At 37.3% G+C, this 227,493-nt stretch overlaps 3 protein-coding genes across 4 annotated transcripts; 2 read left to right on the forward strand and 1 right to left on the reverse strand.

Annotated features, from left to right (window-relative positions):
- Window positions 1–66,550: 66,550 nt before the first annotated feature.
- METTL4 (methyltransferase 4, N6-adenosine) lies at window positions 66,551–88,284 on the reverse strand. The gene is made up of 8 exons (XM_070942358.1): window positions 87,710–88,284; window positions 85,704–85,766; window positions 83,605–83,965; window positions 82,974–83,043; window positions 78,985–79,159; window positions 76,535–76,641; window positions 75,126–75,220; window positions 66,551–67,270 (listed from the first exon to the last, which is right to left on the reverse strand). Exons 1-8 carry the CDS (start codon window positions 88,094–88,096, stop codon window positions 67,110–67,112), a joined length of 1,419 nt encoding a protein of 472 aa, XP_070798459.1. The 5' UTR covers window positions 88,097–88,284; the 3' UTR covers window positions 66,551–67,109.
- Window positions 88,285–89,316: 1,032 nt separating this feature from the next.
- NDC80 (NDC80 kinetochore complex component) lies at window positions 89,317–109,546 on the forward strand. Of its 2 annotated transcripts, none has more exons than XM_070942360.1 (17): window positions 89,317–89,371; window positions 90,288–90,402; window positions 90,778–90,867; window positions 92,464–92,590; window positions 92,987–93,159; window positions 94,821–94,923; window positions 95,452–95,538; window positions 96,335–96,428; window positions 97,231–97,337; window positions 97,430–97,574; window positions 97,881–98,086; window positions 98,947–99,099; window positions 103,326–103,415; window positions 103,845–103,937; window positions 104,347–104,477; window positions 105,323–105,425; window positions 108,886–109,546. In XM_070942360.1, the coding sequence occupies exons 2-17, from the start codon at window positions 90,302–90,304 to the stop codon at window positions 109,021–109,023; spliced, it is 1,941 nt and encodes a 646-aa protein (XP_070798461.1). In that variant the 5' UTR covers window positions 89,317–89,371; window positions 90,288–90,301; the 3' UTR covers window positions 109,024–109,546. The 2 variants fall into 2 exon arrangements, with proteins under 2 accessions (XP_070798461.1, XP_070798460.1); XM_070942359.1 differs by lacking the exon at window positions 89,317–89,371 and adding an exon at window positions 89,412–89,473.
- A 4,154-nt stretch (window positions 109,547–113,700) lies between these two features.
- SMCHD1 (structural maintenance of chromosomes flexible hinge domain containing 1) lies at window positions 113,701–218,659 on the forward strand. Its single transcript, XM_070940990.1, is given in 48 exon segments — window positions 113,701–113,919; window positions 117,177–117,252; window positions 118,545–118,706; window positions 124,207–124,289; window positions 124,375–124,502; window positions 128,614–128,737; window positions 129,169–129,288; window positions 129,487–129,653; window positions 130,000–130,090; window positions 131,573–131,774; window positions 133,085–133,235; window positions 133,317–133,500; window positions 134,499–134,693; window positions 135,681–135,794; window positions 137,153–137,259; window positions 137,992–138,074; window positions 138,218–138,343; window positions 140,814–140,891; window positions 140,985–141,101; window positions 145,183–145,327; window positions 150,076–150,172; window positions 150,684–150,756; window positions 152,955–153,094; window positions 153,351–153,485; window positions 155,840–156,067; window positions 165,266–165,414; window positions 166,208–166,296; window positions 166,801–166,919; window positions 167,845–168,012; window positions 168,264–168,389; window positions 168,722–168,801; window positions 173,336–173,493; window positions 174,778–174,878; window positions 186,904–186,959; window positions 187,531–187,618; window positions 189,748–189,879; window positions 192,948–193,100; window positions 193,888–194,011; window positions 194,865–194,984; window positions 197,071–197,156; window positions 203,157–203,279; window positions 204,555–204,745; window positions 205,831–205,940; window positions 209,590–209,660; window positions 212,721–212,892; window positions 215,335–215,493; window positions 217,993–218,104; window positions 218,572–218,659. Coding segments are annotated over 48 exon segments (6,045 nt in total). The 5' UTR covers window positions 113,701–113,775.
- Window positions 218,660–227,493: the final 8,834 nt, after the last annotated feature.

Consider the following 227,493-nt stretch of genomic DNA (forward strand, 5'->3'; position numbering starts at 1 on the left):
AGCCTGCTCAATACAGTCACACCTCGGCACTCAATTGCTTCAAAACTTGTTGAATTTGGTGTTCAATGTGTTTTGAAGCAGAAATCTTGTCCTGTTGCTCATATTTCTCCCAGTAGTTGATGTGTAACAAAGAATTTGCTGATACCGGCTACCTCATGACTCACTATTTCTTCCAGCTGAAATAGCGAGTCATGTGGTAAGTCACATGGTACTTATCAGTTTTAGTATTCATTGTGTCTTCCAGAACGAATTACCGACAAGCATCAAGATACCACTGTACTATATTTATTCTGTCCTTAGCTGAGACATTAATGAGGCGGGGGTTGCATAACCAGAACTGTTTATTTACCTCAAACAGCAACGATACGAACAGACAGAACAGAACAGCAACTTCAACACTGAAAACTCTTTTTATACCCAAGCTGTCAAATGAACTAACCAATCAGAACACAGTAACTCTCCCGCACGAGTTAACCACACCCCTCTAGCCAATCCACCGGCAGTTGCCGGGCTGCCGTGATCACAACACTCCTTCATCCCTGGCTATAACATACATAGTCTTTTAGATACTCCGGGTGCCTGCGCGCTCGAGCCGAACGTCTTAGCTCCGGCACCGGCTCTAGGTGAACTGGTTCAGCTTCCGGAGATGATGCTGCGGATGGCCCCTCCTGCTCGCCGGCTGGGATGACAACTACTGGTATGTTCCGTTTCGACTCATGATGTTCAGGTGCCGGTGATGGCAGGTTGATCGCTTGTGACGGCAGGAGGGTAGATTCTGCTTGGGGAGCCATGCGAGGGGTCACCGTGTCATACGTGCTCGGGATCGTTGCCAGTCGCTTCCTTAGTTGGTCCACGTGTCGATGCCACATTCGGCCGTCATTCAAAAGTATCCTGTAAGAGCAGGGGCCGGTTATAGCACTTACTAGTCCTGGTAGCCAGCGAGGCTCCCCCCCGAAATTCTGAGCAAAAACCGTATCTCCTTCCACAAAAACCCGCAAACCCTTATCCAAACACTGGGACCCCACCGGGGCATAATCGGGATGTATACGGTCTCGGACTGTCCGTAGACACCATCCCATCAAAATCTCGGCGGGACTTCTGTGCGTAGTTGGGCAAGGGGTCGTATGCTGGGCCATCAGGTAGGCGGCCACCTTTTCTTGCCAGTTTGTCGGAGATAGTCGGGCGAGGGCCTCTTTGGCCGATCGCACGGCCCGTTCAACCAAACCATTTCCCGCCGGATGGTAAGGGGAAACTGGGGCGTGGCAAATGCCCAAACTGGCAAGGTAGCATTGGAACGTGGCAGACGTGAACTGTGGTCCATTATCCGTTACTATCATGTCAGGAACGCCATGGGTGGCAAAAAGGCGGCGCAGGACCTGGATGGTCGCCTCGGAGGTTGTGAAATTCATTATCTCCAATTCGACCCATTTGGACAGGGCATCTACAGCAATCAAGAAAGTCCGGCCCATGTAAGGGCCGGCAAAATCTAGATGAAGTCTGGACCAGGGGTCCCTAGGGGTTTCCCATTCCCATGGAAGTGAGGAGGGTGGAGCCGGCCTAGATCCTGGACAGGCAGGACAGTTCGACACCCAGTCCGCAACTTCCTTATCTAAAGCAGGCCACCATACATAACTACAGCTCAACTCTTTCATGCGGACGATGCCGGGGTGGCCAGCATGTAAATATTCCAGTACCTTAACCCTTAAGTCGGGTGGTACGACCACCCTATTTCCCCAAAGGAGGCACCCCAGTTGTACAGAAAGTTTGTGCCGACGGGCACGGTATGGGTCGAATTGACTGGGCACTTGCCCTAACGGCCAGCCCCTGATCACCCACTCAAGAACCTGGGACAGGATCCTATCCCGGCGGGAGTGGGCGGCGATGTCGGTGGCGGTCACCAGCAAAGCGACCTCACTCACTAACAGCACAGGTAGGGTAGGTGCAGGGTCAGACACCGGCGCCGGTAAGGGGCAACGACTCAGGGCATCCGCATGGGGAATCAATTTTCCGGGGCGGTGAATCAAGGTATAATTGTATGCGGCCAAAAAAGCAGCCCACCGGGCCATACGGGGTGATAAAACTTGGAGAGTCTGGCGATGACCAGCTAAAAGCCCCAGTAGGGGCTTATGGTCGGTTACTAACTCAAAGGATCTGCCATACAGGTACTCGTGAAATCTTTTCACTGAAGCTACCACTGCTAAAGCTTCCCAGTCGAGCTGGTTATACCTCCATTCAGTGGCGGACAATGTCCTGGAATAAAACGCTACGGGTGCCTCTAACCCGTTTGGGAGGCGATGGCTCAATACAGCGCCAATCCCGTAAGGGGAGGCGTCGGCAGTTAGTGACAGAGGCAGGGCAGAACTGTACTGTACTAAGACCGCAGAGGAGGAGAGCAGGTCTTTCACATTCCTAAATGCACGGTTGTGTTCGCGGCCCCAGGACCAAGGGATGTCTTTGGCCAGTAACCTATGAAGAGGCTCGGCCACTGAGGCCTTGTGGGGCAGGAACATGTTATAAAAATTTAATAGCCCCAGGAAGGATTGCAACTCTGCACGGCAAGTGGGCATGGCGGCGTGTTTGATTGCCACCACTTTGGAAGGGGTAGGATGGATTCCCCTAGCATCAATCAAATAGCCCAGAAATTCAATTTTGGGAACCCTGATGACACATTTGGACTTTTTTAATTTGAGGCCACAGGACCTAAAACGGAGAAGAACAGCCCTAACTCTTTCAATGAGCTCATCTCGGCAAGACGCCGAGATGAGCACATCATCAAAATAGGGCACTACTCCTGACAGACCATGGAGCAGCCGCTCCATGAGATTTTGAAAAAGACCAGGAGCAACACAGATACCAAATTGTAGGTGCCGGCATTTGAAAGCTCCCCGGTGGGTGACGATGGTTTGAGCCTCGGCTGAGGCATCGTCCACCGGGAGCTGCTGATATGCTTGGGCCAAATCTAATTTAGCAAATATGGACCCGGGCCCCAAAGAGTGTAACAGATGTTGGACAACAGGTACTGGGTAGGGATTTGCTTGCATGGCCCTATTTAAAGTACATTTAAAATCACCGCATATTCTCACGGAGCCGTCAGGCTTAATGGGAACCACTATGGGTGTTTCCCATTTGCAGTGGTCAGTTGGCTCTAGGACCCCTTGGGCAATGAGCTTGTCCAGCTCTGCATCCACTTTAGGCCTAAGAGCCAGAGGGACTCTGCGTGGCTTTAGCCTTATTGGTGCCACATTTGGATCCAGGTTCAAAGAAATGGGGGACCCTACATATTTTCCCAATGTACCATCAAAAACGTCGGCAAATTCAATGAAAAGGCCTTCTGCCCCCAGAACCGACGTAGAGTGTACACCAGATATTTTTAACCCCAGCGCCCTGAATCAATCCATGCCTAATAAACTAGGCAGGACCCCTTTTACCACAATTAAAGGTAAATGCCCCACAAAACCATCTGATTCCACTAGGAACTGCCCCATCCTAGAATGGGGATAGAATTTCCTTGATAGTCCCGAAGTCTGATGGGGCACTGCTGTAGCTGACTCTTGGTGATTGTCGGGATCAAACGTCTCAAAACCCCCCAGGACACTATGGATTTTGCAGACCCGGTGTCCAATTCCATCTGACAGGAGGCGCCTTCTATTTTTACTGTCATTGAAAGCTTGGCGCCATTCAGCGCGAAGGAGCGTGCGGTCACCTCATTAATGCAGCGTGCACGGAAAGTGGGAACACAACTCTCTTTCCCGAACGGCGAGGTTTTGATGCAGCCGATGACTTTGCCATTGACCGGCAGACCTTCGCGATATGCCCTTGTTTACCACAACGGTGGCAAACAGCTGACCTGAAACGACAGGTTGCTCTGGGGTGCCCCTCTCCACAACTGAGGCAACTGGCTTGAGGCTCCGCCTTCACTCGGGGGCTGCTCCGACGGGTTTTGGATGCTCGCAGGTGGCTCACGCCCATCTCCTCCTCATCCGTGGACTCGTCTGAGGCGATGTCGGTGAACTGAGGCAGCCACCTGGGATGACGCAGGGAAGGACTTCCTGATGTCAGCTGTGGATTTTTCAGACATCTCCGCTGCCTGGGCTTCTTCTATGGCGGTCTGCAAATCTAGGTTTTTCTTAGCTAACAACCGCCTCTGCAGTCGAATGTCCCTCACCCCGCACACCAGCTGTTCCACCAGCGCATCGTCCAAATCTCTATATTCACAATCCAGGGCAGCCATTTTCAGACGAGCCATGTAATGATTTACCGACTCCCCCTCCTCCTGTATAACTTGTCGCAGTTTGAACCGACGGGCTATTTTAGAAGGGGCCGGGGAGTAATGGTTCTTCAGCTTTTCGCGTAACGAATCCCAAGTAGCGGTGTGCACAGGGGCAGGAGCAAATAAGGCTCGGGCGGTCGCAAACACCTCAAGCCCACAAGAATTTAAGAAATGTGCCCTTTTTCTACCGCTGGAGAGATCAGTGAAATCATTTGCTTCCAGGAAGCATTCGAATCTCTCCATATAGGCATCCCACGTTTCTGCGAGGGCATCATAGGGAGCAAACGTTGGTGGGGCCATCTCAGTCTCTTTACAGGGTTTCAGCAGGGGTTAAATCCCACCTTCGTCGCCAATATTCTGTCCTTAGCTGAGACATTAATGAGGCGGGGGTTGCATAACCAGAACTGTTTATTTACCTCAAACAGCAACGATACGAAAAGACAGAACAGAACAGCAACTTCAGCACTGAAAACTCTTTTTATACCCAAGCTGTCAAATGAACTAACCAATCAGAACACAGTAACTCTCCCGCACGAGTTAACCACACCCCTCTAGCCAATCCACCGGCAGTTACCGGGCTGCCATGATCACAACAATATTCAGTGGCAGTGTATTCTATCTACATGACTTCATTCTCAGTCAGACAAAAAGCTCATTTTTACATTGTGAATTAATGACTAGAAGCCTGACTTGTAACCAATCAGGACGTAAAGCCCTTCTACTGCTTTAAACTGAAAAATACGCCTCATCTTCTTCCATCTTCTCCTGATATTGTCCTAAATTCTGATCTTGGATAGTTAACTCAGTAACAATGAAGGTCAACAGGTAGTAAAAAAAAAACTATTTGAAGGAAACAGATGTTCATCTACATACTACTAAATCTCTAGTGTATGTAACTTTTAACTGGGCAAAACCCTGCATCACAGGGCAAAACATTTAAAACCAAGGTATTTCAAATGGGCTAAATTACAGAATGCATCCAAAATCTGGAAACCATGACTCCTGTGGAAAGAAATTCGGCAAATTTTATAAAACATTTTATGACTTAAAAAACAATACAAAGCATTTATGACATATTACAAAATGTCATAAAATAATTTCTGTGGCCAACTTTTCCATGGGCTACTTTCAAGGCAGATGTAGATCTCTGAATATCTCCCTGAATTTTTCAGGCGCTTTAGAAGCTCTGCCATGATTGAAGGAATTGAGGAATCTGGTCAGTAGCTCTGAAATGGTGACCCAAAGAGTAGCAGGTTGTCTAGTTAAATCTGAAAGTCTGCTAAAACTGATTTATGCACTTAATGCAATTTCTATATAATCCATAATTTATATAATTTGTATAATTGCTTGTAAACTTCATTTTCATCAAAACATATTACCTAAATTGCTGCAGAAAATACAACTGTATCTATTTCAGATTCACACAAATGGTACGCATTGAGACAAATGACTTATTTTTCATCAATTACTTGTACTATTTTCCATTAATTGTCTTAACTTTGTCCATTGTTTAAAAGACAAATTTAAACTCAGTTTTTTTCTGTTACGTCCTAAGTGAACTAAATGCAGTCTAAACTCTATAAAAAATAGGGTTTTACTGTGAGATAGAACTTTCAAAACAGATGACTTTACCCATTTGGGAAAAAAATAGTTGCTAGGGCTACATCCTTGTAAAATACATTGTGTTTTACATCAGGAGAAGGCATATATATATATATATATATATATATATATATATATATATATGTAGGTCTTTGGTTATTCGGGTCTTGGAAGTGTCTTGGCGACGTTTCGACGAAGTCTCATTCGTCATCTTCAGGCTGGTGTTCTCGGCTTCGTGCTTCCAGGAGCAAATACATACATACATACATAAATACATACATACATACATATACACATACATACACATACACATACACATACACATACACATACACATACATATACACATACACATACACATACATATATATATATATAGTAAAATTGGTGCATATATAGTAAAATTGGTGCCATCTTCCATATGTGTGGGGGAAAATGTGTAAAATGTTAAGAAGCACATTTTATGTAGGAAAAGCCATTATGATTTTAGAATTATAATAAGGGACAAGAGTGACTGACAAGTTTACTTTCTTCTCCTTGGTAAGAGGAAGGAGGGGAAGGAAAAGTTGGAAGCATAAAAAGTGGCTGGCAGCTGAATTCAGAAACTGAACTAAAAACTAATGGTCTAAAATGTCTCTCTAAGGAGAGGTTTTTCCTTGACTGAAGATAATTCCTACAAAAATGATTACTTTCAAGCAAGAATTGTCATTGCTGTGGTAGGCTATGATTAATTTCTGTTTATACATATTCTTCTTGAGTACAAGATCCAGAATCATAGATAAGCATCTGCCCATTTTTGCTATATAGAAAAATACATATTGCAGGAATCTATAGCAACTGGTATCTACATGTTTTTAGTTGGATCAATATCCTAGGAAAATAATCTCAAGATATTTTAAGCTATATGTTTTAACTGAAGAAACAACCTGATTACAGCTAGAAACAAACAAAATGCTATTTTTCTACATATCTACATCTGAAAGCACAATCTAACACCAAACATGAATACCTCATACAAAATGATAGGTTACAAAATGGGACCATCCCCAGGACACACAGATAATTTCTGCATATTCAAGAGACTTCCAAAGTATGCCAAAACACATTACTTATACTTTTTAAAAAAACCCTCTTTAATTAATCTAATATATGAGTAAAGTCCACCACTGAGGTCAAGAAAACAAGACTGTCAGAACTTTAAAAGATACAAACAAATCCACAAATCATTTTTAGAGATTAAATGATGTAACAGGCAGCAGTCTATAGGCAAGAATTTAAAAAATAATGATACAAAGTTAGTATAAAATTACAAAAGCAATGAAAAGGAAAACATTGAATGTCAAAAGAAAGAAAAATTGAAACAACCAGCTACTAATAGCTGGAATACAATAGGTAACCCTCTCAAGCTCAGAGAAGAGTAATTGTTTAAAGTTAGAAATGAACTGGCAGGAAAGATAAATAAGTAGAAGTGAAAGCTATAACTGTAGGAACAAAAACAGATTTGCTAAGTGAGAAATTGTTCACAGCATGTTTCCACTGAACAGAAGAAATAGCTAGCAATGTAACAGTTCCATATAATAATTAAACATAATTCATTTTTTTAAAAAAAAAAGTCATGTTCCCCAAACTGTTCAGCATAATACGTACTAGGCAAACATAGAATTGAGGCTGAACAATAATGTTCACTTTATGTTCTGCCACTAGGAATTAATGATAATCTAATGGAGATTGATATATAGATACTTGGGAAACACATTTTTCTATCCTTCCCTCTTTGCCTTGATATTCTTATTCACCTAAGTAAAGGATAATCCATTCGCAGATTATTGTCTTGAGTGATTCAGGGAACTAAATATTTCCATAACAGTGCCTCTTACACGTGTATGTATGAATGTGTGTACAGGTTATACATGTGATGTGTACATGAGTGCAGAACAGTGGTTGGTTGCTACCGGTTCGCCCCGGATTGGGTGAACCAGTAATGGCGGTGGGAGGCTCCGCCCACCCACCCGGACACCCACAAGCAAACTGGTAGCGATGGGTTTTGAAACCCGGCCCTGGTGCAGAAGTCAGGGTTTATGTGCTAGGACGGTTATTCTGCCAGCTGCTGCCACATACACTGCCCATGGTTGCATAATTTGGTCTGATTCTGATTCTTGGGTTTTATTATTTATTTGTTCCTGTTTTAACTGGTTTTAATTAGGATTTTCCTTCATTATTGTATGTTTTTAACTTGTGTTCGCCGAGTCCTTTGGGAGAAGGTGGCATATAAACATTTGTAAATAAATAAATAAATAAATAAATAATTTGAGTGGGTAGCCTTAAAAACCGGTTAATAAATAAACCATACAGCCTCTGGTGTGGTTTGTCAGAGTGGTCTGTAAGGGAACAAGGAGGACAAAGAATGAAAGCAGCATTTTGCTCTGTGATAAAGCTTCAGCCTTCTTGCACATGGGCCATGATGTTGCACTCTCATACCAAAGAATTGGAGCAGGTTTTGTCATAGTATAACGCTGCTTCTGCTTCTGTCATTTTGAAAAAAGCTCTCAATTCTGAATGCAACTCAGTGGTTGTTCACAGTCAGATCAAGTCCAAGACCAAAACAAAAAACAAAAAAACCCACATCACAATCTGAAGAAGCAAGCATTGACATTTTAAACTCCTGTTCTCCTTTTTAAAGACATATGTTTAAAGACATATGTTACGCTTTGGGCAAAAATATTCTACTTCAAATTTAAGGATTTACCCATACTATGTAATAACACATCTAACAGTACAAAGAGTCAGGCTGACTACAAAGTAACATAGACATCAAAGAGTTGACAGTCCATATCGGTAACCTCAATTTAAAAAGTAGATCTCAGTGACCGTGGTTAAAAAAATAATAATAAAAGTATTAGATAGACTTTGTTACAAGGATGACCTAGCATTCATAGTTTATTGGGAAAAGGTTGAGAAAGAAGTGAAGTAGGGAATAGCTGTACAAATTTCTTTCTCATTGGCAATAACTGGTCACAAACATTTTTCTTCTTGGCAACAATCCATTGCAAACATAAAAACAGCCATTAAATTGTCAATGCTGAAGAATAACATCCATTCAGTCTGACAAATCATGCCATACAATACCATATTACATAAATTGGAACAGCTCCAATTACTTGCTCAGTAATGTTGTAGTTATTAATGTGTATTTATATCAGTTTTTAGACTTAAGTATTTTATGATTATTCCAGTTCTAAATAAGAGCCCAGGAATTATGGAATATAGTCATGGTATGTAGAATGTTCCATACTTTTTTTTTCCAAAGTCGGTGCGGTTTAGTCCAGTAAATTTAAAACTTCCCAATATTTAGTGAAACCCTTTGGTACAGATCCAAGATTTCCATATTGATATTATAGTTGACTTTTTTCTTCCCAAGCCTTTCAACTTCAACTTGCCAATTCTGGTATTTTGTTGCCTTTTCTTTTTTGTTTTTTGTCAATTCATTCATGTTCTGCTATTGTTACATCTGTGAACCTGAACTTTTTTTTCTTTTTAATCATATAACATCTCTCGGTTTATGTTTCAGATTCTGTGAGGCCTGAGTTTTAAAATCCAACAAGAATTTGACCTCCTTATTATCCAGGAGTTTTTCAGTTTATGTGGCCCTAGTAATTTTGGTAGCAGTAAAAACCAAACTTTTACATAAATTATAATCCATGTGTTTTGCAATTCTGTCATGGTGTTGCTTATACTCAGTATGGGCAATAATACAATGATGGTGGTGGTGGTGAGGATGGCGATGAGGATGAAGATGAGGGCGAGGATGATGATGATTTTATAGCTGAGAGATTAAGGTATAATTTCATGCTTACTTACCTATAATAAAATCTGATATTATATCCAATTATGTACAGTGAGACTTTCTTTTGTGTGCATGTATACTATTTTATTTATTTTGCCTGTGAATTCATAGACCAGCCAATAAACTCTAAACTGTATACAAGAACAATGCGTGAAGCAATATAAGAGTCAGATACAATATTATACAATAAAAACCGAACAATTTAAGATTTCAATTAATATGTATCCTTGATCACAGCAAAAGTCATAATATTCCTGGGGTTGGCTACTCCCTAATTCTCAGTCCCAAAGGTTTTCTCTGATACCTATTTTCAATGAAATATTTATCACTGAGTTAAATTTATACCCACTTAAAGTCTACTCTTTGGAGTAAGTCTGCACGAGAATTCTTTCTTAGCTACCTGCCACTATCTTCATAGATTGCATTTTAATTTGTTCTCTTGGATAGATTTTCCATTTATTCCAAACATTTCCAGTATTTTCTTATCCAAAACTTATTTAAGGTAGTTGTTCTTTGGATAAAGTCATTTAATTGCCACATATGTCCATTCTGAAATCTGTTTTTCCCTTTGCTAAAGATTTTTTTACAGAGATTTAGAAGAAAATAGTAGTATCATCTAATGATTTGGAATGGGGAGGAAAGCTTCCAGGTTAAAGTCATACTAAAGGAAAAATGTGAAAATAATAATCCTCAGTATATAGTTGGAATCTTCCAGATCCTATGATTCACATTCATTTATTCTCCTTTCATATAGGCTTTTTTTAAAAAACCCAAATCATCAAGATCAGTCAAGAGCAGAGACAATTTCTTTCTCTTTTGTGAAATAAGAAATCTTTATTTTCTGCCATTGCAATGAAGAAACTACTCATATTCATTTGAACAGCAGTGGCTGTAAAATTCTTTCTTTTATATTCTACAAAACTCTCGAGAGAGAGAGACAGACTGCAAAAATAATAACCATCCAATAAAGACTCCAAGACTTCTTTTTTAAAAAAATAAAGAATCATTCTCATTCTCCTGCAGATACTCAATGTTAAAATGATAACAGATTCAAATGTTTAAGTGGTCATGTGATACAATTCTCAATAGGGCTGTATTTGAAATAAATGTCATAGTACTCAGCTCACTGCAATGATGGAAAATGTACAACTATATGAAACCCCTTCCCATTACTACAATGGAAATGAACTTCTCTAGTGATATTAGAAAGGAAAAGGACCGTGATTGATCCTGATACTCTGATCAAGTTCTGGACTGGGTCTCCGTTTAGTACAGAGTTCTTGGGAAACTGTCAATGAGAACATTTTTTTAAAAAAATTGTCTTTAGGTTTCAATTCACAGACAACTTTTTGATATAGTTTGCTTCAGGAAGAATGTCTTTCTCTTTTGCTACAGAATGTATTACCATTATAGCTGGTAGGCAGATAATTTCACGGAACAAATTCATGGGAAAAAATATATCAAAATACTCTGTGGAAGCAGCTGGCTTTTTCCAGATGCCAGGGACATCCATAGTGGGGATAATTGTTTTTGTATGCATTTCACAGGCATTGCACGTGAAAACTCACATAAAAAATGTGGTCAGAGTTTGATCACATGGCATGGCTTCCAACATAATTTTTGGACACAACACACAGATACACACACATACCATAATATCCTGCTGGATCCTCCATCATATCCCCACAGTTATTCGTAATGAGAAACAGAGATTGACACTTTAATCCAATAATCATGATGAAGCTGTTGTCTCCCCTATGTTTTCAGGGAGATTTTATTGTACAAAAACCATTTAATAATTCTTACTTATTTTTTTTAGCTTCCATTTAACTTATCATTAAATGATAGCATATAGCTATGAGTCTATGCCTATGTGCATTATGTATGTTCTAACTAATCCTATATACAGTTGTTTTCCCCTTTTTACAAATATAACTGCCTAACCTATAACTGATCCTTTACATTTAGCCACCTTGAAGTTAGTTGTCTCCTAATGTTGACTGGCATTCTGATATTAATCCGTTTATCAGTACTGCGACTCTGAACTAGCAGAGTTCACTCTGATTTGCATAGTCCTTAGTAATGTAGACAGGTGACTGGGAAAAAGGAAAGTATATGGCTGGGTATTGATGCAGATTGGAAGAGGCTCTACTCCTATTTATTTATTTATTTATTTATTTATTTATTTATTTATACATGTAAAGATAACAGGTATAAGTATAAACATGGACATGGATATAGGAAATTAGTACAAATAAATGGGGACAGTAAGACAGGGAAGGTAGGCACCCTGGTGCACTTATGCATGCCCCATTTACGGACCTCTTAGGAATGGGATGAAGTCCACAGTAGACAGTTAGGTTGAAGCTGTGGGAGTTTGAGGATGTAACAAGAGTCAGGTACAGCATTCCAGGTTGCTGAAGTCGTATTTTCTGCAATTGAGTTTGGAGAGGTTTACCTTGAGTTTGTATTTATTGTTTGCCTGAGTATTATTGAGGTTGAAGCTGAAGTAGTTGTTGACAGGTAGGACATTGTAGCAGACAATTTTGTGTACTATGCTTAGGTCAGACCGTAGGCCACATAGTTCCAGGTTGTCCAGGCCCAAAATTTCAAGCCTGGTGGCATAAGGAATTCTATTGTGAGCAGAGGAGTGGAGTACTCTTCTCGTGAAATACCTCTGGACCTGCTCAATTGTATTAATGTCCGATATACAGTGTGGAGTCCAGGCAGATGAGCTGTATCCAAGAATTGGTCTGGCAAAGGTTTTGTATGCCCTAGTTAGCAGTATAATGTTACCAGAGAAAAAGCTTCACAAAATTAGGTTAACAACTCTTAATGCCTTTTTGGCAATTCTGTTACAGTGACCTATGGGGCTTAGATTGTTTGAGATGAGTACTCCTATGTCCTTGACAGAGTGAGGGTCATCTACGAGGTCGTATCCGCCTAGCTTGTATTTGATGTTCTGATTTTTGTTGCCAATGTGTAAGACAGAGCATTTGTTAGTTGAGATTTGGAGTTGCCAATTGCACAACCATTCTGACACACAGTCAAGGTCTCTTTGTAGGGCAGCAGTATTGTCAGTGGTATTAAATAATTTTATGTCGTCAGCGAGGAGGACACAGTAGACATTGAACAGGCTCTACTTTCCTTTTCAACTCTTCCACTATTGTTGGAGTTTGTTGAAATTCATTCCTGCTCTTCTATCCTGGCCAGTTGTATTTTATCCCAGCCTGTGCTCCCTTTTCTTGCCTGCAACTTATTCCTTGGTTGTTCTCCCACACTCTTTCTAACAAACATCCACACTAAAGTGTCTTCCTTTTCTAAGTCAAGTATGGTCCAGTGCTCCTCAAAGTTCCATTGAGGGAGAAAAGAAGGAAGGAAGGGCTGTTACTGGTGACTGCCAGATGTCCGTCCACTAATAGTAAATGTATAGTGAGCATCTCTCATCCAAACACTTAGTTTCCATTTTTCATAGAATGCTGATTTTTCACTTCTTATGTAAATGCTTATACTGAGCATAAGTATCATCTTTATATCCACTTTCTGATTAAATTTACAATTCTTGGGGGGGTGGGGGGACGGAAATAACTCCCAGGTTTCAAAATCCCTCTTTAGGTAAATGTACTTATCAGTAAACACAGTCTTAATCATGCCTCTTAGTTTCTAGTTAATTTCACAATCTTTGTAAATAATAACAAAAATATGCCTGACTTGATTTTTCCCCCCTCTCATATAAACAGCATGTATCAAAATATGCCTCTCAGCACTTGTACTTCAAAAAGCCAGAAAATGGTAAATTACATATTTAATCACCACGCAACATAAACTGCAAAACATACTGGCATTGTCTCCTTTTATAAATTTAGTAATTATACTTTCTCTGGCCACAGACTGCATTGGTATTTGGGGGCAAACTTAAATAGGAAAGAGATGTGTCTTGGCAGATGACATAAAGCCATGTTAATCACTTTATATGGATGCTCTTGATGAATTTATAGCAATAGCAATAGCTATAGACTTAGACTTACATACTAAACCCATTGTGCTTTAAGAAACTCTCTGAGTGGTTTACGACATCAGCATTTTGCCCTCAACAATCTGGGTCCTTATTTTACCAACCTTGGAAGAATGGAAGGTTGAGTCAACCTTGAGCCTCATCAGGATCAAACTCCAGGTTTGGGGCAGAGTTTGCCTCAGTGGTGAAATCCTCCAAGGTCTGCTATTGGTTCGCTTCGTGCGCACATGCGCAATGCATGCCAAATGCATGCTTCCCACATGCATGCACAGTGTGCACTAAACACATGCTTCCCACGCGCATGCGCAATGTGCACCAAATGTGGGCTTCCCGCACATGCGCATCACAAGTGCTACCACAGAGTGATGAAAAAGAAGCCTTAAGAAGCTTTTTCTAAGGTAAGTAGAACAATGAGCAGAAAACAACTGTGTCACGCGATTTAGATTCCTGCTTTTTTCTAGCGAATATAAATTATGTGGCACAGCTGATCATCACAGTTTTTTACTACCAGTTCGCCCAAACCAGTCCGAACCGGTAGCATTTCACCCCTGGTTTGCCTGCCCACAGCCTGGAGTCCGCCACCACTGTGCCACTGGGGCTCCTGGATAAAAACAGGAGAATTATTGCTAAAAAAAAAAATAGTATGTGAGCAATGAACTTTGCAATACCAGAAAATATTTGCAAATAATTTTAGAGAAGCAATGATCTTTAATACAAATTGGGACTTTCCTCAGCTCTGTACATGCATCCACTGACAAAAATATCATTAATTCTTTCTTTTGAGTTTGAACAGGAAGATTCAAATTAGCAAATTTTTTGACTTGGCAGCTTCTAGTCAGGCTGTTTTAGCTGTTTTTACAAGTGATGGAATCAGAGGATGGGAAACACTAAGAAAGTCACCAGGTACGGGGAATGCTTGCAGAAATTCAGGTATCTATTGGGAGCCTCATTCCTGAGCTTAATGCCAGGGAGATTTGTTTTCAACTGCAAGCTACGTTTAGCCAACATGTGAGACCTGCCTAGCAATTTCCTTTGTTGTTGATCCTGCAGACCAAATCTTTCTTGCTGTAAAGAAATCTAGAAGTGTAGATTGATAAGAATAAACCCCAAAGACATCAAATAGGAAATATTTGGTAGCCAAAATGATCTGTTGATGACTAGCAATATCTGATAATACTAGACTGTTAAAAAAGATTTGTTTAAAATATTTTTATTTGCTTTTAATATGATTTATTTTGCATTTTTATTGCCATACGCCGCCAGGAATTCTACTGAATAAAAATAAGAAAAATAAATAAGAAAAATAAGGATGCAAGAAGACTATGCTTTGAAAGATATTCGAATATAAATTAAATGTACAGAAATGATTAATGAAAAAAGCATAAAATTTAAATGATCATATTATAGAAAAACAATATACAAATTCAGTGTCTGTTTTGGCTAATAGCTTTTCCTCTGGGCATGAAGACAAGACAAAGGATAGTTAGAAAATGTGGATGTTTGCTTTCTTACTGAACAGTAACCGACATCTCTTATGCAAATATCTTTCTCTTAAATCTGTCACTGTCTTGTTAAAATGCATAACCAGCCATGCAAATTGGGTGGTTGGAAAGGTCATCCTGAGGTCCTTTTTAATTTTATTTTATGAGTGACTCTGCCAAAGCCAAACTCTGATCTAAACTAGAATGCAGTTTAGGGAGTGGAGAAACAAATCAGGAAATATAATTTTAAAAATAATGTTATCGAAAAGAAATACAGAGCAAACTATATAGGGAAACAAACTAAAAACAATAATATATAAATATCAAGCACATTAATTATCAATTCATGATACCTAAACTGTAGAGGTATACGGAAATAATCTTAAAGGAAGAGCTTTACTGAGCCCAGAAAAACAGGAAGCAGTAAGAAAGAAACTCAGGATTGCCCCGCCTTCATTCTTTTTTGGTATAGTAGGGTACAGATCAGAGGTGGGTTTCAGCAAGTTCTGACCACTTCTGGAGAACTGGTAGCGGAAATTTTGAGTAGTTCAGAGAACTGGTAGTAAAAATTCTGACTGGCCCCGCCCCCATCTATTCTCTGCCTCCCAAGTCCCAGCTGATCGGGAGGAAATGGGGATTTTGCAGTAACCTTCTCTTAGATTGGGAAGAGAATGGAGATTTTACAGTATCCTTCCCCTGCCATGCCCACCAAGCCACGCCCACCAAGCCATGCCACGCCCATCAAGCCACACCCACAGAACCAGTAGTAAAAAAATTTGAAACCCACCACTGGTACAGATGCTGTTATTCCACCCTACAATAAAGTAGAGTTTCAGGAATGTTTGTGGTATCTATTTCCTAGAGGTATACCTAGCCAACCTTGAATAGCTGACACAAATTTTAAAAATAAAATCAAAAAACAAATGGAATAGTCCCTAAAAATCAACATACTGTCAGATTAAGGTCTAAGAATATATTTCTTCTCTGTTGTCACTGGAGTAATTACAAAGGACCAGGTTTTTGTGGATATGAAAATGAATGGAAAATGAATAGAAAATGAAAATGAATGACTTAAACATACAGTCAGGTGCATCCACACACCAAGTTTACATAACCACATAGAGATTCAGATGTCCTCCCACAAAACATAATCTGTAGAAAGTTTATATATGCACATCCATGTAAATGAAGTTCCATCATTTTGAAGAAACAAGATTATTAAGTATTTTAGCTACAGGGTTTTAAGCCCAGTAAAGAAAAAGTCTGTTGTATGTTCTCTGAGGAGATAGTGAACTGATGTATGTAGTTAATGTGTCAACAACATTTAGTTTGGAAAAAAATATTTTAAAGGAAATTTATTGTCAAATTTAAATGAATATTTTTTTTTGAGAAATGCCATTGTTTTCCCACACAACTTTGTTGGTAGAAAAGCTGATAAAGCTTACATAAAAATGTCTTGGTCTCGATTCTCCTTCCATTCTTTAACTGAAAGAAGTTGTCATTTTCTTTCAATGGATTAATTTGATGGGGAATCTGTGTAATTTTCAGTCCACCTATCTATCATTCCTGCTGTATTTTAATAACTTTATAAATATGCCTAGGATAACAACTTTCTGGATAATTTCTATTTTTTCAGAAGGAAGGTCTGCTCATTTCATTGTAGATTATTTTTTGAATGTCCTCAGAAAATTAACAGCCAACAATTTACAGAAATCCACTTAAAGCAATTTACCTTATTTTCCATACAGTTGTTCAGTGTATGGCAGAGTTCAATTTCCAATTTCTTGAATTACAGGAAGAAAAAGAGCTCAGGTTTCTGTTTGTAATTTGTCAAGTGATTTTGATATTGGAGTATTGGGGTGAGAAATTCTTCCAAATGCCCCTCTTTACTGTAGGTTAGGGAGTATATTGTGGAATATGATTGTGGTTGAATAAATAAATAAATAAATAAATAAATAAATAAATAAATAAATAAATAAATAAATAAATAAATAAATAAATAAATAAATAAATAAATAAATTGTCATTGTACGTCTATACACAGTATACCCATACAACAAAATTCACTTAACACTCAAAGACCAGGTCCAAAACACATAACAATCCCCAAATACATTCCTACCCACCACAATTCCCCACCCCTAAACCACCCAAGCATCTACACAACAGACCAAATAATACTCTCCACAGCTCACTGATGGTGGACCTTTAGTTCATTGTTGAGTGCAATTCAATTATATTGAATTGTAGATCTATTGAATGTCTACTTAAAACAAATATAGTAGCAGCAAAGGCTGTTGAGAATAATGGGAATTATGTCAATCTAGATCAGAACGGACAATGACTTCTTGCTGCCGTCAACATATATAAAATCAAAATTCCATTTTTCCCCCCAAGTCTTTTTCCATTAAACCCAAAATAAAAGTTTATGGTTTCATCTTTATCTTCACTTTAAGGTTTTTGCTAGCCTTGAATTTTGGATCTTCCAAGCTAAGGGACTGCCTGCCGTTCAACTGTTCCAGCTGCCTATCCTCCCAATCTCTGCCTTTTGGTCATCCAGAACCAGGGGGGGTTCTACTTACCTTTACTGCCGGTTTGCAATGGGATCACGCAGATCACTTCTGATGACATCAGGGTCGGAGCCTCCCGCCAGTTTTACTACCAGTTCTATAGAACGGGTCCGAACTGGGGACAACCCACCACTGTCCTGAACCCTTCCTGGCAGGGTAGCAAGCAGTGCCAGGGATGTAGCTCTGGGACTGTTTGCCATATTGCAGCTCTGGGATTGCAAGAAGTCACTGAGCCACAGGGCGGCACAAAGCTGCAGCCATCCCTGACAGACTCAGCTACCCCAGTCCAGCAGTGTGGCACAAGGGGGCTTCTTGATGCACCATAGTTCTGGGGCTACAAGAAGCACCTGAGATGTGACTAATTTTAAGAATAGCTTTCACAAGTAGTTGGAAAGGAGGTCAGCATCAACAGCTGGTGGTTTCCTATCTTAAATCTGCAAGTAGAGTTCTTCATTAAATGTAATGTAATTACAAGTAAGAACAAGCACAATTAAAATAATAATCTTTTCTTGGTGTCAGTGGATTCCTTTTTGTTGAGGAATTCATGGAAAGCCTAGATGTCATTCTACTATGTAATATTTGCAAAAAAACAATGTAACCGTGCAAAAATAGAGGTATTTGGGTCAAAGTAATATTGTCAATTTCAAGATTCAGTTTTTACCACAGAAAAGTCATTAGCATTTTTAGTTTGTTAGGGAAGATCTATTATTATATTACTGTATTTTCCGAATAGATTCAAAGGAGGACAAGACTGGAAACAACCTTTCTCTGCTTGTTTTAATAACTAGAAGATTGTTCTAGAGATGAAAATAAGCTTTCTAGGTACAATATAACAAGGGAAAAGTGAAAGCCTTTTTTCAGGAACTGTAAAATAATGGAAATGAATTAGTTATATCTTTATATTAGTTTATATTTGTGGGGGATACAATTTCCTGGCTCTGCATATATAATGAGTTGGGAAGTGTTTTATACAAGATTATATTTATTTCAAGTTTTATACAGGAGCTACATGATAAGAGAAAAACCTGGGCGCATTATCAGATTCAGTATTAATTCCTTGCGGTCCTCTTGCATAAAGTATCCAGGAATATGCTCTCCTATATAGAGATTTTGCCCAACAGCCATTTTGAGTGCCTTAAGAATAAAATTTCTAAATAAATCCCTTTCTTTTCCAAGTTTAGCCTAATTTTAAATATTCTTAAAAGCAGGAGATACTCATGCAGGAGTTCCAGGAAGGGAAAATCCCAGATTGAAATGTCTATAAAAACCAGGAAATTGCTTGTAATTTGTTAGAGCCCTAAGGAATTGCACTCCCTACTGTGTCTTTTCTCTCCATTTCTCACCTTTTGTGTGAAGCCTTGTCTTCTCAGATTGTGAATTAGGATCAGAAATTCACTCTATTTTTAAATTGCTGTAAGCTGCTTGGGAGATGATAATTGCCTGAAAAGAAGGAGAAGAATAAATATAATATTGTAGCAGTGATGATGGCAGCTTCTTGGAAGGAAGCAGAGAAGTAAGGAGGCAGGAGTAGGATTCTAGCCATTTAGGGCCCAGATAGCTACATGTACACATACTTGCAGATTCCCATCGATAATCAAAAGGGTTTTGCTTCAGTGGTCTGGGCAAGCAATGGGAAGGGCTATCAGAATGGCATAAATAATGTTGTAGCATTGCAACCAAAGCCCACCACTTTCCTACGAGTATCACAATGTTGCATGCACACCTAAAAGGGGTAGAACCTGTGTCACAATATCAGCTTTATCGTTCTGACAAAAGCAGTGAACTGTTAGTTCATTTCCTTAATTGCATGTTTATTTATTGCCATACTTTAAGTGGGATTTGAAGGTAAATGTCAGTGAAACAGAAGGAAAGAAATTCTACCAACAGCCTCGTGCACAAAAACAATTAGTGGAAAAGGAAAGGAAAAAGAAAGGAAAAGAAGCCACTGCACCTCTGGAGATTAAGAGGATGGCAAGATACACAACTTTACTGGTTTCAGATACAAGGAATTTAACAAAGCAGAGTGTGGGATCTATATTTTTCCTAGAATGAAATTCCTCACCTCAGAAAACTCCAACAATTTTTTGCAAGTCAACATACTAGCAATAGCCATTAGACTTATATACCGCTTTACAGTGCTTTACAGCCCTCTCTCAGCGGTTTACAGAGTCAGCATATTCCCCCAACAATTTGGGTCCTCATTTTACTGATCTCCAAAGGATGGAAGGATCCTGGATCCTCGTGGGATTTGAACTGCCAAATTGTAGGCAGCTAGCAGTCAGCAGAAGTAACCTGCAGTACTGCACTCTAACCACTGTGCCTTTTTTATTTTAATTGAAAAACTTACATCTAAATAGGATAGGAATTTTAATTCACAAATTCCACTTTTTACCAATATTGTTTCAATTTGCTTGTTGATTTCTAACCTGGTGCATTCTCTCCCCCTCTCTCTCTCCCCCCCTCTCTCTCCCCATACACACACACACACACACACACACACACACACACACACACTTACCTCTTGGAAAATGGTGGCAAAAGAAACCTTTATGAGAATTATTTTGTTGGAATGCTGCTTTCTTAATGAACATAAATTGTTAGCATTTATCATCATGTTATGTAATCATATAAAACCTTTTTCCATATTCATCCCCATAAGGTAACTGTTTGTTATTGCATTATCATGACAAATGATAAGATTGCTTTGATGACATTTAGACTAGTGCAAAACTCCAAAGGGAATAATGCTGTACAAATACTAGCCACAGTATTCCAAAATATAAAATTGCAAGACTTTGAAAACAAGCAAGAACCCTCATAAAATCTATCACTAACTTTAGTCATTATGTAAGCTATCCACTTCACTATTCAATATCACTTTCAAAACTTCATGTTAGTAACAAACTATACAAGTGTGGTTTCTGCCATTCAGTCCAGGAGATGTGTGGATCATCTAGATAATCTAGTGAATATGTTGGGTAGAATATTACAGGCAGCCTCAAAGATGTGAAAAATGTAGAGGCACAATGCAAATTGTTGATAGGCATTCAAAGTTACAATTTCCAGACTAGTTTAAACAAGAATGTTAACTTAGATTGGCAAAATCAGGGGCCTCTCTTTTACAATAATGATGAGATTTAAATGCTGAGCAATTGAAACCAGATAAAAGGAAGTATGTCTTCACATTGCATATAATTAAAATATGCAGTTTCCTATCTCAGGATATGATGATGACTATAAATTTGCAAAGCACTATTAAGTCCAGAGATAGCGTAACTCTCCAAACAAGCTGCTGGACAACATGAGAAGATGCAGTTGTAGTTTTCAAAGTCATCCAGACTGCTGGAGGAGTTGAGCTCTTTTTTCATTGCTCATCATTTTGTCTCATTTTATACTCAGCATAATTTACTATATAATCCAGCAAAACAAGAAACATGAAACAATTCCAATGGGAGCAAAATAAAGAAGACGGAGAAATAAATCAATGTGGCTGCAGAAAAAGCTTAATGAAACAAAATAAAGCAAAGCAAAACAAACCAAACCAAAAAAGGACATCCAAAGTAAAAGAGAGAGCAAAAGTTCACCAAGGAAGACAATCTGTAGCCAATCCCATACTGTAGATGTGGTATCCATAACCTAAAGCTAAATTGGACTTATTTAAGGATGCTAGGAAGAAGGAGAAACTTATTTAAATGTTTTCATAATACAATGAGGAAAATTGATATACAAGCTACTTAGTGAGGGATAGCCATCTTTCAGATAACCTTGTCCAAGCTTGGAAGATAAGCAGACCTGAACCTGATTGGAAGGTGAAGCACTAGGCAGTACCATTTAATCCCAATGAGCATATTTTCAATTTCTGCCCAAGCTGGTTTCCTTGCTTTGCCATCCCCTGCCCCACAGTATTGCAAAACTTCCTCTTATTTATGTATTGCTTAGCTTTTGATATCTTTAAGTTGCAACAGAATAACCCTTCTACTTCTTTCTATTAAGATGAACTCTCAGTTTTCATGTGTGTAAAGTTTCCATGGCTCTACAATGTATGGTTAAAAATAAAAGAAATACCTCCTTCCATGATTATTGTAACACCAGAGCAATGGCAGCACCACAAGAGGCAGAAAGAAAGAGTCAGAGTTAAAAGAGATAATGTAGGAAGGAAGGGGTATTGAAGGCATCCAGGCATGAACCTCCTGAAAAAGCAAAGACACTGTATAGGGAATAATGAGGAGCCAACAATCCTTCAAAGGAAGAAGCATCTGTAGAATGCTCCACATAACAGTCAGCCAGTGGGGCTGGTTTCTTCTGAATGGATGGGTGGAAGCAAGAGACCAACCAATCAGTAGCTGAGTACCGGCCTGGCTTTTTTCCAACCCACTGCAATCTGGACTGGAATTTCAGATGTTGATTTAAGAAAACAATGCATTCCAGAAATAGCATGGCATCATCGTAGGCTGAAGTGCAGAATTGCTCTAAAATTCTAGTTTAAATTGAAAGTCTCAAAGAGCCAACTCTACAAGTTCCACCTGATATTGTAACTTGGGGTGAGAGTAACTTTTTAATTCTTGTAATGTAAAGCAACAACCAACCACCCAGAGTCACTAGGAGTTGAGCAGTGTACACGTTTAATAAACAAATAAATGTCTGTCTTTCATAACTTTCTGTTGAAGTTGGTATAATACAAAAGACACACCAGAATTAAGGAGAATTTTAAAAAAACACGGAGCTAAAATAAGAGGCAAATGATAAACTGATTGCAGCTTTAGCTGTTCTCAAAACAAAGCAGGATATAGAAAGCTGGTGGCCTGCCAAGAAGCTCTAAATTGCATCCAAGGTCAAGCAAATAAGCAAAAATAAATAAATACCAGTGCAATCGCTTAATTTTGTTTATCTAAAGCATGAACAGTCCCTAGCAAAGGAAAATGCTTTGAGAACATGTTTCAGATAATTGTTCTGAATCCATTCATGAGTCTCCTAGATGCAGAAACTGATCCTATCTACAGATTCCACTGTTACCAATTTTTTTCAGACCTTAGATGGGTATAATATTCTCCATGTACCCACAATTAGAAAAAGAATGGCTTATGTTATTTATTGATCTACTTATCACACCTTATGGTCAGAAAATAGGAGATAAAAACTTTACTTTTCTATCCAGTAGTATCTGGCTTATTTTGAGATATTAAGAGGCCATGGTAGCATAGTGGTTAGAATGCAGTATTGCAGACTAATTCTGCATTCCGTCTGCCAGGATTTCAATCCTTATTGGCTCAAAGTTGACTCAGCCTTCCATCCTTCTGAAGTCAGTAAAATTAAGACCCAGATTGTTGGAGGCAATATGCTGACAGTATATAAGTCTAGCAGCAGCAATAGTAATAGTACTTAGACTTATAGACTTTACATCCTTCTCTAAGTGATTTTAAAGAGTCAGCATATTGCCCCCCCTCCCAAACAATCTGGGTCCTCGTTTTACTGACATCAGAAGGATGGAAGGCTGAGTCAGACTTGAGCCCGTAGGAATCGAACTGCTGGCAGTTGGCAGAACTAACAACGGTGCCAGCATGGCTCCAAAGTGCTATTGCTACTGCTATATTTGGGGGGGGGATATTGTTTTTACTGTTTTTATCCTCTTTTATATTTTTATTGTTTGTAAACGTCACTGAGAGTGAGCAACGGCCAAATAAATGAATGAATGAATGAATGAATGAGTAAGTAAGTAAGTAAAGGCATGTGCAAATTCTAACATCCAGAAGAGTTTATTGACTGTCTCAAACCATGGATGAATAATAGATTGTTGCAGACATTCCCTTAGAAATTATATATTGCTTTGGAGGGTTGATGGCTATAGAGATTACAGATAATCTTCTACTTACAACATTCGTTTAGTGCTCATTCAAAGTTACAGCACTGATAAAAGTGATTTATGACCAGTTTTCGCATTTATGGCTATTGCAATATCCCCATAGTCATATGATCAAAATTCGGGCACTTGGCAACTGGTAAGTCTTTACGCCAGTTGCTATGTCCATAGATCATGCAATCAACATTTGTAATCTAAGCCAGCTTCTGACAAGCAAAGTTAGTGAGGGAAGCCAGATGCGCTTAACAAGTGCACGATTCACTTAACTGCACAATTCACTTAAAAACTATACCAAAAATCTCATAAAGTGGCCAAATTCAATATCTGACTTGCTTAGCAATGGAAATTTTCATTTTTTGGTCATAAATTGAAGGCTACCTGTACATACGGTACATTTTTTTTTCTTTTTTCTCTTTTTCATTATCCTCTTTTTAATCATCCTATTGTTTATTTTTCAGTTTAAGAGACAAGGATGCTTACATATTGGTATTTTCCTTCTAGACATTCTTATTTAAATTTCTGGGGTGGATTCTTTTTTTAATCTTTTTTTTCATTGTTTATCACTATGGCATTTTCATTACTATAGTTATATTTGAATTCTTTATTTTTGATACCCATTCTTATACAGTCTATATAAGTTCTATATCGATAAATTGATTTTTTTTAGTGTTAATAACTGTATAATTGATAAGATAGTCTTATTTATTCTGTTTTGAATTTTTGACAGATTTGATCTTCTCCAACTGCTACTCTGACAGAAAATATATTTTAATACATTTTCAAAGAAGTAGATTTGTGATATGGAATGTTAAATGGCAAAAACACTGAGAGAACACCCAGGCAAAGAAATCTACACACAACAGCCACCATATACAGTTAATATCACACACAGAACAGCCCAGAACACAAAGTAAAGTTCCCTGAAGATGGGCTCCAGTAAGAATCTGAAAGTTCGGAAGACGAAACCTCTGGTCCCAGTGACCGTCCCAGATTGGATCCTGTCACACTAGCCTGGGACACCTTCATTCACGATTTTTTTAGTATAAATTGAAATAGATAAAAATTGGAAATGTTTTGGTTGTTGTTGTTGTTGTTATGGTTGGTCACACAGTCAGCCAACTGTTCAGACTGGATTTGGCATTTTTGTCCATCCACTGAATCTTTCCCAAGGACCTGGGATAGGCAGATGTGAATGTTTGATGCTGTTAGAGGTATCATTGCAGCATGTTAACTGTTCCAAGTCAAGCTGCCTTTTGCAATTGAGTTAATCAATGCTGATGGTATTCTGATACTTCAGTTCTTTGGGAATTGCACCCCAGGTGCTTATTTCGGTTGGTACTATATTTTGCTACAGATGTTCTATTTCTGTTTGAATTTTGTGAGGACTTTAACTTCTTAATTTTCATTTATTTTGATGATCCCATCAGTTCTTGCTTGCTTGCAGGGAAATGGTATTTCTTCCATTCAATTTCATTTTTGCTACTTTGCTGTTGCTGTTGTTTGTAGTCAGTGTGCGTGATCTTCTTGCAGCAGCTAATTAGGTGATCCACTGTTTCTTCAGCTTCTTTACCGAAGCAGCACTTGCTGTCTGTTGCTGTTTTTCTCAGTTCTGGCTTTGAGTGAACTTGTTTTTAAGGCTTGATCTTTTGCAGCCAGAATTAGTCCCTCTATCTCTTTCCTCAACTTTCCTGCTCTTACTCACTGACAGATCTGGTTATTATCTGCTTTTCCTGCTATTTTGTTTTTAAAAATGTACTGGCCATATAGTACTTTGAAAGTTGGCAGTTCGAATTTCACAAGGCTCAAGGTTGAATCCAGCCTTCCAAGATTGGTAAAATGAGGACCCAGATTGTTGGGACCAATATGCTGACTCTGTAAACCACGTAAAGAGGACTATAAAGCGGTATATAAGTCTAAGTGCTATTGCTATTGTCTTCCCATATCTCTTTTCTGTTCTTCATTTGGTCTTTCTTTTAGGCCACACTGGTCTCTCCAGGACTCAGTAAGCCTTCCTATATATATAGGTACTGTATATAGGTATATTATCTTCAGTGCATCTTCTTCACTGTCATTAAGATATACTTCCACTTCCGGTTGGAGCCGTTGTCGTCATTAGACGGTCTTTTTAAGACCACCAGCCCCGCTGCCCGTAAAAGAGCGCCTCTACAGCTGAGAGGCGGCTTGAAAAACTCTTTGATCCGGAGGATTCGGGAGAAGAGCCAGCACGATGAGGTAGAGCCCCCTTCAAAGTCCCCAGAGTGTTTTTTTGGCTTCTGGGGAGGAAGCATGGTGAGGCTCCCTTTACAGTGCGCTGAAGCTCTGGACTCCAGGGGCAACTCTGCAATTAGCAGAGCCAGGTGGCACATCCAACAAAACGAGTGAAAGCTAAGAAAATCTTTAAAAATAAGCAGGGTGGAATCTGGACTTGAAATTCAAACCGCAAGTATTTTCATTAGCCCTGTGAATGAATTCAGTAATTGAGAAAAAGTAAAAGTTCTTTTAAAATGGCGCCCGGCTTTAGCAATAAGATCCTGAGGAGATTTTTTGCAAAATTGACAAGGTCTATAGAGTGAATTCTTGGGTGGCAAGACAAAGGCAACTGCCCAGAGATGTGGTGATCTATTTTACAAATAGAAGAATAAGAAATGATATCTTACAAAAGTTTTTTGTTTCTACTATTCAAGTGGATGGAAGAGAGATTGGGATTTACAAAGAGTTGCCACCTAAGATGCTGAAAGATAGAAAAGATTTTGGATTTTTGGTGACTGAATTAAAGAAACAACAAATTCCATTTAGATGGGACACTCCAGTTGGCATAATATTGAGGTATCAAGGAGAGAGATATCGATTAAATACTTGAAAAAGCGGAAGAAATTTATTTCAGTGTTTTTAAACCTGGTGCAGCATCTCCATGTATTTCCTCGGTGTTAGCCATAGTGGAGGGTGAGAAAGAGAAGCAATTTGAACAAGAGCTTGAAGAGCAGAGAAAACAGACTGAGATGGAGGCATTGCAGACTCAAGGAGTGACAGGAGGTTTTTTAGATAAACCTTTGCTGGATCTTCCCTTAGAGTCTTTAGCTGATCCACCTAAAAATACAAGAGAAGTGGCAGCGGATCTTGATTTGATGTTGCATGGTGCTAAAGATCAACGTATAACTCGAGCAGCTTACAAACAACTTCTAGAGAAACAACAACACCAGAGCTCTAAGCTACCACAAGATAAACAGGGAGTCAATGGTAAAGCACAAAAAACCGAAGCCATGGGGGGAGCTAAGCTGAAGACTACTAGTCTGGAACAGCAACTTCAGCAAATGCTCTTATCGCTTCAGGAGACTACAGATGACAATTATTTTTTTATCTTGGAATGTGAACGGATTGAACTCACCACAGAAAAGGAGGAAGATATTTCATTATTTGAGACAATTTAACAACGATTTTATTTGTTTACAGGAAACTCATATTAGAACACAAGATCAAAAATATTTGATAAATTCTAGATTAGGAACACAGTTTATAGCTTCAAATTTGGAGAAAAAGAATGGTGTAGTGATTTATACAAATAAAAGACTGCCAACAAAAATTATAGAAGCAGATGATTGTGGAAGATATATAGCAATAGAACTTCTTACAGATAACGGTCCAATTTTGGTGACTGGAATTTATGCTCCTAATCAGCAACAAGAAAACTTTTATAAATTACTGCATTCTAAAATACTACAATGGGATTATAGATCTATCTTACTTATGGGAGATTGGAATGGAGTAATAGAGCCTAAAATAGATAAGAAGAGCTTGGCAAAATCATGTGTTAAACTACCACAGTTTTTTTTTTTTTGATTTGAAAGAAGACTTGGAACTGAAAGATATATGGAGAGCGCATAACCCAAAAGAATTGGACTTTACTTTTTTTTCAGATAGACACAGATCCTTCTCTGGGATTGATTTTATTTTACTTACAGTTGACTTGCTTTTAAAAACAAAGAAAACAAAGATATTTCCGAAGACTTTATCTGACCACAGCCCAGTATGGATAGAAATAGAAATGGGAAAGAAAGAGAGAAGATCTTGGAGAGTAAATGAAAATTTGTTTAGATATGAAAAAAATGTAAATGAACTTAAAAAACAAATGAAGGAATTTTTTGAAATGAACTTGAATAAGGGTACCCCTATTGAAATTGTTTGGGATGCGAGTAAGGCCTATATGAGGGGGGTACTGATTTATATGAACTCTAAACATAAATCAAATCGACAAAGAATAAGCTTAGAATTGGAAGGGGAGATAAAGAAAAAAGAGCAGTTACTTATAAAAAATCCAACAGATGAAAAATTACAAGGAGTTATAAAACTTTTGAAAGATCAATTCCATATGCTCACAGCGGAACAAGCATCAACTAATTTACAATTTGCGAAATACAATACATTTTGTAATGCCAATAAACCAGGCAGGTGGTTGGCTTACACATTGAGGAAACAGCAGAGTACTCGGACTATTGGGAGTATTGAGTATAGAGGGAAGGAAGTATTTCAACAAAGACTAATTAAAGAAGCCTTCTTAGATTATTATTCTAAACTATATGCTAAAGATGATATACAGAATGAACTTATAAATAAATACCTAGAAGAAAAGAGAGTTATAAAAATTTCTAATGACCAAAAAGAAAGAACGAGTTTACCAATAACAGCTGAGGAGATTATTGTTGCTATTAAACAACTGAAAACAGCTAAAGCTCCAGGAACTGATGGTTTAACTGCGGTGTACTATAAAACTTTACAAGCAGAAATGATTGAACATCTTAAAGACTTATTTTGTAGCATACAACAAGGGGGAAAAATACCCCCTTCATGGAAAGCAGCTTTTGTCTCTTTGATACCGAAAGAGGAAGCAGGCTCTACAAAACCGGAAAATTTTAGACCAATATCTCTCCTGAATACGGATTATAAAATTTTTGCGAAAGTATTAGCCAACAGATTAATGCCAGTTATTCAAGAGATGATTCATCATGATCAAGCAGGATTTATAGAAGGCAGATACATGAAGGATAATGTGAGGCAAATTATAGACATTGGAATATCTTGAGAAGAATAAACAGATCTCTGCAGTGCTGGCGTTTTTGAATGCGGAGAAGGCCTTTGATCGAGTGAACTGGAACTTTCTATTAAAGACTTTAAAAAAGATGGACTTTGGGGATCAGTTTGTACAGGCAGTTTCAGCAATTTATGAAGAACAAACAGCACAAATTATTATTAATGGAAGTTTAACTACAAATTTCAGTATAGAAAAAGGTACAAGACAAGGTTGTCCGTTATCCCCGTTGTTGTTTATTCTAACTTTAGAAGTCTTGTTGAATACAATATGTGACTCGAGCGCTTTGAAGGGAATAGTGATAAGGCAAGAGGATTACAGAACAAGGGCATTTGCAGATGATCTGGTTGTTACCCTAACACAGCCGATGGAATCAATAATTCAGATGAAAGACATTATAGAAGAATATGGTATGGTTTCAGGATTTAGACTGAATCAGAAAAAAAACCAAGATGATAGTTAAAAATATGAGAGTTGATCAAAAGAAGGAACTGGAAAGAAAGGCAGGCTTTGAAATAGTATCAAAAGTGAGAAATCTAGGAGTTCAAGTTGCAGACTCAAATATAAAACTGTTTCAAAATAATTATGAGGTGTTGTGGCGAAAGGTACAAAAGGATATGGAAACCTGGAAAAAACTGCAGCTGTCTTTACTTGGAAGAATAGCAACAGTTAAAATGAATGTTCTACCTAGATTTTTATTTTTGTTTCAAATGATTCCGGTGCTTAAAAGTGATAAACAGTTGATGGAATGGCAAAAAGGAGTGAATAAGTTTGTTTGGAATGAGAAAAAGCCAAGAGTTAAACTGAAAATTATGCAAGATGTTCGTGAAAGGGGTGGTCTTAAACTTCCAAACCTGCGATTGTATTATGAAGCAGCAGCGTTTACACAAGCAAGTGATTGGTTTGGAAGGACAAAGACTGGACTATTGAATATTGAGAGTTATGATCTTGAATTTGGTTGGCATGCATATTTATTCTATGAAAACAAGGTGGATAAAGTATTTAACAGCCATATACTTAGAAGCTCCTTGATGAGAGTATGGAAGAAGCACCGACTCAAATGGGATTATAAAATACCGTTGTGGTTGGATCACATGGTCACATGATATGGAATATAAATATAAAGTCACTCGGGGGGGGGTTTATACAAAGAAGTACTTTTTAATGATGGGGGCAGATGGCAACTAAAGACATTCAAGACACTGTTGGAAGAAGGGATTAATTTAACTTGGTTACAGTATAATCAACTTCAATTGAGATGGAGAGAAGATCAAAAAACTGGTTTAATGTTGCATGAAGAAGAATTGGTTAGACAGATAAAAGAGAAAGGCCCAATGCATATTAAGAGGGTTTATAATGTTTTGTTAGAAAGAGACTCAGAAAATGAATTGGTTAAAGATTGTATGATAAAATGGGCACAAAATTTTGCAGAACCAGTTATGATGGAAACTTGGGAAAAAATATGGGTTCAGAATGTTAAATTCACACAGTCGCAGAATTTGAGGGAAAATTTTTATAAAATGTTTTATAGGTGGCATTTAGATCCTAAGAAATTATCATGCATGTATCCTAATGTTCAGCCGAAATGTTGGAGATGTGATTGCTTAGATGCTACATATTATCATATATGGTGGACATGCAAGAAAGCAAAGGCTTTTTGGATAAAAATTTGGTGGGTTATGCAAAATGTCTTGAAGAAAAAAATTCAATTCTCTCCTCAATTGTTTTTACTGGGTATAGTTAAGGGCTTTTCAGTGGGTGAAACAAAATTGATATTGTATATGGTGACAGCAGCTAGGTTACTGATTGGTCAATACTGGAAAAGGGATGAAATGCCTACAATTCAAGAATGGACTTTGAAGATGGCCAGTTTTGCAGAAATGGCGAAGATATCAGCATACTTAAAAGATCTGACTCAAGAGACTTATGTATGGGAGTGGAAGAAATGGATAGATTATGTGCAGAATAAATATCAAACTAGGAAGTACCAGATAAGTTTTAGCTAAATGTTGTGTAGAAATGTATAGTTTATAGGGGGCAAAATAGCTTATTGTTATGTAGAAATGTATAGTGCACAGGGGGGAGAATAGAGGAGTGGTAAAGTATGATATAATATAATCTGGATGGATTTCACCTTGGGGAAGTCATGGGGAGAGGGGAGGGTTTGGGGGGATTAGGGAGGGATGGGGGGGGAAATGGGGGGAAAATTGATATTTGTAAAACTTTTCCAATTAAAAAAAAAAAAGATATACTTCCAATTCCCTTTTTTCTTCTTCAGCCATCTAATGTACAGGTAGTCCTTGACTTACGACCACTATTGAGCCCAAAATTTCTGTTGTTAAATGAGACATTCGTTAAGTGAGTTTTTCCCCGTTTTACAACCTTTCTTGCCACAGTTAAGTGAATCCCTGTAGTTGATAAGTTAATAACCCGATTGTTAAGTGAACCTGGCTTCCCCATTGACTTTGCTTGTCAGAAGATTGCAAAAGGGTGGCACATCACCTTGGGACACAGGAATGGTCATAAGTATGAGCCAGTGGCCAAGCATCTTAATTTTGATCACATGATCATGGGGATGTTGCAACCATCATAACTGTGAAAAACGGTCTTAAGTCACATTTTTCAGTGCCGTTGTAACTTTGAACAGTCACTAAATGAACTGTTGTAAGTCAAGGATTACCTGTTTTTGCAACATTCCATGCCCAGCTATTTTCCTTAGTAAGTAGAATCTGTTAACATAGCTACAAGGATGAAGGACATGGTTAACTGTCATTATTTTTCAGGTCTTCCTGTCCAGGGCCTTTAGTTCAGCTTGAGTCTAGTATTTCAGCTGTGTATCTAATGACTGGAAGTCCCAAAAGTGATTTTTCAGGAGGCAACTGGACTTGTTTTTTCTTTTGAAGACATTTCACTTCTCATCCAAGAAATTTCTTCAGCTCTGAAGCTTCTTGGATGAGAAGCAAAACATCTTCAAAAGAAAAAACAAGAAAGTCCAGTTGCCTCCTGAAAAAGCACCTTTGGGACAATCATGACCTGGATGACTGAGAATCTCTACGGACTTCTAATGACTGGAATTGCCCAATTAGAATTTAATATTAACTTAATTAATTAATTCAATGTCAGTATTTAAAACTTAATATAGTTTTTACTGAGAAACCCTAATCATAACCCTTAAAAAATATTTAATTTATTTTTAATTTTTTTTTCAATTTTCTTTCTTTTTTCTTTACATGATTATGACAACTCAGTTTTGGAATAATGACATGTAGTGGTGATATTAATATTAACGTTTAGAGATGTTAAAGTTATTTCTTAAGATGAAATTTAATACTATACATTTAATTAATTAATTCATCCATCAAATGATGAATTTTAAATTTTATTATAATTATAAATCCTTTATTTACTAATTTGGAACTTTTTTCATGCATACATTGACAAATTTAATTTAGTGGTCAAATTGAAACAGTTAAATACCTCAGTTACTGCTTAATTTAGTCAAGAAATATAACAGTGGTTCGATTTTAATTTTTGATCATGCATCAGTAGTAATGCCATTGATTTGGGGGGGGGGCAAGAAATCCTCACCAGTGGGAAATGTTATAATTTATTTAGTAGAAAACTCAATCTGCTAAACAACAAAAAAGATAGATTTTTTTAAAAAGAGAGAAGTGACTAATTGGAGACAGATGGAGATCCATTTAAAGCATATACTTGTGATAAGATTATACTTATGCCTCCTGTCACAAAAAGAATGTTTGTATCATAACAGAGAAAGTGAACTGAAAATATAAATCACTCTGTAACTGAAATTCAGTATGCTTTTAGATCCACTAAGTTGGATAAATGATGGGCATGGAAAGTAGAATATTTCTTTTTTTTAAAAAAAAATGTCCCAGAGAGTGGAACTTGGGAAATTACTGCACACTTGTCTAAAATATTTGCAATAAAGATAATTTCCAAATCAATCTTTCTTTCCCTTCCTTCCTTCCTTCCTTCCTTCCTTCCTTCCTATATATTTATTTAAATAAAAATTATCTAAATATTGCTGTTACCTTTTTGTTCAGCAATTGTTGAAACCTGAAACAGTGTTGAAGAAAGGAACTTACAGCTGATTCTCAAACTTCCTTCCAGCCCAGTCCTTCTTTCACACTGGTGCACTTGGAACATCTTCCCCAGGAGTGAAATGCTCCCGGTTCGGACCAGATTGGGTGATCCGATAGCGATTGTGGCCGGTGCTTCAGAGAACCGGTAGCAATGGCGGGGCGAGGCTCCGCTCACCCGCCCGGGTGTCATTACTTCCTGATGTGTTTTTTTACCCTCTGCACATGCGCAGAAGGTTTTGCGCATATGCAGAGGATCTGCACGTGCATGTGATGCACGTGTATGCGAGCAAAGCGAGCGTGCATGGAGCGTGCACTTCCAAACCTGTAAGGAATGTAAGTAGATTTCACCCTGGTCTTTCCCACACTAACTCTAACCCTAACCCCCAAGTGGTGCACAAATGGAGGGTCTCAGAAGAAAAGCCCCAGTGCCACCAGCACAAAAGAAGGCAGCATGAAAGAAGGCCCTGGATGGTTCAATAGTGACGTGTGATATGGTGAACTCAGTGGTAGTGGACAGAACTGGGCAATGGGGGCAGCTGGGGGCAGCAGGTAGGCAGGCAGCCAAAAGGGCAGAGGTGGCGATAGGCGTGGGAAATTCAAGAGAAGGCAGTACTTAACTGAGGTTGGAGCTGGGAGGGAACCAACAGGAATGTCTTGGATCAGAATCAGTCCTCAGCTAAGGACCAGTGAAATTCAGTTAACTATGATAGCAGAAACTGCTGGTATTGCTGTCACTAAGTGATGTGACATTGCACTTTATGTGACTATGTCACTTAGTGACAGAAATTCAAAGCCCAATTGCTGTCCCTAACTGAAGACTATCAAATGGAAAATTATTTATGATTACCAGAAATATACCATAATTAGGAAAGCCAGCAATTCATAAGCAGATATTTCACAAACTTTGAAATAATGGTAGGAAGTGATGTTTCGCCTAATGCCTGCTTCACTTAGCGATCAAAATCCTGGCCCCAATTAGGGTAACTAAGTGAGAACTACTTGTACTTTGGCTCTGTTTGTACACATTGTAAATTGATTGTAAAACCCATTGTCCTATGTACCTGAAAATTGGTGGATTTAATGTAGATGGTGGATTTAATGTACAATATAAAGATTGTAGAATTATAGTAAATTTTATGCCATTTGGATCAAAAACATGAAAAATATGGGTAGCTGGCCCATATATTTTTATATAAAAATGTTTCCACCTTGCTGCATATTCATATCTGTAAAACAAATGTTGGCTGTTTTGAAACCTTCATATAGTTAGAAGTAGTTACAGTTAGCAGTCATTATCTCATTGAGGATCAAAAAATTAAATATTTTTAAATGCATCTTTTCTCCTTCAAAAAGAGGGAGGCTTCTTAGATTCCAAATGCTTACCAATTACCAATTACCTATAGTAGAAAATGTCTATTCTTTGTTTTCAAGCATCTGTTCCATTCAGACCCCATACATATAAATCCTATGTATATACTATACCTGAAAGTGATTTACAATTTTTATAGAAATAGATTATTATTTAAATGTACATGTGTGCTTGAGAATAGATAGATATATTAACAAGATGCTTCCATGATGGGAATTTAATATATATTAAATATACCAGAAAACCTTATATTATATAAGGATATGATAGGATGGGATGGGATGGGATGGGATGGGATGGGATAAGATCAGTAATGATATTCATATAATCAGTATGTATAACAAACTTAATTATACCATGTCAAACAAAAGTATGAAGCTAGGGCAAATTCCAATTTTTAAAACATCAGAAAAGAAAAAGCATTTCATCAAATTCTCAGCAGATATATTAAGAAAATGAATTTATTGTAACTGTTGAGTGTTTTTCCATCCACAGGATATTGACTCTTGAAAGGAAATTAACCCCTATTTCTTGCTAAAGGACCTAAGTCATTGCACCATGTAAATCTCAAAACGTAGGCTACATGCCCGATACTCAGTGTCAAGAATGCACAGAAATGAAATAGAAACAGCATGTTTTCAAGCATCACCATAGCAACATTCAGGAAGGGGAAAAGTAGAAGTACTGAATCAGGATGAAGAATTTGTAGCATGATATGATTTTCACAAATTCATTGTTGTAAAACTACTTAGCTTTTTACTGGTTTTCTGGTAAATTAGATACAAGTAAGATCCAGTAAACTCAGTGTAATTATTTTTTTTTACAAAGAAAAGAAACCTGCATGTGGCAATACATAAGCAATATATTTTTCAATCTGGAGATGAGAAAAGAACAGAGAAAATACAAGCAGTGTCATATTGTGTTTTTTTCAGGAAAGAAAACATAACGTGAACAAATTTAGTTGGAACTCCCAGTTTAAGATGTGGACTGCCTATACAATTTGTTTGGGGCTTTAGTTGGGTTCTTTAGAAAGAAAGAACCTATCTGTCCGAATTAACTGAAGGCCCCATTTAAGTTGGGCCCTATCCAATCAACTATTCTAAAAGAAATACAAAGACTCTGTATTTATCCCAATAGCATGAAAGATGTCATTGAAATTATGGTAGTTTTCTTGCTTCTTTGGACTTGACCAGCTGCATGGGGCTAGTCAAGAATCAGTTAAATTGTTTTCCCTGTAGATCACTGTTATTCCCCATGTTGTTATTAGTGAGGCAACTGCAATTCAATTTCAACCTATGAACGAACTGTGTCTTTCATAATGGGCATTTGGTATAAATACTCCATCTGATAAAGGTATCCATGAGAGGATTGAAGAAAGGCCAAGATCTCAGCTGAGACCTCACAATCAAAGCCTTACTCCTATTTGTAAGTCACAAAAGGAAAACACTTGGAAAAGAGTTGGGGTTTCAATTGTGCAGATGCCATGGCCATCTTGACTTTTTTTGATCCTATGCAGATATCCTGTATCCAACCACTTTGATTTAAATTATTTTTAAATAGATTCCAATCCATTTTTCAAATGCTTTTACAACTACAATAGGTGTGGCACAAGTGTCAAGTTAACAAAACTTGCAATTGTATAACTATTCTCAGGCTACTTGAGAATTCAGGAAATATTCAAAAAGATGGAGGAACAATCTATTGACTTGGAATCATTGTAATATTTAACTGTGAAATGCAAAGCTCCTTCTGCTGCAAAAGAAATCACTTTTAATTTATTGTCTAGTTTTACAAAAGAATCTGTTATTTTTCCCAAAGAGTTCTCTCATTATCAACTGCTTTTGTTTTTCTAAATCCAAATGAAATTGTAAATTGATAATATCTTCATTTGCCCTGGATTTGTACATATCAACTATAGTATCCAATCCATTCTAAAGACTGATTATTTCAGGTTTTTATTTTTTTAAGTTTGTTTTTGCTTTTTGTTTTAACTTTCCTTTTTGGTAAATCTTAAATGTAGCATGGTTCCTTCCATGGTTCCCTTAACTGTAACATGGTTGAACAGAACAGGCATATTTTTGCATTTCTGTAAAGCATTTACATCTGATTATTTCTATCAGTAACTCCTCAGGAGTCACAGTGGATAATTACAAATGCTTCTCATGAAAATAAAAACAGTCAAGCCAAAGAGCAGACATTTAAAATAAATAAATCATAAATAAGCATTATGTGCATGCAAAAGCTTGGGAAAATTAAAAAGACTGCATTTGGTGCCTAAAAGATGCTAGTCTCAAGACATGAAAAATGTTGTTGAGGATGTTGTTTCAAAGACTGGGTGTTTTTAGGCATAAGATTCCTTTGCTGTAGAGGCAGACAGAGATTTTATACTTTTCTCTTGCAAACAACAATCTGGATGGATAGGGACTTTGCTTAGAAAGCATTTGCCCTCAGTCTGGGGGGAGGAAAAAAGATTCAGTGTCATCTTATTACAATCCTACATGTTTTAGGAAATAAAGAACTAGGACAAAAAAAAATTGCCTGTGAACTTATTCTCTTCATATTTTCCTCACACAGTATTGGCTTTATCAGACAGCCTTATGTGAATGCCCATGTATACTTGAGCAAAATGTTTAGCATTCATTGATTGCTATTCAGTTAAGTTGCTTCAGTCAAGCTTTTATCTCTTCATGTTGTTACACATAGGAGAGAAAGGAACAAGTAAGGTAAGAAACAGATTCATTTATTCACTTTTCTGTTTCTTGTTTTAATGCTTACATTGGAAGATATACAGGCATCTGTGCACATGCACATAATTTGAGCTGTGTTTACAAACAATTAGGCACCATCAGCATGCAACAATTTCAACACCAGTGCAGATGGGTCTGCGAGAACTGTACATACTGTATGCAAATGCACAAATTAAAGCATAGATCATACTGTACTGGGAAGTTCTCCATATAAACAGAAAGCAATTGTCTATCTTGTTGCCTCAACTTACAACAGTTTGGCAAGACCATTCCTTGGATTCAATTCAGGTAGAGTTGTAATTATAGTCATTCCCTAAAACCTAGGGAATGACTATAGTATTAGTATAGTAATGACCCTAGTATTTTCAAATCTAAATTTCAGAGAACCAAATAAATTTCATTTTGTTTGTCAAACATGCTAATACTATTGCTTTGGGCAACAAACACGAAAATTCTTCATGTGATTAAGAGAAAATAACAGCAATAAATTAAAACTCAGTCTGCTGAGCCACCGGGCCTGGTGGCTCAGCAGACTGATAGCATTGTGATTAACACCAGCTGTCTGCAATTACTGTAAATTCGAATCTCACCAGGCTCAAGGTTGACTCAGCCTTCCATCCTTTCTAAGGTAGGTAAATTGAGGACCCAGTTGTGGGGGCAATAAGCTGACTTTGTATAAATATACAAAAGTATGAAGGCTGTTGCTTAACACATTGTAAGCCGCCCTGAGTCTCCAGAGAAGGGCAGCATATAAATCAAATTAAAAAAAATATATCAGAGTCACATACATAAAAAAGCCAAGGTAAAGGCAACAACTCAAATTACTAGTGGTTGCCATTTGTGTAGAGCAGTTTTTCCTCAACCTTGGCCATTTTAAAATGTGTGGATATCACTTCCCAAAATTCTTCAGTCAGTTGAGAAACAAAGTTATTTATTTATTTATATGGCCATCCACTCAGTGACTCTAGGTGACTTACCAACAATAAGAAATCCAATATAAAATAAAAATAAAAACAATACCCCTCCAGGTGACAACAAACAATCAAACGAGCCATTTGATGGGCTCCATCCCACTCTGGATTTTGTTGATAGGGAACTTATCCTAGCTAACTTATTTAGCTTTTTTAAACACAGTGCAACTGATAATTGTGGTAGAGTTTACTGTGAGACAACAAGATTTTCTAGAAAAGATGATGCCATTCTCCTTGTAGATTAAGTAGCCAAAGGTCATCTGAAATCTTGTTGGATGCAGTGTCATTATTCATGTTTTACAGAGCAAAAACAAAGACAGTTACTTTTTTACCCCACACATCTGCTGGGATTTGAATCGAGGTATGTATGTTTTTGTGTACGCATTTATTTTCTGGTATTTGTAAGAAAATGAAAAACAACATTTTCAAAGGCTAGCTTCTGCTATAAAATAGAAGTGTTTCATGAATATTTTATTATGCATCAAGGACACCAGAGAACACAAAGCAAGAAAACCTTGAACAACAACTTAAGAAATCCATTACAAATGTAATTAATGTGCATTTTGTTTAATGGGCAATGCAATACATGTACAAAATGTTACTAAATACATTTGTGAATTGGGAGAAGACTTTTACTTCTTAAAAAAACAAGAATACCCAATAATTTAAATATACACAATTTAAACAATTGTGGTTAAGAGATTTATACAAAGGTGGTTGAGAGAGGGGTCTATCCAACAATCAGTGTTGGAAGCTAGTCATGGATAACTCAATTTCCATTGATATTTAATATGATTGAAGCATGACTACCAAAGTCTGGATTCAACTCAATGACTCAAGGAGACACACTGCTGTAACAATTCAGCCATGTACTATGCAAACAAATTGTTTTTATCATTAGCATCTTTACCACAGTATCAGAAAAAATGAGCATGGCCTTCTCTGAAGTAGTGACATCGGACAGTTGCCAAATACATGCTGTTCCTGTTGCCAAACATCTCTATTTCCATCATTCAAAGGAACATAGGCAATGTTTCCGTTAGTTACACATGGTGCACAACTGTGGATTTTTAACAAAATGAAAATTCATGACCTAATAACAACTGTATTTTTAAAAATGAGGTAACAACACAATCCTGAAGCATTGTAGACAGAGGATTCTTCCTTTCTTCCTTCCTTCTTTCCTTCCTTCCTTCCTTCCCTCCCTCCCTCCCTCTTCCTTCCTTAATCTAAATATTGACATTACTAGCATCTTTTAAAAAAAAAAAAACTCAGTATAACTCTGTCTTATATACAGGTTATAATTTATCTAAGCAACAGATAGACGGATAAAGGATAGAAAGATGAGGGAAACAAATTCAAAAAGAAAATTCAAAAAGAAGAGATTTGGGTGGAAATTATATGTGGAAAAGAGGCCAAAGCTAAGCAACTATTATGGGAGATAATACACCTCCATCTAGCCCTGCTACTAACACCTGTGATAGAATGTGCACCTGGAGAAGCATTGGAGAGGAATTTTGGAAGCACAGATCTTTCCCAGGGAGAAGGCAATAAGTTCCATCAGAGAAAGGCTCATATTAAGAAACTGCACAGTGCCAGCCAAGTTGGATGAGGGAAGAAAGAAGAGGTTTTGGGTAGCCACACTCTAGAATCTCTGAAGGTATATCTGATAGGGTAGAAGGTTATAACTTTTGTTTGGCAAGAGTCTGTCCAATAGGTGTAAGCAAGTAAAGGATTAGAATCAATTGGATTTCATTGTGTTGTCCTTGGGCTTGGATTTGATATCACCAGAATTCTGTTGGATTAATAAATCTCTTGCACAATACACATTGCATTCGACTAAGGTGAAAATAACTTTACTTTTGACTTCTTGGCAAGTTTGCTGATTGGCTTTGGAGAACTACAGTAGAAGAGTACTGAGTCATAGAAGCAATAATAGATTGTTTCCGTTCTAATGCCTGGTAGGGGTTAGTGTAATTTCCTGAGAGCCAACATTTAAGAGTCCTCATGTCTCAGCATCTGCTGTCATTGTTGCTGCCCTTAATGACCACATTTGGTGATTTACTTGGCAATAAAGAATGTATCCATTAAAACAGCACAGCACTCATCTGTGCTATGTCAAGAGTTGCATTATTTTATCTCCAGTTTCTCCAAGGCCAATATTGTTTGATTTTGCTTATCTTTTTTCCCCAATTATAACCTTTAAAAATATGTAGTGTTTTAATTTCAACTCATCAAAGTACATAAGATTGTTTTGACGTGTAAAGGCTATGGAGGATATGGGAATCATTCCTTTGAAATATCATTTCCACCCAAATCTCTTCTTTTTTAATTTTCCTATGCCTGGTTTGCTTCCCTCATCCTTCCATCCTTTGTCTTTCTGTTGCTTAGATAAATTGTAAATTTATATATAGGCCTGAATTGTTTATACTGACTTTTTTTTTTTTTACAAAAGATACTAGTAACAGCAATGTTTAGATAAAGGAAGGAAGGAAGGAAGGAAGGAAGGAAGGAAGGAAGGAAGGAAGGAAGGAAGGAAGGAAGGAAGGAAGGAAGGAAGGAAGGAATATCTTCTTTTAACAACAGTTCATAACAATACAAAAGAGAAAAACAATGAACCTCACTACTGTGTCCAATGTTGTTCTAGTCTCATGGTCATTATTTTTTCTGAATGTAGATAACCTTCCTTCTCCTGACATTAGATAAATATAAAGAATTTACACAATCTAAGCTTAACATAGGCAGCAAAATATAATGCAGAAGACCCATCTTATTAATACATGGGCAATACCTAAAATTATAAGTTGTTTTCGTAAAACATCTCTCAAAAAGTATGGTTTGCATCTGCTGCATTCTTAGCTTTGTCAGTGTTCAAAGAGAGAAATGTAAAATAAACTTGAGATAACAATCACATTCAATGTTACTGTCCATTCATACCAAGGTGCGTGTTTGTTACTTGCAACTGCATTCAGTTCTATTGAGATAATGAGAATTCTGAACTTAAACATTTGTTTATCAGCAGAAAAAAAATTATAAGCTACAAGGAAGAAAAATATTCCAGAGAGAATCCATATTGTTTATTTGTTTATTTATTTATTTATTTATTTATTTATTTTATTTTATTTCTATACCGCCCTTCTCCTGCGGGACTCAGGGTGGTGTACAGCCGAGATAAAACATTGCATATAAAATTTAAAAACAGTTTAAAAAACAATTAAATAATTTCGGCCCAAGATTTAAAACAACCCAATTAAAACCGAATTCAATTAAAACTGAGAGGATGGGATCAAGCCAGCTCGGCTAGATGGAATAAGTTGGAGTTGGATATGGAGTATCAATCTTTAGAATCAATTGTTTATCAAGTAGAAAAATTTTCTTTTATTTGTTCGAGCATAGTTTAGTATATCCAACATTTGAAAAGGAAAGAATTTGTAACTAATAATTAAATGTTCTAATAACAATTAGTTAATGAATTGGTCACTTTTCACTATATTTCATAACAGGGGAAGCTAATATAATATCAAAACTCTAGTCTAAAAGTGTTCATACTAACATAAAAATGTTCATACTAACATAACAGATCTCAGTTCCTTAAAAGAGAAAAAAGAGAAAAGACATTGTTCTTATTATATGCAGAACTGATTTTAATATCCTTTAATTGTAGAATATAGAATGTCAGAAAAGCATTTGTTTAGTATTATGCTTTTCAGTAATGAAGAGTCCACTACCAGTAGAAGAAAATGTTAACTCAAAAAACAGTAAGCAGAATGTAATTCAGTTTAAGATTGGCCTATTTGCCACTTACACTTTAGAGTTTTGCCCAGATGTGAAGATCTTAGCTTTTTTTAAATTAATTTCAAAGAGGATTTTAACACAATTGATGACAGTACTAATGATTTGCTTAGTGCTATTATCAATCTGTGAATCCCAATCTTTGTGATATGAGAATCTAATTATCATCTTCTTACATTAGAAGAGATTAACTCCTCTCAGCAATCTTGAATGGGGAAAAACTGGATGTCTCTTAGTACTCTGCTCATCATTAAGAAAAAAATTGGAAAGCAGCAGAGTGAAAACCCATCCTTGCCTCATTCCATAAAATGCAGGACTGTTATCTGATAGCAGTCATATCAGATATAATATGATTTGGATTTGTTTTGCATTTGCCAATTTGTGTCACACTCTATCTATCTATTGAATTGAATGCAACCTGAACAATCATACAATCTGAATAAGATTATCTCCTGTTGATTCACATTTTAACTAAGAGTGCCAACACATTTGATGCAAGGCTGAATAATCTTTACGAAGACTAAATGGTTCTTCAGAAAATTATTTACCATAACTCAATCCTTTAATTTGTCTAACATATATTTAGCATGCAACATAGCCACAATATTTAATAAACTGATTAGTGTACAGGTAATCCTCATTTAGCCACCACCTTGTTTAGCAACCAGTTCAGTTACGATGGATGAAAAAATAACTTTACAACTAATCTTTGAATTTATAAACTTTGCAGGTCTGTAAAGCAAAGAAAAGCTGGAGTAAGATCATAACCACAGTCATGGTTTCACTTAGTAGCTGCTTTGCATTATAACCAAATTGTCAGTCCCAATTGTAGTTGCTAAACGTGAACTACCTGTATAATTTGTTAGCAGATTCTGGTTTTCTCTCTTACAAACTGAAACCCCATTGCTAGTATTCCATCAATGAGATAGATTTTCTATAAAATTGATATGAATACTCCCCAATTCATAATACACTATATTAATCAAAGATATAGAGGCACTAATATTTAGTGCCTCGCCTACTTGGGTTCTGATATTCACAATATTGCCATGTTCTCTTCCAAGCATAAGCCATTATTCACTATTTTCCAAAAATTCTTAGATTTAAGAACTTATCTCTGGGAAATGATCTACTTTAACTCTTGTGGCTCATTTTCTAACCCTAAACAGGCCTTCCTGTACTCCAGTTAAACCAAGAAGAAATCCTGAAAGTATGAGGTGCTACAATTATTTTCAATCATTAGGCATTCAATAATACTTTAATATAGCTTCAAAGCATCTGGCATGTTTTTCTTTTTGTAATGAAGAACCTCATGTGTGTCATCATTTTCTTAGAAAAGTATAACCTTCAATGCATTTGCCATGTTCCAGAACTGGAAATTCATGGGCTGATAGTATGATATATAGGGTTGAACTCAACGTTTTAAAAATTAACATCTCAATAAAAGGGGATATATATAATGTCAATTTATATAAATTGACTTTATATAAATAAAATCAATAACATGTTGCATTCTAATGGCAAGTAAATTTAATGTCCTCTAAAATTGTATCATTTCTATTATAAAGAAATTTCATATGATCCATATCCATCAAAGTCTATGATGATACAAATTTTCCATTTGTGTTTCCCCCCCAAAAGGATGTTAATAATTTTTTAAATTTCTGTATCTATGTTTCATGGAAACATATCATATCAACAGTTGTAACCATTTATTTTAAATTTTAATTAATATTTTTTAAAAAATAAAGTATTCTGAGAAAGTTCAAAACATGCTATAATGTTCCAAACTAAGAAGCAGAATCATTCCGTTTCTCATTAAATTCCAGGTGTCCACCTTGGTTAATTTGTGCCCAATTTTACTGCTATTATATAAACTATGCAGGATGCCAAAGGCAGCTAGAGATAGGGTCTGATTATTTTTGTAAGATTCCTATAACACAATAAAGTTTGGTTGCAACATTCGCAGAAGCAAAATGATAGAGGTGATATTCTACTTTGATAAGGTCATTTAGTCTATTAAGAGTTATAAATAGTTGCAAGAAATGTCGTTTGCATTCTATTATTTGTCTTAGTTTAGGAATGTTTCTAACTTTTGTTGAATTAATTGTGCATACCAAGATAGGACTATATCTGCAAAGTTAAATACAAATGTTTACTAAATGGGATACAAAAAATTCATAGTATTTGCTGCCATCCGGTTGTCTCCCAGAGTTTTACAAGCTACATCTGATAATCTTATATTAAATTTTGTCTGAATTAAATGTGAGCATTTAAGGAATTAGATAGTGATATCCTACTTGTCTCCAATTGAGTATGGATCTTACTTCCTTCTAATTATTTGATTTCTTTTCTCTTTTTTTGTGGTAACCTAGAGGAAGTTGCATGCTCAAGAAAGGTTTCTTTTCCAACTACCTTTTCTTCCTTTCTCACTTTTGCACCCTTGAATCTGCTTATAATCTAATATATTATTTAACACATAAATAATGTATTAAAGCTTATCTTTATTAAATTTTTACAAGAACTTACATTTTGATCATCGGTACTCACTTTTCCGTTTTTGTGTTGTTTCTTTCTGTTTCTTTTTTTCTTCAGGTTATTTTGGCAGGAATCCTTCCGGGTTCTCATTATAGTTACTCCTTGAAATGTTTGCAACCAACTTGCTCAGTATTTATCTAAAGGGCCTTACATACAGATATAAAATTCTTCACTGAGCTTAAGTCATCTGACCCAAATCCTTTGAAACAAATTATGCACATTACCCAATAAATCCACCATAATATATATTAGATTAATGTAGCTTGTGTATATGAAATAAAATCTTACTGCTGTTGACAAGCCCAGCTGACTGATCAACAGAAAGTAAAATGGATTAAGGGTGATTCTGAGATTTCTCTGCTACCTTTTATATGTTCAACCTCATAGTTTAAATCTTGGAAGGTAAATTACTTTTCCTCACCTCTCATAATATAAATTCATTCAAGAAACACTTAGGATGTTGTGACACATCTTGCTCCATCATCATCTGCTAAACTAACATCCATCTAATTTGCGGTGGGGGAGAAATATAAATCTATGATGCAAAGTTTAATGCTATGCTTTCACATGAATTACACTATCAGGAATGAACCATTTTGTATTATTTACACTCAGTTTAATAACAATCCATCCATCCATCCAGGATAATACTATCAGCAGAATCTCTTATTCTTCATACTCTTAGCTACAAACAACCAAACATATCAATACTAGTAGTTTCTCCTTAATTCCTGCCATATATTGCCAAAAGCTATGCCAGGTTTCCATCAATTGTACACATATTAGATAACTGCCTTGACTGCAAAGTATCTGTTGTATTTGTCCCTGGGATTTTCCTTGCTTTCTACCAGTGTTATGACTGCAACTCAAAGAACAGAGTCCTGGACTGATTGTCTCAAGGCACCCACCAAATGCAAACTTAATGAGGCCTTACTGTTGGCAAGTTACTGCCTTTGCAGTTTAGGCTTAAAATGCACTGCAGGTAACAATAACTCAGCAGCAGAAGTATGGTGGGAGAATCCTTGCCATGACTCTCATACCCAAGAAAAAGCAAAATCACTGGGTCATCCATAGGCAAGAACCATTTGTCCTGTCAAAGAAGACCAAAAAGTAAAATTCAGACTTCCTGCATTCATTTGATTACACTATCATACCTTCTTTTCAGTAAACCTCAGAAAAGGAGCTTTAGAATTGTTGCGTGTTTATCTCTTTCGAACAATACAATGTCATCTCTCCATATGGATATACTCAAAATTGGGGGTATAATCACTTTTAGATTAAAGTAGAGGATAGCTTCTCCTGTTTTTCAAGTACATTTATTCAAGGGATGATACAATAATATGCCATTTGTTCTTTTTAAGTAGAATGTGGTTTAGAGTTTCCTTATGACTAATGTTATATGTAAGAAAATCTTTTGCAGAGATATTGAAAAATGACCAGGATGTAAACACTAAATTTCTCTTTGCCCCATCTTCCATTTTTTAAACCAAAAATAAGATAAATAATTTGGGATGAGAAGCAGATTCAATCCTCAATTTGTGGAATCCTCAGTAAGCATCATAATTAAAACAGATATAATGTGCATTTAAAAAAAAAACTTTTTTAAAAAATTGGTTAAGTGACTTTGAGTTAATGCTGCATTTATTTATTTATTTATTGAATTTATATCCCGTCCTTCTCCCCGAAGGGACTCAGGGCGGTGAACAGCCGAAAATTAAAATAACATACAATATAAAAGTTAAGATAACTAAAAATAAATTAAATTAATCGGCCTCCCAATTTAAAACCCCAAGCTATACAATTAAAAAACTAACCCATAAAACCTATTCATTGAGACAATGAATGTGTGTTGACATTTTGCTAGCTATATAACTCTCTTGGTTCAATGGAATAAAATACTTGGTTGATAAACTTTCTCCTAATTTTCATTATTCAGATATGTACAAAGGTCTTTCAGTGTTACCTTTAAACAATGGGATTCTAGGTATTTATGGACGCAGTTGCTAATACTGAGGCACAGGAAATGAATGTCCTTCTATTAAAGGATACTAATTCTAAGCAACAGCATAAACCTACAAGCTCACATTAACTGAATGTAAAGTACAAAGGAAGTGAAAAACACAATTAAAACACAAAAGAGTATAGGCAAGGCAGTATTTTTTACATGTACAGGTAAATGACTGTGCTGACACATTCAAGGCTATTCTATTATGTTTAAGTAAAAGCTGTACATTTATTATTAAACAGTTATGCAAAATTGCAGCATAATAGTAAGAGTGTGTCAGACTTTCTCCAATAATATGGAAAGTAAAAAATGACACTGACATATCACCTCGTGCTCATTGAAATTGCTGTGTTCTTGTCACATTGTAAAAGGAGAGAAGTTTGTGTTCCAAGGTCACCTCGTTATGTTGCAAACTTTACAACTTGGCCTCTTGCTCATGTCTATTGGAAGGCAGAGAAAAAAATTATTCACAAAGTCTTTGATTTATGTTATCTATTCATGTTTAGTTTGTAAGTATGCAATTCAAAATAGGAACTGAATATGTTTTAGCCCCTCAGATTTCGTTTCCAAACTGTAATAATCACAGATTTTCTAGAAGAGAAACCCAGCAATGTATCCCTGCTCCATTTTAAAAATGATTTCAGTTTTTTCTCTGCAACTTTTGTCTTTTGCCTGTTCTCTTTTGCCTAGATTTCAGTCTGGTACACAGGCAAGTTGATCACCCAACAAAAAGCTCAGAATTAGAGACAGAAGAAGATCTATTGAGGAAAGCAAGTTTTCTATCAACAGGACTCTCTTCTCTAACCCCCTGCAATCAGCAAATATTTCAGATGGCAGTAAATGTAGATAAATAGAAACTATATCCAGGAAAACAACACAATAAATGATTATGCTGTAATATATTTTATAGTATCCAACAGTTTAATTCTTGATTTATTTGTGCTGTTTATACAATATTATCCTTAATAGTGATACATTGCTGAGTTTTTCTCTGCTTATAGATAATCTGTAATTGTTACAGTTTAGAAGCAAGATTTAAGGGGGGATAGAAAAGACATCCATTGAAACTGGTTGCATTTCTCCAATATGAACAGAGTATCTGTTTTGCCTTGGAAACACAAAATGAATTCGCTAAAGAAATAAACTAATTTGAAATTAGGTATTAAAATAGGGAATATTTGTATTACTCTATAGATCTTTCATCACCTTAAAATTCAAGCAATGTAACATTAAGGACTTCACAAACATTCATAATAGCACAAATAAAAGTGATTGATAAATTGTCCCCATTGAAATGCACTGAAAAGCTACAAGGAGAGATTAAAGTGATAAAAGTTAACATGGAGAGCCATAAGAAGAGTGGAATTGTAAATGATTGATGTGTTTTGCTGTACGGATGTATTGCTGCAGCAAAATATTACGATAATAATAAAACACATATTGATAAATTTCCCTTCGAGACACAAGGGACTAGTCAAATTAGGAAAGTGACTTTAACAGTATAACTCATAGACTTAGTACTACCTTCATTAAGTACAAATTTAAAAATAAAATGTAAAGTCACTGAGGAAAAGACTATGGAATAAATGAAGAGAAAATAACTTGTGGAATAAGCACCCCTCAGTGCCTTTCAAAAAAAATCTTCCAACCTGTTCCCCCACCCCCCCAGTTATTTCTGTTAATACTGTCTTGTTCAATTTTTTTGGACAGTAAATTGTATAAGGAGTATTTAGGTTACTACAGATTTGACATTGCCCTTGCAGAATTTTGTTTCTATGGCAACCTCTGATAATTTCAGCATTGTGTTCATGTCACAAAAAGATCCTAGAGCCAAATATTTAATTAAAAATGTTATTCAATATATTGAGCTTAACCAAGACAAAAATGATGTAAAAACTAGGGCTGCAAGTACAGGCATACTCAGCCAAGAATATATTGGCTTTTATGGTAAGTATATTGGAACTACAGGTATAGAAGTACAATACTCTGTCGTCAATGTGCCTATGTGGTTTCTTGAATGAAATTCTGCAGAGGGTTTCCAAATACATTCAACTGAACTAATTTAGAATTCAACTGAATTAACACATAGCATAAAAAGTTATATGTAACACAAGCAAAGACAGCTGGGTCTTCACATAATGTGCCTGAAGTAGAGTAATTCAAACCTGGTCATTTGTGCATCAAGTTAAAACTCTAGATTGAATTATTTGATGATCCATCAGTATGTTTTCTCTTTCCTTGGCTAATCACAGAATTCTTGGGAATCTTCTCCAGTTCAAAGGTGTCAAACTTCTTCCTAACCTGTCCCTTCAAAGTCGGTTTTTGAAGAATTATATTCTTAATCCACACTGTAAGATGCCTGGTATGTTTTCTTTTGCTTAGCATTTTTTCTATTATAATTTTGTTCGAGGGAGGGATCAAATGTGTCATCAGTCATGAGTCCCTTCACACCCACAAGAGATCTAAATTCAGCCCACTTCGAATGCCTTCTTAATTCCCGCTCATTTCCCTTGACCGCTGGTAGCTCAGATTCTTGCAGAAAGCTTAAGCTTGCAATAAATCTTTATACTCATTTGAACTGCCTGAATCTCCTGATTTCTCTGGCACTTGACAAAAGCTCTAGGATGGGATGACAGTCTGGAAACCATACAGTCACCTGTATGAAAATTTCCCCCTTTATCTATCAAGCAAGAGTGAAAAAAAGTTATACATCATGATAAAGAATGAACTCAGATCTTCTTCTTTAAAGAAAAATCTACACTCCTTGAAATACAATGCTCTTCTACAATGCCACTATACCCCTGTATTCTTGGTATGCCAAATAAAAATATATTGTTTCTTCAAGGTGATTGGTTTCTTTAGGTGAGCCAGGTTTTGGCCACAATATTTTGTAACTTTACTAGCAAACACATACTAATACATTATTATCTGCTTTGTTTTTATGCTAAATGAATTATGTGTCTGATTCTACTTTTTTATACAAGGAAATTTTGTTCAGCTTAAATGTTTTCACTTAGCTCAAAGCCCATTGGTTTCACATAGGTAATTGCATTCACCTGACATTTCCAAATGGGCCATTTTCCCCTTAAAATATACTGTCTTCTTATTAACAGACCAAACTTCCCTAGAGAATTTTCCCTTGCAGAACTTAAAGTCCTTACCTTACCTTCTTTATAAAACCATGGGGAAAACTGAGGAGGAAGTAAGTCTGCAGGCAAACTGATCCTGAACCCTTTTATAGACATGATCTGACTAAGAAAAAGGTTAAGGAGGTGAACCGACTCTTGGAAGATTAGATAAGTTGATTATTTGAGGCCTACTGTTGGTTCTGAGGCAGAGCGGTGACTGAATGAGGCTTCTATGAAAACGATGATCTTGTAAATTATTAAACTATAGAAGCCAGCATAATTAAGGTGACCAGACGTCCCGCTTTTGAGCAATTTGTCCCGCGTCCCGCGGCGTTTCAAAAAAGTCCCGATTTTTCTTGAGCCCCAGCTGATGGCTAGAAGAAAAAAAAACTGTTTAAACTCTTGCCCGGGGCTTCAAAGGGCCGCCCTACAGGCAATCAGTGTAAAGCAGTTTTTTTTCCCCTAGCTAAGCTTCAGAAACGAAACTGAAACCAGGGTCTTTGGTGCAGCGTGACAAAATGAGGCAGAGAGAGATTTATTTTTATTTTTATTTTTCCTCCCCAAAAAAGGTAGGTGAAAAACTGCAAACAATGGGAAATTTAGGAGGAGAGTTCAAGATTTTAAAACACAAAGGAAAAAAAGCTGTATTTAACTAGGGAATTGTAATAATTGAGATACTATTAATTGTATATTGTGTTGAAAGCAGAAATGGTTAAGTTGTGGTTCGGAGGAATATATGGGAGAAATTATTTGGTTTATTATTATTGGTAAATATAATTAATTGATTTGTAAGAAATTGGATTGCATGGAAATAATTGGAATATTCATGTTCATATTGATTAATATACAAAAAAGATAGTTTTATAACTAATTGATTTATATTAAAATGTTGAATTTGTATTAAACAACTGTATTACATAATTACATAATTAAACAATGTGAGGATGGATATAAAAATAGATGACAATGGGAAGGGGTATAATATAGAATAGAAGGGAAAAATTGAATTTGATTAAGATTAGAGATGAGGATGAAGGGTAATATTGGTTTTTTTAAAAAATAGATGAGGAATAAATATGGCAAAAAGGAAATATAGAAATTGTAAATTTAATTGAAATGACTAAACGCTGTTTAAATTTGTGAACCAGCCAAATACTCTGTTCAAAGAAAATACATTGTATGTTTGTATGTGTGTTTCTAATTATTGCTATTTATTCATATTTGTTCTCTTTTATTCTTTAAAGTTTAACAATTCATTCTTTATCTTAATATCTTTATATTTGCTTGGGGTTGGCTTTCTTCCCTTTCATCTTTTTTATTGTACAGCAATCTTTCTCCTCAAACCTACCACCTCTCTCTTTTCTTTCCTTCTTACTTTCTCTTCCCCCCACCCTCTTTTTCTCCTCCCTACTTCCTCTTTCTTTCTCCTTCTCCTCCTCTCTTCCTCCCTCTCTTACCCTCACTCCTACTCTAATTTCCATTCCTTCATCCCTCTCTATTGCTGTAATCCTTTAATGCATATGGACTACTCAGAGGACTGAAAAAGTTATTTTTGACTGGTCCTCACACTTTTGACCAGTCCTCGAACTTATGACTGTCCTCACATTTTACATTTTTGCCCTATCTTGTCATCATGGTGAAGAGAAGCAGTTGTGAAATGAGTGACATGGTTGTTAAGAATGCTGCATGGGCATAAATGTGAGGATGGTCATAAGTGTGAGGACCAGTCAAAAGTGTGAGGACCTGTCAGAAATGACTTTTTTCAGCTCTCTGGTTAGTCCTTTTGTGCATATGGACTACTCAGAGGGCTGAAAAAGTTATTTTTGACTGGTCCTCACACTTTTGACCAGTCCTCGAACTTACGACTGTCCTCACATTTTACATTTTTGCCCTATCTTGTCACCATGTTGAAGAGAAGCAGTTGTGAAATGAGTGACATGGTTGTTAAGAATGCTGCACGGGCATAAATGTGAGGATGGTCATAAGTGTGAGGACCAGTCAAAAGTGCGAGGACCTGTCAGAAATGACTTTTTTCAGCCCTCTGGTTAGTCCTTTTGTGCATATGGACTACTCAGAGGGCTGAAAAAGTTATTTTTGACTGGTCCTCACACTTTTGACCAGTCCTCGAACTTACGACTGTCCTCACATTTTACATTTTTGCCCTATCTTGTCACCTTGTTGAAGAGAAGCAGTTGTGAAATGAGTGACATGGTTGTTAAGAATGCTGCACGGGCATAAATGTGAGGATGGTCATAAGTGTGAGGACCAGTCAAAAGTGTGAGGACCTGTCAGAAATGACTTTTCAGCCCTCTGAGTAGTCCCTATACACATAGCCATGGCCACCCGGTCACATGACCAGGTAGCCACGCCCACCCAGTCACATGGCCTCCAAGCCATGCCCACACAATAAGCCATGCCCACAATGGTGTCCTTCTTACCAATGTTAAAATCTGTTCACCTTACCCTATAGACATAGCCATGGCCACCCGGTCACATGACCAGCTAGCCACGCCCACCCAGTCACATGACCAGCTAGCCACACCCACAAAATAAGCCACGCCCACAATGTCCCTCTTTACCAATGTTAAAATCTGGTCACCTTAAGCATAATAGAACTACACTGTGATAATATGTTGTGGATGGAAGAGTAGACCTTTTTTTAAGAGAAGAGAAAGAACATTTTTATCATGGGAATCGTATGTATTTTTGGAGTTAAGGGGGATCCTGCCAAAAAGAACAATGGGATTGCCCAGTTTAAATTTTCTTTTTACGCCTGGGGAGCATCTGTAGCTCTATTGTTGCCATATCTCATGAGAATCTGCAAACACACACACACACACACACACACACACACACACACACACACACACACACACACACCGATGTTGCTAGGAGGAAATCAGAGACTGAAATGGAAAAAGGGAGAGGGGAAAATAACGATATTAAGTAATTATATTGGATATTAAGTAATAATATTGGATACTTTCTATTGCATTCATTCCCAACTATAGATATCTTATTTAGAATAGACTAGAATAACAGAGTTGGAAGGGACTTTGGAGGTCTTCTAGTCCAACCCCCTGCCCAGGCAGAAAACCCTACACCACTTCAGACAAATGGTTATCCAATATCTTCTTTAAAATTTCCAGTGTTGGAGCATTCACAACTTCTGCAGGCAAGTTGTTCCACTTATTAATTGTTCTGTCAGGAAATTTCTCCTTAGTTCTAAGTTGCTTCTCTCCTTGATTAGTTTCTACCCATTGCTTCTTGTTCTACACTCGGGTGCTTTGGAGAATAGTTTGACTCCCTCTTCTTTGTGGCAATCCGAGATATTGGAACACTGCTATAATGTTGCGATATTTTAAGGATCAGACTCAATAATTGATTTAAGAATAAAGTATTCAAATAAAGCACTGTTTATTTACAGAAGGCATTCTATATTCACTGAATAATTACAGATAGAAGCAAAGAGAAGGTGCATACAGCTCCTTTTATATACATAGGGCGGAGCAAGATGTGGGAGTGGTTAAATGTGAATATATTAAATGATGAAGAATAAGTTAACCCCTAATACCCCATATATATATATACTATTTACATATTGGAGAATAAGGCATTTACTTGTGACAAATCCCCCTCTAAATGCCGATTCGATATACAACAATTACATTCAGATTCAGAGCAATATAAAACTTGTAATTTAGAAGTCAAGTATTTGTGCTGTTTAGCAGGCAAAGGTTTTGTCAATATGTCAGCTATTTGTTCTGATGTTTCGCAATGGACTGCTTTAATAAATCCATCCTGAGATAACTGTCTCATGTGCTTGAATTTTATATCTATATGTCTGGACCTTTGACCAATAGCATCAGATCTAGATATTTCAATAGCAGCCTTGTTATCTTCGTGTATGATAAATGGTAATGAAGGTTTCTTCCAAGTATTTGACAATAAATCATTAAACCATACAAGATTGTTGGAGGCTTTAGACAGACAAACATATTCTGCTTCAGTCGTTGAGGTGGCTACTAAATCTTGTTTTCCAGTGTACCAGTAAACTGGACAATCGTTAAGAAAAAATATATAACCAGATGTGCTTTTTCTACATATGGTATCACCTGCCCAATCCGCATCGGCATAACATGTGAGGATGGGCTCTTTGACATTATTAGGTTCCAATAACAAACAGAAGTCTAAGCTATTCTTTAAGTATCTTAATATTCTTTTAACGGCTTCCCAATGATATAATAAGGGTTTGCTGACGTACCTGGATAACAGATTGAGGGGCAAAGCAATATCAGGTCTAGTCCAATTGGAAATATATAGAAGGGAACCAATAACTGATCTGTAGAGTGTATTATCTTTAAATTCGGGGGATGACTCATCTATGTTCCTCAAAAAATCAGTTTGCATGGGAGTGTCACAGGGCTTGGCATTGTTTAAATTACACTTGTATAATCTTATCTCTCTGAGAAAGTTTGAAACCTTTTTTGGTTTTACAGATTTGAACTCCAAGATACTTATTTACCTTCCCTAATGATTTTAAAGAAAAGTGTTCATTTAGTTTTGTTACAAATGTCTCTCTCTTTTCTTTATGTTTACCTATATACAAAATATCATCCACATAAATTAACACAAATTCTAATGAGTCACCCTCCTTTTTGACAAAGAAACAATTGTCAGCAGTAGTAGCATTGAAATTCATAGTTTTGAGTACTTTAACTAAACATTCATACCAGCGTTTGCCAGATTGTTTCAATCCGTACAAACTTTTGTTAAGTAACCACGTTTCATTTTTGTTTGTGTATTGACTATGAGGCGCTCTTACATATATCTCTTTATCAAGTTTTGCGTGTAGATATGCAGTCTGTATGTCATATTGGAATACATCAAGGTCAAGTGCTGATGCTATAACTAAAGCTGTTTTGACACTCTCAGTTCTTACTGTGGGAGAGTATGTGTCTGTGTAATCCTCAGGATATTTTTGAGCATAACCCTGTGCAACTAACCTAGCTTTGTATAAAGTGTTGCCTCCTTCTAGATTTTTAATTTTATATATCCACCTGGTGCCTATAACAGTTTTATCTTTAGGCGCAGTTGTGGGTGTGAATACATTTAATTCTCGTAAACTATCCATCTCCTTGGTCATGGCTGATTCCCACTTTCTTCTTTCTTTGGGGGGAAGTTTTAACACTTCCTCGTATGTGTTTGGTGTTGATGTTTCTCCATCCATATACATTACATAATCTTTGTATTTGTTTGGTATTTGGTTTCTGTTGCATCTGATTATTCTTTCTGGTTTACTATCGTTATCATGTAAATATCTTGCCTCCTTTTTTGTTAACGAATCTGTCTTTATTTTGTGTTGACTGTTTGTCCATGTTTTAATTTTGTTTTTATGTGCATTGTGATTACATTCTTCTCTGGTTATTTTATCCTGATGTTCAGTGTCTGGATTTGTGATTGGGAATATTTCATTAAGATGTATTTTAGACCAGTTGGCCTGTTCATGAAATACTGCTGTTCTAGAAATTATAAATTTGTTATTATTATCAACAAATCTGTACCCTTTTGTGCCTGTTTCGTATCCCATGAACCTAAGTCTTCTGGATACGTTCTCTCCTTTACGCCTCAATTGCTTTGGTATGTGTACATCTGCAGTGACCCCAAATATGTGCATGTGCGCTATTTTGGGTTTCCTATTGTACATTAGTTCATATGGTGTCTTGTTTATAATGCTGGACCAAGTTCTATTTTGAGTATAATTGGAATATTGTAATGCTTCTGACCAGAATTGTTTACTTAAGCCAGCATCTTCTAATGTGCATCTAATCATGGTTTGTAATGTTGAGTTCTTTCTCTCTACCACTCCATTTTGGAATGCAGAGAAAGGGCTAGATGTGAAATGTAGCATCCCTTTGTTTTTTAGCCATTGGGAGAATTCCTTTGACATGAATTCAGATCCCCTATCTGTCATGATTTGTTTTATTTTAATATTATGTTGCGTTTCTACACGTTTGTAAAACTCTTTAAATTTCTGAAAGGTTTCATCTTTGTGCTTTAAAGTATAGACAAACCCATAACGACTATAGTCATCCACAATGGTCAGAAAATAACGTTTTCTATATGTGATTGATGGTGTTAATGGACCAACCAAATCCATGTGTACCAAATCAAAAATTTGATTAGTTGATCTTGTTGCCTTTCTTGGTTTGGGACTAGTTCTGAGTTTTGTGGACTTACATACTGAGCATTCCAAATAATTTTTACAATTTTTTATTTTAACACCTTCAGCATGTTCAATCATCTTTTGTACTACAGGAAAACTAGCATGTCCTAATTTCCTATGTAAGACATGTGCACATTCGTCATGAATTGGTTTTCCAAGTTTAGGTTTTTTGTCATTGGATGTGTCATTAATAGATGTGTCTTTGTGACTATGAATTGTCTCATGTTCTTCATTATCACTATTGCTATTGTCTCCATTATCTATGCCATTGTTTTCTTCCATGTTGGAATCAATATTGTGTAACCATCTTTCTTTTGTGACTAAATATGGTAGACCTCCTTTGATAACCACACTACCTAAGCTTGTTTTGTTTTTCTTTAGTGTTGCTCTTCCTTTTGAGAATACTATATTTATGTCAGAATCTCTACTTAGTTTTATTACACTAAGTATGTTATGAGGTATTTCTGGTATTAGCAATACCCCCTCTATTTTTCCTAAACCGGGTAAGTTTACATTCCCTCTACCAATGACTTGGACTTTTTCTTGATTAGCTACTTTAATTACAAATTTATCCTCCATAAATGAAGATAATATACTTTTGTTATGTGTAGTGTGATTAGTTGCCCCAGAATCAATAAGCCAATCATTGTCCTCTGGCTGTTGTATGCTAATTGTGTTATGTTTGTTTAATCCATTTAGTGAACCAGATCTTCTATCCTTTGAATTATCTCTGCCCCCTCTATGTTCTCTATAGTTGGGTGGACTTCTATATCTATGTCTATCAATGGATGATTGTCTGCTATGGTATCTATTTCTATAGTCAGTTTTTTGTCTTTCTCTAAGGAATTTAGGACAATTTCTCCTCTTATGTTCTTTGGATCCACAGTTGTGGCATTCAATTGATTCACGATATCTCTCTTGGAATGCTACCCTCTTATATTGTTTATGTTCTATGTGATCGTTACAACGACTTCTTCTTGAATTATCTTCAGCTATTAGCTTATTTGATAAATTTTCTATGGATAAATATCCTAAATTGAGTGTGTCCAAATGTGATATGTAGTTATCCCATGATGGGTCTAGTGAATTAATGATAACACTCTTCATTGTTTGATCTGAAATTATCTCTCCCCTTAAATGTAGCTCTGCTCTGATTTTGTTTAAAGATATTAAATGTTCACTTATGGTAACCCCTGGCTTTATCCTAGCTGAGAAGAAATCTTTAGACATTCTTGTTGTAGTGGCTACACTTTCACTGTGAAACAATTTAAACATGCATTGAATAATTTCTGAGACAGTCAGATTTTGCTTAATACTATGGTACATAGCAGGAGATATACTGGAAATTAATAAGAAAAATGCTCTGTGGTGTAGGCAGTCCAATTTTAGAGTCCAAGGTCTTTTTGGGGGGTTAGTGATAAAAAATAATAAGTTTTCTTTTAGAAAGACAACCTGAAGCTGTTGACACCATTCCTGCAAATTAATACCATCTATTCTCAGTTTTGGGAAATCATTGGGTAAATTCCCAATATTGTTAGATCCATTACTTACAACTGGGGGTAGTCCGTGATCTTGCAGGTGTTGATAGTTGCAGAATGGTGTGGGTATGCTCGCAACGAGTCTGAATGGCTCTCTCTGTTCTTCATGTCCTCCGAAGCTGTCTGCGTAGTTTTGCACATGCGCGTTGTTCATTTCACGCCTGGAGCTGTCGGGAGAGGTTCTCGCTGCTGCAGCTCCCTCGTAGCGTTCTTCTTCTGATGAATCGGTCTCCGGCTCGTTCTTGGGAGTCCAGGTGACAGCAGGCGCTCGCTTTCTTTCGTTGAGATCGCTGGTCCCTGGGATCGTCTGTGGTGTGGGGTGGTATCTGCAGGGCTCTCTGGGTTCAGGCGTCGGTGCTCTCGTCGTTTGGATGGAAGCGGGTAGATTCTGTGACGTTTGCTTGCTTGTTTGTCTTTTCTTTATTTTTCGACTGCTATCTTTTGTCGATTCTTTCGTGATTTTCAATTTTGGACCAAATGCTGCAAAAAGTGTTTTCATTGCTGATTCTATTTGTATTTCTATCGAAGTTTCTTCGATGTCTGTGTCTGATTCTTCTGAGGGGTAAATTTTCTCCCTTTTGTTCTTTGCATCGTGTAAGGCTTTTCGCGCCAGACTTTTTGAATTCTGCTTTCTGATTGGCTCTGCTTCGCTCATCTTAGTGGTCTGTTGGAACCAAGATGGCTGCCATTCAAAATTTTGCGTGGGACTGTTAGTCTTCTTTTTCGTTATATTCTTATCTGCAGGCAGTTCGCTCACCATTTTTGAATCTTTAGGTCCATCTGTTACGATGTGTTTCTCTTTCGCTGCTCCGTTGTTTTTTATTATGTTTTGGAGGTTCACGATGAGATTTTCGTCATTCTTTTGACTTTTTAAGAGTCTTAGTATCTCTGACCTGAGTTCGTTGTTTTCTATCTCGTTTTCTTCTTGGTCATCAGTTTCATTCATTATTTCTTCGTTGTCTGTAGTGCAGTCTTCAGATTCTCTCGATATTGCAGTTGTGGATTCATCGATCATTTCTTGATCTGCTTCCATTTCTTTACTGTATGCCCTGGTGTTGGGCCTTTCTCTCTTAGACATATTTAAAGTTTTATTGAGTCAATTCAACCATCCTCTGCTACCAGATTGTTGCGATATTTTAAGGATCAGACTCAATAATTGATTTAAGAATAAAGTATTCAAATAAAGCACTGTTTATTTACAGAAGGCATTCTATATTCACTGAATAATTACAGATAGAAGCAAAGAGAAGGTGCATACAGCTCCTTTTATATACATAGGGCGGAGCAAGATGTGGGAGTGGTTAAATGTGAATATATTAAATGATGAAGAATAAGTTAACCCCTAATACCCCATATATATATACTATTTACATATTGGAGAATAAGGCATTTACTTGTGACATATAATGTCTTTTTCTTTTCATTAAACTAGACATACCCAGTTCCTGAAACCGTTCTTCATGTTTTAGCCTCCAGTCCCTTAATCATTTTTGCTGCTCTTCTCTGCACTCATTCTAGAGTCTCAACATCTTTTTTACATTGTGGTGACCAAAACTGAATGCAATATTCCAAGTGTGGCCTTACCAAAGCATTATAAAGTGGTATTAACACTTCACGTGATCTTGATTCTATCCCTCTGTTTATGTAGCCCAGAACTGCGTTGGCTTTTTTGGCAGCTGCTGCACACTGCTGGCTCATATCTAAATGGTTGTCCATTAGGATCCCAAGATCCCTCTCACAGTTACTACTATTGAGCAAGGTACCACATATACAGTACCTGTGCATTTTGTTTTTCTTTCCTAATTTGGACTGGACGGACATTATTTTTGTATATAAAACAACTGAGGAAAATTCTTACAACTTACCAGATCTTGGCTCCAAAATCAATTCAAGTAAATTGACAGTGTTTCAGTGCTATCATTATAACTTTTGACATTTCACATCAGTTGACAAATACCGGTAGGCCCCCAATAGTCTTACTATTATATAACTGGAATAAATCCAGTAATGCATTCTTTCCACAAAGATGCTAATGCAACTACTGTTTGCCTTCATTTTTCAGACATTAATGTTATGAAAATGTAAAACACAATTTGCTAATTGCTAACCATTGCAAATTAAGATTTAAGTAATCAGGCTTTTATGGTGCTTCTGTTTTTTTTTGTTTTTTGGTTTTTTTTGTTTTGTTTTTCATACTAATGCATTTATAGTACAGATGTCTTGCCTGGCTATATTTTACCATGTTGCCATTTTATTGATTGTTAAATAGGAAAGCCATCAGACTTCTGACTGCTTCTCATGGGGAGACTAATTAGATTATCTGATTGTCTGGTTCATCCGAGTAGCAAATACTTAAGTGTCACAGCTGGTCTCAGACTCAATGTCTTGTACCATTATTTTTAAATGAAACAATTAAAGCTTCATTGGGAAATATTTTTTATAGATGACTTGATAGTAAAAAAATTGTCTAACCATGAGATAACTTATTGTGCTTGTGTAGAGAGCCTGAACATCTGCATTGCAACTGGAGTTATTTACTATCGTCCCTCTTTTCCAGTTTGATTCAGAGGAGCTTCTTAGCAACAAAGAGCTCCTTAAGAATCAGACAGAATTAGGTTGCTTGTAAAGACCTCAAAATGACATTTGAGGAATAAGAAACAGGCAAGTTTTCCATTTTAACAGAACCCTCAACATCTGTTACTAATATAACCTTTCCAAATGGTGCACTTGCTGCTACAGATTGTTTTGCCAATGAGATTTTTCAGGAGAAAAAAATGTTTTTGCTTATTTGCAGAGTCCTAACCAAGATGTTACTCGAAGTTTAGAGTCCTCCTACAATACCTGGATGGACAAGAATTAGGTTGAGGAGGGATGGATTGTTACCCAGGTGAAAATCACATTAGGTGCTGGAGTTCATGGACATCTGGAGGCAACTGGGCTACAAGACTAGGGATTGTTGGTTGAACGGCTAAAATCTGAAAAACCATTGGAAGAAAAGTTGCTTACCTGTCACAAATATACACAGACTAAAAACAAAGAAATTATATAACCAAGTCTAAAGATAAGAGGATATCTGGAAAGAATGCATCAGTTCTGGAAAAATAAAAATAAAAACCATCAGAATTAGCAGGACAGATGCTAGCAGATCAACACTGATTTATAATACAAAATAAAGTATTCACAGAAGTAGAACAGGAAAAACTGCAAAGGGCAAAGAAATTGAAGCCTTGCCATAAGCAGCTCAAACAGAAGAGGCAAACCAGGGGGAGGCAGCAATAGAGGAAGCCAGACTCAAAATTCAATACACAAGAAAAAAGTCAAACAATACACCACCAAAATGGAAGATCAGGTTTGGAAAATAAGATCAGCAAGCTAAAATCAGAGGCAAGCAAGTTAGAACAGATTAAATAAAAGAAGCCAAAAAACAAGACCAAGGAATATCTGAACAAGAAATATTACCTATAACAAAGAAAATAAAGGAAGCAGTGGAAATAATAAAGATGCAAATAACAACTACAATGAAAAAGATCAGCAATTTTGAAGCTTGAATTGCACATTATAGACAGAATCTCCATTTTCAGTCAAACCAGAAATATTTCTACCAATCCATCAATGGAGCCATTACAAGGAATGAGTCAACATCTGACAAAGAAGAAACAGTTTGGTTCTGAGAACAGTTGTAGGATAATCCAAAGAAATACAAGAATGCAGCCTGGCTAAAAGGAGGCAGATAATAAAAAAAAAGAAGCTGAAACAACTAGTAACAACAGCAGAAATGGTGGGGAAAAGAGCAAGAAAGTTCAAGAATTGGTCAGCACCAGGTGAAGATGAACTGCATGGTTTTGGCTGAAACATCTGATTAGACTGCACCCACTCATTCCCAAGCATACTGGAAGGAGGCAAAATTGAAGATTGGTTAACATCTGGCAAAACTACCTGATAATAAAAGATGGGGGGGGGAGAACCAGGGGACTACAGGCCAATTACCTACTTACCACAGCATGCTAACTAGTATGGTAGTTGATGCAGCCCAAAAATATCTAATTGAAAACAAGCTATTTCCATCTGAACTGAAAGGAAACTGCCAAACAGCAGAAGAACAAAAGACCATGTCAGCCCACGTCGTCGGGGCTGTCATTCCGGTGGGAACGGAAGGAGACAGAGTGCGCAGCCCACGTTCCTGCCTGGATATCTTGCTTTGCCGTCACTTGCCTCCTCCTGCATACAGACGGTGGGATCCTCTTCCTTCAGTTGTTCACAGGGCCTCCAGCTGAGGGCAGATAGAACTGCACTTGCGTGGATGAGGTGCCGGCTGCGTTAGCCAGCATTAATGGAGGCTTACCAGACCTATCCCGATCGGAAAGGCCCCAACGAACCAGGACTAATTGCACTGAATTACTGACCGGAGGAAGGCAGCTGGAGCCCTCCAATCAGCACAGGGATTTGGGGTAGAATCTGGGGGGAGGAGTAGCGCTAGGTTTAAAACAGGAAGGGAAAGCACGATAAGGTTAGAGCTTACAATATTTCACTGTAATTGCACTGGGTGATTGTCGGAGCCTGCCGAATTTAGAAAGATAAAACTTTAGAACAACATCCACCCTGTTGTCTGCGATTTATTTTCTTATCCTGATTCGGAACCTGACAGACCAACTCCTAATTGACAACTAAGGAAAACTGCAAGAGAAGGAAGACCAACTTGAATGTAGCTTGAATTGATTACAAGAAGGCATTTGATTCCCTATACACGGTCCAGAAGATAGAAAGACAGCATCAAAGACACACCACAGCAACATCAATTAATTATGATTAAGGCCATCAGAAGAGCAAGAGCCAGAATTTTTTATCTCCTTTGATACCCAGTGAGGAGGAGGAGGAGATTTGACTCCCTGTCACATGATTGGATAATTAAGTGCCTACAAATAACAAGAGTCAGTAGAAAGCTCAGAAGCTTTGTGCAAAGATCAATGGCACAATGGAAGACTAGAAGGATTTAATATCAAGACAGAAAATCTTTCAAGAACATTCACTATCACTACTACTGTTTTTCATTGCATTGATTCCTCTGTCAAGAATACTGAACAAGCCAGGTAATGGCTATCAAATATTTAAAAAAAACATCTTCCAGGCTATCCTTTCTTCTTTACATGGATGATATCCATGTGGAGAAAACACTATCTGAAATAGAATCAATGCTCAACGTTGTCTGTATAAACAGACAAGATATTGCAATGGAGTTTGGGCTGGACAAATGTGTCATACTTACCATCAAAAGGGAAAAATAGTGAAAATTGAAGAAATCAAAATGCTCTATGGAAATAACATCAAGAGTCTGGATAAAGACAACCACTAGAAATTGCTAGGCATCCTTCAGGCAAACATCAATCACAATGAAATCAAGATGGTTAGAAGAGTGAAGATCTTAAAGTCCAAACTCAGTGAAGGAAATACCATCAAGACAATTAACACCTGTGCAATTCCAGTTATTAGATACACAACTGGAACAGTGGACTGTATTCAAGCTGAACTAGAAGCCCTGGGTAGGAAGACCAGAAAATAATAACAATGAATCATCCCCTTCATCTACATAGCAATGTTGAAAGACTATTTACAAGGAGCATGGGCGGGTCTGGAATGTTGCAACCACACCAGACAAAAGGGGCATTGAATAGTCTGAATGAAGAAGATGCGCTGAAGGTATTATATCATGAAGGTAGTATACGATGATACTAAACTGGCATATGAGAAAGAACAATGAAGAACAGAAAAGATACACAGGAAAACAAAATATTACATGGTCAGCACATTAAAAAAAAATAACAGGCAAAACAGATAACAAGACCTGGCAATGGCTAAGAGCAGGAAAGTTTACGAGAGACAGAGGAACTAATTCTGGCTGCCCAAGACGAAACCTTAAGAACAAATGCATACAAAGCCAAACTGAGAAGACAGCAATAGCAAGTGCAACCTGTGAAACCCCTTTCTTGATCGGGATTCCCTGTGCAGAGTCACTCATGCCCTTGTCACCTCTCGCCTGGACTACTGCAACGCTCTCTACATGGGGTTCCCCTTGAAGAGCACCCGGAGGCTCCAACTGATCCAGAATGCGGCCGCGCGGGTAGTCACGGGAGCCACATGGCGCTCCCATACACCTCTCCTACGTGAGCTGCACTGGCTCCCAGTGGTCTTCTGGGTGTGCTTCAAGGTGTTGGTTATCACCTTTAAAGCGCTCCATGGCATAGGACCTAGTTATCTTCGAGACCGCCTGCTGCTACCGACGGCCTCCCATTGACCTGTGCGCTCCCACAGAGAGGGCCTCCTCGGGGTGCCATAAGCCAAACAATGTAGGCTGGTGACCCCCAAGGGGAGGACCTTCTCTGTGGGGGCACCTACCCTCTGGAATCAGCTGCCCCCAGAGATAAGGAGAATCCAAGACCTCGGTGCCTTCCGCCGTGCCCTTAAAACCTTCTTTTTCCAGCAAGCCGGGCTAGCCTAACACTTTTAAAAATGTTTTTAATTGTTTGTTATTGTTTTTAATCATGGGGCCAAATTTATATATATATATATTAATTGTATTTAATGTTTGTAGTTTATGCTTTTACTTGGTTGTTCACCGCCCTGAGTCCTCAGGGAGAAGGGTGGTATACAAATTTAAAAATAAATAAATAAATAAAATAAAAAGAAGCCAAAGAAATAGTTGACCACTTAGTTGTTGCAAGAGAACTGCCCAGATTGACTACAAACAACATGACCAAGGGCATTGTAATATCTGCAAGAAATGCCATTTGTCTGTAAGTAAAAACTGGTAGGATCACAAAATAGAAAAAGTGAAAGAAAATTAAGAAGCTAACAGTCTGGCACTTTAGAATTCAAACAGACAGGCACCTACCACGTAAGAATGTCTGTGGTAAAAGGAAACAAAAATAGTACCAACAGTAATAAGCGCGTTGGGTAGAAGCCCAAAAGAACTGGAGCACTACTTGAATACCATTGGAATTGACAAAATCACCATCAATCCATTGTAAAAGGCGGCTTTATTCAGTACAACTTTCATCCTGTGATGTCAGATCTCAAGATATGCCTAGCCCAGGTCCTTGGGAAAGACTCGATAGGTGGACAAAAATACCAAATCCAGTCTAAACATCCATCATGCAATGAACCATAACAACAATAATTTCACACTTTGCTAGAATTTATGAGGAAGGCAAGGGAATGATTCACAAGATTCATTAATATTTTTCTATCTATATCTTTGGTAGACATTTCATTTCTCCATTGAAGTGCATGAGCTGGCAATGTCAGATTGTGGGTAAACCTGCAGTCCCTTAAATTACAGATGACTACACAAATCTTGTACATCTGAATTAGAAGTGTTCTCTGCAGCATGCATCTTTTTTATAAATATCCATCACATCTTCCATAATGTTTTATGTATAGAAATTCTAACTATTTTGCATGATAATAAACATTTAAAAATCAATATTTTAATTGCCTTATAATTATAGCAGTTTTTTAAGAATCTTCCTCTTCCAACTGAATTTTGATTTTTATCATTAACGTTACTGTAGGCACGGCATCTGAATGAAAATAACTAATCATGCACAGGTATTTTTATCTACATCCAATTTAACTTTTTCATACTGGGTTCCTCTAGAGCTTGCCAGAATATTTCTGTAAAAGTTTAATTGAATCATTCACCTCTGTGAGATTATCTATTTTTTTTAAAAAAAATCTCAGAAAACATTACCAACTATGTTTTGCTTATAAGGCTATAAAAATAAGAAAAGGTCAAATGCTAATTTGACATTTTCAGATCAAGTTCAATCCTTCATTTTCATTAAAAAAAAATCTGATAACATTCACTGAGATAAACTAAGTCTGAATTTAGAATTTTTTTAAAAAAAGGTAATTTGTCTTCTCTAATATCAGACAACTGCAACACATCATGCTTTCTTGTTCACTTTAAATATTGGAACATTTTTTTTTTTACTCTTAAATTGTGTCTTGGGACCTATGTAACAAAGAACAATAGTAATAACACTTCAACTTATATACAGTACTTTACAGTACTCTCTGAGCGGTTTATAAATGTCAGCAATTTGTCCTCAACAATCTGGAGGATAGAAGGCTGAATCAACCTTGAGCCAGTCAGGGTCAAACTCCTGGCTGTGGGCAGAATTAGCTTGCAATACTGCATTCTAACCATTGTGCCACCATGGTTCTTAACAAGAATGTCAGATATTCCAGTTCTTTAATACAAAATTCATAAACTCTGATGGCTTCTACTTTAAAAATGTTCTTTAACTTTTGTTGAAGACATGTTGTAGGTTTACATTTCATAATGGATTCCAATAAATTAGAAAACAGCTCAAGTACCACAAGCATCTGGCTCATATTGAATCATCAAAGTATGCTTAAATTGAAGGTATTGTCACTGCTGTGAACCACAAGTAGATTAAATCCAATATGAAGTCAAGAAAAATCCTTGAAATCCAATGAGGCAGTAACACTCAGGAAGTAGCTATTAGATTAATAGCAAAGATCACGTTTCCCCCACACCATTTCTCTGCTTTCTCTGCCCATCTTTTAATCTCATATTACTGCATTATCATTGTTTATTTTATAGTTTTATTGTTTTTCTACTGCTTATACTTCATGCTTCTATTTTTACTGTTTAAGCCACTTATGGTAGCCCCTTGATGGGGCTGCAAATAAATTTAACAAATAAATAAAAAATAAAAATTATATATTCATGGATTTTTTAAAAAAACTAGTCTGATTTATAATTACTTCTAATTAAGTATTTTATCCCTTCTTTTAAAGTAAAAATGTTTCAAAGCATTAAGTACTGATCATCCTCAATTTCAAAACCCAATATGTGCCCCAACTTCTTAGTATACTGTCCTGCAAAGAGAACACCTTTTCTACTATACATTGACCCAAGAACTTTCCAAGACTTTAATAGAGATAAATAATGTAAAACCAGTTGTATGTCTGTGAATACTGTATGATCAAAGAACATGGCTGTATATATGAAGATTAGAGATGCAATATTTTATCCCTTGACAGGAAATCAAGCCCTTTTAACTGAATAGCTATATTATTTCAATGGAATTAAGTAGAAGACTGTGTTGTAAAAGGTACACTGATATATTCTTTCCTTCTGTTCAGATTTGCATCCTACCGTTTTTTTAAAAAAGACACCACACAAACCAGTTATTCTTTTAGCCTTGTTGCTATCAAAACAACAAAAAACACAACTTAAATCATATAACTGAATAAATGAAACCAGTAAATACCATAGCAAGTAAACGTATTTCTGAAATTGAATTTTTAAAAATTAAATTAAAAATGGGATATTATTATGAGAAGCTTTAATTACATTTATAAAGCCATTATTTCCAAGTCAGAAAATGCTAAAAACTATGTAGTTACATTTTAACTTTCATTTTAACCCTTTTGGTCAAAATAGGAAGGTGTACCATCAAAACATAAAAATATAAAACTCTTCTAATGACAGAACTAGAAGTTATAAATAAGCAATATGTAACATGTAAGTGAAATAGTTTTTCAATGATGGCAGCCAATCTTTCAAAGAGCCAGAGGCTGGATGTGCAGGTATGATCCAGAATTTTCCTGGGAGGATTATGGGAATAGGAGGCAAAATACCGACAGTACCGACAGTTACCGACAGATGTGAGATGTTGGATTGACTGTTCCAGGAGAGGTCCTACTGTAGATATCATACTGCTGGTACCTTCGCCTCCAATTATTGTTAGCAAAGACTTCTACAACCTAAGCATGGAATAACCAGTTCCATCCTTGTTATTGTTTGACCTTTAATTAATGTAGAGCTGTTCTTGAAAACTATTCCAGGTTGTTTACATCTCTCTCACAATGCAGAGTTAGGGTTAGCAAAGGTGAAATTCCGAACTCAGACATAAAATCCTTCAAAAATAATTATGATTTGCTAGTCATCATCATCCTTATTATCATCATTATAAACAGTGAAGTAGTCCAAGTGCTGGAATTTAAGGACTTCATTGCCCCAACTGGTCCATCCAGGTTGCAAATTCCGGGCAAACAGCTCTAAACATTCTACATCTGGCTTGGTATATTCTTTCAAAATCTCTGGAAAGTGAAAAAAACAAAAGGGTGAGGATGGTAAGTGTTGGAAGTTGGAGAATAAACACAGGATAAATAGCTTTAAGGAGTTTCTTGTTAGCCAAATTTATTGTATATTGCCAGAAAAAAATATTTATTTATTTAGAAAATTTATATGACACAAATATGAAATACCCATCCTTGGAAAAATGACCAGTACTACCAAAACTTAGTTATTCTCATTTACAGACTATAGTACCATCATAAGAATCTAAAAGTTCACTTATGATGATTACTAATACAACTCTTGACTGACAGAGGTAAATATCTTTAACCATTTCTTCTCTCAAATTTTGAATTTAGGATTGAAAAACAGAAATGAGTAGAAAACAATCCATGTAGGGTATACTTTGGTTTCATTTATTGTAAACTTTCAGTAACTGCATTTTACATTTAAGAGATAATTATTCAGTTTCAGTATGACTTACTTCCAGTATAGCTTTCACTGGCTTCATATGGCATTTTGAAGAAACAGGCAAATCTAACTTTAAGCCAATTAAACTGTTGTGATTTCCTATTTGATAATCTCTTAAGAGTGTAATTTATTGAATATGCAGATTGTTAATTCCTTACAATACCTTCTTTTTTAAAGTTGAAGGTATCAGATAAATCAGTCATGTTCTGCTGTGCTTCACTACCAATTAATCCTTTATACAGCAATTCAAATATATAAAATCATATGCTGTTCTAAGTACATCTTAATGATGTTCTCACCATAACCAGATGGCAATTATGTTTAAACTTGTATTTGGGCATCAGTTTCACAAACTGTGACCCAAAATATTTCAATAATTTTCACAGATCACAGCTACAGTGGCCAGCATGTAATTTGGGATACCAATTCCAGGCTTTGTAAATCTGTACAGCCTTTAGGAGGCTGCAAAAAGTTAGGAATCACTACATCATTTTGCTGCCTTCTAAGGTCACCTTGATTTTTGCAACATAAGTGTGGTAGTTCCAAATTAATGGGACAAAGTCTTAGTTGCTAAAGCTCAATAAACAGTATATATCCTTATATTCATGTATTACTTAGGACTTTCATTTGATATGTAATTTTTCTTTTTATCACTGGATCTACACATCACATTTCTCCAAACTGATATTAGACTACACCTTCCATAATTATCAGCCACAATGGCCAATGACTAAGAGAACTAAGTGCTGGACACATTTGGGAAGGCTGTCCAACAGGTAAATAAATGGCAACCTGTTGAATTGCAGTATATAGTGGAAGTATTCAGAAAAAAAGATGGCAGTGTCCCCCTAGGGAGGGCTATCATAGATGAGCTGCAAAAATACAGAACAACACTAAATGGTAGAGAAGAGGTTGCAAAAATGAAATTTTCACTGAAAATGCCATTTATCCTGTGCTGAACATGTTTTAACCAGGAAAATTAGATTATTTAATAAAATGTAACATTTATATCATATTATTTTACTACTGAAATAAACTATTATTCTCTGAATACAGAAGAACAGGCCTATGAACTGAGATGATAGTCCTTCTAGTCCCTTGATGGCGAACCTGTGGCACGCATAGCCATATCAGTGGGCCCGCCAGCTCAGCTCTAGCGCGAATGTTCGTGCCGGCCAGCTGATTTTCGGACCTTCTGGGCTCACCAGAAGTAGGGAAACAAGCTGTTTCCTGCCTCTAGAGGGCCTGGGGTGGGTGGGTTAAGGCCCGTTTTTCTTTCTTACCTGGTTCCAGAACCTCTCTATGCAGAGAGGATCCTATGTTTTCGCGGAGGGTGAAAACAGCCTTTCCCACTCGCTTGGAGGCCCTGTGGAGGTCTGAAAGGGCCCATTTCCCAACTCCTGGTGGGACAGGAAGTGATGTTTTTTGCTGTCCCCAGCCTCCAGAGACTCCTAAAGAGGCTCTGGAGGCTGGGGACAGCAAAAAATGGCACTCCCTGTCCTACCAGGAGTTGGGAAATGGGCCCTTTCAGACCTCCACAGGGCCTCCAAGCGAGTGGGAAAGGCTGTTTTCGCCCTTCCCAGATGCATAGAGAAGATCTGGAGCCAGGTAAGAAAGAAAAATGGGCCTACCAGGCCATCACATGCCAGGAGCGGGGGGGAGGGTTGCGCACGCATGCGTGGGGGGGTGCATAAATTATGGGTTTGGGCACGCGCATGTGCGAACCTCCCCCACCCACCCGTCTCCTGGCATGCGATTGCAAAAATGTTAGCCATCACTGTTCTAGTCCATGGGCCATAATATTTGTCTCAGATTTGTTATCCCGACTGAAGTTAACACAATTTCAGGTCCCGATCTACTCAAATGCACCTAGAACCTATTGTTTTGTTCATACACACACTGAAAATCAAGAGAATATTATTACATGGGAAGCAGTCTGGTGTAATGGTTTAAGGTACTGGACTAAACACCAGATTATGAATTCCAGTTGCTCCTTAGGAGTGAAAACCAGCCAAGAGACTTTGGGGGCTCTCATTTTCTGAGTCCATCCCATTTTGAAGAATAGCATAGAAAAATTATGAGGCAGGATCATTATGTACTGTATACTGCTTTGTGTTGTACAAAATAAAGAAGATGTAAATCTAAACATTAATGTCATTTTACATATCCACTGATGTTTTTGTAATTGCAGCAGGTATATATAAAATAAATAACTAATTTCTAAAATAATAGCATAGCAGAAATAAATTGGTAGTGCAGAATACAATAATGGTATAAAATATGTAAGAAGGCTTTCACTGCTATTTTAAACCCACAGGGAAACAAATTTAAGAACCAATGTTTAAAATAACAGCATTAACTTTTATTCTTATTGTTTAGCCAAGTTCCTTTCAGAATCCATTTGTACTTGATGAGTAATTCATATAAAGTTTGCTTGCATAATTGTTTAAAGGACACTTTGATCATGGCAATATTTTGGCAGTGATCCTGCAGAAATTGACTTTTGTACATGCATAAGTATATGCAAATAATCCAGGAAAACCTCAAAATTACTGCTTCAAATTTTCAGGATGATGAATGATTCACACAGCTGTACTATGTAGCATGTATTGATACTAAAAAAGCCAATTTGTGCCAGTAAGTATTCTGAGATCTTACAATTTTTCATGGATATTCTTTTCTCTCATTTTATATTAAAATGAATTCTCAAGAAATAGAAAATTACCTTGATTTTTATACTGCATTAAATATTTTTTCAATCCTCATTTTTAGGTGGAAAACTTGCCAATGTAAATTCTTTACTTTTTATATAACAAAAGCTTTATATATTAAGGAACTCAGGTTCCAGAATAAGGATAGGTTCCAGGTTAAGGATGCAGGTTTTTAAAAGTTTAATAGTAAAATAAGTATCTATTCTAACCACAGCGATAAAACAGAACTTATATTGGTCTATTCTCTCTTGACCTTTATGAGTTTATGAGGTTACTCAATGAAAAGGTGGTTTGTGTCAATATCTGAATTAAAGTAGATAGCTTTTTATTCAGTCTATGCTCATCAGACTGAATCCCAAACTGAATCTTGTAACTGTGAGTGGATGGGAGAATTTGAGGGCTTATAAACTATAAAATAAGACAGAAATGAAATGCAGAAAATATAGCTAGTCTATGCCTGAAATTCATGCCACGCAGAGTTTGCACCATGAAGCATTTGATATAATTAATTCATTAGTTTTCAAAGTATCATAAAACAAAACAGTTTCAAAATATTTGAAACAATAATTAAGGAAAAGAAATTTCATGGTGTTTTTTTTTCTCGTAACCAATGGATAAAAATAAACAATCAAAATACTTGAACACAGCTATTAGGAATAGGCTGCTATGCTGTGCTATATTTTCTTTCTCCAGGAACTATTAGAAAATCAAACATAAACTTCTGTAATCTAAATTAAATTTTATTTGCCATATTTAATGATGTGAACATTAAACAAAGAAATGTTATTAAAAACTTCTAGTGTCACAATTTCATAGTTAAATTCAAATCACAAAACAAAATATAATTTTGATTGTTTATACAAAGTCCTTTTTGTCTGAACAAAAGATAGCAAGGAGGTTTTTATCAAAATAAAATACTGTGGTACATTAACATTGTTAATTGCACTGGTTTCTTTTTAAAATAAAACAGTGTGTGCAGATAATTGATATGTTTTCTTTCATTCCAACTTTTTTTTTATGTTCATGCTATAAACTTTGGAAAAAATTCCCTCTAGTGGCAATTCTAGTTAATAGTTTTTCACCACTGTAAAACATTTATTCTACTGACAAGACTTGAATATCTTCTCATACTCCGAAACCCTTAAATCTGCAGTTCAGCCATCTGCAGTTTTATGTTGTTCTGCATAATCATTCACTATTTTTTTTTTATTAATTTAGAAATTAGCCACATATGTGTGCAAAATGAAATATGAACCACCGGTATGTAAACAAAATAAAGTATTGTTTTATCTGAAGAAGCAATTAGCTAGCAAAGAACACACTCACAAACTTTTCTATATGGTTGTATTTAAAAACACACAGACACATACACAAGGAAGGTAGTCCTCACTTAGTAATCATTTATTCAGCATCCATTTGAAATTACAGTTGTGCTGAACAAAAGTCTTTACCAAAGTTATAGCAGTTCTTCCATGGTTACATGATCAAAATTAGACTGCTTGGCATCGCCATATTTATAACTACAAGAATGCTTCAACTCCCTCATCTATCTTTCTCTCTGCAACCCCACCCCCGCCCCATCTATATCCTTTTGCCTCCCTGCACTCCATGGCCCCTACACCTTAGCAGATCTTTGCCATTTTTCTGCTTCCACTGCTTACCAAGCCTGCCCGGACCAGCCCTTCATGATGCAACTGCTGGCAGTCAAGGCCTTTTCTTCCAGGTCGTGCATGGCAGTTTCCTCACAAGACCTGAAGAAGATGGTCTCATAGAGCCAGTAGTAACCTTGCAAAGGGCCAGGGCAGTCACGCATCATTAGCAGAAGGAGCAAGAAGATAGTGAAGATCAGCTGGGGCAGTAGAGCACATGGCAGGAGCCTCAGAGTGCAGAGTGGTAAGGCAACTGCAGTTGGGATTGGGGGCTGGGGCTTTGTGTAGATGCTAGGCCAGGCTGGGAAATCACAGGCAGCTGCGGCTTCAACCATTCTGCACTGCTGAGAGGGGCACACCAAGAAGCTCTTGAGATGCAGTGTGGAAAGTAGTCCAGAGCCCACAAGGCAGGGTGCAGCACAGCCAAAAGGGCAGAGTCAGGAAGGAATAAACATTTGGGTGAGTTGAAGAAAGGTAATCCCATACCTTGGAAGAATCGAGGTTTAGGTTTAGGCCTGGGGCTGGTGAGGGGCCACACCCTGAATTGCTTGAATTGGGGTGCGTCTTTGGCTATTTACTGGAATTTGGGTAAGACAGCAATGGGAAGTGCAGGATTGTTGTCATTAAGCAATGTGGTCAAATCTCATTGTGCTTTACAATCCCATTCCTTACTGGTGGAAATTCCAGTCCCAATTGCTAACTTGCCTTCCATTTCTTGCATTATGAAAATGCAATTATTTACACAAGAGCATTTTTGTTTATTATATGTAGATATTTTCAACCACTACAGATAAAAAACTTGATTTCAGGCACTAGAGACACAGATTCTATCATCTCTTAATTATTCACTTGACAGAAAGTAATGAGGAAAATCTGAATAATTTGCCTATTGCAGCAATAAATATTGCCTTCTGTCTTTAAACAGTACCATGCCCAATGAATATGGTAAGCTTCTGCTATAATTGAAGAAAATGAATCTGTGAAAAGCTCCAAAATAGATATGGTTACACAGCTATATTATTATTTTCCATGTGGATTGATTAAAGCAAGTTGCTTAATTTGTTCAACTAATTTTTTGAAAGTTAGGTCTTCAAACCTAGTGGGAGTGAGAAGCCTAAAACCTCAACTTTTGAATCAAATCTTGGCATGGCACTTCAAAGGAAGGAAAGTTTGCTGATTAGCAATGGGGGCTTGTGGAACAAGTGATTGTAGTATAGAGTTACTATGGTCAAGTATCAAGCAAATAAGAAAAGATCTCAATTCCCCTAACAAAAAGCAGTACTGAGCAAGTCCCAAAGATGCGTTTTCAAGAGGCAACTTAGTAAGAATCACCTGTGGGACAACCATGACATGGATGACTGAGAATCTCCGTAGACATACTGGGCAAGTCTTACTGTACTGTGTAGATTTATGGCTGCTGAATAGCCAGAATGGACATAATTGTTCATGCTTTCACAGTGTGGGTAAAGAGTAAATATTCCTGTTAAGTTGACCATTACATTTATACCCTGTTTCATGTAAGACAACTGATCAGTAAATATGGTATTATATGACTTAATCATGTTTGGGCTACATTTACCATATATTTTAAGAAACATCATCAGGATGACTCAATTAGTAGAATGAAAAGGATGGAACAAAAAGAAAATATTTTTTTCTGCCATTACTTTGTTTTTATTGTATTTATTTATTTATTGGTTCGATTTATATGCCACCCTTTTCCGGAGACTCAGGGCGGCTTACAATGCATTAAGCAACAGCCTTCATACTTTTGTATATACCTGCTTAGTAGGGCTTTTGCCCCCCCCCCCCCCCATTTTATATATATTACCGTGTTTTCCCGAAAATAAGACATGTCCAGATAATAAGCTCAATTGGGCTTTTCAGCGCATGCGATAATATACGCCAGCCCCACAAAATAAGCCACCCCAATTACTTACATGCATGCGCAGCCGGTCCCACCATTTCTTCTGGTTGCTTGCCATGCAACCAAAATGAGTTGAGGAGGCAAGGCCAGAAGGGGGGGAGGGGGGACATGCCCTCACCTCCCTGTTCTTCGCGCCAGCTGAGCGGCCCAACAAATCCCACCCCACCCCAATGGCAACAGCAGCTTGGCTGCTTTCATTCCCCGCCATCTCTTTATTGAGAGGGGTGGCAGGTGGGGCGGGGGAGAAGCAAGATGCATGGAGTAAGTCATGGCTCCCCTTGCCGTCTCTTCTCCCCCCCCACCATCACCAGGCATGGCAGGGTTCTTGCCCGTTGCTTAGCCACCCGCCCCCTTTAGGGATGCAATTTGGCAGGTGGGGTGGGCGAGAAGCAGGACGCAGGTCTTACCTTTCAAGCTCCATCGCTTTCCTCACCGTTGTGTCCAGGAAACACGCTGTAAGAGTGTGAGTTCTTTTCTTGTGAGTTCGAGAAGTTTGATTGAACTCGCGATAAGGTTTTCTTTTACAGCGTGTTTCCCTGGACACAACGGTGAGGAAAGTGATGGAGCTTGAAAGGTAAGACCTGCATCCCGCTTCTCGCCCACCCCACCTGCCACCTCTCTCGATAAAGAGACTGTGGGGAAGGGAAGCAGCTGTTGCAATTGGGGTGGGGTGGGACGTGTTGGGCCACTCAGCCAGCACGAAGAACAGGGAGGGGAGGCGACAGCAGCGACGGGACATCCAGTCCCATGCTCGCTGCCTCCTGCACCCTCAAAATAATAAGACCCCCCAATAATAGGGACAAGCCCTTATTTGGGGGAGGGGTGTCAAAAGAAAATAAGACCTTGTCTTATTTTCGGGAAAATACGGTATTTGTTTTATATATTTATATATTAGCATGTCTGGTTAAAATTAAACTGCCTCATAGGGAAACTGACATTCAAAGTTAAACTCCTTATGAAAATTCACAAGCTCTCTGTAATTCTCTACAAACATTCCATGTCATATTAATGATTGTCCAAAAACACCAATGTCAATGGGTAAGAACACTAAGCAATTAACTAGACAGACAAATTGAAAATATAAAATCTTACAAATATAAAAAATAATTCTGGAACTTACCTGAAAGAGGAGGCTTATGCGAATGAAGAGTACAAGGTACACTAACAATTATTTTCTGATCAGGAATTGCAGAAAACATTTCATCTTCTGAAAGCCTGTTTTATATATATATCAAACAAGGTAATATAAATGAAAACCTTAAGTGATTTATACAGACACGGTATCTGGGAAAGATTTGTACATTCATTGGTACTTCTCTTCCTAAACAAAATAATTAGAATGATTAAAAAAAACACCCAGAGGGCACTCTCATACTTGAAGCCATAATGAAGCTAATACATAATTGTTGAGAGTATTTCTTGTTCTGAAAGAAAAAGGGCAGCTTATGAAATTTCTTAAGTTTCTGTAAAACAAAAGTAAAACTACAGGAAGAAGACAAACAGAACACAACCAATACTTACTTTAAATATAAATATTGCCTGGCTTTATAAAAACAGATCTATGTGTAATTCCAGGGCACAAATGATCCACTTGGCAGTAGCAACCAATACTCTTTCTAGGGCTAACCCAAGATGGCATATATAAGACTTAACTGCAGCTTTACCCTAAGTAGAGGAAGGAAGCATAGAAGACACCTAGCTTACAGAATGTCAACCACCTTGTTCTTTTTTTGCTGCAAAAGGATTAGCACTAATTTACCCACACTTATATCTCAGCTGTCAATTCTCAACTCTTCAAAAGACAAAACTCTGACTGACAGTAAAGGTGTGATTTGTAGTTATAGATATCAGCATCTTTTCCTTTCCTCACCTACCCTATGCTAACAAGAAAACTGAATGGATCTTCAGAAACAGGCGGCATTATCTCTTCAAAGAAAGAAGCAGCAATCTACTAGTTCTGTTCATAACCTGGATGGATTTCAATCCCTATAATTGGTTGATTATTATGGGAACAGAAGCCTAATACATCAAGAGGTACCCACTTGATGAACACCACTCTTTAAGTGAGAGAATTTCAAACTTTTTCAGGTCATGAAATCTGTGGGTTAAAAACAAATCAAAACCAGAGCCCTGGATCAAAAGGCAAAGTTCTTGCAACAGAAAATTGATTGTGTTCGAGGGAACTTTTTTCTTTGTCCTTAGTCTCCCATGAACTCCCATAACCTTCTTGTGGAACTTTCCCGCAAATGCCTCTACAATTATATTCTATCCCCCCATTTAGTAATAATTGGATATTCACTGAAAGCACTTTAAAACATTTCTTGAAAAAAAAGTTTTGCAACATCATGGGAAAGAGGCAAGTAACCAGAGATCTAATTGCAACTCGCTTACAGCAGGCATGCCTTAGTCTTGTATTAAGAAACCGCACTCATCCCTTTAAACTTGATTGTAAACTCAACTAAGCATTTCTAACTCAATGCTACACAATAATACTGCATATAAATAATATAACAAAATCAGTGTCCATACCTTAGTGGTACATCTGTATTTCCCTGGACTCTACCCAGTACAAGAATTTCATATGGCTTTTTGTGAAGAGAATCTAATGGAATCACAAATTCTCCAGACTTTGTAATCTGAAACAGAGAAATTTGAACAAATGTAGCAAGCGTAAGCAAACAGTGCAAGCTATTTTATGTGTGTTTTACACAAATTTGTTTTTAATACAGAAAACAGTGGCTGTTTTCTATATTAGTTGAGCACTATATTCATATATAATTACTTCTGACATGACTACAAATAAAAGATACAAATCAATGCATACATTTCTCCAGCTCAGGATTCAAGAGCTGCCCAAATCTGGTCAAACAAAACCAATTCCAGTGTTTTATGTATCACTCACTGAGGCTAAATGCTAAAAATTAAATTGCTAAAATTTAGCATTGTGTTATAAATTAAGTTGATTTAATTGAGCTAATTGTGTCAGCATTATTAAGAACAAAATAACTGTTAAAGTTGAGGAATATTGAGATTCACATATATAAGTGAAGCTACTGAATAGGGGATTGCTGTATATGTAGAAGGAAAATTGGAACACTGAACGCTACTATAATCACTGATCAGGGCAATTTATGTTTGAAGGGCTGCAATCTGATCACCATAGGAAAACAGCATCCTTCTCTTTCCTTTCCACTTATAACTTTTCTAGTGAAATCAACAATATGCCGATAACAGCTCCTCCAGTTTAAAAAATCTATTCCTTAATGTTAGAATCATAGACACTTGGCTGACAGAAATTGAACCAATTTCTTCAATTTGCTTTGCTCACTAGGCTACTCTATATTGTACACCAGACTAAGACTGGAAAGCAGGAAGGAGAAAGTACATTGGCTGCAGAGATTTCATCTCACTATCCCAATGCTTCTTCCTCTGTCTGCTAATTCTGAGCATAGCTTTTTGTATTTGAGTGGCTGGAACAGTAGAAAGAACAGGCCTTTGTGAAACAGCTTAGATTTTGTTTTGTACCTTGGAAACAACTTCACCAAATCAAATATGTAAGCCAATTAATCTCAACCAAGAATTTTGAGTGGCTTCAAAATGCATACAGTCTACAAAACTACTACAGGACTACTATCTTCTCAGCTTCCAAGCTAGGTATTTTCATGACTGCCCATAATTGTTTTCAGTGTTCAGATGCTCATCAAAGCCACATGTTTTGCATACTACTGAAGCATTCATAAAGCCATTCAGCCTGAAGACCTTTTGCCATAACCAGAAGGTAGTGCTAGGGACAATGGTCTCTTGTCTAGATTATTGGTCTATGGTGTCTCATAGGGTTCAATCCTTTCCCTATGGTATCTACACAAAACTGCTGTGGAAGGTCATTTGGAATTTTTAAATGAGTATCATCAGCTTCTTACCATACTACACCAAGGGAGCAATTGATATACTTGAACGTTATTTAAAATGTTCAAGTGTATTTAATAATGGGCCAGATGAGAAGTAACAAGCTGAAATTACTTCAGACAAGATAGCAGTACTGTTAGTAAATAGATTTGGAAATTGAAATTCAGCTTGTTGTGGGTAGAGGTACATTCCCTCTGAAAGCTTAAGAACTCCTTGATCTTCATCTATAATTGGATTTGCAAGTTTCACCTTTGTGTATTTAGGTCTAGCCCACCATATGCAGCCTGACATTTGGCTATCGACTGTGCTCTGCCTGAAGCTACCCTTGGAAAGTGTCCAGACATTGTGGCTGGTGAAAAATGTGGCAGCTAAGCTGCCAACCAAAGCAAAATACAGGGAATGTATGAATCTATACATTCTGCACTGCTTGCTACGGAAATAGTTTACCAATCAATCCCAGTCTACTGGGGTTCACTATCTATAAAATATCATCTTCCTTTTAGACCTTATCCATCTGTTAACACTGGTAGAAGAGGCACTTTTTAAGAGGCAACCACTATCAGAAACTCATTGTATTGATACATGAGAAGGGACATCTTTTATCTCCAACTATATGGAATACACTCCCTCAGAAGGTGCCTTTGTTTTGTGAGTTTATTATTAATGTTTACTTTTCATATAGTTGTTCTTGAGTGATCACCAAAGCAGAAAGATGGATTAAGGAGTTACATAAACAAACAAACAAACAAACAAACCTATTCTCTCTAAAATTTCTAGTAGAAAAACTAAAAAACAGTTTAAGTGTTGCTCTGGTATTGATCACACATTTCTAGGCTGACAATGTATTCATTTATTTTTTAATTCTAATCTGTAATAAAAACAGAAATATGATATGTAAGCCTGATATTCAGAACTGAGGTGTTCAGAACTTGACTATCTCAAACTGTCACTTATAAATTAAGAAAAATAAATTTAAAAATAAGATAAAATGCATTTAAAATGTACCACTAAAATTAATACTGGAATTACTATCTATAAATATTAAATAGCAGGTAATAATCCAGCAAACTTACTTTTACCCAGAACCATTCAACAATACCATGTATAGACCAATGAGGATAAAGCTCATTCTTTACAAATTGTAAATGCTTCTGTCTGTTGGTCACCCATGTGACCACGAGGCAATTTGGAGCTGCCAATGCTGGGACAGGAATTTCTTTGATTTGCCAGTGAGACAAGAAACCATACCTAAGTGTGAATACATTGAGAGAATTTAGAGCTCATCCAAAGCAAGAAAGGATGTTTGAAATTGTCTGACACTTTTTACAAACTTTGTCTAATTTAACAACTTCTATTCTAGATTAAATTTGAGTCAAGAGTGACATCCAGTGGTGAAAAGCTTTCCCTTTACATTTGGATCTACTGAATGCAGCAATCTAATTACAATCCGTTTTCACTTCTCAAAGCAAATATATATTGGAGGAAAAAAAAACTTCTGAAGCAAAATGAGCTTTTAATTAAATATTTTGCCACATTTCTGAATATTAGATTAATAGTTGGAGTGCAATAACTGCAATTTATCCCATGTATGTGGTATTTTGGAAGCAGCATCTTGTTCAAGTATGAAATTCATTACTGAAGAATGTCTATCAGCCACCAGGCTACAGAATTTTAAAGTGGGATTATGAAAATTGTGGACGTTGTGATGGTTGTAAATATGAGGATTGGTTGCAAAGCTATTTTTCATACCACCATAACTGAACAACTACTAAAGGAGATAGTCAGTAAGCAAAGATAATCTGTATTTCTTTAAATAGATGTTTGAATGATATTGTATTGCCCCAATTTTAATAAATTATATATCTCGTTTATTTTTCAATTTACTTTTTATTTTTTCCCACTATTTTTAATATGCAAATTTAAAAGATATTAAAAGACAGAACAATTTACTAATTTTCCCCCTCTTTTTTAAAAGATTTTTAATTTTTAAATATCTTTTAGTATTTTATACATTCAATTTTAAATTGGTTTTAAAAGTTTGGGGTTTTAAATTTGTCGGGGCCAAAATTATTTAATTTGATTTTATTCTACTTTTAAATTTTGTATGTATGTGTTTTATTGTTTGGCTGTGCACCGCCCTGAGTCCTTCGGGAGTAGGGCGGTATAGAAATCAAATAAAATAAAATAAATAAAATAAATAAAAGTGCAACATTTATCAAGTATACTTCAGAAAGAAAATTCTGTGTACATTCAGCTTTAAAAGTAAACCAAATTCTCAGCTTTCTGAGAAAGATGAATGCAATTTGCTTATTTCGCATTTCAGATAAAGCCATTTTTCCTTCTTACAATCAACCCTTTAAAGACTGTTTATATAATATTTCTAAAACATCCTTATGCAGATAGTCGTCACTTAGAAACCACAATTAGGATTGGCAAGTTGGTCAGTAAATGCCATGATCACAAAGTGGAAAATCCGTGATCATGATCACTCTAAACCATGGGTGTCAAACTTTATTTCACTGAGGCCACATCAGGGTTGTGTTTGACTTGGAGGGCCGGGATGGACGTGGCCAGCCTGACGTCACTAATGCCAGGGGTGCCTGTGGTGGCCCAAGTGCTCTACCACGAAAACGGACGCCTGGATACAGTTTTTGGCCACGAAGGCCTATAGAACTTTGCCAGTGAAAACGGAGCTCATGGAGCTGCACACAGTCTCCGCGGAGGGCTGCAGCAGGTCATCATGGCCAAAAATGGAGCCTGGAACGGCCACATGCGGCCCTCCTCAGCTCCATTTTCTCTGGCAGAGCCACCGTGGGCCGGTCCTTTGCTGTTTCCAGGGCAGCCCTGCCAGCCAGATCTAAGCACCCCATGGGCCAGATGTGGCCCACGGACCTTGAATTTGACACCCCTGCTCAAAACTGACTCAGCTAGCTGTGTCCATCTACACTTGTAGTGGATTATAAGATTTCTGATAGATAGAAAGCAACAGATGAAGCTAGGTAAAATCACATCAAATACCCGTTCAATTAGCACAGGCAACCCCCAGGGCTGTCTGCTCTCTCCATTACTCTTTTCTATCTATACCAATGACTGCACCTCTAAGTTAAAGTACTGAAGTTTGCAGATGATACAACAGTCATTGATCCCATTTGAGACAGTGATGAGTCTGCATATAGATGGGAGGTTGAATAACTGGCCCTGTGGTGCAGCCAGAACAATCTGGAGCTGAACACACTTAAAACTGTAGAGATGAAAGTAGATTTTAGGAGCAGCCCTCCTATTCTACCACCTCTTACTATTTTAGACAACATAGTATCAACAATAGAGACCTGGGTTCTACGGTATAATCTCCCAGGACTTGAAATGGACACTTAACACTAAAGCCATCATTAAAATGGCACGACAGCATTCCTACATCAACTCAGAAAGTCCAGACTGCCCAAGCAGCTGCTGATACAGTTCTACAGAGGAATTATGGAATCTGTCATTTGTACTTCTGTAACTGTTTTTTTTTGTTGTTGTTTTTTTTTTAATTTGATTTATATGCTGCCCTTCTCCGAAGACTCAGGGCGGCTTACAGTGCGTTAAGCAATAGCCTTCATACTTTTGTATATTTATACAAAGTCAGCTTATTGCCCCCAAAAACTGGGTCCTCATTTCACCTACCTTAGAAAGGATGGAAGGCTAAGTCAACCTTGAGCCTGGCAAGATTCGATCTTACTTTAATTGCAGACAGCTGATGTTAAATTACAGAGCTCTGTCTGTTGAGCTATCCAGGCTCCAGGTTTTGTACAGCAACCAAACAGGACTGGTACAGAAAGAGGGCTGAGAAAATATCTATAGACCCCTCACATCCTGGACATAAACTGTTTCAACTCTTTCCCTCAGGAAGCCACTATAGAGCATTGAATGCCAAAACAACCAGACACAGAGAGTTTTTTCCCTTATGCCATCATGCTGCTCAACACCTAATTACCACAGCACTGTCTTATGCCAAAGGTTATTTACCCATACAGTATGGCTATATTATTATTATCCTTCTCATCTTTTCTACTACCTTCTCTTATTGGTATCATTATTGTTTACTTTGTTGTTTGTATGTACACGGAGAGCTTATGCACCAGAGACAAATTCCTTGTGTGTACAATCACACTTGGCCAATAGTGTTTGTTCTGTTCCATTCCATTCCAATATTCTTTTCTATTCTTTTCTATATTATCTATTCTATTCTGTTCTACTCTGCTCTATTCGATTTACAATCTTACTCCATTTCAGTTGTTGTTAAGTGTTCAGTTGTTAAGTGAAACATCCTGTGACAGCAATTTATGATTTTACTTCCATCTTCTCTATTAACTTTGCTTGTTGCAAGTCAGTTGCAAAGTACTCAAATGGTGATCATGTGACCAGAGGACGTTGTGATGGTTGTAAATATGAGGATTGGTTGCAAAGCTATTTTTCATACCACCATAACTGAACAACTACTAAAGGAGATAGTCAGTAAGCAAAGATAATCTGTATTTCTTTAAATAGATGTTTGAATGATATTGTATTGCCCCAATTTTAATAAATTATATATCTCGTTTATTTTTCAATTTACTTTTTATTTTTTCCCACTATTTTTAATATGCAAATTTAAAAGATATTAAAAGACAGAACAATTTACTAATTTTTAAATTTCTATTCATGTTGTTTATAACCTGCACGTTTCTAGTCAACCAGCCAGAATTATATTAGAAATACTCTTAATACATTTATGAAAACAAGAATAATCACAAATTATAGCAATCTATTAACTGATTAATTTTACAACTTAATAAAATAATTTCATTTGATAAATGCTAACCATTATATCCTCTTACATTTGAGAATCTCAATCACAAAAAGCTTGTTAGGATGCCATTTTTTATATCAAGCATACAAGCATACAGCAAATTTTATTCAGATACCCTTTTGCAAATTACTTCCTTTTATTGCACCACTAAAACAGTAACTTGCCAGATGGCATGGTATTAAAAGCTATTTACTTAATTTAAATAAAAATATACATTTATGGGAATCATACCTATTGCTTCTTTTGACAGACTTGTTCTCCCATGGTGGGTCTATAACAATTATGTCATACTTCTTTTTATCTGGAAAAAAGAAATGTTTTCAATTATTGCAGGAACAATTATTTGAAATTATAAAAATATTTCCCATATTATAAGACCCTAATACTTACATCTTTCAAAGGAATTGAAAGTATGATCTTTCCCTGCATTTTAAAACAAAAATCTGCCCTTTTAAGTTTATATCGACTACACTGCTTTATGTGTAAAGCTGAATTTAACATATAGCTCAATTTCATACAAGCAATTATAACGGCTTCACATGTACCATAAAATCTTTCTGGTCTATCCAGGCAGATTTGTTTCAGAACCAAATCAAGATAAATTATAGCTAAAGAATGGATCATGAACAAGTTTGGTTATTCACTATACACAAAGATAAACATAATATTTTGCTTATATCAAGGCAAAATACACCTGCTCAAATCGAATTGTTCAAATGGATAGTCAGGTCTTTCAATTCTTCCTTTTACTAAAATATACATAGAACTGCTATGGCAAAATATACATAGAACTGCTATGGCAAAATATTTAGGGATTGCTGAACAAGTGAGAAATTTTACTAAGGTATGTACTGGTACTTACAATTCAAAAGTGGCTGCATACACGAAAAATCTGATAAAAGAAATGCACTTCTGGGGGGAAATAAGTAGTTCTGTCCCATTAGTGTTAACATCTTTGCATTGTTTGTATTATTTTCAGTAACACAGGTTAATTGAACTTGTTCTGGGTCAGAGGTTTCCTTGTCTATTACACATTTTTGCTCTCTTTCATTCATAGGAACGAAACATTTGGCCATCTCGCAAAGCTCAGCCAAACTGCAATTACTGGGTCCTTTGTCAGATGCCTTGACATAAAACTGGTCTATAGAATTAGGCTGAAGGACACCACTTCTGCGTGCCTCCTGGAGTAAACATCTGGTCCCATCCAAAATTATGCCACTGATCTGTGTACAGCAATAAAAAATAAAGAGAAATTGCTTGAAACATGTTGGTTTGTCAACCACAATTTACTAAAAAGTTCTATGAATTAATGACTGCACAATGTAAGCATGAAGCAGTTATAAAATGTTTTCAGATTTGTTCATCTTAACATTATTTCTTGGTGTTTGAATGGAGAATGTTATGAATCCTTCACATGGACATTTTTGCAAACAGAAGCATTACAATAGAGATAGGACAATTATACATGTTATTGTATTAGCAACCTTCTAACCTTGAGGCCTACGGATTCATTTTACTAATTTACAATTTGAAAATGAAACTAAATTTAAACTAAAATTTAAAAATATTCACGGTATTTAGGAATGCACAAAATGAAGAAATAAAGCCAATTAACAACTACCACCATCAAAAGGCCTAACTTACACATACAAGACTATGTTTCTTTGTAGAACAAGCTGAACTGCATGCATACATCACGCATTTAACTATGGCTTAGCCACACTGTTGAATAAATAAGAGATTCACCCATCATGTTATGTAATAAATTCATGGTTTATAAATAAGATTAGCAAAACAACACCCAAAATTATGCTAAGTACCTTATGGCCTAGGACTGTGATGACGAACCTGTGGCACGCATAGCCATATCGGTGGGCACACAAACTCAGCTCCAGCCAGCTGATTTTCAGGCCTTCTGGGCCCACCAGAAGTAGGGAAACAGGCTGTTTCCTGCCTCCGGAGGGTCTCGGTGGGGGAGAGGACCATTTTTCTCTCTCCCCAGGCTCCAGAGTCTTTCTAGGAGTCTGGGGAGGGTGAAAACGGCCTCCCCCCTAGAGGCTCTCCAGAGGGGGGGAGGCCGTTTGCCAACTTCCGATGGGACTGGAAGGCCCATTTTTTCCTCTCCAGAAAAAGCTCCAGAGCTTTTCTAGGAGTCTGGGGTGAGCAAAAACAGCATTCCCCACCCCCTGGAGGCCCTCCGGAGGCCGAAAACAGCCCGTTTGCCAACAGCAATGACTGAATGAGGCTATCAAGACATTAAAAGTCAATGATGGGAAATAATCTTAGTCACAAGTAAACAGACTATGTTTGTACTACCATTCACAAAAGAAGCTAAAATTAAAACACCTTTCAAAAAAAATTCACTGTGATTTTAGTTATGGTTTGCACTAAGCAAGAATGGGTTCATACAATCATTAAGTTATGATTGAAACCAGTTTGGTGTAGTGGTTAAGTTGCCAGTCTAGAAATCAGAAGACTGTGAGTTCTAATCCTGCCTTGGGCATGAAACCTGGCTGGGTAACTTTGGATCAGTCACTCTTTCTTAGCCCAACTCATCCTAGGTGGCTCAGTAGCTAAGATGCTGAGCTAGTCAATCAGAAAGGTTGGCGGTTTGAATCCCTTGTATAAATCTCCTGCGTGAGCAGGGGGTTGGACTAGATGACCTCCAAGGTCCCTTCCAACTATTACTGTTACCTCACAGAATTGTTGTTGTGGGGAAAATAGTTGGAAGGAGTATTAGGTATGTTTGCTGCCTTGAGTTACTTATAAAGAAAGGTGGGATAAAATCTGATAAATAAATAAATTAACAACCACATTCTGCCTAAACATGAAGTGTGAATTTAACTTTTATTTGAACATATACTCTTTTAACACTGAACGTTTCATAAGAATGTGAAGCATTTCATAAGCATGTGTCACAAAAACAAATGGTACGGTCCCATTATTAGTCTTCAACCTTACCTTTAAATGATACTCTAAGATATCACTTTCACCATGATTAAGTTCACTGCTTCTTTTCCGTTTCTAAAGTTGAAAATGAGCAGATTAGCAATACTACCATTAGCAATACTACCATTTCAAGTGTTACCTACATTAATTATTCTGTATATGAGGAAAAGATGTACTTTGTGATGAACTTGCATCCCTTAAACTTCACAAAGACAACTCAATGTGTATGTTAGTAAATAGCAGAATCTCATAGATGCACAATTTGCAACCTAATTGGTGGGACACATATTGGTGGCAATGGTTTTCAGCATCTCACAATTCACCTACCATAAGTTGTAATGCAAGAGAAGTCTAGCTGCATCCTGGCTACAAAAAAAGAAGGCAGCGTGAAGACCTTGGCAGGTACATTAGTAGCGTGCAGTGTGATGTGCGATGTGGGTAGTAGCAATAGGTAAAGGATTGTCCAAAAAGACAGAGATGGATGTATGATAGGCAACAACTGAAGAGGAGTGATTACAAAGGTGGAATGACTTGGAATCCAAGCCATTCCAAGCAGGAATGGCTTGGATTGGAGCAGATCCTCATCTAAAAGCTGGTAGGATTCAGTTTAACAACAAGAAGAGGAACTGCCAGGATTCCTGTTACTAAGCAATGCAGTCATGATATCACATTTTATGATTGCATCAGTTAGCAGTGGAAATTTAAATCCCAATTACCATTATTAACCAAGAACTACATGTAGCACTGATTATTACAATATCCTTCTCCAAGATGCATTACAAATATTACAATAAGAGCCTTGGTGGCACAGCTGGCTAAGTGCTGTTAAAGTAGCACCAGCTGCCTGCAATTATGGCAAGTTCAAATCTCACCAGGCTCAAGGTTGACTTAGCCTTCCATCCTTTCGAGGTAGGTAAAATGAGGACCCAGATTGTGGGGGCAATAAGCTGACTTTGTATAAAAAAGAACACCGCTTTGGGGGGAGGGGGCAAAAGCCTTACTAAGCAGGTATATACAAAAGTATGAAGGCTCTTGCTTAACGCATTGTAAGCCGCCCTGAGTCTCTGGAGAAGGGCAGCATATAAATCGAACAAATAAATAAATAAATAAATAAATAAATAAATAAATAAATAAATAAACAAATAAGTAAGTAAGTAAATAAATAAATAAATAAATAAATAAATCCAGATGAGCCCACACACAATTCTCATAATCCAAACCCAGTGCTGGCTGGAAATAATGGAAATTGGGATACTAGGGAAAGTGGTATTATCCAGCTAGTGTTTCATACCCTGATCACTTCCAGAAATGCCAGTGCTACATTTTCATGGAAATTACAGCAGTGATACAGTATATCCAGGGAGCACCAGATATAGGTGACCCAGAATAAATGAACAATAGAAATTGTCTTCATATTTATATTTTTGGGAAGAAAAAACTACAGTTTTTTGCAGTACCCTTTTCATTCTAAACTATTGACTATAGGAAAAATATAGAATTTTCAGATGGGAAAGTGTCCCTCACTTTTATTATCAGATGTGTCATTGTATATGACACAGAGACCACAACAGACAAAGAAAGTCAAGCCATGTGGCTTTCTGAAAGAGAAAATGCCACATAAGGAACCAGCTTTAAACAATTCCTTCTAAGATTACAACTCGGAATGGCAAATACATATAATAGCATGAGTGTAAGACACATGTTACTACTGTTACTCAGCGAATTACTAGTATGGTCTTTTACAGCAGGACCATTTTTTATTTATAAATTCATAATAAAACTTTACTAGCACATGCTAAAATTAGTTGTACTTGATTTCATTTTCCAGAGGTTTATGAAATGAAATGCTGAAAGCAAGTAAAATTATACAGTGCTTATTACCAATAAACTACACAGCACCATTGGATTGCAAGTAATAATCTATAACTATTTTTATAATAAACCAGTGATTTCATTTTATATTACTTACAGCATGAAAATGTATGTAAATATGTAAGAAATGTATCTTTATACACTACCTTTTTAGCCTTAACTGTAATAATAGGTTTCTTGTCCTTGTCATTTTTCTGCTGTTTAGATATACTAGTTTCTAGACCATGCTTTTCCGTCTGGAAGCTTGCAGGAATATGGGGTTTAAGTACATTAAAAAATTGTTCTAGAAATAAGTATGTCCTCTTTACTTTCTGATTACATTTTTCTCCCGAGTTTCTAAATTCGGGATTTGTTTTTTTTGTACATGATTTTATAGGAATCAAACTTATACCGGAGGAAGCAGGAATAGCTGTATTGTCAGAACTATCCTTAGCTGACTGCTCAAGAGAGTGGCAAAAATAGTATCCAGATTTATTTATGAAAGAGAGGTGATCTAGCATCCAGCCAGATGGCAGATAACATACAATTGACATTGTCTGCTTTGGCTTAATTCTTCCAAATGAATTAAAAACTGTATTCCTTGGAAGGGGGAGGGGGGAACCAGAGAAATAAATCTTTAGAGAAGTGTTGCATAAACCATTAGTTTACCCACTGTCAAATATTTTAATTCAATTCTGTGAAACTAGGACTTTCTATGAGCACAGCATCTCTCCTCTGTTGAAGAGACTGATCATTTTCAAGCATCCATGTGAATCTGGAAAAAAGATGCCACTGCTTTAAGAAATTAACAGTTCATTAAAATTAAGACTGTTTCTTAAAGCCAATGAGAAGATACTTTCCTGTGTTCAGTATTCAATATTTTGCATAAGAAAAAAAAAGAAAAATAGCAATAATGATATGCGGAAAATAGATACTTGGAGATACTGTGAAAAATTATTAATATACGAAATCCTATACTGTGTCATAGACCATTCACTGTCCCTGTAGCTATCAAAGATAAGTAAAATTTGGTTTGAATGTTAGGCTAAGATTCAAATTAAAAACATAAATTGCATAAGTAGACCGTAGTTCTGAACACATCAAAACATTTGTGCAAACAAAAGTTAGTTTTGCTTAAAGATTTGGACAATTATAACAATATTTAGATTAATACAGCCGAGAGAGCTCACTGCTTTAGATATCTATTCTGGAAGAGCCATAGCAAGTCATTATCAGTCATTATCCCCCGCTTGCACTACAGCGGTTTCCTACAACTCTCTAGCGAAGTCCTAGGGGAGATTAAATTTGAGCTGGGTTCTTTCTTTGCAGTCTTGCCCTAAATTGTAGTTATAAGTAAATCTTGCAGAATTCAATGGAGTTTATTTCCGAGTTAAACCACAGCAGTTTCTATTGGGGTGAGCGGACCGCGTAGCCCTTGAGCCAAGTCTTCTGCCCCGTTGCGGACTCGAACAGCCGCGCTCAGAGAGACCCTGGAAGGCAAACATCAGTCTGCGGCATGCCAACTGGACCGACTCCCCTTACTCCCATCAGGGAAGAAGAACAAGCTTCGCTCCCAAGGGCTCCTTCCGGTCTGTAACTCACAGCTTCAGCGAGCGGCTGCGGAACCGGTGAACCACCGGAGATAACCATAGAGAAGAAATGCCAGCGGTCCCGCTCGTTCAAGTTTATCATGTAGCTAATTTCCTGTTTCTGGCGGAAATGACGTTTCCATCCGTCACTTTTAAGTCCATGGACGCAAACGGATGTTGCGAGAGGCGGGTAAATTTGAAAGCGAGCGAGAAGGGGCGGTGCCAGAGCGAGAAAGAGCGGTGAGTGGCGATTGCAGCAATGCCGTTACCGATGAATAGAGGTTACTAGTATCTGATTAAGATCGGCCGTCAGCTTGGTCGGCTTGAGAGAAGACATTAACGGTTGGTAAAATACTTCTTCTTCTTCTACTTCTCTTCCACTTCTCTTCCACTTCTTCTACTTCTCTTCTTGCGGAACCGAGGCGCAGTTGGCAGCTACTTTAAGCTTTGCCGGTCGGCAGCGCTCCTCTGTTTTTTCTCGGAGGAAAATTAAAGCCGCCGCCACAGTTTTCCTTACACGAGAGAAAAATCCCCGGTTCTTTTCTGCCCCTAAAGGAAAAAATAATAATTTTATATTACATATTCTAATTTGCTCTTGCAAGCGTTTGCTCTGCTTACCCCCAAATAAATAGGTTCAGGATGGCAGCCCTCCTCGTATCATCTGAGGAGTGAATCCAGAAATCCCCTTTTTGGGAGGCTTCGTTCTGTCGAAGGAAGGCCAGTTGTAGGTGTCCCTGGATAACATTGTAGGATCCAATCTAGAAGTCCCCTGAAGAGAGGGGATCCATCACGAGTACCAAAGCTCGGAAGACCAAACCTCTAGTCCTGGTGACCGACCCAGATTGGATCCTGCAGGTTTTGTTCTATCCAGGAACCGGAAGAGAGAGAAAAAATATTCAGCAAATGCACTCTACTCTTTCTCTCCCCCCCCCCAACTTCCCAGTTTTCAAAAAAATCTCCTTTTGGTGGGTGCAGGACTGGGAGTGAGTTTGCTTTGTAGCCAAGGGCTTTTCTCTGCTGAATCCTTTCCAGTATATTACCAGCAGAGACTTTGCCACCCATCCATTCCAATCCTTTCTGCTGCCATGGACATAACCATATCTGCTTTCCCTTCTACAAGTTTACTGAAAGATTGTGGTGTCCTTCTGTGTTACAGTTTTCCCAACAACAATGAGGCGTAGTTCAAGTACCAGTCGAATCAGTTGCAGGCAATCCATCCAGCCGCTGAGGGTGCAGGATACTAATAAGACGGGACTTCATACACCCCAACCGTAAGACACTCAGATTCCTTTAGTTGAGGTGGCATTCATTTACTTGGCTTAAATTTCCAAGGCATGCCTGCTTGAAAATATTAATGTCACTTGTGTTTACCTGTTACTGTTCTGTATTCTATGTGAAAAAAATGGTTAATTAGATAAATTCACTATTTTGTTTAAGCTAGGATTAAAATATGATCTGTTCTTTAATTTACACATGCAGCAAACTAGAGTACAAAGTACATAAATATTAAGCAATTAAATTAAACATTAAAATCTGATACGTACCAAAAATTAAAGAGCAGATAACTTTATTGGATGGCATATAAAAATGATTTTGGTTTTTGGTGGTTTTTAATAATTTGTACAATTAAATATTTTCTTTTCAAGGCAAGAGAGAAGGACAACTTTTGGAAAGCAGAGTGTGGGAAAGCAAGCACCAGGGACATCAGAAAGGAAAACCAGTTTTTTTGGCAGAAGGTAATTTGCATTTCATTTCCTTTCATTTGTTAGGATTAACTTGAACACTACAGTGTTTCAGTATCACTTCCAGTTTGGATGAAATTTTTCTTCCACTAGAACGCGGGTCAGCAACGTTCAGCTCTAGAGAGAAGGACAACTCTCACCAAGGAGGTGGTGAGAGGAATATGGGGAGACGCACCCCAGCCGGTGTCTCGGGGCAGAGAAAGTCACACATCTCCCCATATTCCTCTCACCACCTCCATGGCTGCTTGCTGCTCTTGCATTTAATGGCTCTTGCTGCATAATGGGAGAGATAGCGTCCCGTCCTCCTCCTGGAATCCATTACGACACGAAGCATTGGCTGGGGCGGCCCAGTTGGTGTCTCAGGGTGGAGAAAGCTGCGCATCTCCCAACAAGGTCTGGAAAAAGAGGCAAGTAGAGGGGCACTTCGCTTCTGCTCTGAAATACAGAGTCTCCATCCGCCTCCGCCACCCTTCTCAGGGCAGGCGAGGAGTGAGGAGGAGGGGAGGGTGAGGGGCGGGGGGGGCAGTCAGTTGACAGGGAGCCACAGCAGGGGATGAAAGAGCTTCATTTATATGGGAACTTGAAATGACTCTTGATTTAAAATTAAATCATATTGTAAAAAGCACCTAAAGAAGAAAGAACAACATCAGGGGAAAAAAACCCCAATCCTCGCCTGTTTTTGGAAATGGTTCAAGAGGGAACCAGTGCACGTGTGCACACATGCACATGAGAGAGAGAGAGAGAGGGAGGGAGGGAGGGAAAAAGAGAGAGAGATGTGAGACAAAGAGATGAGAAAGAGAGAGGAAAAAGAAAAAGAGATGAGGGAGGGAGGGAGATGAGAGGGAGAGGGAGAAAGATGAGAAAGAGGGAAAGGGAGAGATGAGGGAAAAAGATAAGAAAGAGAGAGAGAGAGAAAGAGATGAGGGAGAAAGATGAGAGGGAGAAAGATGAGAAAGGGAGATGGAGAGATGGAGAAAGATGGGAGAGGGAGAGAGAGAGAGGCCTGTTTAAAAGAAAATACCTGGAGCCACAAAACCTGGATAGGTGTGACTGGCGGGTGTCATGTGACTGGGTGGGAGTGAGTGATGTCGAGTTGGCCACACTCAACCAGGTTTTGTGGCTCCCGGTGTTTTGTTTTTTGTGGGAAATGGGCCCAAGTGGCTCTTTGAGTGTTTAAGATTGCAGTCCCCTGCACTAGAAGAAAGCATCAAGGACTTGGATAGTTTTTAGTGCAGGAAAGACTTGCACCAGGAGTGGGAAAAAGTATTAGGATTCCTTTTTAAGATCCTGGAGCTTTTGAGAATTGGCAGGACCTACTCTAAAAATGTGCCCTGGCCATTTTTGAGTGGGACCTTAACATATCAGTTAAAGTCTGCTATAGTTCTCAGATCAATGAAATTTGCATTACTCTGTCTTATATTCGCAGTAGAAGATTTTCAAATTACAAGATTAAGTGCCATTCTTTTTAGTCTTTTAAGTCTCGCTTATCATAAATTGTATTTTCTACAATTGTATTTAAATAGTTCTGCAGAGATAAAATGAATAATGCCATAGTTAACCTGGATGCATATTTTGTGATTTCAATTCTAGGACTAGTGGCCCTGGGAGTTTACGGAACAGCCAATATGGTGCTTTTGGAAGTACAGAGAAAATCAAGGAGCCTAGACCACTTCATGACAAAACATTCATTCAGCAATGTATCCGTCAACTTTATGATGTATGCATCACTTGTTTAATTTAATTGTTAAATCTTTTATCAGAATAAATTGTGCCTGTTGATCAATGAAATTTGGAAAAAGCAAAGTAAAAATAGCCTAATGAGCCAAGAAATAATAGGCCATCCAGGTTTTTAAAAAGGTATGAATTACCTTCACATTTTAAAATTATAAATGCTAGGAACTATTGCACATTTGACACAAAAAAAATGCATCTTAGAACTGTCAGCAATATATTTTAATTATGGTAAAAATATATGTAAATCTTCGTTGATTAAAATACATAATTAATCTGCAAACTTCTTTAATTGAACAATAATTTGGACCATATAAAGTTTTGAAGTGCTCTGTAAACTGACATAAAGCCCAAAACAAGTAATACTTTTAATTTTTTCTAGTTTCTTATAACATATGGATATAGTCCTACAGTGTCTGTGAAATTACTCCAAACGCCTTCTGTTAAGGACTTTGTGAAAATTTTCAGCTTTATTTATGAACAGTTTTGCCCTTCATGTGACCTTTTGGGTTCCAAATTTGAAGAAGAAATCCCAAGAATTTTCAAAGAGCTTGGGTAAGTACAACCTACCCATTTAATTAATTTCACCAATTAAAAAGAATATAAGAATATTTTGTGGATGATACATTTCTTGATTACATGTTAGAAAATTACCATCTTCCAGAGTTTATCAAGGCTCTTAATTATATTTCATTTTAATTTTGTAATTTTTAGACAATATATGCTTATAAGTAATCAAACTATTTGTGTTACAGGTAGTCTCATTTAGCAAATGGGACAGGCAACTTGGTTGTTATGTAGTTGCTAAATAGAAAATCGTATGACCACAATTGTGCTTATGATTTCAGCTTTCTTCTGCTTTACAGCATCAGAAGGATGCAAACCCAAAGAAGCTGGGTGAGCCCAAATGGCAGGGAAGGTTTCTAGTACTTGATTCACAAGGACATTGGGTGAAAGGGCAAATATTATAGCCCTTTTTCTTCACTTCCCCAGCTCTTTGGAATGCTCAACCTGGTGCTGAAGTATTTAGCGAGGGAAAATGCTTATATTTACATTCATTGGAGAGGCAGGGATTACATGAAAATAAACAGGCACAATGGGGAATACACATTGAAAGAAATGCCCTAGTGCCAGCTATTTTGCCTAGCACGCTCCAAGCCCTGAACCGCTTAGTGGGCAAAAAAAAAGCTGAATGTGTGAAACTGATAAAAGTCTTATTAGTCATGAGCAGCAGTTACTAAAGTCACAGGCTGAGTTTCTCCAGCTCAGACAACATGTACTAACTGACTAATGTGACACAAACACTGCAAAGATTGTAAATGTGGGACAGCTCTCAAAGTTACTTTTTCATCACTGTTCTAAAAACGGTCACTGCCTGAGACTAAGTGAGGTCTACTTGTATTGTTAACAAGAAAACTACATAGACACTCTGGAATGTCTGCCAGGAATTTAGCTTGGTTTGACAGGAGACAACTTTATACAGCAAATATAAATTTATTTATTTATTTATTTTATGCAATTTATATGCTGCCCTATCTCCGAGGACTCAGGGCGGCTCACAACAGTAAAATGCATAATTCCTATTAAAACGATATAGAATTAAAACCCAGTTTAAAAACAGTTTAAAATTCATTAAAAAAAAAACCCATCAGTCCAGGCTATGGAACAACCAGGTCTTTAACTCGCGGCGGAACAAGCGAAGGTCAGGGGCCTTCCGGAGCTCCAACAGAAGTTGGTTCCAGAGGGTGGGTGCGCCCACAGAGAAAGCTCTCCCCCTGGGGGTCGCCAGCCGACACTGTCTGGCCGACGGCACCCTAAGGAGGCTCTGTCTGTGGGAACGCACCGGGCGATTGGGGATTGTCGCTGGCTGCAAGGGGTCCGACAGGTATCACAGGCCTAGGCCATGATATGCCCTCTCTACAAATGATTCCTGACTTTGGTATAATATTGACAGCTGAGTTTGCAAGCTGTTATTTTATACTGGCATGATTGTCTAGCTGTGTCCTATATATAGCTATATCCTATATAGAGAAAGGGAAAACCTTAAGTTGTTCATAAGAAAATAATAGGTGGGATTTTTAACATTCATTTTAACTAATGATTTTATAGAAAATAAAACTAAGTACACTTCCTTTTTGGGTCTGAGTGTAGCTTGAATTGTACCTAGCATCTGCTTGAAAAAGTAATTCTTTTTACAGAAAACCTTTTTCTTACAGTTATCCATTTCCTTTGTCGAAAAGCTCGATGTATACAGTGGGTGCTCCTCATACGTGGCCTCAGATTGTAGCAGCTCTGGTCTGGCTGATAGATTGTTACAAGGTATTATAGATAACCAATTATATATTTAGCTACATTTATAGGTATTTTCTGGCATTTCATCTAATTTTGATCTGCTTATAAATATAGAAGTGATACACTGAAAGTATATAGCTGGGTTAATGAAATTCTTGATTGATCTTGTGACTTTGACAGATTCTTTGTAATATATAATGTATTGTTAGAGCTATTGTTGCACTTTTGTTGCCATATTAATTTTATCAAACAAATAGTGATAACAAATTTGCAGTCAGTAATTTTCAGGCAAAGGGCCACATTTGAGTTACATGCCAGGAACTCGCCAAAAAGTAGATGAGACCAAGAACAAAATAAATTTCATTAAAAAATAAATATGTTTGTGTTAATATAAATTTAATAATGTTTCCTTTCTAGTTGGCAACAATCTTCAGAAAAAATGGGCAGGGAAGCACAAATTGTATTCTGATTAATTTAGAAAAAGGAAACAGCAAGTATGCTATACTATTACAGTAGGAAACATTCATTGTGACTATGTCATTGTTTGTGTCTTAGTTGTTTACTTATATGAAAGAAAAACCACAGTCATTTGATGAAGAACAGGTTTTTGGAGACACTGAAGATGGAATTTTGCATAACAAGGTATTTTAGCTCTCTCTCCCTAAATTGTGGAATGAATATTTCTTGCTGGTAATAAAATCATGTTGTAAACAGTGCACGTTCGCATATGGAACTACCTGAGACAACGAAAGCAGCAAAATAGTTTATTAACATATTTACAAATACGGGTGCAACAAAGGTAAACACAGAACAAAGCATGTAAGTCATCTTATATCCCCTTACACAGACTCATCGCCCCTCTCCTTTTCAGCACAGCATCCTGTCGAAGCATTTAGTCTATCCCTCTGCCCCCCCCAAAACCCCCTTTCCCCTTTGTTCTAGCTATGTTTTCATAGTTTTTAACTGTGTAACCCACTTTGTCTCACATAAGCTCTACTGTTCTTCTTCCTGCTTGTGGTTACAGCTGGCATCTCGTTTGCTAGGCTTATGATTTCACACAGCTGACATTTAGCTTGTTACCTGTTAAATGTTTTTGAAGACAGTTTACAATTTTTCCAGTTTATGCATTTATGCTAAGCATTTTAGAAACAATACATACTTCATCTTGTTTTTGCATTTAATAGTTGTATATATCAAAATTTGTTTATATCAATAATGATTCTGATTAACATTTAATATATGTTGCTTATGAAATCAGCAATAATAATATACCTGATGTATATTAAAGGTTACAATTTTTACTAACCATTTTGATGTAGGAATGTGAAAACTTTTCTTGACAGAGAGAGAAAAAGCACACACAATCTGTAATGCAATACTGTTTAGCATATTTTTAAAAATCCCTAAAAGTAAACTGATTTTACAATTATGTCCTCAGCTTTTTTTGGACTACTGTATAAAATGTTATGACCATTTCATGAAGAGTAGAGACAATTTTGAAGAATTCGATGCTGAAATAGATTCCAAATTAAGTGAGTAATTTACATTGTAAAATGTTTTTAAAAAGTAAGTATTACTATGAATCTTTTACCATTTGCTTTTTGTCATTTCTCAAACTTCTTTAAAAAATTGTTCACCAAGCTATTAATGTAGAATATTTCTGTTTAAACTCTAGTATCCCTACCCCCATCATCTCAATCTACGAATATGAGATTAAGTAAGTTTCTGTACTATTTTTCAAGATACTTACTGTAGATTGATGGCTAAAGGTTATGTGGCTAGAAAAATATTTTTGTGTTTAACTCTACTTTATTTTTTTTATTTTGATTTATATGCCGCCCTTCTCCGGAGACTCAGGGCAGCTTACAAGGCGTTAAACTCTAGCAGGAGGTTGTTCCCACTCCCACCATTTTTTTCCCCTGAGAAGCCCCAGGTAGCATGGGAATCCTTTACTCCATGGTACTCTCCTGCTCCATACCATCCACATGCCCAGAGCTCTTGCCCATTACCTGCTTGCCTGGAAGTCATGCCTCTTCCCATGTCATTGTCATGTTAGGTTTTTGCTTAGCAACCGCAACAGGGTCTGCCATTTTTGCCAGCACTAAATGATGGAGTTGCGTGCTGTGGCACTTTATGAGTACTTTACTTAAGTGATGGAAATAGACTGAAATTATAACAATCGTTTTTTAAAATGGTTTAAATCTAGTATTTAGTAAAGCAAAATATCAACTTGTTACCCAGCGTATACTTTTTGTCTCAATTACTTATTCCAATTAATAACTAAAGTTATAGAGCACTTGAGTGATTAGAGGATTACTTTAATCTTTCTTTCAGAGGATCTGTTTCAGGTACAGGAAAAGCATTTAGCGGTCTTAGAAGAAGAAGAAAAAAGGTTGAAGGAAGAGATTGCAAAGCGTGAAAAGGAAAGAGAAAGTGAACCCGTGAGTAACTGAGTACATAGCTCTGGGAAGATGTATTTATAAGTCTGATTTTAATTAACAGACTACAATTTCCATCTTTTTGTATGAAAAAGGACCGTTTAGAGCAACTACGGAGCCTGAAATCATCTTTACAGGCAGATGGTAAACAATATGAGGCTTATATGGCCAGTTTGGAATCTCTCTCAAGCAGCCTCAGTCAAAAGGCAAAGAGTATTACAGAGGAGAAAGAAGCTGCTGGTAAGGAGAAACTGTTCAACATCACTAAATTTATAGTAACAGTATAGTGTGTCTCACTATAATATTTTAAAAGAAAATATTGAGTATTTCTCAGCTCAAAAGAAAGATCTAAACAGAAGTAGATAATTTAATTACATCTTTCTTAGCACTAGTAAGTTTCTCATGCCTTTTAGTAGATTCTTCTTATGAGATCAAGTTCCTAATATTTTGAAATTTTATCCAAGTAATGTTAAGCTTCAACTTAACTGAATGTCTCTAAAAACTTATCTGTTTTCTTAACAAGATTTTATTTTTCTTGAATTTTAGCCATAGAAATTGAAGCACTGAAACAGGAAAACTCACGTCTGGTGGTCATTTGTGATAATCAAAAGTATTCCACTGCAGACATTGAGAAACTGAATTCTGAAATAGAGGAGCTGAAACAGTCAGTAAATAAATTAACCAAGGAATTGGAAGTAGAGCAGCGGCAACTGTGGAATGAGGAATTAAAATATGCAAGAGGAAAAGAAGCAGTATGTATAGTTAAAACAAAAGTTTTGAACATCTGACATTTGCATCTGGGAGACTAACATTTCTACTGCTGCTGCTTTATTTAGCATAAACTGAATTAAATAATATTTTATTCTGCTGGTAGAAAAATAATTAGTATCTATAACTGTCATTGTAAAAACTTAATTTGCTGAAAAATATCTTCTCTGGAAGTTTCTTTGGTCACCTTTTCTCTTTATGTCATCTAAAATAGTATTTTTTGGTGACTTTTTTTTTTTTTTTGGAGTTCACTAATGTATTTTATAAAATAACCTAATGAAAGCTTTACTTGCATCACAAACCATTTTTAAATCAATACCTTTATCTAAATTATTTTCAGATATGATTTTAATTTCCTTTTTACATTTCATGACCATTGTTTATTTCTGTAGCAAGATTTCATTTCATCTCTATCTAAATGAACTTGCTATAAACCAAATTCACAAGATTATGATCCAAAAAGATCTTTGCTAATATTTATACTTTAGTGGCCCAATCCAAAAATCTAAATCATATTTTTGAAAGGATCTATTTCATTCAGAAAAGTAGGCACTCTTTTGAATTGCAATTTTCTGTTTCCATATATCAGCGAACTTTACATTGGCCACCAAATAAAAAGGGACAAAAACTTTGGATAATTTGTCTTGAGTAATTTTAATGTTTTTCAGAAGATGAGAAGATGCAACAGCTTGTACTAACAAATATAGGCATAGAAAAGACAAACTTTGAAATTGCAAAGAAATGTAAAACAATGCTGTGGTTATGAAGCAATTCCGGTTTTCATAGACTTCATCAGCTATAAGGTTCTTAGAGTATGCTTCTTAATTTTGTTTATTCTTTATAGATTGAAGCAGATTTGACAGAATACCATAAATTGGCTCGAAAATTAAAACTAATTCCTACAAGTGCAGAGAATTCTGATGGTCTTGATTTTGAAATTAAATTCAATCCTGATGCAGGGCCTAATTGTCTCTTTAAGTACAGAACTCAGATTCGTGTAAGTATAAGCTCACTTTTCATATAAAGTTCTTTTAGATAAACACTTTCTTTCAATAAATGAACATAATATTTTATTTTTTTATTTTATTTTAAGAGTTTTTATTGAATAAGCAAGATTATAACAATTCAACGTTTTCGGTTTGGCTACGTGCAGTTATAGTATATACATTATGTAAATAGTATCGAATAAAGTTTATATAATTTAAAACTTAAATATTCAGTGTTTATACGTTATTACATTGTCAGTTATAATAGATCTTATTACTTTACCTATCTATGTTGTATAAATAGTTTGATACCATTTCTCTTAATTCAAATTAACATTACATTTATTTCTCAGCCACTTATACCACCTTTTCCATACCGTGTAAAATTCCGAATCCTCGTTCTCATTCTCATATAAGTTAGCCTACACATTTCAGCGCATTCTAACATTTTACTTATTATCTGTTCTTCTGTTGGGCCTCCTTTCTCTTTCCATTGTTTCGCATACACTAATCTGGCGGCAGTAATGAGGTGTATTATTAAGTATTTCTTCTTCCCATATGCCCTTCTTAGTACTCCCAGGAGATAGATTTCTGGCTTCCAATTGTTATTTTCATCTATTACTTCTTGGATCCATTTTTGAATTGTTCTCCAAAATTTCGTCGCTTCGGGACACGTCCACCACATATGGTAGAAGGTACCTTGGGGATAACCACATTTCCAGCACATTGGGTTTGCTTCGGGTATATTTTCGCTATCCTGGCCAGCGCTAAGTGCCACCTATACAGCATTTTGTACTGGTTCTCCTTGTATGTTACTGCTCTAGTCAATTTGAGGTTATTATTCCAGATTTCTTCCCAATCGTCTAGATTTATATTGTGTCCAATATTTTTTCCCCAAGCAATCATCTGATCCTTAACTATTTCTCCTTCCCTGTCATATTCAAGCATGTATGAGTATAATTTGGCTAATAATTTATTTTCTACTCCCATCCATATCCTATCAAATCTATTGGTCCCCATTTCTATAGCACTTTCCTCCTTATCTTTCCTATTTTGTGATTTAATTTGCAAATAAGGCCACCAGTCAATTTGAATCCCTTGTTCCTCCAAGTCCTTGTTTGTTTTAAGATTGCCACTTTCATCTAAAATGTCATGGGTATGTAAACATTTTTTCCATACCTAACAAATTCGGATAGATCATTGCCTTCATTATGGAGGTCCATTTTGGAATTTTTGTGTAGTGTTTGTATCTGATTTCCTTCCAAGTCCGCATTAATACATTTCTAATTTTATGTCTATAGAAATACGTCTCAGCCCCTTTTCCTTTATCCTACAGATAGGCATGCCAGCCTTTCTGCAGGTCATACCCTTCCAGTGTCAAGAGTCTTTTATTTTGTAATTCAGCCCATTCTCTTAACCAGACTAGCTTAGCAGCTCTCTGATATATCTCCCATACTGGGAGGCCGAATCCACCTCTATTCCTTTTGTCCTGCAGTGTTCGAAGTGCAATCCTCGGCTTTTTTCCTCCCCAGATAAATTTCCTTATGGTTGTATTCAAATCTAAAAAAAAATTCTTATCTAAATTAACTGGTGTAGTTTGAAATAAGTATACCAGTTTAGGTAGGATGCTCATCTTAATGGAGCTATCCTACCTAATATTGATATTTGCAGCTTCCCCCACCATTCCAAATCTTGCTTAATTTTGCCTAATAGTGGTACATAATTATCTTCCTTTAAAGATGTGCATCTAGCCCTTATCCAAACTCCTAAGTATTTTATCTTTTTGACTACTTGCAGACCTAGAGCTTCTTCTAATATTTTCTGTTGCCCGTCTGACATATTTTTGGTTAACATTTTGGTTTTTGTTTTGTTCAATTTAAATCCGGATAACTTCCCATACTGGTCCAGTTCTTCCAATACTTTTTTCCCCGTCTCTAGTGGTTCTTCCATGATTAATGCAACATCATCGGCAAATGCTTGAGTTTTAAAAGTTTCACTCCTAATTTTTAATCCTCTTATCTCATTATTACATCTTATTCGTCTTAGCAGAACCTCCAGAGCCAATATAAATAAAGGCGGTGACAGCGGGCAGCCTTGTCTCACACCTTTACTAATCTGAAAGGTTTTTGTCATGTCACCATTTAATATAATACTTGCACTTTGTTTATTATATATTGTTGTAATCGCTTTCTCAAAGTTTTCTCCAAATTTCATCTCTCTAATTTGCTGAATCATGAATCCCCAATTTAAATTGTCGAACGCCTTCTGGGCGTCAAGGAAGACTAGTGTTCCTAGTCTTTGTTCCTCAGAGTGTGTTTCATAGTATTCTAAAATATCTAACACTACCCTCAAATTATTCCTAACCTGCCTTCCCGGGAGAAATCCATTTTGGTCAGAGTGGATGCAATTATTCAATATCAACTTCATCCTACCTGCGATTATACTCATAAATATTTTATAATCTACATTGAGTAGGGAAATCGGCCTATAATTCTTTATTTGATTTGATTCCGTACCTTCTTTTAACACCAATGTAATGTATGCCTCCCTCCACGAGTCTGGAATTTTGGATCCGCTCAATGCCTCATTACATATTACCAACAGTTTTGAGGTGAGTATTTCTTCTAGGCCTTGATTTTTGTACAGCTCTCCTGGGAGATCATCCGGGCCTGGGGATTTGTTATTCTTTAATTTTGAAATTACCCTCTTTAGTTCCTCAATTGTGATCTCTGTTGAGCATCTCCCTTTCTTCCTCTTATATCTGAGGGAGCTTCTCCTTTGCCAGGTATTGTTTGATATTCTCCATTGGGATTTCCTCCTCCTTATACAGGGCCTCATAATATTTCCGGGCGAATTCGAGTTTTTCCTCCTCTTTGTTCAATAGTTTTCCGTCCAGATCCTCCAATTGATGAATAATCCCCTTTTCCTTGTCTTTTTTTAATTTATACGACAGCCACTTCCCCGGTTTATTTGCATTCTCGAAATAATATTGCTTAGATTGTTTAATTTTACAAGCCAATTCTTCCTGTTCTAATAAATTTAATTTGTGTCTCATTGCCATCCAATTTTCTTTTTTTGCCTCATCACCCGGGTCCCGCTGTAGTCTCTTTTCTGCATTGCCTAGTTGCTCCAAGTCTTTCTGTGCCTTCCTTTTCTCTTTATTTTTATATATGTTGTGCGATATTACTAGCCCTCTTAGGTATGCCTTCATTATATCCCAAACAACCGCTCGAGGGGTCTCTTGATTTTCGTTTTCCACAAAAAATAGTTTTAGCTCTCCCTCAAGTTTTTTGTATACTCCTTGTCCCTCAAAATTTGGGTATTTAACCTCCATATCTTCCGTTGTTTCCCATACGAATTTTTCCACCTTATCTCTAGTGGACTATGGTCAGCCCATATATTTGGGGTTATTTCCACTGAGTCAATTTCTATCCCCAAACCCCTACTGACCCACACCATGTCAATTCTTGACCAAGAATTTTGGGGGTTCGAATAAAAGGTATATTGCTTTTCATTCTGGTGTAGGACCTGCCATAAATCCACTAGGTTGTGTTCATACGCTAGTTTGAAGAAGGTTTTTGGCAACTTTCCCCTTTTTTTCTTTTTTTCATTCCCACTCCTATAATCCTTATCTGGGTTTATTACCCCATTAAAATCCCCGACTATACAAATATTCCTATAATCCAATTCACTTATTTTTTCACCCAACTTCTTGTAGAACATATTTTAATAATACTTAAAGGTGAAGTTCATTTCTCTTATCACAATGAGTGCTGGGGGAAATTGATACTTTATTTATTGTGCAGAAAAATTGGTTTAAGTACTATATATAGACTGGAATATATTAAAGAAGGCTTAAAAATCTTTGCACATTAGGTTATGGATGCTCCTTTAGAACATCACTAGTTGAAAGGACTTCTGCTATCTTGTTTTGTTAATCAACTTCCTATTGGCATCTGATTGGCTACTATGAGGAACAGAATGTTTGACAGATAGACCATTGGTCTGATCCAGCATGGCAATTTCTGTGGCTTTATAATACAAAATCTCTCCCTGGAGTATGAACTAATGTAAGAGTACTTGGGAAAAAGTATTGCCTTATCAATTTATAGGAAGATCTTTTATATATTATACGCATGTGCCATTTATTTAAAGTATTTCTTGAATCCTGTAACTGGATTACTTCACTGGAAAATGTTGTACTTTTTTCTTTATTGTGTTTATATAATTATGCCAGGCTCCCCTTCTGAATCTCATAAACAAGACGGAAGAAGAGATTGCAAATGCAACAAAGAGAAAAATTGGCTTAGAAGATACCTTAGAACAGGTCAGTTCCTAACTATCTCTGGTCTAGCAGAAAACCAGTTATACTGTATAATGTAATGCAACCTATATTAATTCTTGTTTATCTATACTTTTCTTATTCCTAATCATAATTCAGTGCTCAAAACAAGTATAGGGTAGGGTTGCTAGGAAAGGAAAATGATAATGAAAAAAAAATGTGGACGATGCAATCTAAATTTCTAGCTGTGCAGTAGATACTCCTATAGATCTTCAAACCGTTCTTTATGTAAGCTAAAAGATTTTCAAATGTGAAAGTGTCAAGCTGGATTCAGAATTTTTTTAATTATTAAGAGCGTATTGTGGGAAGATTTCATCTATTACCAAAAAATGTAGATTTGAAAGCAAAGGATGTGAACTGGAGGCACCCTTGACTTTCAGTACTAACATCCTTTATTAAATAATATTCTTTAAGGTAAATACAATGGAAGCTGAACAAAACAGCATTGTGAAAATGTTAAGAGAAGAAACACAAAAACTGGAAGATTTATGTCAGCAAAAAGCAAAGGTATTGTACTAAATATGATACAGTATATGCTTGTAAGTTCATCTCTATAGAATTCATTATTAAGAGGGTTTTTTTCTGTTAAGAAACATTGTACACATAATGTGTGTACATAATGTAAAGAAACATGCTGGTGTGGTGGGTAAGGTGCTTAACTAGAACTGGGAGAACTGGAATTCTAATCCTTTCTGACTCATAAAAACTAGCTGGGTAAAGTATTTTCAAATGTATTTTAGCTAGAATAAAAATTAATGATATAAAAGAACTAGATACAGCAGTTCTTAACAATATAGAACTTGAGCAGTGTCACTATATTAAATGTATAATGCTCTCTTCTTGCAATAGATATGGTCTATCTGTGTCATAAACATATGATTTAGTTCTGAAGTATTAATCCATATATGTATTGCAGGAAGTTGTCGAAGAAGAAGAAAAGAGTAAGAAGGAACTGGAGTTGTTGGAGACACATAAAAGTTTGCTTTATAGTGGTGTCAATGAGGGTGTCAGTGAAGCCACGAAGCAACTGCATGAAACCCGATGCCGGTCAGTTTACTTAAACAATGATTTGACTTGGAAAGTTTTCTGAGTTGAATATGTTATAAACAGTGCACGTTCACATATGGAACTACCCGAGACAACAACTTGAAAGCAGCAAAGAAATTTATTTACATATTTGCAAACATGGGTGCACAGAAAGTGCACATGAAACAAAGCCTCAGATTTTATCCCCTTACACAAGTTCATTTCCCCCTCCCCTTTTTGACCCAGCATCCTACTCAATTCTTCTAAAAGCCTCCTCCACCTTTGTTCAAAGAATTTTTACAAGTTCACCAACTCCTTCCTTGCTAGCATAAGCTCATTGTTCTTTTTGTACTTCCTCTGTGGTTTCAGCTGGCATTCAGGCTATATAGGCTTGTGGTTCTCAGCTGTTAGTTGCTACATACTGGTGATTTTGAAACAGCTTATAATTGTTCCATTTGACATATCAAGCATTTGCCTTTTTAGAAACAATACCAATTCCATTTTCTTATACAAAATAATAATACATGATAATTTTATTCTTTTAAATGATCATTTTTCTTATATTTAACAAACATATTTATTCAGTTTACAGTGCCACCCATCTCAATTTGTGATTTAAAATGTAAACAATATTTTTTAAAACCCACAAAATAAAATAATCATATAGGCAATAGGCAATGCAATACAAATATTAATCTTAGTTAAATGGAAATTTTTTTAATGAAATATGTTTAGATTTTGGAATGCTACACTTGTTAATTATTATAGGCTATTTATACAAATCTTGAATTTATAGAGGGACAGTTTTTCAATATAATTAATGCAATATTCTCTTCGCCTTCCCTCTTCTGGTATTTACTCCTCAGATACCAAGTGGTTATGCAAACAACTTCAGAAGAGAAAAGGAAAATGGATAAAAATATGCAGTATCTTCTGGAACTAATATTTACTCATCTTGAGACAGTTGAGGTAACTTGTGCTATTATATACTACTAAAACTCTCAGTTGTGTACCCTTTAACTGGCGGAAAGTTGCACCATAGGGCAATTTTTGTTTCATTCAAAGTACCTCTTATGGGCTAATTTACAGAACGCTGGGCCTCTTCTTCTAAAAAAGAGTGAAATTTAGAAAAGTTGTGGCTGTTTCACTGCTGCCAGGCTGCAGCTGCTGCTTCTCCTTCAGCACTTTCGCACTGATCTCTACTGTCAAACTATTCCTTTCACTTATTTTAGGCTTCTTTATACATCTTCCTTCTCATCTCTCAATTCAATGGACAGGAGAGAAAAAGGTAAACATTTATGTGGTACAAGAAAAAGAAAAGCTGGGCAGAGAGAGCAATCCTTTAACAATGGAAGAACTTGAGAGATTTGAAGAAACAAATGGAGCAGACATAGAACCAAATCAGTGACCCATATCTCGATTCCTTAAGCAAGGCAGAGGATCTCTCTTTCCTTCTCCCATATATAAATCATAACACAGAGGACTCAGTTTCCCTTAAATCCAGTCAATTATTGCCCATAAGAGGGCCTGTCTAGAGAAAACCATTTAGCATTTTCCTCACAGTCTAAGTTAGGGGTCTGCAACCTTAAACACTCAAAGAGCCACTTGGGCCCGTTTCCCACAGTAAACAAAATACCGGGAGCCACAAAAACTGGGTGGGTGGGCATGGCCAACTCGACATCAGTCACTCCCAGTCACATGACACCCCCAGCCACGCCTACCCAGGTTTTGTGGCTCCAGGTATTTTCTTTTAAACAGGTCTCTTTCTCCCCCCTCCCATCTTTCTCTCTCTCACACTTCCTCATCTTTCTCCCTCCCTCTTTCTTTCTTTCTCTCTCCCTCTTCTTTCCCCTCTCATCTCTTTCTCCCTCTCTCTCATCTCTCTACCTTTCTCCCTCGAGTGTGAGTGTGCCTGTGTGCCTGCGCAGGTGCGGAAACCATTTCCAAAAACAGGTGAGGGTTGGGGGTTTTTTTCTGAAGTTCTTTCTTCTTTGGGTACTTTTTACCATGATTTAATTTTAAATCAAGAGCCATTTCAGGATAAATTAAGCTCTTGTCCCCCTGCTGTGGCTTCCTGTCAGCTGGCTGTCCCTTCCCCCTCCCCTCCTCCTCCCTCCTCACCTGCCCTGAGAAGGGCAGTGGAGGTGGATGGAGACTTACTCCGTATTTCAGAGTGGAAGCGAAGAGCCCCTCTGCTTGTCTCTTTTTCCAGCCCTTGTTGGGAGATGCGCAACTTTCTCCACCCCGAGACACCGGCAGGGCCGCCCCAGCCGATGCTCTGCATCGTAATGGGCTCCAGGAGGAGGAGGGGATGCCGTCTCCCCCATTGTGCAGCAAGCTAAGTTTAAATGCAAGAATAGCAAGCAGCCACGGAGGCGGAGAGAGGAATATGGGGACACGCGCGACTTTCTCCACCCCGAGACACAGGCTGGGCGCGTCTCCCCATATTCCGCTCTCCGCCTCTGTGGCTGCTTGCTGCTCTTGCATTTAAACTTAGAGTGCTGCACAATGGGGGAGACGGCGTCCCCTCCTCTTCCTGGAGCTCATTACAACACGCAGCATTGGCTGCAGCCGGGTGGCCTAGCCAGTGTCTCAGTGCAGAGCAAAGTCACGCGTCTCCCCCAGTGGAAAAAGAGACAAGTAGAGGGGCGCTTTGCTCCTGCTCTGGACTATGGAACCAGTCTCTATCTGCCACAGTCGCCCTTCTCTTCTCAAGGCAGGGTGGGGGGAGGGGCCACCCAGTGGTGGGATTATCCTTCAGGAAGCTGCAGGAGAGGACCCAAAGAGTCACATGCGGCCCTAGAGCCGCACGTTGCCGACCTCCCGTTTAAGTTCTAGCTAATCATTGGGAAAGACAAACATTCCCATACAGAAACAGCAACCCTACTCCCACTTCCTCAGAAATATTTAAGTAAATCCTAAAGATGGTTGGATTCAAGTGTATCTTAGTTTCTCTAATTTCTATTATGAGTAGAACAGGGAAGAACACACTTAAATCATATCCTCCCCCTTCCCTACAACTTACAAGAAGGAGAAAGGGGCCAGGACAAGAAATCTTTCCTATGATTTTTCATGCCCCCAAATGTATAAGTAATTGCAAAAGATAAAATAAAAAAATGATGCCTTAATCCAGCTCCACCAACCAATATAGGTTGTGCTGTACAATGACACAGAATATTTAGACAAATTCATGCCATCCCAAATGTCCAAGAATTAGGAAAAGCAAGTTGGTCCAGACAATCAAATATCTTATGTTAGTGATATAGAACATGTGCATTTGGGAAAGTGGCTCTCTAGTGTTTTCATCATCTTCACTGGGTGCAAGAAGGAGCAATCTTTTGTGTCAAGTCTGATATTGAAGGGGATTTTTTCCTAGGGGACAGGTAAGATATTGTTGACTATATCTTCACCTGAAGAGATATAATCGTTTGGGGGCTATTAACCAAGACCCTTCATGGTAAATTCAACTACTGTTCTTAATGATTCTCCAGGTTATTCTTTGATTCATATTTCAAGATTTTCTTAAAAGTTTCTACAACATTCTAAAAGAGGGAATAGTGCACAATTCAGATGCAGAAGTTTGGGTTATATAGTAAAAGATTACCAAAATACAGTAAGCCTGGCTGAATTTCTTGTATACCTATATCTTTTCACAATATAGCTTTCCGACTAGCGTATCCATTCATCAAATAAGTGTTTCTGTCTAACCTGCCTTTTTAGTTAACTATGTGGCCACTTGTTGGCATTCTGTACATTACATCATAGTTTGTATTTTAATGTTTCTGCCATGGCTTTGATTGAAGCCTAAGCCACTTGGACATGGTTTGATATAAATTGGATATGGTCAAAGATATAACTGCTTGTTAATCTATTTAAGATTAAATAGATTAAATTAAGTCTTATCAGGATCATTTCATGAATATTTTTACACCCTTGCTTCCATGTGGATAAAATCTTATCTTTTCTTTTCTTATGAGATTTTACCAGTAATTGAAGACAGAGTTTATTCTGAAAGGAGGTCTATTTAGGCTATTAATTCCATTAAGCCTTAGCTTCCATTAAGGGTCACATGTAGATAAATATAATATTTACTCTAAAAGTTCATTTTCTATAGTGGATGGAGTATATACGTTCCTTTCTTATATTCTCTTTGGAGTTCCTATAACTTTTTGATGCCTGTGTATTGTGGAGTGGTGATGAACGGTTGGTGATGTTCTCTGCTTATTCTTCTATTTTTACAAAACTGTTATTCAAGCCTATGGAAGTTTTCAAGATATCTTTCACATAAAACTTCTGATTTTATAACATTTCATAATTCTGTACTGGTTTTATGGGGAAAAAATGTATATTGCCTCTTATCATGCCAGTTCTGCATTTATAAAATCAAAACTATAAGCACTAAAATATAATTATTACCATTTTCTTCTAGAAATACTTGACTGAACAGAACATAAAAATTGACAGAGAATTCAATGAATTTGTATCTCAAGATCTGCTGATGAACTTGAAAGAAATCCTAGATAATTACAAAAAGAAGATGAGTACCGTGTATACCCCAGACACATGAAAATATAATCTGTATAGTATAGAAATGCTCTAAAATGTTTGCTTGCTATGGCAGTGTTTTATAATGTTTTGAATCGTACCTTCTGTTCATGTGATCTTATGGCATTTGGAGGCTATTTTTTTTATTGTAATAGTTTTATTGTAATAGTTCAGTTATTAAAACCAATATTCACATACATAAATACACTAGGCCTTTAAACCTGACTGTGTTTATGAGTATTGGTACATAGACAATGATAAATGCTCATGGATTCAAATATTTCATATATACTTGTTTTGTTCTTTGTTCTTTGCCTACCAATTATCAACACGGGGAAACCAGCGTTTTAAATAGTCAATATTTGACAAGATCTCAGGGCAAGATTTGAGGGAAGATAAACCCATGTTATTGAAGAGTGAGGCTATTCACCTCAGGTCAACAGTAGCTGGGACTGAATCAGCAGTAGCTGGGACTGAAGTCCATGCTGAATGCTGCCCTGTTCTGCAAATTGCAGAAAATATGGCCATGAAAACTATTTTTTCAAATCGACAAAATTAATTCTTATAGGAAAAAGTGCAACACAACTCTGTTCTTACCTACTGAAAAATACACTTGGCTTCATTATACTTTCAAAATAAAATCTCAGCAGAAAATATGTTTTCAATTACAATACATTCTTTGGATTCTTCAGCCAAAATTAATGGTAATCAGTGAAAGTGTTGACACTGCATTTGCTGTAAAAGAAAAGCTGACAACATGTTGGGAATAATAAACATTGAAAATAGAGGTGTCAATATAATGCCCTTATCCAAAGTGGTGCTAGAATATCTGGAATATTATGTGCACTTTTGGTTGCCCTGCCTCAAAAATCACAAAAGTTGAGCATCAAAAGATTAGAAGGGGCTGGACCAATTTCCTACAAAAAAATGTTATGACATTTGGCCGAGAAAGGAAGGGGATGTGACTGAAGTGTATTTGCCAAAATGCCTGACTTACTTCCTTCCTCCTGCTCTTCCCCCCCCCCCCCCCCCAATACAGGGAGGGAAGTTAGTTTATGCAGAACTAAGTCTCACTAAATTCAATGCTAGGATTTAAATCTAGCGAAAGGAGAGGTGTAAAAGAATTTGCCAAAATGCCTGACTTCCTTCCTCCCACGCTCTCTTCCCCCCCTCCCCCAACCAATACAGGGACACTTACTGAGCTGGCTTCCTCCCTCCCTCCCTCTCTTCCTTCAACCAGTTCGTTAACCAAGTCTGGAAGGGTCCAATAGCAGAGAATTATTCCTTTCTTCCTTCTTCCATCCCTCTTTCTACCCACCATAACAGCATAACATGGCAACTATCCATGTTTGAGGCTCCTTTAGAGGGGTGGAGTTCAAAAAAACAATGTCCATCTTGCTTTATTTTATTTTATCCCCCCCCCCCCCCCCATAGCCTGGTCTCCAGTTCAGAAGAGGAACCAACTGCTCTCTGCAGTGTGATCAAGTGAAATGGCCTTTTATCTCTGCACCTGCCTTCCTTTCCTTTTTCACAGACACACACACAAAACCTTCACTAAGCTCCATTCCTCTAGAGGAGCCTCAAACATGGCTAGTTGCCATGTTATGCTGTTATAGTGGGTAGATGGATGGATGGATGGATGTGGGGGGGGAGAGAGGAAGGAAGGCATTTTGGCAAATTCTTTTACACCTCTCTCCTTTGGCTAGATTTCTATTACACCCCCTCTAGCCAATTGTTTGGGGGCCAATTGTCACAGAGGGCGGAACACCTAGGACAAACCCTCTTTCTGCGAATGGGCCATGTTGAAGGGTCTGGGACGAAGAGGCCGGTGGCCCATTCCCCACAGCAAATGACTGGAGGCATGCCAGCTGAGGAGATAAGTCAGGGGGAGAATCGCCCGAGGAGAATGAAAAGTCAGAGACTAAAAGTCCTAGACCCAAGCTAATCAATAGTGGAGCTCTAAGAATGCCAGATGATCAATGGGCATGTTCTGAGTTTCAAAACGTCTGGCTTTTCTTCCTCCTACCAAAGACCTTCTGGGGGTTCTTCACAAGAAGGGAGAAAGGAGAAAGGGAGGGAGAAAGAAAGACGAGGGAGGGAAGGGTAAATCCTTTTACTCACACTTCATCCTCACTGGGGATACCCCAGGTGCACTGAGCTTGAGTTGAGAGCTTATTGAATAGCTGAGCAAGGATAGCTGAACTAGCTATCCTTGCTCAGGCTAAGCTACAAAACATTTCAAAACGTCTGACTTTTCTTCCTCTTACCAAAGACCTGGGGTTCTTCACAGAAAGGGAGAAAGGAGAAAGAGAAGGAGAAAAAAAGAAAGAGAAGAAAGAGACAAAGATAAAAAGAAAAAGAGGAAGGGAGAAAGAAAACGCAGGTATCTCTTAACAGAGGCTTGAATTTGCCTGAAATTAGATCAAACCCTACATCACTTAACCCAATGTATCAGATTAAATTGTTATTGAATTATTTTTGGGATATATACTATATTCTCTTGTGTAATTTAGTGTAAATCTAGTTCATTATGTCTCAAAAGGGAGATCAAAAATCCAATTAGTGCCATGTAAATTCTGAAATCCCCAAAGACCTTTCCCATTGTATTTATTGAACAAATTTATATAGCTACCCAACTCATATACAGTGACATTCCTGTTCCTTTCATGTAGTTCTCAATGTGCTATTTCCTCCACCAAAATTCGATTATAAATAATATTACCGCACATTACAGTTCTAATTTTGTGTATTTGTGCCAGTAATTTTCAGAAAAAGATTTATTCCTCTCACATAGTTATGTAGCTTCATATGTCAGTTTACTTTTACCATTTAAAATTTTTTGTTGCATTATATGACTGCAAAAGCCTTTTAGCAGTTTCATGTAACAGGAAATATCCAGTAACAATTTTGAAAGTAGTTGTCATAGCCACAAACATCCCCCCCACAAAAGACAAAGAGAGAGAGAGAGAGAGAGAGAAGAAGGAAGGGAGAGAGAACACTGCTATTATTTTTAATTGTTTCATTATTTATCATGTGTAAATATTTTACACTGTCCCTACACCTAGAGTGATTTTACTGCCTTTCTTTTGCCCAGGGCTACCACATATTTTTCAGGGATTTACATGCATTCAATATAGTCCAGAGCATAAATATGTATTTATTTTGTACATCAGGTTGCATAAATCCATCTTAATATGCTATTCCTGGTATGATGTTTTGTATACATACAGAGAAAGAAGCACTCTTGTGATCTTTGACTTTTATGTTTGCTGTCAAACATCAGCCATAATATTAATTACTGTTTTGAACAATATGCACGACTGGCTATTTTATATGTGAAATTATGACTGAAATATTTCTGCACCTATATTGGTTCTCACTGTCAGGAAGTTTCTCCTGAGTTTTAGGAGAAAAACTAACCTCTCTTTGTTCAGTTTCCATCCATTGCTTCTTGTTTTGCCTTCTGGTGCTTTGGAAAATGCATGCCTATACATTCTTTCTGACAGCCCCTTAAAAGCCTGATGCCTATCATACTCTTGGGCAAAGCATGTGAGGCATTTCCTCCTTTCAGTGGTACATGAAAGTACATCTATGGTATATAGATAATAAAGTTGAAAAAAGGTGAGCATCATTTTTACAGAACTATAGATACATTGAGGCTGAGTGTAACAAGGAATGGCTGGGAGGGGAGGGGCCAGGCGAGGGACCCCTTGACGTGACATTGAGTTGGCCATGCCCACCCAGTCACATGACCATGAAGCTACTCGTCACATGACCAAGGCATGCCCACAAAATAAGCCACGCCCACAGAACCGGTAGTAAAACTTTTTAGAACCTATCCCTGGGCTTAATGGCTTTGTCCTGGTTTGGATCTTGAGTGAGGGCTAATCCTATCATGTCCTGAGGGCCATGTCTTTTGTGTTGTAGATAAGCTGGCCCAGCCTATCAGGTTGGCACCAAAATATCTGCTGGGGGGGGGGGCAGGGAGCTGAGGCTCTGAGTTTGTCTTTACAAACATGTTTTTCCTTTGGGGAAAATATAACATTCTACCTTTTTAATATTTCCTAGAATATTTCATTTTCCTAGGAGAGGGGTGGCTGCTAACTTCCTACAAACAAAAGCCAGAATGAGGGGAAAAAACTTTAAAAAAAATCCAACTTATTACAGTATTTTAAATTTATAGATAGGCACTGGTTTATTTTACATTATCTGTTTTATTTTGCATTGACTTAATTTTCTTATGTTTAAATTTTTTGTTTCCCCCCCTCCTTTCTTGGAAAAAAAGTGAACGTTATTCCCTCGCCTCAAACTAAATGCTGTGAGGCACCTAGAGAAAAGATAAGTTTTTCTTCTTCTTCGCCTTTGGCTCCATGGAGAGCTCTTCCCTTTTCTGTGTCTTGCATCGCAGAGCGAGCCGCTTGGCATCTTCAACTTGTTTTGTTCTTTATGGGGCGGTCAAATCACTCCACGAGGGCGTTGTCCTTTCTCGTAAACTTCACTCCGTCGGACTGCTTCTTCCTGCAAAAGAAACGAAACTCCTGCGACGGCTTTCGTTCTTCGTTTCCCCGCGGGTCCTTCTTCCTCTTTGCCTCGCCTGTTTAGTTCGGGCTGCCCTCGTTCGCTCCTCCCACTCTCCTCCCTCCCCCCCCAATATTATGCAGGCCACGCCTCTTTCTCCTCAGCCCCTCCGTTCCTTTTCTCTGCTAAAACGAAACAATCTGACTTGCGTTCGGCCAAGACAGCGCCTGGCGGGACGGTCGCCTGTCGGCGCAACATGGCAGCGGCGCAAGGAAACCCCGACGGCACAATCCTAACGCTCTTCGTGTACGACCGGCGTCGGGACCAGTCAGATGACGCCGAAACAGTCCTTCGATGTCCTAAGGAAAACTATAGGAGATTCCTTAACGACGTCCGCTGGGTAACGTAACGGAGGGAGGCGAATTAAAATGCGGCGCCGTTAAGGGAACTGCGGCTCTGCTATCGCCGGCGGCGTCCCGTCACCCCCCACCCCTTCGCCCCGGTTCCCTTTCTTCGGGTCACGCAGCGCACCGGGAACGAGAATAGGAGCTTTTGGAGACATTGGGAAAGGGACAGCGAACGGTCAAGCTAGATAACGGAGGTCTTCAAACTTGGCAGCTTTAAGACTTGTGGACTTCAACTCCCACAATTCTCCAGCTAGCTATGCTATGCTATGCTATGCTATGCTATGCTATGCTGGCTGGAGAATTCTGGGAGTTGAAGTCTACAAGTCTTTAAAGCTGCCAAGTTTGAAGACCTCTGAGCTAGAAGTTCTTTTGACTACCAGAAGGGCGAGAATTTATAGCCGAGAGCAAGACGGCGGTAGCGGAGAGAAAACGAAGCTGCTACGTATTTTTTTTTTTCCCTGTATGCCAGGAATGACTTACGAAACAGTTTAAGAAATGAATTTTAAATACTGTATGCTTTCTGTTTGCAATTAGGCTGCTTAGGTTGCCTTTTTTTTAAAAAAAAAATCGTATCGATTGTGATCATCGTCTATATTTTTCCATTATGTGGTAATAACACTTGTTCTTGTTACATGCTCTTAATGGTTAAAAATAATAATTTAGAAAAGTTGGCATGCAAACGTCATTAAAAACCCCGTTTTGTGACAGCCTAGCTCAGCTGTCAGAAGTCATAGACTCACTTAAAGATAGACTCGCTCATGGTAAAGCTGTGGGGTTCAGTGAATTCCTAAATGAAGGGAAGCAGATTCAATGTCTTATGTTGTAAAAAGCTAAACATGAAATCTTCCTGCAAATTGAGCGTATAGTCTTGTATCTGTGCAGTTGTTCACAGAATAAGATAACAACACTTGGGTTCCTAGTCAGTCTGCCTTTTGTAACATGTCTTTTGGCAGAATTTCTTTGGGCGATGTCTTTGAGTTAGCATTGACTCTTGGTGACTTCCTCCACAAGTAAGTTACCCGCAGTTGCTGTTTTCTTTGCAAGATTTCAGAAGTGACTTGTCACTGTCTTCTTCGTAGGTCTGAGAGAGAATGACTGGCCTAAGTTACTGAGCTGGTTTTGTACCTAAGGCAGGAATAAAACTCAAAGCCTCCTGGTTTCTAGCCTGGTTCCTTAACCATTACACCAAACTAGGTCTCTTGGCAGAGATAATAGTTTCCATGTTTCCTATAGTCTAACAATATTTTTTCTTCTGAAATGTTTAGTATAGTTTTATAATCACAATCTGTGTAGAAAATTTTAATGTTCTAATATTTTCCTTATTTTATATTTATTTTATAACTATCCTATATATCTTATCAGCAACCCAGAGTCATCTTATAGGAGAGATGATGGGCGACATAAAAATGACTCTTCTCTCTTGCACATCTGTTTTCTTTATCAGTCTACCAAAATGTCAAGGTCAACTATAGTCAAAATCTTTTTCCCTTCTGCCACTAGATGGCACTGCAGACTAGCTTTCAATAGAACGCAGAAAGCTTTTTAAAATGATCTTCAAAGTTTTGTTTTGTCAGTTACCACCAGGGTGGATAAAAATCAATGATCTTTTTTTAAAAAAACAAAAAAATCAGATTTTTTTTATTTAAATCGGATTTTTTTGATTTTTATTGAATTTATTTTAATAAAAAACTTGGGGTAAAAATTTATCGTAAGATAGTTTTCTATTTAAGACATAAATAATTTAGTTTATTCAGCATGAAATGGAGCTTAGTTATGTAGCATGAGGCTGTATATTCTGCAACACTGGGACTATCGGTGAGTCAACAGTGGGTCAAAGGAGTAGCAGAGATGACAGCTGCTGTTTTAAAATTATGATTTAAATCGAGTTGATTTAAATCAAGCCTTTTTACTAGTGATTTAAATCATGATTTAAATTGTGATTTAAATCAACTCGAATTAAATCAAATCCACCCTGGTTACCACCATTCCAACATTTCAATAGAATGGGATTCAATCATTAATTTATTTAGTCCTAATTTCTTATTTTTAAGGAATTACTTTTCTTTTTTCAATCACAAAGAAAAAATATAAAAAAAGAAAACGGCTTTTACTGTCTCTTCTCCACCGCCAGATTACCAGATGTGAGAGCAAATACACACCTGCTCTCAGTCCAGCAGTCCAGTTTGAGGAGACAGGGAGTTTGCGATCCCCCTATGCTGACCAGTCCGTGCTCCTCTTGTTTATCATCCCTTCAGGATGACTTCGGTCACTTAGGACCCCTGGACTGCAGAGATATCGACGGGTCTTCAAGAGACCTTAAAGAACCTGTCTTGTCATTGCGACATTGGCCACACACACCCTCTCAGAAATATCTTTAAAGACATTTCAGAACAAAGAAGTACAGATGGCATACTATACAAGTCCCTGTGTATGGGTCCTGTGTAATTTCTTCTACCTGTCTTGAAGAGGGGAAAATACTTCTCTAATTTGCCTCAATAGTTATCCAATCTGGTGCTTTCAGTTAAATTGATCACCAGGAGATATTACTTAGTGATAATAATAACTATTAGAGTAGCATCATTAGCATAGCAATGACTATTTATGTTTCTTCCTCAACTTTTAAAATCATACTTATCTTGTAATCCAGCTGTGATAAACAGTTCTAATAGTATATGGAACTACCCGAGACTTTACTTGAAATCAGCAAAGAGTTTAATGACATGTTCGCAAACAAGGGAACATGAGAAGTGAACAGCAATTACAGCATAGTCGATCAATTTATCACTCACACAAAACCCCACTTCCTCCCCCCTCCCTTTTTCCTGTTTCTTTCACAGCTCTTAGCCTAGTTACCTTTTGCTCTTCTACTTGCGGTTACAGATGGCATTTTGCGATTTTGACACTTCTAGTTTATTTGTCTGTAAAAGCTTATACTTTTCAAAACAGCTTATAATTCTATTTCTTATATAAAGCATTGCAGAAACAATACACATTTTAGAAACAATAAAAACCCCATTTTGTTTTACATATAATGATTATATTGATTATGTATTTCCATCACAGCTTTTCTTAATATATATTCAGAATATAGATTGAATAAATAAAGAGAAAGCACGCTTCTTTGCCAGTCTGGAAAGCCTTTGCGGGAAATATTTTTTGGATCAGGATTCCAACAAGATATTCTTTAATGTTTTAAAATACCTGAATCCCATTCTCTCTATTAATCTAGAGATTTATCTTGTACTTATAGGAACTTGATATTTCCCCCACTGAAACATTTGTTATTACAACAACTGATAGAAATCAAATAACAAGTGAAAATTTTGGTAAGTATACTGTATTTATAGTGACAAATCAATTTTATACCAAGATACTATTAATTAAATATTAAAGTTTTGCTACTATATTTCACCAATGTTTGTCTTGCAACAACTGCCATTTTTCTTTAAAGATTGTTTTGGTTCTGAATTTAAAAACACCAAGAATATGGATCAAATGATCAGGATTTCAAAAAAATTCATAATAATGATATGGGAATTGAAAATTAGAATTTTTAAAAATAATATCAGTATGAACATTAACAGGAATGGTTTGGGATGCAAGTAAAGCTTTTATGAGGATATTTTATAAAATGTCATACTCAAAAATGAAGTAAAAAGAAAAAAGTGACAAAGAAATTCCCAAAGAAAGTAAATATCTTTTACAACAATTGTTGATGTGAACAGTAAAAGAATGAAATAAAAATGAATTATGTAAAGCAAAAAATACCTCCTTTGAATTTGCATATAAACTACGGAAATTATTAGCATATCATTTAGAAAAGAAAAAGTTATTATATCTTCAAGAGGGAGATACTATATTAATGGATAATATGGCAATATAAAAAGCATTTTATCAGTATTGATTTTTACAGTCTGAGACTTGGAAGATACAAATATAGCATTAATATCTAAGAAAGACGAGCTTTGACTCATGTTGGACCCGTGTCCCTCCTGGTTGGTACTGGCCTCCGGGGAGGTTACACGAGGCTGGCTCCAGGGGATTATAAATGCTTTTTTTTTTTTTTAAATTTCATTTATATGCCGCCCTTCTCCGGAAACTCAGGGTGGCTTACAATGCGTTAAGCAATAGCCTTCATACTTTTGTATATTTATACAAAGTCAGTTTATTGCCCCCACAAATTGGGTCCTCAATTTACCTACCTTAGAAAGGATGGAAGGCTGAGTCAATCTTGAGCCTGGGGAGATTCGAACTTGCAATAATTGCAGACAGCTGAATGTTAATAACAGGCTATTAGTCTGCTGCGCCACCAGGCTCTTTTCCTTGAGTGAGGGTGCCTTTCCCGCCACCTTGAAAGATGCGGGGGTGAGGGTCCTCCTCAAGAAGCCTTCCCTGGATCTGGCTGGTGGATGATCTGTGGAGGGCTCGGGACAGGGGTTGCTCCTCTGTCCTGGTCCTATTAGATCTCTCAGTGGCTTTTGATACCATCGACCATGGTATCATGCTGCATACTAGCAGATTGCAAAGTAGTATTGGAAACAAGCATTCACACTTTAAGAAATTAGTACATTTTAGTAATAAAATTTTCCTTACTTAAAGTTTCATGTGTATCTTGTAGATCAAATTGTTAAAGACAAGATGACTCTCTACTTACTACAAAGAGTTGATCAGTTACTCACTTCATCAACAAAGGAGTGCATTGAGTTTTTGCCACATTATAACACACTTCTGAAAAGTGGAACGTATGAATACTATGCCAGCAAAGGTCAAAATCCACTTCGTAAGTACTTAAATATTAACAGTATATCTGGAAGTCAATGAGTGGTGCGGTGGACTGGAGATGGAGCTCTCGCCTCACAAGATAGATAGAGGCAGATATTTTTCTCTCTGGACACAATGAGAATGCTGAACAAAACTTGGCGACAGAAAGGGCATCCTTCCTGTAAACACTCTGCTAGCTCCATTCAGTTGCCCAGACTCCACTCCACAAGGTATTATGGGGTAGTTAAAATAGGATGATGCTATCTGGAAGTCAATGCATTGTGTTTTGATTGTTTAATCAAGTGCTGTTGTTATAAATATTATCCTTAAAAATGGCAGAATGAATGGAAGCTTTTGTTTTTCTTTTTCTGTGAAAGAGCAGATTTCTTTCTTTCTATTCTCTCTTGCTAGACCATCCTTGTCAACTGGGTTACTAAGCTTGACATGCCCTGCAGGTTGTGTTTTTTTATAATTCAGTTTTATTTATTTCAGGTCTGTTTCCCTTATGAAATTTCCATATGAAAGCCAAGAGCAGCGAAAGAACTAGAAGTTTCATATTTTTGTGTGTCTAATACTAAATAAATTATTTTATTTCAGACCTTTTGTCTAGAACCATAGATGTTGTGGCCCGCCGGCAGCCAGCAGAACTGGCAGCAGAGTCAGATAGTGAGGAGTTTGGGAAGGAACTTGGGCCAGTCCTGGGGGCTGGGGAAAACTCGAACAAGGGCTCTGTGTCAGAGGCAGAGAGGGAGCTAGACAGCAGCGAGACAGAGGAACAGCTGGAGCCCATTCCAGTGTGTGCATGCGCAGAGCTGCCAGAAGACAAGAGCAATTAAGAAAGCAGGGTAGACTCGGGAGTAAGACCACACCTTGGAGATGATTGGCCCCTCCCATAGGACATAAAAGAGAAGCGAACGGGATGTGGGCATTTGCAGGAAGCAATTAGTTTATCTTGTTTCAAGATTGGAAAGTTCTGTTCGTGACTCTTAACGGACTCGGTGCCAAATTTGGCCTTGCTCTGCATTTGGAAATTGGTTCTCTGGCAGCATTCCCAGTGAGATAAGGTGGGGGTTGATAAACATTCCTCTGAAAGACTGTTTGCCAAAGCCTTGTTGATTGTGAATGAACGGGATTTTCTGTCGTGTTAATAAAAGAGGTTTTACCGGGATTAAGACTTCGCTTCATGTTTTCTAAGGAAGCCTAGGTCAGAACAGTAGACAAAAGGGAGCATGATAAATTTGTAAATAAGAGTTATGTTATTGTGTGCTGAATGAATTACAATTTTTTGTTTTTCTCATTTTCATATCATTACTCCCAACAGTAATGATATGAAAAGAAAAGTGAAGAAGAAATTATTCCTGGGACATATTGAACTAAGGATGTAAATATACTACTACTTTTGTCAGATCATGTTGACTAATATAATCATTTGCCAGAATGAACAGAACCCCCAAAGGGACTGTAACTATTTGAGTATTTTCTAACTCATAAATTACAGTTATAAAAAAAAGTGTTGTGATACACTGCAACAATACTAAAATGCAGCATGTGCAATGTTTGCAATTTAATTCCAAAAAGATGATCTATAAGCATGAACTTGGCATTTGTCTATAACTTTTAAAGAATTGTATTTTTTTCTTGAGATTATATTATTGTTTTTCATTTCCCCTGAAGCATATTTTTATAATCGGATCACAAGCCCTGCACAACCCTACTATGAAAACATGCATACATACATAGATATGAGAGAGAGAGGATATGTATACAATATACAGTTATTCAGGACCTGGGCCTCCGGCTGATGCTGTGCAACGCCAGGTCCGTGGTAAATAAGGCCCCCCCTCATTTACGATCTTATTCAAGAGGGGGGAGCGGACCTGGTGGGTATTACGGAGACCTGGTTGGGCCCGGAGGGAGGGGTCCCTCTGGTTGAGATGTGCCCACCAGGCTTCAGAGCATTCCATCAGCCGAGGGCCCAGGGGAGGGGCGGGGGGGGTGGCGGTTATTATTAAAGAGGGTCTTGGTCCGAGGGAGACCCCTGTGCCACAGATTGCTGGATGTGAGTCCCTCTTTGTGAGATGGGGTCATGGGGTTCAGATGGGCTTGCTGCTTATGTACCTGGCTCCCTGCCGCGTGGCAACGGCCCTGCCTGAGCTACTCGACATGATAGCCAAGGTGGCAGTTGATACACCCAGGCTTATGGTCATGGGTGATTTCAACCTGCCGTCCGTTGGTGAAACGTTGGAGATGGCTCGGGAGTTCATGGCTTCCATGACAGCCATGGACCTGACCCAGTTAGTTCATGGCCCCACTCACAGGGGGGGGACACACGCTGGACCTGATTTTTGTCTCTGGCCAGTGGTTGAGTGGTCTTATTATAGGGGATATAGACATGAAACCCTTGTCATGGTCAGATCACTCACTCCTTCGTCTGGACCTTCAAACCGCTACACCCCGCCACAGGGAGGCGGACCCAATTAGATGGATCCGCCCCAGACGCCTGATGGATCCTGATAGGTTCCAGACAGAGCTTGGGCCAATTCCTGAAGATCTGGCACACGACTGGTAGCTGCCTGGGATCGGGCGGCTGGTGGGGCCTTGGATCGAGTCATGCCTTTGCGGCCTCTGACCCGGTGTCGATCCCTCGCGGCTCCTTGGTTCACCGAGGAGCTGAGGGAGATGAAATGCCGGAAAAGACGCCTGGAGAGCGGTTGGAGGGCCAGTCTCGCTGAATCTGATCGAACACTGGTAAGGTCGCATATTAAGACCTACCTAGTGGCGATAAAGACTGCAAAGTTTAATTACTTTTCCGCCTCTATTGCATCATCAGGGAATCGTCTGGCCGCCCTGTTCAGGGTAACCCGCTCCCTGCTCCATTTGGGAGCGCGGGAGGATCCCTTGGAAGGCAGGGAGGAGGATTTCGGACAATACCTGTATGACAAAATCGCTCAGATCCGGGGGGATTTGGACTCTGACTGGGTAGATCAGGGCAGGGTGATGAGGAATAGTCTTGAGAATGTTACCTGGGAGGAGTTTGATGCTGTGACTCCCGATGATGTGGACAGGATTTTGGGGAGACTTAGTGCGGCCACATGTTTACTAGACCCGTGTCCCTCCTGGTTGGTACTGGCCTCCCGGGAGGTTATACGAGGCTGGCTCCAGGGTGTTATCAACGCTTCGTTGAGTGAGGGTCACTTCCCTGCGGCCTTGAAAGAGGCGGTGGTGAGGCCTCTCCTCAAGAAGCTGTTCCTGGATCCGACAATATTGGCCAACTACCGTCCTGTCTCCAACCTTCGCTTCATGGCGAAGGTTGTTGAGAGTGTGGTCGCGCAACAGTTTCTGCAATTCCTGGAGGAAACATCCTATCTAGATCCGTTCCAGTCGGGTTTCAGGCCCGGGCACAGCACGGAAACGGCATTGGTCGTGTTGGTTGATGATCTCTGGAGGGCTCGGGACAGGGGTTGCTTCTCTGTTCTGGTCCTGTTAGACCTCTCAGCGGCTTTTGATACCATCGACCATGGTATCATGCTCCACTGGTTGGAAGAGTTTTTTTATTTTTTAAATTTTGATTTATATGCCGCCCTTCTCCGAAGACTCAGGGCGACTTACAATGTGCTCAGCAATAGCCTTCATCCTTTTTGTATATTTATACAAAGTCAGCTTATTGCCCCCACAACTGGGTCCTCAATTTACCTACCTTAGAAAGGATGGAAGGCTGAGTCAACCTTGAGCCTTGGCGAGATTCGAACCCTGCAGTAATTGCAGGCAGCTGGTCTTAATAACCAGCTTAATAACAGGGTGCCTTAAACCCCTGTACTACCAAGGCTCTTGTTGGGGATGGGGGGCACCGTGTTACGGTGGTTCTCCTCCTTTCTCTCCGACCGGTCGCAGTTCATGTTGACAGGGGGGCAGAGGTCGACCTCGAGGCCTCTTATATGTGGAGTGCCTGAGGGGTCGGTCCTCTCGCCCCTCCTGTTCAACATTTATGTGAAGCCGCTGGGCGAGATCATCCATGGCTTTGGGGTGAGATACCATCAGTACGCTGATGACACCCAGCTGTACATCTCCACCCCAGGCCACCCCAATGATGCCCTTGAAGTGATGTCCCAGTGCCTGGAGGCTGTGCGGATCTGGATGGGGAGGAACAGGCTCAAGCTCAACCCTTCCAAGACTGAGTGGCTGTGGCTCCCGGCATCCCGATATAGTCAGTTGACTCCATCACTGACTATTGGGGGTGAGTCGTTGGCCCCCACAGAGAGGGCTCGCAATCTGGGAGTCCTCCTGGATATGCAGCTGTCCTTGGAGGGACATCTGACGGCTGTAACCAGGGGGATCTTTTGTCAGGTTCGCCTGATTCGCCAGTTGTGGCCCTTTCTTGATCGGGATTCCCTGTGCACAGTCACTCATGCCCTCGTCACCTCTCGCCTTGACTACTGCAACGCTCTCTACATGGGACTCCCCTTGAAGAGCACCCGGAGGCTCCAACTGGTCCAGAACGCAGCACGGGTAGTGACGGGAGCAGCATGGCGCTCCAATGTAACACCGCTCCTGCGTGAGCTGCACTGGCTCCCGGTGGTCTTCCGGGTGCGCTTCAAGGTGTTGGTTATCACCTTTAAAGCGCTCCATGGCATAGGGCCTAGCTATCTTCGAGACCGCCTGCTGCCACCAACGACCTCCCATCGACCCGTGCGCTCCCACAGAGAGGGCCTCCTCGGGGTGCCATCAGCCAAACAGTGCAGGCTGGTGACCCCCAGGGGGAGGGCCTTCTCTGTGGGGGCACCTACCCTCTGGAATCAGTTGCCCCCAGAGATAAGAAGAATCCAAAACCTCAGTGCCTTCCGCCGTGCCCTTAAAACCTTTTTTTTCCAGCAAGCCGGGCTGGCCTAATTTTTAAAGTGTTTTTAATTGTTTTGTTTATCGTTTTTAATTAATGGGGCCAAATTTATATATATATTTTTAACTGTATTTTAATATTTGTACTTGATGTTTTTACTTGGCTGTTCACCGCCCTGAGTCCTCAGGGAGAAGGGCGGTATACAAATTCAAAATAAAATAAAAATAAAAATAAATACCCTATTGCAGTGGTCCCCAACCTTTTTATCGCCGCGGACCAATCAGCCTTTGATAATTTTACCGTGGCCCGCTGAGCGCGCGCAGGGGTGGGGGCTTTGGGCCACACGTGCGTACCTGCGCGGGGCTCTCTTCCCTGGAGCCTTTGCGCACGGCCCAGGAGCTTTTGCGCACGGCCCAGGAGCTTTTGCGCACGGCCCAGGAGCCTTTGCGCTGCAGCGTTCATGTCCCCCGGCCGCTGCGCGGCCCGGTGCCAGGTACTCCACGGCCCGGCACCGGGCCGCGGACCGGGGGTTGGGGACCACTGCCCTATTGGATTTCAGTTATAAAAGCATAGATTTCTAATATACCTGTCAATGCTGCTTCTTTTGGAAGCAGAGTAAACATTTGCATTGTAATTTAATTTGTTTTCATAGTGATAATTCTTAGAAAATTTTCTTTTTATTTAGCATTTGCACTTGCAGAATTGATTGATAACTCCTTATCAGCTACTTCTCAAAATTCTGGAGTTCGGTGCATACAGTTAAAACTGGTGAGATATCAAATAATTTTAAAAATATTTTATAGACAGATTTTATTCTTGTATTTTCATATCGTCCTGCTTTTTTCTCTAATAGTTATTTGATAATTCCCAAGGAAAACCAGCTATTGCTGTGATTGATAATGGAAGAGGCATGACTTCTAAACAACTAAACAACTGGGCGGTGTATCGATTGTCAAAGTTTATACAAGAAGATGTACAAAGGTTGGAACATTCTAATCTCAATTTATGTTTAAGTATTAAATGTATGCATTGAATCAGTCTAGCAGTTTGGGATAATGAACAAGAAATGTTCATTATCCCAAACAAGACACTTTGAGTTAATGAACAAGAAATGTTAAATATTAAATATATAAATGTTAAATACATATATTAAATTAAATATATGTAATGTTATATATGAGTCAATGCACAACATTTCTTATGGCAATTGTAAAAATATCTATTGATGCAGTCTCCAAATATTTTATTGAGGCATAATAAAATCCTTCCTCCCCATCTTTTAGTTATAGTGGATAATTTGTATTTCATAGTGTTTTATTTTTATTATATTATTTTTTTTTCATATTGTTTTATTCTTTTTAACATTCTAAGCTGCCCAGAGTTACCTCATGGTGAGATAGGTAGCAAACAAATTTAATGAATAAAATAAAAAAATAAATATCCATGAAACATATCCCCAGCTAATTGTGCATTAGCTTAATTTTTAGTTCAAGTACGGTCTCAGAATGTCAGGTGCAAATAACCAGGTAGGCATGATCCAATTAAACTGATTTATTGCTACACAGCCTATGTGTGGGTATCTTCTCAGGTAATAGTTAGCACCTGCTAGCAGTGGTGGGATTCATTTTTTTAACAACCGGTTCTGGGGATGTGGCTTGGTGGTCATGTGACTGGGTGGGTGTGGCTTGGTGGTCATGTGACTGGGTAGGCGGAGCTAGTTGGTCATGTGACTGGGTGGCCATGGCTATGTGCATAGGGACTACTCAGAGGGCTGGAAAAAGTGATTTCTGACAGGTCCTCGCACTTTTGACCAGTCCTCGCATTTATGGCCAGTCATCATTTATGCCCGTTGCAGCATTCTTAACAACCGTGTCACTCATTTCACAACTGCTTCTGTTCACCTCGGTGACAAGATAGGGTGCAAAATGTAAAATGTGAGGACAGTTGTGTTAAGGATATTGTTGAGTTACACCCGAAGTTGTGGTTTATAAAGCAGAGTACTGTTAAGAGTTTTACGCACGGAAACGTTTTGAGAGTAATTGTGAATAGCATACAGACAAACTGGGTTTTATAGTATTTTACTTTTAGGGAAAAGCAAAATGATAGTCCTTTAACAATCCAAGTCTTAGCCATATAAAGTGCAATATAAAATCAATCCAGGGATATAAAATCTTCTTACCAGTTTGTAGAAAAATACAAGGAACAATCAGGAACAATATAAAAACAGTTCAATAAATATCAGAAAGCAGTAAATAAATAATCATGATCAAACAATTGACCATAGAGAGATCAAAAAGAGTTACAGCGTAGCAGCAGGTAAAAATGGTGTAGTGTCCACACTAACCATAATTTAGCTCTCCTTAAATACATTGGCTACAGAGCTCAGCCAATCAGGATGCAGAATGACGCAGCACAGTTCTTAAAGCTACATAATACTTTCACATAATACAAACATACAATGTTGGCTTATATATTTCCTGGCCAACCAATTAGGCAGTAACCATTTCCTAACAAGTTGTAAGTTCAAGGACTGGTCAAAAGTGCAAGGACCAGTCAAAAATAACTTTTTCAGCCCTCTGAGTAGTCCCTATGCACATAGGGACTACTCATGACCGCTCATCATTTATGCCCGTTGCAGCATTCTTAACAACTGTGTCATTCATTTCACAACTGCAGTGCTTCATGTGACCGGTTGGGCGTGGCCAGGTGGTCATGTGCCATCGGTTCTTTGCCCTAATCACAGTTTGCTGCAATGGTCATAAGTGTGAAAATCGGTCATAAGTCACTTTTTTCAGTGCCATCGTAACTGTTGTAAATCAAGGATTACCTGTACAAAAATACAAAAAGCTTCTTTGCTTGCAGAAAGCTGCCCTAAATACCAATCATTAGATTAGAAATACCTGCAAACTGGAGTTACAAATCAGGCAGGTGGCCAGAGCACCTTGGGGAATTAAAATAGTTAAAATGCAATGATAACTATCAGCAGCCAACTCTTGCTCATAAAGTGAAACCCTTTAGCAGAGAAGTCATTTAAGCTCTCCAGAATGAAGCAAAGGAGCAGAGTATCTGTTGCTTGTTAAATCAATTACCAGAACAAATAGACAAAGAAACTAGTCAGTTTTCCGAAGCTGCTTCTTTTCAGGAACAGAGATTAACATTTTTCCTTCCAAACAAAGCTGAATAGGGAAAATTATCTCATCACTAAACACAGGATTAAACATCACCAAGCACAGAATTAAACTTCACCAAAAACCAGTTTTAGACCAAAAGTCAGAAAGGATATGTAAACTCACGTTTGAATGTCAATCTTTCTAGCTAGCCAATAAGCCTTGCTGAATGTCACTCATCTTGGTTCCTTGTCATTAAAAGCTTCTGCTTCGTTATTCAATTATTTCTTCAAAGTGCTGATCATTGTACCATGGCTGGAAGAACTCCAACAGTATTTCCTCCCAACAGCAGTGTAAAAAACTTAAAACAACCCTTCCCCTTTAAGAAAGTCAGGCCCCCCAAAAAAACCAATAACCTGCGAGAAGCTCTGGAACCGGAAGCGACAGTAAGTCTAGGCTACTGCCAAGAATGTAATAAGGGTTAAAGGAGAGGCAGTTTCTGTAAGTAGGGCAATAAAGATTAGACTAGGAAACAACACCAGAAAGTTGTAATTCCTTACAGGATTAACCCTGTAAAGTGGAAAAAAACAAAAGGAGATTTCTTCTAACAACCGGTTCTCCGAATTGCTTAACTACTTAACAACCGATTCTACCGAACCGGTGTGAGCCGGTAGAATCCCATCACTGCCTGCTAGGAATTAGATAAGGGTCCACAGAATTCAAGGGAGGGAGTTGGCCTTGTCCACTTGTGGGTACATAAGGATTCTAGATTTATTCCCCTTTTAACTTTGCCCCTGGTTCTGCCACTCCTTCGACACAACGTAATACAACAAAGCCTACTAACGCTTTTCTGTGATCCAGCTCTTTCTGTTATTTCTAAATACTCAGAAATCCAAACGAAAGTTCAAATACATTTTGATATTTCAGAGTTTATCTTATACTTTTAATCAATTTGCACATTGATTTCTGTGCATCTCCTAACTTGCAAATACAGAGATATTTTCATACTCATCGTTGTTTCAATCCTGTGAAATGCTTTAGGACCATAATGGCGAACCTATGGCACGTGTGCTGGAAGTGGCACGGAGAGCTATCTCTCCAGGCATGCCAGCTGTCGCCTGTTGTTCTCCTGGCTGGTCTTCGTGCGCGCAGGAGCGCCGGAAACTGGAAGAGCAGCTCTCTGGTGTACATGTGTGTGGCAGGAAGCTGAGCTCCCGGTTTCTGGCACGCACGTGTGTGCCGGGCAGTTGGTCTTTGTGCGCGCATGCATGCCCGAAACCAGAAGACCAGGTTTCTGGAGCATGCGCTCCAGGGAGCTGCTCTTTTGGTTTCTGGCGCTTGGTGCTGAAAAGGTTTGCCAACACAGCTGTAGGATATAGATGGGTAATCGGTGCATGCAAGATGCATATAGTTTCCTGGGACTGTATTGATGATCCATAGGGGTCCACCAATGAGAAGGGCCAACATTTTTTGCCCAGACTTTTTTCAGGGAAAGGGTTGCAGAGTTTTAAGGGGCAAATGTGTGGTTTAAGTTTTATCCCTACCAAATCAGATTTGGTTACTTTTTCCTTTGAGAGGTTTACAGGACAAAATGAAAATGTTAAAGCACCCATTTTGCCAATATACTGTCCCCTAAACACAAAGTCTAAAATTGTCAGCTGACTCCGATTATGTTGTGACATCATCAACCATATCCTTTGTCCACTTTGGGCAGAGCCTATGAACAGAGTATATCCTTAGGGTAAAAAAGAAATTTATTTCTCCATTTGTAGTTTCCATAAAGTACTGTGATGTTACTGGACATTTCTATAAATATATGGTATATATATTTTATAATGTAGATATCAAAGGATATATCACAAAATTTATATATAACTATATTTTATCACTCCAAAGCATTGTTATTGATTATTGTTTTTAATTTCATTTAATATCTGTACATTTAACAGTTTCTATTTTTTTCTTCTATTCATTTTTTGTATCAGTGATCATTCAGGATATGTACGTCCTCAAACAGTGGAGCCCAAACCTCTCAGCTTAAACAGTGATATTTCATATTTTGGGGTTGGTGGTAAACAAGCTGTGTTTTTTGTTGGACAGTCTGTTAGAGTAAGTAAAGTCTAATATTGCTTAATTAACCTGGATTAATAATAGTCTGACTTCTGCAAAGAAACAGATTGTAAATACATGGGGAATGGGCCAATTGTCCGTTGGTAGAAGACAAAGTTTGCCAGGCTGTATTTGGGGTGGTAAAGAAGATTTCAGTGTCAAAATATAGTACTGAAATAACATATCTGCAGTATTTGTGTGAGAACTGTGTTGCTGGTATGGGGTAATAAGTCTTTCCCTTGCTATGTTTTTATATTTCATAGAATTATGAAGCCAGGTTTATTTTCCATTGAGTGTTATATTTGAGAAAGTACATAATCTTCATCCAGTGCAGTTTTGGTGATGTAAATTTCCTATATCTGAGTGTTGACTGCTAGAATTGCTTCCAATGTAACTTTGTTTTTGTTTTGTTTTTTTTTAAAAAATATCAGATGATAAGCAAACCTGCAAATTCTCAAGATGTTCACGAACTTGTCCTTTCAAAAAAAGATTTTGAAGAGAAAGAAAAAAACAAAGAACCTATATATTGTAACTATATAAGAAATAGAAAGGTAAGACAATAGTAGTATTTTAATCATTGGATTAATGCCACCTTTGAAACAGTCCTTTCACATTTACAACCTGCTAGGAATTAGGAAACCAAAGTATTTAATGAAACCATAACTTTCATTTTCCTGATTTCAAAATGAATGAAAGCTAATCCGTATCATTGTCTAATTTAATCTATTTTTTTTAAAAAATTCCAATAGCCATCTGATTCTTCCCACATTGTTAATTTCGATGAGCGATTTCTGCACAAGCTTATTTTGGAAGAGAAAGACAGAGACAGTTTTACTGCTGTTGTCATTACTGGAATTCAGCCTAACTATGTAAAATACCTGAAAAATAATTTTGATTATTGCATAAAACAGTTAAAGTAAGTATCTTATGTCTCTAAGCTTTCAAGTAATTTGATCATATCATACTTCGAATTTTTCCCCCTGTACTTCTAAACCTAGAAATTGCATTATATAGTATATAGTATTTTAGAGTATTAAATAATAGACGAAAAGTTTTAGTTTTATTCTATTTTTGTAGTTTTGCTTTTAGTTGAAATGTTATGGGGTGGGGATTTTTTATTAACAGCAAGGACTGGAATTTATATATAATCTTTCTGGCTTCTATATACAAGTTTTATTTTGTTTTATATCTTTAAAGTATTCAGTGGCCTATTAAAAAATCCTGCAGTTCTTATTTATGGTTAATGAATTTTATGATTACAGACACATATATCATTACTATATCCATGGACCAAAAGGAAACATAACTAATTTGCCAATGGAAGAAAACGTTTTCAATAATATGGTTATTGAGGTAGGATCTCTCGATATTGGAAGTAAATCAATGAACATACTTGTTTTACTTGTTCTATATATTACCTTAAGCAGTATTAGCGATGAATGGAGCACTTTCATCCTCTTCCTCCATAGTCTAGCCACCAATATATCCCTCCAAAATCTCTCCATTGATTTAGGATCCGAGTGGGATAATTAATGTGTAGAATATATTTTCTTTTTATTGTAACCAGGTCTGAGAATTTTGGTTAATGGGTGCCATATAAAAGCAACTAAAAAAGTATGAACTATGTTTTACTGGTCAAGATACAAAAGAGAGTTAAAAGGCATTGTATTTATGACCATTCATTTAATGACCATTCAAAGTTACGGCACTGAAAAAAGGGACTTAACAACCACTTGTCACATTTAACAACCATTGTAGTATCTGTTGTGGCTCCGTTACCTGAGCCGGTGTTATCGGAGGGAGAAAGCTCCGAACATGAAGGAGAGGAGTTGGCCAGGCCTCCCTCTCTAGGACCCTCCTCTCTGGCAATGCCTCAGGTGTCTCCTGAAGGAGAAGAGATTGGCCAGGAGCCAGGTATCTCCTCGCAGTCGGACAGTGACGGAGATAAGTCTTGGCTGGATCCATGCCAGCATCGGAGAGGCAGGCGCGCACAGCAGAAGAGGTGTGCAGAGATTAGGCTGAGTCACTGGACCACACCCCACAGGGGATAAAAGGGGGTGAGGTGGCCATTCAGACTCTGTGATGGACAAAACAAACTACTAGCGAGTCACATTGTATCTTTGAAACAACGTTATCTGCCTTGGATTTAATACGGACTGGACTTGACAATTTTTGAACTGTGTATCTTGTTTGGGTTTATCTGTTAGAGGAACAACCCCTCCCTCTATGACTAAAGTTCTTGGCAAGCAGCTACTGGGTTGCTGCCAAGCCTCTTATCGAAAGAATTTGTTGTCTGCCAGTTTTATTTAACCCCTGACTATCAGTTTCTGTGCGTGTGTGAGACGGGGACAGAACAGTATCCTTGTGATCACAGGATCAGAATTCAGGCACTTGGCAACTAGCAGGTATTTAAAACAGTTGCAATGTCCTGGGGTCATGTAATCACCATTTATGATGTTTTCCAGGGGGCTTCCAGCAAGCAAAATAAATGGAAAAGCTGGATTGTCTTAGCAACTGGCAAAAAACATAATAAAATTGGTCACTACTCTCTTAATGACCGTATCGCTTAATAACAGAAGTTCCAGTCCCAATTGTGATTATAAGTTGAGCACTACCTGTAGTACTCTTGTGTTTTAAAAAGTGCCTTTTTTGGATCCAGTTCATTAATAACATGTCATAATTATATGATTTATGTAACAGTTCTTTGAAATATTGGCTATAAAATTCAAATTTTAAAGAATAAATTGAGGCTTTTAATTTAATTTTCCTTGCTTTTTATTATTCATGATACCTTTCATCAAGAAATTCATAGACTAACACTTATTATCTGTTTAGATTTCACTGTTTGAAAGGGGGAAAACACCTAAGATTGTGAACCTTAGAGAAATCCAGGATGATATGCAGACTTTATATATAAACACAGCAGCAGATAGCTTTGAGTTTAAGGCTTTTGTTGGAGTAGATGGGATAGTGGAAGGAATTATACGTTACCATCCTTTCTTATATGACAAAGAAACCCATCCTATCTTTTCTTCAGGTGAGTAATTGCTTGGGATAAATGCTATTTATCATTCACATACTAATATAAATTTGATCAGGTTCCCATGATTTTAAATATTATACTACCTAGCATTAGGGGGCATTGTAAAATGCTTGAATTGAAGAACAACCAGGTTTTCGAATACCAATTCTTGGTATAGTGGAGCTATATTAAATATATATTGTGCCATCCTTACTTCTATAATCCAGTAACCTCCACTCTATTGCATACCTGCCACTATATTAGCTATTTCTTTGTTATTTTAATGTATTAGTTGTCTTATTATTTTAATCATTTAATTAATTAAAGTTAGTTTTAATTGTTTTGTCAGATTGTAAACTTCCCAAAGTCGCATGACAGCAAGATGAGTGGTAAATAAATTTAATAAATAAATACATAGGGAGTTGGGGGAGTAGGATTGTTTTTAGGTGAAGATTTATTGGTGATAATTAAAATTATGTAACTTTCCATGAATCATTGATTAATAAGCTACATTTCAAACCAATTTTATAGAACGGATTGTGATTCATCTGCTAGCTCACCCATTCTCAATTTAGTTGGGTCGAGATATTTTCTGTCCTTTAAATAGAATAAATACACTTTCAGTCTAAGAACCCAGACAAAGAAAGGGCAGGCAGATGAAGAAGCAGGGGATGGGAGAAATTTCCAGATCAAGAAAGAATTTGATGATAGTAACAAACTTCTCAGACAGATCTCTTGGCCAGAGAGATTGCAATTTTAAAGAAAAATAAGAAAAAAAAGACTCCAGGGATAGTAAGGGTGATGGCGTGTGAGAATGAGGAGGCAGACTCCCAGCCAGGGTAAAGCAGTTCAGTCCATAGGTGCATGCAAAGCGTTTCAGAAGGAATCCTTTCCAGACACTAAAAAGAAACAAGGAGAGAAATAATTTCAGTCTGCCAAGATTCTGTTCATGTAACTTTATAATAAAGTAAGCTTAGTTCATCTGGTTGTGCTTCTTGTCTAACTTGGCAAGGCTGACACAACTATTGGTGGATGTACAGTACATGCTTGATAATACATTGGCCTCTAAAGCAACAGTACCCAACTTTTTCAAGCAAAATGTTGGCTAATATGCACACTTTAATTATAGGAACCAAGCCAAGTTATACAATACTCTCCTTATACATAAACGTCTCATTTGATTGTGTTAGAAATTAATTTCATTAGCAATTTTTAAAGAAAAAATTTAAATAGGCATCTGGTTTGCAGTTCTTTTCCATAATTTGGAAAACTATTCTATTTTGCATTTCTACCTATAATAATATGAAAATAACTTTTAAATTTAGGATTGAAAGAGAATGATGGTGATGATGATAATGATAATAATGAAGATGAAGAAGAGGAATGTTATATAAGAGAAAAAACAGCCAGAAGGGAAAAAGCTATTTTTGAATGTTTTTGGAATGGAAGATTAATCCCATATACAACTATAGCAGAGTAAGACTGAATTCGTTCTAAAGTTTATACATATACATTTCTATGTTTCTATGTTTCTAAATGATGTCTTTTCCTCCCAAGTTTTGAATGGTGTACTTTGCCTAAAAAGAGAGGGAACGTTCCAATTGAATGTTACAACCGAATATCTGGTGTATTATTTTCAAATGACAAGTTTGAAGTCACCACAAACAAACTGACTTTCATGGAGTTGGAATCAAAGTTAAAAGATAAAAATACACTTTTTAAAAGAATTATTAATGGACAGGTAATATTGAATTTATTTGTTTGCTAATACTGTTTACAGACCTTTAGAAAATAATTACATCTAGTAAATTTTATTGTGGTTTGTGCTTTTATATGGTAAGAAAATACAATCTATTGCAGTTTCAGGACAGCAATTTGAGATTTGAGGGGACCATGGTAAAGTACCTTTTGTTGGTCCGTAGCATTCTTAAAACTACATGGAAGTGATACATCAACTTATTCTTGCCACAAAACTCAAAGATATTTCATTAATGGCATTGTGAAATTTAAAAAGTTATCTTTATCTAATTTCCTGACTGCTGTGAATATCACATCAGAATAATAAATAAATTACTATTGGATAACATTAAACCTACTGGTCAAGAATACTGAGTGAAGAATGCTCATCCAACAATGTTTTATAAATATGTATAAAAGAGTTGAGTGTAACAAAAAGAGGGTTATAATGATTTCTGAACCCTGGAATACTAAGTACAGGCAATCCTTGACTTACTACCACAATTGAACCCCAAATTTCTGTTACTACGCAAGACAGTTATTAAGTGAATTTTGCCCCATTTTATGACATTTCTTGCCACACTTGTTAAGTGAATCACTGCAGTTAGTGAGTTAGTATCATGGTTGTAAAATGAATCTGACTTCCCCATTGACTTTGCTTGTCAGAAGATCGCAAAAGATGATCACAAGTCCCTGGGACACTGCAACCATCATAAATATAAGTTGCCAAGCATCATGTGACCATGGGGATGCTGCAACAGTCAAGTGTGAAAAACAGTCACAAGTCACTTTTTTCAGTGCCGTTGTAACTCAACCGTCACTAAAGAAATTACCGTATGTCGAGGTCTACCTGTATGGACACAAGGAAATATAAATCAAAATTCCTCATCAGACACAATGAACATGTAACTGCCTCTTTAACTTTATTGTCCTGAGCACCTTTTAAAAATAGGATTAGAATTATAAGTATGGTTTTTATATATATACACACACTTTCCACAGGAACAGAGAATGAAAACTGGAGAATTTGCATCATGGCTCAAGAATTGCCATGAAAAGCATGATAAACAAATCAAATTTACTAAGTTTAAAGAAAAAGTCATACGTACTGATCAGGCTTCTAAAGGAAAACTGACACCTTGGGCTACATATGAGGAAATTGAATGGGATGGAAAAATATATAAAGCTGGGCAGTTGGTAAGTTAATTACTTTTGAAAAAACAGGCACTTTTGAGAAGATTGCGTAATGTATATTTGATGGGCTGCGAATTATATTTTCTTTGTTGATTAAATAAGTTAGTTAAATCATTTCTTAAATTGATAAAGTTTGTTCCCCAGCATGTTTCCCAGTAGCTATCCTTGCAAGATAAGTGCGTATCAGACAACTGAGATGTAGCTATTTCTGCCATATTTAGTTGGGAAATTGTCAATGGGGACCTTGGAAGACTTCTTAAAAAAAATGCTGGAGGTCGGCCCTATACTTAGCAATTTAACTGTAATATTTTTAATTCATTTTATTTGTTTATTAATTTTTTATGCTGCACATCTCCCCTGCAAGGTGATTCTGGGTGGCTTACAAGTTATAAAACAAGTAAAAAAAATTAAAATGTTTTTTTTAAAAACTACACAGATTAAAATATTATTAAAAACTACTAAAACCAAAACTTTCATTTCAGTTTCATTTATTTAACTGAGTTCTTTTTATTTGATTTTAGGATTTGCGTGGAGAACAGATGTTCTTAGTCATTTATGTGCAGAAAACTTTAAAAAAAAATTTAAAAAAATTGTTCACAAACTTTTAAGTCCTGGAAAGAAAATCCCAAGATAATTTTAAATTGAATTTTTTTTAGAAACAATCACCTTTCTAACCATTACAAAAGAATAAACAGAGGAATTAATTATAACTTAAAACTCCCTATTATTGAAGCTAGTTGTTCCCTAGCAAAACTCTGCTTTGTATCATTGCCCAAGAGGAGACTTTATAAACTGCATTAGAAAATATTTTTGTTAAAAATTATTTCTGAAAAACTATAATAAACAGAAGTATAATGATGAAAATTTTTATTCGTTATTTACATTCATGACAAAATGTTAGATATTTTTACAAATTATAACAACATAGAAATTATTTTTAGGATTAAGTTAAATCTTTATGTAAATAAATAAATGATGTTTATGTGTTAGGTGAGATCAATTAAAAGAGGTCCAGTACTTCATGGCAGAATTCAACATTTTTATCTATATGGAGATCATGATGGAGATGTCTATGCTACTGGTGGAGATGTTCAAATAGCTTTGGTAAGTAAATAGTTTCAATTTTTAAATTAATCCATTTATATGTTTGATTCAAGCCTGAATAGAAAAAAATGTAACATAAGAACTGTACTGAATCACGTTATTTAATCCAACATTCTATTCCCATAGATTTCCACTTATCCACTTCCAAGCAACTGTATTAAGAAATAAATGTCTCTGTTATGAAGACTTAGCCACCATGAATCAATAGCCTTATTCACCAAACATTTAGCTACTCTAATTCTAAAATGCCACAACTTTTCGTAGTGAATTACACTAGAATCAAAATGGAGTTACATGGTGCAAGTATTGAATAAGTCAAAATTACAGATAGTCTTTGCTTACCGACTGCCTTATTTAATAATCGCTTAGATTAGGACAACACTAAAAAAATACCTTTACAACTGTCTACATACTTACAATGGTGGCAGCATCTCTGTGCTCCTGTGATTAAAATTCACAGGCACTTGGCATCCAGCTAGTGTATTACAACCATAGCAGCATCTCATAGTCATGTGAGTACTGCAATGAAAAGACTAGAAAATTACTTCTGGTCATGTAGAGGCCTTGACTTATGATGTCAACAACTTATGACTCTAATTCTGGCCTCAATTACGATCAAAGTTGAGAACTATCTACAGAAGAAAATGCAGGTGGAAGAAATGGTAAACAAGGAAAGATTTATTTCAGTAGTATTATCTAATAATGAATTAGTTACAATAAGATTGGTGCCAGGTCTTGATCCAAAGTCTTTCCAGAAAACAATACTTATGAAAAGAAACTTGAAAAAATATAAGGAAGAGGAGGAGGGTTTGTAGTTTAAATGTTCACAAAATAAAATAACTCTCAAAAATATCTGATCTTTAAGTAGTATATACCTATGGTAGCAAACAGCTTCTTAAAAACTGATTAATTTTTGTGTGAGAGAAAAATGTTACTTAAGAGCAAAATGGTGCTTGGTCATCACCATCAGAAATATTTTTCTTTTTAATTGCTTATTATTTTAGTCAATTCTTAAAGAGACAATATAAAAATAGTAATAATAAACAAGTTGTAAGTGACAAAATTAGTACTTTAAAATGTCTCCCCAGTTAATACACAGTTTTGTAATCTGTAAATATTTATTAGAAAATACATTAATAAATTGACTTAGAATATAATTTTTACTACAAATAGTTAAAAACCAGAATTTTAAAAATTAAACCATCTTTGATATTGTATTTTTAATTACAAGGGAATATACTGTATATAACTTTATTTTAAATATATTCAAATTTCAAAGATTTCATAAGAAGAGATATGCATAAATATATGTAGATATAGATAATTTTCAACTTCCGTATAAATATATTAATTTTCAGGAGCCTCAAGCATTATACAATGAAATAAAGATCATTCCAATATGCAAACTTGATTGTTCGGTGTCTGAAGCAGTAGTGGAAAAATACATTGAAGAGGAAATGGCTCAGTAAGTTTGTATAGCTAATAAATTATTTTATCAATTTAGAAATAAAAAGTAAACACAAATAAAAATATTAGCCTGTCACCCAATTAAATATTATGTTAAAAATTGATTCATTAAAAATTGACTTAAGCTTCATAGTTTGATTATATCTGAAATAATACATTTGAGGGGAGAACATCTTTTCTCCCATGAAGTGCACTTTTTATTTCTTGAAGCAAGCACCATTTTACATGACATTTTCTTGAATTTTGGTAAATAATTCTTGCTAAGATTACGTAATTTGTACAATTGGTAATAGGTTAATAATAATTAATATGTATAAAACTAAAGACTCCTTTGAGTCAAGCTCAATTCCTTATGACTTTACAAAGATGTCTATTAGCATTATTTGATAATAAAACGTAAGTAGCTTACCATTACCTCTTAACAGATTTTTTTTTCAACTACCTCTAACCCTGAGATTTTCCTGGGGCCTTCTCATCCAATCATTAACTCACTTTAGTCTATTTGAGTTAAACTGGAGGTGACACATTGCTATATCCTGCAGTGGCTAAATAAATTACTATATTGTTTATAATTTTTTAAAAAACAAAATTGCCTAAGTAATTAGGTGCATTTTTTATTGTCTTGATAATTTAATTCATCAGTGTTTTACTTGATTTGTTTGTTTATATATGCAATTTATATAGACTACTATTTCACCAAAGTGACTCTTAATACTTCTTTTCTTACTAGATTTCCTGATAGTCTGTCAGTAACATGGCCTAATGGAGATGAATTATTATCAGATGACATTAAGTGCGCAGGATTTACATTAGGTTAGTATTAATTTCAGAGATAGTTTATTTCAATTTATTTTTCATAAATATGTGGATTGATTATTATTTCAGATAGTAATTTAAAATCTGATTCAATTTATTTGTTTTTCATGTTTGTTGGTTGCTCTGTTTTTTCCCCTTAGGAGATTTACAAGTTGAAATACTGAATAAAAAAGGCGAGCCTATTCAAAAACTTCCAGGACCAAGTCGTGGAGGATCAAAGATCAAAGGATCAAAGTTACTTGTGCAATTTAAGATTGTTTTGCATTGTAAGCATGCAAGTTGTATTTTTCCTACATTATTTTAATGTATTAATATATATTAAAATAAGATACTCAAATTGTAGCCACTCTTTCTTCTACAACAGTAAACCTCATGGGCAGAACATTTTGAATTTGATTATTTATTTAAATAGACATGTATGTGGCAGCCCAACTCTGGGTTGTGGGTGGCCATATAAATGGAATAAATAAATAAATGGAATAAAGAAGGAGGAGGAAAGCCATGACCAACCAATACAGGAAAATATGTTTTAGAATTTTAATATAATGAACAACATGCAGATATAATATACAAATACAGGTAGTCCTTAACTTACAACCACAATTGAGCCCAAAATTTCTATTGCTTGGTGAGACAGTTGTTAAGTGAGTTTTATCAAATTTTATGTCCTTTCTTGCCAAAGTTGTTCAATGAACCTCTGCAGCTGTTAAGTTAGTAACATGATTGTATAGTGAATTTAGATTCCCCATTGACTTTGCTTGTCAGAAGGTCACAAAAAGTGATTACATGACCCAGGAAACAACTGTTATAAATATGAGCCAGTTGCCAAGCGTCCAAATTTTGATCATGTAACCATGGGGTTGCTGCAACAGTTGTAAGTGTGAAAAACGGTCATACATTTTTCAATGCCATTGTAACTTCAGTCAGTCATTAAATGAATTGTAAGTCTAGGACTACCTGTATTCATTTTCATTTCCATTTTTTGAGGGAAAAATTGCAATAAGTGTTGTGTGGCATTACAATTTTGCCTTTGAAAAGGGAGAGGGACAGAATTAAGCAATACTTTATGTTTAACTATAAATACATTGATAGAATAAATATACCTCTGTTAGTCATCAAACAGATTTAAATAGTATGTTAAGGCTTAAATGTTAAGCTTAGAGATGTTAAGGCTTAAAAAAGAATATAGGTATACATATTAATTTAAGTAACATTTTGTAGCTTGCATAATATTTTTCGTAACAGTCATTTGTGTATACTATACTATAAATGAATATACTAAATCAGTATATTCTTTGGTAAGTTTTTACAATTTTCTTACCTTCAGCCATGTATAATATATATCGCTTCGAGAAATTTAGCCCACAACCACACAAGGATCAATGTTATCACAATCCCTCAATAAGTGGATTTTTTGTCGTTATAACTTACTAATATTTTATGAAACCAAAAGTTCTAACTATATGCATAAACATGTTTTGCAAGTTATTGTTGTAACTGCTTTGCTTATGCATAGCAACTCAGTGTAATTTTTATGACATTTTGGCTAATAAATATGTGGATGATGTCACTGTGTTTTATCTTACATTCTTGACACCATGAATATGCATTAGTTTAGAATTGGTGGTTAAGGCATCAGGCTAGAAACCAGAAACTAAATTCTAATCCCACTTTAGACATGAAAGCTAGCTAAGTGATTTTGGATTAGTTACTCACTCACAGGGTTATTATTGTGGAGAAAATAAGAGGAGGAAAGAGTTTAGATGTGTTTGCTGCCTTGAGTTATTTATAAAAGTAATAAAGGCAGAATAAAAAAAGTAAAAAAACTCTTGAATGTTTTTATGATGTCATATAATATTGCGTTGTCAAAGTAATTGTAATTAAAGAATGAGTGTTAGAGTTTGCCTTTTATATTTACCTTCATGTATCATGCCAAACCAGATTGTTTCTTCATTGATATTTGCATACAATTTCCTCTGGTTTTGCACTTTGGTTTTTACTTCCTTCACTTCCTTATTTGCAAGTCAAAGCTTACCCAAGAAAAATATATTAAATTAAAAAAATGACTGAAAATTTAAAAAATGAAACTGAAAGTTTATCCTTGTATGAACAAGAAATATCAAGCTCTGTTTACTATCCTGCTACTAAGAATAGTAAAAACTGACAAATGCTACAGAAAAGGCTTTCACAGTTATGTTACCTATTCAGTGAAGTTCTCCCCCTAGGATAATATCAATATATGGCTGCTTTTCAATGCACTTTAAGAACAAATTTGTTATTTTAGTTCTTAAATTAAAATAGATTATATTTTCCATTGTTAAATGTTTGAATTTTTTTTTATTTTTATTTCAGCTAGCTTATAGATAGTCTTGCTTAACAACCCAAATCTGTCTACATATATACATACATACCGTATTTCCCCCAAAATAAGACCTACGCTTGCCGCCTCGTGTGTGTGTGTCGGAGTATGGGGCGCCCAGCTGGACTGATCACCCTGAAATTGTGTTTCCCCAAAAATAAGCCCTAGTGCTTAGTTTGGAGGCCAAAAAAATATAAGACCAGGTCTTATTTTCAGGAAAACACAGTACATACCGTACATATACATACACATATACTCTGTGTGTGTGTGTGTGTGTGTCTACAGCTATCTACTTATCTATCTACAAAATTTTTCCAAATTCATTAGAATTAATAACAGATTGATTTATAGTATAATAATGTCTCTTTTTCTGTAAGGTTCTGGTAAAAATAAGGAACTCGTTTCTCTTATCAGTCAACATGGAGGGAACTGGCCTTACTGGTTCAAAAAAATGGGTAAGTGGTGTTTTGGGGGGGAGTTTTTTTGACTATATCCTACAGTTGAATAATATTTGATATCTTAAATTTAACATGTATGATTATACACAGAAAATATTGTTGACCTTGGAACCTACACACTAAAACTGCAAGTGTTGAATGAAAGTAATGAAGATACTTATGCAGGAATCCGTCTTCCATCCAAAACATTTAAATTTCATGTAAAAGGTAAGTTTTTACCAATAAAGGCAAATATTTGTAGCTCAGGCAGAAATGAGGGGTCCTTGGTGCTCTCTTTTCTTGCAGACGTTTCATTACCCAAACTAGATAATGTCATCTTCTATGCTAGAAAAGAGTGCAGTTTGCTGCCAGTTTATATTCTAGAGCATTTTATGAATTATATTCTAGAATAAACTGACAGAAAATTGCACTCCTTACTATCACTGATGATGTTACCTAATTTGGGTAATGAAAGGTCTGCAAGAAAACAAGCAAGCTCAGAGAGCACCAAGGACCCCTGATAGGTAAGTTTAATTGATGTACTCTGTTTTCATATGTACTGTTTACATGTAACAGATTTCATATTTTTATGCAATGAGATGTACAGTAGGTAATCCTCAACTTCCAACCATAATTGAGTCTGCTGTAACTTCAGTCGCTAAGCAAGGACTACTTGTAATATATTGAAAACATTTTTGAAAACATTACTAAAATATAAATGAGCTAAGTATTTAGGCAGTTCTCCAAATAATAATTCTTTCAGTCAGTGGAGAAATTTTTTTTTAGCTTTCATTATAAGTATCTAAGAAGAGTGGCTTTCCAAAGGAAAAGCAACATAGAAATATTAGGAATGTATATTAAAAGTATGATTAATACTTGAAAAACTGACCAACTGAATGTTTTTAGCATTGATCTGTTCTTTTTGGGAATATACATAATTACGTAAATAGTATTGTCCTTCATTTGAACTATTAATTCTAAAAGTTAAACACAATTTCTCTAAAATAAATATATAGTATTATCAGATTTTTATTTGTTCATCCCAGGGAGAAAAAAACTTCAATTTAAAGATGTTGAATTGTGAAAGCAACTCCATGTTTTACTCTGGCAGTCTGTCTGTTCTGTAAAACAAAGAAAAAAATAAAATGGTGCTAAATATTCTATCAGTATATAATGTAGAATTTGTCCTTACATATCACTTGCATTAAACAACTTTTATAATTTTGCATTTCATGTACCATGTGTTATTACAGTTTTTTAAATACCATAGGCTATTTAATTTGAGTAAATTTTATTTAACAAAAGCATGATATTTTGTGCACCAAAATCACAAACATCGTCAAAGTGGAAGGTGACTTTTGAGCCTCTCTATTATATTATGTAGAGAATTATCTTAATGCAGCCCCAGAAAACTGAGCAGTATCAGAATTATAAATAATTAATTCCATTATATTATTTGTGTTTTTCTTAATAAATAAATATTGTTAACATTTTGGCAATTAAGTTGACACTGAAATACAATAAATCCATAGCACTATGCCTACATATACACACACACACACACACACACACACACACACACACACACACACACACACACACACATATATATATATATATATATATATATATATATATATATATATATATATGTCTTTGGTTATTCGGGTTTTCTCCTGCGTGAAATTGGAAGTGTCTTGGCGACGTTTCGACGAAGTCTCATTCGTCATCTTCAGGCTGGTGTCTTGGCGACGTTTCGATGAAGTCTCATTCATCATCTTCAGGCTGGTGTTTTGCTCCTAGAAGCACGAAGCTGAAAACACCAGCCTGAAGATGACGAATGAGACTTCGTCGAAACGTCGCCAAGACACTTCCAATTTCACACGGGAGAAAACCCGAATAACCAAAGACCTACATACAAACACCCGCAGAAAACAACTCTTGGGTACAATTTTGTTCATCACAATTCATCTTTACACTTATCCCAGTATTAACATTAATCCCGGATAAGAATACTGGATTATTTTCTTTCTTTTTTTCTTTTCTTTCTTTATTTATTTTGTCAAGCATGTATTGGATAACAGATATAATTATGAATACATGAGATGGATACAAATAAAAGGGAACATTAGGACAGGGACGGTAGGCATGCTGGTGCGCTTATGCATGCCCCTTAAAGACCTCTCAGGAATGGGGTGAGGTCAGCAGTAGACAGTCTAAGGGTAAAGTTTTGGGGGTTTGGGGAAGAAACCACAGAGTCAGGTAGTGCATTCCAGGTATTGACCACTCTGTTGCTGAAGTCATATTTTCTACAATCGAGTTTGGAGTGGTTTACCTTAAGTTTCTATCTATTGTTTGCTCGTATATTGTTGTGGTTGAAACTGAAGTAGTCATTGACAGGTAGGACATTGTAGCAGATAATTTTATGTACTATGCTTAGGTCAGACCGAAGGCGGCGTAGTTCTAAATTGTCTAAGCCCAAAATTTCAAGTCTGGTGGCATAAGGTATTCTACAGTATTGTGGGTAGAGGAATGGAGGACTCTTTTCATGAAATATCTCTGGACTCTCTCAATTGTATTAATGTCCGATATGCAGTGCGGGTTCCAGACAGATGAGCTATATTCGAGAATTGGTCTAGCAAATGTTTTGTATGCTCTAGTTAGTAGTACAATATTACCAGAGAAGAAGCTACACGAGATTAGGTTAACAACTTTTAATGCCTTTTCGGCAATGCTATTACAGTGAACTCTGGCACTTAGATCATTTGAGATGAGTACTCCAAGGTCCTTGACAGAGTAAGGGTCGTCTACAAGGTTGTATCCGTCCAGCTTGTATTTTGTGTTTTGATTTTTTTGCCAATGTGCAAGACAGAGCATTTGTTGGTTGAGATTTGGAGTTGCCAATTGTTTGACCATTCTGACAGATAGTCAAGGTCTTTTTGTAGGGTAGCAGTATTGTTGGTGGTGTTGAATAGTTTTACATCATCAGCAAAGAGAACGCTGTTGCTTATAATATGATCGCAAATGTCATTTATGTAAAGTATAAAGAGTGTGGGTCCTAAAACGCTTCCTTGGGGGACACCGCTGTTAACAGGAGCAGGGTTTGATAGGGCGTTCCCTATTATGACTACTTGTTGCCTGTTTGATAGAAACGCAGCTATCCACTTATGCAGGGATCCGGAAATGCCGTAAGATTTTAGTTTTAGAAATAGTTTGTCGTGTACTACTGAATCAAAGGCTTTACAGAAGTCTATAAATTGTGTCTATTGCTTTACCCTGGTCGAGTTGTGAAGTCCATATGTTTTTACAGTGTAAGAGTTGCAGATTGCAGGGCAATTTTTTTTTGAAGCCAAACTGCTTGTTAGATAGTAGGTTGTTTGTCTCTAAGTAGAGGGTAATGGATTGGTTTATGATTGATTCCATGACACAACATAATGAGATTGGTCTGTAATCTTCAACTAGGCTGGGGTCACCCTTTTTGAAGATAGGGATGACCTTGGTTAGTGATCATAAGTTAGGCAAGGAGCTGGTTCTGAAAGATATTTCATATATTATGCTAAGAGGCTCTGCTATGGTGGTTGAGAGCTTTTTAAAGAAGTAGGCACCATAATCCATCAGGGCCAATAGATAGAGATGGTTTTAGGTTGCGTAAAGCCCCATGGTGACTCACAGTGACTTTTTTGAGGTTGGGGTGCGGTGGGTGAACTTTTTTCAGTTATTTGGCAATTTTCTCGAGGTAAGGATGTGGTGGGCCCTTCAGAGCGAGAGTCTTACCTTCCTACCTGGATGCCGCCATCTTGAAAATTAGTGAGATATCATTGTAAGTAAGATATCCCCAAATCATTAAAGAACTATCATAACTTGCTGACCCATGTGAGATAATTTAAATGTGATTAATAACTGGATATCATTAAATTGTATGTTAATATAGTGAATGAAAGATTTGACTCTGTTGATAGCAGAAAAGTGCTACAAATTCTACTCTAATTTTCATTTTACTGAACATGTCATATTTCAAAATATTTTTTTATTTTTAAAATCACTGTACAGATCAATGTTTTGTCCTCATTTGAAACCTTATATATAAAGGAAACAAAGTGTTTCTACAGATATGCATCAAGAATTGTACCTAATGAAATAAAAATAGCCTTCAATTCAGATAACAGGGAAATTCTCCTTAATTTTATATATGAGAAAATTAATAACTGAAAGCTGATGAAGATAGCAAAAAGTGAGTAGAGCCATCAACATGTGATTAAAAAATTCCAGTCCCCACCAAGATGTTGACTTTTTCTTTTCTTTTCCTCAGAAGGCGCACCTCAGAAGTTTACAATAGGAATTTTGGATCCTCCATTCCGCATAGGACATCCATTCAGTATTCCTCTAAATGTCCAGGATAAATTTGGACATACCACTGAACTGACAGAAAATATTACACCAAAACTTGAAGCAAGGTAATAGTTATTATTTTATTTTTATAACATAGAGAAAAAATTATTGTATGATCCTAATTTGATGTGAATGCTGGGCATTCTGTATTTCATAACTATTTATTTCTTATGTGTTGTCATAAAATTAGAACATTTTCCTTTAAAATCTCTTATATTTCAGCTAATTACTGGGAAACTGGAATGGAATGGAGTGGAATGGAATGGAAATGTTTCTTTTATCATAGTTAATTTTTTTCTGCTCTCTTAATAAAGTGAGAATATATAAAATGATGGATGTGACAACAGGTTTTTTTAGGCGTGAATAGATGATATGTGTAACTGTTATGTAGAGCAAACAGTTATCTGAGGATTCTTTTATCTTTTTTTCTTCAAGCAAATGCAGCTCCCTCTTCTTTTTCTCCTACATTCTTGTCTCCCTTTTAAAAAAAAACCTGAATCAATTACAGATAAATAGCTAGATCTGGAGGTATTTTACTCTTGTGTGTATGTAAAATAGTTTGCACATTCTGTTAAGTCTCTTTATGAACATTGTTTAAATACTGCTTCTTGTTTCTTCTAATAGCTGTCTAACAATCAGATTCAGGATTTGAAAGCAATTTCTGATTTTTTTTCTTTAGAATGGTAGGAATAAGTTGAAGATCATATTATGGAACCTAAACGGCTTTCTTCTTCTTTAACTTTACTTGGAGCTTGCACATGAGCAGTTCCACAGTCAGTACCCATCTATGTCCTTGGTGCTATAATTGAACTCCTTCACCTCCTTTCAACAATAACATAGAATTAGAATTAGAATATTTTATTGGCCAAGTGTGATTGGACACACAAGGAATTTGTCTTGATGCATATGCTCTCAGTGTACATAAAAGAAAAGATACGTTCATCAAGAATCATAAGGTACAACACTTAATGATAGCCATAGGCATAGCCATAAGCAATCCGGAAACAATATAAATCGTAAGGATACAAGCAACAAAATTGTAAGGATGCAAGCAACAAAATTAGTCATACAGTCATAAGTGGAAGGAGATGGGTGGTGGGAACGATGAAAAGATTAATAGTAGTGCAGACTTAGTAAATAGTTTGACAGTATTGAGGGAATTATTTGTTTAGCAGAGTGATGGCATTCAGCCCTCTTTGACTTGTGCAGTATACAGGTCCTCAATGGAAGGCAGGTTGATAGCAATTGTTTTTTTTTCTGCAGTTCTAATTATCCTCTGAAGTCTGTGTCAGTCTTGTTGGGTTGCAGAGCCAAACCAGACAGTTATAGAAGTGCAGATTACAGACTCAATAATTCCTCTGTAGAACTGTATCAGCAGCTCCTTGGGCAGTTTGAGCTTTCTGAGTTGGCACAGAAAGAACATTCTTTGTTGTGCTTTTTTGATGACATTTTTGATGTTAGCTGTCTATTTTAGATCTTGCGATATGATAGAACCTAGAAATTTGAAGGTCTCTACTGTTGATACCGTGCTGTCTAGTATTGTGAGAGGTGGAAGTATGGAAGAGTTTCTCCTAAAGTCTACCACCATTTCTACGGTTTTGAGTGTGTTCAGTTCCAGATTGTTCCGGTCACACCACAAGGCTAGTTGTTCAACCTCCTATCTTTATGCGGATTCATCATTGTCTTGATTGAGACCGATCACTGTTGTGTAATCTGCGAACTTCAGTAGTTTAACAGATGGATTATTAGAGATGCAGTCATTGGTATAGAAAGAGAAAAGAAGTGGGGAGAGCACACAGCCTTGGGGGGCCCCTGTGCTAATTGTACAGGTATCTGATGCGATTCTGCTTAGCTTCACCTGCCTCTTTCTGTTTCTTAGGAAACTTATGATCCACTTACAAGTGTGTTCAGGTACCTGTAGCTGGTTTAGCTTAGTTAGAAGTGTGTCCGGAATGATGGTATTGAATACTGAACTAAAGTCTACAAAGAGGACTCTTGCGTAGGTCTTTGGAGATTCAAGATGTTGTAGGATGTAGTGCAGAGCCATATTAACAGCATCATCTGTCGATCTATTTGCTTGGTATGCAAATTGCAAGGGGTTTAACAGCGGATCCGTGATGGTTTTCAAGTGAGACAGCACTAGCCTTTCAAAGGTTTTCATAATTACAGATGTTAGAGCAACTGGTCTGTAGTCGTTCAGTTCCTTGATGTTGGGCTTCTTCGGCACTGGGATGATAGTAGAGTGAAGCAAGAAGGAACATAGCACATCTCTAGTGATTTATTGAAGATACGGGGGAAAATGGGGGCCAATTGGTCAGCACAGACTTTTAAGCAAGAAGGAGTGTCTGGGCCTGGCGCTTTTCCTGGCTTTTGTCTGTGAAATAGATCTTGCACTAGTCAGTTTTATTTCTATGTACTCCACCTGGGGATGTCCATATACAACCTGGGCATTTTGGTTGTTTGACAATAATGTTATTGTGATAAAATAATTGGAGTCCATGATGGCAAACCAATGGCACGTGTGCCAGAGGTGGCACGCAAAGCCCTCTCTGGGCATACGCACCAGCCAGTTGCTCTCTTCCGGGTTCCGGCACGCATGAACTCCATTTTCAGCACTTGGTGCCAAAAAGGTTAGCTGTCACTGATTGGAGTGCAGAAATTGAAAAGATGGTCTCCTGCTCCATTTTGGTTTCCTAAGCCATACAGTCTAACTACATTTTCCTCTTTTATGTTTCCAACTAGTCACCAATCACAGGACATCTTACTTACATGTTCCATTGATTTCAAACTGAATTTGATCACAGAAATCACCAACCCCCTCTTCTGCATCAGTGGTTGGAAGATAAACTTGATAATCATATTAAGGAACCTTGGTGGCACAGTGGTTAGAATGCAGTACTGCAGGCTGACTCTGCCCACTGCCAGGGGTTTGATTCTGACAGGCTCAAGGTTGACTCAACCTTCCATCCTTCCGACGTTGGTAAAATGAGGACCCAGATTGTTAGGAGCAATATGCAAGGACTGTAAACTGCTTACAGAAGGCTGTAAAGCATTGTGGAGCTCTATTTAAGTCTAAGTGCTGTTGCTATATTATTGCTATATTAAAAGGTTGCCCTCAAAGTCTAACTAATATTATTCAGTCATTGATTGTACTGTAGCTTAGTACTATTCTTGCTAGGTACCATTCGTCACTATAAAAGCAACACTATTTCCTCTTTGTTTTTCATTTCCTGATTAAAATACAGTGTGCTCTTCTTTCACTGTGTTGAGCTTTTCATGCTTTTCAAATTATATATTCCTATTGCAATTCTATCTCGGTAGCTTCAGATTCTCTTTTCTTGTATGGAACTAAACGTCCAAAGTCTTTAATTTAGACACATCATAAACATCATGAGTATTCTCAGCTCTTCCTCAGTAGGATGTTGAGTGCCATTCGATCTGAGGGACCTATCATACACCACTAAATTGTCCATCATTTTGTATTTTCTATCCATGTAGTTTTCTTGCTAAAAATACAGGAGTGGTTTATCATTGTTTTCTTCTTTATGAAATGATGCCTTAGGAGGGGAAAAACAGGTCCAAAATCTTTTCCACTTTTACATGATATGAATATTTCTCTAGTACCATAAGAATTATTTCCCAACATTTATCGCTTGTACGGAGTAAATCAGTCTGAACAGATGCATCTCTTAGATAGCAATACCCTATGCATATTTAGTTGGCAGCCATTGCATTTGTTGCCAGAGAAACAATAAACCAGAAGGGATCAGGAGTAATAAGCTCAGTAACATTATAAGAGGTACAGTATACCTTCCCACCTACATTTTAGACATGTTGCCATGCCATACTAGCAGTAGTGATTCTCCCAGAACCATCTAGAACTAAATGGCTGAGAAAAGTTGTGTGGTACCACCTCAGATACATCAGATCTCTCTTTATATCATCAGCAGAAGGCAGTGGAGATCAAAAGTTCATGAATATATATTAAGGATATGTGAGCTCCAACAAAATACGGGAGTCATGGAATTACAATAGAATGGTGAAGCCCAAGGAAAAAATGTAAAGAACTATGCTTCAGAGGCAGGCTGTCTCTACAACATAGATAAACATGTTATGTAGAAGCTTTATTATAGCTTAATATATTTTGAGGTATGCTTAAATCCAGTGTTCCATGCACCTTAGTACAAGCTCAGTAATCATGTTTTTCGACAGTGTTGAATCATGCCTCAGTCATGTTTTAAAAGATTTAATATTTTTATCTACAAAATATTCTTGTTCTAATAAGAATAAGCTATACAGAATCACATTTACAAGTTCAGTGTCCTAATAAATCAAATAAATAAAGTGAAATCCCATTTGCAATGTATCATTGCCATCTTGTGGTCTAGTCAGATATTACATTGTCATATGAGATCCCCCCCCTTTTATCAAGTTGCAGCTCAATAATTCAACGCTGAATGTTTACATTTTGATTGTTTAAAATTTAATATGTTTATATAGTATCGTCTTTTAAAATAAAGCTTTGATTTGTTTATTTCTTGTGGTATTGGTCTGTTTCTCCAAAGAAGAATGGATGGGTTAAAACTTCCAGCTACTATAAGGCCAGGAGACTTCTTACTCATTTTCACCTTCCATTGCCTATAAGATAATGCAAATTGTGAGAACTTATCTCTCACACATGCTATCTGGTAGAGTATGATTGGACTCTAAGAGGAATTAGAAAGGAAAAAATCCTTACTAAAACATTACCATTTATCTCATAAATGATAACTAAAATTATTCTCTTCCATTGATTCTAAGTTTTATTTTGTAGTGGTCTAAGATTACAGTATGAAGAAATAAAAAGAAGGCCAAATTGTGTAATTTCAGGCATAATTGCTAAAGGCCTTGTAAATAATTACCAAGGCAAGGTAAGCTAATCTTTTTCAATACAAAATGAATTTTTAAATTATCTAATTAATGGATAGTTTTAAAATAGAATTTTCAGCTATCACAACAAACCTGTTATTTAAAACATTTAAAGCTGTTAGTTCAGTTAAACTGATTTTGATAGGTTATGAATCTGAAGTAGCAGTGTGCCTTTCAAGTGATGGGATAATCTGAATATAATTTGAAGCAGAGTTTGGAAGGAGCTAAAAAAAAATCTCTATTCAATATTTGGTGGTATTCAGTAACATGCACTGCAAGTAAAGATACAAACATATACTTTGACAATTTTTTGTACTTTAACGTAATTGCTTTTTAAGGGTATTCACTATATTCACTTTTTAAGGGTATTGACTATATACTAAATAGTCAAACACAGTTGTACTATTACGGTTGGTTGCATAATCAGCTAAATATTTATACTGGATTTCATGTTTCCTGAGGACCTGAGATTCGCAAATGATGTTTTATTACTATTATATCTTATTTCAACAGAACTTTAATCTAAAAATCACTCTTCCTGGCCTAATGGAAGAATCCCAAGTTTTGAAAATTAAACTTCTCCCAGGTAAGTAAAATATTTGAAATAATGAAAGCATATGTTGAAAATGGCAGTAATGTAATGATTCACAAAGAGATGTACATTTTGTAGATATATTAGAATCCAGTTTCGGCATAGATCAGATCAACTTTTGTGGTTTTGTTTTCCTGGCTGATTAATACAAATATAGTATAAAATGTTATACTGAATTTCAGGAGAATGAGGTGAATATGAAAAATAAAGATTTCTGATTTGTCATATTTCAGGAAAAAAAAATAAGTGTAAGGGTTTTAGAGGAGAGCCAGTTTGGTGTGGTGCTTAAGGCATCAGGCAGAAACCGACAGACGAATTCTAATCCTGCCATAGGCACAAAGCCAACTTGGTGGTTTTTGGACCAGTCACTCTTTTTCAACTCAAGGAAGCAGATAAAAAAAATTAATCCCTAAATTTTGTCAAGTAAACCTCAGGGATTTCTCCAGGCAGCAGCTAGGAGTCAACATTTATTAGCACGCACACGCACACACGCGCACACACACACATGACTTAGTCCTTCAAATTCTTTATTACTTTTTGAAAAAAATGTCTTTGATAATGAGCATTTGGGCAATGAGAAGCCTTATCTTTGTTCAGGATTACTGTGAGAGAAGATGACTAGAAAATGTGAACCATATAGAACTTTGAAATGCTTAAACACCATATAAGCATTTAAAAAAAAAAAAAAAAAAACAGGCAACATTCACTAAAAGGGAAGCTTTTTTATTTTCAAATAGTCCCTAAAATTTTCCAGTTACTTTGACAATTTGAAATGAACCAATACATGATAATGCACATTCAGCAGTCTACTTCACTGTTGAATGTAAGGATTTCTTTTTTTAAAAAAAAATGTACCTTCAGTGAATCTGACTTCAGTGAATCTCCCAGAAGACCCATGGTTTTTGTAGACCCTGGATTCATCTTCCTGCTTTGGAATAGCTACTTTGTAATTAAATAAACCTTAAATCTTGTTGCCACAAGCTAACTGCTTAGAAGATGTGTTTACCTGGTGTTAGATAAAATAAACACATAGCCTATAGCCGTTATGGCGAACCTATAGCACGCATGCCATAGGTGGCACGTGCAGCCATATCTGTGGGCACGCGAGCATTGCCCTAGCTCAGCTTCAGCATGCATGCGCGCGCCAGCCAACTGATTTTTGGGACTTCCGGGCCCACCAGAACTTGGGAACCGGGCTGTTTCCGGCCTCCGGAGGGCCTCCGGGGGGGGAGGCCGTTTTCATCCTCCCCAGACTCCTAGAAAGTCTCTGGAGCCTGGGGAGGGTGAGAAACAGGCCTACCAAGCTCACTGTACCATCATGTGCCAAAAGCGGGGGAGAGTGCGGAGGGTTGCGCATGCATGTGCGGGGGGGAGGGGCGGAGCGCATTGAATTATGGGTGTGGGCATGCGCACACGCAACTCCTCGCACTCCCCCCGCTTTTGGCACACAATGGCAAAAAGGTTAGCAATCACTGGCCTATAGTCTTACTTGTCAGTATGAAAGAAAAAAGGTTTCTATAGTGTTTCCTCATGGCTTTTTTTTTTTTTTAATTTGATTTATATGCCGCCCTTCTCCGGAGACTCAGGGCGGCTTACAATGCGTTAAGCAATAGCCTTCATACTTTTGTATATTTATACAAAGTCAGCTTATTGCCCCCACAACTGGGTCCTCAATTTACCTACCTTAGAAAGGATGGAAGGCTGAGTCAACCTTGAGCCTGGTGAGATTCGAACTTACAGTAATTGCAGACAGCTGGTGTTAAAATCACAATGCTATCAGTCTGCTGAGCCACCAGGCTTTGAAGTATGTGGCAAGGGTAAACAATAATTTCCCCAATCTGCTTTGGCAAAATATAGTAACACAAAATATAATTTAAACATTAACTTTACTAAAATATATAAAAATGTAAAATGTCTTTTTAACTTTAGGTTATCATATATCAAAAATCATTAATGGAGAAATAAAAATAGAGGATTGGCTGCATTGGCTTACATATCCATAGCTTGCAGGTTGTATTATATTGTTTATGGCATGGATATAATTTAAAATATTGATATTATCAAACTTGTTAGTTTGTTTTTGGACATTTTATTTTTTATTTATACAATTGATTGGCTGCCCATCTTACTTCAAGGTAATTCTTTTAATGCTTGTAGCAATATATTAAATGTCAGTTTCTGACCTCCAACAGGCCTTCCTCGGCAACTAAGTGTGAAACCAGATGAGGATATCTTAACAGTTGAGAATGGAACAGCTTTCTCTTTTCATGTTGAGGTATTGGATGAAGAAGGCAACATAACACCTCAACCAAAACTACTTGTTCAGTGCAAGGTAGGCAGCTCTCAAATATACAGTAATTGCTTATACTGCTGAAAATAACATTATGGAAATATTCTGTTATTTCAACTCTAGAACTTAGATGTTGACATTTTGGCTAGAGTTTTGTGTTAAGAACACATAGCATATGCATTTACTGGGAATGTCATCATTTTGTAGTCTATCTTAAAATTTAGTTCTAAGACATTTATGCCATATTATGACTTGAATGGGCCATAACCTTAATCGAAATTATTCTTGATTATATTAGTTTTTAGAAGTTCCAGGCCTTCCTGTATATGTTGTAGATTACAGCAGTCCTGACAAAAATATATTAACTGGACCAGTTCTGCACATTCAAAATGTAAAGGAAGTTCAAAGACTTGAAGCAAGAATTGAAATACCAGTAAGTTAAAGATATTCCCCCTCTTCCCTCCAGAATGCTATCACCCTTGCATATACTTTTCTCTGTCTACTATCAATGCTTTTGGCCTAACTGGGGTGTTTTTTTAAAAGCTGACAAAGCATAAAATAGTCTTTGGTGTTGATATAATTTTTAATTTCTTTTAATAGGTGAGTTTCAGACATGAAAATCATGGGGAACAAATATATGTAATTTCTTAGACTACTCCCTAGCCTATTAAAAGACAAATTGTGTTAACATCTGCAGCAATTGAAAGAAAAATTCTTGAATCTTAAACTTGGTTAATTTTGTACAAGCATATCTCTACAAGTTTCATATCAGTCATGGCTTTTACAAATAGGGAGTAAATAGCATTTTATAAGAATGTTGTGTTTGTTCACCATTCCTCTAAATCACTTTTATTGGAAGTGGCTTATAAATTACTTTTTGGACACCTCCAGAAGTTTAAGTTTTATTATACTGGATGATCTTCCTCCAACCCGCAGTGAATGATTTATATCAATTTAAAACTTCAAATAATTTTTTTTTTTAAATTTAGAATTAAGCAGCTAAAGGGAAATTATTAGACTGTTGCTTTTGGAAGGAAATTAACTGGATCAAGATTGAATGGAAATACTATAACACTTCGGAAAAGTTAGAATATTGCTTGTTTATGTAAAATCCTATTAAACTATATGAGGATCTGAGTTTTAGTGTAAGAAATCCTTTCCTGGGAAATGTTCTGGATGAGAGAAAAACATAAGAAAAAAACTTAAAGATTGGTTAAGGAAGCAATCGGAAATAAATAATTAAAGGAGAATTCCCACTAATATCATGGAGAAAAATATTTTTACCCTGGAAAAATTTAAGAATACTTGGCAACAATGTATCTAAAACATACTCTTTAGACCATGGCTGTCAAACTCACTGCGTCATTTTGTCATCACGTGATGTTTCGTGAGATTTTTCCCATTCACAGAACTGGGGTGGGTGTGGCCTGTGCATGATACATCCGGCCCGCCAGTTTGACACCCCTGCTTTAGACTATCTGAATCAATAAAAATGGTCTTAAAAGAAGACATAGGATATAATCGAAAATCAGACTGTTTTGGATGTGAATTTAAAATGAATGGATGTAGGAATGTTTTATAAGATGTTATATAAGACCAACAAATGAAACTGGCTGAGGTTTCAATAATTAAAAGACATACACAAATAGTAAAGCAGAAGACAACTTGGATAGTCATATTTTAACTCAAAAAATTGACTTGGACAATTTTCTTACTTTTGATTTACAAAAAAGAGGTGTTATATCATGAAGAAATTCCTGAGAAAAGCAAAAGAGAGAAGAAACAATTTGGACATTACCTAAAAGGAATCCAGATCTTTAAAACTAAAACTAAGATGTACAAAGTGGGCCTATTTGATCAAGGTTAAGATACAGTATATGATTCCCCTCTTTTCTAATAGCTTTTAAATGTTTTTTTCCTAACTAGGACTTAATGTTGAGGCATTAAAATTGTTTTTATGGATAAGATATAGGGAGAAGGTTTTCTTTTGTTTTTAGAGGAAATAATAAGCTATGATATGGTAATTGAGTAGAAATAAAAAGAGATGAAAAGAAATTAATTTGTGGAACATCAATTGAAGGGATTAAATATTAATATTTTCAATTTGTTTCTAGTACTATAATTAATGGATTTTTCTTGATTATGTTTGAATGATGAGGTTTTAAAGATTTGTTTTTATACATTAGACATAGACTTTTGGTGATTAGGACTGAAAGATTTTTATTATTTGCCAATAGATAAAAGATAATTTATGGAATGAAGAGAGTTTTGGTTGAAATATTAAGGTATTAAGTATTAAGATGGTATTAAACTATTAAAAATGTTTATACTTGTTTGGATAAAAGAGGAAGATAATTTTTTAATATGTGTGTGGGTATGTGCTTTTGTACTTTCTATATTTTTTTATTTATATTTTCCTTAGTTTGTATTAGTTTTTATCTTTCTAATTTTAAATTTCAATTAAAAATATTATATAAAAACTTAATCTTTTTTAAAAAATAAAATTTATTATTTCTTCTTTTGAAAGAAAAGTATATAACCATCACAGTTGTAACTGACACCAGAACTATTACGGTAGGAATAGCATATTTAAAAAAACAAATGTAGTGTTTCTTAGTTGTATTTTGATATATTATATAGATATTATATTTTATGTTAAGAAATACATTGCAAATATTCATAGTGTAATAACTATTAATTAGGTTTGATTCGGTAAAATATTGTTGTACAGCTTTGAAAATTCAAGTTTCTTTTCCTTGTGGTATTTCTTTTTGTTTTTATTGCTAGAGTTGTAAAAATGTGCCACCGGTTAACAAGATTATTCAACTGCTTCCTAGTACGCGTGTTGCAAGACTGCAGATTAATTTCATTGAAGGAGAAAAAGTTATTCAGATTAAAGACGAGGATGTAATTAACCATGTTGCAGGTGATGTGCTAAAAAATCTTACTCTCCAAATTTATGACGAGGGAGACAGAAATATCAAAATAACTCCAGCTCTAGCTCAAAAAGTTAAAGTAAGTATAGGACATCTTGTGAACGTAATAATTTTAAGCAAAACTGTTTGCTTTGACTGTTACTTAGGCTGCCCATATCTTTTATAATGAATTTATATTTGTAAAACTTCAAGGAAAGAAAAAAAATAGCAGTTCAGCTTGTTCTCGTTTTTGTCACACATATAGAACTTAGAAAACTGCCTACTTTTGTTCACATTTTTTAAATGCTCTTTCTTAAATGTTACTGTGGAATGAAACCTAGTCCTTGCAGAATATTGAATGCTGACTATTAAGATATGCTTAAAAGGATAATTGTGCTTGAAGCCCAAAAAGAAACTATACTTTTCCAGAAGTTAACGCCAAACCTTTTTTCAATTTACTGCAGTTCGGCAGAAACACAAACTTAGCAGGAGTTCAATGTTACTTTATGGAACAACGAGGGAAAAACTGATGCCTGTTCTCCCCCCCCCCCCCCATCTCCTTATATGGCTGCATTTTTTTCTCTCCACCTTTTGACCTTAGATGCATATTTCTATGAGTCTCTGTGGTATCTGTGTAAGCCTCCAAAAGCTTCAGCAGCTTTAAGGCACAGTCAGCAGGTACCAAGAGGATATCAACTCCAGATTTGAAGCATTTTTGCCTTTCTGATCTGGATACCATCCACTAGCTTTTAACTGGGAGAAGCAATGCATCACAGGTCAACATCCTTTTGAATTAAGGTTTTTCAGATGGGATAATTTACAGAATGTGTTCAAAATCCAGGATCCATGACTCCTGTGGGATTGAAATTTAGCAATATTTTTTCTTCAGTACTGCCATGTTGCTTCATCACTACCCAGATATTTGGTAGACCAGTCCTCCCTAGCCTCCTGAGGTTAGGTAGACTGGCTCTTCTATTGGCCACTGGAGATCAGGTAGACCAGTTCCACTCTAGCCCACACACATCCCTACACACCTTCCCTTGTCCTCGCTGTGCCTCCCTTCAGCCCTCATGTACCTGCTCACATCCTTCCCACACCTTACTTATGCACCCCAACAACTTGGAGATTTCCTGAACTCTCAGCTCCTACTTGAAGAATGTGTGGTAGCCATTCACAGTCATTCATGCTTTTTGTCATCTTTCTCTTGGATTACTGCAATACATTATATTTGGGGTTATGTTTTGTATACATTTTTTTTGCATACTCTGAGCAGACAATTTTATAAAGGGTGCTTAAAGAAATACATGGACTATGAAGTATTCACCTTTCTTGAAAAAAATTTGTTAATTATTTCAAACAGTTGTCATGGTCTACCATGACAGCATTAGACTGAGAACATTACACTTTTATTTAGATTTGAATGTACATAATTTTGGATATTAAGAAATAGCCCCAATAAAATAGATGTGCTTATATTAAATTGAAGCACTTTCAGTTCAATTCATTAACAGTATTTCCATTTAGGACATTCCAGTGTTCATGAATTTCCAGAAAAAAAAATGGAATGGAATGGAATGGAATGGAATGGAATGGAATGGAGTGGAGTGGAGTGGAGTGGAGTGGAGTGGAGTGGAGTGGAGTGGAGTGGAGTGGAGTGGAGTGGAGTAGAGTAGAGTAGAGTAGAATAGAATAGAATAGAATAGAATAGAATAGAATAGAATAGAATAGAATAGAATAGAATAGAATAGAATTCTTTATTGGCCAAGTGTGATTGGACACACAAGGAATTTGTCTTGGTGCATACGCTCTTGGTGTACATAAAAGAAAAGATACATTTGTCAAGAATCATAAGGTACAACACTTAATAATAGTCATAGGGAAACAGTCAATATAAATCTTAAGGATACCAGCAACAAGGCAACAGTCATACAGTCATAAATGGGAGGAGATGAGTGATAGGAACAATGAGAAGATTAATAGTAATGCAGATTTAGTTTGACAGTGTTGAGGGAATTATTTGTTTAGCAGAGTGATGGCATTCGGGGAAAAAACTGTTCTTGTGTCTAGTTGTTCTGGTGTGCAGTGCTCTATTGCGTTGGTTTTTTTAAAATCAAGTTTTATTTATTTTTTTCTTTCACACACACACACACACACACACACACACACACATTTTATGAGCAGAGTATTGACCATATCATATCTTATACAACTTATCATATCCAATTTCATTTTACATAGTTACCATTTTTGCCAAAATATTCTTTTTCCATACTTTTTTATCTTATCTTAATACTTCTATACTTATTATATAAACAACATCCACCCTCAAATCCTAGTTTCTTAACATTATTTCAGTTAGTTATCTTATCCATTGTTAATCATATATATTCCCTTTTAAGTTTCATATTAATTCGTTCTTCATCCTAATAAATTTGCACATTCTCGGGGTTGCCTTTCTACCATCATCTCCCTTGTTTTACAACAATTCTCCTCTCCTCGCCTCTCTCTTCTATCCTTCCCTTCTTCTATCCTTTTCTACTTTCCTCTTTCCTCCTCTCCTACTCCTTCTCTACTTCCCCTTCCTTCCCCCTCCTCTATTCCTTCCTCCCTTTCTAACCTTCTCTCCTACTCTTATTTCCCCTCCTTTTCTTCCTCTCCTTTTCCCTTTCTTCTATTCCTCTCTCTCCTTCCTCTCTTCTTCTTCCCTCTACTCCTCCTTCCATTCTCTTTCCATTGTTGTATTCATTTTCAATTCAATATTTTCCACAATGGTATCTGGACAACCCCGATTTCTTCCCCCCCCACTTATTAACTATATTTTTCAAAGTCCCCATCACATTTTTTAATTATTAACAATGTATTTCAACTCATTCCATTTTTACATTGAAACCTTTTAACTTAATTAACCTTCCACCTCTTATTTTCCTTAGTTCCTAATTTCTTATTCCAACATCCATTAGTTATTTTCTCATTTACTAGCCTTTCAATTTTATATCTTAATTTCAGTTATTTTCACATTTAAACCAATCTTCATTTCATATTGCATCTGCTAATCCATTTTACAATAAATAATATACTTCTTCTTGTTTACTTCTTACATACAATTTCTATTATTAATACCTTTCATTTAAATCAACTAATAAATGCTTTTTCCCCCTTCCTTCTCTCCATTATTCTTCCCCTTTTACCCATTTTCTTTTGGTCTCTCCAAAATTCCACTTCTTAATATTTTTCTCCCATTCTCTTATTTTCTTCTTTTTCTTTTTCTTTTTATATTTATTGTATCTTTTCTCCTGAATCCTTTCTCTCATTTTTAAAATTGTTACCCTTTTAATTCCCCCTCTCAGTCTTTTCCCATTTCCTTCTTTTCCTTTCTTTTTTGGGTGATATTCCCCCCATCCACATTTGTTTTTCACTGTCAATCCCAGTTTATCTTCAATTATTTTCCTTTCAACATTATGTTCTTGCTTCACATTTACCGTATTTTTCGGAATATAAGACGCACCTTTTTACCCCCCAAAAGGGGGTGAAAATTTAGGTGCATCTTATACACCGAATGTAGCCCTGCCCACCCACTGGTCCCCACCCTTTGGCCTGTGCCTCGCAGCAGTTACCTTCTTGCAAGCAAACAGCAAGAAAAAACAGCCCCTTTCAGCTTCAGCATAGGTTAATTAGCACAAGTTGATTAGATCGGCCTTCCAACTCTCAGCTGATTTGTCTCAGCTGTTTTGTGCAGGGCTCTCCAGCTTGCTGCAAAAAGTCCTGGAGCAGATTTTTTTCCCCTAGCTATGCTGAAAAAACAAAACTGAAAGTAAAGCAGGTTCTTTGCTGCAGCATGACAAAATGAGGCAGAGAGAGATTTCTTTTTCTTTTTTCTCACCAAAAAGGTAGGTGCAAACAATGGGAAATTTAGGGAAAAGAGGAGAATTCAAGATTTTAAAACACAAAAGAAAAAAAGCTCTATTTAACTAGGGAATTGTAATAATTGAGATACTATTAATTGTATATTGTGTTGAAAGCAGAAATGGTTAAGTTGTGGTTTGGAGGAATATATGGGGGAAATTATTTGGTTTATTATTATTGGTAAATATAATTAATTGATTTGTAAGAAATTGGATTGCATGGAAATAATTGGAATATTCATGTTCATATTGATTAATATACAAAAAACATAGTTATAACTAATTGATTTATATAAAAATGTTGAATTTGTATTAAACAATTGTAATATTACATAATTAACCAATGTGAGGATGGATATAAAAATAGATGACACTGGGAAGGGGTATAATAGAATAGAAGGGAAAAATTGAATTTGATTAAGATTAGAGATGAGAATGAAGGGTAATATTGTTTTTTTTTTAAAAAAATAGATGAATAAATATGGCAAAAAGGAAATATAGAAATTGTAAATTTAATTGAAATGACTAAACACTGTTTAAATTTGTGAACCAGCCAAACACTCTGTTCAAAGAAAATACATTGTATGTTTGTATGTGTGTTTGTCTAAAAAATTTTAAAAAACCTTTTAAAAAAAACACAATCAAAACAGGTAGGTGCGTCTTATACTCTGGTGCGTCTTATACTCCGAAAAATACAGTATATTCTCTTTTTCCTTTTTTTTTTATTCTAACCATATTTCCGCTTCTTTATCACCCTTAAATGCTTCACGCACCTTCTTAAACATTTCCATTAATTCCTCATATTCCCAATGTTCCATCTTGTCAATTCAATTTTTTTTTACTTTTAATTTATATGTAGTTAAAATTCAAGTCCATCTCTCTCTCTTTTTTTTATTTCCAAATAGTATCCAATTCAAATATTTATCTAAACCATTCCAGTTTAAGGCTTTGTTCTTTTTCTCTTTCAAGGTTGGGATCCAGCAGTTTAAACAAGTACTCCTTCAATGTTTAAAGCATTTGTTTGTTGTAGTGCTTTCTTCTCTCTCCAGTTCACAAATCCCCAGGCAACACAATATCACTTTTAAATCCACATCGAAAATACTTTCTCTTCAATTTGTTTTCCTTTTATTGTTAAAAAGTGCTTTCTCTCAGTTTTCTTTTTCTTGTTTTATTTCTAATTTCTCCAAATTCAATTTTAAGTCCAGGTAGAAAGCTTTCTTTTTTGGGTTTTAGTCTTTTAACTTCCTCCTTATTCTTTTCCCTCCAATTAACATTCCAAAGTGTCAATTAGCCGCTCATTTCACGCTGGGACCTCTTTCAAGCTTCTTCCAAAGAATTTCTTTTTACCTTTAAATTGGCCAAATCACTCCTCCAGTAACAATATTCCATTCAAACATCAGTCCTGCACAAATCTTAGTCCGGTTGCCCCAATTTAGAGCGGTTATTTTAATGGCCGCCACCCCCCACCCCAACCCCACCGGATCAAAGAGCTGCCTCTGACCCTTCGAGGAACTTGCCTTTCCTCTTGGTCTTCCGAGGTGCCTCTCTTTCTTCACCGTCCCTCCAAGACAGTTCCAGTCCAAAGACTCCCCACCAGCGGTTTGTCTGGCAGGATTTTCGCAAAGCTCATCAGAGCTTTGCTATTGTCCAGCCAGTCTCGCTGCGCTGGTCCGGTTATCTCTCTATAGCGCCATTTTGAGGGTAGGAGTTGAAACAGTTTATGTCCAGGAAGCGAGGGGTCTGTAAATATTTTCATAGCCCTCTTTTTGACTTTTGCAGTATACAGGCCATCAATGGAAGGCAGGTTGGTAGTAATTGTTTTTTCTGCAGTTCTAATTATCCTCTGAAGTCTGTGTCTGTCTTGTTGGATTGCAGAACCAAACCAGACAGTTATAGAGATGCAGATGACAGAATCAATAATTCCTCTGTAGAACTGTATCAGAAGCTCCTTGGGCAGTTTGAGCTTTCTGAATTGGCACAGAAAGAGCATTCTTTGTTGTGCTTTTTTGATGTTGTTTTTGATGTTGGGTGTCCGTTTTAGGTCATGAGATATGGTAGAACCTAGAAATTTGAAGGTCTTTATTGTTGATACTGTATTGTCTAGTATTGTAAGAGGTGGTAGTATGGGAGGGTTTCTCCTAAAGTTCACCACTATTTCTACAGTTTTGAGTGTGTTCAGTTCCAGATTGTTCTGGTCACACCACGAGGTTAGTTGTTCAATCTCCTGTCTGTATGCAGATTCATCATTGTCTCGAATGAGACCGATCACTGTTGTGTTATCTGCGAACTTCAGTAGTTTAACAGATGGATCATTTGAGATGCAGTCTGGAATTTGCATGCTGTTGTCATCAATATCATCATGTAACCAGGTTTCAATAAAGCATAGGGCAGCTGCGCTGTGAAAATCAGAGTTGCATCTGTTTAAAAGGAGTATTTCATCCATCTTGTTAGCAAGTGAGAGTATATTTGTCAGGAAGATCGAAGGCAGAGCAGTTCTATTTCCTTTATTTCTTAGCTTGTTTAAAATTCCCGCCCTTTTACTTTGTCTCTGTTTCCTCCATTACGTTTTCTTGGTAATCCATAGCTCTGGGGAAATTGCTTCTTCCTGTGTTAAAATCTCCTCCACATTTGTAAAGACGGTGTGTGTGTGTGTGTGTGTGTGTGTGTGTGTGTGTGTGTGTGTGAGAGAGAGAGAGAGAGAGAGAGAGAGAGAGAGAGAGAGAGAGAGAGAGAGTTGCTCCTTAAAGAAACGTTGCTTAATTCTTAGCAGATGGTCTCATGAGTAAGAAACCATTAGAGAGCATTTCACTAATGGTGAAATGAAGGTCTCTATTGTTGATACTGTATTGTCTAGTATTGTAAGAGGTGGTAGTATGGGAGGGTTTCTCCTAAAGTTCACCACTATTTCTACAGTTTTGAGTGTGTTCAGTTCCAGATTGTTCTGGTCACACCATGAGGTTAGTTGTTCAATCTCCTGTCTGTATGCGGATTCATCATTGTCTCGAATGAGACCGATCACTGTTGTGTTATCTGCGAACTTCAGTAGTTTAACAGATGGATCATTTGAGATGCAGTCATTGGTATATAGAGAGAAGAGAAGTGGACAGAGCACACAGCCTTGTGGGCCCCCTGTGTTAATTGTACAGTATCTGATGTGATTCTGTTTAGCTTCACCTGCCTCTTCCTATTTCTTAGGACGCTTATGATCCACTTGCAAGTGTGTTCAGGTACTGTAGCTGATTTAGGTTAGTTAGAAGTGTGTCCGGAATGATGGTATTGAATGCTGAACTAAAGTCTGCAAAGAGGACCCTTGCGTAGATCTTTGGAGATTCAAGATGTTGTAGGATGAGGTGCAGAGCCATATTAACAGCATCATCTGTTGGTCTATTTGCTTGGTATGCAAATTGCAAAGGGTTTAACAGCGGATCCGTGATGGTTTTCAAGTGAGACAGCACTAGCCTTTCAAAGGTTTTCATAATTACAGATGTTAGAGCAACTGGTCTGTAGTCGTTCAGTTTCTTGATGGTGGGCTTCTTCGGCACTGGGATGATAGTAGAGCATTTGAAGCAAGAAGGAACATAGCATATCTCCAGCTATTGAAGATGTGGGTGAAAATGGGGGCCAATTGGTCAGCACAGATTTTTAAGCAAGAAAGAGTTATCTTGTCTGGGCCTGGAGCTTTCCCTGGCTTTTGTCTGTGAAATAGGTCTTGCACTTCCTTTTTTGTGATCACTAGGGGTTGTGAACTCAATGGAATGGGGTCAGTTGTAGGCGGCTTGGCTATTGTTAGTGTGTCTGAGATGGGGGTTGTGGAGATAGGTGGCTGTAGTTTCCTTTCAAATCTGCAGTAAAACATGTTCGGGTCATCTGCCAGTTGTTGATTTCCTTCAGCCTGGGAAGGAGGTTTGCCATAATTGGTGATACTTTTAAGAGTTTTCCATATGTTTGCTGGTTCATTTGTTGAGAATTGATTCTTTAGCCTTTCAGAGTAGCTTCTTTTTGCTGCTCTGATCTCCCTTGTTAATACATTTCTGGCCTGATGTACAGCATTTTATCACCTTTTCTGTAGGCTTCCTCTTTGGAACGACGTAGCTGCTTAAGTTTAGCTGTGAACCAAGATTTGTTGTTACTGTATATTCGCAAGTTCCTGGTCGGTACACTAGGTTTTCACAGAAGCTGACATATGATGTTACAGTCTCTGTGAGTTCATCTAAGTTATTCCAATCAGTGCAGTCAAGGCAGGCCTATAGCTTTAACTTTGCCTCCTCAGTCTAGGTCCTCACTGATTTAATTGTTGGTTTTGTGGTTTTAAGTCTTTGCCTGTAAGCAGGTACAAGGTGAATCATGCAATGATCAGAGTGTCTCACAGCTACTCGTGGTAAGGACCGGTAAGATCTTTTAGTGTTGTGTAGCAATGGTCTAAAGTATTCTTGCCTCTAGTGGGACAATTGACATGCTGAAAATATTTTGGTAGGTCTTTCCTTAAGTTTGTTTTGTTTAGATCTCCCATAATAATGGCCAGTGAATCAGGGTATTTGGCTTCAGCCTTCATAATCTGGTCAGCTAGAGTTCGTAATGCCTTGTTTACACAGGCTTGTGGAGGGACATAAACAGCAGTTAGTAGAAATGAGGAGAACTCGCGTGGACAGTAAAATGGTTTACAGTTGATAAGTAAAGAGACTAAGTTTCAGCACAGAATTTATATATTATAGTTATATCCTGAGACCAGCTGTTGTTGATATAAGCCTACTCTCTTCTTTTTATCTGATGATTCTGCAATTCTGTCTGCTCTATGTATCTGAAATTTGCATGCTGTTGTCATCAATATCATCATGTAACCAGGTTTCAATAAAGCATAGGGCAGCTGCGCTGTGAAAATCAGAGTTGCATCTGTTTAAAAGGAGTATTTCATCCATCTTGTTAGCAAGTGAGAGTATATTTGTCAGGAAGATTGAAGGCAGAGCAGTTCTATTTCCCCTATTTCTTAGCTTGTTTAAAATTCCCGCCCTTTTACTTCGTCTCTGTTTCCTCTGTTACATTTTCTTGGTAATCCATAGCTCTGGGGAAATTGCTTCTTCCTGTGTTAAAATCTCCTCCGCATTTGTAAAGACTGTGTGTGTGTGTGTGTGTGTGTGTGTGTGTGTGAGAGAGAGAGAGAGAGAGAGAGAGAGAGAGAGAGAGAGAGAGAGAGAGAGAGAGAGAGAGATCACAGAAAGTTGCTCCTTAAAGAAATGTTGCTTAATTCTTAGCAGATGGTCTCATGAGTAAGAAACCATTAGAGAGCATTTCACTGAGGCAGCCTTTGGCGGCGCCATCTTTAAATAAAATTTTAAAAAAACATAAGAACAGGAAAAATGTTACTTTTCTAATATCCAAAGTATTTTTTTTTATCTTAGATAAGCTGGACTCCAAAGCTTAATAGCAAACAACTGATCAAAGGATTGTTACCTAATGTGAAAGTTCCAACATCTGTAAAAGATGAATGCTATTGTCTGCTTACGTTTAGTGATGAACACGTGTCTTTGGCAAGTTCATTTGTGGTCAGGTTTGTACTTTTTCTTCAATCATGTTTCAGTAATGAAGCTTATACTGTAGATTTTCCTGCTGGGCAAATACTGTTATTGCCACCTTTTGTTTATACAGATGTACAGTATGAATGTTAAGAAGACATGCTGTATATTAACATATATAAATGTCACATCTGCCCAACTATGATCACATCACCACATTTGGGGTGGTTGGCAGCCTGCTCACATTTACAACCAGTTGCCAACTGCCTCTACAATTGTGTGATTGCCCTTTTGCAGTCTTCCAGGGGAAAGATCAGTGTTCAGGGGAACACTCAGTGTAACCTAGAAGATTGTGTCTGATAAGTAAGAGTGTGTTCTACTTTTGAAGCACAGACTCTTTTTGAGCCACAAGATCACTTCAGGAGGAGGAAAAGCGGTACTTTGACAGAAATAAACAGCATTATGGATTGGCCCTGTCATTTGTATGTAATTTACTCCACTGTAGTGTTTGTAGTTATTTGGGATGAAGAAGATCAAAACCTGCATGTTGTCATAATGATGCCAAAATAACAAAACATGCATCATAACAGAATGCACGATCTGCCCTTTTGTATTTGTAGCAGAGTGTCATATGCAACGTATACAAGGGGTGGAGTTTGCATTACAATATCACATGTTCTGTCATTTCCCCCCCCCCTCCACTCCATTTCTGCAGATGTCCCTGCCTGAATCTCAGTAAAGATTAACTATACAAAGTATGAACAATATGAAATTTACCACTATTTCCTTAAAATAAGTATATTAACCTCTCACTGTGTATTTCACTAGACCGGTTGCTGATGAGCCAAAACATATCAAAAGTGAAATTAAAGGATCAAATATAATAAAAATGGGTGAAAAGCTGCAAGGTGAAATGGGTATGTATGTGTAACATTTTTATATCTTAACATTTTTAACTGACACCTTGATAGAACCATGGCAGTCCTTAGCAGCTTGATATATTCACCAGCTGCAGTCATGTGGCTTTTATTTATTCATTCAGCTCTCAAAAGGGAGTTGAGTTCCAATCTGTCCATATTATGCAAAGTAAATCTATATTTACATTTGGCCCCACATTCTGATTTGATTTAGTGCTGTTAGGTTTGCATTAATGGCATGTTGACTAAGATTCTAGACTTCTATTACATTTAGGCTATGTGATAGAATATTCTGCTTGCATAGTTCAAAGCATGAAGCCCATTTCAGATCTTGAATAAGCATGAAATCGAACTACTGTGGTATTTAACATCGAGGAGGGCTTTAAGCTTTATGTAGAATGTAGTTTATAACATATTATAAATATGGTAATATTTTAATCTGTTTTGTAACTCTAATATGTTATACAGTATTTCTATAACTTGTACTTTTTATATATATAAAAGAGATAATGATTACCGATCAGCATGGAAATCGGATTCAGTCCCTGACATCATCTTGTATGACTGCCTTGAAGATTTCTGGGAATGGGCTGGATAAATCAGATTTGAAAACTATTTGGCAGGTATTTTTTTTAATATCCCACATTATATCCATTTAAATATTTTTTTTTTCTTTAAAGAAGCAGGGAGAGGAGTTTATACCTCTATCGCTAAAGCAGCTTACAAGAAGTTCTTGAGCTCCAGTCATTCATTTAGAAGCCATTCTAAGTTATGACAGTACTGAAAAAAAGTATCTTGCAGCTGCTCCTTAAACTCACAGCTTCCCTGCAGTCATGTATGTGATCATTATGCAGGCAATTGACAGTCAGTGTGCATTTATGACAGTTACAGTATCTGAGGAACATGTGGTCATCATTTGTAACTTTCCCATCCAGCTTCCAACAAGCAAAGTCAATGGGTGGAAAACCGGATTCACATAACAACTATGATTCACTTAAAGACAATAGCTATAAAGGTCATAAAATTGGTGTGACAACTCAGTTAATCATGTGATGACTCACTTAATGACCACATCTCTAAATGACAGAGGTTTTAATCCTATTTGTGGTCGTAAATCCGTTACAGTTACATGAATATTAAGAGATGGCTAGAATGCCTTTTCAGTCCTAGGAAAACTATTTTATTATTCATAAACAAATGTGTTAATTGGGTTCTCTTTACCTACTTTTAGGACTTTGTGGAAAACCAGTCAGATTTTAGGTCATATTTCTGTAGAAATACTTAATATTTAAAAGGGTTCCCAAACTCCTAAACATCACTGTACATAAAATGATATATTTGTCACTGGAGTTTGATCCAAATTTCTGTGAAACAGATTATAATTTTTGTCAACACACATAAATTCCTGGGCCAAATTTAGCATTTGATTTCAGTCACTTTGCATCAAATATGCAGTATGAATATTCTTGTTATGCTTTTACAATCAACTAATTTTCCCCCGTAAAATCCTAACAAGTTTTCTTTATCTCTTATTACATATTTTTATAGCAAAGTACACAAACTATTTCTATCAAAGGAATTAAGTTTGAACCAGGCCCACCAGAAGTTAAAGAACTGCACGTTGCTTGGCATGATTTGTCCCATTACCGGAAGTTAAGTTTGATTGCTGGCCCTCCTGCTAAATTGGGTCTTCTGGATTGGATAGAACCAGAGAAGGTAAGCCAATGCCATATGATATAATACTAACCAAATGATGCTATGCTAACAATTGGTTTTGTGAATCTGTACAATTTTAAGGGTTGAGGAGTTTATTAATTATGCTTGAAAGTTTGACATATTTATTATCTGGTATAAAACAAAACTGAAACAAAAAATGTAATTTGAATTTATATTCACAAATAATTAATGAAATAGTATATGCATGCTATATATTCTACATAATTCCAAATAATAATCTTTTGTTTTAGGCTATATCTGTAATTAATGGCAAACAATTACCAAAGGCTCTTACAATCCAGCTCTGTGATCAGTGGAATAATCCATCTGCTGAACCTAATGTCAAAATCACACTTTTAAAACATAATAATATACAGGTAAGTAAAACTTGGTCTTCCCTTTACAAATTCCTTATACCATAGAGATTGATTGTCCATATATTGTCCTAAAGCTTATTTCCCATGACATCTTGTTTTTTTCTGCGGAATTATTTGACTGGATAGATAGATAAAACTTCAGTCAATTAAGCATATCAAATATATAAAACCGATACAAAAATACAACTAGAGGAAAAAAACAATAGAACATGTTCATAATAAATCATCTCCACAATATTGCATTTTACTGGGAAGCCAAGAATATATATGAAAAAATGTTATTTAGTAAGCTTTATCAGTATTTTGTCATAAGAAGAAATATTTTTTTCCAGATTTTTCCTTCAAATATGCTGTATAAAACAGATGAAACTGGTAGAGCAAGCGTTGGAGTTCTTACTATTCATGCTCCTAAGTAAGTGATTAAAATTCTTCCTATTATTCAGAATATGCTTAAAATATATATTTAAAGTCCTGCTATGAAGGCATAGGAATTTATGTATTTACTTTAAAAATTATTATCCTTAATTGTGCATGTGCTATAAATGGGAAATAAAGATAAGCAGGAGCAATACCAACAATGAAACACACAAGAAAAACAAAATTCAAAGAAATAAAATCAGATGACTGCAAACATTACAAATTTTGTTTAAAAAGCAAATGTTGCAAAATGTCAGATGTGAAGCCCAGATAAACAGGTTGAATTTGTTGGTCATTTGAAAACCATAAAGGTGGATTTTGTATATTTTAAAATTTGTGTCATGTTAATTTAATGTATCAACTATCATATCCTATAATAATTAAAAATTTGGAATATTAATTAAATGGTATGATATATGGTGTGTGTGTATACATATATAGGAATGATATGATACAGCTCATAATATTTACATCAATAGCAAGAACAATAAAAATAGATAATCATACTAAAATCACTATTACAAATTCAATTCAGTACAAAAATCAGTAGTTAAATATCAATACATCCAATTTAGTATAACTATTAAAGAGGCTCACCACTACCACCAGACTCTCAGACATGGTAGCACAGCCATATCTTTAGGGCTTTCAAAAAGGCCAATAGCGTAGAGGGGCAACCTAAATTCTGGGGAATGACATTTCAAAGGGTGGATACCAAGATAGAAAATGCTCTCTTCCTGTCAGATGAAAGTAGACAGGATCCGTAACATGCCTCTTCTCCAGATCCAATGGGACAAGTAGATATAACTGGAGGTGCAATTCCTCAGATACTCTGGTCCCTTGCCATATAGGTCTTTATAAGTCATCAGCACCTTGAATTGCACCTGGAAGCACACTTTAAAGGCAAACTTATGTAGAGCACGTGACAGTAATATTTGGGAGGTAATCAGTGAATGAGTGACTGAGAGCAATGCGTCATGATCCAAGAAATGGTTACAAATGGCACCCAACACAAAACTGCATAAAATCCCTCTTTGAACAGGAGTCTGGAATTCAGGAGGATGTCCAAAATGCACACAATGTCTGTTTGGGGCAGTGTCACCTCATTAAGAACAAGACATGATAAATCCCTAGAACCAGAAGTCCCCAAAACCCAAAGCCACTCAGTCTTGCTAAGAGTTAAGCTGAAAGCTGTTGTTCCCAGCTTCCAGTCACCAAGTGACAACATCAACAACTTATTTTAGTTTATTATGGACAGAGATGTTAAGCTGAATATCATCAGTGTAATGAAGACACTTACCCCATAGTGATGAATGACCCATCAGCTTTATGTAGATGTTAAATGGGAGAGAGGAAAGTACCAAACCTCATGGAATCCCACAAAGCAAAGACCATGAGCTTGAGCTTTCCATCCAGGGAAAAAGGAGGAGAATCAGCACAATATACTGCCACCTATCCCTAATGCCTGAATCCAGCCCAGAATGATACCATGGACCTTCGGCTGATGTTATGCAATGCCAGATCCGTAGTAAATAAAGCCCCCCCCCCATTTGTGATCTTGTTCAGGAGGGGGAAGCGGATCTGGCAGGAATTACGGAGACCTGGTTGGGCCAAGAGGGGGTAGTCCCCCTCGTTGAAATGTGCCCACCTGGTTTCCGCGCATTTCATCAACCGAGGTCACAGGGTAGGGGCGGGAGGGTGGCGGTTGTTATAAAAGAAGGTCTCGGACTGAGGGAGGCCACTGTTCCTCAGATTGCCGGATGTGTGTCCCTCCTGGTGAAGTGGGGTCAGGTGGGCTTGCTGATCACGTACCTGGCTCCCCGCCACATGGCAGCGGCCTGGGGGATTTTAACCTGCCATCCGTCGGTGAAGCGTCTGAGGCAGCGCGGGAATTCATGGCTTCCATGACGGCTATGGACCTGACCCAGTTAGTGAATGGCCCTACTCATGGGGGGAAACACTCTGGACTTGGTTTTTGTCTCTGGTCAGTGGCTGAATGAACTCAATATTGGGGATATAGTGACTGAACCCTTGTCGTGGTCGGATCATTCTCTCCTTCACTTTGACCTTTGAACCGCTACACCCCGCTGCAGGGAGGCGGAACCGATGAGGTGGTTCCGCCCCAGGCGCCTTATGGACCCGGATCGGTTCCAGACGGAGCTTGGGCTGTTTCCTGAGGCTCTGGCTCATGGCTCGACCGAAGACCTGGTGGCCGCCTGGGACAGGGCGGCCACTGGAGCTTTGGATCAGGTCATGCCTTTGCGGCCTCTGACTCGGCGCCGATCTTGCTTGGTTCCTTGGTTTACTGAGGAGCTGAGGGAGATGCGCCGGAAAAGACACCTGGAGAGCGGTTGGAGGACCAGCTGGTCTGAATCTGACCGAACACTGGTAAGGTCTCATATTAAGATTTACCTAGTGGCGATAAAAGCGGCAAAATGTAACTTATTTTTCTGCTCTTATTGCGTCATCAGATAATCACCCAGCCGCCCTGTTTAGGGTGACCCGCTCCCTGCTCCTTCAGGAAGCGCGGGAGGACCCCTTGGAGGGAGCCGAGGATTTTGTACAGTATCTGTATGATAAAATCGCTCAGATTCAGGAACAGCTGGACTCTGATGGGGTAGATTCAGGGGGGAGGATGGAGGCAGGTCTTGAGAATATTATCTGGGAAGAGTTTGACTCTGTGACTCCTGAAGACGTGGACAGGATACTGAGTAGACTGAATGTTGCCACATGTTTATTGGATCCGTGTCCCTCCTGGTTGGTGCAATGCTCTTTACATGAGGCTCCCCTTGAGGAGCACCTGGAGGCTCCAGCTGATCCAGAATGCGCTCCCATGTAACCCCCCTCCTGCGCGAGCTGCACTGGCTCCCGGTGGTCTTCTGGGTGCACTTCAAGGTTTGGTTACCACCTTTAGAGCGCTCCATGGCTTAGGACCAGGGTATCTACGAGACCGCGTTCTGCCACCAGTAGCCTCTCACCGACCAGTACGCTCCCATAGAGAGGGGCTTCTTAGGGTGCTGTCGGTCAAACAGTGTCGACTGGTGGCCCCCAGGGGGAGAGCCTTCTCTGTGGGGGCACCCGCCATCTGGAACGAGCTCCCCCCGGAGATACGGAGGATCCCGGATCTGCACGCTTTCCGCTGTGCCCTCAAAACATTCCTATTCCAGCAGGCCGGCCTGGCCTAGCCTCTCTTTTAAACTGTTTTTAAATTTTTTAAATTTTAAATTTGTCTTGTAAATGTGGGGTGTTTTAAATTTTGTTCTCTGGGCCAATTTATTTAATTGTATTTTAATGGTTTTTTTACATTTGTATTATATGTGTTTTATCTTTTGGCTGTTCACCGCCCTGAGTCCTTCGGGAGTAGGGCGGTATTCAAATTCAATAAATATAATAATAATAATAATAATAACAACAACAACAACAACAACAACAACAACAACAACAACAACAACAACAACAACAACAACTTGAAAAGTATTGAAGGCAAAGCTGACCAGAAACTAACTTGGAACTGGTTAAGATCAGGAGTACTGAAAAAAGAAACTGAAAGCTTTATTTTGGCAGCTCAAGAACAAGCCCTAGCCACAAACTGTATGAAGGCAAAAATTCAACATGTTACCACCAACAGCAAATGCCGCCTCTGCAATGAGAAAGATGAGACAGTCGACCACCTGATCAGTGGGTGCAGCAAAATTTCACAAACTGACTACCTACAACGCCATGACCGTGTTGCTAAAATCATTCACTGGAAATTGTGCCAGAAGTTTGGATTTGAGTACAGCAAAAACCACTGGGAACATCAGGTTGAGAAAGTTTTAGAGAATGAGAAACTCAAGATCTTGTGGGACTTTAGGATTCAGACTGACAGGCACTTGGTCCACAACACACCTGACATAACAATAGTTGAAAAGAAAAAAGTATGGTTCATTGACATTGCAATACCTGGTGATGCACGGATTGAAGATAAGCAGCAAGAAAAAATCACAAAGTACCGGGACTTACAAATTGAAGTTGAGCGACTGTGGAAAAAGAAATCGTGTGTTGTCCCGATTGTAATTGGAGCCCTCGGAGCAATACCCAAAGGGCTACCCCACTATTTAGAAATTCTAAATTTGCCGGACTTGAACATTTTGACTCTACAAAAAACCACCTTACTCGGAACAGCTTACATCCTCCGACGATACCTTAACAGTTTCTAGGTCCTTGGTTAGGACTCGAGCTGCTGAGCTATTAACCAGCCTCAAAGGCTGTGAATCTCACTAAAGATTAACCAATAAATAATAATGGTACCAAAGGCTGCCAAGATGCCAAGAAAAGAGGTCATTTGGATGCCGTTTACCATTGTAAATATATGCCAGTTGCCAAATGTCAAAATTTTGATCACATGACCATGGGGATACTGTGGCAGTTGTAAAAAAAATGGTTGTATAAGTGAAAGACTATTATATATTGGAACTCCTATATTTCTATTTAAAATGTTGGAGCCTTCAGTAGAACTATATTGATGTTTAATTATTATTGTATTTCAGAGGAGAGTACACCTTGCAATTCAAGACCTTGTATATCAGGAATGTACTAACCAGTCCAGAGATCAAGATAAATGTTTTGCCTGACCCAGAGAAACCTGTATGTTTAAATATTATATATGATGAGAATGCTATCTTCACTGCTGGAAACACTTTTCCTGGTGAGTGCTTTAACATTTTTTTTATTTTCTAATGATAACCATTAGAAACTTGGAATGCTTTTTCTTGTCTTTTATTTCTTATTTTCCAACAGAATATTTTTGGCTATCTTTTAAAAGATAGTTTGCCCTATCGATGTCATTTTTAGGTTATAAATGGCTGTTTCTCTACAGTTTAATATAGCAATCTGCTGATATTTTGGTGCGAAATGCCTTTACATTGAAGTGTCATATGAATAGATCTAATTTAGGCTGCTTAAAACCTTTTTTCTGCTCCACAAGACAAAGTTTATTGAGTATGATTGAAAGATTGGGGGTAAGCCCATGGAAAGAAGTGATAATTTTCAAAACCTAAATTGAAGTAGAGCTAAGAACAGTTTATAATCTGATACCAAATCTAAGACTCCAAACTCTGAAAAGCAGTTATCTATAGGAATTAGGAATATTGTTTTTCAATTGATAAGCTGCATTAGTGGACTGGCGGAATACAAATTATTCTCACATTATACTCCCATTGGGAATATACCTTCATATTCCATTAATGTAATCCTACCAAAATTGAGATTATTCTCGCCTTTTTTATAATAAAGATAATTAGTACTTTTTGGAAGTAACTTATTACTCTTTTCAGTTTTAGTCTCAGAATATTTTAATATTCTGAGACAGTTGCTCAGCAATTCAATTTGCTTCTGTAGATACTCCTCAATGTTCTTAATCTCCAAACCAAAAGAATTTACTCATTTATTTATTTTATTACATTTATTTATTTTATTTATTATATTATTTCAGAATTTATTTATTTTATTACTGTAGCCTATATCAATAAAATATAGTTCCAGTCAAAATGGATAGTCATCTTCATGGTTTGGCTTTGGTCAAAGTGCTGACATAAGTCTTGAAACCTTATTGCGTTTTCCTTCCTCTTCGCTATAAAAAGTATCTGTTCTATCATATTGGTCCATGGCATTGGAATCACTGGATGCTTTGGTACCATTGACTTTGTAAACCGCTTAGAGAGGGCTGTAAAGCACTGTGAAGTGGTATATAAATCTAAGTGCTACTGCTATTCTGGGTTATGGCACTGGAGGCTTTGGCTATGATGTGATGTCATTAAATGTCTGGGAATATAGTGATGCATTTTTATGGAATATACATCATTATAGTACCATTATCAGTTTCCTACATTCTTTGACATGTATTTGTGACTAGAATATTTTACTTCAGAGTTTTAATCTGGAAGTTAAGTTTAGCAACATGTGTGAAAATGTATTTTCCTTCCTCATGCAGATTTCACGGTTAGTGTTATTTCTGAAGATGGCAACAATATTAAAAATATAAATCCAGGAAGGATTTCTATGAAAATCAAGGAAATAGGCAATGATGAAAATGTAAGTAACAGGAAACAATGTGTACAACAGATAAACAGATAGACACTATACATATGTGTGCAAATTGAGTTCCGGTTAAACCTATCCATCAATTTATGTATAACTATGTTATTTTTTCCATCATACCAGATGTTTCACAGTAATGCCTTGTTCGGTAGTAGATCAGGTTCCATAAAGGACATTTCAGTGTCAGAATGAATATCTTTTTTATTATGATTATTTTATTGTACTTTATTGAAAAGATGGTGCCATGTCAGGATAACAATGCAAATAAAGCAAAACCAGAGAGAGCAATGATAAATCTTAACATATATGCTAATAACTGTAACTGTACTATGTTAACAGTAATTGCAACAATACAAACAAACAAAAACAAAAACAAAGACAAAAGGAAACAAAAGAAAACTTCAATTAAGTTTCTACTTACATTAGTTTATTTACAAATTTTTCCATATTATATCCATAGTTTTATATATCTTTGTTGTACTGACATTCATAAACTTCCCTCTCATTTCTATCTCTTGTCTATATCCATTCCTAAAATTTATTTGATGTCCTGTAATATTTCAAGTCTTCTTTATCTTTAATTTTTAAAGTTAATCTGTCCATTTCTGCACAATCCCAAATTTTCCTAATTATGTCATCATCCATTGGGGTGTTCACATTTTTCCAATATTTAGCATATGTAATTCTAGCTGCAGTCAATATATGTAACACTAAGTAGATGGTTGCTTTGTCATAACTTTCCGACAATATACCTAAGAGGCATGTTTCTGGTTTGAACTCAATATGTTGCTCAGTTATCATTTCTAGCCATTTATAAATTTTCTCCCAGTAACTCCTTGCTTTCTTACATGTCCACCACATGTGGTAGTATGATCCTGAAGTCTGGTTGCATTTCCAACAATTGGCGGAGTTGTTCTTATACATTTTGGCCAATCTTGCTGGAGACAAATGCCACCTGTAAAACATTTTGTAAAGGTTTTCTTTATATGCCCGGCCATCGTGAGTTTGTAGTTTCTCTCCCAAATTTTTAGCCGTTTTTCTAATTCTATATTGTACCCAAAATTCCTTGCCCAGGCAATCGTTGTTTCTTTAACTATCTCTTCCTCCATTTTATAGTTCTGTTGTAGAGATGTTTTGTGGAGATGAGGAATTAAGAAAACATCCCAATTAGGGCAGACAGAATCAGTTTAATTATTTTATTGCAATAAAAGGATCAGATAGGTATTGATACCTCAAGATCTGAACCCCGTTAGGATCCTGAGACTCCAGTTTTATACAGTTTCAAACAAAGGATCCTTTGAAGTTAGCAGTTCATATGGTCCTATACATTTATCAATTTTAATTGACATTACAGAATTTCTTTGCAAAACAGTCATAATTCTTTTTGTAGATTACTGAAGCATATCTGTTATCTTTTGTTGAAATAACAAAGTGGACATCCCTGTCACTTTAACCTCAAGGTGTAAATCACGTAGACTGTTCTTATCTGTGACAACTGAGAGGCCTTGAAGTAAGCATCCTGTGTTCTGAATATAATTACAAGCAATTTCTCTCTTACAATATTAAGAACAAAGAGGGACCCTTCAGTGACTATCTAACTGGACCTGTGTTTTTTATTTATTTTATTTTATTTGTTACCTGTTCCACCATACTCCCCCCTCTGAGAGTTTGTCTTAAGCATAAACTCTCACAACTTACTTATAAGTATAACTACTGAGTATAAAAAGTTCCAATAAACAACTCTATGATATAAAAATGCTAACAAAATATAAGAATTAAAGGCATATAAAAGATTATATATGATTGTTTCCATTCTTCTAAGTCTTAGGAAGATTCTCTCCATCTTTCCATTGGTCCCATTTCCACATATGGATCTACAGCAGGATCTGTAGGTCCTTCCATAGGGTAGGAACCAAGTTGATTAAGAAATTGTTCTGTCAGAGCTAGTTCCCTCTCAACTTTAAGTTCCTTTACTGCTTTTATGGACAATTGTCTGAGGAGTGGTATGACACATGGAATGAATGCTAAACCAGCAATGGCACATATGAACAAAAATATCATTTGCTTAATCCAGCCGGACCCAGGCACCCAAGAAAACCACATGTCAGAAGCTTGTAACCTCTGACTTATCTTGGAAGCCCTATCCTGTAACTCCCGAGCACCTTCTCTGACCACACCTGATTTGTTCATGTAGAAACAACAATCTTCACCTAAAAATATACATGTTCCTCCTTTTTCTGCTGTCAGGAGGTCTAAGGCACATCGGTTTTGTAACACCACTGCTGCCAAGGAGTCTATTTGATTTTGGACCTCTATCAAAGTACCAGCGATCCGATTCAAACTTCCTTGTAGCTCTTCTGAGATTTGTCTAAATTGAATTACTGAGTGTGTAATTCCGGCTATACCTGTCCCAACAGCTGTACCCATGCCTATAAGCACTAACAGTGGGATAAGTATAGGGACCCTCTTCTGGACATGTCCCAAAAGGGGAACAGGAATAGCATGCTCTGCACTGACCACACCTATTTTAGGAAAAAGGTGGGCCAATGTACAAGTTCCAGTCCAGTTTGTTGGTATGCACAAATATGCATTAGTTCCACACAGAAAAAACACTCCTTTTTCTTCCACGCATATTCCGATGTTCATGGAAAAGGCATGGATTCTTCGGTTGTTTTCATTAGTCCAAACACCTAGAGTACCTGCTACAAACATTCCTGCTAAAGGTTGTAATGGGATTTCTAGTGAAGGGTCCTTCTGCTTATCTCTGAGAATTGGACCTTCAAAAACATATCGAGAGGTAGTATTTCCAGGTGGAAAAAGGATACATAAACCTGATTTGGATTGTAAGTTGAACCAAAGGGGAAATCTTGGAGGTCGAAATGGTCTTGGACAGCTTTCAAAAGACAGATTCCCTCCACCCCACTTTTCTTTCCTAAAGTGCAGTTCAGGTGGAGCTGTGAAAGTAACCCTTTGTTGAAATTTGCGGTAAGCAGAGGGAAAAATTCCTTTTGTTAATTTTATGTCCACCAAGTTTATTTTAGGGCCAAAATATATTATTGACTGACATTGTTCGTCTGTCAGGGATCCTACAGGCCTACCAAATTTCTGATGTCTCTTTACACACAAAGAAGGTGTTCCTATAAGGTCTACACCTGTAGCAATTGGGCCTGTGATGGGAAGACGACTTTTTCCCAATCGTTTGAATGCCTCATAAAAATCTCCTTGTATTGGTGAGACAGGTACTTTATCTTTACTATCCCTTTCAAGGAGAATTGTAGCCTTTGTTTTGACCCAAAGGTGTGATTTTACAGGAATAGCATGATAAGATGTAGGGTCAGCAGATAGACATAACCAGCATTTCTGACCTAGGGTAGGGTTATACTGATTAACAAGATCTTGACTTAATTCCAGAATTCGTGATATATAATCTCCTCTATGTAATTGTTGCAAAGGCCCATTTTCCTTATCTACATACCTCAGCTGGGTATGTCAAGATAGGAACCTTAGGTGGTGGAGTTGTCTTAGGTCTAAGGTAACGACCTCGTGCATATACAATGCGTTTTTGGCGTGAATGAACTTGACCTAAAGTGTAGTCATATAGGGAATCAATGTTCCCTACATGGTTACTTGAGAATGCAAGAGCACATAATGTACAAAGCCATAAGCAAAACATAATCACTGTGGTGTGTAGCTCACAACGTCAGGGTCAGGGAGAGAGTGAGTGGTGCGTGTGGTTTGGGATATAGCAGTAGCAAGAAAAATCCTAGGTCTACCACAAAAACGTTCCTTATATATGTAAAACAAAATTACTAGTAAGATTAGAAAAACAAATACCCACAAAGCGTATTCCCAAACTGCTAATGACATGAACATGTGTATGAAAGAGTTATATGAAAGCTAAGAGAATGTATATGTGCACTGTGAAGGTCGTTGTCCTCCTGATGAATCTTCCGCCGTGCGTAGAGAATCAGCTTCCGGAGTGATTCAGCAGGGCTGGCGGTCACCACCGAGCGTAGAGAGCCTGTTGCCGGTAGGGTTCAGCAGGGCGTGTTCTTCCTCTTAAATCTCAGCACTAGGGGTTTCTCCGTCTGTATCACCTCGTACGTCACTGGATCAGCCTGGTTCGCCGGTTTCAGCCTCGTCCAATGGATCCAGGATTTGCCTTCTAGCGTTTTAACTGCAAGAGGTGAACACATCACAACAGTATACGGTCCTTTCCATCTAGGCTTTAAAGGTTCATCTTTCCAATGTTTCACCCACACTCTATCACCTGGCTTGTAATTATGACCTGCTGTTGTAATAGGGGGTGGTCTGCACTCCTGCATATAATGCCTTAATTGGTTAACATGATTGTTATGTTGTTGTAACTGCAAAAGTAATTTCTTGGCTTCCACTCCCCCTTTCTGAGCTAAGTCAGGCCAACCTTGAAAATGGTGTTTGAACAAAGCCGGGAGTCTTCCATATAAAAGTTCAAAAGGAGACAACTGGTATTTGGTTCGTGGGGTAGTTCTAAAAATGTACAAGGCCATAGGAAAGACTTGAAGCCATGGCAAATGTGTTTCTAGGCACAACTTGGTAATGATTGCTTTCAATGAGCGATGAGCTCTCTCAATTTTCGCAGCTGATTGAGGACGAAAAGAACAATGATATCTCCACTTTACACCTGCTGCTTCAGCTAAGTGGCGATTTATACGTTGTACAAATTCAGGGCCATTATCAGAACTGATGTGGGATGGGCAGCCAAATCTTGGAATTATTTCCTTTAAAAGAAAGCGTGCAACTTGTATAGCTAACTTGTTTCGAGTAGGGAAGGCTTCCAGCCAACCAGAATACGTGTCAATAAAAGTGAGCAAAGCTTTATAACCATTGCATCTGGGCATATCAGTGAAATCCACTACTAAATAGTCCATTGGCAAGTAAGAGATGGGCTGTTGTCCTTCAGGTAAACGTGGTCCTTGCCTGGCATTTACTTGAGCACAAGTGGAACACTGAGAAGTGACCTTGGCCACCAGGCTCTGCAAATTAGGAATGTAAAAAGCACCCTGTAATTGCTGAGCCAAAGCTGTTTTGCCGATGTGTGATGTTTGATGTGCTTCCATTACTAGGGGCCACGCAAGGGAAACTGGTATCACTGGGCGATTGTCTGGAAGTGTGTACCATCCTCTCACAAGAGTGGCTTTGAAATCCCCAACAGCTTTTTCCCTTTCCACAGGTGTATAGGTTGGATGGGATTTCTCAATGTATGATTCAAGTTCATGTGCCAAATAGAGATGAGAATTTGTTTTGTCTATAGGCTGATGTGCTGCGAGTTTAGCTTCCTTATCAGCAAATCGATTGCCTTGGGCAATGAGGGTGTCTGCTTTCTGATGACCTGGGCAATGGATAACAGCTAAAGACTTGGGAAACTTTGCAGCTTTGATCAACCTTTTGATTAAAGAGGCATGTTGTATTAATTTGCCTGAAGAATCAGTGAAGCCCCTTTCTTTATAAATAGCAGCATGTGCTTGAATAGTCAAAAAGGCATATTTACTGTCAGTGTAGACGTTAAGAGTTTTGCCTGAGGCTAATTCCAATGCACGGATAAGAGCCCATAATTCTGCTGCTTGTGCGCTGGTGCCCACAGGAAGGGACGAACTTTCAATGACCCTTTGTATACTAACAATTGCATAGCCTGCATATCTAGTCCCATGTTCTACAAAACTGGATCCATCCGTAAACCAAGTGAGCTGAGCATGTAAAAGAGGGGTGTCAGTTAAATCTGGTCTGCAGGAATATTGATGATCTAAAACATATAAACAGTCATGGAGTGGGAGAGATGCATCTGGTATTGGCATGAGGGTAGCTGGGTTAATGGTCGCACATTGATGAAGAGTAATTTGAGGATTGTCTAGCAAGAGTGCTTGATATGTATGCAGCCGTTGGTTACTCAACCACAAATGTCCTTTATGTTCTAAAATAGTTTGCAGAGCATGTGATGTATAAACTGCTACGTCTGAAGTAAAAGTCAGTTTGTTTGTATCTTTCACAAGTTCTGAGACAGCAGCTAGCATTTTAAGACAGTGCGGCCATCCCTGGGCCGGGGCGTCAAGTTGTTTAGATAAGTAAGCTACAGGCCGTTGCCATGACCCGTGCTGTTGTGTCAACACTCCTAAAGCCACATTATGACGGACGTCTACATAGAGACGAAAGGGCTTAGTGAGATCTGGCAAGCCGAGAGCAGGGCAGGATGTGAGAAGTGTCTTTAATTGCTCAAAGGAATTTATTTGCTCTTTGCCCCATTCAAAAGGATCATTTTCAGCGCCTCGAGTCGATGAATACAAAGGCTTGGCCAGGAGAGCAAAATTAGGGACCCATAAACGGCAAAAGCCCATGACTCCCAAAATGCCTCTCAATTCCTTTCGGGTTGTAGGTGGGGGCAGCTGTAAAATTGCCTGTTTTCTAGGTAAGCCCAAGTTTCTTTGGCCTTGAGACAAATTATATCCCAAATATGTAACTTCCTTTTTAACTAATTGCGCCTTCTTTCTGGAAGCCCTGTAACCACAGTCTCTCAGTAATTCCAGAAGCATTTGGGTATTTTTAAAACAATTCTCCTGTGTGGTTCCTGTCACTAAGACATCATCTACATATTGAAGGAGACAATCACCTTCCTGAATTGGCTGAAAGTGTTGTAAGTCCAAAGCAAGGGCTTGACCAAAAAGAGTTGGAGAATTTTTAAAACCTTGAGGCAACCTAGTCCATGTATATTGAGAATGGCGACGTGAGTTAGGGTCTTTCCACTCAAAGGCAAATAAATCCTGGCTATCAGAATGTAAGGGAATTGTGAAAAAAGCATCCTTCAAGTCTATGACTGAAAACCATGTTGCTGAAGGAGGGATAGTTCCAAGCAAAATATATGGATTAGACATAATTGTATGAAGCGTTACAGTCCTATTATTGATGGGTCTTAGATCCTGTGCAGGCCTAAACCCGCCATCTGGTTTTTTTATGGGTAATATTGCAGTGTTCCATGGGGATTTAGTTTCCCTTAATATGCCTGCAGCTAAGAATTTGTCAATTAAGACTTGGATGGCTGTAGCTGCATCCTGTGGAATGTGATACTGGGGTATTCTAATGGGCTGGCATCCTGGTTTCAGCTTGACTTCAACTGGAGATGCAAATATAGCAAGCCCAGGGGGATTGTCTTCTGCCCATAAGGTAGGAACATTGAATTTCTCCCAATTGCTTTCAATGAGTGTCTTGCATTAGCATTAATCGCCACGTTTCTTCCACTGGGTGTGTTACTGTTAAGTACTGTCCATTATCATTGAAAGAGATAGTGGCTTGTAGTTTAGAAAGCAAATCTCTGCCTATCAGTGGAACTGGGCAATTAGGCATGTACAAAAATTGATGCTCTACTAAGCCGTTTCCAACTTTGCATTTAACTGGTTTCAGGAGACTGTGTGTAACTGCATCGCCAGAAACGCCTTGGACTCTAATCTTCTTAGCTGACAAAGGAGCCACTTGTGTGTTAATTACTGATCGACTGGCTCCGGTATCAACCAGCATGCGTACGTGATGTTTTCCCACCCATAAATCCATCAATGGCTCTGGGGGGTGGGGTGAAGCCGCGGAGCAGAGGCAGCTTCAATCGTCCCAGTCCATATCAGCTAAGCCGATAACTTCTGGATTCTGGGTTGACTGGCTGGGTGAGATAAATTGCCTCTCATTTCCTCTTCTTCCTCTGAAAACTCCTCTCATATTCCCTCTCACAGACCTTCCGTTAAATCCTCCTCTATAACTTCCTCTCACCATCTGAAATCCACGCCCGTAGGATACTTCTCTGGGTTCCATTCTTCTACGGGGACATTCTTTCTTCCAATGACCATCTTCTCCACAAAATGCGCACTGAGTAGGTTCTAAAACGACCCCACCCAGCGCCAAAGCTAACATCTCCGTCTGCTTTCTGTCCTTAGCAACTTGCCTTTTCTCTTCCTCTTTTTCTCTGTTCAGATAAACCTTCTTAGCAACTTCTAGCAATTCAGACGTATTCTTGCCAAGAGCGCCCTCTAGCTTCTGAAGTTTACGTCTGATATCAGGAGCGCTCTGGCTAATAAACCTTTCATTCAACATAAATCTGTTTGCAGGATCCTCAACATTTATGCCTGTATGAGTTTTATAAGATTCAATCAAACGAGTTAAAAATGCTTCCGGGGATTCATCTTTTTCCTGCAAAACAGTGGCGGTCTTTGCATAATTAACAGGACCTTTTGCAGCCTCTCTCAAACTTTCTACACATAAGAGGCGGTAGTTATTTAGCAGCGTTTGATGTGGGGGATGGTTATTATCCCAGTTGGGGTCTATTTCTGCGGCAGCGGCTATCCTCGCAGCTGCTTGATTTGCATCAGGAAACATGCGGTTTAATACTTTTCCTTTAGCAAGTTTGAATTTCTCTCTGTCTTCCATAGAAAGCAATGTATTTAACAGCAATTGGATATCTCCCCACGTGGGTCGGTGAGTTTGCATAAGAGTGTTGAAAAGGTCAACAAGATCAAAGGGTCTTTTGCTAAATGGACCATATTGATGCTTCCAATTTAAGAGATCCGTTGTTGTGAAGGGCTGATATTGTAACAAGGACCTAATCACAGGCTGACCTTGTGGGTCCTGTCCATGATCCAGTATCTCCCTTAAAGGAGCTACAATCGCTACCTTTTTAAGACTTGTATGAGATCTGGTCCGGGAACTAACAGGGTTTTCTGTCTCCTCTTGTTCTCCTTCACTCTTAACTTCTCTTTTGACTTGTAAATTAGGTCTCCGAGGTGGAATGTTGGCAGGCTGCGCTGAATGAATGTTTTGTCTTTGTGCTGCAGGAAGGGGGGCATAGGGAGGGGGGCGGTTTGTCTCTTCCTCCTCTTCCTGGCTGAAAATCTTAGTTTTAGCTCCCTGTTTAGTTTTCCTATTCTGTTCTGCCATCACACACACACGCACACATTCCAACTGATACTTTTTAAGCCATTTGGGGTTTGCCATTTGAGTAAGCTGCCATTGATCAATGTATGGAAACTGCTCCCAAAATCCTTTCTGTGTTATAATTTTATGCAACTTTGAAATTATTATTGGATCGAGCGAGCCCCCTGCTGGCCATTTTACACCTAAAGTTGTCCAAACGTTGGTGCAGAAGTGTTGTAACTTGTCAGGATTGCATGGAGGACCTCCGTAAGTTTCAGAAAAAGCGGTTTGAAAGTGGGCTAGCATGCCTTGTAACGGTGTCCTTTGGACACTGTTTCCCATCCCCATCCTAATACACTACCAACGATCTGAGGCCCTGGACACTCACAGTCACCTGCAGAAACTGCGTTGGTTTAACCTCCCTTCACAGCCTAATCTAGAGGGTTGGAAAACGCCGTTTCCCCCTCTCAGGAGATTGATCAGATCCCCTTTTCTGTCTCAAAAATAGACAGACCTATCTTTCCCCGTTTAAATGATTTACTTGCCTGGCAGATGCTGTCTTCTTTCGGCCGTCTGCGGAGTTACTGGGTCTTGTCTGCCCTCTTGTGGGTCCTTGGCTGAAGCTGCTTTGCCAGCGAGCATACGGCCGTCTCCCAACGAAGAATTCTAGAGACTTTCAAAGGAGTCTTGTGCCGGCTGTTGATTTCTTCGATGCAAAAAGGCCGGTCCCGCTGGGGCAGATCGCCTAGGAAGGAAAAAATCTCTGCTTCTCAAAGTCCCATCTGGGGTGCCAATTTTGTTGTAGAGATGTTTTGTGGAGATGAGGAATTAAGAAAACATCCCAATTAGGGCAGACAGAATCAGTTTAATTATTTTATTGCAATAAAAGGATCAGATAGGTATTGATACCTCAAGATCTGAACCCCGTTAGGATCCTGAGACTCCAGTTTTATACAGTTTCAAACAAAGGATCCTTTGAAGTTAGCAGTTCATATGGTCCTATACATTTATCAATTTTAATTGACATTACAGAATTTCTTTGCAAAACAGTCATAATTCTTTTTGTAGATTACTGAAGCATATCTGTTATCTTTTGTTGAAATAACAAAGTGGACATCCCTGTCACTTTAACCTCAAGGTGTAAATCACGTAGACTGTTCTTATCTGTGACAACTGAGAGGCCTTGAAGTAAGCATCCTGTGTTCTGAATATAATTACAAGCAATTTCTCTCTTACAATATTAAGAACAAAGAGGGGTCCTTCAGTGACTATCTAACTGGACCCGTGTTTTTTATTTATTTTATTTTATTTGTTACCTGTTCCACCATAGTTCAGTAAATAAATTATATATATATATATATATATATATATATATATATATATATATATATATATATATAAATTTTTCATCTGTCCCCATTAAATTTTTTTCCAATGCTGTTTGTTCTTTGTTTACATCCTATAATTTAACATCTTTTTCGTGCCTTGCTTGGATCTGCAAATATGGCCACCAAGAGAAGTCCAACCCCTGCTTCTGCAATTGTTGTCTGGATCTAAGATCACCCCTTTCATCTAAAATGTCCTTGTAACATACAATTTTTGCCCAGTTTATAAGATTTGGATATATTATTGCCTCCATTGGAGAGAGCCAGGCTGGTACTTCCCTATAGTGTTGTAGTTTAATTTTTTTCCCAAATGTTAAGTAATGCGTTCCTGACATAATGCCTCTGGAAATATTTGTGCGCCATATTTCTTCCATACCAGAGAAAGGCATGCCAGCCTAATTGTTAGTCGTGCCCTTCGAGTAATAATAGTCTTCTGTATACAAGTTTACCCAATCTTTTAGCCAGGTGAGAGCTGCAGCCTGGTAATATAATTCCCAGTCTGGGAGCCCAAAACCACCATTATTCCTAGAAACCTGTAATACTTTCAATTTTATTCTCGATTTTTTTCGTTGCCAAATATTTTGCAGAGTCATTTTATTTAGTTCAACAAAAAAAATCTTTTCTAATTTTACTGGTATGGCTTGAAATAAAAAGAGTAGTTTTGGGAGTATGTTCATTTTCACCACTGCAATTCTCCCTATCAATAACTGTACATTCTTCCACCTTTCCAAATCTATTTTAATTTGTTGTATCAGCTTTGTATAGTTGTCCTCTGATTGTCCCACACCTAGCTGTTAAGAGAATAGCAAAATATTTAACCTTTTTTTCTATCTGTAGGTTAATTTTCTCTGTCAATTCCTTTTTCTGTTTGTTGGTGAGATTTTTAACTAGTAACTGGAATGAATATCTTGACAAGTGTTTTTCATTCTAAAGGAAATCACACTCTCCTAAAGATATTTCATTTTTATATTAGTATAAATTGCTTCAGTGGTTTAGAGAACAATTGCTCATCTTAAACTCATGCAATAATCTGTAATTTTATTTAGACAAAGATAGCTTTGCTCTGACAATATATTCATTTATATTAAAGCAGTCTATTTATTACTATTATTATTAAATTTAAACCTTTAAAATGATCTGGGAACTTCTGTTGATTGAAAGTAGACAGGAATGATCATTGGTTTTGGTATCCTTAAAGTCCAGAGAGGTTAGAGATGAGATTACATGAAGAATCACATCATTATTATTTACTTGGATCATGAGATAATTTTACAAATGCTTTTGAGTTTAAAAGATAATACTTTCCAGTAGGGGAGTCCAATTATTGAATGTATTCAACAGAGAAGTTTGTCTAGCATCTATGGTTTACCCTCTCCTATTGCTATATCCCCATTAATTTTAATGGTTGTATGAATTTGTTCTCTTTGTATTTTACTTTACATTTTGTTTAACCTAAATATCAACATAATTAACATTGAACTTTGGTCTTTTAAGATAATCTATTGATTTGATTTTTGACTAAAAACTAAAAAAACGAGCTTCATTTATACTATATACTTTTTTAGGTTCTTACTTAATATAATGTCTATCATTTTATTTATTTAGATTCTCAAGGATTCAAAGTAACTGAATTTAATAAAATTACTTTTTAAATGCTTACATATATAATGTGGCTTTCTTTCACTATCTTTTTTCTTTTTCTTTTTCAGATTGCAACATTTGAGTGTTCCGAAGGGAACATAGATGAGGACTTTTTTTGCTTCAGGTTAACAAATAATGTTGTTTTATAGTAGTTCTAATATAATGATGCTTACAAAAAAACTATAACTGGCAAAATAATCCTATTTGTTTTTAAATATAGTTTGGTTTGATAGCAATAATTTGTTTTTATTAAGACTGAAATTCATATTTCAGGTATGATTTTTTTCAACCTAGGTATTGATATGTTAAATACCTGTGTCTAGAATAGTGCTTCAAAATTGAGAATATATATGGAAAAGTATAATTTTATTTGAGATTAATTAGGTTAATTAAAGCATATGAGTGTCATGAATGACATAATAGAAAGTTTAAGGACTGAGAACTGAGAATTTCAGGAATGTGGTATAGCAAGTATTGCAGACATTAAATATGAAAAATCTGTTTCTTTCTTTGTAATCAGTCTGAGTATTTCTTATTTTCAGACTGAATGAAATATATAATAAAACAAGTTAATTTTAAAAAACTGATTTTGGTTCATTTGTTTCAAAGAGCAACATAAAATGTTAATAGGGAAAAATATTGAGAATTTAAGTATTGTAAATTTTAAAGAAATACTAACAGTGTTTATAATTTAGGAATAAAACGGTTCCAGAAAAAGCAAGCAAATACAGCATCCAATTTATGTTTACAATTGACAGAATAAGTGTTCTTAACAGTAGAGAGGTAAGCTTTTGAAATAATGTGTAAAAATGTGTTTTACATTTTTAAAATTGTATTTTATTATTTTTCTGGTAAAATTTTGCCCAGCTATGAATTGTATTGATTTTTTTTAGCATGCATAAGCAAATCTTATCATCATTAGATTCAGAAATAAAAAAATTATACGAGAAGGGTCATCTAATCAATTGATACCTTTGTTGGATTTAAATTTCTTGGTCCAGGACAGGGCTTAAAAAAAAACACACCCAACTTTACAGTTATTAAAGTTTTAAATCAAGGCTGCTTGATTTAAAATTGGCTCCAGTGGTATCACCTGATTCAAATTTTTATGAAAAACTAATGAAGCCATACAGAACTGTTGATTGCCCTCTATCAGTGACAGTTATGTCTTATACCCATATCAATTTAAACCTATTGCCCCCTCCCTTCCTATCAGCATTGCTTGATATTAAAACTGAGAGGTTGTTAGTTGTTGTCATAACTGACATCTTTGCCCCGCAAGAAATACTGGCTCTTGGCTTTAAATAATTGAAGTTACTCATGCACTGTCCAGTTGGACCTTTCCTAGACCTGTAGATGTACCAGAAGCTGTTGAAAACAAATTGATGGAATATAAAAATGGATGAAGACTTTTCTTGTGCGGATGCCTTTAGCAATTATTTGTTCCCCATCGGGACCCACCTCTGCTGCTTAATTAATTTTAAATTTTTATAATGCCTAAATTATAAAAAAAAAGGTTACTTTTCTCATATCTTTTCTTATTTCATCTTCATCCATTTTCTCAATGCCCCTATCTCTTCCTTCATTTCCTATCTTTTGTTTCATTTGTTGCTGTTCCTGCTGGAAAGAAATAATGGAATTTGTACATTTGTAACTATGTGCTTCATTGTGTAGAGAATATTTGCTACATGCAAATAGGGTATCTGTTAATTTTGTAAATAAAGCCTTTTGTTTTATAGAGGATTGATTTTAATTAGTAATTATTAATTCAGCTATCCCCCCTCCCTGGCCCGGCCCTTTATTGGAACATTTTTGATCTCTAGCATATATATGTTACATGCATTCTGGGTCAAAGGATCAGAACTTGTTTCAATTGGATTTGAAGAATTAAGGCTGGCAAGGTGAAGAAGCTGGGATTTTCATTCATTCTTCTGTGGCTTTCTAGCATTATCAGTTGACATTATCAGAGGGTAAGACTGTGTAAGTGAATAGGGAAAATAGAAATCTCTGTAAGATTCCTTACATAAATTTAGTGTCTATGTTTGTCTATTTGTTGATACAAGTAGTCCTCAACTTACAACTGCAATTTAGCCCAGAGTTACAGTATAAACCATGCCGGTTTTTAAAAGATCATCTTGTGACCAACCCAGTTTTATGATATGGTTTGCAGCATTCATTAAACAGAATGGTTATTAAGCAAATCCGTAGTTTGCTGACTGCTGGCTGCCAGCAGTTCGACAGTTTGATCTTCACCAGCTCAAGGTTGACTCAGCCTTCCATCCTTTCGAGGATTGTTGAGGGCAATATGCTGACTCTGTAAGCCATTTAGAGAGGCCTGTAAAGCACTGTGAAACAGTATATACGTCTAAGTGCTATTGCTATTGCTATTGTTAAGCAAACATTATGGTCATTAAGGGAAACCATTTTCTGCAATAGGCGTTTTTGCAGAACCTGAGCAAACACCAGTTTCTGGGGGAGGGGAGAAATGTTATAAATCAGTCACATAAATGTGGGCCAGTTGCCACACACCCAAAATGCAATCATGTGACCGGAGGGGGGGGCAGCTGTCAGAATTTGAATCTGGGTCCTAAGTAATTTTTTGCGAAATGTGTTTTGTGATTTTAAAAAAGCTGCAAAGAATAAAAAAATAAATTCAAACAAAATTCCTTAAGCATTTTGAACCAATTATTTTAAAATAGTTTACAGTGTATTTTAAGCAAACCAACAAGCACCACAATTTCAATAGTGATACTGGAGGAATAATATATTGCCAATTGATTCATAGGCCCAGGCTAGAAAGGAGTGAAATATCACAAGAATATGCATGGATACTTCTGCAATTAGGACTAATGTTGTTGATAAATTTCTATATTGTACATTAAGTTTCTATATGTTGTTTTTTTCCCCTCAAGTTTATAATTGATGTGGTGCCAAACAAACCAGCATTGTTGAAGCCAAAAACTTTGCCAGATACCACTGCTGTTTCTAATGTTCAGGAGGTTGACAAACGGACCCTTGTCAAGAACTTGACTCTCATTATAACGGTGATTAATTGAATTTGGTTTAAAATGGTTATATACATGCATGCATACAAACATACATTCATATATATATAATATATACACATATACATACAAACAGGCGAGATCTGTATCAGATTCAGAAAAATCCAAAGTCAAATCAGGGCAGTTTGTTAAGGTTTACTTTTTAAGTCTTTTTGAACTAACTGAAATTTCCCAAATCTTCATGATGACTGTGACATTTTAAGGAGCTTTTATAGATACTTTACATGTCTATAAAAAGATTGCTATGTTGCTTTGCAGTCCATACAGAGATGATACCAAGATAGAGAGAAAGAAGAAAAACCATTTTTGTTAGCCCACATCATTTAAGCAAAACATTATTTAAAGGGGTTTGTTAAAGTTTTGAAGGATTTGCTGAGAGGATACAAAGAGAAGATGAAAAGTAATCAAGTTCAGGGGTATTATTTGAAGGGATTAAAAACCATTATTGTTAAAAGTATAGGAAAGGATATAGAGATGATTTATTTAATCAAGGTTAAAATAAATATGCAGTTATTTCTGCAGCCCTAAATGGACTTTTGCTGACTAGGAATGAATAATAAAGCTTTTTTACATAGTATAAGAGATGAGTTATGGAATGTAGACAATATTTGTTGTATTTTAAGACATGATACATTACCAAAATTGTTTGTACAGTTGCAAAAAAAAGTATGTGAACCCCTTGGGATTACGTGGAGTTTTGCATGAATTGGTCATAAAATGTGCTCTGAACTTCATCTAAGTCACAACAATAGAAAAACACAGTCTGCTTAAAATAATACTACACAAACATTAGATGTTGCCATGGTTTAATGGAACATAACATGTAAACATTCACATTCCTTTGGCAGCAATAACCTCAACCAAACGTTTCCTGTAGTTGCAGATCAGACCTGCACAACGATCTGGAGTAATTTTGGACCACTCCTCTTTACAAAACTGTTTCAGTGTAGCAATATTCTTGGGATGTCTGGTGTGAATCGCTCTCTTAAGGTCATGCCACAGCATTTCAATCGGGTTGAGGTCAGGACTCTGACTGGGCCACTCCAGAAGGCGTATTCTGTGCTGTTGAAGCCATTTTTTTGTTGAATTACTTTTATGCTTTCGGTCATTGTCCTGTTGCATCACCCATCCTCTGCGGAGCTTCAGTTGGCGGACAGATGGTCGTACGTTTTCTTGCAAAATGTCTTGATAAACTCTGGAATTCATTTTCCCATCAATGACAACAATCTGTCCAGGCCCTGAGGCAGCAAAGCAGCCCCAATGATGCTCCCTCCGCCATGTTTTACAGTGGGGATGAGGTTTTGATGTTGGTGTGCTGTGCCTTTTTTTCTCCACACATAGTGTTGTATGTTCTTCCCAAATAACTCAATTTTGGTTTCATCTGTCCACAGTATATTTTGCCAGTAGTGCTGTGGAACATCCAGGTGCTCTTTTGCAAACTTCAAAAGTGCTGCAATATTTTTTTTGGACAGCAATGGCTTCCTCCATGGTGTCCTCCCATGTACTCCATTCTTGTTTAATGTTTTCCTTATTGTAGATGTGTCAACAAAAATGTTAGCATGTGCCAGAGATTTCTGTAGGTCTTTAGCTGACACTCTAGGATTCTTCTTTACCTCATGAAGCATTCTGCGCTGTGCTCTTGCAGTCATTTTTACAGGACGACCACACCTAGGGAGAGTAGCAACAGTGCTAAACTTTCTCCATTTGTAGACAGTCTGTCTTACCATGGACACATGAACATCAAGGCTTTTGGAGATACTTTTGTAACCCTTTCCAGCTTCATGCAGGTCAACAATTCTTGATCGTAGGTCTTCTGAGAGCTCTTTTCTCCGAAGCATGGTTCACATCAGACAGTGCTTCTTGAAACCAGTAACCCCAAAACAGGTGTGTGTTTTTAAAGGGCAGGACAGCTGTCAGCAACACATCCAATATCATCACACTGATTGGAGTCAAGGTTGGCTCACTCCTGGCTCCAATTAGCTCTTGGAGAAGTCATTAGGCTAGGGGCTCACATACTTTTTCCTCCCTGCACTGTGAATGTTTACATGTTATGTTCCATTAAACCATGGCAACATCTAATGTTTGTGTAGTATTATTTTAAGCAGATTGTGTTTTTCTATTGTTGTGACTTAGATGAAGTTCAGAGCACATTTTATGACCAATTCATGCAAAACTCCATGTAATCCCAAGGGGTTCACATACTTTTTCTTGCAACTGTATATTTCATGATTAAGAGGAAAGTTACTTATGCACTTTTTTCAATTTTTATATTTTGTTTCAATTTTTATTTTTTTCTAAGTGTAATCTTTAATAAAATGGTTTTTAAAAAGAATTTATAATTTTTATGTTAAACTCAGGATTTTGCAGTCTGTGGATGGTGTTCTATAAAATTAAAAAAATAGTACCATAAGCAAATTGAATACAAATCCCAAATATAGGTACATTTCATATAAGCATTAAGAGCAACTTCAAGCCATAATAGACATGGTTAATGAGGAATGAGCCGTGCTAGTCACAAGATCATGGGCAAAACAACAAATGAATTTGGTCAATATATCAAATGTGCCTGTGAGGCAGAGGAGCAGTGGTGTGTGGGAAGGGACCGGATAGAATGTGTTAAAGCAATATCTGATAGCGTCATTCCCTGGGGATAGCCCAAGTGGTGCATGATAGGGGAGGAAGCAACAGGAGCTAAGCCTCCATCGATTAACATGTCTGAAGTAAAAACAACAGAGCTAATTGTAAATGGGTGAATGGGCTATCCTGTGCGCAATTGCCAAATTGATCTATGATGTATAAAAGCTCTATGATGTATAAATTGATCTATGATGTATAAAATCTCTTCAATGATAGCTTTTACACTCTGACGATGTTAGCAGAGGCTAACGAAAGCTAAGCGGATAATATATTTTACATTCCGGAGATCCAATGTCTGTCTCTTCTTTTATATTACCTGGAACTCGTATTTTTAGGATAGTTCACTTTAAGATATGTATTGAACATATTTAAAAATTTCAATTCTAATTTAAGTGCCTTCTTAATTTAAGGATGAATACAAAAACTGTACAGGAAGTGATTTAGATGGGAAAATTGTAGCAAAAATCGAAAGTTCAACTGAGGAAGACATTGATATTCCCCTGTTTCAGGGTAATAAAAATACAGTTGAATTTCCTTTTCACAAAGGAATTGCTGAAATTGAGGTGAGTCTCCTTAAATAATCTTGAAATAAATAATTCAGGAATGGAAGTCAGCAGTCTACTATGTTCACATCCATATCATCATCTGAATATTTATCTTTCTTTGCCTAGTTTTCCCTATAATTTAGAAAATGTTGTAAATGGACATGATTCTATCGCTTAACCACCATTCAGTTACAGCTGCCTCAGTAAGGGTGCTTTATGACCTGCAAAGCACTTTGGGCTATCATAAAATATCATGCTGTATATATACCCTTGTAGTCACATGACCATATTTTGGGTACATAGCAACTGGGTTGCATTTATGATTGTTTGTAATATCCTGAAGTCACAATTTGCAATGTTACCTTTTGGAAGAATGGATTTGCTTACTGACTGTATGATTTGCTTAATGACTGTCATTGAAAAAGCTTGTAAAAAAAGAGGCTGGTCATAGGATGATTTGCTTTACAATCATAATGATTTAGGATTGGAATTCCAGTCCCCATCTGTCAAGGATTATCTGTAACAATATTTGGGGTTGCTAGTTTTGTTCTTGTACATAATATATATCTGATTCTGAGGACATTTTGTTTGGGTTATTTTTAAATTGAGAGAAATAATAAATGTAAGCTTCTTATTGCTAAAAATGTGCTATTAATAACAGGTGCCACTTATTTTGGAAAAATATTTTGAAGTTGTTAGTATTGAACAAAGGTTAGGGCTTTATATACTAATTAAATGTATATTCACATTAAGTAAATAATTCTTAAATATTTAATGCAAATCACACTATTTTTTTTTTTTTCAGGATCTTGTGCTAGCAGAAAATAGTCCAGGAAAAAATAAAACTCAGTATACTCTTGTATTTGAGCCAATCATACCTTTGAAACATTATTTGCAACCTTATTATTTACCCTTTATATTTTGTAATGGTGAGTTTCAATGATTCCAACTTTTTATTTTCTAAGGTTTTATCTTTTCTTCTGTAATGTTTGAGAAGCTATTTCTAAACCAAATGTACAGGTACGGAATAGATGGAACTTGGCTCAATACCAGTAACTGTGAGAGGGATCTTGGAGTCCTAGAGGACAATCACTTCAATGTGAACCAGCAGTCTGCTGCAGCCACCAAAAAACCCAATGCAGTCCTAGGCTGCATTAACAGAAAATTAGAATCAAGATCACATGAACCATTAGTATCATTTTACAATGCCTTGGTAAGACCACACTTGGAATATTGCATCCAGTTTTGGTCACCGCAGTATAAAAAGGGTGTTGAGACTCTGGAAAAAGTGCAGAGAAGAGCAACAAAGATTATCAGGGGGCTGGAGACTAAAACATACAAAGAACTGTTGCAGGAATTAGGTATGTCTAGTCTAGTGAAAAGAAGGATCAAGGGTGACATGATACCAGTGTTCCAATATTTGAGGGGCTGCCACAAAGGAGACGGGGTCAACCTATTTTCCAAAGCATCAGAAGGCAGGATGGATGGAAACTAATCAAGGAGAGAAACAATCTAGAACTAAGAAAAAAATTCCTGACAGTGAGAACAATTAACCAGTGGAACAGATTGCCCTCAGATATTGTGGGTATTCCATCACTGGGAGCTTTCAAGAAGAGATTAGACAGCGATTTGGCCAGAATGGCAGGGTCTCCAGCTTGAGCTAGACTAGAAGACCTTCATGATCCCTTCCAACTCTGTTATTTTGTTATTGTATCTTTAATTAATTCATTGTATGTGTGTCTGTTATTGAAGGGAAAAATGAATTATTTTTTCTATCTTTAGATTATGAGATTCAAAAGGAGATGGCAGATTTTATGAAACAGAAAGTCTCCTTTTCACAGTCAATAAAGACATATAGAGATTGGTTTGATGCTAAGGAGCAGCTTATTGCTGAAATAAAAGGTAAGTACTGTAAGGATATTCTTATTCATGTAGGCATAATTTTGCAAGTCAAATAAGCCACGTTGTTCTCAGGTAACTGATTTTGATGTTTCATCAATGAACATTTTTTATGTGCAGGTTTTTCATATGTTTTTAGTAAGAGGGGGAAGATATAAAGTTGATTGCAGCCTTGAGGCATCCAACACATGCAGTATTTTTGCTACTTGCAAAGATGATGCCATCAGTTTTTGGGTCATAGTACCTCTCTAAAGAGCAACCAACGCCCAGCTTTACCCGAAGGATACGGGAAGCTATGGAACTTATATGGAAGCTAAGATCACCTACCAAGTCAAAATATTGTTGCCCATATGCCATCAACTAAGAAATATATGCAATGCATTGACACATTTTTAAAGGCCAGGATTTTTAAAGACCAAAAATAATGTATGAAGCAATATATGGGTGTGGTGGAAGTAAGGAAAGAAAGAAATGGATTGCTATACTGAATAGTATTTCTATAAATTACTTGTATTGCTGTACGTTTTGTTTGATTTATATTAGTGCATGTCTGTAATTGCTTTGGCTTTTTTTTTTCTTTGCATAAAATTGCTTACTCTGAAAGAAATTAGTGTGATGCCTATGCATAGTTCTTTTTAATAATGCTTATGGAAGTTTTTCAAAAACAGATATCAGTTCTGTATCGGTTATTTCTTCTGGGTGGTCTTCACAAACTGTCCCATTATAGAGTGTATTGCAGTAGTCAAGCTGTGAGGGGACTAGGTCATGAGAGCCCCCTGATCTAGGAAATGGCACAACTGGTACACCAGTTGGAGTTGGACAAAGGTCTTCCTGGCCACAGCTGACACCTGCTCTTCAAGCAGGAGCTGTGAATCCAGGAAAACCTTCAGATTGCATGCCAGCCTGGAAAGGGAAAATGCTATCCCATCCAAGGTTAAAGATGGAATCTCCCCAGATCTCTGTGACTCAAACATCCAAAGCCACTCAGTCTTGGTAGAACTAAATCTGAGTTGGTTTCTGCCTATCAAACCTGCACAGCTTCTAGGTACTGGGACATAATTTCTTGTCAAAAGACAAATCTGCTTTTTCCATGCCAAATCAGAATTTTTCTTTTTTGATGAAATTATGGCAATAGTGAATCCACAAATATTTCAATATTGAATTATTGAATAATATTCAGTATTAAATAATTCCTTTCTTTTTTTCATCCTTCTTAATATACTTCACAAAAGTAAGATTTGTTATGAAGTAATACCATTAAGATTATCTAACTCAGATACCATCTAAAATTAGCTAATTTATTGTTTTAAAATTTCAAAATGATAATTACTTGAGTATGGTGAAATTGGAGTTGGATCAACTGAGGAACCACAGCTTGATCCACCAAACCAGGAAAAAGAATTATCAATTAATGGTTTGTAAAATATAGTGTTGAAAAAACACCTATGGAATATTTCAGAAATGTTCTTAGTGGAGGCATGCAAATTAATCAAAACAATAGAGACACTGACTAACTTCACATTCAACAAAATGAAGTATTCTTCACTGCCACAGTACTAATATTCTATGTAAATTTTAGAACTGCTATTAAACACAGTAGCTGCCCTGTGTAATTTATTTGAGTATCCACTAATATAGATATGGCCAGTTTATTTCATAAGCACATCCAAAAACAGCTTTTGGGACAGGGGGAGTAGAAGATTTGCTTTTCACAATATATCTGGTTGTTATTTTGCTGCTTCTTAACCAAAGTCTGTATACATTACAGTGATTACTTTAAATGCCATGCCTTCATGATGTGCAAAATGTTTCTCAGGATCAATTTCCGAACAACATAGACATCTCAACTGCAGCATATATTAAAGTAGCAAATAAAGAGAAAAATATTTAAGTGATGAATTTAGATCTAAATTAAAAAGTAATATAAAAATATGATTAAAATGTTCCTGCATTAATGTTGAAAAAAGCAATAAAAATTCATTTTAAATCTCTGGCTTGAATATATGATTTTAGTTTTTATCTGATGTTGCTTTCACTAAGCAATGAAGTCAACTTTTAGTCCAACTTGTTATGCTGATTTATTTTCCAGGCCAAGTAGAGGAAGCTAAAAAAAAGGAGTTACAGCTCAAGAATGAACTGAAAAAACATCAGATTGACATACCTCAGGCCAATGGGGTAATTTAATTTTCTTAATTTTTATTCCTTTTTAGCCATCAGAATTTTCATGTAGGATAATTGTATCCAAAGAGATATAATAGACTTCACATACAGATGTGCTGACAAAGTGGCCTGACTTTAATACAGGTAGTCCTTGACTGCCCATCACAGTTGTAAGTTGTGATAGTTGTAAGATAGATCATCCACACAGCCGACCCCATTTTATGACCTTTTTTGCAGCAGTCATTAGCGTGAATGCCACAATCATAAACTGGTCACCACAGTCATTAAGCATGCCATGGTCATAAAGCAAATCAATGGTTTGAAATGGGCTGGGTTTGCCAAAAATCAGAAGTAAATGCCATTCAAGATCACATTATAAATGTAATGTGATCAGGGGAGATTGCAAAGGCCATAATTGCAAGACAGTTGCCAAGCTCCTGAAGTGCAAGCATAGAACTGCGGGGATGGCCCAGTCATTGGAACTTCAGAACAGGGCCATAACTACTCTCAGGGAGGTCCATGATAACTTTGAATTATCCAACTAAGAACCAACTAAGTTAAGGCCTACCTATACCATATTTAACATGAAAGAACAGTGTTTAACCTGAACAAGTTAACCTGAATATGGAAAGAACATAAATACCTTTCTCTGTTAGGTTGCATGTTTCTTGGCCCTTGATACAGTATCTTTAAAACCAGACTGCTCATCCAAGAGAGTCAGTTTGGTGAGAGATTAAAGTATTAGGCTAGAATCTTGGATACTTAGTTCTAGTCCCATCATATGCACAAAGTCAGCTGGGTGAGCTCGAGCCAATCACTCTCTCTCAGTCCTAGGAAACAAACAGTGACAAACTTGCTAAGAAAACTACAGGGGCTTGTTCAAGCAGTTAGCAGAAGTGACCACTGAGCTAAATGCAGCCCCCCCCCCATCAAAATAGATATACTATGTAAATCAATTTAAAAATAATTGTCAAAGATAATGTGGGATTTAGTTTTAGGTAAGCTTACATAAGATTGCAACTTTCATATTTTAGTCCTAATACTGTGATTTGATAATGAATAAAAGAGTAGGAAAACCAATACTGGGATACAATCCCCAAAATGATAGAACGATCTCAGTTCAAATCCAAGGCAAACCATTCAATATCACAGTAGTCCAAGTTTATGCCCCAACCACTGGTGCTGAAGAGGATGAAATTGACCGATTCTATGAAGCCCTACAGCACCTTATAGAAATAACACCAAAAAATAATGTCCTTATCATCATGGGGTGTTGGAATGCTAAAGTAGGAAGCCAAAAGATAACTGGAATAACAGGCAAGTTTGGCCTTGGAGTACAAAATGAAGGAGGGCACAGGCTGATAGAATTTTGTCAAGAGAATACGATGGTCATAGCAAACACTCTCTTTCAACAACCCAAGAGATGACTACACATGGACATCACCAGACGGTCAACACAGAAATCAGATTGACTGTGTTCTGCAGCCAAAGATGGAGAAGCTCTATACAGTCAGTAAAAACAAGACCAAGAGCTGACTGTAGTTCAGATCATGAGCTTCTCGTTGCAAAATTTAGGCTTAAATTGAAGAAAGTAGGGAAAAGCACTAGGCCACTCAGGTATGAACTAAATCATATCCCTGATGAATATACAGTAGAGGTAACAAATAGTTTTAATGAATTAGATATGATAGACAGAGTGCCTGAAGAACTATGGATAGAGGTTTACAACATTGTACAAGAGGTAGCAACTAAAATCATCCCAAAGGAAAAATAATGCAAGAAAGCAAAATGGCTGACTGAGGAAGCTTTGCAAATAGCTGAGGAAAGAAGGGAAGCGAAAGGCAAGGAAGAAAGAGAAAGATACACCCAGTTGAATGCAGAATTCCAGAGAATAGCTAGAAGAGAGAAGAATGCCTTCTTAAATGAACAGTGTAAAGAAATAAAAGAAAACAATAGAATAGGGAGGACCAGAGATCTCTTCCAGAAAATTGGAGATATGAAGCGAACGTTTCATGTAAAGATGGGCATGATAAAGGACCAAAATGGCAGGGACCTAACAGACGCAGAAGAGGTGGCAAAATTACATAGAAGAACTATACAATAACGAACTTAACGTCCCTGATAACCAAGATGGGATGGTCACTGACCTCAAGCCAGACATCCTAGAACCATGATGGCGAACCTATGGAACACGTGCCATAGGTGGCATGTAGAGCCCTCTCTCTTGGCATGCGCATCGTCTCCCCCAGCCCAGCTCCATCTCATTTCTCGCCGTCATTTGTGGGACTAAAAAAGCCTTCCCCACGATACATTTGCTGTTGCTGCCTTGCGCAGCAGCACAGTGAAATTTAGCCCGCTTCCCAATGGGGGAAATGGGGTCCCCTCCTCCTCCTGGAAGCCATGGTGAAGGAGAAGTCCTGGCAGCCATGCCAGGCAAGGAGGGGTGTGTTCCGCCTCTTCTTTGTCACTTCCCTCCCCCACCCTGGCTCGCCTGTCTCTTTAAATCACCACGCGTGCTCTCCACCCCTGTGCCACCCCCCCATCCCAGTTCAGGACCTTGAGAGGAGTCTGCCATGCATGCTTTCTACCAAGGACGGCCTCATTTTAGGGCGGTGCAGGTGGGGGAAGCACACATGGCGACAAAGAGGCACAATTTAAAGAGACAGGCAAGCTGAGGTGGGGGAGGGAAGCGGCAAAGAACAGGCAGCAGCAGCAGCCCTGGCACACATACCTCCTCACCCAGTGTGGCTGCCAGGGCTTCTCCTTCATCATGGGCTCCAGGAGGAGGAGCTTACATCTCCCCCATTGGGAAGCGGACTAAATTTCAATGTGCTGCTGCACAAGGCAGCAACAGCAAATGTACTATGAAGGTGGAAGGCTGTTTCACACAGTGTTTGTAGTCCCACAAATGACAGCAAGAAACCTGATGGAGCTGGGCTTGTGACCCCCACAGGAGAGAAGGAGAGGGTGGGAGGCAAAGAGAGAGAGAAACAGAGAAAGCGAGTGAGAGAGAGAGAGAAAGAGAAGGAAGGAGGGAAAGAGAGAGGAGGGGAAAGAGAGAGAAAGGGTGGAAGAGAAAGAGAGGGGAGGGAGGGAAAGAGGGAGGGGTGGGGGAAAGAGAAAGGGGGAAGAGAGAAAGAGGGGAGGCAGAGAGGGAAAGAGAGAAAGAGGGGGGAAGGGGGAGAAAGGGAGGGAGGGTGAGAAAGAGGGGGAAGAGAAAGGGTGGGAGGGTGGGAAAGAGGGGGAGAGAAAGAAAGAGGGAGGAAAAGAGAAATGATATTACAAAAGTTTACTTTGTATTGTTGCTAAACGTAATATTTCAAAAGCAGAAAAAAAGGGGGGCATAAAAGTGCATTTATCATATTTTTCTTAGAACAATTAGCTGAACTCTGCCTTATTTACCATTATTTTAGGTAGTAAAACTTCATTATTCAGTTTAAGTTGACGTGTTGGCACTTTGCGATAAATAAGTGGGTTTTGGATTGCAGTTTGGGCACTCAGTGCCGAAAAGGTTCTCCACCACTGTCCTAGAATGTGAAGCCAAATGGGCCTTAGGAAATGTGAGCAAAAACAAAACTAGTGGAGGTGACAGTATTCTAGCTGAGCTATTCAAAATCTTAAAAGGTGATGCAGTAAAAGTGCTACCCTCAATTTGCCAGTAAATTTGGAAAACAGGATTGGAAAAGGTCAGTTTACATCCAATTCCAAAGAAAGGCAATGCCAAAGAATGTTCAAACTATCGCACCATTGCACTCATTTCACATGCTAGTAAAGTTATGCTCAAAATCCTACAAGCTAGGCTCCAGCAGTATGTGGATCAAGAACTACCAGAAGTACAAGGAGGATTTCAAAGAGGCAGAGGAACTAGAGATCAAATTGCCAACATATGCTGGATCATGGAGAAAGCCAGGGGGTTCCAGATAAACATCTACTTTTGCTTCATTGACTATGCTAAAGCCTTTGATTGTGTGGATCACAACAAATTGTGGCAAGTTCTTAAAGAGATGGGAGTACCAGACCCATCTCTTGAGAAACCTATATGCGGGTCAAAAAGCAACAGTGAGAACTGGACATGGAACCACTGATTGGTTCAAAATTGGGAAAGGAGTCCAGCAAGGCTGTATACTGTCTCCCTGCCTATTTAACTTACATGCAGAGCACATCATGAGAAAGGCAGGGCTAGATGAATCAAAAGTTGGAATTAAGATTGCTGGGAGAAATATCAACAGTCTCAGATATGCAGATGATACCACTCTAATGGCAGAAAGTGAAGAGGAACTAAAGAGCCTCTTGATGTGGGTGAAGAAGGAGAGTGCAAATTTGGCTTGAAACTCAACATTAAGAAAACTAAGATCATGGCATCCAGTTCTCTCAATTCCTGGCAAATAGATGGGGAAGAAATGGAGGTAATGACAGATTTTATTTTCCTGGGCTCCAAGATCACTGCAGATGGGGACTGCAGCCAAGAAATTAAAAGACGCTTGCTCCTGGGGAGGAAAGCTATGGCAAATCTAGACAGCATACTAAAAAGCAGAGACATCACCCTGCCAACAAAAGTGCATATAGTCAAGGCTATGGTTTTCCCAGTGGCAATGTATGGCTGTGAAAGTTGGACCATAAGAAAGGCTGAACGCCAAAGAATTGAGGCCTTTGAACTATGGTGCTGGAGAAGACTCCTGCAAGTCCCTTGGACTGCAAGGTGATCAAACCGGCCAGTCAAGGGGTGGGTTCTAAATTTTTTTACTACCGGTTCTGTGGGCGTGGTTTATTTTGTGGGCGTGGCTTAATGATCATGTGACAATTCTTTAGGATTTAGCAGAGGTACTGGTCTACCAGGCTTTTAACTGCTTGCAGAGCTGTACCGGTCTACTCATTTGTTTTTGGAGGCACTGGTCTACCCATTTATTTTTCCAGGCACTGGTCTACCTATTTGTTTTTCCAGGCACTGGTCTACCCATTTATTTTTTCAGGCACCGGTCTACTCATTTGTTTTCTTTTAACACTGATCATCTGTAGGGCGGCCCTTTGAAGCCCTGTGGCAAGAGTTTAAACAGTTTTTTTCCCTCTAGCCGATAGCTGGGACTCAGGCTGCAGCAATAGATTGGGGGTGGGGCCAAATAAAACGTAAGAATAATGCAGGGGGAGTTATGGGGGTGGCAGGGCAGAACCGGTTCGGTGACATCATATCGTCACCGCTACCAGCTCAGCAGAACCGGGCCGAACCGGGAGGAACCCACCACTGGGCCTGTCCTAGAGGAGATTAACCCTGACTGCCCTTTAGAAGGCCAGATCCTGAAGATGAAATATTTTGGCCACCTAATGAGAAGGAAGGACTCACTGGAGAAGAGCCTAATGCTCGGAAACATTGAGGGCAAAAGAAGAAAGGGACAACAGAGAACGAGGTGACTGGATGGAGTCGCTGAAGCAGTTGGCGTGAGCTTAAATGGACTCCAGAGGATGATAGAGGACAGGAAGGCTTGGAGGAACATTGTCCATGGGGTTACGATGGGTTGGACACGACTTTGCAACTAACAACAACAACTGTGATTTGCTTATATTCCAGGATGGAAGAATTCTTAGTTTCATTTAGGGGTCATAAATAATACCTCATGTAATTTGTTTTCATTTTGGTCTATTTACGCCCCTAACACATTTTGATTTGCCTCCTGGTTTTTACTCTTTTTTATTGTAATTTTTTCATCTAATTGAATTAACACGTCTTTATTACATTTTAAGATAGTAGTTTCTAACAATAGTTCAAAAAGTAAAAGGGAAGTACAGTCCCAATCCCATGGCTTCCAGTTAATTGATAAAATAGTACAATATGAACTATATTTCCAGGCTATTTTTAGAAACAGCAATGAACTTTACTACTTGTCCAGTGGAAGCTTGCTTAAGTAAGATAAAAAGTCATAAGAGCTTTAAATTAATTGTATGCTTGTAAGTGGTTTATATGTGTTGGAAAGTACATTTCTATAATAACACATAGTGCTATTCTTCTGTCTTAATTTTTAGCTGCAGCATATTGATTCCTTAATAAAAGTTAAGCAGGCAGAGCAAGAAAATATATTGAAACAACCTAGAAGAATATGCACACTTGCCAATTATCCCAAAAGTAACCAGGATATTTTGGGCAAGGTAAGTTTGTTCCCAAATTTCTTTTTTAAAAAAATCTAATATTTTTGTTATTTTATTTTTCTCTCCTTTCTATACAGTGTATGTCTTTCTTACCTATTTTATCATATACCCACTTATTGTATATCTCCAGGCTTTATTATCATTAATAGTAGTAGTGGTGATGGTGGTAGCAGTAGTAGTAGTAGTAATAATAATAATATTTTCCCCAATATGATTAATTGTCAATGCCTGTCAATTCTAACTGAAAAAGAGCAGAAAAGGGGCATTTTTATCTATATTTTAATTAAGTTTGTTATTTAATATGTACTAATACCATCATAGGAGCCAGTTTGGTGGACGCATCAAGGTAGAAACCAGGAGATTAATCCTACATTTGTACAAAAGTACAAAGCCAGCTGGATGACTTTAGGCCATCATTCTCTCTTAGCCCTAGCAAGCAGGCAATGACAAAATCTTGCTGAGAAAACTTAATTTAAAATTAATTTCAACCATAATAACACAAGGGCTATCAATAGATTTAAAGTCTATGTAATTCGCTCTAATCTTAATTGTAGGAAATATGACTTCTGCAATAGAGTAGTAAATGTCTGGAACACTCTACCTGATCCTGTTGTTAGTCTCTCTAATTCCCATACCTTTCAGCGTAAACTGTCTACCGTGGACCTTTCATGTTTCTTAAGAGGTCCCTAAGGGGGCGTGCATAAGCGCACCAGCGTGCCTACCGTCCCTGCCCTACTGTTCCCAGTTTTATGTAATCATTGTATGTGTTTATGGTTATGTTTTGCGAATTTATATCCTTTTTGGTGCCAATTTTTTTCATGTGTCCATGTCTATGTCTATTCTGTTACTTGTTTTCTTGTACTTGTTGACAAATTAAATAAATAAATAAACAAACAAACAAACTTTACGGACTGTACGGACTTTTCCTGGCAGCTGCCAGGAGTCCATATTGATTTGATATTGTGTGTGTGCGGGTATGAAGAAGCGGTAAGTAAAGCTATCACTTTTCTTTCATAGTACTTGAGTAAAAACTGCATAATTATAAACATGTGCATGACCAATTCTTTACACCTTATTAGACACAACTTTTTATTTATGTCAGAATTTTCTTGAGGAAAGGCTTCTGAGTTTGTTTCTCTTTTTTTGGGGGGGGGGTGGATTTTGGAGACCTGGCATATAAAATTTAGCCTCAAAACTGAATAGTGTAATAGATCTTTCTTTTACACATACAAAATAACCCTTAATTCTTAATTCATTGCTTAATTTTTGTGCAAGATTTCACACTTAGCACAAGTTGAAGACGATAAAGTAGCAAAGGTCATTTCCTGGCATTTGGGAAGTGATATGGATTGTATACTCACTTTGACAACAGCTGCTGCACGTCGTATCTTTCATGAGACTGAAGGAACACAACAAGTGTGGCCTCTTGATTCTATTTATAAAAAGAATCTTCCAGATTGGAACAGGTAAAGTTTTGGTTTCTTCTCCAAATTTAATTAATATTTCATTTACAAATGTAATAATTCTAACTTTTAGGATTTTTTTAATTTAGTTTTTTTCCCCTGTTACTGAGAAGTGACATACCAATGTTGGACATCATTTAATTTGTGTTCCTGCAGTGAGAATGAGATTGGCTTAAATGGTCCCTTCTAATTCTAAAATTCTATCAACTCTAAAGTTTATTTCCTTGCTTAAAACTAGAGCTGAGTCAGGGTGCTAGTTCATAAATTTATTTCCACGTTTCAGTCTGTTTGAGAGTAACTGGCTTTCATGCCTAAGAAGGACTAGAATTCATAGTCTCAAGTTTAGCTCAGGATCTTAGCCACTACAACTGTATTGTTAAATAATAGCTGCTGATTTTTTTTCCTGAGTTCCTAGTGGTGATTTACTTCTGAAAGAATGAATTTGTCTTATATTCTGTTTCAAATCCTGTGTCAGCTTTGGAAGCCATATATATATATTTTTTAATTTGATTTATATGCCGCCCTTCTCCGGAGACTCAGGGCGGCTTACAATGTGCTCAGCTATATTAGGCCGGAAGCTCCAATACTGCCACTTTCTCGTGTGTGGGAAAGTAGGAGGGGGGATTAAGGAGAGGGGTTGTTAGTAGACATAATAGCATTCTTCCTGTCGGTCAAGGTCAGAGCGATCCAGCACCTGGAGAAGGAGTGGTCAGGGGGCTGGATCGAGATAGAGCGGATGTTGATTGGCACATGTGACCGACTGTGGGGGAAAGGGGATGGTTTTGGGAGCTTTGACTTACTGAAGGAAAACCCGGGCTTTTCAGATTCGGATTTTCCCAGATGTGCCAGTTTGCCTATTCTAGTAAAGAGAACTTTGGAAAATGCTTGCTTCCGGATCTTTACTTGGAGTTGGGGTTTTTCTGGAACACTAACATCCTGTACATTGTAAATTATATTGTAATATATTTAAAATGCAAATTTTCCCTTTAAAATGTTAGTAGTCAACACTAATATCTAAATGGTTGCCAAATGTTTTGTATTTGTCTGACTAAGTCAACAATGAAAGAATACCTCTTTGTTTTAAGCAGATCTTTACCTCATTTGCAAAATGAAGGAAACTATTTCGATCCTATTGGAAATCCTGTATTTGCTAGGAACTTGCTAATATTTCCAGAGCACAAGGAGAATTGCCAAATAGGTAAATATCATAGAAAGAATGTTTTTTAGATTTTTATTCCCACAAACAAGTCTGTGAGAGAGGTTGGGCTGAGACTGAATAACTGAGAGTTTCCATGGTTCAATATAGACTTTAACTTGGGTCTCTGTAGTCAAAACACCTGAACATCATCCCAGGCTGGTAATTGAAAGAGCTTGAAGAAACTATATCTTTGGAAAGTCTTAATTTAATTAATTCAATTTATATGCCGCCCCTCTCCGAAGACTCAGAGAGGCTCACAATACATTTTAAAAAATCATTATAAAAAACATTTAAAAATTAAAAACATTAAAAACTCATTCACGCCATTCATGGCTGGATCTCGCCAGATCACAAGAGCAAGATCAATGGCCCCAGATCTTTACCACTTTTCGGAAGGCCAATAGGGTGGGGATGGTCCGGACCTCAGGAAGTAACTGGTTCCAAAGAGCTGGGGCTGCCACAGAGAAGGCCCTCCCCTGCGGGCCCGCCAGCTGGCATTGTTTAGCTGACAGGACCCGGAGGAGACCAACTCTGGGATCTTACTGGTTGCTGGGAGCTATGCGGCAGAAGGCGGTCTCTCATTTTCAAATATTTTGTCAAAAATACATATTTCAAACCTCTTAATAATTTCTACTAAAATAATAAACCAAAAACATTTTATACCATACATTTTCTTAAATCTTATTCCAAATAATACACTCCAACATCTTAATAAAAATCAATTACTTATATAACAGTTTTTTCCCTTTTTTATATAATAATAAAAAACCAAATTGCTTTCTTAAATTTTATCTCTCATTTCATTTCTCTCAATTCTTTGTCAAAATATGTATTTCAATCCACACCTTAATCATTCCTACTTTTACCACAATCTAATTAATTCATAATACAATATCATTTCCCCTTATTTTCTTTTTTAATTAATAATTAAAAATATTCCAATTATTGTAATTTCCCTAATTGATCTTATTTATATTTTTTTAGAACTTATCCTTTTATAAACTCCAACCATGCAATTAAAAGTATTTTCAATTGTTACAATTTTAGGTAAAACATATTTCTAAAACTTATTTCATTTCATTCATAGATCCATTATTTTTCCATTATTTTAAACTATTTAAAGTATCATAATTACATGTTATCTCTAATATTCCTTTCATTATATCCCTTTTTCTTCTTTCTCCCTTTCTCCCTTTCTAATTTTTTTCTCTATCCCCTTCTTTTTCCCATTTCCCATTATTTCCCATCTCTTTTCTCTTTTTTTCATCTTACCATTGTTAAACCCAATGTAATCATTTTGTATTTTAAAGACATAAGCTCTTCTATTTTGCCTTGCATTTCCCATTCTTTTCCATCCCTTTTCCCTCTTTCTTGTATTTTCACTGTTAATCCCAGTGGAATCATTTAAATTTTTTAAATTCTTTCCGTTCCAACCTCTTTTCTTCCTTTGTCTCTTTCCCTTTTTTCTCTTTTTTCCATTGTTATTCCCAATGTAATCTTTAAACGTCTCCTTTTTATTATTGCTACCCACATAATCATTTAATTTTTCATAATCTTTTTCTTCGTCTTTGTCTTCTTCGCTAGCAATCTCTTTTTCTTGCTTTCCATTTGTAGTTTCCTTGTCAATTTGGATGTACTCTAACTCAGTTTTTGAGTCATCAGATTTCAATTTTCCCCGCAGTATTATAGTCATTTCCCTTATGTCCATTTTCAGTGAAAGGTACATCATTTTCATCATTTCCTTAAGTTCCTGCATCTTTTATTCTTTCTAAATTAGTATTTATTCCAATTTAAAATTACGTTATAATCCTCCTTTTTTAATCATCAAAGTCAAATTGCTTACAAACAGGCAAGTCTTCCTTAATCCTCACAGCTGTTATTCCTTTCAAAGTTCAAGGTTTTTTTTCACTGTTACTATCTCTTGCAACAAAAACAAAAATTCAATGTTGTAGTGATCTTTTTTCTCTTGAAGATGTCTCTCTACAATCCACAATTTCAATCAGCAGCTAGAAAGAGTATCCATTTTGTTTGGAATCCTCTTTCACAGACTTTACTAATCTCAATTCTTTTTCCCTTTTCCTCCTCCTCCTCCTCCTCCTCCTCCTCCTCCTCCTCCTCCTCCTCCTCCTCCTCCTCCTCCTCCTCCTCCTCCTCCTCCTCCTCCTCCTCCTCCTCCTCCTCCTCCTCCTCCTCCTCCTCCTCCTCCTCCTCCTCTTCTTCTTCTTCTTCTTCTTCTTCTTCTTCTTCTTCTTCTTCTTCTTCTTTATGTACACCAAGTCAGTTTTCAGTCCAGTCCAGATCAAAGTCCAAATTCCACTTCTATTCAATTCAATTTTAAATCTTTAGCCAGATTTTTCTGTTATGGGCTTTTCTTCCTCCTTTAATCTTCTTTTAAAATTCAAGAATTTCTAAACCGATTATATCCAATTCTGTTCCAAAAAAATTTTTTTGGGAGGGGAGGTTCTTTTTCTTGTAATCAAATTAGTCTCTCCAAATTCAATATCCTCAAATAAAATTTGAATATAAGTTTCCTTTTTGGGCTTTAATGTTTCCACTTTCTCTCTTCTCCATCAATTATGTCCCCTCGATGCTATTTAGCCACTTTTTCCACGCCGGGGTAATTTTAAAACTTCCAATTTTTTCCTTTTATACCTGTGAGTTAGCCAATCACTCACCCCGGTACCAGTACTCCATCCAAATCTTCACTCCTGCACGATTCTTAGGATGCCGGATGCCCCAGCTTCATGGCAATTCGCAATGACCACCGCACCCTGCCATCAAATCAAAGAGTTTTCTCTGGCTTTCTGAGGAACTTGCCTGTTCCTCTTTAGCCTATGAGATGCCTCTTCTTTTTCACTGTCCCTACAGGACAGTTCTGGTCCGAAGACTCCCCGACAGCAGTTCGTCTGGCTGGGTTTTCGCCAGGCTTGTTAGAGGCGGGTATTTTCCCAACCAGTCTCGCTGTGACACTTCCGGGTTCTCCCCAGAGCACAACCCTCCTGTACCACCTTCAGATTATGTTGTTCTGGGCAATTGTCAATTTCTATAAATTTTCCAATATGGAAGTGATTCAAGGTGTTTCAGACCAAATAGATTTCAAACACCTCAAATTCCTTCCAGTTCAGAGGATTTACTTCCTAAAACCACTGAACTTCTGCTGAAACAGCATTGTTTGTTGAAACATTCCTCATACAGTGAGGCTTAGATATCTCTAATGGCTACTAGCACTACTTTTCACCATTTTATTGCGGGGTCACTAAGCGATATAAACCTCCATATGTGTCCTTTTACATGCATTTTTCCCTGAAATTTTGTATGGCAGACATCTTGGAACGTAGCAACTAGAGAACAAGACATAAATACAAACGCCTGTATGCCTTGAATTTACATACAAATTTGCAGTTTAAACTACAAACTTGTAGTTTATCAAAGGGGCATCTATCAAATCCAGTACTTATTAGAACAATATAGTTGTTCTTACCTGGATTATCATGACAAATTTTCTTTCTAATTTAGAGTAATTCTGTTATCTATATCATGATGCTAACATCGTATTCACTATTGATGCTTCATAACAAGTAGGTGTTAATAGAAATGTCAGTTTGTGTATTGGTTTGTATTCTAAACATTATTTCATATATCTTTACAGTATTTGAGACACTCTTGGGCAATACAATTATTATTGACAATTTGGAAGCTGCCAATCATTACAGAAAAGAGGTATGTACAATTGTAAGGTATTTTGTTCATTGCTTATATACATATGAGTGTCTGAAAAAGAAAAGGGGTTAGTCTAACTCCATTTATATTTTATTCACAAACTTAAAAAGACCCTCTTTCCTAAAGGGTTTGCTTGGTTCTGTGATGTCCATTTTCTATTAGATAATAAATCTTCCTATGATGTACAATTCCCTGTTAAGGTTAAGCCTGTTCTGTCCAGGCCATTTGGGGGTGGGGGGTAGAGGGGCGATGGCTCAGTGGTTAAAGACATTGAGCTTCTCAGCTGGAAGTTTGAGACCTAAACATTGCATGATGGGGTGAGCTCCAGATACTTGGCCCAGCTCCTGTTCACCTAGCAGTTGCAAAGCATGCAAATGCAAGTATATAAATAGGTACCAGTTCAGTGGGAAGGTAACAGTGTTCTGTGCACCTCAGCATATAGTCATGCTGGCCACATGACCACATAGATGTCTTCGGACAAAGCTGTCTCTCTCAGCTAAGGAACAGAGATGAGCACCCCTAGAATTGGACACTACTGGATAGAGAAAACTTTTACCTTTTATCCAGACAATCATAGCCATCAAATACTGAGATAAGATTTCACGTCTCCAGAATTACAGTGTACAATTGGGCGTCATCAACAAATGTTGTCCTCACTGCATGACCACAGTGGTGCTGAACCTGGTAGACTTATGATGGATCCTTGTAGTTGCAGTTTTCACAGTGTCCCTGCAATCACATGATCACCATTTGTGATCTTCACTGCCAGCTTCCAAAAAGCAAAATCTGTGGGGAAGCCAGCAGATCACAAATGGTGATAGACCATATGACCATAGAATGTTATGACTAAGCAGGTTTTGCTTAATGAAACAGCAACTGAGATTGAAAATTGACAGTCATGTGACATTACATTTTACAATCACATTGCTTAGCAACAGAGTTGCTGGTCTGAATTGCTATTGTTAAGCAAGGATTACTGAGATATTAAAGGGGAGACCACTCTGACTTTCAGAAAGTTCCCATCAAAATTAAGTTTAGACAGAAAAACATTCATCCGATTCTTAACTAATTTGAAACAAGCCTAATTTAAAGATAAATTATTGCAGTAAAATGTGTTCTTTTCAGCACATTTTTTTCATCCAAGTGTTTTCCCCAAATGCAGGGTCTGCTTTTTTTAGATCAACCCATCTAGGCTTCAAATCTAGGCTTCACTTCCTCAGAAATTTTGAAGGGAAACCTTTATTGGCTTAAGGGGAGAAGCAAATTCAAGAATAAAAATATGTTGAAAAGAACCTAGGATTCATGTTAAAATTCAGATTCTTTGTATTCTGTCAACTGTAAGTGCCTTGGCTTAAGAAACAGACTGGCTGCAATATGCTATGGGAAAAGGGCCAAGCTTAGAACTGAAGGAATATCTTTGCCTCTTAGTTATCTGGAATGAGATTTCCATATCATATGTAACAAAAATGTTAGTGTACAAAAAGGAGAATGAAAAAAGAACACTAACCTGCTTCCAATCCGACTCCTCAGAAACTGAGATGGGAAGGGAAGCAGCTGACCAGTAGGTGCCTGCACTGTGGAAGTGGGAGAGGAGGAAGGCAGTTTTCTCTTCCCCAAATACCAAAAGTGGTAGAAGGCATTCAGGTTATTTGCTGTCTTAAAATATTATTCTAGGTGAGGGTGGGAAGACATGCTCACTCTGAAGGTTGCAGAATAGGCAGATGCAGATGCTGGTGGTGATATAATGGGGCATGCTTTTGAATCTTTCTTTTAAATCAAACAGGGTTTGTATAAAATATATAATAGAGAAAGAGTTCATATAGGGCCCACTGAGTTCATACATGGACCCCCGTTTCATCCTATATCATTTACGGAGCAATTAAGTTGTTTTCTCTTTTTTTTAAAGCACTTACATTTGTTCTAAAATAGGATCACAGAAAAAGCTTGCTTAGTGGCATAGAACGGGGGTGGGGGGGCCTGTAAAACATGATTTCTTCATGGGCCAGATCAGCGTTGTAGTTTTCTTCCATGGGCTGATGGCGAGGGAGTCAGTGGGTGCAGGAGTCAGCAGGCAAATGCACATGCAGGAGGTGTACGCAGGAGCTGGCGGGCACATGTGTGCGCAGGCCCCACCATCGCGACCACCTCCTGTGTGCACGCACACCAGTCCAGGATGGCATGGGCCGGGCCTGTGCACACATGTGGCCACCAACTCTTGCACGCACACATGCCTGCCTTGATAAAATGGGCCAAGCCAAAGCTTCCTGAAGGAGCAGCTGCGGAGCCCTTGCTGCTGAACATCTCCCCCCCGTGCACACACACATGAAAGGCCAGTAAGCGCTGTAGTCCTGGAAACGGTAAGGGATTGGCCTGCGTCGCTTCAGCCCAGCACATCCATCCCAGCATGTATGCAGGCCTGGCCCATGCCATCCCAGCAGGCGTGCAGGCACACAGAAGATGGCATGTGCACATGCCCAGCCCACCCCAGCCCAGTGTAAGCATGTGCGCCAGTGGTGAAATGTAAAATTTGTTGCTACTGGTTCTGTGGGCGTGGCTTGGTGGGCATGGCTTAGCGGGGGGGTGTCATGTGACTGGGTAGGTGTGGCCAACTTTTTTTAAAACTTTTTAAAGCATTTTTTACTACCGGTTCCGGGGAAAGGTGGTAAAAAAATGCTTTAAAAAAGTTTTTAAAAAGGTTCCGACCAACTCACCTGTGCCGCGCGATTGTCGGAACCTTTTTTAAAGCATTTTTTTACTACTGGTTTGCTCGAACCGGTAGTTTTTATCACATGTGCCTGCCGGGATGGGGTGGGCCTGGCCTGTGCACGCGTGCGCCTGCTGCCTCCTGTGCACATGCACGCATGCCAGGATTGAATGGGTCTCGCCTGTGCGTGTCTGCACCCAACATCTCTGTGCACACGCGCACATCGAGATTGGGTGGGTCTGGCCCGCCCGCCCGCCCGCAGACCTTGAGTTTGACACCCCTGGCATGGAATTACTTTTCAACAAAAAAGTACTGAATTTTGGTATTAATTTTTTTCTTTATATATATATATATAGGTTGTGAAAATGACATATTGTCCAACTATATTAACAAGACAGGGGGACAGAATTCGCAATAATGGAAAGTTTGGAGGCCGTCAGAATAAAGCCCCTCCTATAGAGAACCTTCGGGGGATGGTTTTTGGAGCACCTCTGCCACCGGATTACAATATTATCTCCGTACAGATAGGTGCATTCACAGTTTAATAAATGAAATCAACTATTACACAATGTTTTGTTAAGTGTTTCCATTAAGAATTCAATTAAAATTACTCCTAGATTTTAATTAAATTGATTACCAAATTGCTGCTATTATTGTATATTAAACTAACGAAATAGAAGTTTTAACTGGTTTCCAATATGTTGTACATTGCAGCCATTAAAAAACCATTATAGAGTACATTTTATTGTATCTTCAATGTATAAAATTATTTTGATTTTTGCTATGCAATGATGTAGAATAAGAAGTCCACTGCTCTTAATTTAGCACATTTTTTTTTCTACATTTAGAAAAGCATTTTAGGAAAGGAACAAGGATTATATACAAATACCGTATTTTCCGGTGTATAAGACGACTGGGCTTATAAAACGACCCCCGACTTTTCCTGTTAAAATCTAGGATTTGGGCTATACTCGCCATATAAGACTACCCCTCTTCCAACGCACACCAAATAAAAATTAAAAAACATCAACTGGCTCACCCACAATGTAAAAGCAGCTGTGCTAGACCCAAAATGGCCCCTGCAACAAGCAGGAACCTCACACAGCCACAAAAAGCCCAAAAACCCAACTTTCACACTTTACACACATAAAATTCCACATACAGCTTTGTGAAATTTTGTGTGTTTGTGTAGTTAGAGTGAAACACTACAGAAACACACTAAATCTCAGAAAGCTGCACAAATATTATATTATTTTATTTTATTTTATTTTTATATGAAAGCTAAATTTAAAACTTCCTAAACTTTAAATGGCTAGGTCTAAAAAAGAACAATTAAAAAAAACCCCAATTAACTATTTTTTTTAAAGCTCCCAAAGGGGAAAAAAACTTATCCAATAGAACAGGGGTCTCCAACCTTGGCAACTTTAAGACTTGTAGACTTCAACTCCCAGAATTCCTCAGCCAGCTTTGTTTTGCTGGCTGAGGAATTCTGGGAGTTGAAGTCCACAACTCCCTGCCTGCTTGATTGCAGGCAGGGAGTTGCTTGCTGATGGAATGGATTCAGGCAAGCGAAGCAAGGCAAGCGTTGCGAATAGCAGCTAAGGTAAGCAAGCTGGAGGGGGAAAAGTTTTTTCCTTTTACATGGCTCTGGCGATCCAAGCTGAGTTGCCTGATTAGCAGGCAACTCAGCTGGGATCGTCAGAGCTTGGATCGCCAGAGCTATGTAAAAAGAAAAAACTTTTTTTCTTTTACATGGCTCTGGTGATCCAAGCTGAGTTGCAGGCAAGTCAGCTGGGATCGTCAGAGCTGGGATCGCCAGAGCCATTTAAGGCCCGTCAGAGCCTTTCGGGCTGGTCTCCCTGGTTACAGGAGAACGACACCCGGCGTATAAGACGACCCCCGACTTTTGAGATTTTCATGTGTTAAAAAGTTGTCTTATACGCCGGAAAATACAGTATTATCTAAAGTTGAAAGATTTGTCAGGTGCCAGATGTTGAAAAGTATGTTTTTAAGATTGTTACTTCTCCCTCTCCCCAACCCATTCCCTTTCACACATACTCTAGGAAAAATAAGACACAGGGTGCCTTCAAGCAGGAATTTCTAGTTTAATTATATTTAAAGGAGGAAGGGGGAGAATGAATCCCAAACATCATATGATAGCTCACTAGTAAATAAAGCATTTTCTTATACTGACTGCTGGCAATGTGGCAGTTCGAATCTCACCAGGTTCAAGGTTGACTCAGCCTTCTATCCTTCCAAGGTCAGTAAAATAATGACCCAGATTGTTGGGGGCAATATGCTGACTCTGTAACTACTTAGAGAGGGCTGCGAAGCGGTATATAAGTCTAAATGGTGTATAAATATATATATATGGTGTATGTATGTATAGAGAGTATAAGAGTATGTTCCTCTTGGCTTCTAGGTGCTCACTAAGAAAGGATTTTTCAAAATGACCATCAGAGCATTAGTATTTCCTATATTATTATTATAACACGCTGTGATGCTAATTAGTTAGATGTTCTAGTCCCCCTCCCAACTTGAAAATAACTCTGGAGAGAACGGGATAGCATAGGACAGGCCTCCGTGGAGCAAGCCTGACGGAGAGAAGGGGATAGTATAGAGGAAGCTTCTGTGGAGCGAGGCTGAGGGAGAGAAGGGGAGAGGAGAGGCCGATTGTAACTACTCATTAAGTAATTGTAAGTGTCGAAATATCAAGCCTGATCATAGTTTCGTAGCGAAGCATGGGTATCCAGCTAATGTGTGTGTGTGTGTGTGTGTGTGTGTGTGTGTGTGTGTGTGTGTGTGTGTGTAGAGAGAGAGAGAGACACAGAGAGAACAAAATTATTCATCAAGCATTCTTCAATACTTTTATTTAATGACAATAGTGACTTCATTGTTTCTGCTAATTACTATTACAGATTATAGTGTTGTATTTTATTAATATATAAATCTTTTTTCTTTATATATTAGATTGCCTTCAGCGCTACCGGGCAGCATTTCTCCAAGTTAATAAAGTAGACACTGACCTTAAAGAAGAACTACAATCCTTTGATAGTTCAGAAATGCAAAATAAGAAAGAAGAGCTTGCTGAACTGGAACAAAAACTTGAATTAGTAAACCTGAAATTAGGTATGGATGTGTTGACACTCGTATATATATTACTAAAAGGCATTTTGGCACACCAATATAATGAAATATAAATGTATAAACATAAATAAAGAAGTCATGTATAATTAGGCCCCAAGTTTTAATGAATCAAACAAGACCTTCTATACAGGTACCCCTCAAACCATTTGTTTGGTGACCATTCAAAATTACAACAGCACTAAAAAAAAGTGATTTATGATTGTTTTTCATACAACCATTGCAGCATTCCCCATGGTCATATGATCAGAATTCGGGTGCTTGGCAATTGACATGTATTTATGACAGACATAATGTCCCAAGGTCACATGATCATCTTTTGCGACCTTCTGACAAGCAAAGTCAATAGGAAAGCCAGATTCAATAAAAAATTGTGTTATTAATTTAACAACTGCAGTGGTTCACTTAACTGTAGCAAGTGTCATAAAATGGAGCGAAACTCACTTAATAACTGTTTTGTTTAGCAATGGAAATTTTGGGCTCAATTGTGGTTGTAAGTTGAGGACTACGTGTCCTTTTAGAAAGAGAGCATTACAGGTAATTCTCAACCTACAACCAATTCATTCAACAATTATTCAAAGTTACAATGGTGTTGAACAACTGATCCTTTTGAGTTCTGGCTGTCCGTGGTCACATGATTATGATTTGGGTTCTTGGCAACCAGTTTGCACTTGTGACTAATTGTAGCATTCCACAATCATTTGCAACCTTTTCTGCTGCCTTTCCCAGAAAGTTGGGAAGCTGACATGGAAATTTGTAAGCTGCTGGGCTAAGTTAAGCCTTCCCAACTCATGCATCCTTCCCAGCCCCTCTGTCCTTGTGCCAAACAGGCCACTCACATGCCATCCCCATCCTGCATCACACTTCTTGCACACTCTCTCGCCCCTTCCCCGAGTCACTCCTCTTACACACTCCCTCGCAATCTCTTGAACCTGCGCTGCACTTCTTGCACACCCACTTGCATTCTTCGGAGTCTTTCCTCACACCATTGTTAACCCTCTCCAGTCCTTCCCTCCATCCCTGTGCACCCCTGATAGAAGCCACTTACCCGGCCACCAGCTTGGGATTTATAACTGCCTGCCAGCTTTCCATTAACTTTGGTTATGGGAAACCAGCAGGAAGTTGTTCACCTAAAGGCCATGGAATTTGATTAACAATAATTGGGCCTGCAGAGATTGCAGTCACTAAGTAGTGCAGTCAACATTTTATGACTGCATAGCTTAGCAGTGGAAATTCCAGTTCCAATTTCTGCCATTGGACTACTTGGAGTTACTTTGGACAAGAAAAGAACCAAAAAAACAATTTTACCAGTTTATCATTCTACTTAACAGCCATCACTGTCATATTCTAACTTTTGCCAGATAGTTTCCCAAAGTGTGTGGAAGGGTTTTGAAATTGAGGGGAATAATGAGAAATATGCTTACTGGAACATCTAGTTTAATATTTTTGTTCCACAAAACTTTGAATCAAAGCCATAGTTCCTCCTTTTTGGCAGTATTAGGAAAAATGTTACTGGTGGGATTAGAAGATAATTATTTTACCATATAATCCATAAAATAGTTTTGTATTCAAAAAAATTGGGTTTTCAATGCAACAAATTTACTTTAAAATACATATTTGGATTTGGATGAAATCAAATATATTGAACTGTCATTGTCACAATTTTATAATCATTTGTATATGTACAGTTAACCTAAAAACAAATGAAAAGCAGAAAAGGGTAATAGAAGATTTCTATTAAATTGTTATAAAGGAAAATGCAGTAACCCCCTCCCCCCTCCCTTTTATCTCTGAAACTGGCAAGATCAAGGCTACTCATAAACATTAACAGAAACAGTACCAGAAAACTCTTACCAGGCAAGATAGGGAAGCATGGAATATGGGACTCGTGCCTACCGGAAATGGGAGTTCAGAAGGCAGATTGGAATTTAGAGAGCTAAATTCAGTTTTCTTTCTCATGCAGTCTGGAAGACAGTGCCCTGGGCCTGGGCCTGAGCCTAAGCCTTGTCTCAATTTCTACAATTCAGATTGCTATTTATTCTCAGGGGAACAGTTTGAAAACAGTTTTTAAGTGATTACATCCTGACAGTGTTATGTCTGTAGGTGATCCAGTGGAGTGCCCAATTCCCACCTTATATGTTTTCTTTATAGGAAAAAACCAAAGCAGAATGATTATTTCAATCAATACAAGAGATGGGAAGGGAGAAGGTTGAATGGGCCAGCTTGGGCACAGGAGTTAGAAATAAATGTAATAAATTGATTATAGGGACATGCGTTTTCCAAGCCAATTTCACATAAATATATACCCTCTTTTAGCATCAAGTGGAGTTGTAAATAATCAAGTTTTTTTGAAATACGCAGAACTTTATACACATTATTTATTTCATTAATTTTTCACATTTTTGAACCATCCACCTCCCTCGAATGCTTGCAGCTATCTGGTATCAGAAATTCTGAAATTAAAATTAAGATTTATTTATATAGGTATGACCCCATCAAGTCAATGCAACAAATTATCACCTCTTTCGCAAGTACTTGATTTGTCTGTGGCTCCAAACCATTCCAAAATAGGAAGAGAACTAAAACGTCCACACAGGTTTGTCTATCAGGTCATGAGTAGGGGCTGGTGGGGTGGAAAGCAGGCCCAGCGCCTGTGAGGATCCAGTGGGGGAGATGGGGGGAAGATAGGCAGGGGGAGCTGCACTGTCCCTGCAGTTGGCCATGAGGGCAAATGATTGAGGGGGGGCACTGCAGGGGCCAGAACCTTGGGAATGGGTCATAAGCAGCTTTTGAGGCGGGGGTCCACCATAACTTCAAAAGGCCACTAAGTGAGTAGCCATGTTAAAAATAATAATTTTATTATTTTTTCTTTATTTACAAAATATTTAGTTTGATCAGCATTATATGCATACTAAATCTGAAATATATTTGTTCATAAGTTATTAGCATAAATGATATGCATTTGTGATTTACAAATTATATTCCTATTATAAAAATTAGTTATACACATAGTAAATTTAAATTATTACTAATAATTAAATTAATTTATTCATATAATCATAGTTCAGAAGAAGGGGGTTCATCTTCTCCTATGAAGAAAAGAACAGGAAACGGCAACTAATTATTTCCAAAAAAAGAAGACATAAATTAATTATATTTGTTAAAATACAATTGTATATTGAAATGTGTATATTCTATAAAAATAATGTTACTTTCATTGATACTTTTATATTCATAAATGAATTGTTCTTATTAAGAGTTGACTTATTTTTTAATAGAACATCATATTTTTGTTTTGTATCAATTATTACATTTCAAGTTATGAAAATATAACAATGTTTTTTACATATGAACAATAAAAGTTTGGAATGACATCCCTTTTCCTAGTACATAAATGTGTAACAAATTAACATATTTAATTGAAACATGCTCCATAAACATGAACGATATTTATTAACTGAAAAAAACCTAATATTACTGAATATAATAATATTCTGCTGTGCAAAGCATCTAAATACTTTCCCTGTTTGAATAGTTGAAATAAGATTATGTGTGCTGTTAAGATTGAGAAGTTGATGTTACATCCTTACCAATTATTTAATACAATAGCAGTAAGAGACTCGTTAATGAATATTTCTAACTTAATGAAATAATTCTTGAAGCCTGTTCATCCTCATTTTCTCTAACATCAACCATTCAGTGTTATAACAAACAACTTTTTCGTATGTAATTAAAGCATTTCCAATGTTTTTAGGGTTACCGTACATCCTCATCAGTTATACTGACAAGAGAAAAGGCAAATATACAGAATGCATTAAATTTGGGGTTCCCAAACTGTTTCTTGGGGATCAGGAGCAACTCAGAGGTACAACTCAGCTTGCAGACAGTAAAGTTTGGAGTTAATTTTGCAAGGTATCTAATGCTATGGGTCTAGTCTTTCATCAAACCATTCACAAATTGTAGCATTTTCTTTACATTACCGTTTGATTTTATTTATTTCTGATTGTGGGTCTTATCAAAGGTAAACACAGGATTCAGAAGTTCCTTACTGGTTTCCTGAAGTTAGTGCAGTAAGAGCTGTCCTGTTTGTCGGGAGCTATTCAGAACCATACAGATTGGGGCAGCCTATAAATATATATATTAGTTATCCACCTATTGAAGGCTTTGATCTGAGTCACTGGAAGAGCATCTTTTCCTATTTCCCTTTTTTTGAGGGTACTCTTCTGAAACTATGAACAGAAAAAGTGGATTAAAAAATAAATTCTGTGAAAAGAGAACAAAAATCATGAAAAACTTCCACAGCTGCTTCTTACATGATCCCACAAGTGCTCTTCCAGTAGTTACCAAGTAACTTAATGAGTTGACAACGCTTCCTACAGACTCCCTGATAGTCTGCCAATTGGGAAGCCCATAAAGTGGCACTTCAGTCAGCACCTCATATGCACCCCCAACTTTCAGGTTCACTGTACAGGAAAATTCTGTCAGTGTTTCTGAGCTTTTACTGCTGAAAGATAATTTGTCGAACGTCTTACCTTGGAAAGGTCAAATTTAATAATATTTTTTAAAACCCTGATTTCTCTTGCATTGCAATTACATTATTATGAAAAAGATTACTGGTTTGACTTTTCAGGAGGTATAATTTTCAAATATTAACCTTATTACCCTAAGTTAAAGAACTTAATAGTGGGAAATTACAACTGTACTCAGTGATTCTGTGAAGTATGTTGATTTTCATGATACAGTGGTGTACCACTGTAAAGTGGTACAGAATTGAGGTAAAATTACTGGATTCAGTGCTACATTGGGTCATACTATTAAGTGTTTGTTCGTATTGAATTAGGAAAAATGCATGAGCAATAGTCCTGGAAATCAGCAAAGGTATTCTACTCTAGATGTGCCTTTGTTACAGAAATCTAAATTCTCTTAGATCTTTCCAATTCATTTTGATCTAATGGGTTGATGAAAATAACTCGGAGACTGTCTACAAAAATTTACACCTATGAATCAGCACAGACTGGGCACTTTCCTTTAGAAGGAAGCCAACAGACTATATACGGGAAAAGACATAAAGGAGGTGACAATTGCCCTGCTTTGGCAAGGCAATTTGAGTGATTCTGCTTCAATGAAATAAAGTTACCTCCATGTTCTAAATTGCTCTATCAAACCAAATCTGTATTGCTTCTCACACACCTTTTAGAGTAGGAGTGTCAAACTCTATTTCATTGAGGGCAGCATTAGGGTTGTGTTTGACCTCAGGGTGGGCGTGGCCAGGGTGGGTGTGGCCAGTTTGATGTCACTCAGGGGCGCCTGTGGTGTCCTGAGCACTCTGCCGGCAAAAACGGGCTCCTAAGCTCCATTTTCAGCTGCCACAGCCTCCTGCAGCCCTGAAAGCGGAGTTCAGGAGCCCATTTTAGTGTGCAGAAGCACCGTGGACCAGTCCTTTGCTGTTTCTAGGGTGGCCCTGTGGGCCAGATCTAAGTACCTCGCGGGCTGGATCTGGCCCCTAGGCCTTGAGTTTGACACCCCTATACTAGAGACTAAAATTCCCTACTGGAAACTTAAATTTGCATTCCTACACTGAGCAGGAGGATGTCTAAATGATCCCTTCCAACTCTATGAATCTTTGAGTCCATAGATCCGTGATGGCGAACTTATGGCACATGTGCCAGAAGTGGCACGCAGAGCCCTCTGTGGACACGTGCACCATCGCCAGCTGTTCTTCTGGTTTCCGGAGCGCATATGCGCACTGGCCAGCTGATCTTCATGCATGCTGGAGCCCCAGAAACCCAAAGACCAGCTAGCCAGCTCACATGCGCGTGCCAGAAACCAGAAAACCATGTGGCCGGCATTCACATGCACACCAGCCAGCTGGTCTTTGAGTTTCTGCGGCTCTGGCACACGTTCCAGTTTGGGCACTCAGTGCCGAAAAGGTTCACCATCACTGCCATAGGTAATTGAACTAAATGTTCATTTGTTCGTATATTGCTATTTTATATAATCAGAATGATTGTAATTGTAAATTAAAGAAACCTAAAGATACTAAAAAAGAGACATATTATAATGCTCCTGGAAGCACGAAGCCGAGAACACCAGCCTGAAGATGACGAATGAGACTTCGTCGAAACGTCGCCAAGACACTTCCAATTTTACGTGGGAGAAGACCCGAATAACCAAAGACCTACATACAAACACCCGCGAAAACCTGAGAAAACATATATATATATATATATATATATATATATATATATATATATATATATATATATATATATATATATATATATATACACACACACACACACACACACTAAATAATCATAAAACAGTTCACAAAATCTGGTTGTGAAACATTCACATCACAGAATCTTCTTACGTGAAGAAGTTCTCTTTTTACCATCTGTTATCAAAAAAGGACTCTTCTTACAAGTTGCAGTTCTTTTATTTAAAGACTGAAATTGCAGTATTAAACAAAAATCTCTTAATTACATACTTTTTGTTGTATGTTTGTTTACTCTATAAAGACTACCTTTGGACCATGCTTGTTATCTCTTACATGCCATCCCTCTCATTAAGGCAGCATCTTAAGATTGGTGCTTCCAGTATTTTTTTTTTTTTTTTTTTTTTACACCAAGGAAAGATTCTGGTTTAATTTAAAGGAAGAATGAATTTATAACATTCACCTATACTGGCTGCATTCTGCAATAAAATCTTTTATGGTTTTACTATAGTTTTACAGTTTTACAGATTGTGGCCTAGCATTATACACTTAAAATGGCAGAATATATGAGTGTGCATGCAGAAAGCATGGTATGAGTCTTGACTTTGAAATAATTTTTATACTACTAAGGCCATCTATCTGGAATTATGTGTCTGAATTCAAGGGAACATTTTTTTTTTAGGCTTGTGAATCCATTAAGTATACTAGAATTAAGGAAAGATTATAGGTTAATCATTTTTACCAGCAGATCAGAGATTACAGGAAAGGACCAATTTTACTGGAAAACTCTTAAAGAGGGAGCTATTTATACATATTAGTTTTCTACCTATAGTATTGCATTGTAATTATTCCTCATGAAATGCATTTAATTTTTTTAGGCAGGCATGTTAAATGTGAATTTAGAGGGACATTTCTCAAAAGGAAAAACCTAAATAATTCTGAACAGTCATACATTTCAATGTGTTGAGTAATGAAGTCCATATGATTGTCTTCCAAAGATAGTTTGCCATTTAAGGCTGCAATCCACACTTCAGACTTCTACTCAACAAGACATCATTATTTTAGCCTTGCTACTGCCAATAGATACATTTTCCTTTACAATGCAGTTAGAAATTTTGCAGCTATGTAAATGTGTAAGGCTCAATATATATGAAATGGTTTCATCATTCATTGTACAGGTATCCCCACTTATGAAGTAATTGCATCTATAAAGGGGTTACTTGTGATAAACTGGAAACTTAGAATGGTTGGGTAAATATATCATATTAAGTCATAATGCTTAGCACATTGTGTGAATCCAATCATTCTGATTTGTAAGTAACAGGCAATGGCTTAAAAATTGCACAACCAAATAATAGATTTATTTAATAAAAGTTTAAAACAACGTTTTAGCATGATGACAAAGTGGCAAGATGCAAAGGAACCATCCTATTTTTTAAATTATTTTATAGAAAATGGAGGCTGTTGCTAATATAAACAAAGAAGCAGTAGAACCATTTCCTGCACACCAGTCATTCTGCTGCAACTAGCTACTTGGTTTGGTATTCTGGGAACTATACTTGTAATCTATTCTACAACTTAACAAGGTTATGAAGGGTGCTCTACTGAAGTACAGAATAACAAAGGAAGGGACCTAGGCAATCTTCTAGTCCAACTCCCTGCTTAAGCAGGAAACTATACCATTTCAAACAAATGGTTATCCAGTCTCTTCTTAAAAAGCTCCAGTGCTGGAGCATCCACAACTTCTGTAGGCAAGTCATTCCACTGATTAATTGATCTAACTGCCAGGAAATTTCTCTTAGTTCTAGTTTCTATCCATTGATTCTTGTCCCGCCTTCAGCTGCATTGGGGAATAGGTTGACCCTCTCTTTTTAAACTTTTTTCTTTCAGAACCACTTCCCATTTTAAAAAATTATGAAAGACCCCCCCCCAAAGAGGTTATATTTATCAATATTTACCCTATTTAAAATTAAAATTCTGGCATTTGCTGCTACTACTCTTTCTCACAGGATTGTTGTTGAGGGGAAAATAGGAGGAGGAAGTAGAATTATGCACATTCATGATGTTATTTATAAAAAAAATAGGATAAAACAAAATTGTGATCATGTGATTGCAGGATGCTGCAATCATTGTAAGTGTGAGACAATTCCCAAGTGCTCAGATGGTGATCATGTAACTGCAAGGGAGTTGGTATGGCCAGATCTTGAGGACTGGTGGTAATCATAATTCCTTCAGCACCATTGTAACTTTGAACAATGGCTGAACAAATGGTGATTAACTGAGAACTACCTAAAGTTCAGCTTTCCTTTGCTTTACAGACCTGCAAAGCTCATAAAGTTTACTTTTTCATCACCATCATAATGGTCACTGTACAAGGCAGTTGCTAAACAAGGATTACCAGTATGTTTGTTTTTCTGTATTTCTCAGTTAAATACTAACAATATCATCTGTATTTTATTATTTGGTGAATTTAAATTTCCACTCAAATTGCATGATAGTAGCTTTTAATGTTAAAATTTATATTTCTAAGGAACAAATTAACCCTTGTTGGTTCAATATTAAGTATATTATTTATACTACATATTGGGACAACTGCAAGGAAAAAGCAACCAGTTATAAGTTGAAGGCTACCTATAGGTACATTTTAGAAAACAATGTTTAGTTTCTCTTATGCCCCTAAGTCAGGGGTCTGCAACCTTAAACACTCAAAGAGCCATTTGGACCTGTTTCCCACTGAAAAGAAAACACCAGGAGCCACAAAACCCTTCCTGTGCCTATTTCTTGAGTGGCCACAAAACTAGCATATGTAGTTGAATTAAACATTCTGTTTTCTTCTGAAATTTTTCTTTTCTTGGATTTATCCATGGTTGGCCTACTGGGGGTTGAGAAGCTCAATAAATCACGTGCCGGTGGGTATCACACATTGGTGGTTGTGACACATATTTTGAGTGACAGGGAGCCGCAGCAGAGGGGTGAAAGAGCCACATGCGGCTCCAGAACCGCAGGTTGCTGACCCCTGCCCTAAATAATGGGAACAAAATCCTTACGCAACAACTGATTGTTTTAATGCTCCATTACTTCCACTACAAGGAAAAATTGATACTTCACTATTAATTTTCTCTTTTTCTTTGATTATACAATAAAGTTTGCTATCTAGAATCATGGAATTTGGATATAATTTTCACCACAACCCAAAACAGATTGTACTTGATGGGATAGTAAATCAAAGCAAATGTTTTCTATATACAAGCATGAAGTATTTCCTGTTATTTTGACCAAGTCACAATTGATGTTTAATCATTCAGTACTGAACATAGAACTTCATTAAATACATGATTTGGGCAATTACTTTGTCATGGAAGCATTTGGCTGATTTCAAAAAAGCTAAGGAAGGATTGGACCTATTTAGTATTTGGATGAGAAATCCCAGGGAAATGGGAAGTTGAAAAAAAACTTTCCCGAAAAACATTCTAGAGGCGCTAGAGAAAGAAAAGAGAAGTTTAAAAAATACTAAATTCTTTCTTGGCTAGTAGCTGTTTTTTTTAATGGTTGCCTGAGTCACCTGGATGAAAAAAATATATGTTAAGGAATTTACCAAGAACTCCTCTTTCCTTTCATGTTACAAGTAATATACATTGCAGGACTTTTTAAAGACAATTTTAGTAAATTAAAAATAGAACGGTTCCTGTAACACAACTGATAAAGCCATGATCTCTCTCTCTCTCTCTCCCTCTCTCTCCCTCTCTCTCTCTCTCTCTCCCTCCATCCCTCCCTCCCTCCCTCCACAACACCGAACAGTCACTGAACGACTGGTCAGTAAGTCAGTAAGAATTCAAGGAAGTACAGTATTGCATTTATATTGGTCATGATTTATGAAATTTGGCTAGCACATTTATGCTCTATCTACATATGTCCAAACATTAGTACTTTAGGAAAATGCTTATTCAAGCTAGTAACATCAGCATTAACTCCTCATTCCTTTCCTCCTCTTTCATATTTATTAAAGATATATAATTTTAAAAACATATTTACACTATGATGCAGTTCTATTCTTGCCATCAAGTAAGCTCCATTGAACTCTAGGGAACATACTATTATATTGCCTAAAGATGTACGGAATTGTATTATTAATTATATACATACTGTTCCATTTACCAGACTTCACACATTTGTGCTATTTTTTTTCCTTTCAAAACAAAAACACATGCACATTCTGCAATTTATTATAGCCTGTGCTGCCACTATTTTCCTCATCAAAACTTCTAGCTCAATTAAAGGCATACACATGGCCTTTCAAATGATTTGGTAGAACTCTCAAGTTCTTTCTTTAAGGTGGATAAAAAACTAGCTTTTAAATTACTAATGTAAACAAGTTGAGATGGAGCCTACCTGTAATTGCTATTCGTGGAACAAATATTTCCTCACAATTTACAAGTGTGTCCTAATTTATGCTCAAAACATCTTCTGCATCTGAAAGAGTAATTTTCATGCCTCCAAGGACATTGTTCTGTTATATTTGAAGCTATGACTTATTTCAAATTTTGAACAGCTGTGGTGGCACAGTGGTTAGAATGCAGTATTGCAAGCTAATTCTGCCAACTGCCAGGAGTTCAATTCTCACCAGCTCAAGGTTGACCAATCTTTCCATCCAGTGGTGGATTCAAGTAATTTAACAACCGGTTCTCTGCCCTAATGATTTCTTCCAACAACCAGTTTGCCAAACTGCTCAGAAAGTTAACAACCAGTTCTCCCGAAGTGGTGCGAACTGGCTGAATCCCACCATTGCTTCCATCCTTCCAAGGTCAGTAAAATAAGGATCCCAGATTGTTGGGGTCAATATGCTGACTCTTGTAAGCCACTTGGGGCCATAAAGCACTATGAAGCATTATAGCAATCTTAAGTGCTATTTCTAGTGAAAATTGTTGTCAACAAGCATATAGTTGTAAGCTTATTCAGCTAGACAAGTTTTCTTGCTTTTGTTCAGTAACTTTGTATTTGGTGTAAAAGCAGATGATTGATGAGATTTCTTTAAGTGAGAGGTCTTGTGACTGTGCAAGAGTTTGCAGATTATTACCGTACAATAATTAGACTTTTTTTTAAAGAAATGTGTCCTACTCTGATCTCAGAATAGAACCATGATGTATCTTCAAGGTATGACAGTAAAATAAATTGTGCAGTGCATGCATGCCTTTAAAGGATAAAGAATTTTCTTGGCCTATTTACTACCAAAACTGTTATTGTTGTGACCTTTAAATGGGGAAAATAGCACATCAGGGCAACAATTTTTGAGCCCAGGTTTCTCAAAGTGGCTCTCTTACAGAATATGTCCAACATCCTGAAACAATATCCCAAGGAGGCAGGGGTTGTCTAGTTGCTTACTAAAGTGCCTAAACATACTGAGCGCTTGTTTTGGACGTGCTTGCTGCCTTGTGTAAGAGCATTCTTGGAAAAGAAAAAGGTTCAACCAGTCCCCAGTTGAATGGAAAGAAAAGGGCCAGGGAGGGAACAGTTTGGAAGTTAAAACTGCTTCTGGTCGGAAACTCGCGAAGCCTTGCCCAGCAGAGAGAGAGAGAGAGAGAGAGAGAGAGAGAGAGAGAGAGATTAAAGAGGCCCCCGGACAAAGGCTCCGTGAGCGAGGCGATGAAGGCGAAGGCACCCGAGGCGCTTGCGTGAGTGCTCACAGAGCCAGGATGATGCACCAGTCTCAAACCCTTCACTACCACTTAGTTTCTCACGGCCACCACACGCTGTTTCTCCTCAACTCTCCG

The sequence above is a fragment of the Pituophis catenifer genome, unplaced genomic scaffold (assembly GCF_029215685.1).
Source record: "Pituophis catenifer annectens isolate HBS135680 unplaced genomic scaffold, rPitCat1.0.hap2 SCAF_3, whole genome shotgun sequence".
NCBI classification, from domain to species: domain Eukaryota; kingdom Metazoa; phylum Chordata; class Lepidosauria; order Squamata; family Colubridae; genus Pituophis; species Pituophis catenifer.

What these genes read in the sequence shown, in the direction of transcription:
- METTL4 (XM_070942358.1), bottom strand. Translation starts at nt 88,096, where the DNA reads ATGTCAATTGTATGTTATCTGCCATCTGGCTGGATGCTAGATCACCTC. An exon ending in TCTGTCAAAAGAAGCAATAG is followed by an intron (nt 79,160 to 82,973) that starts GTATGATTCCCA and finishes ATTCACACTTAG; the next exon opens with GTATGGTTTCTTGTCTCACT. An exon ending in AATACAGATGTACCACTAAG is followed by an intron (nt 75,221 to 76,534) that starts GTATGGACACTG and finishes TATATAAAACAG; the next exon opens with GCTTTCAGAAGATGAAATGT.
- NDC80 (XM_070942360.1), top strand. Translation starts at nt 90,302, where the DNA reads ATGAGGCGTAGTTCAAGTACCAGTCGAATCAGTTGCAGGCAATCCATC. An exon ending in ATGGAATTTTGCATAACAAG is followed by an intron (nt 95,539 to 96,334) that starts GTATTTTAGCTC and finishes TTATGTCCTCAG; the next exon opens with CTTTTTTTGGACTACTGTAT. An exon ending in AGAGGAGAAAGAAGCTGCTG is followed by an intron (nt 97,575 to 97,880) that starts GTAAGGAGAAAC and finishes CTTGAATTTTAG; the next exon opens with CCATAGAAATTGAAGCACTG.